General features: G+C 38.5%; 1 protein-coding gene and 1 long non-coding RNA gene across 4 annotated transcripts; one reads left to right on the plus strand and one right to left on the minus strand.

The window, feature by feature from the left end:
• The first annotated feature begins 114,190 nt into the window (after nt 1-114,190).
• On the plus strand, nt 114,191-233,471 carry LOC142602812 (uncharacterized). Of its 3 annotated transcripts, none has more exons than XM_075760517.1 (7): nt 114,191-114,551; nt 135,520-135,596; nt 155,849-156,034; nt 194,806-194,919; nt 206,898-207,049; nt 218,100-218,177; nt 230,095-233,471. In XM_075760517.1, exons 1-6 carry the CDS (start codon nt 114,535-114,537, stop codon nt 218,106-218,108), a joined length of 555 nt encoding a protein of 184 aa, XP_075616632.1. In that variant the 5' UTR covers nt 114,191-114,534; the 3' UTR covers nt 218,109-218,177; nt 230,095-233,471. The 3 variants fall into 3 exon arrangements, 1 of the variants encoding a protein (XP_075616632.1); XR_012836647.1 differs by lacking the exon at nt 114,191-114,551 and adding an exon at nt 134,845-135,421; XR_012836648.1 differs by lacking the exons at nt 114,191-114,551; nt 155,849-156,034; nt 194,806-194,919; ... (1 more) ...; nt 218,100-218,177; nt 230,095-233,471 and adding exons at nt 134,845-135,421; nt 146,555-146,638.
• On the minus strand, nt 118,948-133,318 carry LOC142602817 (uncharacterized). Its single transcript, XR_012836651.1, has 2 exons — nt 132,504-133,318; nt 118,948-128,687 (listed from the first exon to the last, which is right to left on the minus strand). It is a non-coding gene; the product is annotated as an uncharacterized LOC142602817 (long non-coding RNA).
• Nucleotides 233,472-243,793: the final 10,322 nt, after the last annotated feature.

Here is a 243,793-nt window from a genome sequence, read left to right on the forward strand (position 1 = left end):
AAGGGTGGTAAATGGAGGCAGATAGGCAAGAAAATTAGAAAAACTGTAATGGCTTTCAGATCCTGTTGAACTAGATCACTGAGAACATAAGTCTCTGTGAAGCCCTGCTGAAGAGGAGACGAGAAATTGCCTTCTCTCTTCAGGGAGTAATTTGTCCCATTGTGCTTTTTGAAATTAGAGCAGTATCACAAAAATGTGAGCCAGGCTTCTATCGTGGAAAGTATTTTCATTAAGGTAAGTTAAAATCTTTGTTAGCTGATGTCAGATTATACTGATGGGTACACTCTCTGCAATATATACATGGGCACTCAAAGCAAAGTTCTCTAAATACTTGTACACTGTGTGCATCTCATTGGCTATCTTTTTTTTTTTTTTAATTCAGCTAAGCATTTTTTTTTTTTAAAACATGTTTGAGCTAATAATTGTCAAGCTACATGTATAACAGTGATTGCTTTCACTGCCTTAAGTGCATCTGAAAAATAAAAAGATTCTTTGGGTTTATTATGTTATTAAATTACATGAAATTTGCTTCAGACTGTGCAGTCTTCTCCCCTTTTCGTAGCTGGTTGGTCTGTTCTTCATACTGCGGAGCAGAGAAGGTTCCGTGTTTGTAGTTCATGTCATCCCAACTCAGGGCCTTCTGTAACATAAGACTCCTGTATAGCTTGCGGATGAACTTGTAAACTGTCCATCCAAGTCACTGAAGCTGTAGGAACCACAAAGTATCTCTTGGTTGCACGAGATGGGGTGAGTGCCTAAGCTCTGGGGAGCTGGAGCTGTCAGTCACTTTGAGCCTGGGGGCCCCCTTGAGCATAAATTAAATGGTGATACTGAATTCTTCCTATTGTAGCTGCACGTATATAAGGCATGCATTGTTATACCTATTGAATATAATAGTGCTGCAGTTCATTTTGTTAGATGGTAGTGAGCTTATTGTCATCTATCAGTTAACTCACAATCTCTGAGCAAAGCTTGAGGGAACCATATCTAAGTTTTTGCGGGAAGTAGATTTTTACCTTAATGCAACAGCATTAAAACAAAGTAATGATGATAGGGAGTTCAGTATGCCTAAGTTTGTCACCGGTTTGAGGTTAAACTATGATCAAGTCATTTTACTTTGAACTTGTACATTTTCCATGACTAAAAATGAAGTCAAAGATGTACTGGATGTTGAGGATTTATGTACATATAGAGGAATGTGTGTGGTGTATTTATTTTGTGATGATTTCTAAGCCTCAGTTAAAAAACACACTACAAGCATGAAGCTTACTTAGTATTTGGAGAACAGTGATTCTTATCTAGACTTTAATACACTAGCTATTTTTAATAAAGGTATTTTCAAAGAGCTTATTTGTTCTCTTCCAGTTTGATATCTTGGGTCAAATTCAGGTCTAAAGTGGGCAGGTGCAGCACCACTGAATTGGGCCTCCCCCTTTTGAATAGCTGTCACTCTTTCATTTTGGAATGGAGTTACTTTTTTCTCCCTTTGTGTGTATGGAAGCGCTTAATGAGTAATATTATGTAAATAATAGTTGAAAAGCATAATGATGCTGTATTTTACTACTGTATAGGAAAGCCAGGAATATTATTTTGATCCCAAAGTGATTACATGTCCAAACATGCTGCAGGGAGTTAACAATTCTTCCTAAATGCATATAGACCATGCATAGCAAAAGAGCATCTTTCTAGGTAGTTGGAGGTTAGCTGAGCTCCTCTCTACCTTGGTCTTTCTCTGTTTTGATGTCATTGACTTCCCTGCTTAATGCAAATGGCAGGATTTGCCATTCTATTTGTTTCTCCTTCTAGGTTATTGCCCTCTGCTTGGTGGTTATGTTCTGGCCGTGTCTGTCTGGCCTTCTCCAATATGATCCTTCCATTATGTCTGTAAACTTAGAGTTCCCCTGCCAAAGAGGGCTGACAAAACGATGTCGATGTGTTTCAGATGTTTTCTGATACAAGATAAATCCAGAGTAATAGTAGAAATCTGTGCAAATTCTCATGAGAAATTGCTGCTGTAATTATTTTTGTAATTTGGGTTTGTTTAGACCATCCACTTAGACCTGGGTGAGTATTTCTTAGTGGTCTTTAAGACTCATAAAAAAAGGTTAAATGAAACAAGCACAAGCTGGTATCTGATTCTTTGCAATTAATATAAAATGAAAGCAAACTTGTGGGATAAGTCATTTTATGAAGGAAGAAAGATTTTTTTTTTTTTTCTGTAGATACTATGTTGTTTAATAACATAATTCTGAATTTTTAGATTAAGATCACGGAGTAAAGACTTGTCACAAAATTTGAATATAGAGACTTGCAGCAAAGAACATTGAAGAAACTTGATTTCCTTAACTGCAGCATCACTACATATGTATTTCTGGGACAGTTATTTAGATGTGTTAGACAGCCTGATGTTCTGGAGGGCTCCCTGTAGAAAGAAGGATTGATTGTTGGGATGTGGGGGAGGAAAGGGAAGAGAAGGTTGGAACATCTTTAATACTTAAAAAAAAAAAAAAAAAGACACTTATTTAGTTTTTGCATACTGAGAAACAATCCCATTACTTCTGCTGATTTTTGTAAAGTTATTTTTCTTGTCATTTCCATAACAGGCCTGTTAAATTTTTGGGGTCTCCTTCGCTTCTGTCTACAGTAGGTCCTGGAATTGATTCTGTGTTTCCAGCTGTTGCTGGGGAAAAACTTTGCTTCTCATTGAGGTATTTGTTGGCTTGTTGCAGCTGGTTGCTGTGTGGGTTTTGCGTTTTTTGGTTCGGGTTTTTGGTGGTTTTTTTTTTTTTTTCTTCCCCTCTTCGTATTTTTGTGCAGTTTTACAGCATGTCTGGCACCCAGATTTTGGATCCATACTTTCTTTTGTCCTCAACAGACAATATTTTTCCATGTGTGAAAGAACACTTCTGGTACTTACAATGCATGTATGTAATTGGCTGCAACCTTCTTGCATATATAACAAAGATTCCTGATTTCAAAGTTTGTCCTTAATCAAAGTCTGGCACAGCAGAATTTCTTGTTTCTCAGTGGTTATTAGACATGTTATGATCTTGCAGAATCACTGTCAGAATCTTACCTGGCAGTATCCCTGAAGACATTTTCCAAGCCTTCATTAGAAATTATTTTAGTAACCACAGAATCTGGAAGTGCATATGTCTGTGTATCATGTTTATACTTCCCTTTAATGTTACATTAAATGATGTTTGCCAGATGGCACTGTGAAAAGCATTGATCTGCAGTATTGATAGAACCTCAGTCCTTGACTCTGTTGCTGTGTGTTGTTCCCAACTATCCAAATTTACTAATGTATTTATTTCCTCTTTCTGTCCTCTTGAGTGAATAGCAAAAGTTGCCACGTGCAATCTTAAACCCAGGTCATCTATCATCTAGTTTTGCAGTCACATGGCCGAGAAATGTATGTCCATTTCAGAGCTCCTTTCACATCACCTTTATCAATGAAATGTACCGCAACTTCAGCAGATTTGGAGGGGAGGAAGACAGCATGAAAATAAACCTGTGTAAAGGCTTGACTTACTATGTTTATGTTAATGAACTTGATTGAACTGGATTGACCTCAAGGGTACAGATTTTATTGTGCCAATTTCACAGAGTGCTTTTTCTGGTGGGCTTCACGTGAGACTCACCACAGTTGTGTTTTTTGATATATTTCTATTTTTAGTCTTTGAATTACTCTGAATCTGTTTGTGGCCTTCATTCCACATTCAAAAAGAACCCTATATAAAAGTAAAAAACTTCATATGCGAGGGTAATATTTCTTTTCATTACAGTTAAAAATAACTGGCATAGTTAGCTACTCTAAGGCTCGTCTAAAATCAGTGTAAGTTTTCCTGTAACCTAATGCTTCTCTGCCTTGTGTTTTAAGCTGGAATTGGTTTTGTTTTGTTTTTATTTTTGAATAATTCAGTCAATGGAATTGTTCTTCTGTAAAATTTCCTTTGGTTTCACAAGTATGTATTTACTATATATCATCTTATTGTCATGAACTGCAATAGCTAACTTAAAATAACTGCATGTAGAGAAGTACTGGGAGAAAATACTACTGTTCATGTGCAGTCTTTTGTGGGGAAGAGTTGGGACTAAGGTTTGATCTAGAAATGCTTTGGTTTTGGTCAATATGTTAAGATATCCCTTAATACAGAGACAAGTTTTCAGGAATCCCAGGTCCCTGAGACCCAAGGAAAAGAAAGTATGAAGGAACAAAGATTCACTCTTGGTGGGGGAGGAGGATCAGGTTAGGCAACACTTGAACAAACAGAACATCTCTAAGTCCATGGGGCCTCGCAGATTGCACCCATGAGCGCTGTGGGATCTGGCTGATGTCATTGCAAGGCAACTTTTGATTATCTTTGAAAGGCTATGGTAATCAGTGTAGGTTGCTGAAGACTGTAATAAAACAAATGTAATCCCTGTCTTCATGAAAGGGAACTATGGGCTGGTTCATCTCAGGAGGTGAGAAGGTGTTAGAACAACTAATCATGGAAACCATTTCCAGAAGTGTGAAGGACAAGGAGGCTATTGAAAGTATTCATCATGGTTTTATGAAGGGGAAATCGTGCTTAACAAACCTGATAGCCTTCTATAATGAGGTGGCTAGTTTAATGGATGAGAGGGGAGCAATGGATGTGGTTTACCTTGACTTCAGTAAGGCTTTTGACACCATTTCTCATAATATCCTAACGGACAAGCAGAGGAAGTATGGGTTAGATAAGTGGACAGTGAAGCGGATGGAAAACCGACTGAATGGCTGGACCCAAAGAGTTGTGATGAGTAGCATGAAGACCAACTGGAGGCAAGTCACTAGTGGTGTATCCCAGGGATCAATACTGGGGCTAGTATCATTTAAACATCTTCATTAATGACCAAGATGGTAGGACAGAGTGCATCCTTGTCAAGTTCTCAGATGATACAAAACTGTGAGGAGTGGCTGATACACCAGATGGTTGTGCCACCATTCAGAGGTACCTGGACACGCTGGAGAAATGGGCAGAGAGAAACCTCAAGACTTTCAGCAAAGGGAAATAAAATCCTGTGCCTGGTAAGGAATGATCCCGTGCACCAGTATATGCTAGGTACTGACTGGCTGGAAGGCAGCTCTGTTAGAGAAGGACCTTGGGATCCTAGTGGACACCAAGCTGACCATAAACTAGGAACACACCCTCACAGTAAAAAAGGCCAAGATCAAGAGAAACTTGGGATGCATTAGGAAGAACGTGGCCAGCAGGTTGAGGGAGGGATCTTTCCTCTCTACTCAGACCTGGTGAGACCATATCTGGAGTGCTGGGTCCTGTCCTGGGCTCCCAAGTACAAGAAAGGCTTGGACATACTGGCATGAGTGCAACAAAGAGAGGCCATGAAGATGATTAAGGCACTGGAGTATCTTTCCTATAAAGAGAGGCTAAGAGAGCTGAGACTGTTCAGCCTGGAGAAGGTTTGGGGGGCAAGAGGGCTCTGATCTTATCAATGTGTATAAATACCTGACAGGAGGGGATGAGGATGAGAGCACCAGGCTCTTTTTGGTAGTGTCCACTGACAGTATAGGAGGCACTGAGCACAAAATAAAATGCATGAAATTCCATCTAAACACAAGAAAAAAATGTGTTCTTGTGAGAGTGGTCAAACATTAAAACAGGCTGCCCAGAGAGGTTGTGGAGAGTCGAAAGCTGACTTTAACATGGTCTTGGGTAGCCTGCTCTAGGTGATCCTGCTTGAGCAGGGTGGGGTGGAATAGGTGATCTCAAGAGATCCCTTCCAACGCAAAGATTCTGTGATACACCTTAACTAGAAAACACTCTTGAATTGGCCCTTGTTTTGGACTTCTGTTATAGCACATGCAAATACACAGTACGACATGACGTGTGCTTAACAGCATTGTTTAGCAATTTGGATTGTCTTTGCCTTCCCCTACCATGTCTGTTAGCATCATAATGCTTTTGGTCAGAATTTTTAAGTCAGCTTCTAATGCCCCTTGGTAATTGCACTGCTTTTCCAAGTATTTCTGACTGTGGTACTGACCAATTCCAAATTGTGAGTTTAGGAAGTACAGAAAAGTAGTATAAAATGTGATCTTGCCAGAGACATAATCTTGTGTTATTTCAGTGACTGAGGAGGAGTAAATCTTGTTCTTAGCAGGTAGCTGAGTAAATGAGTTCAAAATAAAGAGATTTATTTGAGAGCTTGACAAGGTATCTTTTTCCAAGGAAGATGGTGTCATCTTTAATGTGCAGAGAATATGTACACTTTCCTGTAGCAAAATAAATATCCTCAGAATATTGGGCTGATTTGTTTTCCTAAGTCAAAGCTGTAAAAGGGCACATTCAGTAACTTCCTTTTTGTTTTCCTGCATTCATGATAAGCTTAACATAGTCCCAAAATTGTGTTTTCTTAACTATAGGTGTGAAGGTAAAGAAAGAAGGTTAATTTTGGTTTGGTTTTTTCTTTTGGTTTTGGTTGGGTTTTTTTAATATCATAAAGAATAGTGTTTTCTGGTTTGGTTAATGAACTGCGTATCAGTTTTGTTCTGTTAGCATCCCAGGTCACTTTCATCTTAGAACTGTGCCAAGTAGGTTTAAGGAGGTGTTAAATAGGAATGGTAAATAATGCTTACATTTGGGTCAAAATTCATCATTGCAGGTATCTATCATTTCACTACCAATGCAACCTTGTTACTGGAATCCGTTGGGAACACATTCCCATCTAACCTAAATAAACCTTTTTCTTAGCAGCATTTTGTTAACAGATGTAGCCCAGAGACTGAACTTTGCAGCTTGTGTATCGGAATTGAGATGTTTCAGCTAAATTCAATAAACGTTAACAGCAGTTAACTAATTGCACAAAAAAATATATCCCCAAATTGTGAGGAAATAAAGTTACCATTTATGGTTCTGCTTTTTTGTCTTTTTCAACCTAGAGCGTCTTGGGGTTGTTGACATTTCAGAAGGGAAAGTGATACCATTTGACTTCAATTTTAGTTATTCAAATCCGCAGTTCTTCTAAATCTTGCTATAGATGGTTGCAAAAAAAGGCAATAGTGTATTTGAAAGCACAAATTGTTGTCAAATAGACTCTTTATTTTTTCAAAATAACCATATTTTTTCAAAACTATAGTGTTTGAATAAACATTAAACAAACAGGTTGAAAAAATTGAAAATTCATGTTAAAATTGCTCCAGGCGGATGTAAATTATATGTCCAGCACTTAAGCACTTACCCTGTTCTCATTGACCTTGACAGCAATTACAGAGGTCGTATTTCTCTATAGGGAACTGGAGTCTGAACAATTTATCTGCTATACTAGAAGCAAAGAGACTTTGCTTGTACATGCACACAACTAGGAGTCTTCCTTTTTAAAATAAAACTTTCTGTGACCATTGCAAATAAACCAAGTTTTTATTTACATTGAGTTCTTTCAAGTCTTATGAAAGAAAACGCCTAAGCCAGGATATAGCGTGGTGGTGGTGTGTTTAACTCCATGAACATGAATCTTGTTGAAGGCTGCCAGTTTTATGATAGAGATTACTGAGAAACACCCTCTGACTCCCCCTTTTTTTTTTAAGTTAGCATGTAGCAAGAAGAGTATTGTGTTGTGCATCCTGTGCACTGCTCTTCAGTGCGCAGAGGAAAGATAAGCATCTTCACAGCTAAGTAGTTCTACTGGAGAATGGACGGAGTATTCCTAGACCAATAGCAACGTGGAGTATTTAATGGCTGCTTTTAGGCAAGTATGGTTGTAGTTCAGGAAATGCTGCTCTAATGTGGGATCGTTAATGGTTAGATATGCAAAAGTAAATGTAGGACCAAGCTGGATTTATGTTTTTGTATTTTTGCTGTATATCCAATTCGTGTTGTTGAACATGGATTTTTTTTATATACAAATCGATTTAAAATAAACTGTTACTAATGCCTCAAACTCAGTAATTACACAGGCAGTGTAAATTGCATTTTATTAAGCTTAGGAACTATCTTTCAGTACTATGTTTTTGATTATATCGATTCTCTCTCTCTCTATTGCTCTTTCACTTTTCCCCATTTCACTTTTAACTGAAGTAACTTACTTTATTCTGTCCTTTTCATACCAAAAATATAATGTGAAGAAATGGTGACATGTTTTACAGAGGCCTCTTCCAACTCATTTTTGTGGAGGTACAGCGATGGATTGTTTTGACTGCCGAAGTAAGCATTTTCATTAGGTCAGGTGAAAACAAATAGAATTTGACTTTTCCTTCAACTGCTGTAATCAGAGCAACTCCACTGCCAAAGGGTAATATCTACCCAGTACAGTTTCCATAAAGCAAGTTGAACCAGTAGTGATTTTTTCAGTGTAGTGTGTCTAATTGTAGAAGGTGGAACTCAAAATGCATGAAGACGACTTCCTTCTCTTTCTATGGGGCCCTTTGTATAGTTTGTTTCTTGAGAAATGTCCGGACTTTTACTTCCAAATGGGTTGAAGGCTGTAGACACTTCTCTCACTGACTCTCAGGACATTTTTGAATATTCTATCAAAGAGATTTTAGCTAGTATTGAGCATCTTTCACTGGTCCTCTGCGCAGAGCACGATTTCTTGTAGACAATATTTTTTTTCCCCCAACAATTTCTTTGCAGTTTATTTTTAAATAAAATTATGAATAAGAGAAATGAGAATATTTTCTTTTGGCAGATTAAGTCTCTGTATCACCTGCAGTTCAGATTAAGAAGAGCCTAATGCATTCAGAAAATACCTTATTTATTTATTTATTTTAATTTGAGTTTTCCTCCTTCAAGATGGTAACCTGTAGGAAATATAGGCGATCAACAGTTAATTCCTACACATATGTAGTTCAGATCCTCTTTCTTTTCTGAGATTTGTCATGAAGATGCCAATTGTAGTGATTAGTTTCAGAGAGGTATCTGATGACAGCAAGGATTCGACTACCAACTCCATGAAAGTTTTTCATTCAATTTTATACAGTTTTTGTAGTGCTAGAACTCAGAATGAATTTCTGCAGATACCCTGGAGACATGTGGATCCTAGTTCCATTAGCATTCCTATGGTTTATTCATGATACATAGATGTCTTAGTTTGTCAGGGAGTATCAAATGGATATCAGAAGGGGGGTTTTGCCATTACAAAATAATTTTGGTTGGCAGGTTAAACCATAATAGCTAATAACTTCAGGTTTTTAATTTATTTTATGTTGACCTGCCTAGAAAATAATATTTATTTTCTTTAATTAAAAAGAAGTGAAAGGTAAGCTAGCACTTCCTAATTAACTTTATGCTGGAGAATGACTGCAAGGGACAATGAGAGATTCTTAGAGATTTTTTTGGGGGGACAGTAAAAATGTATTCCACAACTCATGTTCTGTATGGTATAGCATCCAAAAGAGATCAGTTAGTCTGCTGCATTTTAATGGTTTATACTGAAAAGAACTCATTATCCTGTAAATATTTCAGTAGTTTGTACAAAGTTAATGTAGGGCATGTATTTTTTATGACTTATTAATAGTATAAATGTTTACCGAGGGTTTCATTCAGATGTAGTATCATTTTAGTATAAACTGTTAAGCTCTTATTATATAAGATCAATATTTAAGAATTGGATTTAGATATTTAATTTTAGAAGATACATAGCTTTACCAAATACAAAAATATTCCTTCGGTATATATTTTTCACCTCTAAATTGAGGTACAAGTTCATTGTCCCTTGGAAGAAAAAGTAGCATCTTTATTTGGGCTCACAGTACTTCTCATAGGTTACAACTAAGTACTTTTTGACAACTCAAAACATTTTGGTTTAGAGCTTGAATTCAGTAAAATATCAAAACTTTGAGTGAACATAGATATCTTATATGTTCACTCTATCAATTGAATTTGAGTAGTCTTCCATTATTTTTAAATGTTGGTGGAGTATTATTTAAATTTCCAGAAGTATGAGGTCCAAGTTAAAAATAAACACTTGCCATTCCATTCAGAAGGAAGCTGTCTATAGCAAATTGGTTCTGTCGCTGTCATGAGCAGGTTGCTCAGTCCCTAAATGTTGTCTTTTGTTCTACTCCATTGACTGTGAACAACTCTAACTTCGATTCTGAAGATTTATTGCCACAGATAAATTTTGTGGCAATAGCCTTTTGATCTCCTAGATCAAGATTGAATTATAGTGCATACCAGACTGTTTAAATGTTGGAGTTTTCAGCTTTAGAGCTGTTTTTCTTTTTAAATAACTAGTGTCAACATATCTTTATTTTAAAATACCTTAAACTTTGTATAATTTGCTCTAGACTTGATATGATTTTTTGAACAACCAACCACTCATTAAATATTTACTCTGAATTGATAATATATAACAAGAAGTTATTTTTAGGTTAGGCATTCATAAGACTTCAAATGTTCATAGTTACAAACCCCCAAATTTATTATAGCTTTGCAAGCATATTTTCCTTGTTTTAGTTGTATGGGATTATTTTCACTTACATAACAGAAGGGTATATTGGCTAGAAGTTCTTTACCAAGTAGTATACAAAAATATGTGGCAATGTACAGTGCCAGGATGATAGATATTGTTTGGCAAAATGCTTATGACAGTATGTTTCAATCATATGCAGACTTAATTCTTCTTTTCAGATCTCACTGTTGAACTGGATAAGCCTAAAAGAGATCTGCATGTTTTTTACCCTTTCTGTCTTGGAACAAACCAGATGCTAAATAGCACACAAGAGCAAGGTGATTGATAGCATGACATGGAAGGCATCTTTGTTTTCAAACATTGCAAATGTGGATGCTGATGGAATTTTTTCTTTTTGCTTCTATTTCTCAGGCCTTCCATTAGGGCTGGTCAAGTGCCTGACTCGGACTGCCGTCTGGAACACAAGCTGTGCCCAGATTTCACCATGATGGCAGGTATGTGACGTGTCTTGCATACCTATGAGGGCCTGCTCTTAGTGCTCTACTGTTTTGGCTTTTTTTAGAGTAGATTCAACATGCCACCACAATTTCTGCCATAAAGGTAGTTTTCAGTACCAACTCAATCTGGCAGTCTTTCTGAGCAGACCTCTGCAACTTTACCCAGACGCTGTCACTGAAGTTGGATTGAATGGTCTTTCCTGTAGTTGCTGGGTTTACCTGGTTATATTCAGAACGTTTCTTGCTAAGACATTATAATTTGTCTTCATAAAGGTGTATTTAGTTACTTAAAAAGTTAGGACATAATCTAGATTTTAAGAGTAATCTATTACAATTTAATTCAACTGATACAAGAAATAGGGAGGAGAGAAAGGTGCCTCGAACACTTGTTTTATTTGTAGAGAAAAAGGCGTCTGTGCAAACTTGAGTAAAGCATAAGTACAAATTCGAGCTAGCTGAAGGAATGGTTTGACATTCATGCATGTTTACAGATTTTTTCACTACAAGATTTTCTTTTTTATTTTGAAATTCATGACTTGTTCTGCCATTTCCCCTAATTATACATCAGCTTTTGATGGAATGGCAATGAAGTATGAGGAGGATCTCTCTTTGTTTGGTGGGGTTTTTTATAATGCCTCATTTAACAGAAATATTTCTCATGCAGCTTAATATAAAATTTAGTGTAATATAAAAATTCTGTTTGTCTTGTGGCTTGGTTCATTTGCCTTGTAAAGAAGACATAAAACATCTTTTTCACAATCCACATTTTTCTCAGAACACTTTTAGTCATGTTCTTCCCTCAGTTGATTTTTTTTTTTCCCCCCCATGAATATCCCTTTCTAAAATTATGTGCCTGAACAACAAACCAAACAAAATTGATTATCATCTTAGAATATGTGCAGGTTTTTTTCAGGCCCTTATATACCTTTTTGTTCTACATTTTTATACTAGATTAAAAAGATAAAATGTTTTTAATGTTAAGCCAGAATAAATCATGTATAAATCAATTAATTAAATTTTACTCATCTTTGTTACAAAAAGTGGTCAGTGTTTCATACTCTGTATATATGATACAGCTCTGTAAAGAGCAATAAAAATGTATTTTCTGTATTTTTTTAATATAAGATTTTTTAAGAGAGGTTGAGTCTGGTGTTCAAAAAGAATCTAACCAACTCTGGTACCTCAGATTGGCTGTAGGTTTTCGCTGTGTCTTTGCAGTCATCTAGGGAAATTAGGATAGCGATAAGATGTCATAGTAACAGAAAACCTCAGATTTCTGTTGCGTGGTTTTAGCCATCTGAAAGTTTGTTGCCTCCCTCTGAAGTTGGGGGGAAATGATGTCCTGTGCCATCCTAAAGTAGGTGCCCTCAATAGGAAGAATGAGTTTGCCTTTGGAATGGCTGCCTACAGAAAGAGGCAGAATGCCTGGCTTGGAATAGGTGGAATAGAAACTCTCCTATAAAGGAGAGTTTACATGCCAAACTTTTTGACTGATCCCAGTAATGAGGTGAATCCCACTTTGACTGTGTTTAGGTTCAGGCTCTCAGTTATGCTTTCACTTTGTTGTTTTAATAAGATGTTAATCTCAATTAAATTGTTTGTATTTACATCATATAACCTGAAAACAATATTCTCTCCTATTTTTCCCTCTTTATTCTCATATTTTTCCTGGTTTATTCTTAGTCATTTTCCCCAGCTGAAAGAATAGCAGCAATACAAAATGCAGATTTACTTGTACTTGAAATCTACATACATATGCTTATAAGATAAAGTAAATGTTTGGGCATGTTTCACACATCAAGAGTACATAGTTTCCTTGGTGATGTAATTGATATTGGTTGTATATTCAGCTTAGTGGTATGTATTCAGCCTTGAAGTGTTGACATCTCTGCATTCAAAACTGTACTGCAAGCCTTAACTGATTTCAAAGTTCCATTCATACTATGGTTGGTGTTGCACTTATGCTATTAATTGCTGACTGGTATGAAGGGTTTCTTGAAGTGGCTAGATGCTCATATACTGATTCTGCTGTCAAGAACACGTTCTTCTTGCCTCAAGAAAAGACAAAACCTGTTTCCGGAATTAGGATGAGTGCCATCTTGATGCTTAAGTGATATCATGGATAATAAAGTTGATAGTGTACGGTTCCTATTACTTGAACTGAGTAAATCAGGGAGCATTGTGACCCCCTGAGTTCATGTTTTTTGTGCTGTTTGGGATTGTAGCTCAGTAACCAGGATATTGACAAGGGTTTAAAATACACCACACATCTGTTTGCAATTGCCTAATTTTGATGGTGGATTTCCTGAAGAGTTATGGTAATATAAAGAATTGTGAGAGGATTAAAAGATTGTTGAAATTTCCAGCTAGCTTTCTCTTACTGTGCTTTCTTTTGGATTCATGCAATCACTTGCATTAAGGTCAGCTGTTTTTTAAAGTACTTACAGGAACAGATTTTTTGAATTACAAGACTCTTTTGTGATGACTCTAAATGTCAATAACGCACTTGTTTAGCATTAAATGATCAACATATACAAAGATTCCCAGGCTAGCTATCTGGCTAGAACACAGAAATGGATTAGCTTTTGTGACTGCAGAACAAATAATGTAACACCACCACACAATTAATTACACATTTCAGCACTATAAATTTGAAGAGATGTAGCTAATAGATTGCAGAACTGCTTGTTGACTTAATGAACATATCAGGAGTGGTGAAACCTAGGGACCAGTGAACTGATAAATTTAAGATTATCTGCTTTTTTTTCAATCTCTCATCATTTACTCAGCAACTCACACATTACTGGTCTGCTGCTGCTGTTAGTAGGTTCTGTCTTTCTAGTGCAGGTGGTGTATTTTGGTTGGTTGCTCTTGTTTTACAAGACACGAGAAAGACTGGGAAATGCTCCTGATGGCCTTTTTCTCTGCGTGTTGATTAAACCTGATTGTAAGTTACTAGGATAGTTGCTACGATGTTGATCCTGTCGCTTGTTGAGGGATTCTCACATACTGGTAAGCTGAAAGAACTTGGAGAATTCTTTTACAGCCAATGAGAAAATATTATTAAAAAATTAATAGTAGAGGGAATAAAAAGTTCATGTAAGTAGGAAAGCTGTAAACCTAGCCTAATTTTCCTTTGCTGTGCTTTTTTGGATATCTTTTCCAGTGTTTTTTGCCAGTGTGTTCCCTTGCTTCCTCCCCCTCCCCCTGTCCTCACTCTTGTATAACCTTCTCCTTCCTGAGGAGGTTTGTATTTTCTTTCAGCACATTCATAATCATTTCCTTGTCTCATTCCTGTCTCCTTGCTTACATTCCTTCGCTGCTCCTGAGACCTTTAAACTCATTCTCTTATCAAAATTAGCTCCCTATGTTTTTCCTTGTTTCAAATGAACTCCAAGCTATTTGTTCTGTCCCTCAGCCTGAAACCCACAGCTATCTACTCATTGATGGCCAATGATAGTAAGAGTTTGGGACCAGGGGGAAGGGTCAGTTTCTTGGGCTAGTCAAGGGAATTAGCAAAGTTCAAAAACTGTGAGGAGAATGAACGTGAGAGGCAACTCGTTTGTTGTTCTTTGTTTGCTCAGGTGGTAAGGACTTCATATTGTGACATCTTTCTATCTCACCTGTGAAAAAGGTATCACGGGCTGTATTCTTGAGGGGCTAGGTAAATGAATATAAAAGAATTCAGCAATTAACAAAACCACTGTATCCTATCTTGAGACATAAGTGAATATAATAAAAGAATATTCGTATTTAAATGATAGAGATCAGTGACGGCTCTCTCAAAACATGTACTGTATAAACTGCTGGAGATACTTGACCATAAAAAAAGAGCAACATGTGTGATAACATCTTTCCAGCTGTGGTGCTGCAAAATATATCAGAAAGTAAGCCTCGTACCAGACTACCTCCTGGAAAAGCAGGAGTTGATTTTAAGCTAAAAATCTAAAGGACTATTTTGTGTAACGGCAGAAGATTCATTAAAATCTGCTGTAGCATAAATTTAACATGAATGAAATGGTAGACTCAGGTTAAATCATGTATAGTGTGATGCATATTCCTGTCACAAAAAAATGTTCCTGCATTAATATTGATGGCAAAACCAAAGGTTGTGTTCATGATTCCAGCAAGCGAATTACCTATCTTGCCTTATAATCGCTAAAACTTCCTAAAGGTCCTGGCTCAACGTAAGCATAAATGAGGTAACTGACATCTTTCTCAAAGAGCACTACGAACCACCAGTGTCAGCTTCCTTCACCCTTTAGTGCAATCTTTTGGATGACCAGGATTTTTAAAACCAAGAATTCTTATTTTTGGGTGCGAGAGTATGACATCATACATGCTATTTTGAAAACCTTGTCCCTGATGCTCAGGAAGATCCAGATAATTGCACTTTTTGCCACCTGTATTTGGCTTTAACCTTTGATAAAATACTGTCTGTGATTGCCACCAGACAGGGTGCATCTTTCTAACATTTCCTGTCACTGTAAAGGTAATGTCTTACTGGAGGCTATTAATGATGTTTTATGTCCAGTTTTACCTGCTCTTTAACATCATTCCGCACTAACTGAATTACTTCCATTAGCATCTTTGAGAGTTTGGTTAAAGGTTTTTTGTTCAGAGTAATCCATTCAGTATATACTGTAGTCTTCATGTAGCCCTTACATGTTTGTTAGAAGTAAATTTCTTTCTGAGGCTTTAGAAAGACACTTCCAAGAGCTGCATTTCAATCAACCTGGGGAAGTAAGGAGAAGAAAAGTTCAGTAGGGCTTCATACAGCATTACAGGTTCAAGAGGACTGAGGAGAAAAGTCTGACCATTTCGAAGAAGGCTTATCACAGGGAGAATAGACTGACTGCTTCTTGTGCTTCATTTTCCTTGTAACTTCCTCTCTAAAAGAAGAAATTATACCTAGACCCTCTGAACTGAATGACTCTTGTGAGTCCATTAGGATGAATTTCACAGTGAATAAAGAAATGAGACAGTCTTGGCATTTTCAAAAGAAAAAAATCACGCTGTCGGTACCTCAGAGTGAATACTGATAATATTGCTGGCTCACATCTAGAGTCTTAAAGAACACTACTTTGTCCATTAGCATTCATAACTCTGCTATTTCATGCTCTGCTGAGTTTTTCCTCTTCCGTAAAACACTCCTGTCATGTGAAAGAAAGGTGGACTCTGGAAGACTCATGAGGAGGAACCACAGTGCTAATCTGCAGCAAAGGTCTGGTAGTTGGTTTTTTGTTGCTGCTTTTGTTTGGGTGGTGTTTGGGGTTGGTTTTTTTTTTTGGTGTGGTTTTTTTGTTTTGTTTTGTTTGGTTTTAGTAGGTTTCCAGTAGAGTGCTGGACCCAGGTTGATGCCACCACAGTAGAAGCTACAGCTTTTCTCCTGTGGCTAACCATCTGTTTCAGATGTAAATTTAAGGAATGCTAAGGGTGCGTAGTGTTGTAGTCACTTGGTATCTATGTTTAATTGCAGAGAAGAGTTGCCTGAAAGCCATTTGCATATGTCTTATTCTCAGTGGAGACGATGTGACTATTTTATACCCCAAAGTGGAATTTCAGTTTTCTTAGTTCATCAGATCCGTTATACTGTCTCTTTGACTGACTTGAGTTACTTGCAGTTCTTTTTGGCAATTTGTGCTTTATGGTTTATTGTGTTTGAAGAAGGCACTTTTAACACAAAGTATCTTGTAGTAAGGCAGCAGCAGTGGAAGAAGGGAATTGAATAGCATCGACTTTGTGTAAATAATATTACTCACTAATGACTTTTTTTTCTATTAGTAAATAAAACACAGTTTTGGAGCGTGAGGTTGTTTTTGTTAGTGTTCATCTCCATTTGTACATTCTTCAGTATTTGCATGATTTGACTGTTCAGGTCAGAGCTGCTTTTATAGGGTGGCTGGAAAAGAAACCAAAACTACCTCTTTTGGCACTGGCTTTTAACTCTTGAAGAAGTGGCATGTATTTTGCCATGCTTTTCCTTCCTGCCTGCTTTTCCAGACAGACTGTGACTGAATTAAACCACTATAGCTGTAGAAAAAACATTCTAATGACTAAGTTGATGCACGGTATTCCTAAATAACTACAGAGCAGCTTCAAATCTGCCACGTGCCCCAAAGAAAAAGAAGTTTAGCATGGAGCCTGCAACGTCTGCCATCCTGTCTGCCTCTCTGGTAACAATTTCCTGTCTGTGCTCGCCCAGTTGCTGTCTACCACCAGCTGTCATATCTGAGAGTCAGTCTCACGGGTTTGTACGTTGGGTTTTATGTTCATCTCAGCCACCAGAGAGCCAGAATGGGAAATGAGAAGAACTTGGAGCTTGTTCGTAATCGTGAAGCTTCTTGTCTGTCTCTGGAATTACGGAGTTAGAAAGCCAAATCTCCATTTTGGTGGCTCATTTCTCATCTTTAATATAAGAGCTGTAGAAAGCTCGGATCAGAAGGCCATTACTAATTTATTTTTTTTCCATCCCTCATTGTGGGACAATCCAGACTGGCAGAATTACACTTGTTTTCATAGTTAGCTGTAATTATCTTAAATGAACATTTTGCGTAGGCAAAGCCCAAGAATAATCAATTGCTCTCTCAGAAATTGAAACACCGAGAGTGGGATATCAGGTGCTTACACATGAGCATCTGATGACCTTTTTTGATGGCCTTGGGTATGTGAGACATCTGCAGAGGGCTGGCAGATATGAAGCATACTTACAGGACATCTGGCAGGGCATACTGGGTTTTTAAAAATGGCAATAGACACTCATATTTCAGCACCTGAATCGTGCTTTTCTTGTCACTCTGTCAGATTCACATTCTCCTTTCTGACACTTCTAAAAGTTAACCCACAAATCATTGCAAACATTTGTAGTACTGCCAGCAAGGCCCCTTTTAGCCCAGGGTGTGCTTGAGTTCTCTGTATCAGTAACACCCCCAGCCTCACAGCCTAACACAGACCCTGTGTAAGTTTGGTAGCCAGATGTCCTGGTCAAGCCTTCAGCGCACTTGCCATCCTTTTTACGTAACACCATTACTGTCTCTTCCTATTGTATGTGACCACTTTTTATAAAATGGATGGCAATTATAGTGGGAGCTGGACCTAACCTGGGGCTCCCAGCCTTCTCCGCTGATCTAGCAGGTCTCGTATGCTAACAAAGATGGCAGCTGGCACAGGGTGTCTGTGTCTTAGGGCTGGCCCACAGGTGAGCCCTCTGTCCCGTTGCTGTACAGTTGGGCCTTATCATCCCCTCCCCGGAGCAGCACCTAGGGACTGGCTGCCATTTTCCTTTGAGAAAGTATAGAGGAAAATTTGTGTCAGCCAGAGCTTTGAAGCGCATCTTCCTGCATCTTTCTTTTAAAATGTACTCACAGAAAAGTCAAAGCAGCTTAGAAACTCTATCCTGAGCGCAGTATTATTTAGAGACAAACTATAACAGTAAGGTTTTGGGGGTTTTTGATATAAAACCACAAAACCACTGAGGTCTCCTGGTTGAGATTGGATAAAAATAAATGCTTTGAAAATAAATCTCCACTTTGCTCAGTGTGTCACTGAAAGACAAATCTTTTGCTTCAGTCTTGTTCCCCATCCAGCAACTTTCAGTGGCTTTTTGGGTTGCAATGATTTTGACACTGACCATGCTGGGTCCTCAGAGAAAAGTCAGACTTTCTCTCACATCTGAGGCCTGTTTCACCTGCATTCTGGAACCCTTCAGGAGTTGAACAGCCTGTGCAACTCTCAGAAAAGGAGAGATTCCTGCATCTTCCACCTTTCCCCAGAGGTATCCGTGTGACTCAAATTGCAGTACCTAGTGCAAAACAAACAGGCCTTTTAATCTCTGCCAGCTGCATCCCCTCCAGCAAAATCTAATATTCAATAATGAACAATATATTATGAACAAATGAAGCAGATACCTCTACCATCATCAGCTGATTTTAGGAACTAAGGTGGTTGGTTTGTTTTTTAGTTTATAGTAAGTGGGTAACGCTTGCCATCAAATACAGTGTGTTTTAATTCCTACCAGAAGTCAAAGGCTTACTGAGTGTAAGACATCTCTGCTATTCCTAAAAAATCCATGAGCAAAAAGATTCTCCTCCATATGCTGCTCCCCAAAAGCACTATTCCAAGGCCTCTGCAGTCATTTGATATCCGCCCAAGACTCTTTATGAAAACTCTGTCTTGGCCCATCTTGAATTAAGTTTAGGTGGCTGCATACAGAAACTTAATGACAGAAAAGCAAATAGAAGAGAAAGTTCTCCAACTCTAACAGTCCAAAAAAGTCCCCATCACTTCCTCTGCACTGTGGGGGTTGCGGTAGAAGTGTTTCGCCAGAGTATTGTTAACAAAGCTGGGCATTGACAGCCTGCCCACTGTTCTACTGCTTGAAAGTGTATATTCAGGCTGGTTTCTGGAGATTCTGTGGGAGGGAAAAGTGCTGTATGACAGACATACATGGCCTATTCAGTGCAAGAGAAGATAAGGGGAGTCAGAGAAATCATTTAACATCAAACTTTGCTGTTATTATGTCTGCTGCACAATTTGTGATGTTGTAAATCATGAAACAGAAAGAAAAAAGATGACAACTCTATGAGAGATTGCATAGACTAGGTCTGGCCTTTGTTTTATTCTTTGGAGGCTATTGTCTGCCTCATCCTCGTTGCTCCTGTTAAAGATTTTTTTTTTTTTTTTTTTTTTCCCCCGCAGTGGTAGTACTGTCAGTTAAATAACTAATCTACCAGTAAATCAGGATGCTCTGTATTTGAGTGCTCTGCTGTCTTAAAACCAGGAAGACTTCTCTCTGTATGTCACTTAACTTGATCTTACAAAGAAGATCGCTGGTATTGCTGGAGTGGCTCCAGTAACAGGGAGTAGCACCATCTTTGTACAGATTGACTTTGGTCAGGACTGTTCCTTTTTCAAAAAACAGAGATGCCAACCATGCTGAGCTCTGCTGATTTGCAGGTGGTGGGAGAAGGGGCATACCGAGAAGATAATTAGCACAGCTGGATTTTGTACCTGCTAGAAACAAAAATATAGTCAGATACATACATGTAAAGCTGGCTCACACATGCAGCAGCACGTGGAGCTGCTTTTTTCTTGTTGTAAGCTCAGGTATAGGGGGCACGCAAGCAGATTTAGGTTGTGTGGCAGTAATGAATTCAGTTGTTCAGCCGGCAGTTTTGAGGCAAGAAGGCCAAGGTAGTTGTTTCCCTAAGAAAAAGGAGATTGTGTGTATGCGTGTCCATACACGCGAGAGAGAGAGGGTGCATGTGCAGTAACTACATACTTTGGTAAGCCCTCTCCTAACAGGAGCAATAAGGCATGTTCTAGTTCCACTTGTCACATTTGCCATACTTTTTTCCCTAGTATCTTACGGGATTTCTCTGTTATGTATGATATTTTCCTCTTATAGCATAAGTGGTCCAATAAATAAGAGGATTGGATATATGCCTGTACTGTGTTGTTCTTGAAGACTTTCACAGGTTGCTGAGATGAGGCTTGAAGGACATGATGATATGGGTTGTGTCTGATGAGAACTGTAGGAGTGGACATAGGTAACTCCAGATAAAAGCGTTCCTGGCTTTGAGGTCACCTCGAAGGTCCTGGGCAATTAGGCTAATCCTATAACATCTCCTAAAGCCCAGTCCAAGAATTGACACTGATGGCACTGCAGGGGGTAGCTACTAATCTATTTGTAAGGCTGAACTAGCATGTAAGTCACAGAGGGAAGAGCTGGGTAAATTAGAGGCAGTTGGTTCAGTGTCCTCAGGCTGCAGAGCTCAGAAAAAGTAAGGAGTCAATGGATCTTATGGTGAGAAGTAATGACGATTTCCCCAGGACAACAATAGCTTCACGTCTTCTCTTAGAGGAGAATCTCTTTTACCAGGGCTTATGAACAGTAGCCATTGAGCTTAACTTTTGCATAATATAATACTTTTTAAAAGCTAAACATGTGCCCTACACACCTATAATGCTTAAAAGGAAGAAAAAACTAAGTATATCCCTACAACATTGTGTTTGCTTATCCAAAGCTGCACATTAAAAATGGTATTACAGTATGACAATAGAAACTTGTAACTGCTTTTCTCCATGAAAGTATTGTTTTCTTTTTCTTACCAGCATTATTTTGATTGATTAGATTGGGATTGTGAATTTCAAAAAATATAGATACCCACCTTTTTTTAAATGGCTGTTGAAATTGATTGACCAGCAACTGGTCAATCTAAATTTAAAATAAATTTAAAAATCCTTACTCATTATGAATAGATATGGTTAAATACTTACATTCAGTATTAAATTCAGTATTAGCTTTTATTTGATACTAAAAAATAGCATCTCATTTTCTTGCGTATTTCAATGACTGATCTATCGTTAATGAAATACAGCATGGTTCTGCATACATACCTCCACAGAGATAAGATTTTGAAGTATAGTGGCAGCAGCTAGAGGTCTTCTGAACTGTGAGGTTATCTTGCAGAAGAGAAAATGGTGACATCTCTGGCAAGTATGCGGCACCACAGAGAACTGCAAACCGAAGCCAGTTCATTTCCTGTCACATCACCTGATATAGCAGAATTATAGTTAGTTAATACTTCTGTCACAAAAGAGGCACAATAGTAATTTAGTCTAAGTGATACTAGTTTGATTACACTGGACAGTTAAATTTTATAGAAGCTGTGAAGCAAACCAAGGTGGGAAACATTTGCTATCCATTTTTTATTTTCAAAGTGACATAAATACATATCTGATACAATTTGTGAACTGTGCAATAAAAATAAAAGAATGAATGCCAGGCTTCTAATGTTTCATTTTGATTTGGAAAGTTTGAAATATTAATGTTTCTAGGTTCATTTAAAGTACATATTTGTGATTTCTATCCATGATGCCAAGCCCTCCATTGAGTATTTTTCAAACGTTTCTAACCTATTTAATGCTAAATTGTACTTGAGTTGTGACAGAAAATTTCCTGGCTGTGTAAACACACTATTTGTTGTGTGAAATCTGATACAGTTAACTTTTTTTTTTTTACTTCAGATAAAGATACAATATATGAAGATTAAATAACTAAGCATTAAAGCTGGGAGTAAAATAAATGTAGAGATTTACTTGTATTAGAATGGAGCATCATGAACTAGAATTTCAGAATGAAAGGAGAAACTGTAATGTGACAGAAGTAGTATGTGTTTAATAAATCTAAGGCCATGCAACTAAACTAACTAAATTAGGGTATTTAATATCCTGTCTTGGCATAACTCCAATGCCTGTTATGTATTTTGGTGCAAATTGTTCATGTATATTCATTTTAAGTCTCTTCACCATCTTTTGGAATATTGTCCTTCTCTTCTTCCATTTAACTGAAGTTACATGTAAACACTAAACACGGAACTCAGAAAGACAGCTGGAATGATATTCCTGGTGATATAATAGACAGTACAGCTATCAAACACTGATGCCCAAGGCTAGAATTTGCAACTAAATCTGCTAATTAGGTTAAGAGCTAAAATACCAGTAGGCGCCTATCTGCATCTTTAGGCACCTAAGTACCTTTAAAATATAGCCCCTCAGTCTCTCTTTCATTGGTAGAATGGCAATTACAATAATTCCTCACTTTGCAATTATACTATGAAGATAAAGATCATGAGGTGCCTAAACACAACTGTAAAAAGGGACCAGCAAACAAGAAGATCCTTCCTAAGTCTCAATCTCTTTTATTCTTGGTTAAGCCAGCCTGTCTTGCTGACATTATGGTGTTTGTACTAATAACTCCGTTATTGGTAAAGGATCGCTTTATCTTTTTTAAAGTGTAATCCATACAGCAAGAAGTGTTGAGGTTCAGAGAAGGCTTATGGAAGGAGTACACTGTGTTTTGCATTGCATAAACAGTCAATATTTCTTACTTATAAGCCATCATTTTTACACGAGGTGGAAAAGTTGTGAATCTAATAATTGCTTTTAAAACAGCTGTTGATAGAAGTGGGTTTGTACTGCGCTGTTTGTCTAAGCATGATTTTGATTTTCATTGGGATTTTGTTGTGCTCTTACTAATTCCATGATCCCAACTATTGCTAGCATTGTAGTTTTTCCTTGCTGTCACGTTACTTTTTCACTGTCAAGAGATACAGGTTACGTATGTTTAATGACTGTTTGCATGGGGGAAGTAGTAAGGATTATCTGCTTTACATTTGAATCTCCTGGAATGGTAGGATCTTTTCAACAGCAACTCCCGAGCTTGTATGAAAGAAATATGGTTTAAAACTAAACTAAATGGTAACTTCACATAAGTGCAGTAATAAGCAAAAAATGAAAGTAATCTAAAAAGATGTCCTGAAGGATTTATAAATGTTTCCTCGTCTGAGGCTTATATGGGAGCATTGTCTTTTATAAAAGAAATATACTTAGACTGCAAATTTTTATAATGACTGTATAAAATTAATGGTTTGTTTTAAGGAGAAATTAAATCAAATTCTCCTTTTTACACTGTTACAGATCTAGAATGATAAATCTAGAAGTACTGTTTTGAAGACAGTATTTCCCTCAGATTAATTCCAGCATAATTAATCTGTATCTGGAAACAAAATGTGGACTTTTCACTATAGGAAAGAATTTTTTTCCACCTCTAGTCATGAGGCCTTTTCTCAAAGAAGTTATTTTGATGATGCTACACTACGTTTCCTACACTTAATCAAACAATTTGAAGGTATTCATTAGGTAACTGGCCATTTTATATACAGAAGGAGCCAGTGCAGATTCAGATTTTATGGAAGAACTAGTAATTATTTTAATTACAGCAGATACATTATAAGTTACAACCTTTTTAGTTTTGCAAAGTCCAAATGAAACTCTTAAACAGAAAAAGAATGCTATGTGAAAAAGTCACTAGAATTACTATTGTCTCCAAGTACACCCAGACAGAAAATTATTTCCCAAAGGTTTGCAGATTTGAAGACTATTTGCTTTTGACATCTTCAGTTTACATGATGAACATGAAAAGTAGGATGGATTCCTGCATGACAGACTCTACCTTTGAAATACGAGACGACAAATCATTTCATTAAACCAATTAGTTGGTACAGCCTGGGAAATAAATTTAAAAGTGTATGTAAAAAAAGACTACAATCTAGAAGTTATCCAAGTAGGTTCCTAACTGGAGAGCTTCGATAGAGGGGGAGGTAGGCAAGGCAGAACTTGAAGGACAGCAGTGAGAATATTCCCAAACACTGAAACAAGAGGCCACAATAGAGAGTTGAGGCTGAGATGGAAAAAAGAAAAGTAACCATTTTTTTCATAAGGATTTTGAAGAAACGTTCTAATGTTGTTCTGTACACCATTTGATTCATCTAATATATGATACTCTGGTGTAGTAGTTATTTTGTCAGAAGAGCTACCTAGAAATAGAAAATAAATATTCATTTTGGAAACATAAAAATTAATTGGAAGTGCAGAGAAGCTCCTAAGCGAAGATATATAGGAATGAAAAAGATTAGTTATACGAGGGAGGACATAAATAAGGACAGACATAATAAGAAATATAGAAGTGAATTAGTGGCGTACAGAAGGTGAACTGGGAGGTTTTTCCCCCTGTCTTCAGTATAAGAATTCAACAACTTTCGCAACACAATAAAATGTTACAAAGAAAATATGGGTTTTTTCCTTTTAAACATAGTCTTCAGTTAAACTGAATATATTTTTTGAATTTAGGTGTGCAGAAAATATTGCTGAAACACAGAATGAAGTTATGAGAATGTTGGTGGCTGGTGGTTCACTGATGTGCAATGCCATGCCTCTGTTTTCTTCTGGTGAGGATGTCTCATAGCGCTTAAACATATAGTTACTTAAGAAAACAAAGGAAACTACAAGGATGTATGCAGTATAAAAGCTCTCTACTACAGGTCTAAATCAGATTTAAAATCTCAATGAAGAAAATCTACTGGTGGTAATAGATTGTACCCTGTTTGGATATTGCTTTTTGCTCTAAAACATGGAGCGACCAGCGTTGGAGATGGTATCGGAAGAGTGAGGCAGCGGTACCCTTCTGTGCCACAGCGCTGAGGCCTGTGCGGGTTTCCTAGTTAGAACTGCCAAGTGTCAGGTTGCGGCCAGGTCAGGGGGGATCTGGCTCTGTACCGTGCCTCAGCAGCCTGCCGTGCCCCGTGGATAATGGAGAGCAGCGGCTCACATCTGCCGCTCTGTTTGCAGCCCCGTACCTTGCAGAAAGAGCAGCTGCAGCTGAACGGAAGCCAGTTCCTACAGGGTGGGGTGAGCCTTTTGAATACATTTGTCTAATCATGCAGTCCATTTACTTGGGCTGTGAGCTTCTTCCCAGGATTGGATTCTGAGAGAAGTTTTGCCCTTTTGTTTTCACGTTCAGTGTTTCGCAGCCAATTCAGCTTTGGCTACTTCAAGGCCTCTAAAAAAATCACTTGAGTCTAACAATGGCCCTGGCAGAAACCTCTCACAGTCCACTTTTTCCCTTCTGGTTTATGCGGTGTGAGACTGACCTATTACACCCCAGCTCTAAGTCTGTATTCGAGTTGTTTTTTTCTTGTCACTGAACAGAGAGGGAAACAGGGCTTAACACAAAAATTTCAAGAAAGATATATAAGAATCAAGATCAGAGTCAGCCTTCATGTAAATGATTACAACTCCATCAGTTTGAGTGAGTGCCTCTCCCAGGTTTATCCCCTTTGCTATGATGTTAGGCGCATTTGCTATAATGTCTGTCTTCGTCCCCAGAGAGGATTTTCCCATGCATATACGTGTGTGTGTGTACGTAAATAAAATTAGGGTTGATATCTTAAATATCAAGTGAAAGCGTATATCCACCAGTTCAAAATGTAACTACTTACAGCAGCGATTAAAGATCTGTGTTTATAAAGAGCATTACCTGACTGTAACAAAATTGTTTGGGAGATATCTAGTGGGTGACAGATCAGTGCAGGGTTGATACGCTATTTTGAGATATGTGTTTGTCACTATGTGTGTATCCTTAAAGACAATAAAGGAATTTACTTTGCAGGTAAAAGAAAAAAGAAAAGAAAAAATGAAAAAGATTGTAGCTCGCAGAGAATTCAGAGTAGGAAGAATTTTAAATGTCAGCAGTGGTCGTGTTTGGAGATTTAAGAAGCAATCCATTAAATAATGTCCATTGAGTTAGAGAACAGCAGTATCTGGTAAAGAACATCCAGCCTGAACAGAGAGGGAAACAGGGCTTAACACAAAAATTTCAAGAAAGATAGAGCTTTCACTGCCCTGCTTTTCAAAGCATGCTTCTTAACACTATGGCAAAACTTTAGAATATTGTTTAAAAAGTATTTTTCCATTCTCTGTTTGCAGAGTATAGCATCATAGAAAGTAGGATTGAAAGAGACCCCCAGATGTTATGTTGGCCACTCCTTTGTCCAGAGAGAGGATAAACTGTACTTGCTTCATTCCCAACGGATGTCTGTCTAACCTGTTTGTAAAAACTTCTAATGAGTGAGATCCCACAATCTCCCTGGAAAATCCATGGCAGTGCTTCACTCTATTCATCCTTAATTTTATTTTATTTTTTTTCCTCTGGAGTAGCCTAAATCTCCCTACATCATTCATTTTATGTGATGATCTGGAACCAGTGCTATTTGCTTTTCGAAAACTGTATGAGCAACTTGGCTGCTAGATAATTGTTCAGTTACTTTGGCAGTCTCATACTTCAATCCTGCAATAGGAAATTCTTGCCAGTTCTTTGTGATTTTCATGTCTGTCTCATGATACTTGGTGTTTTTCCTGAAGCTACAGTTACTGAGTCACAGATCTTCACTTTTATTTCAGAAGGAAAAAAAATTCAACACCCCCCCACCGCCCCGAAAATGCTTGCAAAGGCTTTAAAATAATAAAATACGAAGTAATTGGCAACCAGTGTTTTCAAGTTTGCTTTATAAATTTGTAGCATTTTTAAATGCTTGGGCTGCTCATTATTAGAAGTTTTGATCCCACACTTATGTGAAGGTCTGCTAACTTGCCTGGGTTCTGTGCAAGCACAGAAATCATCCCAGAGAAGTGAATCCTAAACCTTGGTAATTTATAACTGCAAAAATATCTGCTAGCATAAATTTGAATACTACACTGTCCTGTAGAGCCTAAGATTAATGGTTAATAAACTGTATTTTATGAAGCCATGGGAAATGCTGTTTGCAATCATAGCATCATAACAATATCAAATCATGATAAGGAGTGTTGTGTTTACTTTAGAAGAATTGAAGGTTGAAGTGGTTCAGAAAGTTTGGTAAATAGGGAACTGTACTCCTACAAAACAGAAAACACTGAGATAAAGTGTTCAAATGTGACAGATCATTCAGATCTTTCAAACTCATTTTCAGGAGGAATGTAGAAGGCATTTTCCTACTTTGTCACTTTTACACACTTTTAAATATGAGTGTTACTTCATTTTCAGACATTTCTCACATAAATGTTACTTTTAATGACAAATAAAATAACCTCATATACATGTAAGTAATACTAACTTATAAGGATCTGTGACTTACAAGTAATGTTTAGGATTTTATAGATCTGCATTAAACTGGAATTACTTGTTTCAGAATAGTTTTGCAAAGTTCTTCAGAAAATAATATTAAAGAAGGGGTCAAGGAGAGAGAAATTCCAACTGTCCCTCAGTTTGTGTATTATGAACATATACCAGATGTCTCTTTTATAGGATAGATTATGAGTGGTGGCCGAATGAATTTTAGTACAAAACTGGAACTTTTCAAGTTAGTGAAATATTAAATGCTCTATGTATTTTCTTTGTGTAGATTGTTATGATCCTTAAAATAGGTTGGTTTGTTTTGTTTTGTTTTTTTTTTTTTTGCTTCCCCTGCCCCAAACCAAACTACATCTGATGTTTGTTGGCTTTTTGCAAACGATGGCTGGACTTAGTGGCTTTGCCCATTTCATTGTGATTAAGCTTGTTTAAGATTTTCTGGTTTTAGTATCTGTTTTACAACATATTCATTACTGTGTATTTTATTAAGGTTCAAGTGGTTTGTATTTTTATGGTTGCATCTGGTCTGTATAAACCCTGCTCCAGTTTAAAAATCTACTTGTCTCAGTACTGGACATGAGGGAATTTTGAAGTACAGTGGGATGTGTGTCAATCCTGTGTTGGTACCTGGAAAACTTTCTCCTGGATTAGCTCGTAATAATCTTACTACCTAAAGTATGGAAAAGGATGTGTGTCCATGTGTTTGTTCATGCTTGCATGTATATGTTTTATATTTCCACATTTAAATATTTTGCAATGTTTGTCTTGAAAACAAGAATAGTTACTCTTGAAAGATGATTCAGAATGCTGTCAGGGTAAATTATATAATCCAAATATGCTATTGGATTAATATATATATTTTTTAGTAAGTGTTTAAGAAGAAATCCTATCTATATCAAAGTCAAGGACTTCTGAGGTTAGTTTTCCATGAAGATGATATGATGTTTTCCTCTCAATAATTATAAGTTACTGATTTGCTTTGGTGTTCAACTGGCTGCATGTTGTATAAGCTTCTCCTTTTTTTTTTTTCCCCCTGTTTAAACATAAATCAAACTGGGGAAAAAAAAAAGAAGGGATGCTCTCTTATTTTATCCCACAGGTTATTTAATTTCTAACAAGTAAAATAGGAGAACTACAAATGTAAATTAAATACTGTATCAAATAACTAGTCTCTGAGACTGTAAATGCACTGAAAAGAATGTTTGCCAAGTCCTTCTTGTTCTTATGATATCCCTTTTCATGGGTTTGTTCTAGAGCCCTGAGAATCTGATGGCAGTCCTTACCTTAACCAAGACCTGACTTTCTTTAGACGTATCTGTTCTGTAAAGCGTTTGCTGAAGTACTGAAATACTTTTAGCGCACTCAAGATTTGGAGGTGGTCTGTATCAGCAAAGTCTCTATCAGCCTCACAACTCAAAAAAGGCCCTTTTCTGAAGAGCCTCCTGACTTTTTAGTGGAATATTGTTTCCAGTGTTGAGGCAGCAGAAACACTTCCATGCAGTCGTGCTGGTGCAGTTCAGCATGTCCTAGGGAACGGAAAGAACTGATGGAACAGCTGAGTTGGAAGAGGTCACCGAACTGGTGTTTTGTTTTGGATATAGGGCTGTGCATATCCCTCAGCTGTGTTAAGATCAACCTGCTTTTGGATCAGTTCAGTTCTTTTGTATAAGAGGGTAAGACTTTGGTAACAAAAGCTTTTGTGGATTTTAGCTGGACAAAATTATAGCTTAACTACCTGATGCCTTGTGATGGACCGTGCAGTATGAGAGAACTCAGTTTCTCATGTGCTTAGCCAAATTAGTGAGACTAAGAAAGGGCTAGTTTGATGCCTTGAAACTGCAAGATTATTTTTACAGTACAAAGCATGGCAGTTCAGTTATATGCACCTGTAGTTTGAAAGGAACAGGTTTGCTGTTTGTTGCTGCAGGACAGACCTGACAAAGAAAAAGCAAAGCGAAGGCTAAATAAACATATGCAGGCTCCTTGAAAAGCTCTGTCAGTCCAATCCTTGGGACAGATCTGCACATGTTGAACTTTAGCTAGTGGTCATTGAAAAGAATGTCTTGCATCTATAGAAAAATGCGCTATGTACCTCTGCAGGCAAGGGGACGAAAGCAAAGGTTGCCTGCATAAAGCTTGAAGATATTTTTATAATTTGTTTTGTTTTGTGGTTGTCCCTGGAACTTAGGGAAAACCAATCGCACCGTCCCCTATCGCTAGTGAGCTACACACAACTGTAATCCAGGGACTAGACAGTGTAACTTTTCAGTTTAAGATCACTTAATTTTTCTTCTTAGAAAGTGCTTCTGTTAGTTTTAGAACACAAGTACTATTTCAAAGGGTTGGCCTGCATAAAGCCATTTTCCATTTTTTGCATTCATTAAGCCTTACCTATTGTGTAAGCATGATATTTTGTAATTTAGTAGATTGTAATGAAATACTTTAGTTTCTTAAAGTAAAATGATAATTACAAAGTAGTTAGCATAAAAATATTGCATGTTACACAACTTACTAAGCTTACTTTTTTAAATTATGTTATGTTGCATTTTATTTATTACGCTGTTAGGTTACAGGATAGCGTTTTACAGCTCTTGTGAATTTTATCAGAAAATGCACAAAAACCTCAAGAAGTGGTTGTATATAAATTTCAAGATACAGTATTGTACTTTGAAAAGAATGAATAAGAGATTCAGAAAGTTTTACTAGCATTCAAAAATGTTTTTAAAGTCTCAATCTGGAAAAAATTGTAATTTATCAAAAGATACAAATATTAAATGCTGTCTTGTTACGGACAGCATTTTAGAGGCACAATTTTTCCGAGCTAAGAAAAACCATGTTGATCTCTAAATACAGGCCGTTGATGCTGAAAATTTTTGACTTGGAAGTGTAACAGTACCTGATTGGTTGGCCAAGAAACGTGGAAAATAAGGTTCATATTGTAACGGTGGTAAGTGATAGAACAGGAGACTCTCAAATGTAGAATAAATTTGCCGCCAGCAGATGGCAGCAAAATGGAAAAAAAAAAAGGCCCATAAATATGAGATAGTGGACAAAAGAACTCAGATTTCTAACAGCTTAGTTTCACTAGCTGATTTTGACTATGCAAGGTAAGTTAAGGTTTAATTGGAAAGGGGAAATGTCCAAGGCATGCTGACTTTTGATATATAACCTTGGACTGCAAAGAATTCTACTGTACTTCTGTAAACACTGATTTCTGGTAGAAGTTTTAAGAAAAGATTATATCTGAATATATTTACATTACTATTTGTCTATAAAACTTCTAATGTTTCACTGGTCATATAATGTGAAGAATTACTAGTTCTGATGTCCTGTTGAAAAAATGCATTATAGCAAAGTGGAGAAGTCTTAATTTTAATTGAGGCTGTCAACTTACGTCCAGTTCAGAAAAGAAATAAAGCCTTTAAGCTGGTTCTCTCTGCACCTATCTTAGTTAACATATGATCACCCAGTGTGAGAAATTGCAAATAACTTACATGCTGTGAATACGTTTGGTATTTCTTTTTCTTTGGTGATGTGCGGGGGGGTGGGTGTGTGGTGTGTGTTCCCAGAAGAGGAACAAGGGGGAGTGAATGAGGTTTAATTTTCATCTTTATCTTAAAATCTGCTTTAGTACCATCTGCACTTTAGGGAGAATATGCAGCACTGTCATTGTTCTGCATGCTTTATGGTGTTCTCTACTACGAACTTTTATTCTTATTAAAGAAGACACAGGATTGAAACCATAAGTATGTGCCTTTTCATGGTGTTTGTGCATACAGTTATTTATACTATATTTGTGGTTTATAGTGTTGCCAGGCATGCCATCCAGAGTTACTTTTAAAAAATGGTTTGTAAACAGGATTTGAGGCATAAACAAAAAATTACCAGGGACCCACCAAAGATGAAGAAGGTAAGGGAGAATGTTATTACTTCTATTTTCTTTCTGAATTTTCTCCTTTTTTGAATTTGACATGGGTTTTTTTAGAAACAAGATGTATGCATTTAAAATTAGAAGAACTCTGTCAAAGGTAAACTGAAGACCTGGGAATAGTTTCAAACCTCACATTCTGCAGTGTATAGCCTTCTACTAGTTAGCTGGTGATTTTTCTGTATTGTTTTGTGCAAAGAAAACAGAGTAGGGAAGTTATCTCTACCTGTGTATCTATGTATATCTATAGATCTGTGCAAGTTATTCATGGATATCTTGATTAATATGGCACAAGCTTATGCCCTGTTTTTTGCTTACCGAGAGTTCAGTTTTATGAGGTTTTAGAAGCTTAGTAAGATGTATTTGTGCGGTAAATAACTTGAGACAGATACCAAAACCCCTGTTTTACTTAACACATGCTCATCTTTTCCATGTGTTATATTAATACTTGCATTGATTGTGCCACTGTTGTTCTAGAGATTTTAATTTTCTTTTTGACAGGTCAAATCATATAGAACGTATTTTTTCACAACTTCATTCAGTTCTAAAGGCATACAACGAAGTTGCTTGATTTTAATTGACCCCAGAGTCATTTTAAACAAGTTGTTATCCTGTGCTTCAGACAGATTCTATTGTTTAAAGCACTTTTAAAAGGGAATATAATTTGGTAATTAAAAACATTACTTGCAGTTGGGTGGCTGTGTCATTGATGTGGTGAAACAGTAAGGGCCTACCCTTACCATAGTACAGAAAGCAAGGCACAGGGCATATCGCACTGCAATTTACTAGCCACGGTGTAGATGAGCAGCACAAATCTGTGTTTCTTGCAGTTTTTGCAGTGCTAATTTGAAAAACTGTCTATTAGTTTATTATCCATATGGAACTGGCGCTCTTTGAATCTAGAAGCGAGGAAACAAGTAGTGGAAATTGAGAAATTCCATTGACCCAGTTAAATATAATTACAAGGTTAGAACTGGGGCCAGGATATTTGAGTTCTGCATGTAACGTTTCACTGCTCAGCCTCTTTTGAATGGCATTACCTCATCTTGCATCCATTCAGGAAAAGAGTTGCAAATCCCACAAGAACAGATCTAAGTTATCCAAGGTCATTGTATGAACAGAATGTGGACAATTCTTTTCACGTTTTCAGTTACAAGGGGATGCTTAAAAATACATGTGATGCAGCATTTTATCTATTAATCTTAGTTTGGTTGGCACAAAAGATATTTGTCAGACTTGATTCTTTTGCATTGTCTTTCCCATGCGTTTCATGTGTCAGGTGCAAGAAAGTCTGATTGGAGTGTTAGGAGGAAGGAAAGTATAAATATGCTAAGGTGCTTTGTAAAATAATGGCTTTATGTGAGCAAATGACATCAATTGGAACAAATTACATACTGCTTCCAATGATGTAATCCAGAAAGTTTGAATTGCTTTTAATGCTTTCAGTCTGAATAAATTCCTTTTCTTTTGAGTTCTTCCCGGTAATCAGCTTTTACATTGCAAGCAGCAGGCTTGATCTTTGTTTATTGCTTCATTTTGAAAATTTTGTGATAGAAAAGGCAGGTAGAAAACAACTCCCACGTTGTATAGAATTATTAGTAATTCAGAAATATTTGAAGGTTTAGATTTTTTTTAAAACATTGATAAGTGAGCGTGGAGCAGTATTCTTTTTTAATGTGCATGGCTTTATAATGCCTGCAAATAGTGACAGAGATAATAGGCTAAGTATACAACTGAAAAATTCAAGCCGGGAGTTTTTTTTAAAAAAAATCCATATTCATTCTTCTGTAGATAGACATAATATCAATGTAATGAAATGAGGCAGTGAAATAACATATTGTGTAAAAATACAAATGAATGTACAGATTTTTAGTATATGTAACAGGTGACAATGTGATTAGAAATACAAAACATGGAATTTTAAAGTGCTTGCTAAAAATTAAATGGAAGCTTTGATCTTTCTTGGGTATTTTTTAGGCTTTGAAATAATACTCATTGCTATTAACAAAATTTCATAGTTGTGAGATCAGCATTTAGAAGAATGTTTGTTTCATCCAAGACTTTTCTGAAAATTATGTTACATTCTGTCATTTTATTTTATAAGTTTATCCCTGTAAAAAATGCAGCTACAGCCCCAGGCATTGTATCAGTTTCTGGCTGTGTCTTTTGAACTGCGTTTGTCCAGCAAGGGCTTTGAATGTAAAAGTGTTAATTAACATTTATAATTTCTTGGCATACACAATAGATTAGTATTACTGAATTGCATCCAAGTATTTAGATTGAAATTAAAAATAAAATCTCATATAAAGACTGTTGTTAACATTCCAAGGGCTTTTCTCCTACCTCCAGAGGATCAGGTAATTTACACGTACCCGTCGTGAGTAGTGTCTCACCTCAGAAGGCATGCCATTGACTCCACTAGAATATTTTGTGAAGATAATATGTGATTACATATGAGTGAAGGCAGCAGGATACAGCTGACAAAGTATTTACTGCTTCAGAGATAGTATGTATTTTTGGGGGGTTTTGAGTTTGAAAGGAGAATCTGTCACAAGTCTTGTGTTATTTAATCTTAATCAGTATGGGTTTTCATTATTTTTTTTTTAAATTGAACCCTGTCATTTTTAAAGGCTCAATCAACTATTTTATTATTGATTTTTTTGTGTGTGTGTGTAATAGTCACTGATAGCTTTTTCCTAAAACTTGCTAATGTTTTTACAAGTGTAACTGCTTGCTGAAATTTGAAGGGGTTGTGGAAAGTTTTAACTATACTTCTCATATCACATATACATCTATTGAAAGTGCTCAATAGCTTCATCTTTCCTTGAGTGAGTTTAAGTTACAATTTCATTTTTATCAAAATAGAATAAGAAATAAAGTTGCTTATTTCTTTGTATTTATCTTGAAGGCAATCAATACTAAAAATACATAAGCAACACAAAAAATGCCTATAATTCTGCAGGTGTTATGAAGTATATTTCTTAAATTACTCAAGTAGATAATACTTTTCAGAATACTTTCTATTGGTATGGCTTATGAAGAAATTTATCTCAAACTGTTTTTTTCCAGGCAGTAGAAAAGCCTTCCCATTTTCATTTTTTTAATATTTAGACAACTAGACTAATGGAAAAAGATAAGACTGACAGATTAAACATTGGCCATTTAGATTTTCAGTACAATACATTTTGTGGTACAAGAGAGAAAGCAATTTGCTGGAAGGCACAATATAGGAAAACTGTTACATTCCTATCAGAAAAAAAGAGTCTCCCCATATACTCTAAAGGATTAAGCTGAGTTTGAAAAGAGAGAGCATTATCTTTAAAAGAAAATCAATCTAAGAGATGAATCTTGAAATTGGATCCCTGCTGGCAGATTTTTCTTCCTGAATGGATACTTTTGCAGGATCCTAATTTCTCAGTGTTACTGTGGCACTCAGGTGCTTAAGCTGTAGGTGTCCCAAGGAGGGCAGACACTGAAAAGGTACCGCTTGATGTGCTGGCAGAGCTGGAGTTTTGCAGAGTTGTCGTTCTGTCAGTGAATGCATGCACACATACACATAAAATCAGGCTGATAAAAGATGTATTTCACCTTCTCATTTTCTGTCAATTACAATTCAACACCTTAACATTTACTCTAAGATTTCAACTTTGTGAGTTTCAAAGAGCTGCCACTATAGAAAGGGGTGGGAAGAAAGGGAAAAAACAATACTAAAATGTTTTATCCTCCCTCAGTGGAATATGGAATTTCCTGCATTGTTCTCTGTGGGTCCAGGGTCCGGGATAGGCAAAACTCGCATGTGGTTCGGTAACACATTTTGGGTAAATATTTCTGTCAGAGTTTTAAAACCTCATTTTTTTTTCTTCTGTTTCATTGCTAGAAACAAATAGGAGCTTTGTACCACTGAAAAAAAAAAAAAATTGTTCAGTTCCCTTTGGTTTCAAATCCCACTATATTGTATTTTTAAGTTATGAGTTTTTCAGCATAGAACATCACAGTGTGTCTCTTTTTATAACTTGTTTTACATGCTATTAATTTTATTGTTTCTTCCTCTCTGATCTGTGCTTGATCAAATCAATTGCCCGAATTGCTCTGCTGTTGTCAGCAGAAACATTGGCATCTGGTGTAATACATGTGGCTTGACGGACAAAATTGTAAATCCAAGTGAACTATAGGGCTTGCTGCTTTAAACATTGTAAGAATGGGCCCCCTTAAAAAGTGAATTATGCCATTTTAACTGCTTGTGTTTGGCTGTTAGGTCTGTAAACCAACCTTTCTCTGATTGGTAATAGAAGTGTGTGTGGGGAAACCAATTTTGCTGTGTCAGTAACATGCTCCTGTTAGTGTGCTGTTCCAGGTGGTAGGTGTTATAATTACCATCTTACCTGCTGCACTGAGTTGAACATGTATCTGTCAAATAGAAAGTCTACAAGGACTGATTGTTTCTGTTCTCCCTCTAGGGAGCTGTAGGGCCTAAGTACATGAAGGAAATTGGTTATAGTTATTTGGTAGCTTCTTGCTCTTGCTGCCTAAATCTCAGTGATGTAGGCAATTGCTAATTACTGTTAAAAAAAAAAAAAAAAAGAGCTTTTAAAACTATATGGGTAAGACAATTTTCCTAAAAGAAGCTGAGAATCCTTGAATTGAATTCAGACTGTGTTGCTAGTCTGAGCTTTATGTGCGTGGAGCAAAACAAGACCACATAAGCAAATTCTGAAGACTTTTCAGGTTATTTCTGCCCCTCATTACTCCCCAGTGTTTTCCTCTTTCCTCAAGTCATATTGATCTCCTATCTGCCTTTTCCTTTTATTTTGTTTCAGACTGGCTCACATACTTTGACAATATTTTCCAAAGCTAGTAGCCATTTATCATGTGCATGAATTTTCATTTGTATGTGGTATTTGGTATTCAGTGTTACCTAATTCTTAAGCAGGATTCTTCTCCTCTCTATCAGTCTCCTAAGAGGTGCTACAGAAGGGTGCCTTATTCCGAAGTAATACAGTCACACACAAATACAATTGGCACTTTTGTACAACCAAGAAACCCTTACTTCCTGTGAGGTGTCAAATTAGTTTGTCACATAAAGTGACCATGTAGCTTTAGAGCAATGAAATCAAGCTTTTATCACATGTAGATGGTTGGTTGGTTTTATATCCTTGCATAGAAGCAAATTTAGGCATATTTTTCTTTGACTCTGGCAGGTTTGTCCTCTTCCTAAACCTCTAGTTAGCTGTTCTTATTTGTTAAATTTGTTTATTTCTGGTCCTTTTCAATTTCCACATCTGGCAGGCAGTGAGGCCTGGTCAGCAAAGCAGATGACCCGGTTCTGTTCCTGGCATTGTTGCTACTTTGCTGGGGAAACATCAAGTCACTTCTCTTTTCTATGCTTCCTTTTCCCCTTCCTTGTAGTGGAGGTGATGATAACGACTTCCTATGCTAAGTCTATGAATGAATTATCTGTATATAAAGGTTTCTTTATTAAAGAATTTGTCATCTTTGAAAATGAAATACTTCAATACACAAGAAGTCAAACCACAGAAAAACACTACTCTTTGTAAAACTTTGTTGTTCAAGGCCATGCATCTGGTCACCTGGAAGCTTGCTTGATTTGCCTACCATGTAAGACTGCCTACCAAATATGATTTTGGGTGATGGACCCCTGTTTCAGACACAGAAATTTTTTGCCCGGAGCTTTTCGGTCTACAGATGTTTACACTGCACTTCTGCCTCAGTGTCTCTAGTCTGGATGTAATCAGTGATCTCATTCGCACTTGAAGTCTCCAGAGAAGGGATAAACTGTACATTGTGTCCTCATCCATCTGTGTCCTCAATGATGTAATCAAATTATTGGTTAAGTGCAGTCTAGTTCCACTGGTTGACTTGCATGGCATCGATATCAGTGCTAAATACACTTCATTGCAACTGCTGCATTGGCATACCCCTATGGAAATGTTTTGCAAAGTATTCTGCATTTTGTCAAGGGACCTGTGGATTGCACTTATGTCAGCTGTCAAGCTTATAGGCATAGCCTCTGTGTTTTCCTTTTCTTTCTGGAGATTATGGTTCTGTTTCCTGAGCCACATAGTCTCTCTGAGTGTTACTGGCAATAGGGGTTTTGATGTGCTGGAGTGTAGCTCTTTAGTCATCAGTGTCTTGAATAACTAGTAACTTCAATAACTAGTGACTTGATTAACTAGTAAATGCAAAGTTTCTTAAAGGCAAATCAGTTTCCCAAAACTGTTGTTCTCAGTGGCTGAATAGTCAGCATCGGTGTCAGTCACCAGGCTTAATCAGTTTTGGACACAGAACTCCACAATATAAACAGCACACCTGCTGCTTCATAGTCTAGTCATTTGAAGACAATTTTTCATAACCGTTCACTTGTCGCATGTGGGAAAATTATACGCTATAGAAGGTCTGTAATAGTGCAACATAGTACAACATACTGTTTCTACAGAGTTAAGGAATGGGAGGTAATTTGAACGGAGAATTGCCAAGAATGCACCTGTGCCCTCTTTGCCCTGTTCAGGGTTTACCTTAAGCTCATAGGTATTTCAAGGTAAAGTATCTGTTCTTGTTGTAAGACAGCTAATAGATAACAGTCATACTGTCTTCTGTTCTCCCCTATTCAGACAATGATTTATGACCTGGAACTTGCTGTTCTGGAGACACTGTTAAACTTGAGAGTAGATGTATTATGTAGTCCCTGCAGGCAGCATGGCCAGGAAGGAAGGCATGGGATAAGCATCTGTCCCTTTTCTCTTAACTTTCTTTGCTCACCCTCAGAAATTATCATTGCAGCCTAGTGCAAAGCAAATGGGAAAGACTGAAACAGTTCGAGTATACTGGAAAACGATGGACTACAGTTATAGACTATAAGTGAAACACATTATTTGGTGAGTTTGTATTTCAATGAAATGTTAATGTAAACAGACACTGAAAGGAAGCATTAAGGGAGATCAGCATTCCGTTGCTCTTTAGATCTTGGTAGACCTCAAAAAGGTGGATATGGGCCATGGGCTGTCAGAATTTACAGGCAAAAGCATGAATGCTAACTTCATGCTTACATTGCTTAAATGGCTTATGCCTGTGGAGATGACTCCTAAACATCAATCTGAAATCTTGCCAAAATCTGGGAGGTGTCTCAATGCAATATTCAGTCAGCCCTTTCATGCTTTAATAGCAACATTGCAAAATCTACTGCGCTTTCTCATGGATACATCAAGGTTGCAAAGATCAGCCAGGTGTGGGACACTACAAAATTGTGTTACGTTCTGTACTTTTATAAAGCAGGCACAGTAAAATTCTTAGTTGTGTTAGCTCTTTCAAAGTAGCAGTAAAGACCTTTATCCTAGTGTCTTACCATACTGTCAGGACCTTGTTGTAATCATATATAGGGAAACAGTTTTCAGTTCTCTTGATCAATTCATGTTAGCATATAAGATCTACAGTGTTCTAATGAAAAAAGGTAGTACAAAGCTGGCAAGCTATCATCTCTGGTCAAAGGAAACAAGTAATAGAGAGAAAGTTTCCATGCAAATAATGCAATAAATTACCTACTTTACAGATGTATTGAGAGCAAGTTACTGACATTGATACCTCCCACTCCCTCTTTAGAGAAAATTGTTTTTTCAACACCTACAGAGGAAAAAAAAATAATTAATTTATAACTACCTCTAAAAATATTAAACAGTTGGGGTTTGTGTGTTGGCGGGAGAGGGGATGGATGTAGGTTGTTTCGGGGGGAAGCTGGTGGAAGTTTGCCTTCACCAAGACAAAGGTAACCACTGCCTTTTACTTATGGAAGAAGAACAGAAATTAGAGTTGTATCAGACATTGAGTGAAAGGACTACCAAGGGCAAGAATAGTCATTTTCCCATGATAGAGTATACCTTCTGATTTATGGCACGGTCCTGGTGTAGAAAGACGTGATGATATGTCAAGATTTTATCAACAGTGGTTTGAAATAACCTGTATGACTACCTATGATTTTATCACTTGTGGGTAATATGGAAAGCCTGTTCTCATGCCAGAAAAACTTGCGTGGCACCACACAATGTCTTTTCTTCCTAATGCCTCATTTCTAGAGAAGTAGTATTTAATGATGTACTGTGACTCAGCTGGCTGACCTGAGATGATGAGTCTGATGATAATGTTCTGTTTTCCTCCAAATATGGCAATCTGTGAAAATCTGATTAAGCCTAAAGTTCCTAACTTATCCCCAGGAAAACATCTTCCTTAGGAAATAGAAAAGATTTGTTAGAGCTTTTTTTTCCCTTCTTCTTTTCCTCATCTTCTATGTGTACAGGCACATGAGCACATCAGAAGTGTAACTGAGGAAAGGAAGGAATTGTTCTGTGAGTATATATCCACATGGACATGCTGGTTAGCATGTTTTCAAATTCTAGTGTAGAAGAGGCATGTTGTCATTTAAATATGTATAGTTGGTGAAGATGAAATTAAGTTAGGAGGCTAGGTAGAACGTAGGATACATCTTACCTAGCTTGAGGCACTGAAGATAGAACTCCCTTGTATCATCAATGTAGAGGAGTAAGCACTACCAGGAGGTTACTCAGCTATAAGAAACATATGTCTCTTGACGGTAGGGAATTATACTTCCCATTGGGAAGTATGCTTTTAGTTCAGAGGCCTTTTTTAGGTGGGATGATTGTGGGGTCTAAGATTTATTCTCTGCCAGTTAACACTTCTTGGAAGTGAACTGTCTTGTTCAGGCTGGATTCTAATGCACTGGTTAACACATTATTAAAAAGCATCCTTTTTTCTAGTGTAGATGTGTTATTAAAAATGCACCAGTTTATTTCTGCAGGCTCTCACCCTCTCATATTAAGATACCAACTGAACACAGGAAAGAAACTAACAGAAGTTTGTAATATGTCCTCATGGAAACATGAATTTTTTGCCTGTTTTAATTTTGTGCTGATCCACAGAGACAGTATATGATAGTTTAACAGACAAAATATCAGCAATTTTAGGACTATCTTTGCTTTTAAATAAAGTGAGCTAATCCAATGTCTGTCAGACAGTAAACTACTTTCTGCTCTATTAGTATGGATTAAATACAAACTAATGCCATTAAATTAATCGGAGTGGAGCAGAGGAGAAAAATTAACTGTGTCATATTCCATTTTCTTCTCAGTCTTCCTGACTTGCATAAATTTTAGTATCTTCTGAACATCTAAATGTGTGACTGTCTACTCTGTACTACAAAATCCTGCTAGGATATAATTCATCAGCTGTAAGTTTGAAAATTTGTGATGCAATTTTTGGTTTGGTGATTTTTTTCCTAATATCTAGCAGGTTTACAGTATGTTTGAGCTACACTTCTGACTTGTGCAAACTTATAATCCAGGAAGCAAATCAGTCTTTTCTAAAAGGCTTTTATAACTTAGCAACGTTGAGCAGAAGTAGAGTATTTAATAGAAGAAGTATTATTGATTTTCTTCTTTAAATTGTACATTGGCTAAAAATCATTGGCACAGGGATTACAGCAGTACAGTCTAGGGCTGAGAATACATTTTCAAAACTATCAAGTGGCTATGTGACTTTGCACAGTGTTCCTATGCTTATTTCACACTTGTGGCAAGGATATTGTAAGGATATCGAACATGCAATGTTAATAAAGAGTGACTTACAGTACCTTTTTGTCTTTGCTCAGAAGATTCTTAGAATACTTTTGAAACCTCTTGTCAGTGTCTTTAGAAAGCTATAGTATATCACTTATATATACAATGAGATTGAAGTGCACAATTCCTTTCACCTGCCACTGAAATACAATGAATCGACAGTGATGTGCAGCAGCTGTTTAAAATCACACAGCCAGTCTGTGCAAACTGCACTCTCTGGGACAGAAAGCGAGGAGTGCAATATCCAACTGAAATTGCAGGGGAAGGGTTGGGGGATTTTACACTGGTACTTGGCCACAGCACCACAGTGACTCATATACACAAAGAGGATTGGAGTGCTCCACATTATCAAACATACGAGTTTTCTAGATAGAAAAGCTATTGCCTAATACCACCTTTTGGGGCCACTCCAAGAATGAAAACAGTTGATCCAGTGTTATATCCTTAATAGTCTGTAGCCATGACAGCTGCAGCACCTTGTGATTACCTGAGGCCAAGTGCTGCATTTTAAGAAGTAACTTCCCCTGAAGTGATTTGCTTAACAGTTTTCTAATGTGCTGGCATATTTTCTTGGCAAAATCTGCATTAAAAGAGAATTAAAATTGAGAATAGATATCGATGACTCCAGGCCTCAAAACATTACAGAGCTATTTTAAGTACCCCAATGAGCAGGTTTTACAAAACTGAGAGATTTTAGAATTGCAGTGAAACTCTTAAGAAATCAGAACAAAATGAGAGAGAGGTAAAAGTCTGTGAAATGGCCTCCTCTATCTCATATTGTTCTGTACATGTTGTTCTGAACACTGCACATAAGGTTCATGGTAGGCATGCTTCAGAGCCTTTATCCTCCCACTTTTCTTGACATTATCTCTCAATGTTCTTTTCTCTGTAGCATGGATTATTGTTCCAACTGTTGGCCATATCCTCTTCTCTTTTATTCTTCTTCAGTACTAGGCAATCGTATGTCTGAAGAATTGGTTTTCTTGTTAAAGAGCTTGGAATCAGAGTTGTTTGGCTTGATGATTATAATTTTTGCTTATTTTTTTCCTCTTAACTGGAATTTTTTCAAGAAGCTTTTTGTCTGCTGCATTTTTTTTCACACAAAGTGCCTCTTCCAGGAGGTTTTCCATTGTCCTGCATGGCAACAATGTTGGAGTTTGCCTTTGCTTAGGATGAAGTTCTTGAAATAATCAATCCTTGACTTTTTTCATACAAACATTGACTGGAAAATGTTGGTTGTGTAGGTTGACTTGTTGTGAGGTGGAGAGGGACACAGGGAGGGACAAGTGATTGTGTTTGTTTCTGGTCAACTCGCACCCCATTTCTGTTGTGGCTAAGGAACCATGGGTTTTAGAAAAATAATTTAATTGAGGGTAATGTATTGATATCCTGGAAGTCCATAGAAGTAACAGACATTTCAATAGCTGACAGTTTTAAAGGGAAGTCTCTAGGGAACAACAGTTCAGCTGAATGAGAAAAAAGGCAGTTATTTTTAAAGAATAGTATCAAAACCCACAAAGCCTACACATACAATTTGAGTAAAGCTTGTATATAAGATTTCAATGAGTTTTAACTTCACAATAAGTTTAATGAGCTTTCTTTGTTTTGCCAAGGGTCTTAGGAATAAAAGTGTTGGATTTCTTCAAGGACCAATTTTACATTTACTTTAGGTTGTAGACAAATGAATTTACTTCTGAGAGGGAAAAAATAAATGGCCTGGGGACATGTGTATTACTTTCCCATTCTAAGAGGGAAATTTAATTTAGCCACAGTTGGTATTTTAAAATTCCTGAAATGTTTAAAAAAAAAAAAAAAAAAAAAAAAGAAAAGAAACCAACAAAACAAACAAACCCAAAACCAAACCAACTGAGGTGCATCAGGGAAAGAAAAAAAAAACCAAACCACCCCTTTACAAGGAAGTAAAATATCTAGAAACATTATCAGCCATATCTGATCAGCTTGACTCCTCCTACCTTCTGCTCTGCCTGGACATTTAAGTACACAACACATACCTTTATTCCTGAGAGATGCTTATTTATCCTGTTTTTTTTTAAAAAAAAAAATCCAATAATGCGAATTCCACAACCTTATTAGGTACCTGGTTTAATGCATATCTTTATGCTTAGCAAGCTTTCATAAGACCTAATCAATCAAACCTGCCCTTTCTGTAAATTAGTCCCATTAACCCCATGGGGTAGAACCCCGCCATGTCCTGCTGTGTGAACATGGCAAAGTTGGACAACTGCCATCTTAATACTCATCTTCAAATGTATATGCAGTTGTGATAATGTTTCCTCAATCTTTTCTTCTTAGACTAAAGATGCCCAGTTCACTGAACTTCACTTTGTAAGTCCTGTTTTGTCAAGCCCTTATCATGCTTTTCATCTTTTGGATTCTCTCATTTGTCTAAATCTGTCTGTCACTGTGTGCGTTACCAGGCACAGCATTTCAGTTGAACTTTGCCAGCTTGGTTGAAGGAACCATCCCACTTTGATAAGGACAAAGTCAACTCAAGTTAACTTTGTGCTTTAAGAAACAGAACAGCAGCGCTCAATATGGTTAGTTAATTGCATCCACGTTCTATGTGATGAATAGCATTTCCCATGTACAGAGCAAAATTAGTAGACAAATGCCCTTCTTCCTCCCAGTGTGGGGGTGGGGGAGAACGTATAAAGATGTTATATCTATAAAAACAGATGTGCTAGTTCTTTAAATGGTGCAAGCTAAACAAGGAACAATTAAGGTTAACTCGCTGCTATTTGAGTTCTTAAAACCACATATGAGAACAATGTCTTCGACAGAAGGAACTGATTTAAGTTCAATTGTTACTTGTTAAACTTGCCTGACTTAATGGAAACTAATTTGGTTGGTTGTTCTTTAAGGTGGTAGGTTTAAATAGATATCATATCTTTTCTGTGCCATCTTGTTTGTGTTTTCAGTGCAGTTCTTTTAAAATACAGATTTTTATCTGTATAAATACTGAAACATTCTACTGGAATTGTGAGCAATCAAATCCTCTGAAAACTAGGCACCATATGTAACTGCCTTTTCTAGAAGAATCTCATCCAGTTGCAAGTCTTAATCCTAAGTTTTCGTCTTGTAAGTTACAGGTTTTTAGTATCAAAGCTGGTTCTAGAAAGTGAACTCTTTGTGAATGTAGTGTACTTACAAATGTTAAAACTAGAGTTTCTGGAGGTTTTTTTCCATTGGGGCAAAAATGACTGACAAGTATGACAAGCAATCTGTAAATTTATATTGATCTGTAAATCTTGTTCTTGAGACATCCCCTCTGATTTTAAAGTAGTTAATGAGATCTGGATGTCTTGGTGAAAATGCTTTTAATGTAAGTTACTGTCCATTAAAATTCATATGCCTCAGATTAATTACATTGATCAGAGTTAGATGAGAAATGGGATATAAGTACTCCTCTAACTAACCTTACTGGGTTTTGGCACTTAATTCAGCAAAGAGTGAAAATTCTTTTTGTTGCTACGTTACGCAGAGCTCTTCTGGTGATGTGAATGGCTCTTTCCATTGCATGCCCCTGCCAATCTAAGCAGCAAGAGAGATGTGGATGTAGAAGTTTGTTCTACACAGAAGGGTGGTTTGTTGTGTTTAGGGTTTTTTTTTTCTTCCTATGAGAAATCCATCCCTTATCTATGCACAGATATGAAAATGACTAGTTATATAAACAAAGCTACTTGTTTACTTAAATGCTTGCAAAATGCCTTATCTATGCAGCTCATGTACATATGTTGTACAATTTTATAGAAGTGGTACATATTCCAAATTTCATTTTGCAAAGGCAAAAATGAGATGTGGAATTGAAATAACTGAAGGAAGGTCATTCAGCAAGACAGCAGCATATAGGAAAAGAACCAGTTATCCTATCCAATGTTTTGTTCACCTTTAACTTATGTTACAGGGGATTTAGTCTTGAAATGAATTTCCTAATGGTACCATAACTGATACACGTAAAGTATTTATCTTTTCATTTTCTTCAAGATTGGAGCCTTATCTAGCAAAAGGCTTTCCCTCATTTGAAGCAAAATACTATTTCACTATATGAATTAGACATTTCTCCCCTCTCTTTAGAATAAGAAGAGGTCTAAATACACAGTACGTGCTTCCCCCCCCCCCCCCCCCCCAGTTCAACTTCTAGCTTCATTCATGGAATTCAGATAATACGTATTTTTATTATAGTACAGTAATATGGTAAAAATGGAAAATATACATGGGGGAAATCCACCACTAGAGAGAGCTTACTAAGTGTTCTGAAAAATGTGGGAAATGTTTATAAATAAAAATACAGTTTAAAGTTGGAACTGTGAATATATGTGCTAGTTGGGTAGTAATAATTAATACATTTAGACAAGCAGCTTTGGACATACACAATTCTGCAGAAATAATAAAAAAAAAAAGACACAAGCTGCTAAAAAAACCTATGTTAATATTTTTATTTCTGTATTTGGCTCCTGGATTGTAAGGACCCTTAGATACCTGAGTTCTCAATTCATTTCCCAGGGAAAATTCTCATCTGTTTTACACTGACTTTATATTATACAATAAAGGCCAAAATAAACATTGATAATACAGGTGTATACTTGTGTAGCCAGCATCTAGATTGATGTGATGAATATGTAGTTCTCTATTTTCATTAGAAATACCTGTATATTATGTTTATTGTTGTTTGTTTAAAAGATGAGCTTGAAAACCTATACCAGGTAAAAATAATTTTTAAAAATGCAGTACTTCCCTCATATCTGCTGACAGCTTTGAAACATAAATTCTGAGAGTCATGAACTTAAAAATGCGTCAAAATGGAGTTTAAAACCATGGGGCATGTATTAAAAGCAGAGTGTCTTAGCCCATCTAGCCATGCTCTGAGGGACAAAGCAACCCAAAGATCTCTCTCTTCCTTTTCAAGGGTGGGGAAAAAGCAAGGAAAGCAGGGAATTTCTGGCCTCAACCTTGAAGAGGTACAAGAGGGTATTGTATCTGCTAGGTGGAAGGAGAAAGAAAAACGTGTGTCCCTGTTGTTCCAAGTGGGTTTGTAGAGCTGTAGAAATTCATTAGACCAAGTGCACAATGTGCCGAAGATTTGAGACTCCTTAATCATTTGTGTCCTGTCTGGAATTAGGTCCCTGAAAGCGAGATTTGTGTGGCTTTGCTGTTCCAAGGTGGTGGTGCTGTGCAGTGTTTCATGTGGCACTAGAGTGCAGAGGAGACTTCTGTCCAAAACACACTTGAAGTTTTGGCATTCGGATTGTCTGAATATCTGTGTATAAGAAGGAATTTCTGAAAAATTTCTGCAGGAAGAGAAAAGAAAGTAGGATCTATCCGTAAAGAGCTTGTTGGCCAACATATTCCCTCAGTTATTCAGCCAGCCTGAAGTCTTTCTGAAGAATTGGTCAGAATGAGGACTTTCACCTGGGTCTCCTACTTCCTAGGAAGTCTCCAAATCATCATACTGTGAAAATGCAGGCCAGTGAGCATGTGATTAAGTATACATACTATAACATAAATAGAAAAGAATATCAAGCAGAACACAGAACATTTTGAAGCCACATCTCCCACAGTGCAGATTAGTGCCCTAATGACTGAGCTATTTTCTGGTCTTGGGACCAGAATTTCTAGCTAGAAATTCTACCTGGTACATGAAAATCCTTTAGAGAGACCTGGTATTTCCAAATGAAATAATATCACCAGAAAATTCCCAGTCTTGTAGATTTCTGAATTACATGGATGCACATACCTTGAGACCCTTCATAATAAAGTAAATCGTATGCATTATAAGATACTATAATCTATTAGGTCTAATCTTTAAAGTCCTTGTTTGTGCTGAGTTCTCTTTAACTCACTTCACTTTTACCTTAGAAATCACAAAACTTAATGAGAGCGCAGACTTCAAGGTAAGGTCCGTTATGTAGTCTGATCATACTTTTATATGAAATACTTTGCACATACTAGGACTCGGTTATTTCATTTACTACAGTTCCACATTTTCTTTGGATTTAGTCAGGGAAATGGTGACAAAAAATCTGGAACACTTTGAGTTCCTTGACAAGTCTGCTAGTTTGTGCACTGAGAGAAAGAACAGGGGAAAAGTCTTATTTACTTCAGTGGGTTCCATCACTTGCCTTTTGTGGTCAGGAACAGAGGATAGAAAGGCCTTTTCCATGCAGGAGATTCTGCTGAAAGATTCTGTAGTGAGTTTAGCAATAGTTTGTTGATCAGTTCAAATAATGCATCACATCAAAAATTTGAAGGGAATTCCCCTACCTGCATGTTTTCTTGTATTCAGGAATCATGGGTTCCTGATTAAGAAATAGTCACTGTCCTTCTCACTCCCTCTCACTTTCTTTCTCTTCCTCTCCCCTCCTCCCTCCAAAACTTTTCTGATTTTTCCCATCATGTAGTTTGAAGTAACTTCTGTTGTAAAAGTGGGACAATTTTATGTGAAAACTTTTACTGTCAAACTATAATAATGCATGTTGTGCAAGACATCTCCTTTGAAGGGAGGAAGCATTTAGTAAAATCACTGATGAGATCTTTGATAAAGAAAATGCACTAGCAACAAAGTATTCAATAAGGTCACTTATCTCTTAATCCTAATTGTATAATTGAAATCAGGGTTATGTTGTCAATGATGTGTCTTTCAGACTCTGAGTATGCATGAACCTTGAAAGACTGGTTAAAATTAAGGTGGGTTGGACTTCATTCAAGATGCAAAAAAAAAAAGGGTATTTTTCATCTCTGCTTTCCTGTATATTGATGTAGTGCTACACTGTCAACGTGTGTTCTGTGAGCTCAAAAGGTTTTCTTTGGAAGTAATTTCTCAATATGAGGAAAAGGCAATTAATAATACTACTTTGTGTTTAATTCATGTAAAATGACATCAGTCTTTCAGAGGCAGGGAAGATACTAGTTTAAAAACTTGATATGATAAAGATTGGACCATCAACTTTAGATTTATGGAATGCTTTAGGAAGAGGTTTGAAATGAACCATGAGTCATTAGGTTAGCTTGCAGGTGAAACGAGCTTCAACTTGTTTCACCCTCTTCCCTCATTTTCTTAACGGGAATTGAAGATGTCAGTGACTCACATTTGTCAGACTAAGCGAGGGATTGATGTATTTATTGTACAATATTGCTGTAGTACCTGGAGGTCACAATCACATGTTCAGTCTCCTACATATATAATCGTGTTGGCTATTGTGAACTGTTACCAGAAATAATTTGGAATACACTAAAAAGGATTAAGTAGAAGTGATCTAGCAAGTCCTTTGAATTGAATGAGATAATTTTCTACTTCATGTTCTAGATTTGTTCTTGGAAGAGTTTTGGTGTTTCTAATATATATATTGGAGAGAAAGAATCTGTATGTAAGGACTTTGTCATGCCAGTAGAGTAAGGCAAAAGTTGTCCAAGGAATACAGGGAAGGGAATTGCAAAGTCACTGTTATTCTTTTGTGAGACTACCAAAATGGCTTGGCCTTTTAGGTGCTGTGAAAATGAGAAACTTAGTTTTATCTATTTATGGCAGTGGGTCTGCAAGGAACACAATAGGTGTGAATGGACAGATTTCTTGGATAGTTTGAGTATGCAGGATTTGTGTAAACTCACATGACATTTTGCACAGTTTTGTGTGGAGCCAGGCTTAAACATTTCATTTAATATGTATGAGGTCACCTAACTTCTTGGCTAACTGAACTCAGCTAGAACAGGAAGAACAATATTGACTTGAAGTCAGACTCTGAATGGATCGTTCCCATTAATGCTGGAGTACTCTAGCTGTTGAGCTGAAGTTAAAAAATGCAGGGCAAGCTGAAAGAAACTGGTAGCAAGTCAGTGGCAACTCTCCACAGGTAGTGCAGTTTTCAGTAAAAAAGAAATCGTGTGTGATTTGTGTTTTAAAACAGTTGGCTCTGTGCTCCACGGATACACATGTCCAGTAGTACTTAGGATATCTCACAGAAAATAGAGGTAAAGTATCTCCCCCTAGAACGCTTTGTTTCTAATCAATGTGGTTCCCACTTGAGGATAGCAACAAAGGTAAGAGCAGTGGATCAGAGTCAGGAGTCCAGACCTGAATGTCAGGTCAGACTTGCTACATAATAGACATGGACTCAAACTGGAAGTGTCTCAGATACCTAAGAACAAAACAAACAAAAAAAATATCAAACAAAACCTAAAAAACACCCAAACCTTTTGATTGTAAGAAATTAACTAGGGAAGGAAAAGATCAGAGAATGTACATACGTGCAGCATCATATATTGTTAATAACAGCTACTACTAGAAGTTCAGGTTGCAGAGAATCACATAAAGGCTAAGAACTGTTAGTATGTTGCTGTTGTAAGAATATTTAGTTTCACAAAAACTTGATTCTTCAGTCAGATACTAATCTCTTTGTATCTAACATGTTTCCTTGTATGAACACATACTGCCACTCTCAGTGCTGAAATATAAAAGATGGTTTTGAAGGTGGATGTCAGTCAGACAGCATTAAAATCACTGATGATGCTGAAGCCTGTTATGTGAAATGTGGACTGATTACTGGAGTAATGGTAACAGGAGAGTGGAAATAAGGAAGAAGGAAGACATTTGGTGAATGGTCATATGTGTTCATGGATTCACTTGGTAAAACAGATTCCCTTTTTAAGGTAAACTTCTGGTTTTCATGAATGATATTTCTGGATTTCCAGCTAGCTTTGATTTTGTAACTGCAATCTTACTGTTTATAACTAAAAACTGTAAGACAAAAATGAGCGTTAGGCTGCTGGTTGACGCGCTATGCCACAACTGTTTCTCACGGATTCATTAGGTGCATGTTTCCTTTCCTTGTCCTTTGCATGTGACCAGAGTGTTCCACCTGGTGCCAGATGCACTTCTTTGATGAAACATATGCATTTTCTTTCTTTTCATCCCAGTAGCTGCTGATATCCCTTTAAAACTGCTTGTTGCCAGCCTGAGAGAGAGGGGGATAGTACTTACCTAATCTTTCAGGGTAAGAGCCAAAGCTGAAATACCTACCAATCAACCAGTCACCTCAAACTCTCTTCTTCCTTCCTCCTGCTCAAGAAGACAAGCAGAAAAAGAAAATGGAAATGAAAAATAGGAAATTGGAAATAGCCTTCAGTAGCTTGCAATGACTGGTTTTACTCTTAGAACTACATGTGGGTGAAGAACAGAAGCTATATTCTTTAGCTGCTACTGGCTTTGGCAGATGGGAATGGTCAAAGAGAAGAAGGACAAAGAATTAGGGGAATTAAGACTGGAGAAGTGCACAACAGTAGTGTGTAAAATGGTCCTCCATGTAGCTTGTCACATTCATATCTTGAAAATCCTGGTGCACTTTCTCCTGGTAAGAAAGAGGCATTATAAGTCAGTATTATCTGATTAAACATTCGTCAAAGGTTTTGTCAGAACTAATTTACTTATGTGCTCCCCCCAAAAATAACAGGTATTTCCAAGTCTTCTGTAATTGAAGTCCTTAAAAATACTCCACACATAATTATTTTCATTATATATAAAAAAAAGTATAACAAATAAATACTTCGCTCGAGTCATTTTATGTCAGCTTATCTCATGTGAAAACAAAAGCTGTTATTACTGTGAGGTCATTGTGAAAGAGAGGTTATGAGTGCAGTACACTACACATCAGCATCACATGGTATATCTAATGCTACTTGGTAGACAGAAGGCCTCTTTATATGACAAGCAAAGGATGGGAGAAAACGAAGGCATTCAGTGATTCTCATGGCAAAATAGATCACCAGACCACTAAATAGCTAAACTGCCTAACTCCTGAACAATTACAGTAATTCAGAAAGTTTGTGAGTTTTTGGATTTGCTTTGTAGAAAGCAGAAGTCAGGAGAGGACAAACGGATTTGTTTGCCTGACTCAACAGGAAGAAGTTGAGCATCTGCCCAAGAATTTTTGTTCATGTTCCTGAAAATAGTTTGGGATTTTTCTTTGCTGATAACTAATACCAAAATGATCTGCTTACAAATCTGTAAATAATAAGTATAACAGCATAGGAAGATAAATAGCAATTGAGCTATGTGTGCCTTAATCCATTGCCTATTATTTTAGATTTTTTTATTTGGGTTTAAAATTTAATTTTAATGGACTTGTCCCTTGTACTGTTACAGAGGGACTAAGGGATAGCAGGAAGCTGAACAGTATTTGAATGGGTACCAACAGTGAGGAAAAATTTTCAAAGCATTTAGGCTCTTAAATCTTTATTTTAGCTTACTTCATGCGACAGCTTTTCAGAATATTGATCCTGGTTTTCAAGAGTGCAGAAGTCCTGGATCTTGATTAAATATGTATTTGTATGTACAAGGATAGTAAAATCCACAAAGCAATAAAGCATTTCTGCACAAAGATGAATTTTTTTGCCCTTTTTGAATATTGAACTTGAGAAGTCAGATAAGCTTTGTAAGTAAATTATTGGCTTCTGTTCCTTTTGCACCTTGTTTTTTCTTTCAGAGGCACTGCTGGAGTGAGACAAATGCTTAAAGGTACTGGCTAGGTAGTCACATATTTCAGTTTACTTACAGACCAGCAGCATTTCTTTTGAAATGTCGTTGCTTTATTATACTATACTTCATTCCATGAGCATTTTTCCTTCCCAAAAACCGGACAAGGTTTCAAGCTACTTTCTTCCATTTCCATTCTTCAGGGGGGGCTTGTGTGAGGATCAAATCCTTTGTACTAGAAATAATAAAATGGTCTGCTAGTGTTAGCTATTCATTGTTGTGGTCTTCATTTTCAAACAGCTTTTAATTTGTTGATTCATTATCACTTTATAGTATGGCTTTTGTTTCAGTAACTGTTGCACTGACATAACTGAACTGGCATGGTCAAGCTTCAGGTAGTGTTGAAGGGATGCTGCTTTTTCAATTTCAGACTAACTTTTTTCAGTTTGGTCTAAATATGATTCTACGTTCTTGTTCGCAAAAAGGTATTTGCCAGAACTGCTATACCAGTATTATTATATGACAATACAAAACAAATAGTTTAATGCTCTGTGTGTTCACTCTTAGATTAATGGGGACTTTTTTTTTAGTACATCTTCACTTACTTGATATAATCTAAACATAATAAACATAATTTTAACTAAAACAAGGCTATCCAGACAGACATTTGCAGGAATTGTACTAACATTGTTCAAAACGCACCTTAAACGGTAGAAGTGGGATCATGGACAAGCCTGCTCACTTTCATCCTAGTCCCCATGAAGGGAGAGGCAAATCATCCACTAACTTTGACAGGAGCTGGATTGATTTTACATTATATTTACTGAGACTAAGCCTGCGTCCCATCTTGGTTACATTTCTCTTACTTAAATTTAACATTGAGGTATGTGGCTTTAAAAAGCCATCATAGCTAATTATTTCAAGCTCTCTGATTTTTCTGTATGCTAACACTGATTTTCTCTGAATTTACTAAGTTTGGATTGTAACGTAATGGTGAAGAATAGACATTCACAAAGAACGGGACACACTGTCACCTAGATTTGAAAGTCAGAGCTCATGTCTGTGTTACATTCTATCTGTTTTCCTGTGCTTGTATTTACTGTATTTACAACTTTGAACTGCAATGAAGACTTTCTTTCATATTAAAGAAATTAGTTCATCCTTAGGAGAACCACTTGCATCTTCTATCACTTTCCTTAACAAGGAAATTAGATAGAGCTTGTGAAAATTACAAAAGTGCTTACATCATATAATGTAATTGAATAATTTTATGACAGCCCATCATCAAATAGTTTCATTATAGGTCAAATGATAGTCATCTGTGGCCACCAAAAAGACAAAGAAGGGAAGCGGGTAAGGAGAACTATCAGCATTCTTTAAAGTGTTTAGCTAAGTGAAGAGGCAAACGCGAAAAGAGAAGGTTTAATTTTTATTGTTACATTGGCTTGAATGTAGTCTTTATGTACATTCTTTTGATTTATGCTTTTTGTATCTCACATAATGGTGCTTTTATAAATCAGTACCAACAAATGAAAGGAATTAGTTGTTTACATAGGAGGGGAAATAGTAAGAAGTCAACGTATCTGTTAGAGACACCAGCTATTGGATGAAAAGGAAAGGCTGGCACAGTTTGCAGGACCAGGTAGTATGGCTACAAGTTTTCATTTTAGAATTCACTACTACTAATTTTCTGACTTGTTTTTAATAGCTTTTTTGGGGGTCAGAATAACAATTTTTTTATTCAGGAGTTTACATCCTGTTTCTCCCACACCAGCATCTGGATTGCAAAAATCCTCACAAAAATTGGTATGACTCGGTCCATTTCTTGGCAGCCTAACAGCAACTGAGCAGATACGGAGATTATATAAACCTATATAAACAACTTTGCAGTATTAAGCAATGAGTTTCATACTTCTGGATGGGTTAAGCGATGCTTCCCACAGGTCAGGTTTATAGATGTAAAGCAAAATACATTATTAGAATGGCAGATCTAGTATTACTCAACTAGCATGGATACTTTCCATAGGCAAAATTTCTCTGTATTCAGAAGACAGCAATAAACCACTCTCTAGCTGCTGAAGACTGTAGTAACCTGTGGTTACACGTACTGTGTGTTATACCCAAAGCTGCATTGCTTTGATCCCTGGTTGTGGCAGCTGAATACTACTGCCAGACAAATTGTAAACCACAACTTTCCCCCCCCAGTCTATTGTTGATTTATTTTGTTTGTTTGTTTCCTGGGTAAAACTTCCAATTAGGTTATTCCTTGGCTTTTGAATTTCCCATTCTAAAATCAATACAGATATGTAGCATTTTACTTTAAACTTAGTCTTATGGGCAACTTCTGTACTTCTTGGTAGACTTAGAAATCTGAAGTAAGATTCAGCAGTGCAGTAATTCAGTTGTTATTACAGTGCAGGCCCTTCACAGTTTGTCTCAGTAATTATTTTTTCTTTTAGTAAAGCATCAACTCAAGAGTTGAGACTTACTCCTTTTTCTGTGAGACTCCAGTAAGGAGTTGTTCTGCAGAAAGGCAGTAACTACAGGGCTATTTCTCTACCATGCATGAGAGTACTAATTGTTTCCAAAGTGTGTTAATAGTTGAAAGAATGACTAAACATGGCATCCTGGGAATTTTGTGTTTAATTCATTCCTTTCCCTGTGTCTATCTTTGTTTCTTTCTCTCAATGATTTACAGATTCACTTTCTTACAGGTCAGAGAAGGGTTCAATTTGAAAACCACTGTGTGCTTTCAGTGCTGCATTCACTAACAGTAAGATTCCCCAGTTGGAATTTAGCTGACTGCTTGTGGCCAATGCACACAGCAGAATACAGTTCAAGTACTTTCACAGTCTTACTGTTGAGACTGTGGTAACCAATGAAACTTCAGGATTTTTCTTTTTTTTTTTTTAGTTATAAAACAAACGGCTGTGACACAGAAATGCTTTAGGATCCTAAGTTCTGAATACAAAGATGGCAGTTTTTATATACTCAGTCATCACATCTGAACAGATGTAAGTAGATACTTTATAGGAAAATAGGAGGCTCTTTTTTACTGCTCAGCTAACTAGATTATCTGTGAGGCTTTTCTTGGAGATTATAGAAGTCATCAAGCACCCATTCAAAGAACCTTTTAAATATAGATAGGAGGACATAAGTTTACAATGTTAGGTGGCATTGAGCTGTCTCAGTTTTTAGGAGGTTGCACAGATGACTTCTCCAAATTTCTGGTTTTGCTTCAATAACCTGCCTTACCTTCTTTCCATCTTCATGGCTCTGAAGAGAGATGGTATTTGCCCTGTGCAAGGCACTTGTACATCCCCTATAAGCCTTTCATTTTCTGAACAAGAAAAACAAGCTCTGTTTTCACCTGAGAAAACCTGTGGGCTAACATGTGCATCTCAGAATATATAACTTGGCCAAGAACAGGGTAGCAGCTCTACCCAAGAAGTCATTTTCTCTTGAAACTAGGTTTACAGACACATATCGTCCCTTGAATTGCCTTGAGATTCCCTAAAGAAATACTTCTTTTTCCACTTCCCCTCTGAGACTTCATGGACCCTGTGACCTCCAGCAGAGCTTAGTACAGATGACTGTATAAAGACAATTTTCTGAGGTGCCTGTTAGTATTCTGCTGACACTGAGCTTGCACACTGCTGGTTCTCCAACAGCAGCTTCCTCTCCTGTGCTGAGGAGCCAGGCACCAACATCCAAATGCATCTGGAAAACAACGCTTACATCTATCCTAGCAAACTAAATGGGGCCAAGATGTGGGTGGCTCAGACACTGGATATTCATCCTATGTTTTTACATTTTAAGTGTGCTCCCTGGCACAATTTTAGTCCGTGCAATCTCTCTCCTAAACAATGCTTGAGAATATTTATCCTTCCGAAGTTCAATCTGTGGGCTTTAAAACCATCTGGCCTGTATGTAGGAGCTCACTAGAGCTCTTCTGCTCACTGTTTTACAGAGTTCAGATCTGAAGGGCAACCTCATTTTCCTCATCCAGCTGCCCCTGTTGGCAGCGTTCCGAGTCTACTTTTCTCTGAATTGTAAAGCCAGTGGAAGGTGGTGTTGGGAAAGGGCTGTTCCTCCCACCTGGTATGTCATGCCAGTCTAACTGCTGTCTAATTTACTAATTGCAAAGCTTACATTTAAGAAAAAAATCAATACTTTATATTTAAGTAGTTTGCATATAGTGGTACTTCTCATCTTTTAAACAATAAAAGAAAGGGGAGGGTTGCTGCCTATTTGCTTTTCATTCACCTTTGCTTGCCCAGTATGAATTACCGGTTTTAACTGTGTTACTTGTGTTGTTGTTGACTTTCTTTTGAGATCTTGGAAAGAATTTGGGGTAAATTAAAATTGTCTGATATATGCTGCATTGTCCTCAAGAACTAGCCCTCAAGAACCAACTGTATGCCATAGTGTTATTTCTGAGTTTAGAAAAACTCTGCATGTTTGATACATGCTTGGCATGTCTCCCAGTAGAGAGAGTTCAAGCAGCAAGTGGCAGTCACACCTATCTCTAGTAAAGTGTCCAGTAGCAGATGTGTTACCTGACAAAATTGGGGACTTTGCTGTCCCCTGCCTCTTTTATTTTTAAAGTATTATAAAGTTTATAGGGAAGAAAATGAATGCTTTTTTTTTTTCATCTTGTGGGACTGTTGCTTTACTAATTGTGGTGATTTTGCTCATTGTCTCTATAAGCAAAGTATTTATGCTTGCTCAGATCAGTTACAGTGCATTGACTTAGCCTGTAAAATAAGAACAGGAACAGTAAGCTCTTGTACTTCCCTTCTTGTAGCTGAGTTAACTTCAACACTCAGGGTGAATTTATTAAATTAGCATTTTTTTACATTTCTTGCAGTTTTGTTATTTCAGCCCATATCAGAACAGCATGGCTGCATGTATGGTTAGGTGATTTGGGTAATGCTTTTATAAGGAGGTCATAACAAGGAAAAGCATCCTAAGTTGTCCAGCTAAGGACTAGAATTAGTCACTGAACCTTACACTGCTTTTGTACTACATTTATACAGGCTTCTGTTGGGTCAAACTGATTCCTTAGGCATGATTTTAGTCTTAGGTCTTTGGGGAAAAGCAAAAGTTTGCAGGAGTGTTAATTATATCTGTATTTCCGGACCATCTGTTGTGCTGGTGGTATTTGTCTGTCTTAAAATTTAGATATTTGTTCTTTGTAAAAGGCTTGTAAGTTTTCCTGTATGTTTTTCTTTAGTTTACATTTAGTCTAGGTCAGTTTAGGAAACTAAATCACTTTCTGTATTTGTAGAAACTTTGGAAGAAATGAGCATTTTTGGTGAGGCAGCATACAGTTTCTGTATGACTGCATTCACAACTTAGCAGCGCTAAAGCTCCAGTTTGTGCTTTCCAGTGCTACAACTGGATTTAAAAGGTATTAATGCAGATGGCAGCACAACAAATTGTAACAGGTACTTTCCAGACGTCCTAGTCTTTATCCTCCTCTTCCTTTTTCTTATATGCTACACTGGGAATAGTAAAAACAAACATGGAAAGACTTGTCCACAGGTTGGATTTCAGGAATCCCCTCAATGTTAAAGATGTTAAAATCAGGTTAAATCTGATAAAGGACATCAGGGGGCCAACGAAGTTCAGCAGTATAAATGCAACTCAGACAAATAAAGGTCTTGCAAGTCAGACATCCTCATAGGTAGGTAGATGTGTGAAATACAGCTTCCTGCAGCTCTTGCAGTGTTAGTTTCTCATCTCTGGGAACTGGTTTCAAACTCCTGTACAACTGGAATATATGCTATTAAAGAACCAAAACATAGTATTCCAGCCAGTGTGTGGAATGGTTGTAAAAGCTCTCCTAGACACGCAAGTGAAATTAACATTCAGATGATTACGGCCCAGGTCTTAGTTGAGAAAAGTGTGAGAACTTGTGACTAATTGCTACTAATGAAGTACTTTAAGAAGAAAACCCATAGTGATATTTTGAAAGCAAAGGTGTTAATTTTTCAGTATTCACATATATAGCATCTTTGGTTTAGATAGCACAAGATGGGCATATTGTGATTGAGCCAGTAACTGAATGGGGGAGTTCTACATATATCAGCCTGGTTTTCATTATGTTGATGAGCATTTGACCATTACTTTTAACCATATCAATGGTGCTGTATCACATAAGCATAGTGATGGGGCACCTTGTTGTATGTGAAACTCCTTGGTATTTCTGTAGTTTGATAGCATGTGGATAAGCAAAGCCATAAAAGCAAGACTATTGCTACTGCAGTAATTGTCATCTAACTTCTTTCTGCTTTTTATTGTAGTCAGACTTGAATGGTTTCTGTGACATAAACTGTCCAATGCCAAAGCAAAAGTTACATTCCAATTTAGACGTCAGCAGCGTAAATCGTGAGTCCAGAAATCCCACACTCACGCCTACTTGTAACACAAATGACATTAAGAAAAAATATAGATACTCATGGAGCTGGTGTGGCTGTATGAGCATGTCTCACATGCACGTGCACTAACTTTTGAAATTTAGCATTTGTTACTTCAGATCTCTTTTAAAAGTTTTCCTTTGATCTTAGTTGGACATTTGTTGGTGGTTTTCAATAGTCAGTGCAGATGTTTGAGTCAAACAAATTTGTAACAGGGAGTTCGTGGTAAATGTTTCTTCAGTAATGTTAAAACTGCTTGTTCATATTTTCAAGACCCATCAAACCAGAGTGTATCAAATTGTCTGTTTGAGCTCTGCTATATGTACGTGAAGATGTCTAGAGACAGAAGACCTCTGTGACTGCTTTCCCACAGAGGCTATAGGTGATTCTTTCTGTATATATGTGCAAAATTTCTGAAGGTTTAAATTCTTGGCTAACACTGGTAATGACTGCAGTGCCAATTCAGACAGAGTGCTGGAAAAGTGGAAAAACAATGATACCCTGGGGTTGTAGAAAGATGAGATCACTCATGGATACGTTGAACGCTAATATTATGTGACTGCCGATGACCACACCTTCCCAGGGGCAGAATCACTCAGCTTTCAGTGGCTAAAGGGAAAAGTTTCTGGATACAACCTCTGAATTTGCAAGAATAATTTGTCCAGAGACAGGTTCATTCTTGTTTGACAGATTTTTTTCAGTGCTCAGCTTGAAGAGCAAGAGAATCTAGGAGGTTCAGTATTTAGAAAAACAAAAGAATAAAAGTACATAAAAATAATGGAAAAAAAACCCCCAACCTCAAACCATAAAACTACGGAAGAATGAAACCAAATCAAAACTTAAAAGGCTTGAGAAAAAGATGCTCCTCTTATCCCTTCCTTGTGCATTACAAGATACTTGCCTGTACAGCATTTTTCTCCTCCTCCAAAACTGTAAGTTTCTGTACTGCTGTGTGACCTAGAGGCTATTTGGGATTTGCTTTTCTTGAATAATTGCAGATGATGTTGTACAGAAGTGGAGACTTTGGAAATTCTGTGGAACACTTCCCCAGTGATCGGTGGTAAAACATCTAAGCAAAAGGTGTCAGCTTGTGTGAGGGCTCTGAAATCTCTTTTCTGTCATTTGCACGTGTACTTTCTTCCTTGAGGATCTTTACTGTGCACAGAGAGCTACGCAATTGTTCAGTTTTAGTCTTCCCAGACAGCATTTTCCTCTTTTGTTTCCAGCACTAACTGTTGTAACTAATAGCCCAGGACTTTGCATGGCTTAAAAGGCGAACAGAATTGTTAGTCTACAGTTTTCGTTTCTGGATGACTTCTTAAGTAGTCTCTCTTTTCTCTTAGATACAATACTATTGATTTGGTTAAAAATGATGGTAAAATGCTAATAGATTAGAGTGGATGACTACTTATCAGTTTGGGCAAAGATTATACAATATTTGCTTTTATTTATTTTTAAAAGTATATTTCTTTCTAGATAAACTTTAATGGTCTTGTAGAGAGGCAAATATCAATGTGTTTGTTAGAGTTGCATGTAGAAATGCCAATAAGAAAATACCTTACATATGAATATAGCAACAGGAACATTTGTAGAAAAGGAAATACATAGTTTTGTTTTCCATTTTACATGGATATAATAATAAAACACAAGCAGAAATTCCAAGGTAGTTTTAAAAATTTAGACTTTGATTAAAGAGATGCCCTTTATTTTACCCTATGGTGAATTTATTTAGTGGCTTGAACTCAAGACTAAATGTACATTGGGCCAGAGGATTGCATAGAAAGGACTGAAATCTGATTTGAGGGAGGGAAAGGAAAAAACCCAAGTTTTTGCTGCTGTGTGCAAAGGGACTGCAATGCAGGAGGTGAGACACTATATCATGATTTCCTAAAAAGCAACTTGATAAAAGACAAGCATGTATTTTTAGCTTGTAAGACTCAAATGTAAAACTGGAAATACACAGAAAAGCCTAGAAAAGAAGCGAAATTACTGAGATCCATTATATGCAGGAAGAAGGAATCAAATGTGGGACTGAAATGGCAGTTTGGTGGCATCACTGGAAGAGAAGAACATTGACACAGGTGAACTCACCACATTGAGTCATTTTTTACCATGTAGAGGTTCCATGAGCATCCAAGATGATACCGTGGAGAGGCATTAAGTAATACAGAACTGAATGAAGACTGTAGGGGCAAGGTATGGAAAGCTACAGTTTGTGAACCAGTAATGTGAAGATTAACAGAAATTGTGGCAGTAGATAGGAATTCCGAGGTAGAAAGGAAGGAGGAATACTGAAGGAGGAATAAAGAAGGAAGAATGAAGCTAAGGGTATTGTTCAATGACACCATTATCAGAAGAGAGAGTTTGATGCAGAAATACAGGGAGAACAATCTTTTTTGACACTCAAATGAAAAATCTCTCAGATACCAAACAAGCAATTTTTAAATTATAGGAACAGAGTTTTATTGGCTTTATTTAAAGCCAAACTGCAATAGCAGTTAAATAAAACAGTGTAGGATATCTTTAATGTAGATACTAGTTCATCAAATTACCCTTTCAGCTAAAGTGCAGAGACTCTTTGTTCCAACTAGTTTAGTTTTTAAAGTCATTTCTGAAGCATAAGCAGAAAAAGTTTCTCCCAAATGAATACATTCCTGCTTTTTACCAGTACTTTAATATTTATTTAAAGAACTATAGGCAGTACTTTTCTTACATTAAATACAATTTATTGACTGGCTTGAAGAAAAAGTACAACTTGGTCCCATGAAAAGCGTTATTTGCCAGTTTCTGTCTCATTAAATACTCTGGCTACTTTCATGGTAGCTTTTAGCTGCTGAAGTTTTGAAAGATAACATGAAACATTACAGGAAGCAAGAGTTTGCCTTTTTTTTCTTTTTTCCCCCCTCTTCCCCTCAGAAGTGGAGTTTATGCTTCTATTGCTCTGTTAAAGCAGTATTCGTATGGGGAGGAAATTTGTGATTTAACCAACACAGTCTATCCAACTCCTTGTCTGCATGCAGTCTGTGGGATTTGAATAATTACTCAGTTGAATATCATATTTAAGGACAAGACAAAAATGAGTTGTGATTTTGCAATACCTCATTAAGCAGACTATGTTTTCAAAAAGAAAATGTCTTTCATTTATTACATGATTCTTATTTTTTGTGGCCAGCATATATTTAGTGCAGGAAACTAAAAGGTAATCTTATGGTTCATGTTTGTCAAAGAGTTTTAGGACTCATTCATATTCTGTACATTCTGCAATCCCAAAACTGTTTCCTATTTCACTTTCTCCAGTAAGTCCTTGAATGATAGAATTAAATGCCTACATATGTAGAGGCGACCTAAGGTAAGGAATGAGGACAAGAACTGCGAGAAGAATTTCCTCTTGGGGAGTTTCTTATTCACTGGGCAGCAGTCTCATGTTTTCGTAGTAATCTTTTTATGCTCTCCTTCATGAATCTCACTTCTCTTTTGGAATAGTAGGGTGACTTCAATAACCTTGCTAGTATCCTGGTATCCTCCTGGTTAAAGTTGCTCTCCTGGTAGGTACAATGTAGCCCAGTTCAAGCTGAGGAGAGTACAGAACCTGCTTTCCCACTTTGTGTGCACATAGTTATGTGCTAACATATTATCTAAAGGTGTGTGGCACCACAGATCTTGTTTATTAGTGGTAACGAGTGAGGCTGTTGTGCTTCATGCTGAACTCAATATGCGCAGGGGACACTGCTGCATGAACTGGCCACCTCATACATTCCTACTTTAAACATAAGAGCCAAGATAATCTCCTCAGCTGAAGTGACAGTGATTCTGGGAAGAATAAAAAATCCAGAAATATAAATAACTAAATGAGCAGAAAAGATGCTTATGGGACTGTTGATATTAAGATGAAAGCATAGTTTTTTGAAATTCTACTCCTAGGCTTGAATCTCTAAATAATACCAAAAAGGAACTTCACATCCCGAGTGCTCTTTGTGGGATCAATTTTGGTTATTTATAAAGATGTGAGGAAAACATCATAATAAAGGTATGATAATAAAGGGTGAAATAAAAATTCTTCAGTTCTACTCTCACATTCTTGTAGGTATACATGATTCTGTAATACTTACAGAAAATCAGAATTAATTTCTGAGACAGAAAATTGCTTCCAATATGGGATAGTATTGAAAATACATACTGTAATTGAGGTTTTAGATCTAATATTTATGGCTGGAGTTTCTTACATTGACTTTCTCACAATGTTTGAATAAATATGGCAATGTAGAATAAAAACACTCACCTCTGAAAAGACAAAGGTAAAGCTCTTCTTCACTTCTTACTCCTCGAAACAGTCCCCCGTGTCCAGAATTCTGGTGTAGAGTTAAAAGGTACTGTTAATTTCAGCTGAAAGCATACTTTGCTGAAATACATAGTCCCTTCCTCCTAGATAATTGCATCCTGGCAGAACAGAACACTGTACCTTTTGGAAATATGCAAGCTGCTAGATATGTACTGCAAAAATTTGCTAGTGAAAAGTTGCTGCAAAGGGCACTGAAGAGCTTCCCTGTCCACCTGGGACAAATCTGTGTGGTTCGTACTTCTAGTTCTAAGAGATGTAGAAGACCGCTGGCAGGGTAAGACAGATGTTTAAGTATCTATTTATGTGGCATATATGGTATGTTGGAAACCAGCAATGGAAATTTTAAGGTAAACTGAGAGCTATGATATTTCCAACTATTCTGTACTTTAAAATGTCACAATTGTAAATATATGTATTAGAATGTTCTGCAGTTTCGTATTCAGACTTATGCTGTATGTCATTAGCTGATACACGTTTACACTCAGAGCAGGCCTGAATTCTGATCAGTGAGAAGTTAGTTGACCTGCAGTCAATCTCTTTTTCTCTCAAATTCAAAATTTTACAATTAAGTTTTCAAAAATATCCAATAAATTCTCTGCAGTGGCCATTTCCAGGTGAGAGGCATTAAGTGAAGCCACTGTTAGAGCTGTCTCCAAAGGGGAGAGTATTTTTAATAATCAATTTATCCATTTGAGCCTTGTGTCTAGAAGTTCTCAGGCAGTTTAGGATGAAGTTACAGTATTGTATGACAGTGCTATGGCTGACTCTCCATGTCTCGTTTGAATTCCCCATGGACAAAAAAGACTTTTACCAGACCTGCACTCTCTGCAACATTTAAGTAAGTGTTTCTAGATATATGCAGGCAGTTACCAGAATTTTCAAACAAATTTACCTCCTGTTTGTTTAATCCTTTGTGTAATTTTAATATGGAACCTGTGTCCACATCTTTTGTGCTAAAGGAGAAACTATGACAGTCATTGTTATGTCAGAAAAACTGTATTAATTCACTTCAGGATACGATATAGTTGCAAGAACAGAAGACAGGCTATGAGGTGTTAGAGTAAGATTTTTAAGCAGCACTGGTAATTAATAAAGACATGAAGCAAATTACTGCCTGTGAAAAACACGGAAGAGTGTAGCATCTGGAACTGTGAGAATGCTGCCTACATTCAGTTGAAGTAAATGTGGCCTGGATGGTCCTCTTTTTACTGTAGATGACTACCAAGAATAGACCTTCTAATGCAGAGTGACCATGAAGTTTACTTTAGGTTGTAAGCATCTTACAGTTAAATGTGGTATCTTAAGGCTATACATAAATGTGATTTGTCAACCTCATTAACCTCTTGTGTGAGGCTAAAGCCAATTCTTAATCCAAAATCACTGCCAATCTGAAACCAGAATCCATTCAATAGTCTCATACTGTTTTCTGAAGAAAACCCGTGGTCTTGTCAGGACAAGCAGGGGCTTCTGCAGTGTCCTACAAGTTAAACAGTATCTTGGCTTTCCCAAAATGTGAAGGAAATTCCATGTCACTATGGGTAAAAGCTTTGAAAACTCACTTAAGCATGTTTCCTTCTCAGTGGTCCTGTTATGAATCTGGTCAGTAAGCATGCAGAGTCACTGAAATGAAGTTGATGATGTTTCACAGGGAAAGGGCATAATTTCGGTTGTAAGTAGCATAGCTTCATTTAACTGAAGAATTCTGCTGCATGCCAGTGAGTTAGAAACAAAGATCATTACATCAGAAGGAGAAATTATGGTCCTGAGAGACTGACAATGTATTTCTTATTCTTACATTACATAATCGTAGTTACTTACTGGATACAGGTTTGATGCTGTTGTAGCTGCCTGTAGTATTGTTTCCAGTCTTCTTTCTGTTCTTCCTACACACTGCTTTTCTGCATTGCTCTCCTATTGCTAATCCTTCCTTCCTTCCAGCTCTTTGTGCTACTGGAATTCAGTTTATATTGTGCCTTTCACTTACCTGTTTTGCAGACTTATCTCTACTTTTGACTTGAGAAAGGAGTAAAAATACCAGTTACTCAAAACCAATGCTGCAAGTAGCAAATGTGTCTGCAAACAGAGGTTTATTTTTTAAGAGATGTTTGACTTCAGAAAAGAAATATTTTATGTAATAAGCTTTAGGCCATACCACCAGCTTTTAAAATTGAGAGCTGTGTGATATGCAACTAACTTTAGTGTGATAGATTGCTTTGGAAAATGGTCTTTTATGGTCTGTTTTAGATCTTCTCCCTTATTCTCAGCAAAGGTTGGGAGATGTTACTGCAGGTTTCTGTGAAATTTTCATCAGAAAGGCTATCCATGGAGATACTTTAGCAATTTAGGATGTCAGAAACTTCCTCCATATTGGAATGGATGGCTTTTTTTGAGTATATAGGAAACTAACAAAAATACTGGTTGTTGAAGTGGTATTATTTCATGAAAATAGAAGGGCTCTTGTTAAGCTGGTTATGTTCCTGTGTCATTTGAACTGTACTTTAAAAAACACACTAAATCCTACCATTCTTTATCTATCAGTTGCTTTTGTTTCCTGTTTTCCTTTCCCATTTCAAAGTTACTCAAACATTAAATAAACGTTTTAAAAGCTTACGAACTGAAATACTTGATGTCAATTTTGAAATAAAACTTTTTACTGGGGTCTGTTAACAGTCAAACTTCTGAAAGGCATTCTTGTCAAATTGCAGTATTAAACATTTTGCTTAAAGTTATAGACAGAAAAATACAACCTCATGTAGTTTTTTCCAGATCTTCCTATGGCAAATTTCTGTGAAGTTAATGTAAACATACCTACTTTACACAGTAGAGGAGGGCTTTTGATAATACAGTATGTTTAAATAGTACATATTTTTCTAAATATAACTTTGTCTGAAGTTGAGTTCTGAGTGATATAAGTGGAATTTAATAACACTTTCTGGTTTTAAAAAAAGCTTCTGGAAATACTGCTATATCTCTTTCAGATTCTCTATTAACTCTTTCAATCACTTCATTAAAAACTCCTTTATGTTATATATCATCGGGGACTATTTTTTTAAAAAAAAAAATTTAAAATGGAACTTCAAGACAATTCACTCTCAGATATGTTTTCCTTCAAGTCAGTAGGGCAGACACCATGGTGAATATCTCAAAAAGTAGTGCTTCTAATTTCCCCAGTATTTAAGGGTGCAAAATTTGGGATTTTCACAATTGTGATACAGTTATGAGAATGAATTATCTTAATTATTTGTTTATCAATGAAACATTGATTTTATAAACTGAAAAAAAGGCAACCCAAACACTATTGATAGCATCAGACATTTGGAAAAACGCTGTGTGTTTTGTAAGGTCAATTTTCTTTTGCTTTATATTACATTTCTCATAGTACGGTCAGTTTATCACCTTTGGCAGCAATTTTTATCCTAGTCAGATGTGGTATAGGGTCCTATAGAGGTTTTATGCTTCTGCCTAAGATTTCCATTATGTTTATGCTGCTTCTAGACATTTTACTGTACATCTAAGGATGGTTTTCAATTACCATCTTTATGCCGTGACATCCAGGTGCTGAGAATTTATTTCTGTTCATGTGGAAGAAGTGGGCTTGGAAAATGTTTATCAGGTGGTCTGTATTATAAATGTATATAACACCTACCAGCAGAAACAAGAATGTATTCTCAAGAGCATGCAGGTATGAGACCTGCTAAAAGAAGGTTGAATGTGTTATTTTTCATCCCAGGCAATATCCCTCTGTGGAAAAGGGCTGTAGAAATTCATTTGGATTAAATAAGTGTATGGGTTTTTACAGAAATTATTCTAAAAGCCTATACATTTCATTACTGTGCTTTTTATTTTTAAGAGACTTAATTGATCATCTGTAATTCTGTAGCAGGACCACCACATTTAACTGTTGGTTGTTAACATCATATTAAATGCCATGGAATATTTTCATAAGAGTTGCAGTATGTATTGTAGTATGTAGTATATACATGTTAGATTCAGTTATTAATATTTATTATTTTGGAAGCAATAAGAAATTATTTATTTGTCTTAGTTTTTTCAGTTAGATTTCGTAGTATTTTTAAAATACCTCAGCTAATCAGAATTGACCAGCAGTCTAAAATGTGCATGAGTGAATACTGAATTTTGACAACTCTTTAAGAAGAAAATGGAAGATGAAAAATGACTGGTTTATCTTTCTATATACATCTATAAATACATGCATACGTGCATATTATACATATGTACGTATGCACAGACACTCTTTGTGACTGAGGTTGAATGTTGTAGCAAATGCTGTGCAGCAAAGCTCTATATGGTGCAGAGGAACAGGCTTTGTTCACAGTGTGCACAGGAGTGATAATATTTCTTGAAGCAACCTCTATGCTGCTAGTTTCAGTGACAAAGCCTGTAGGCTGGTATCTTCTGCATACATACAGTGTACAGATAGCACTTTGGGGCACTGAGTAAGTAATAAACATAAATACATCATTTGGAGGGAGATGAAGGTGACTGGAAAAAATCAGCATGGATTTACCAAGGTTATACTGATTGCCTTCTATGATAAAACAGCTGGATGAGGCTGTGGACGAGGGAGAGCAGTAGATGTCATTTATCTTAACTTCAGCGAGACTTCTTGGACGCTGCCTCCAAATATTCTTGTGTCCAATTTAGAATGTTATGATCTGGATGGGTTCACAAGTAAATGCATAAAAACTGGTTGGATGATTAGGCTTAGAGGGTAGTGATTAATGGGTTGTACTCTAGCAGGAGGTCAGTGACAAGGGGAGCACCACATGAGTTTCTTCTGGGACACGTCCTGTATAACACTTTGAACAATGACCTGGAGGAGGTGATGGATTGCATGTTTTTGAAGTTTGCAGATGACACCAAATTGGAGGGACCACTCTTCAGGGCAGAAATATCATCCAGAATGACCTAGACAGGCTAGAGGAGTGGGTCAACAGGAACCCTACAAAATTCTACAGGAATAAATGCACAGTGCTGTCCTCGGGAGGGAAGAATCCTCCTGCAGTGATACAGGTTGGGGGAGCAGCTCTGCAGGAACGACCCTGGTGGTCATGGCAGACATCACATTGAGCATGACCCAGCCTTGTGCCCTGCCATTGATGACAACTAATGGCATCTTTGGCTGTATTGACTGGACCACAGTCAGTAGGTTGAGAGAAGAGATTATCCCCCTGACATACTATTCTTTAGACCTCATCTAATAAACTCCATCCACTTTAGGGCCTTTCAGTATGAGAAAGGCATTGATAAACTGTAGAGAGTTCATTGAAGGGCCACCACGACGGTCAGGGGAAGCTACAGCTTTTGTCCTAGAACGGGAGGAACTGGGTCAGTTAACCCCAGACAAGAAGAAGCTTTGGGAGGCAGGGGGATCTAATAACAGCCTTCCAGTATCCACTAGGAGGTTATTGAGATGATGGAGTCCCAGCAGTGAATGATGAGAGGATACAGAGGCAACAAACATAAATTGAAATGAGAGATTCAGACTGGATATAAGGAAAAACTTTTTCACCATGAAAAACTTTTTCACCTCCTGAGGTCCCTTCCAAACTCAATTATTCTTTGATTCTGTAATAACTGGTTGAAATATGCACAGCTGTACACAGCTGGAGAGGAATTCTGCTTTATCATTTTTTCTCTATGCTGGGGAGATGTTGCTTCTGAAGCCTTCTGAGTTGTTGCTTAATATATAAGCTTACAAAGAATGCCTTAACAAAGAGATTAAATATGGTAAGAGTTAAAACTGGGGGCCTAGTTCTACACCGCATTGCAAGTTCAGTACAAATCCACGCCTCTGCCACAAGCTTCGGCAACTTTCTCATGAGGGAGAAAAATTGAACGCATCTTACCATGAGGCCAAAGAGCATCTTTCCTTCCTGTAAAGCTGCAGGGGCTGTGACCCAGTCTGTCCTCAGCTACTCCATGTGTCTTCAGGACACTGTAAAATACCTGACATTGGACTGAAGAGATAGACCTTTTGAACTAGAGTCTGAAATTCACATGCATGAAGGGCAGCTGACACGGTAAATAGCCCCATCACTGGGTATATGCTGCCATGTTGTGACACGATCTTATGGAGCTGGGTCAAAGAGCGTGTCAGCTTTTAAGCCATTCCCTGTCTCTGTTTTGATACCCGAATTGCTCTCCTGATTTGTGTATTTCGACTTGTGCTTCTTTTTCAAAATATGCCTCTCTTAATAATGTCAAATACTTCTAAATTTAGATATATATGAAATTCTAAATATATATATATATGAATATATAGATGGCTAAAATAATTCAGCCAAAAGTGCCCTTTTACCCATATAGAATGGAAAATGACAGCATGTTTGGCATATGAAATTACTGTGATAATTCTAAAATTTAGTAATCGCTAATTTTTTTCTAGTTCAGATGTAGTTTCCTTAATTTTAGGTGTATTTTTTCTGTATCTGTTTAAAATGAAAGGTACATAGCTCTTCTGGGGTTCAGCTTCCATCTTTTTATTTGTTCAAGTGCATTGTTAAGTGGCTTTCTGTAACTAAAAGTTGTCAGTATGTTATTTAATTCACAGCTGATCTTTTTTATAAGAAAAATACCACCTCATATGTTTCTGGTTTGATAGGCCATTTTGGAAGGCCTCTATCACCTGATCCAAGGCTCACTGAAACCTCTGGAATTTATTATTTTCATTGACTTCAGTGAACACAAGCTCAGCAATCCAGAATGAAGCACCTTCAATTTTTCTTCTATGGGAAGAAACACAAAATATTTTTTGGACATAAATCAGGATAGTCTTCATTTTTTGTATCCAAGAAAATGAAAGTAGCAGAAAGCAACCTGCTCAGGTTAATCAGGCCAGTGTTACTTAATCCTTAGCAGGCTTACGCTAGAGGACACAAGTGGAACCGTGTCCAGATTCATCACGAACTCTGTAGGTGGTTGTCTGAGAAAGCATCTGATCGACTCTTTGGTAACACCAAGAGACTGTTAAGCCCTATTTAGCATTTCTCCATGTGTTTGTGGTGTGGTCAGAAAAAGCAGTGATTCCACCACAGTATCTATGTCATCTTTTCATCTGTGTGAGTCAACCATTTAGAAGAGAATGGAAAGTGTGTAGAAATTTGTGGCAGTAAAAAAGGAGTTCTTTATTTTTTCCATATGTACAGAACTAGAGTACCTAAACATATGGGTATAGGGTCATGAGAGAATATGTGATATATGGTAACTTCCTAGGTAGTAGACATGAAGCTGTTAATATTAGGATTTGACCAATAGTTTTTTTTTTCATTGCTTTTACTGAATTTACAGTAATGCTTACGTTATGCCAATTGCTTGTAGTTTGGTTTCAATATGATTTCCTTTGCTTAAGAGCTTTTCTGAACAAATCTGTACAGTAGCACACGTATGAAGTTGTAAAGAAGGAGCAATTTTCACCTTTTTATTGAATCTCTCTTTCTGTGTTGAACAGCAACAGTCATTTTCTATCATAGAATTACTGGTTCTATACATAGGATTACGGTTCTAGGTGACAGTGTTCAGCTAATTGAGAACAGAATATTACATGTTCTTGCCTATTATTTATTTAATTCTTTGAGCCAGGAATATTGAGGGTGAATTTCCAACTAATTTCTTAACTAATTATATTAAAAGTTTGCCTTTTACAGTAGAAAGAGTGGTATTTGTAAAATTTCTTCTAATGCCATTTCTATGAGCTAGAACAGCAGAAATGCATCAAATCATACCTGAGGGTGCATTTTGAGGGAGTTACAGTTAGGTAAGGGCTAACACTGGTCTTCAGGAGACTGTTATGACTGGAGCACTGGAGTTTAAGGCAGTAAGAGGAAATAATTCCATTCCCAGCTTTGTCACAGACCTCTGTGTGCATAACGATGAAATTACTTATCTGTAGATCCTTTTCCTAATCTGTAAAACATGTATGAAGCCCTTTGTAAGGCTTCATATAAGTATTCTGGTGCAGATTTAAAGCCTGTTCTGGAATCTGCCTGGAGAAAGCCTGGGAACTGCCATAGACTGGTCAGGAGTTCTGGAGCTTGGAGCACTCTCTGTCAACACTCCCCAGTGTGGTTTATGTGGTCCCATACCTACCCATACCAGTAGGCTGCATCTACTTCTGCTAGAAAGGCACAGAGTATTATTTGCTTCGGTAAATAATTCCCCCAAAGGAACACTTTGCATCTCAGATTAGGAAGTGACAGTCTCTCCTGGCTGCACATGGTAAGGTGAAACCAGTTGTGGCACAAGATATTTATGGATATCTTGTGATTTGATTTCAGGTCAGTACCTACTTCTAAAAAGAAAACCCTGTTTGTGTTTAAAAAGTGACTGGATGGTATTTTGGTTTGCAACCAGTGTGTGATATGTCCTTTCTAGTAATTTGAAGTAGAAATGAAAGTAGCATGATCATTTAACACAATAAAAAAAAATAAATTGCATTCGTGTTGGAAGTGTTTTCAATACTTCAAGACAATGACAACAAATATATCCATCCCTGTTGAAATGGATTAGGATGGTGAGATTTCTACAGGAAAAAGTCAAAACACCTACCTCAGCAGAGAGTGCTCAGGATGTCTAGGAAAGCGAATGATAGAAAGTGTGAGGAAAAAGGAACTGGAAAGGAATTCTTCATTCTCACCTTCCCTTACTCTCCCAGCAGTCCAGCTCTGCAAATCTGCAACAGGGAAAGCTGAGGTCTGTGGAAGAATGTCCAACTTCCGCAGGCATTCAACCAGCTTCTTACAATTTTACCTTTTCACCTGGCCGGCAGATCTCCCCAGGAAAGCCTGGCAGCACAGCTTCCATGTAACAAGGGGTGCAAGAGAAAACTGTTCTGGGTCCGCATCAGTCCCTGAAAAATAGTCACTTGCTTTAAATGTGGGATCACGCTTATGCAAGGATTTAGAACCAAATGTTAACATCTTATATTAATGTAAGGTAGCACATTGCCAAGAAGAATTCTTAAAATGGCCAAGATATTTTTGACTGCCTGTGTGACTCGGCTTGTGAGCATTTCTATGCAGAAGATCGAACTGAAGAATCTCTAAAATGGATGGGTTACCCTAGTGCAAAACTTCAAATACTTCATGTGACTAATTGCACTGGAGAGATTTAAGGGGGACTGTTACCACCTATAGATTGTATTTCCACCATTCTGTATGAAAAATGTTTTGGTGAAATCAGGACAAAAGAAGAAAATGCAAAAATTCTGAGTTTTCAAAATAAGAATTTAGTAGTTCGCCTTTTGAATTTTTTATTAGTAAAAGCACACAGAAATCTGATTTGCAAGATCCACAAATCAGTTTTACCTTCTGCTGGCAAGGCTAGCTATGTAACTTTGAAAATTGGTCCAAGAATCCCATTCTGTGTATCCTTACACAGCAATGCCCAGTACTTAATCTGAGATTACAAATAACGTGTACTGAGGCTGGCTCAAAGACTGTTGCAGAAATGGAGTACCTCAGAAGCCTGTAAGGCTCACACTGAAGTCAGCAGGAGCTCTGTATCTTTGATCTTTTTTACTTTACTGGCAATGCTTTCTTTAGTTTTCTGAATTTAGGAATTTATGCTTTTAATCCTGTCCACTTATAGTTTAGGGGCAGGTTGTGTTGTAGTTGCAAAACTAAACAGATGAAGTCATGAAGCTGAATTTTTAGAGAAGTAGAGCTTTTGCAGTTTGATTCCGTTTCTTGCAAGAAAAATGTGCTTGTTATGAGTCTGAGGTGAAGTTTAAAAAGTATGTTGCAACACGTACCTTTTGCAAAAAGCTGTTTGGCAGAAGGAGAGGGCAAGTGCACTTCTTCCTTTGGGAAGCAAAATGGGAAAAGAATCTTATTAGTAGGTCCTTTCCATTAGACCTACTTACTGTAAAACAGGAGCCTAGCTCAAATTTTAAATTTGGATCAGATTCGTCTATATTTTATCCTTTTTAAGCATTTGTAATGACTTATTTTGTGCTCCAATTTGCGTCTGCTTTCAGATAGCAAAGGATAAACTTATTATCCGGAGTCTGGAGGTCCATTTGAAAAAGGAATGTCCTTACCAGTCTAATTACTGGTGTAGTATGGGGGACTAATTCACCTTCCTTTATTGTTTAGTCCCAATACTAATAATGCCTTTGTCATTGAACAGCTGAAGAATTCACCGTTACTCAAGCAGTATGGGCTCCACTGACGGTTATAGTCGTGTCTCATACCACATTACTTTACCTTAACTGTCAAGTTGCTGTCTTAGGGGTTCCAGGGAGTTCCAGGGTGAAATGGGAGTACAGGGTGAAATGGGAGCTCCAGTAAACTATCTTACCCATGCCCCCCGGGTTAGCTGGCTCTTTCAGTGCTTATGTTGGGACTGTTTGGTTATAAAAGCTTCCCATTAGAAAATTTTGTCTTTTTGCCTGAAAAAGTGAAGTTCTTTTTAAGATTCATTGAAGCCTATATATGGATTGCTAAGGAAAGTATTTCACCTATTGTTACATAAAACTGTGTTCCAGTTTGTGTAACATCTGAGTACTGTGTACCAAGTGTCTCTGATATTAATTAAGCTATATTACACTCTCATGAGATACATTTTTAATACAAAGAAATTAATACAATGAAGGCTATTAAATATGGTAAAAACTCCACTATGTATGCTAATGTTATAGAAGACTCAGAAACATTTTATTTTTAAGGAGTCTAACCTTATGTAATTGTACTTCTGTGAAAAAAGACTTTAATCTTGCTCTCATCTGTTTTAAATGGCCATCCTTTGTCAGTATACTAGTTAATACATTTAATGCCAATTTTTGTAATGTCTGACTTTATCACTCATAGCATTAAAGATTATATCACAGTCTTGAAGAAAAGTGTGGGGATTTTATGTTTCAAAGTAAAATACTTTTGGTAAATAGGAACACTGTGGTCTGAAGAGTTTTTTGCCAATATGAATATAAAATGTTGTTTCCTTTGTTTTTCAAACTGGAAAAAAAAAAGTCTCTACTAAGTATCTGAGGTTTTTCCTTGTCCCAGTAGTAAACTTACTGTTTCATTTTAGGGACTTGACATTCTCCAACTGTTTTCTGTCTGAGAGTTTTCTGAAGCCTTTCAAGATTTTTAAGAGGTATTTTTACACTATCTTGCTTTCCAGAAAGTCGTAATTTCCATCTTTAAACATTGGCAGCTATACCTGCCCCCTCCTTGTCACCCTCCTGATACACCTTTTAATATTCCAATATGTGGTAAATTTGTCGGAGAGGAGACTAGGGGGCCTGTTCTGTGGCATTTGAAATGCTGACAAGTCTGTCGACACTGGATGTGCGATTGTCCCTTGGAGCTTACATCCAAGTTTGTTGTACTGAGCAGAGAATAGAATGTGGGAGAAGTTATTCTGAGTGTGTGTGCATGTGATTGCAGTTTCCAAGGAGACCACCTTCTTTGTCTGAACATGTCCAAAATGATTGCCTAATTGATCTCATCATGTGGGACACTTTGTCTGTCTTTCTGTCTGCTTCTCTTGTGCGTTCTTTCCTCCACATTGTTAATCAAAAAGTAAAAAATTAAAAGTTATGTTCTCAAAAAGAGCCAAACAAAGCCATTAGCCTGCCTGAACAAGAAGTCTGGACTACCCTTTAGTCAAAACAAATTGCTAGTGTGTCACCAGTATGGACGCGAAACGTGTTGTTGCTAGTATTTCTTCCCAATCTGTGCTATAACTCGTGCATAGATGATGCTAAGCGCTTCTTTGAAAGAGACAGCTGTTAATGCCACTACTGCATTTCCACTAATTATAAAATGAAAGGACCGGCTCTCTTTTCCTTCTCAAAGCTCAATAGTCTAGTTTCACTGATTAAAAAAACCAACAACAAAAAATCCCCCAAAACACAAAAAGCTCAGGGAAGGAGAAGATGTCAGTTAGCGACAGTGCTGAAAAGCATGCTGATGTGCTTTTTTTGTTGCTTGTGGTTTTGTTGGTACTGATGATTTGCTAATGAAAGCCAAAGCACTTTCAAATTTAGTCCCTCGACACTGGAGCTGGAAATGAGGAGCCCAAGTTTAAAAACATTCTTGCTAAAGGGAGGAGAAGATTGCAGAAGGCAGTAAGAATAAGGTGCTGAGGCAAAACTGGAGGTCACAGAATACTGCTATTCATATCATTCAGGAGCACGGGAGATTTTAGGCCAATCCTCCCTTTCACACTAAAGAAAGACTCCTATTAACTTCAGGAGAAATTTAACCTGAACTACGGAAACAGAACGTTACTGAGACAGAAACTGAAATTGCATCACAATTCAGTATGTAAAAAAGCATATTAAAAACGTATTATTGAATAAATTTAGTAACTACTGAAAGAAATATTTTTAAAAATCCTCTTTTTTTTTTTTTTTTTTAGTCATTTTCCCTGCAAATGTAGTCCTTAAAAAAGATGAACATCAGTTGCATAGCATGGGTTTGTTTGTTTATTTGTAATAAGTGTCTGTAATCTGTGTAAAACTGGGGATAGGGCATAGTCTGTGTCAGTTTATCTACAATGTGTCACACTGGGGGTAAATACCAGCTGGTACATGAAAAAGGTCCAGGCAAATGTAAGCCAACAGAAGTAAGCATGGACAGCTTGAGGAGCAGAGTCTGAGAAAATAAGTGGAGTTTGCAGCAGCCACAGCTCTCAACTTTCCTGGTGGCATTTGTTGGATAGAATATGATTAATCTGTCTCTTCAAGACAAGATCTCAATGATTGTTAGAAGCCAGTCCCTCTCTGCCTTTATTACTATAAACTAGAAAGAAGAGAATAGTATCACAGGCCTTTGATCTTGCCAACTCTTACTCCTGCCTCGCTTTACTCATATGAGCAGTGCTGTTGAGCTGCTGGGTACAATTAAACATGTATGAGCATCATTAGACTCTTTGCAATTATACATGACCTTAGCATATGAGGATTTCAAAGTAGTAATTTGCAGGGTTTACAAGCCTTTTTGACAGAGTGTATTTTCTCTGTTTCTCATAAAGATGAAAATTTAGCGAATAAGCAGCTTGAGGAGAACTTAAACTACTAAGTAGTCCAGGGCCAAGCGTATATAATTTTATGGACTGAGACCATTACGTGGGACAGAGCAGGATGCCGTAAATCGAGGTGAAACAACAGTCATGGTTAGCACCTGGCTTAATTTAGGATGGCCTGTTTACAGAATGTTGTGTCAATAGGAAGAGACACTACTGTGGCTATGAGTCCTAAATGTCTGTCACAAACTCTGTGCTCCTCCCTCTACAACTCTGGGGAGAATCCTGCGCTGTATTTAATAAAAGCATGATAAATGGTACATTTGAAGAAGTAAGTCTCTTTCCCCCTTTCTGTGTCTCCCCTCAAGTTCTTGCCAAAGCGTGAGGCCACTTCATATCTCCTCTGTTCTGCAAGAGTGATAATAAGAAGAACTAGTAGGACTCATGGCCTTTTCATTTGAGTGTCTTATGTTTTAGCCAACAGGGAAATCAAATTTGTGGCTACGCTTTTTTTGTGTGCGTGGTTGGTTGGTTGTTTTAATTATTCCTGTTAGAACCTACTTGGGTTCCATGCAAACATGGCACTGTTGAACATAGTTCATCTTAGAAAGGCTGAGCTGTGAGGCAGCACTTTACAAAGTTTTCCAGAGACCCTGTTTCCTCTGGGAATCTGACAGCATGCAGCACAGCGGCACTAAGGAGACTGCTTGCAGGGGAGCAGAGATGCTGCTCCCTCCTGAGAGTGAAGCTGAGAAGTAGCTCTCACATCCAGTGCACACACCTGCACCTACCCGATCTGAATGAACAAGCCTCTCAAGTGACGTCTGCCTGTATTTGGAATATTGCATGTTTGGAGTGCTGCACAAACCGAACTGCTTTTACTTGACATTATGGTAATTAAATAAACATTTAAAATAGACTTTTCTGACTTGCTTGACACCTCTCTGAGCAAAAGGCTGAGAACTGACAACCGGCTTTTAGAGTACATTTGAAGAGATCTGGTTTCTCCATTTAACCTGTAAGACACTCAACTGTTTTTGAAACATGAAGGTCATGTGTCAGCATGTTATACAGACCACTAAGTCAGAAATCACAGCATTGCATTGGCACGACTGCGCTGTCACTTGTGCACGAAAATACTGAGCTCTGCAAACGTACCTGCCTGACTTCTGCCCTTAATGTTTAGTAGCTGCCGCAATAGACAGGTTTAAGCTTTTCTTCTCTCCTGTACCCTCACCTCCCAATCGTTATCCTCTCTTTTCTTAGCTCCTCCTGCAGCAAACTACCAAAAGATGTTGGACAAGGTCAAGCTCTCAAAGGGTGCTTCTGACTCACAGAAAATACATTTATTCAACCGGAGTCCCAAATTAAAAATCTTTAGTTAATCTACCTCCTGGTGTTTCTATGCTTTCCATCTTTTAGATTCTTCAGTACCATATTCTGTGCCAAACCTAGGCAGACCCAGTCTGGCAAAGCCTTTCTTGTGTGAGTGGTTATTAAACGGAAGTTAATGAGAATAATAATGTCAGAAAGAGCTTTCAGCCTAAGGCAAATTATTTTTTATCACTATTTTTTAAGTATATTCTATAGGACTTTGACAGACAAAATCCATTATAGAAATCTATTTAAACTAAAGAAAAGATTACCAGGGCTCCTCTTTTTTAAACTTATACGTAGCTAATACACATATTTTGTATTTTGCACATACCTAACCTTTTTGGAACATGATTTCCGTTGTGATGATAATCAAAAAGAGTATACATATTTTTTTCAGTATTAGGAAATATTTTTGAATTTGATTAAGGCAGGATAACAGTTTACCACAGTATCAGGCAGGTCAGGAAATCAAAGCATTGACTTTTTATATGGTCTGATGTCTTCCAGAAGTAAAGCAAGCTGTGCGCAAGCACATAACAAACACAAGACAGGAAAGCACAAACGGGATTGTCATTCTTCCTCGTACACTGGAAATAAAAAAGTTTTTGAAAAGGTAGATTTGAATTAGTAACTCATGCATTTTTTGTGTGTTTTAACATTTGATTTCCCCTTTCTGTGTATATAATTTTTTCTGTAACTGATTTCATAGGTCTTTTCTGGCATTTTCCTTTTTTCCACAACAGTGACGGCTATTCAGTTTAAATATGTGGTCCTAAGGGTATGTGGAGCTGAGAGAACATAGCAAATACGTTAGTCATTTTACTTAATTTGAGAATTTTGTCATCTTTTTCTCTCTCACCCACTATCTTATGTAGAACATTGCTATTTTCTTACATTTGAATGTCAAAGGACGGCATTTTCTGACTCGGCCAATATCACGTATGTGCATTCAGACTTTTTTGGCCCCTCTTAAAGCCGTTTTCCACTGTCCTGAGAGTGTAAGTGCTAGGGGCAGGATGTTTTGATCAACCACACTACCCTGACACAGACAAGAATCAGTACAATTAAGGCAGCTTTTTCTCACTCTCTGTTCTTAGCATGTAAGCTTTTCCAATCTCAGAATGGAGTCAAAGGGTACAACTTGTGCAAAATCAGAGCTGTGTGAACTTCGTAACAATAGAAGAATTTGGTTAGCCTCACAAAGTATTAGGAGCCAGACGTGTTTTCTGAGACCCACTTGGAATATTAGCACTGTATGATCTTTTGCTCATCTAACATAAAACAGCTATCCCTGACAGTGTTGATGATAATTAATTTAATTGTATCACCTATGGCATCACTTGTTAGATTGCCTTTGAAAATCAGGTGTGAGAGTAATTCTACTTTGTAGACATTTAGGAAGTTAAAATGAAAATTTAATTCTCAGGGTATTCCTTCTCCATTTCCCTTATGTTTTTCTAATTTAACCATCTCTAAAGAAACACGGGAAACAAAAGCATTCATAATGTTATGTGTGTTCTGTTTTTGCTACTCCCATGATAATGCAGCCTAATGTTCAGAAGCAGAACTTTCCATCTCAGTCCAGTAGATTTCAGAGCTATTTCTGTATTATTCATACTGATAACTAGTCATTATTTTATTGTGCTAGGTAGTGTACAAACAGAAAAAAAGATGATCACTGCTTTAAAATTTCTACATCTTTTTTTCCCTCTGGTACTTGTCTAAGTTTTGTGATTGGTATGATGCTTATGGCAAATGCACATGGTATTCCCTGGTGATCACGATTTTGACTGAATCTTCCCCTTATGCGTAATTAGGTTTGTCTGACTAGCTCACTCAATCCTATGTGAAAGTAGATGGTATGGCATGGAGATGGTAGGAAGTAATTAAGAAATATAAGCTGGAGATGTCTGGCACCACTGCAACCGAGTCTGTCGTCAGCTGCTGCCAGCAGATCTTTGCAGGTTACCTATTTAAGGGCAGGTGTCCTTTGCTTTGTATCCCAGAGACTTGGTTCCAGATGTGTATCTTGCAAGCTTACTGCTTGTCATAACCATAATCCTGGGAGACCCTGCTCTCCTTCCAGTGAAAACCCTGGGCACACAAGTGGAGAGGGAGCTGCAGAGCGCATCAGCAGTGCTCCTCGGACGTGCATGATCAGGCAACTAAGGCTGTCCTGCAATATGGACACGGTGTATGAGACTGACCAACTGGAAGAGCTTTCATAATCTCTTCTAGTAACTTAAAGCTACTCTTAACGAGACGTGTGTGTGCACACACACATACAGATCTCTGCCAGGGAGCTATTTCATTCTTTCCCCCCCTTGCATATGTGGAACTTCTCCCCCAAATTATTTTGGCCCAATGCCCAGGAGTCCACGACAGTCAATGGCTCAGTGGCATGTTTAAGATCTGCATGAAACAAGTGTTTATGCTGTTGGGAAGGAGAAAGTCACAGTTTTTGGGACGCATGGTGCTTGTTACTAAGACTCTCTAGAGAAACAGTCTTAAAATCATGAGGTTTGTGCATTAAGAAAATCTATACTTTGAGTTATAGTTAGTGATTATTTCTAATATATTATTTCTATTTTCCCTTTCACCTCTGAGGGTTTTAGAGGCAGACAAGCCATATTGTAGGAAAACAGAGAGAAAAAAATAACAACACTTGTGATATTTTCATTGTATATGCAGAAGATATAATGATGTCGTGTGTGGTGTTAACGTTTTCTCAGCATTAATTTCTGATGATCTTTATTGCTCTTGGCTTTGCAGTTTAGGGGTCTTGTGGTTAGCAGGATGATAGAGATAAAGCTGCTATACCACAGAATTTCCATTCTGTGTAACTTCTGCAGTATATCTATAGTGTGTGGATAGAACTTACTGTATAAATTACATCTCTTCCATCTTTAAGCACAAAGAGCAATGAAAAAGATTTATTTATAAACTGGATTATAAATATGCACAACATTTTTCGTGAAGGCAGCTTTTTTACCCACTTAATTGGAAGTAAAAAGATAAAAATTAATAATTGAAATATGAATGACAGTCCCGTGCAGATGGTGATTGTTTTCCTAAATGCCTTAACTAAGAAGTCAATTGTATGTGGAGTTTTATACTAAGAAGGCAGGAATGAGAAAGCTTTTCTTGTGTCTGCATCTTGTAGCAGCTTTTCTTTGTGCCACACAGCAAAGGATGTTGGGCCATGGAATTCTTTTTAGAAATGCACTGGAAGCTATCCCAAAGTCTTAATGGACAGCAAAACACTCTGAAGTCTCTACCTTGAAATTATAATCATACGGCGGAAGGGCTGCATGAAGGTGGTCTATACGAACAGAACTGCCACTAGAGAAGTAACAATCTTGTCATTTTATTATATTTAGCATACTCTGCCTGCAGTGAAATAATTCTGTATTAAACTAGGAAGGCTATGAAACTAACTTTTCATTAAAGATAATATGAAACAATGTTTTGATGTCTTCATTTTAAAACTGGGAAGGAAAACCCAAGAGGTCTAAGTGAAGTAAAGGGAGACTCATGTAGTGACATTTACGAAGTGGCTGCTCAAGTCAAGTATCAGAATACAAATATTGTGATATAAACAATAGAGTACACATACTGTGCCAGGTGAACTTTGATACCTTTTGTTTTGTATATGAACTATTTTAAAAGAGGCAATTTCAGAGGAATAAATATGAAGAATTTGTGTTTTCTTATAAAACCACATCTTTCTTTTTCCAAGACATCATGAGTACTTGTCCTATCTAAATTTTCTCGTGCTTTCTTACTGTTGGCCTGAACAGAAATTCCATGTAAGTACTGAGTAACCCACCACACATCAAATGTTTTTGGCATCGATGGTGTGATTTACAAAATATTTTAAATATTAGAAGTGTTTCAGTTGTGAGATTTCTTCTCCAAGTCAAAACAAATTTCAGTAAGTTCCAATGACAGTCTCTTAAATACATTAATGCATGTTATTTAAATATAGTGCAGGTATTTGCTGTGGCTGCTTCAAAAATTGGAACAGAAGTCACAGATTAATACTGGTCCTTGAAATCTGCTTTATGACTTACAAAAAAAAATATTTTTTTGTATGAGAGTAATAAAGACAAAGAAATGTGTGGCTAAGAAGGCTGATATATTTAATACAGTATTCCCCTTTGTGTCAGGCAAGGCAGAAGCCATCCTTGGGGGATCTTACAAAACTTATAAATAATTTGTGCCACCACAAATACAGTTTGTGTAGTTTCATGTCTTTCGATGTGATGTATCTGTATTCTTTAAATAAATCTGGGATGTATGCTCATCTCATAGTAATGGCTATAGTCTTGACTCTTTAGCTCACCAGGGGCTCAGTTCCTCAGTTTTTTTCTACTAGTGTGTTTAGTCCCACATGATTGGCCCTCATCTGCATTACAGTTTTCTGAAATTTGATGGGATTCGTATGCTAAAGCCAAAAAACCTAGAGCTAAGTATCTACAGTATTCAAAACCTGGAGCTGGAGCAAGATTTGCAGGATAGATCAACACCCAGAAGCTCAGTGCTTTTAAAAATGTGGCCACTCTGTTTTGTGTGTGTGAGAGCTGGGTGCTTCTGCAAAGCAGGCCTTGACTAAGAAAGATGATCTCCTTCAAAATATGTGACCCTAAAGGGCTTGGCAATATCTATTCCACTTATAGCGTAGAGCTCCAAATTCTTGAGTTGTCTGTTCTTGTGTTGGGAAACAGCCCCTCCTACCCAAGGGAGTGTGGCCTGACAAAAAGAGCATTGATATAATAAAAATAAAGTGCATTCCATGATCCAAAAGAGGGCAGATAGAAATATTTCTAGCATAAATTAATGCTGGTTTTTGCTGGAAGTAATTATGCTGTAGAAGGATGTTAGACATTCACCTTGCTTGTGTTGCTTTTTCTCACTGTTTTAGAACAAAGAATGGAGTTCATGAGTAGCATGAGATATAGATATATGGAATATAGGGCTATTATAATGCCTTCACACTGAACCTGTAATTCACGAACAGAATACAACGAAATCATCTTTGCCCTGTGACACACTTACTGTAATCTTCTTATATAAGGTAAAGTTAAGCATCCTTCTTTCTCTCAGATCAGTACCGTGAGCATTCCAACACAAAGGATACCACAATGCGTGAATGAAGGTAGAGTATTCTGGCAGTTTATTATAAACACTCCTACTATCACAATGAACAGAATTAATTTTTCGTTCTGTAGGCTTTCACTATTAAACTGTTGTTATCCAGGTATCTGCTATGCAGTCTAGTTAAGTGAGAGAGACTACATCTGGAAAACTCTTACCAGCATGCATGGACCTGATATCCATATGCAGTGATTTCACATGTATAAACAAAGAGTCTGGGCCAAAGCCCATTTTGATGTTCCTGAAGCACAACTTTGAATTGTCTCATATATCCATGTGTTTTTTATATTTGTGCTAGAAATGAAAACATGACAAAACATAAACGTGGTAGTATGAAATCAACGCACAAAAAGCAGAATGGATAGTTAAACTAAAATAATCAGGCCTCAGAAGGCAATAATGTGTTGCTATTACGTTACACAAAAAATAAGCAAAGAAAGGATGAATAAACTTTCTAGAGCAGAAAGTTGTTGAAGAGGATATGTTCACACCCATGTAGAATGATTTTTAAGACTACTGTAGTCTTTGAGAGTACTGGAGTATTTAACATAGAAGATCTCTGACCATTCCTGTAGTTCCCTGTTTAGCTAATGCCTTTTTTAAAATGGTCTTAGTACAGTAAAAAGCAATATTAATTTAAAAAGCTAGTAGAAGTAGTCAGCAGTTAAAACCATCCACAAGATTATCTACAGCAAGATCATACCATGGTTTTAGTTTCCTAAGTAAAGGAAATGTGTAGGTAGCCTCCTTTTTGGAATAAATAAAGAGTATGAATGTCTGCAGGTCTGAATGTAAAGCGATCAAGAAGATTGTCTGGAGCGTGAGCACGGGGCTAGCTTTTCCCAGTGATGGCAATAACTAAATAAATTAATTCTTGGAATAAATAAGGGCATAACTCCATGTATTTACTCTGGGATTGAACTGGAGACAGCATGTGAATTCCTTTTCTTTTCTCCCAATTCCATTGTTTCTAGTGTGGTCTGCCACAATCTCAGAGAAAGTAACTTAAATTTATTCTATATTATCATCTGTGAGTGAACAGCCTAAAAATGAAAATGCTTCTCTTAAATGTGAGATGAATTTACAGTATTTTGTGAATGGCCATCTCTGTCAGGGAAATGAGGCATATCAAATGCACGCTCCGTCCCCCCTCTCCCATCACGACATCTACAGTACACTGTGACAAACTGTAAGCTCACAAGGATGTGGAACAACCTAGGTGATTTACCGCAGCCTAAAGCAGGCGTGGGAAATGCTTCCCACTTCACAGGCATGCTACAAACCGCCTCAGTGCAGAACAATTGATGTAATTGTATTGCTTGGCTGTTCAATTCAGCATTTGGAGACTTCCTAACGATCCATTCCAAATGTTTTGGCCGGGCAACCCTTTTGTACAACTACGTATATAACCCCCTGTTGCTTCCCATGTTGTGGTATTACAGATAGTATTCTTGTTATGCTGGTTTAGACTGTATTTCTAAAAATAAGAGGGAGCAGTCTTTTACCTCAATCATGAACTTACTTGTGGGAATATTAGAGAAAGTGTCTGAGCACAAGAAAGCATCTTAGATTAACAGAATGAATAATCAGAAAGGCTCGTCTCCCTAGTCACACATATGTGAGTCTCATGCTAATTGTGCAAATCTCTTAACATTTACCCATAAGTTCCTAAAGCTCTGATCTATAATTCATGACAACAACCTGATTTACAGCCAAGACCAGAAATTAACAGGATGGATCCTACTTTTATCTAAGGCAACAGCAAAACTTGAACCGACTTCACTGTAGTAGGACAACACACTGTTCCTCAAGATCCATCCATATTTTCAGCATAAACCATTTTTCATGTCTTCTCTCCCAACATTGTCTGATTCAAGTAGTGAACTGTAGCAGTGGTGGCACCAGTGTAATAATAATAGGTAAATATATTTTGGTAAGTTATTTTAATAGGTTTGGGGCCTGTGTGAATCCTAGGTCTAGCATTTGCAACCCTACACTGCAGCCCTATTCCCAAAATAGACCTTTGGGTTGACTAACGGCAGATGCCTACATTACGTTTGAAGTGGAAGAAAACATAGTCAAGAGGAAGATCCTTTAGATCTTTTGTGATCTGATTGAAGTGGCATAGGGTTTCTGTGCTGCTGCCCATGCTGCTCTGTTGAATATAAGAAAATGAGCTATAAAATTGTTCTGGGGAGATGCAGTAATTAATTTTTCTGAAGAATTTTATTGTCCCCTTTGCCTTACAAAATAAGGAAAAACAGCCCAAGGGAAGCACTGTGTATAATACTATGAAGACTAAACATATTCATAGAAAAATATTAGCAAATGTAACTGGGGAAAGTGTTTCCTGGAAATTAACACACTAAACTAAAAATTGACCAATTTAATTTTTCTTCAGAGAAAATACTGACTGTGACACAGCAAAAGCCATAGAAGCTGCACCAAATGCAAACCAAAAAGTAGTCCAAACCAGACTTTTTACTGAAATGTGTTAGAACTATCAAAGGTTTAAATTTTGGTGATCTGATCAGGTCCGTTAACATTAATCCCCCCCCAGTTTTATTGTTTAAATTCATGGGAAGTTATTGTTTTTAAGTCAGCTGCACCTGATAAACATCTGGGGTTTTTTTATGTAGATCCATGTTTTTAAGTCTATAACCATGTGTGACTTGAGCTGACAGAACTTCACTGCCATTGCTTGCTCCAGAATGCCTGCACATTCCAAATCCTGTAGCAAAAGCCTTCTGTGGCACTCATCCTGAGAGAACAGCTTCTCTCATTATCCTTTTAAAATTAATCAGTCACTTCTTATACTTCTATCGGTTGTTTGTTTATAATATCCTGAGAAACATAGTGTCAATGAGAGTTGTCCCTTTTATGCAAAAAATTTACCAAATGTATACAATTTTATATGGCGAGGTGACCAGTCTCCAGGATGAATTCGTACAAACAGCCTACAGTTTTTAGATTGGGAAATGCAAACAAACCAATCTAGTGCTAACAACCCAATCCAAAGCATTCTCTCCAAATTCTAGGCAATTTCTGAGGCTGAGTTTGGACGAAATTCTCTCTACAGTCCTTGTTTATTTGTTTATTTTCTTCCTTACACCTTGTCTCAACAAGTCCGTCTGCACAGATTTAGCTGCAGAATTCAAATCCTATTTGTTGTAAGTAGAAATATCAGAATATTGCTTCCTGATTTCAGAGATGTATTATTTGAACTTTATATCCTGGAACAAAATACTGTGTTGAGAGGAAGATTTGCTCTTTCTGTCCCAGCGTGAGTTAACGCTCCTCTGTTCAAATAATGATGAGTTAAACTAAAACTGAACAGAGAAAATTTGCCAGCTTACAGCAACACAAGAACAGGGATATTTTCTCCCATTAGCTAATCAGACATACTTAAATTGTCTAGCAGTGATAACTTTCTTTGTAAAGAAAGGGTACTTCCATACCCACAGCCCAGAAAATTCTAAAAGGAAATATCCGTGCACACCTACCATGAGTTATATATTACCTTAATGGTGTAAGAAGGGCAAGATAGTAAAATACAAAGACAGAGAGGAGCAGGTAGGTGGTTTAAAAGCCAGTTTGTGCATAATCTGTCCTGATTCTGATTATAGTAAGGTGCAAACCCCTTGTAATCAGAAAATACAAAATAAGGGCTAAATTGTGCCTGGCTATTTTATGGAAAATACAGAGAAGCTTATTGCCATTTATGTGAAATCTGCCTTAGCAGTAGAGATCGCACAGCATTCTCCACCTTACTGATACGATTGCCTAAAAGAGGTTGAAGACTATAGAGCCATAGGACAGTTTGGGTTGGAAATGACCTTTAAAGATCACCTAGTCCAACACCCCTGCCATGGGCAGGGTCATTTTCCACTAGATAATGCTGCTCAAAGCCCCATCCAACCTGGCCTTGGACACTTCCAGGGAGGGGGCAGCTTGTCTGCACAACCTGTTCCTGTGTCTCACCACCCTCGTAAAAAATTTCTTCCTTATGTCTAATCTAAATCAACTTTCTTTTAGTTTAAAACCATTACCCCTTGTCCTGTCACTACAGGCCCTGGTAAAAAGTCTTTCATATAAGCCCCCTTTATATATTAAGGATCACAGTAAAGTCTTCCTGGAGCTTTCTCTTCTCCAGGCTGAACAACCCCAACTCTCTCAGCCTGTCCTCATAGGAGAGGTGCTCCATCCCTCTGAGCATTTTTGTGTCCCTCTTCTGGACCTGCTCGAAAAGCTCTACGTCTTTCCTGTGCTGGACACCCCAGAGCTGGACACTTTACTCCAGAGAAGTACAGGCACATCAGGGCTGGCAGGCCCTGAAGGTGTTTAGCTGTGCACGTGCTCCTCTTGCTTTAGAAAATCTGAAGAAGTTCTCACATTGGCAGTACAGTTTGTAGGTCAGCCCCTCCAGGTCCATACTTTGATCCTCTGACAAATGGGGGTTTAACTGATGTATCTGGTTATGTGGGAACATCTTTTCAGCTCTAACTGTGTAACAGCAGGGCCATCTATGGTCAGGATCCATTTTGGGTGGTAAGGCCATCTCTGTACTGAGGGACCATTATGGGTTGGAGTCAGTGTCAATGAACAGGCGTGGAAAATGGAAGCACTACCATCCCCATTTTAGATCTTAGGAACAGTTATCTCGGTTTTCAAGGATCATGCACTCGAATTGAATCAAGGCCGGAAACTGAATTAAGGTCTTAGGGCCCGTTCAGCTGTCTTTAACCAAGAAATGGTAGTATTGTGGTAGCTGTGAAACCGGGAAAAGAGCTTGCATGCCAAAAACCTTGTGGTTTGTTTTTTTCCTCTGTTAACCGTTTCGTGTATTAGTTCAAATCAATCTTGCCTTGCCTTGCCAACAACAAACTTCTTCATTCTCCAGCAATGATCTTTTTCAAGACTCTGTCCTTTAGCATTTCTAATACGAAGCGCTTTTCAGGAAAGCAGCAATCCATGCTGTTCTAATGATTCTGTGCCCTGTTTCAGCCTTGGAGATCACTGGAGTAGGGAGCTGGCTGAAGCAAACCCGGTGCCATTTCCATATATCTACGGGTGTAAAATTTGTGCTGCTTTTGTGATGAAAAAAGGCAACAGCCTGCTAGAAATAGAAAACCACTGGCCAAGAATTTCAGGACAGCAGATCTAAAAGGCAGGCTTTCTGAGTTCGCTCTTAAGCTTACAGGTACATAAGCTTGCCTTCTATGTGGGTGTCCTTCTGCAAGTGCTCTATTTTTGCTTTTGTCTCATCTGTGGCCTTCTTAGCTTGCTGAGGTTTTACCAGTATTTAAAGCATTCTGATTAATACCTTTTTATATTATATCTAATCTCTGCTCTTGATGATTTCCCCATCTGATATGAAGCAATTTATTTAAAGAACCCTTGGACTGAAAAGGCCATTTAGTCTGGATTCAAAGTTTAATTGACTGAAACACCTACTCAAGTAGTATTCTTGCAGAAGGGCAAATGGGATCACTGAAAAAAAATCCGCTGTTTCCAAAAATGCTATGAAACTCTTCCCCCGCCCCCCCCGACCTTCATGTAAGACGTGACATGTGTGAAGTGTCGCGTAAGTTACGCTCCTCTGGCTGGCTGTTCTTAGCATCCACTGTGGGCACACAAATCTATCTTACCACTATTCATGAAAGCCTAAATGGATATGTCATATCTTTCTTTGCCAGCAGTAAGAATTTCTCAGTGCTTCTTAAAAAGAACAAGGATGGGAAAAATAGAATGAAGAGAATTGTGTTGTTTACAACTACCAAATTAGCAGTGTTAGTTGTAATTAGCTAGCTGATGGAGCTGTTAAATGTAGCAGACGGTTTGGAAAATATATTGTATGCTACGGTTTAGAGTAAACTATGACATGAGTAAATAGCTGGAGGTTACATGAACTTAAAACCAGTAGGCTGTATGTTACATTAACTGAGCAGTACCCTGAACCAAGGAAGATTAAGGCAGGCTTTTCTGTATCTTACTTGATTGTTTTGGATAGACAGGGTCTGTGTATTTGCAACAGGCATTTAACAACTGTGTAAGATATCATACAGCCCTGTGTACTAGGGCAATATCATAGCTAGAGACCAGAGTTGGGAGCTCAGCTTTCACTTATGTACGTGTTTTGCCTGCTTTACTATTTTCAGAGTTTAACAGGGTAAGATGGGAGTTTTAGAGAAGTTATATGCTTTTAAAACCCATCCGACTTTTTAAGTTCTTGAACTTCAGCAGGAAAAGATTTAAAAAAACCCCAACAACCATGTTGTTCTTTTTCACATTGAAACAAATCCATAAAATTTAACTCTTGCGCATTTTAATGTACACTTTAAATGTAAACTTCTTTTAATCCATAGAATAAATTCGCTGCATTACATTAAATCTGAGAGAGACCTTTTACACACCTTTATAATTCTGCAAAACCATCTGCTAGTTGGTTCTAAACTAGAATATCGGTAATTTGGCTTCATTCTTCATCCTTAATTTCGTCACATGGCAGAATATTGCTGACCCTCTGCAATACTAACACAAACAAACATTGATCTAAAAAAGCCAAAGGAAGATAGTTTCTTTCCTAGTCTTATATTCACTTTAGCCACGCAATGACTATAAATGCTGCAAATCCAGACAAATTAGAATCAATACCAATGCCACTGGAAAAGTATTTAAAAATAAAATAGAATTAGAAGATACAAAATTTATGCAGAAGTGCAATGAAGAGGCAAATATCAGTGAGTTTTAATGAAATACCTGCTTTTGTTTAACCATTTGTGATTTCAGCGTAGTGGAATTTAATTTATTTTGGGGATGCATTGTTGCTTTATAACTAAGGATAGAAAACTTTAGCCTCTAGATACTAAATGTCTTGTCTCTTGAGGTCATCAAGGATCCTCTTGTAATGATGGTAGAGGTAGAGAAGGCCTTCTGTCACCTCAGAAGACAACTCCTATCGTCTTGCCTTGTTCAGCTGGCTGTACAGGCAGCCCGAAAGGCAAATCACACTTGGTACCTAATGTCAGCAGCTGCAGCTCGCGGGATGAATTCCAGCCTCAATACCCTGTAGGCTGCTACAGGCCTAAATCTCCCAAATGTCCAAGAGAGTCGAGAATACGTATCTCCTTTCTTAAAGAACACGGCATAATGGCAGATTTTTAGTTCACCACTGGGAATTCCTCACGGAGATGTTACTTTTTTTGGACATTTTTTGCATCTGTCACTGCATATAAATCAGTTATTCTGAAGTGATTCCACATGTGACTAAACTCCATTTTAAACCTCCTAGTGTACACTTACATAGCGGTTTGGTCCAGAAGGGCCCTCCTCCTTCGCATTGAAATTCAGTAGCCTCTTACAAGAGTTGTGCCTTACCTGTTGCTATCAGGTGATAGAAATGCGAACTTCTATTTTTGCACTCTCTTTTAAGCTGTTCTAAGTGCTAGTTGCTTCTGCATTTTTTTTATGAACACGGGGGAATGTTTATGAAATGGTTGTATATCATACACACTTTAATGGAAACTTGAGACAAATCTTCTCAACTTTCCTTAACGCTCTGTTCTTAAAGGCCAGATGTTGAAAAGGTTTCAAAAATGTATCTGCCACGCTCAGAATCCAAGAACTTAAACACAATCAATTTTATACGAGCAAGTAGTTTGCTGAATGCAAAAAGACTAATGGCAGCTGCTTGTAGGACTAGTGCTCTGGCCTGGATTCTTTCTGCTTTAGGGAGATTAGATTTGGGGACTAAATTAAAGTACTGGATTAGGAGTTTGCTCAGACAAGGCTTCCAGCACAGTCAGGCGATGATCTGAATGCTCATTGGGAGATGGCCCTTTTTCCTCATTGCTTACATACGCAACTTCAGAGAATTAGATGTCTGGATACCTGAATTTAGGTGGGATAAATTAGATACCTGAATTTATCTGCTAGTGTTAAGATGAAAATGATATGGCTTACCTAATGAATGTTCAAGCAGTGCAAGCACCGGATGAAGACAAGGGTCAGACTTAAGCACTAATGACTCTACCTAACAAACAGCAGGAGCACTGAGATAGCACCGCATTTTCCCCTATGGTACTTTGCTCTCGTTCATCCCTTTCTTTCCGCACAGGGAGTGAGGCTGCTTTAATTGGCCTTTGATGGAAGCAGACCAAGGGATGGCTACTTGGGCCCATTCAATCACAGGCCTACGTCAAATAAAAGGATGGCGAGGGCATGCAGATGCTCAAGAAAAGAGCCATCTACTTTCCTATTTTAACTCCTGCACAAAAAGAAATGATTTGTTTCACCGAGTAAATGCCCTACGGTGGTGCCTTATTTCCTTTCTCTGATGGACAAGGATTTTGCTGAATTACTATATGAGTTTGATCTTCCTCATCTGTAGCTATTTTTGGGGCCGTATGGAAGCTGGAGAGATCAATACCTTCAGGTATCTCCCTTCCCTGAGTAAAAATGCAAGGATAATGATCATTCAAAGAGAAATGTAATCCAGGGATTTTTGTAGTCGAGCAGACCTTTTACTCTGGATACACTCTTTCCCAAAGTCTAATTTAGTTCAGTACTTGCATGTAATTCATAGCACACAACCATTTTTTAGACTTTGTTATTTGCTGTAGGTTTGCTTTTAGGGCATGAAATCTGGTGGCTGAAGCCCAATCTGACTTCAGACGATGCAGTCCCTGATTTTTTTCAGTTGCTAATTCCCAGCCTGTTCTTAAAATTGGGAACTCTTCATTTTACTAGTTAGATAATTTTACTCCCGATTACTTTTTTATTATGGCATTTTAGGTGAAGAAGTATGAAGAAAGATGGCTTTTTTTTTTCTGGCGTGGTCTGCATTTTATGTCTCCGTCAAGTGCTTTTCTAAAGCTGTTTTTCCCAGACTGTGTGTTTTGCATGGGTGGGACAGTGGGTTATTGTTAGCCTGTTAGACACAACTCGGTTTGAATACCCTTCAGTAGTTTGTGAGGCAAGTCAGCTCTATTTGCATTTGTTCCAGTCACAAAGGTTTATAGGTCAGCAAAGGCTGGCTGGAAAAATTCAACATGCCAATGCACTATTCTTCTATGGTTGTCAGGAATTCAAATGTGCTGGTTTTTATATTTCTTCTTGGTCATGAATATATGATAGCACAGTCTGAAGTCGCTTTGTTTCTTTGGAGCTTGGTACCAGCTGGGACTAAGATGGAGGACGTGACTTGATGCCAGCTTTTTTCACCACCCCCCCCTTCTTTTGCCCATACTAATCAGCAGCAAATCAAATGTCAGTACATCTGGAGGCAGTGAGAGGGCAGTGCTCACCAGTGCACTGTATTGCTGCTATTTTTTTTCCTCTTCTATGAAAAAGAGTCCAGCTGAATAAAAGATGACATTTGTCCTTTCATAGAAAACATTGCATTAGCTTAATCTCCCTTCTGGTTCGGGTTTCGGTTTTCTTTTTTTTCCTGGTTTTATTTAGATACATTTGGGTTACATCCTGAAATGGTTTCTGCTTAGCTCATGCAAAGACTATGTGGAGATCTTCATTTATGCTTGAACTGACAAAGAATAGGCATCTTTTAGAATTCAAGACTTCAGAGGCCATTCACATAGCTTTAATGGTCACATGTGAAGATACCTAATAAAAACAATCTCGGGATGTCCCTGATAACCTGATCTTTTGACAACTTGCATGCAAAGCTTAAAATAATACAAAAAAAGGAACGTCTTCCCCAAAGAAAGCATTTCCTTAGCTTTGTTTTTCATCTACCAGTTTTAGAAGAGGTTTGGCCTTCTGCAGTTCTTAAAATGAAATATAGATTTATCCACTGTAATTTGATTCCTTCCAAACTGCATTTTGAATTTTAAATGGTGTGTCTGAATACATTGCGAGGGATACTATTGCAGGTTTGTTAGGAGCTGACATCTCATTTCCAGGCGAGCTTACTGTAGCCCCATTGCTCTGAAACCAGTAAGCCCTTCTTGAGTTTGATTTATTTAAAACTCAGTCACAAAAATTGTTTGTCTTTATAGTTGTATCTTGAGTTCTGAGGTTTTTTTAACAGAAGTAATAAAGTATGCCAGATCTCCTTTTACTATGCTCGTTGAAATGCAAACGATGACCTTTCTTGGTCTGTTTTAAAGAGACTTTCTGCAAAATACGGACTGTTTTGAGTAAAAAGGCGACATAGGCAAGGAAGGTTGCATCTGTAAACTAGAGAGGCAGCAGCTAAACCTCATATTGATGCCTCCATCTGAAGCAGCCAGGGAGACCCGTTTACTTTTGAATGCACGACTCGCTGCCAAGTTGGCACCATCTTTCATGTTTATAGATTTAAATTCAGCACATGGCTTTAACTCTTCAGCTGCACTAGCTGCAAACAATTACCCCAAAACAAATGCTTAGGTATAATCAGTTCATTGTCTTACCCATGACAAGTTGCATCTGACCCTTTAGAAATACAGTTGAGAACGTTTTTTTAAAATGCCATATTGGGTAAGACACATGCAAATAGCAAAAGCATGTTTTAAATGGAAATGTTTACAAATATTAAACCTTACTGTGAAAAAGCATCTCATAAAATAAACATTTAAAGAATCGTGTAATGTATTAATGGGAAGATACAGCGTTTGACAGATGAATGATTGCAAAAGATTCCACAGTTAGAATAATACTAATAAGCACAAAACTAATGTTACTTATGAACCTTCTTTCTTAGCCTACACAACTACTGATCTGGTGGAAATGCCATAAAATTGTTAGTAGTTGGAAATTCATCTGGGAAGAGCATTTCATAATTTGTTTTTTTTATTTTTAACTCTTAAAAAATCAGTTCTGTCACAAGATTGCTTTAGTAAATAAATATTTCAGTCATTTTTTACTATTTTAATAGGCAAAATATTTTACCACACATAGAAATTAATTTTTAAAATACAACTATGATTGATTTATTAAGAATGTTTTCAGCAATTAAATACACATTGCTTCGTGGATTTAATATTTAGTAAAGGAGCAATAATAAGGTAGCTGCAAATGTAGTCATGCTCTAAAATCAAATTTGAATCTTAATTTCAAAATGGGCAAATAAACATTTAATAGTGATGTGGGTGACTACACAGTGAAAGTGTAGGCTGAATCTCATCAGCTCCCGTCACTGCTAAGGTCTGGCTGTGGACAAAGGAACAAGTAAATGCAATTCTGAAGTTTTTATCTGCAACCCTTTATCCTGATCAAGTATTTCTTCTGACTTGCTCACATGCTTCATACTACAAGTATCTTAATTGTGACTATATTGGATACATAGATAGTACGTTTGTTAGTAGCTGCATTAAATCATATTGTAATTATAACAGGGTTGGGGGGGGGGGGGGTTTGTTACTATACTTACCTATTTTTTTCCCCAACAATGTGCAAGGCATAAAGCACTTTGGATGTGACAAAACAGTTATTCACTAATTATTTCATTTAGCATTAACTTCTGGATGCATGCAAGTAGTGACCTATCTGTAAAGCATCCAGTGTAATCAAAAGGTAATTTGATAAGTCAGTAAGCATGTCTGCACAGTCATATATCCTTTTTGTGGTTTTAAATAGTTTCATAATCATGGATGCAACTGAGCACGTGGGAAGCTCCTTGTAGCTAGCTTTGAAAACAGATGGAGATCAACAAAACATCTAGACTGCATTACAAAGATGTAAATATATTCCTATTTTAGATTAAGAAAAATTTATCTTATATTTTCCTCTAAAATCCTTCTGAGTGTACTGGTACAGTATACACGTTCAGAGTAGCTTTCTTTTCGGCAGTAATTTTACTCTTAAAACTCAGTAATTCTTTCATAGTGCATCAGATTTACCATATTAAGAATTTCTTGGCATTATTCTTTAAATTCACACGTGTGTGTGTGCATGTATACAGAAGCACCCAGATTTGAATAGTTTTATATTCTGTAATGGTTCACTCACTGTAGAATAGAGATTTATTTTTATAAAAATACACATTGCTTTCTGACCTAGCGTGAAAGATACTTTATTTCTACAAATGCTAATGTAGGAAAAGCAGCTGTTACGTTAGTTTATGCTTTTATTTAGGTGGGTTCCATCAGCTCCTAAATGCCTTGGATTACTCGTAAGTGAAAGCAAAAGTTGCAGGCACAGTTTGGAGGCCGTCGGGTATCCTGGACTGTAGCGGATTCTTTGAGGGTTGCAGCCCTTATCAGTAGAGGGATTTTTTTGTTTGTTTTTTTTTATGGAATTGGTGGTGAATAGGGGAGGGAAAAGACAGAAATTGCTTATTGACGTCTGAGCCACAGAAAAGGAGCAAGAAGACTACTGACATATCGCAGTAATTTTGGATGAAGACAAATTCTTTAATTAAGTAAGTGCAGTGTGAGGATATTTGCAGAGATCCCATAGTTAAGCTTGTTGTGAGCTTTCCATTTTCCACAAAGAAAAATTAAAAAATATTAATAAATCAACCTTTGAGAGTTGCTGTATTTTAAGGTGGGAAAAGGAGATGGGATTTTCTTATCTAGTAGTTTGTTTTTCTTCTACTTGTTCTCTTTTTTCTTCTTTTTTTTTCTTTTTTTTTTTTTTTTTTGACACTGATTTTGTCTCTGAGAATCTCTCACCTTGTATGTATTTTTTCTCCTGTTAGCTCTGCAGTGGGATTGATGGCTGTGTTCAGACTCCAGAAATACACATACCCTTGCTTGGAATAGGTAGGATGCTTTTGATATTTTACCATTAGAACAAATGGTTATTTTCCTCATTGTGTTACTATGCAATTTATAGACATTAAGAAATGCCAGTGAACATGACAAGTATTTACATGCCCTGATACTGCCAACAGCCTACTGAGCTTCATTTTCTCCAGGCACGTTACCCCCGTCTCAGGAGAGGCCCTCATCCCCACCACAGCTTGTCCTTCTTCCTCAGCTTGTGTATGCCACCCCTCCCCAGTTTCCCTATAGAGCTGTGACAGCCTGTCATTGTCTACCTCTCTGGATATTACAGTGGCAGTTTGCTCACATGGATGCTGACCGATCCCAAGATCTCTTTTTTTCCTCTGTTTTCTTTGCGTTTCCTCCCCAGCTCAAGTCCAAAACTGAACGGTATGGGTCATGACCAGGAACTAGAGTCTGCAAAGGCTGGTCATTGCTAGAATTTTTTTTTTTTTTTTTTTTTTTTTGTGGTGGATGGTAGAGAAGCTAATGACAGATTTTAGCTGTCAGTTCTTAGAAGAATTGTCAGAAAATCTCATCTTCTCCATTCACCTCTTGCTATGACTAAAGCACAGTGGGAAACTTAAAGGACAAATTCAGTTGACAAACAGAACTTGGATCCCCGCAAAGGAGACATATTCTCCTCCTGTCAAATCTTTGAAAGATCAGAAAAAACTCTTGTTCAGATTAACTTTAGTGTACCCTCTTACATCTCCTGCTTCGGGACACGCAAAGTAATCCTCTTCACTCATACGGGGAAAATGATGTTGGATAAGCAAGGAACATGCCTAAACTTAGTAAAGATCCTGGTTTCAATGGTGAACATTTTTCAATATGAAAAGTTTTGATTATGCTTTCTGTGCATGTGGGCCTCAGCACAAAAACATAGTGTAGTTTTACTCCTCATCTCACCCCCGTGCTATTATTTTCTTAGTATTTTTTTCATTGATCTATTAAAATAGGAAATAGTCCTGAACACTTGCTCTTATTGAATTCAAATGCTCAAGAAAGTGGATACTGATTTTAGTTTTTTGCAATTAAAGTTTTTAAGAACATAATCAAGTTAAGAATCGAATTATTTTTAGAAAGCGTTTATCTCAATTTTTAGCAGTCTAAAACCTAAACTTTTGTAGAATTTTTCATAGTACTTTACTGTTTGGTGCGTGTCTGTGTGGCCCACTTGCATAATGAAATGCAACTTCTAAGTAGACAGGCTACTCTACACAACTCAACACTACTTTAAATATATTTAATTATATTGAAGCAATAATCATGGCACTGCTTGATCTTCATTTTTACTTCTGCTCCATACAGTAGAAGTTTAAGGATATTTCTTGTGTAGACACAAGTAATTAAATGCAAGGGTTCTTTGAGGAATTGCGGTGGAGAACAATTTCCTTTTGATTGCCCATATGTGAGACCTCCATTTGTTTGTCCATTTTGATGAAGTTCAAGTCTAAAGCGTGTACAGTAACAGTTAAATCTGATTTACCTGGCCACGGCAGAGGTAACAAAAGGGAGCACAGGAGCCCCGAGCCTGTCTCATGTAAGAAATTCCTCCCTTGCTAATCTGACTGCTGTGCAATATTTCACACCAAATTTCCTCCTGTAATAAGGAAATGTGTTGTATACTTAAGAAAAACAACAATAAAATTAAATATAATGAGGTTTAATTGTGAAGATGATCCTCCTGTCCCAGTGCACTGTTTTGTGGCGCTCAAATCTGAATGGGGGCGGGATCGAGTGCGAGAGCTGGAAGCCACTGGGGAGTGGACAGGATGGCATACCAGAGGCTCAGTCAGTGGTAAGGCCTGGAGGAGAGCCTAGGGTGGAAAACTGGCGAGGCGGAGGAGAAAATGGTTGCTTTCCTTGTAGCCTGAAGGAAAGGAGCTTGAACCCTCCTTGTCCTCCCTGTTGTCACCAGGTTAATACCAGCTTCAGTACTTTTAACTAGCCTGTGAGATGGTACAAGCACAGACTGAGAATGAGTAAAGAAGAATGTGGTGTAGAAGGAGGCTGAAAAGTCAGTGAGGGCATTGCCAGCCATATACATTTCATTTCTTTTTCTTACAAAAAGAGGGATTTGCACTTGTTGCGTTTAGCAGACTTGTATTTGCCAGACATGAAACTGAGTTAGGTATTGTATATAGTACCTCTGGGATTTTGTTTGACATAACCAAAGGATTTTCACTTTACGGGGAATGTTGGCCTGGAATATGGCCAGTTCTGACCGCTTTGTGTAAATTTTGGGTGTCTGTGAAAGGGAAGATGCAATGCTTGGTTGGGGCTCCTTCTGGCACACCTCGCAAGGAGTGCTTTTCTTCCCTTGGTGGGGTTAGAGTGCTGTTGCTGGAGGGAAAGCTCAAGCCATCCACTTCTTATAATTTGGAGGGGCTATTAAAAGAATAATTGCCATTAAAGATTAATACTGCGTTTTAATTACTTTAATGATGGTGAGTCTAATTCTGCAGCCATTTTCTTTCTTTCTGTGTATGCATGCATTCCTAGAAAATTTTATATCGCATGAGAGATAAAGGTGAACTGAGCAGTTCACTCCCAAAGGCTTTTTATAATGCTTTACCTAAAAATGAACAAAACCCCCAAGAACCAAATGTAGTTAGCTCTTTTTTGCCAAACATGATTTTTTAATGTATAAATGATACAAGCTTCCAGCTATACATATTGGTGTTGTAAGCATGCCATGGATTTATTGTGTACTATCCTGTTTAGCAGTGTGGTGATACCGACGGGATAAGCTGGTTTTCATGCATTTGCATCATTAATCCAGCTCTTTCATGACTTTCTCTAACGTGCAGAATTTTCTGTTACCTCACAAAAGCAGAAATCTAACGGGAAAATCAACATCTACCGCAAATATGTTTTATTGCCTAAATAAAGAAGGTACCTAAATAAAGAATTTTAGTAGTTGCAGTATTTAGTCTCAGATCAGTGGCACAGTTTTAGGGTCCAATAATTTGGCAGAATGGAAGCAGGGAATTTTATTCCTCAAGTGGCACTCACTTGAGTGCAAATTACGACTTCAAGCTTATAAAAGTCTCAAGATAGCAGACTGGAAAATTGTAGTATTCCATCATATAAGCAACATTTAAAATATTGTTAGGGAGTTTAACACCTACTAGCACTCTGATCTTCGCACAGCAAAACTTCTGGTAACTAAAGTAACTGATTTTAAAATGCAGAGACTAAAGTAGTGCCCAGTAAAAATGATGAATGCCCTAATGGATTCTTAAAATAGGTTTCTTTCTGCATGTTAGGAAGTACGGGTTTATGTTAGTTTGTATCAGCATTTCTGAAATTGGTTTAGGCCACAAATGTCTTGTCATTAACTATACTGTGGTTTTAAGTATCTGAAAGATTATTTCGCAGGTATAACTCCCACTGATAGTGAGGGCCAATTGCCTGGTGCCCTCCCAGTTACACACCTGAAATTCCTCTGTTTAATGTGCATTCCTGGTGTTGGTAGGGGAAAACTGTAAGGACTCTGTGATTCTGGTTCTGCAGGGAAGTTCCTTGCCTGCCTCTACAGTGCAGCGTTTTAATCTGACGCAGTTCCTGATTGCAGGGAAATGCTGTATAATTGTACAGCATCGGCTGATGATAGATGCTATCACACTTCACTCTAGCATGTCAGATGTCCAAACATTTGTCTGAGTAATACTGTTAAAGATTCTATTGTTATCATAGTTTATTCGTTTCTTGAAAGGATTTTAAAAACAGAAAAATGAATTCACTTAGTAACTGCTAACACATTCTCTGAATGCTTCTGAATAGCTGCTGGCTACTGTCCTTGCATATAGTATTATATTGGAGTTCAGGCCAAATCGCCGACAACTGTATTGGAAATGTTTGTACTACAAATCTTTATGGATTTATAAAGGTAATCTTTACAGAAGTGGGCTGGACTCTGTTTATGGTGTGTACTGGCCTTTGCAGACTTCTACAGGCAGAAGACTCTCTAGTATGTCATTTGATAGACAATGCAAACTTCAAAACTGGGAAATCAACCCCCCAAGTGAAAAGTTGTATTTATGACTTTTTTATGCTTTTAGCTTTCCAGTGTGCCTTAAACTATATCTTGGCTAATTTCTGCCTTCCAACTGGTAGTGGGCAGGGAGGACTAGGCCACTAAGCCTCTTCAGAGGGAATGCTTGATGGGCTTGATTTGATCAGAGAAGCTGTGGCTGCCCCCTCCCCGGAAGTGTTCAAGGCCAGGCTGGATGGGGCTTTGGGCAACCTGGTCTAGTGGAGGGTGTCCCTGCCCACGGCAGGGGGGTTGGAACTAGGTGATCTTTAAGGTCCCTTCCACCCCAAACCATTCTATGATTCTATGATACTTCACTACCACGCTGCTCTGCAAAAGCTCTGCCATGAATCGGGCATGCAGGTTGCCATCCTTCAGCATGTTTGAGTTCTGCTTAGCAAAGGACAGGTGGAAAATGAGGAAAAAATGACTCAACTATAGAGGCATCTAGGTATTAGCCAGAGATGACTTTGAAACAAGTGTGAGCTTGCATTCCAGAACCACATGCTCTGCTCTTCCACACCAGATGACTAAACTGAATGACATCTTGAGCCCAGACACTGTCTTTCTCCAGCATGGTAACCGAACTGCATCAAACCTGCCCTCACAGTAATATTTGCCTCCAATCCTGTCCATGCACAGCCCAGGTCCCAGGGTGATGTCAAACAATCTTATTCTAGTTAGGTTACAGGTTTACCCCAGCCAAGCAAGGGATCTCCTCTGAAGTCTGGAATGAGAAGAGTGGGGAAGCTGTTGTCTGTAGTTTGCTTCGTATGGGTTCTGCTTTGTCAGTTTAGTAGCCTTTCCCTTTGCAGCTGAACAAGCATTTCATTGTGCAAAATCCTGAGTCCTTTTAAGTCCTAAGGAACAAGGCCATCAACTGGAGAGGACAGTCAGACTTGTCAGTTATATACTGAAATACATTTGCTTTGTAACCCGTTTGCAACCTTCAATATTCTTCTGAGCCTCAGCAGATAAATGGTCTGTGCGGTCCTCTAAGGTTAGCTACTTCTGGGTGAGTGTTTGGGCTGTTTTGGCAGGAGGCCTCCTGACAGAGAGCTCGGTGCCAGCACCTCTCTCTCCTCTCTGCTAGGAAGCCTGAGCTTTCACACCCCCGCTCCCTGGCGCTGGAGTGGTGCGGCAGAGGGAAAGGAGCGATTTCTCAAGTGCTGCTTAAGCCATTTAGCTCACTTCAGGTGAAAGAAAACATCTTAAACAACATCCATACACCATGCAGTAGCTAGTACTGGGGGGAGAGAGAGAGAGAGAGAGAGAATCCCAGTGAGGCTTATGCTAGAAGAGGAAGCTGTCTGAAACTCCCATGTGAGTCATGCACTCATAATTTACATGAGGGTTTTTCATGCGTTTTACTGGGGAGGGTACTGGGGGGGAATGGAAAATATTTTAGAGTCCTTTTTTATTTTAAATTTCTTTATGCCTGTTATTTTGCCATGTATAACTTTCCACCTTTTTGTAATAAAGCATACATGAAGAGCAGATCAGATGAAAAAGTGATTACACCCTGTTGTAATGTCGAAAATATGCTTGTTCAGCTAAACATGTTTTGAAATACTGGCAAAAAAGCAGTGTGCTAAGTTCGGGCTGGAAGCAGTTTACATAGTTTCTGGGACTATTTCCTCTGCTGTTCAATATATCAAGAATTCATAGTGCTGTAGCAGCTAGTATTTTTGTGCATCTAAAATATATCTCGAGACCAAAAGCTATTGTTTCAAAGTAATATGAACTTGCTCTGCATCTACATATATACAGAATAACTGAGCAATACTGGGATTATTTTTTGTAAACAAACCTCACACATTGATTTTTTTTTTTTTAATCTTAAGCTTTTCTATTTAAAAATTGCTGAACTCAATATGGTGAGTGTGAGAACACAAAGTACAAGCACCAAACTAAAGGGTTGTGTTCTTTTTTTTAATTTTTTGTAGTTACCAATGTAAGAAAACATACTTTTAAAGAATTTTGTCTTTTAAACATTTTTATGGTAGAAAAGGCCTATTGAGATTTTCCTTTAAAACATAATCACGCACTAACTCGGAATTTGGGGGACGGGGGAGATTTCAGAGTAACCTATTACATGTATTTTAAAAAAGGAAAGTATTTAATTTAGTCAGTAACATGCTGAAGGTAGAATGGGTGGTTTTTTTTAATTAATACGTAATTGTTTGTAGCTGCTGTTAACTACTCTGAATGGCAGAGGAATACCCTTAAAATGTTATTTCTTCAACTAAAAATTGAGATTGTATATTACACATATGTAAGATTGCTTTTTTATTTATTTTGTAAAAAAGGCCATTGCCCTAAAGGCTTGAGAATCAAAGCCTTCGTCTTTGCTCAGCACTCAACACAGCTGGGCCCAAAGTTTTAGTTATTGTACACTACTGCAATAGAAAAGCCCAGTAGTTCTGATAACTGCAAACTGCAGAGTATATGCCAGTTTCCTTTAAATGACGAGCGAAAAAATTTCTTGTAGGTTTTAAGTGGGGAGTGGTGTTGTATCTTAAGTGAACAAAAAGTACTGGATATAAAAGCTTCCGCTTACTTTTTAAAATAATTACCCTGGTCTTTCCCAAATAATTGCAATTTTCTGTTCATTTTCTGCTAATTGCATGTGCAGACAGATCCAGGCAAAACATCTGTGGTGGCTCTGAATAGGAGAATTTCCTACAAAAAAAGCAGTCAAGTTCCAGATGAGTTTTGTCCTGTTTTAAGCTCCCTTCTGCTCTGAGATTTGAATCCCTGTTAGCATCTTTCTACAGAAACAGCACACCATTTCATAGGTTCTGCCCATAGTACAAATAATACATGAGCACATGAAAGCTGTGCAGCTTTCTGCTATGACGTACAAGCTGAACACAAATCAGTGTGTCTTCTATTATTTTTGCTAAGTGAAGAAAAAAATCCCTCATCTTTTGTAGCTTTAAATCTTGATATTATAAAATTTTAAGGTGGGTAAGATGGTTTTTGGGTTATGTGGTGCTGTGGTTGGTATGTTCCCTCAAACTGCACTGTGAAAGATCTATAATTCTCACTAATCTTCACTGAATGAGATTTCATCATAGAAAATTCTAAGTAGGTTTAGGTAGGATGGCAGTTTTTGGATTAAAGATAATATACCTTAAAATAGCGAGGCGGAAATATAAAAGCAAATCTAGAAAAGCCAATAAGGCATGAATCATTCAATAAAATAAGATCTAATGGTAGAAGCATATTACGGTAGAGTTAAAGTAATCTTTGATGTATTTTTTTTTCATCACCTGTTAGGTTTTGTATATAAATTCAGTATGTTACAGCTCCTGGAAACAGATTTTGATTTGCTAGATTTATATCTGCATGTGAGAGCTTTAGTCACAAGTGTATTTAGATTGGGAGCAGACCAATACAGATTTATTTTACAACACACACAATACTAGGAGTCCCATACAAGCTTATGCCTGAATTTCTGACAGATGTGTATGAAAACAAGCAGGCAGAATGTGCTTGGCCACTTTTTCAAATGTCAGAATAACCTTAAAAATGCAATTGAATTAACATTGATTTCACTCCTCCACCCCATTTTTCATTATTTATTTCATTTAAAAATAATTCAAAAGTTAATCTGTTTAGACTAAAAAATGTGGAAGGTATCTTTTAGTGTCAGCACGCTTAGTTACGTGGAAGAAACTAATGACATATGACAAAATGCATAAACATTGCTTGTCAAGCAGTCCTATGCTAGAAGTAAATTCATAAACAAAAAGCCATGTTTCAATAACAATGAATGTTGTGAGAAAAAGAAACAAAAGCTAGGAAGTAAGTTAACACTTAACTAGATCAGTTTAAATTTCTGGATGGTTGATTTTAACCTTTTTAATTCACTGAACAGGCACCATTTGGGGGTTTTTTCCACTTCTTCCACTATTTTTCTACTAGGCTATCAGCCTTACTTCCTAGGAGTGTATGTCTTGTTCCACAATATGTGAATGCTGTTCTTAGACAGCTTAGATAAGAATATTATGACTTTTATCTAGAGTATAAACTGCAGTTGACTGTTTGGGAACCACATTTGGGAACCTTCTGTAAGAAAATGAAAGAGCTGCTTTCATTTTAAAGTGGGGTTTTTTTCATTGAAAATGTTCACACACTAGACAACAATCTGAGTTGGTTTGGGACATTTCTCCCATGTAGGTCAGCTAGAATTCCAGAATGTGATTTTAGCATAGTTTTTTATGAGTGCATTTCTTGAGAAGTTGTATAGGAGTCCTGCGCTAAGACAAGAATCAGAAGAGTGCCTTCAAAATTATACTTGAGTGTTTTACAGATTCTGTTTGGACTATCTGAACTGTTTCTCTCCTGGAATCATTTTTTCAGCCTTGGTCAAACTTGCCCTGAGCAAGGTTGGTTTCAGATTATAGCACTGTACTGAGAACATTTCACCCCAAATGGTCATCACTATTCTGTTGAGAAGATGCTGGTCCTTCTATTAGAAACCATGTTATCAACATTTTGCCCATTATCATCATAGTTTGAGAGTAGTTTGTGTCTTGCGTATCTTCAGGCAACCGTTTGCTGCTTCCCTAAAGCATACTGCGTCTCCTGTTGGGAACTGTCATCTGACCACACTGTAGTTCAAGATCTTTGCTGTGTGCGTCATTATGCTATGATGTAGAAGCTTATTCTTCCAAAGACCCTGCCTGCCTTTTGGTGCTCAAGGTTTCCTCTTGTTATGAAAAAGGTATTTATGGTTAGATCTCTTTGCAGTGAGCTTTTACAAAATCATTCACCTTGAAAAACAATTTTCTTTTCAAATACCCTCATGGTTAACTTCACAAGTCATGTTTCCCATGATTTTTTGATTTATCTCACTTAAAAGTTTTGCTTCCATAGCTAGGGTAAAGCAGCACTGCAATTGGGAGTGTCTCAAGGACGCCTGTAAAAGTTAATGTTGGCGTTCATGTTATACAGGTTTCTTTGAGTAATTATTTTCACCTCTAGGCTCTCTTCAAAACCATTGAAACCAAGAAACAAGCATGAAAATTCAGAAAATGCAGAAAAATTGAGCAAAGTGCTACTAGAATTATAGTCATCTGAAATAACAACAAACTCTGATATCGACAGACTTTCCAGTAAGAGCACTATCATAGAATCATAGAATCTTTAAGGTTGGAAAAGACCTCTAGGATTAAGTCCAACCGTCAACCCACCACCACGTCTACTAGACCATGTCCCGAAGTGCCGCGTCTACACGCTTTTTGAACACCTCCAGGGACAGTGACTCCACCACCTCTCTGGGGAGCCTGTTCCAATGTCTGACTACCCTTTCAGTGAAGAAATTTTTCCTAATATCCAACCTAAACCTCCCCTGAAGCAATTTGAGGCCGTTTCCTCTTGTCCTAGCCTATGGCCTTCCCCCTGCTGCTCTGACCACGTATCCTCCCACCTGCAGTAGCGTAAAAGAAACAGCCATTCTCTGTGGTCTTTCAGTCTTCCTTTTGTGAGAAATTACTAGGGAAGCTGCTGGTGCTTTGGCCTGGCAAGTATTTCTGATTGTCTCTTGGTAGTGCAAGCGCTTGCCCTCGGTTCAGAACACCTGAGTCAGTCCATGTGGACACACCGAGCAGGCATCAGGTACTGTGAATCATAACCCGTGCATATTGTATTCCACTCAAACACAAAAAAAGAGGAGGCTCAGCAATGCATTACACCTCCCCCTAAGGCGTTACTGGTATTGCCAGCTCCACAGTTCAAAACTTATGAGTCAAACCTCCCCCAAATCTTAACAGATACTTAAACCGAAGATATTAAATGATAGAAAATAGGTTTCAAAATTGATTTTATTTTCTATTGTGTTCTGATACTATAATGCTAAGTTCATTAAACTGGGATAATGGGAAATGTAATGTAGCCCCCTAATGCATGGTATTATTTGCTTTAAAACTGCCTGTGGAAGAGGTGTGTGTATTTGGCAGAAATGCATTAGGTCAGGTATTTCACTTTTGTTTTTTAACACGCTCAAATTATAAGTCTGTTAACTTTGGCTCCTCGTATTCTCATTTGGTTGTGAACTATGGCAAGCATTTGCCACTGCCAGTGAAATCTAGGGGAAAGGTGCTGTCAACATACAATGCCAATGTATGCGGTACTTTATAAAGCCAAGTAACTTGAAAAGCCAGGTTCTTCATCTCTCGGTTTGGGTACCCAGAATGGATGGATACTTTTGCCAGATTCTTACCTTTAAAGGTAGTATTTCTCCTTCAGCTCACAGGATTTTTGTGAAGATAAATTAATGGATATGCACGTAGCATTCAAGGACCGTAACAGTAAGAAGTGCCACAGGAAAACCTTGTAATTCAGTAGGTAGTTTGAGAAGCATCCAGTAAATAAGACATGGGGCTGCACGTTGTTCAGTGAGGAGAATACAAAATAGAGTAGCTGCTAATATGGGCATTGTTTTGTTCAATCCATTTAATGAAGCTGGGACCCAGCAGAATAGATGGAATACAGGCCTTTGAGTGAGAATTGTATCATACAACGGCAGTATACAAGAAGTGTTGCTGCATGGTAGATTTTATTCCTATTTTTTCTGTTTGATTCTGCACCCTTTAATCCTGTTTGAACAAGATTAACCCTTGTTTTAATATAGTTTTAACATGCGTATGCAAGTGTATGTGTGTGTGAATGCACGTGCTCGTGCATGTCATTTTTTGCATGTTAGGGGGGTTAAAAGCAAACTGCATAAACAGAGATTTTTATCTTGTAGCAGTCTACTAACATCCAAATGAGTCATCAGGAGGAGTGGAATATTTTGAGCCATCCCACAGTGCCCTGCTCCTTGAGCCAAATGATGGCAATAAGAAGATAATTCTCTATTTAAAGCACCTCCATAGAGAAACAACACAGAATTGTTGGTGATTCCCTCTTTTCTCTTGACAATGTCCTGGCTTCTCAGCACTCTTTTCTACCTACTCCCATTTGCTTCCCCAGCCAAGAAGTCCAGTTACTTTTTGCAAATAATTTTAGCTTCCCTCCTCAGACTGAAAATCTGCTCCCAACCGGCCTCCATTGCTCTGCCAGGCTCTGTCGGTTTACTGATGTCTTTGTCCCTTCTTTTTCTTCTATTCTGGTTTAATATCTTTAGTTCTTCCATACTGAAATCACACAACTTCCACTATGCTGTCTGGATGCAAGCAGGAGAGATATTAAGAGCCAAAGACGCATGCTTCGTGGCACCCAGATCAGTGTCTCTGATTGAGCCTAGTTCAGCAATTACAGGGCTGAATTACGTAGTTCTGGTGTAGAGCATGTGGTGGTTTTATATGCCATCTCATCAACCTGGATGGCTGTGAGAACCAGCAGCATGTTTAGCAAAAGTGACATCTTTGGGAATTTTTCCTATTAAACTTCAGCAAGTCCCTAGCGAGTGTACAGGAACTGAAGTTTTCAAACATTTACAGCCTGTCTAGAATGAAGTGGCAAACCCCACTTCCCTAAAAACAGGCTACCTCCCGTCCTAATCTCTGCTCCAAACCTGGGGATGCGGGAGCTTCTCAAGGAAAAGGTTTCTGTAATTTGGCAGTATGGACCAAACGATTGATGCTCCGATAGGCTCTTTCTTGGAAAGGTCTAAGCTGTTTGGCTGCAGATTTTCAAGTAAGTTATCCCTGAGGCACACACCTGGTGAGGGAAATTTTCAGCCAAACAGTTTAAGTTTGGCAAAGTTTTTAAGCAACTGAAAATGCAGTCTTATATTAGGAGGTATCTGGCAATTGTAACAGTTGGCAGTTGTGCTAGCCCCACCTATAATATTTTGGATCATTTAATAATGTAGAGAAGATTTTTAAGGGAGTATTTTTTCCATTAGAATTTAGCAAGATACAACTGTGCAGGTTCCTCATACTCCTTTGAGCTACAAAGCATAGAGAGATCATTTGAAGTAAGCATGTTGAGTTTGGAATCAGCAGCCAATTCCCATAAGCTTCATAATACTGGGAAGTCTGTATCTGAACATGTATGTTAGAAATGAGAAAACAAATACTAAAATTGTTAGTGACTTCCCAGTTTTAACACCCTCAGAATACCTTTAATTATTTTAAAAACATATATACATGTGTTCTAAAAAATATTTTAGAAATGAGAAATTAAAGTCTTACTGGTATGAAACATACATCTGTGTATGTTTGACCTTGGTTAGTATTAGCTCTGACAACATCGTGCTCTTTTAAACAAGAGAAGAGCAGTAAATATACAGGAACATTGATAATAAAGAACATTTTGGCATATGCCAACTTTCACTTGTTTTAACAAAATCTTTGGTATTTGTTCATGTGACTACACTTAGCAAACTTTGTAAGGGAGAACAGCAAGCTTTTTATTCATTTTAAACCAAGCATTTATTAACATTTTTATAGCTAAAAGATTACATCCTCTAAAGAATTCTGTAGCCTGTAAAAACAAATAGGTATCTAAATAGTTTAGGCCTACCTTTGTAACCCTAAATGGGCTAGGATTTGCTCAGTGTATTTTGTGTTTGTTTACTTTTAAATGCCAACTCAAATGCAAAACATTTGGGGTATAACACGTTGCTCTTCATATTGCACGGCAGAATAGACTTTATTCTAATCTGTGAAGGGGATGAAAATTTTCTTGATGGTGGTAGTTACAGAATGATTTTGGTAAATTGCCCAATATGGCTTCACATATTACAAGGATAAACAGATTACACCCAGGAAAAACTCTTCTAGAATGTTGGTAGCAGGAAGGAAAACACACAAATTTGTCATGTCTGATCAGACCACTGGTGTTTCAGCTCTCTCCCCAGTCTCTTTCATTGGAGCAGTTACCAAATGCTTTAGAGGAAACTGAGGGACTGTGCTAGACGTGCATATAATTAATATGCAGATGGGGGAAATTTCTTTCTAATACCAAGCATCTAGTAGATGGTATTAGGGTCCTAAAACTAAAACTGGGGCCCTGTAAATGATTTTGTTTCATTTTGCAGCCCTTCCTTTCTGTCCTTGCTCAGAACATTCATTAATATGCTCAATAATACCGATGCGATTACAGCTCGTCAGGACAAACTTGGTACCGGGTTGCAAATTGACCATACTAAGGGGATTAAAGCATAACAAGCCTAATTCATACCTGAATAAACTCAGCTTGTTGGAGCCACCTGACAAGTAATAGCCAGAATTCATACTCCGCAAAAAAAAAAAAAAAAAAAAAAAAAAGGCTTTTAATAAGTCAAACTGGTTTAACAAAAACAGTTAGTTTAGTGCACGGTCCATCTACTTTGCACATCCCCAGTCAAATAAACTGCTCATTTGAAGACAGAACTGTAAGTCTTTGCTTGTGCCGTGCAATACTAAATATTAACCAAGGAAATTGAAGATTAAATGAAGGTAAATAACCTCATACAGATGAAATTCTGGAATAACTGGATTTAAAACAAGGGAAGGACTGCAAAAATAAAAGGGTTAAACCCGCGAGTTTGGGGATGGGCAGGACAATGAATAAGGACAGCAACAGCATCTCGAGAGCAGGCAGAGCGGCGAGGAGATTTTTTTTTTTTTTTTTTCCCTTTTCCATGATGACGGCAGACTGCTGAATCACGCCGGTCACGTGAGGCCGGGCCGGACCCGCGGCCGCGCCAGGCGTCCGTGTGCCCGCAGCTGCGCGGCCCCGCTCCCTGGCCCGCCGCCCTCCCAGTCGCCCCGGGACGCTCCGGTCCCTCTGGCGCAGCGCCCTCCTTACCGCCCCGAGACGCTCCGGGCCCTCGGACCCAGCGCCCTCCCGGCTGCCCCGAAACGACGCCCCGGGCCCTGACGGGGCAGATGCTCAAAGTAAAGGACCCAAGTAGTAGACAGACGTCCAAGTTGACACACACACACCCCCCCCCCCCCCCCCGAGCCCAGAAGGAGCCCGTAACCTCCATGCTCCTTACTCACGGCGGGGGGGGAGGGCTGGGTGCTGTGCCTGGGTTTTCACAGCTTGAATTTCCATTGAGTAAATCTTACTGAATATGTCAGTAACTAAATAGTAGGCAGAAATACAGCCTTTCCCTTCGGACAAAAAAAAAATAATCATCTCCAGCATCTGTTACAGTTAGATCTGAGAACTAAGTACTCCGGAGAAACAATAATCTGAAGTTTAAGCTCTCTGATAAATTGTTAAATATTTTGATTACTGTATACAGCATATTTATTACTCGTCTTCATTTATGTTTGAGGATCTGAGAGTCTGGTGCAAGTTAATCACAGCATTTCAATGTGAAATATTTTCATAGTTTGGAGCACTCAGATGACTTGAAATTACACATCTTACTGGATTTTAATTGCAATATTTCTTTATATAAATAACTTTGTAAATATTCTTTTAACCTCGCTGCATGAAAATACATTAATTTACAATCATGCTAAAATTTATAAGCAATTTTTTTTTCTCCCCCGAAATGAAAAGCTAATGATGAGTGGATTGCAGCAAATTCTCTTCATTAGTTTGTGGCTATTCAAAGCCTCGCAAAAGAACTCACGTGGTTGCCTAACTACACAAAAATAGCAGAATTAATATTCACTCCGAGTTCCCAGGCACCAGCCCGGGGGGAGGCATCCTGCGAGCCCCCGGCGGACCCCAAAACGCGTGGGAAAGAAGGAGTTAAAGCGGGCAGCTTTTCTGGGCGAGTCAGCTTGGACAGCGAGCGCAGGCCTTTCCTCTTTCGCCTTTTTTTTTTTTTTTTCCCCTTCTTAATTAATCATACGCTGCTTCACAATTTAAATATGGAAATGGCGAGCCATTCGCAATTATTAATGAGCCTCCAGGCTGTCCTGTGGCGTTTCGAGACAAGCTGTGTCAGCCCGCGGAAAAGCAGCATGGCATCTCCTTTCTGATGTGTGTGAAATTTATGTGCACAAAGGCTCCTCCTTATCTATGCGCAAGCTAAATAAATAAATAAAGGCTTTTGTTTGCCAGGCTACTTGCACATGACTGTTTTGACTAAACCACTCCACGTTATTTGTACTTTACAGCGCCTAGAGAGAAGAAGCGGGGGGGGTGGTGGTGGTGGTGGTGTGTGTGTGTGTGAGACTGAGGGGCGAACTCCCCGAGCCTGCGCTACCTGCTCCCGTGTGGGCGCTCCTCAGCCGCTGCCTCCCGCTGGACCGGGCTGCTGATGAGCCCGGGGGGGGGGCACGTCTCTTAACAAGAAAATAAATAAAAATACACACACACACACCCGTCCTGCGAGATAGAAATAACAGCGCCGAACAATAAACTTTGCCCTCGGCTGACACCCGCCTTGCGACAGGCGGCTTGGCACGCTGCCAGCTCCTTCACCCGATAAGACGGGGCAGGAGGTGGCGGGCGACGCGGACAACATGGCCGATGGTTAGTCTCCGCGTCCCGGCCCGTGGCGGGACGGAGCGGAGCGGCTCTTCTCTCCTCTCTTCAGCGCCGGCACCCAGCCGCAGGGGATGGTTCGGAGGATTCAAGCGGCAGCATCCCTCTCTCTCTATTTATTTATTTATTTATTTGTAAGCCCCCTCCTTTTTTTTTTTTCTTCCCTTCCTCTCTCTTTGCTTTTTCTGCCGGTATGACAGCTATCCATTCAATGTAGTGTATGACTAGTTTAAAAAAAAAACGAAAAAACCCAACAAACCAAACAACAAAACAGAAGCGGGCAACTAGTTTAATTAGTCTGGGTTGGATTTTTTTTTTTTTTTTTTTTTTTTTGAGCCTTTATAAATGAGGAGCAGTCCAAGGTGGGAGGAGGAAGAGAGGAGCGGAAGGGACAGGGAATGAATGGTGAGGGATAACAAAGAGTCAGGTGCAGTGCTGTATGTGCGTTCTCACTAGTGCTCACAGATTGATTTATTTATTTTTCCAAACACTCCTGTAGCGATTAAATGAGAAAATGGAAAAGCTGTGGAAGCAAAAGCCAGGTTTCTAACGGCAGCTACAGGCTTTGAAGGCAGCGTTATGCATTGTGTCAGGAAGAGCCCGTTCCAGTAGTGATGGAGAGGAACGTACCATCCAGTGCTGCGGGACAGCAATACGTACAGATACGCCTGACTTTGGTTTTCCCGCTCCAAAATAGTCTGCTGCTTCACTGGGTGAAGGTAAAATCCCTCTAACGCGTTTTTGCAAGTTTGCCATGTTAGATAAGAACGTGGCTTTGATGTCTTGACGTAGTTGCAAAGCGAAACAAACCGGGGCAAAGAGAGGGATTTCAGCTACAGCGACAGAGGGGGTGAGGGGGAGATGAGGATATGATAAACACCACTGGAAAATGACAGGAGAATAATGTTTACTTTTGAATATATGGCCTGCTGCCAGGTTGGCGCTGGTTTTTAGGTTAGCAGAGGTTGGAGGAAGGGCCAGACTGAGGCGTGGCTAGCTGCTGTCAAGGAAAGGGAGGGGAAAAAAAAAAAAAGGCTGCAAATTGCTGTTCTCAGCTTTTTTTCCTCTCCTCTCCTCCACCCCCCCGCCGCCCTCCCCTGAAAAAAGGCAGTGCTTTCTCTTAAGGCTATTAAAAATGATGCAGAATTTTAACCATCTGCTCTACTGGGTGCTCTTCACTGGTGCTGCAGAGCTGTATTTTTATAAAGGGAAGACATCGCAAAGCTTTCCAAATAGAAAACTATTTTGAAAGCATTTAAATATTTCAGGAAATAGTGTCTTTAAAGAAAGATTCTTTTCAATTGCTTGCAAATTGAGAAATGGGTGTTAACAGAATGGAAATGTTTTTAGCTTGCTGTGATGGAGTTTTTCGCTCGAAGGGACACAGGTGTACTGCAACAGCACAGCATACCATTGCTTTAGAAATGTTGTGTGAGCAATATAAGATCCAAGAAATGGACAGTGATAGAAGCTGATAATTTTTGTAGCCTTGTGATATTTTTTTTTCCCCAAGGCTTGCTGTGGAAGTACGTGAGATGTAGCAGCAAAGTAATTTCTTGCACTTGACCAGCTGTGTGTGTATGTATGGGAGTGCAATTATTTAATGAGTAGCATGGAGACTGGCAAAGGAATCGTGTCACTGATACGGCCTCCTGAACTATAGTAAAATATCCAGTGCGCAAAGGAAGAATATTTCTAAATAATAATAGGTAGGAAAAATGCTTTTGAAGTGATGAAGCTTAAAGAATAAAATAGCAGGAATCTTTAATGTGGTATTCTTACTTTTCATAAATTAGATTAACTGTTTGAGTGCCATGAACAGCAAATTAAATATTTCATATTCATAAATCAGAATATGTTTGTCTGGAGTAAGAGCTAAGAAAATTAGAGGTTATTGCCTCATAATTCATCTGTGTATTTAACATCAATTAGCAAGTTATTGGACAAAGAGATTGTAGTGAAGTATTTGAGGCATGCAGTTCCTTTAAAAATGCAGCTTGGGTTTTCTCTTTTAAGATCTGTCAATACTAGATTATTACCTAAAGCCACTGGTTATTGTTTGTAACTGGGAGGGCTGTATTTTTTTTAAATGAAACATCTACAATCTACAAATGAATATTAAGAAAGGGATTTACTTTCTGAAGCCAATGTAGAGGCCCAGTTAAACCTCTTCATTAAATTTTAATTGGGGGGGGGGGGGGGAAAAGACAAAACCCCAAACCAACTATATGATAGATGTAGACTAAGTAAATTTTCTTTTTTTTAAAGCTGGAGGTTGGGGGCTGTATTTTGTCACCTGTTGCATATCACAGAAGGAAAAGAGGGGAAAAACCATTTACTGATCATGCAGGTTTTTGCAGGGAACTTGCTGTTTGTCATTTCATTACCGTTCGGTAGAGAAAATAGCCTCTTTTTTTCCCTCCGCTTTTAGGTACCACATAAAATTGTACAATATGTTTGCTTCAGATAGTGCCAGAGAAGCATAATGAGGTTTTTAGTCACAGTTTGGATGCAGTATTGGTAGAAAACAGAAAACTGTGGGCTAGATTTTCAAGGGAATAGTCCTTGTAATCCAAGGCTGCCTAAATCCCAAGCTGGTATCCAGGCAATACCGAGACACTAAATTCTCTGTTCGTTTTTTGTTAGGCTGTTATCTGCTGAACATTTTCCTTTTTTTGCAAGGTCTTCAGTATGGCTGGGGATTCTGGTGTTGTGGTTTGTTGTTTTGTTTGGGTTTTTTTTTTTTTCTTCTGTTAACCCTTGGATTTCTGTTTTCTCCCCTTCTTGCAGAGCACATTTATAAATACAAATGCAAACAGTCTGAAGTAAGTGTGCTTTTCTGACATGGAATATGTGGATGGAAGGGCTTTGCGGGGTGACTGTTACAGACCAGTAAAATACATGCTAACATTTTCCCCTACTGTGTGTTTGGATTTAAGTCAGTATTGTATAACCGAGCACTCCAGTATGGTGAAAGGTACACGTTATCCCCTAATATTCTGCAGTTGAAAGAAAAAAGATTTCTGCGTGAATAAACATGTCTACAAATACTATATTATTGATATTATTCTGCAAATTAATTGTATTTTAATATATGTGCGAAATACAGCATATGTACTTTATCTAACCCTGCATTATGCAGGCTTTGAGATTTCAAAATTTTATATGGAAACCTATTAGGATGTAGGGCTGTATGAAATTGTTAACATCCCTACTAAAAGTGTATAATTTACTTTTAAGAGCATTTTTCTGTGGGTGTGGAATCGTACATGAATAAATATGTAGATGCTGGGATTATGAAATTATTTTGGATTTGGCATTATTTAATATACTATCTGTAATACATGTTGTCATCCCCTAACACACATCTCAATATAACCTTAATGTTTTTATTTTAATATCAGTTTGCTCTTTCAGCAAACATAATAGCATGAAGCTGTGGATTCAGGTTACATATTTAGTTCTAAAATTTAAATAAGCAAGCAGCTTATTTTAATATTAATTTCACAGTCCTAATGATAGCTGAACGGTAATATCTTTGTGCAGTTGTTTGCAAAAAAATTGAGCTTAAGTTGCTGAACCCTAAACACTGTATTTTTGCTTTGCTGTTGAATGCTGGAGCTGGTTATTTGAAAATAAGCGGGTCTTTTTTGAGATACTGGAAAAAGTTGAGTTTAGTACTTTGTATTCATGTTCAATATTCTCTGGTTAAATAGAATATGAAATGTAGTATAATTACAGTGTCATTTAAATAATGAATTAAAGCCAGCAGATGATACAATATGCAAAACAGTTTATAGCAACAATAATTTTCCATATAGTTCTATGTACTGCTGAATTACTGATAAAATAAATTGTATTATCTGAACTATAATCTGATATAATTGTAAATCTGAAATATAATAAGGACATTTTGGGTGATACTCGCTATGCAGTATCATTATTAACTGTGCTAAAGATACTGTGATCCAAATCATTTGATCGTCTGGGTGAGGTTATGAGTGATACATAAGCTGGGAAAGTTTTACTCAAATATTATTTCTTTTTCTTTTTTTTTTTTTTTTTTTTTTTTTCCTCAAAAATAAACCCTGAGTTAAACAGATCCGTCAGAGTTTCAAATCCATAGAACCCCATGGACTGAAGGGACAACCTCTGGAACGTCTTTCTAAGCTTGCCTTGGGTTGACATCTGTTACTATTACAAAATACACAGGCTTGTCCGAAGATACAAAAAAAGCCTGTGATTTGTGAATTTTTCCAGTGCCAATGGAAAATGTTTTATATTAAATTCTAAAAGGAGACAGAGGGCTTGAGTCTGCTGTCAATACAGAACACATTTGAATGGTGTTTCCTGTGATTGGAATAGAGAGCCAAATCAGGCCTACCAAATTTGTTTGAAATGAAACAGAAAATACAAATATATGAGTGCAAATATATTTATTTGTTTCTAATCTGCCTAATTAAATCTGCAATGTAGTATCTGGTGTCCGTTAAAAATGGTTTGGTTTTTTTTTTTTTTCAGGGCCTGGCTTAGAAAGTATTTCATGGTCAGTGGAAAAAAATGAGGAAGAGGAGGGTGTGGTTGCTGCTGAAAGGATCTGGCCATGCAAACGGGCACTAGCTTCTGGAGATGCGGTCCTTCATCATGACAAAATGAAGACTTCTTTTAGGTAAAACAAAAATATTTATTTTTTAATCAGAACTAAAATAAGCATGTAATCCTATTATTTTTTAATGCATATTTGTGAAGGATGGTCAGTTGTCTTTACTTGAGTTCGGTGGCTTTATTCACATCATCTTTTGCCCTGAATTTCTCAACTCTTTCAGTAATCATGACAAAACCCACAAAAACGAGTTCCAACTTTATAGAGTAATAAGGAAAGTGGTTTGATGTTTTCTTTATTCTGAATATGCAACAAGGGACTGATCCTGTAGACTCTAGAATGTCTCTATACCCACTTCTTGATTTTTATTTCCATGCAGTATGCTGCAGCATTAGCCCCTAAACTAGCACATATACACATAGAAATTTTCATCTATAGTGCATTATATTATGATGGCAATTACAGGATCACAAAAGGTTGGACTGAGACTTTAAGAATGTTTTCAGGTAACAGTTCTTATGGGATGAGATTTTGATGGTATTTCCAGTAAAACTTCATATATTTTTTAAGACATTGTCCACATTTGTAACAAGGACTATTTTTTAATAATGCTTATTTGCAATCGTAATTCTGTATAATTGATGTGACAGCTGTTGGTGGGTTTTTTTGTCTCTGCTGCTGGACATGTGGCTGCTGCAAATCTGTTTCAAAATGTATGAGTTTTGCTGGTACTGTGAGTGAAGATGGAGCTGAAGAAACTTCTTCAGTAGTATAACCACTCACAGGTGTGGTTACTGAATCTGCTCCTTCATCTCTTGTCTTATATATAAGCTCATCATCTCTTAATTATATATCCTTGTTTTCCTTTGAAGAGCAGCAGCGTGTGGGTTGTGGTGAGGTATTATCAGAGTTTGGGTGAATCGCTAGCCACAAGACTGAAGGCTAAGTGTAGCAAACCACCATACGAGTGGCAGTATCCCAGCATCTGACACACATCTTGGAATCTCTTATAATTATTAAATGGTTTTTGCAAGTAATGATGCGTGGATGGGGAAAAAGATAATAAAACAAGGAAACACATTTGTATAGTAAAAGAATGTCTTATAATTCAGGTTCTTGCTAATTATTTGCAGGGAGGGGAATAGCAGGTGGCAAAGTAAACGTATGTGGTTTTAAGTATTTTTGTGAAGTTTGGGTGGTGCATTGATAGCATCGTATCGGGCACAGTAGCTAGCTTAGAGGACAAATGATTTCATTTCAGTTAAAGTGAACTTGTCTATTTTTTGCCATTGCTTTTGGCCATAGGAAACATTTAAAAGTAGAAATTACTGCATTGGATCAGATCCACAGTCTAATGAATGCTAAGTCTGCCCGGACAGTTCTTACAAAGGGTTGATTGGTAAGAGAACGGAGGGCGAAGACAACCAACGTTTGATCCTTTTGGAATACCCTGTCCTTGTCAGAAGTGGGCCAGCTAGATCCCTTGGCCAAAGCCTTTATCCTGGCTTTGCGCAAGGTCTTTACGGTCTTTCCAGCAAACAATCCCATTTAACACTTTATTTTTGTAGGCTATGAATAGAACTGTATTCTTTCAGAATCCCACTGATGTCCCTTAATGATGGACTGTGGTGCTGATTTTCACATGCTCAGCCTGCACTTTGTCAAATACTATATTCCCATAGTTTGAATTTACCGCTTATTTAATTTAACTGAATAATCTCCCATTCAATACTGGAAGTTGGTGAGAAAGTCAGACTACAATTCCTGATTTTGACAGTATGTATCTCTGTTGCGTTCCCTGTTGCTTATGTGCTCACTAACATAAATAGTTTAATCACTTTCTGTCTTTGTATATGGCAGTCTTTTTGTAAGTCAAATCATTTTGGTCACCTGCCCTTGCACTCCTGTTACTTCTGTAGTTTTAATGAGGTAAGGTAAAAAGAACTGCAGATAGCATTCTCCATGAAGGTATTTTCCTGGCAGATATCTGTTAGAAAGGTAATTTTTTCAATACTATATTCTGTGGGTTTTTTGCACACATTGTAAAACTTGGCTTACTTGACATTACTGCAGATATGTGAAAGCTTTCATTATGATGGCACCCAGGTCTTTTTCCCTTTACTGAGAATGTTGCAATATGATTTCCTTAGCAATTATAAAAAAAACCCCAAAACCCAAAAAACTTACGGTGTTTCACATTCACTCGGACTTTGTTAAACCCTGTAGTAACCCAGATGCATTCCCCTTACTTGTCAGTTTTGCTGCTTTGTTTTACAGCTGATCTTTCCAGACCGCTAACCAAAGTTAAAAGCTGATACCAGCATGGTGTGTGCAGGCAACAACTATTAACCTTTTTCTTCTTAAAATGTCTTTTTATTCCTACATTTTATTTTTGGCCACTTAGCTCCTTTTTAATCATGACTCCAACTTCCAGTCATGATTACTGTTTTCTTTATGGTCTTTATGAGTCACATTATCAAAGCCCTTTTGAAAGGCCAAATAAATAATAATTTCTTCTGTGGAGGCACTCCAAATTAAAAAAGACATATTTTTCATTATGTTAGCAATGCTGGTTTTCTTTCCATTATGTAATCTCTGCTTAGGCATTAAAGTTATAGTCTTTTAAAGTAGCCTTCCAGACAGTTTACTAAATGCTAGAATTCATTGGCATGTAATTGGGATCATCATTTGTGGCTATTTTTGAGGAATGCTATCCTTTCATTCCTGATAGGAGGAAACCCTACCTCCAATCTTGAGCTGCTTCAGAACTCCTGCATGTGTATCTAGTTCTCGGAATGGCTTGCCTTTTAATCTATCCAGTTATTTCAGCACTTTCTGGCTTGGTATCTGCTGTTCTTTCACCCTTTACTTGCAAAAGAATTGTTTAGTGGGATTTGCTGTCTAGAGGGACCAAAGGAGACAATTTGATCATTTGAATATCATTGATTTTTCCACCTGTATTAAGCCTGATAACTTCTTTTTAAGCTAAAAGGTACCTTTGAGCCTGTCAGGATTTCTGGGCATCATGAGATGAGAGAGATGTATCCAGGAATATGAGGTAGGGTCAATATTGCCCCACCCCCCAAAAAAATGGCCTGTGCAAGAATTTTGTGTCACAAAGTCATTGTTTCCTCTGTTTTCTTGTTCAAGAGAAGGGACATCTTATTCCGTAGCTTTCTAGAGTGTGGTTTTTGCTTCCCATCTTGGAGGGAGAGTGCTGTTGGCTGGTGTGAAGGTGGAAGAGAACTGGAAAATGAAAGACTAGGAGGTATAAGCTGGAGTTTCCACTGGAAGATGTAGTGGGTATACAGCTTTTTTTTTTTTTTTTTAAATATGTACCCCAGATCAGGAACCTAGCTAACAAGAAATACTACTATGGTCATACAGGGTGAGAACGGGTGAGTTTATTCTTTTGCATGACTAAATATCTCAAGGTCATAATCTGCCATTATCTTTTCTGCAGTGTTTTTCCTCCTCTTTATTCACTCCCTTTGTTTCCCAGTACTATTTCAGACTTGCCAGACAATTGTGCAGTCTTCCTGCTTCTAATGTATGTCAATAAATTGTCCTTATGTCTTTGGTTCAGTCCTTATGCTCCTAATCTCCATTTTTAAATATTACTTTTTAAGTATATTCTTTGTTCTAGTTGTTTCAGTTTTCAGTGCTTTTGTTTTTCAGAGAAGGTACCTCTTTGCCTCAACCTATTACAAAGCTTTTCTCAATACTCAGATTGTCCTTGTCCTCCTACTTCTGTGTCTAGAAATTTTGTTACCTTTTTTTTTCTTTTTTCTGATGGATATGCTATGCTTGCATAATCTATCATGCATAAAACCAGGGTGTTCCTATTGAAGTCAGTGGGAAGATCTGATAAACATATGACATGACAATATGGTACTCTATTTCCAGGTAGCTTATACATGCTGAACTTTTTTGGTTTTCCTTAGGTGCTTGTTTTGCTCTGGACACAGGCTTTTCTAAACTTGCTTTCTGTCAAGGCTTTCTGACTCCACTGTTTTTTCTTTGACTCCTGGTGTATAATAAAAAGCCCAGTGCTTTTATAATAGATTTCGGGAACCAGCAATTACCGGAACCGGTATTATTACAGTCAGTCGTTCCAGGCACAGAAGTGGACAGGTGAGAAAAGGTAGAAGCAAGTTATACTGAGTGCCAGTCTTTCACCCACCTGCAGTGGGAATACCACGCATCACGGTGCAAACACATGGTTTGGAAGTTTCTTCTTTACGCTTGGCCATGTTGGAATCTGTTGTGAGCCATCTGGGCTAAACCCTGTGCTCCCCAGTGGGACGTGTATGCTAAGAAGGCTTTCTTTTGGTTTTCCTGATCACAGTAAGTTTCCCTCTCTTCCTACTGGGGTGAGGAAAGATCAGAAACCATAGGAGCAAGGAACAGAAGTGGTGAGTGAAGAAGGAAGTGATTGTTTTCACAAATGCAGAGAACGTAATAAGGCAAACATAATGTTATTTTTATTTGATTCTTGATTTCATTTATCTGTTCAGATCCTTTTAAAAAACATTTGAAATGCATGGCTTCCTGCTACAAAGAAGCCTGCAAATAAGGAAGGTACCTTCTCAAATGTCCTGAAGAGGAGAGCAAAGAATCTTCCTTCCTCATACTGCCTGATGCTTGGGGGTGCAGGGCTAGCAGGAGACGAGGAGCAGAGGGTAGCAGTGTGCACGCAGGCTGGGTATAACGAGACCTCAGCCTGCCACACTTTATGCATTAATTCATGTTGCTAGAGACTAGAAAGCTGCATGTATTGTTGTGGATTCAAAAATAGCTATTTTGCATAAAGTATCTGAGAATTGCCGGACACCCTCTCACCCCTCCACCCCCATACAATCCATGCAGTCAACTGACATGCTGTGCTGCTCTAGGACCTTGGGTTTTGGAGTTTGGCACTCCTCCTTTCAAAGTTACTGGCATGATGTGTGATCTGCTACTGCTTTAAACTGCATTTAGCCCCTGTGGGGTTTGTCTGTGGTGCTGAGCTCCCTGCGCCAAAGACTTTGACCAGCTTGGACCCCCTGCCTGGCCTTATTCCTGTTACTGTCTTCTGGAACCTCTAGCAATGTTCAGCTTCGTCAGAAGTGCTTCTGCCTGAGGGTGGAGAGGGGATAGTATCTTGGTCTAGACCACTCCCTTCCACATGCTCTTTTTCTCCCATCCTCGCCGAGTAACTGATGGTAACATCTGCATCCCAGCAAGCGATATCACCACAGATGAGGAAGCCAAGGCACAAAGCAAAAATTGGGATCATCCGGCAGGCCAGTGGATTAGAGGCGAGAATGGAAAGGAGACAGTCCAGCATGCTGTCTAATTGGCTGCATTGCCTCCTGTATGTTACCGGTGCAACATTAATGTAGCTGTTCCAAGAGATGCTTCTGTTAACATATTTCATATTAATAATGTTCTAAGATATTATTAAAAAGTTGATAACAGCTTAATGGCCAAAGAAGTGCTTACTTAGCCTGATTAAGCCTAGCTATCAGCATACATGAATTCTCATATTTTCACTTTATTCTCCTTGGTTTCTTTTTTGCAAGCAAACCATCCTGGAGTTGGCAATAGTCTATAGCAACAGGCGACTTTTCTGCCTATCTACAGGATATTTTAAGGTTCACATTGATGATAGCTACAAAAGTTTACACTTTTTAATAACCATTTTAAGACCTAAACAATGTTATAAATCAACTTTATAACTTTTCAAAAGGAGATCTAAAAGAAAAAAAATTTGTATTGGGGTGGTAGTTTTCACTTGAAATATTTTTATAACTTCAAAAATAACTTCAAAAGAGCTGGCTAGCTGTGCAGAAGTTAACCTGGTTTTAGAAGAAAGACCACACGAAGTTTGTACGGACTTTTGCTCTGGAAAGAATGTGTCATTGAGCCTTGGCAGCTGAAGGTGTCTCTGTTTTGAAGGGGTGTAGGGGGGGAGTGAAATGATTTAGTGACTGAAGAGAGTTGCCACTTGCGCGAGCTCCATCCCTAAGGATATGACCTTTTTAATCCTCTTTAGTTAATGTATTGGTGATCTTTACTTAGGCAGAGTAAACAGTGCTGTTCTGAACAAAGGGGAGGTCATGCTTCCTGCATTACACTCTGACCCCGGGGTCGCGGCCTTTGTTCACTTCTCAATGGGAATTGCTCTCGGAGGGCCACCACAAAATGGAGAACTAATTTAGGCACGTGCTGGCAGAGAATGGCAGAGTATCAGGTTTGCTTCACCCCAGCCTCCGAGTGTGCAGCAGTCACAGCGAGAGTAAAAGTCAAACTATTTCAAAGGGCACGTATTAGCTCTTTATTTACTGATGGCTGTGGCACTTAATCCCTCGTTGAACTAAATATATTGCTTGGGTCTTCCCCCTGTGCTGCCAGTAATTCAATTTCTGTCTTCAGCCTTTAAACTCCCCCCCCCCCCCCCGCACTGTCCCAAATGAAGAAGCATTAGATTAGTGAAAATTAGAGAATTTTTCTCTCAAAAGAAAGGGAGAAACCGCATGGCAATTGCAGCATTAAACTTAGGCCTCTGAGGTCTCAAAATAAGCTTTGTTCCTCGGCCTGTAAGGAAATGTGATGCTGTGTCCCAGCAGATTGTATTCATCACCTTTTTCATAACACTTTCTTTGTGTTGCACCAAGTAAATACACGCACGCACGCATACTGGGCCCTGCAAAGCCAAGCATGGTGAGTGTGGGGTATTAAGCCAAAGTGAACTCTGAATTTCTCATATTTATCACTAATTTTATGCAAAAATGCAGAATTTTTTTTTTTTTTGGGCTTCAGAAGTAACTGGTGGCAGAATATGATGCATCTCGTTTTTAGTTGCTGTGAGCAGGGAGCATATATAAACATGGAAGCTGAGATAAATTATCTGGAAGACTCACGTACAGAAAACCATTACCTTTCACTGAAAGATGTTGGTTATTTTTCATCTATATGCTGTTCTTTGCTCAGCAAGAAAATACAGAAATACAATGATACACCATAAAATAATTAAACTGTAAACACATATCTGCAGTCAAAATACTGCTTTTCCATATTTTTTCCTTCTATTAAAAAAAAAAAAAAAGAAAAAGCCCTTAATTGCTGATGACAGCCAAGTTGTGTAAAACACAGCAGGGTTAAAACTGAGTACAAGGGCTGTGTGTGTGTATTGAGGGGAGCTTATAATGTTGTCATTGCAAAAAATAAGTGATACTATGATGGCAAGCTTCGAGGCTTTAGTGGCTGTCGATGTGAATAGGATCAAGGTAACAACGTGTATGACGGTAAATTTTAGCTCTCAGACTTGGATATTTCTGGGCTTACCAGGTTGTTTTTTCATGTTTTATACCACTATAAATCCCTGGAAGACCCTAACATATTGGCATGAAGGAGTGCAGGGTGGGTTCACCTGATGCAACTGCTGGTTTAGGGTACAATCCTGCAAATGCTAGCTGCTGTGCTGGTTGCAGTTGTGCTTCTCTTGCCTCCTTTTAGACTGCTGTAGTAATAAGCGGCAAGCCAGCCAACAGATGCTTCGCAATCAGTGTCTTCTGTACAGTTGTGGGCACCTCTCATGTTCAGCCCACCCTTGTGGGAGGCTTAACCACACCGGAGGTGGCTCAATCCTGCCTGGGGGCCGGGAGGAGTGCATGGGCAGGAGATCCCCAGTGCCTCCGCCTTGCCCAAAGCATCCTTCTCCTGAGGCTTTTCCAAGGCATAGGGCAGGGCTGGGCAGAGAGCCTGTGATGCTGTGGGTGCATTTGGTACACAGACTTGCCTTCTGTACCAAACTCTTCTCTCTGAGAAGGGAGTATGCCACTTTGTTTAACTGTTGCAGACTTCCAAGCCTTTTCTTTTTTTCTTTTTTTCCTCCTTCAGATGATGTGCTGTAATACAGATTTGCCTGATCTAGAATACTGTAGCTCTCATATGTGTAAGACAGCAAAATTTTCTCTCTTTTTCTCTCTTTCTTTCTCTTTCCTCACTTTAATTTGTTTTCTTTGCATTCCATTCATTTAAAGTAAAATGCTACGTCTTTCTCTTATTTTTCTTGAAGTTGTATTATTTAAACACTTCCAATCACCTACTCTTAGATTTAAAAGTACATTCTGTAATACAGCAAAATAAGCTATTTGAACGTAAGAAGTGGGCAAGTAACTCAAACATCATTGTCCTTTAATGAAAACTTGCATTCAAAGCTGAGCCAAATGCAAACAGCAGAGAGTTAGTACGTGAGCAGCAAGTGATGCTGACTACAGCAATGCTGAAACCAACCCTTCTGTGTCCTTTATTCGTTACTTGAAATTCCCAAAGTCCATTAGCTTTAGATTTTCATGGAAGCCAGAGAGGAAAGATATATTTTCTATACTTTTTATCCAATAAAAATAATACTGTCAGGTTATTCCTCACTTGTGTTAATTAGTTATAATTAGTATGTTTAGTAATGAAAATACAAGATCTCTCCCCTTTCACCATGTGTTCTTCAGTAGTAGTATTGTGTTTCTGTTATCTGCAGAGTGTCAAGGCAGTGTCAGTTGTGTTCCTTTTTGGGTTTGGTTCCCCCCCCCCCCCCCCCTTAAAGCACTGGTACAGTTGTGCTTTGTTTGGAGGTGATGAGCTGTAAGAGCATTTTAAAACGTGGACCGCTGCTTAGAGGGGGAGGGGGAAAAAAAAAAGAGAAGAAAATGCTCAGCCAATATTAAAATTTTAAAATATTTCTTTTTCCTCGAAAAGACATTGGAACCTTACAATAAATATAGTAAGTGTTTGCTTGAAAGGAAAACTAATTTTTCTGAGTGCATGTCAAGTATTTCAACATGCAATATGATAATCTAAGATGTGGTAGTAGAAGTGCCTCTTCTAAAAGCTTTTTATTAAGTAAGGCCTTTTGGAGATTTTTTGCTTTGGATGTCCCTGATTCAGAACTCCCAGGACTTTGGTTGGTTGGTTTGTTTTCTGTTTTACTGTTTAAAAGAAGCGCTTTATCTCTGGCAGTGTTTGGATAAATAGAATGGGCAGAGAATAGTCTATTTTACTGGGTGAACTTGATTTTTCAGCGTTACTCTTTCTGGCAGTGATTTCTCTGGCTAGTGTACCTGGTAAAGCTTAATGGTGGTTAAGGCTTTTCTCATTTCCTAGACAAAGATGTTACTGAAATTAGAAATATGAACTCCTGTATTTTTCTAAATTTGCTTTATGAAAATTGTTTCCAAATAGGACCCCTGCAGTGAAAACTAAGGAAGAACCATTCATATTTAACAGCCTCCTCTGTTAAGCAACTGTTGTACACCTGTCTATTCCGCCTTTAGTATTAAGCCATTTCCATTTCTCTGTTGATTTCCTCGATCCTTTGGACAATGATTTGCAATGTATCAGTTTATCTAAGGAGAGAAAAAAATGAAAAAAATTAAAAACTAGTCTTACAGAACATGGGTTTGGTCAGGCTTTAGATGCAGTATGGAAATTACTGAGTCTATTCTTCACTTTTTGAAAATAAAGATTTTTCTAAACACTGGATTGCTGGATATATATTTAGGCCCAGTGTAACTCAGCAAAATTCATTTGAAGTAAATGCTTATTTGCCCGATTTGTCTTCTGGTAAAATCTCTTCTTCTGCCTCTTTCCATTGAATACTTGAATAAAAAAGAAATACGTGAAAGTTTCAAAATGCTAAATGGATACAGATAGCTGCTTATCATACGCTTATGTGTGTATGGTTTTTAAATTAATATTAGAGTGAGTAGAAAATACAAGACAGACTTCAGTTGCACCTGTAAAAATAAAAATGTTACTTCTCTGTGAAACTGCATTGCTACGTTTTTCTACGGTACGAGGATACCATCCTCATGTTTTCCACTGGCATTATCCGCTTGGGAAAGAAAAATGCATGACAGCCTCAAAATGGCGTTCCCTGTTAGGGAAAAGCAAAGACGAAAGCTGGAATAACATTGTCCTTCCAGCACAAAATGGCCTTTTCCGATCGTTGTCCAATAAATTTCTTAGACTGATTAAGGTTTTGGCCATTAGCTGGCCAGTAAAAGCTGAACAATAATACAGTAAATCTGATATTCCTATAAAAAGCTTCCCCTGTATGCATGGGATACCCATTTGCTATACGAGCTTGTGTGTAAGTACAGCATTAAAGCAAAATTGTATTTTGTGAGTCCCCACAATGAATCTTAAGTATCTATTTTGCTTTCCCCTCTGTGCTGAAAACTCAGAGCACTGCCAGCTGAGTGCTGGAACAACATTTTGGTGTACGTGTGCAGTGCTTTATTAGACAAAATCCCTGATCTTTATGTCAGTCTCTCTAATTGTTTCAGGAGTAGGTCTTGCATTCGAGTAGTCACGGAGCAGTTAGTTGTACATGTTCTCCGAATGTAGTGATGAGTTGTTACGATAATGTTGAAGGGATAAAATTACTGCTGAAGTAGTGCTGTTGTTATCAACTTCTTTTGTATAGTTCTTTATATTTTAGAAATATTAATGTTTTTAAATGATGTGTTTATTTGTATAACTAGAAAAAAATTAGTCCTGAAGCATGTCATCTTTGTTTTTCCTGTTACAATTAAGATGTAACCCTTGTTAGTAATCTTTAGGCTGCATTATTAAAATATTGTGATTTCTATTGAGCCGTATTTTGTAAACTGAATATTACCTACTCTAATAATATTCATACTTCCTGGGCTGTTGTAACATGAGACCATAAATGCATATATACACATATATACCTATCTTGTGTGTAGGTCTACCATATTGCACACAGCACACGTGCATGTGTGTGGGCACACGCGTGCAGAGGAGATGAAGTATGTGATTTTGTTAAAACGGTTGTTGGGGGGAATGGAGATGTTTAATTTTCTTACAAATAAATGATGGAAGTAATATGGGCTTTAGATGACAACTTTGATTTTGGTATTTGGCTTCAAAAGCTTTTGAAAACCAGATGTATTTCTAATTGAGTCAGGGAGAGTTCTCTATTTCGAACCAAGTCTCACTGTCCTTTTGCCAAGAGGCAAAAAGTCTCTGTGTCTTTTTTTTTTCCCCTGCACAATTTTCTTATTAAGTTACTTGTTTGGACTAGAAAAAACACTGTGCAGTTTTCTTGAAATTTTTGGTGGACCAAGAAAAATTAATTGCATTACATTTCTATAGTCCCAGAAAATGTTAAGAGTTGACCTTTTAACATTTCAATGCTTTTATCATCCATCTAAAATGTCCGGTAAAATACATTTATGCTCTAGGAAAAAATGGTTAAATTTGAAACTTGAAATTTCTGTGGATTAGTCACTGATATCCCCTGGGAATTTTCAGTATTCTGAAAAGGAAGTGTTTTTAAACAACTGAAAAACATAGTTCACTGAATTAAGTCTGGCAGCAGCTTTTCACAATTCTGCCCCCCCCCCCTTTTTTTGGTGATGCCAGTGTTATCATTCATATTGGACTTTATTAGTGTAGATAGCCTAGTAAAAACTCCATTGAATGTTTTCTTTATAAGAGTGTTTGTATTTGTTTTGTCAGGTTGTAATAAACTTCATTGAAATAACCTTTATTAAATGATAGCTTACATTTAATCTGCATAGATGCTGATTCATCTTTTAAAATTATAACAAAAGATTTTTTGCAAGAAACTTCTGGTTTGCTGGCAACACCGAAATGGCCCTCTTTTTTTCAAAACCCGTATTACGTGCCATGTAACGTAAAGGTAATGTAATGTAAAGGTGGCTCTATATGAACAGAAAGGGTTCCTTTCAGAGCGTGATGCTCTGAGTTGAGGCCTTGCTGCTGCCGCATCTGCTTTGGCGTCCCAGAGCCGTCACTCCACCACTGCAGCTGCTGGTAGTGGAGGCGTTTGAACTTCTACTGCCGTGCCTCCTTCACGGTCCGTGTCTGGGAGTGGGGCAGTTGCCCCTACGCATTTTCTAACATCCTTTCTGTATATTCTGGCGTTTTTGTCAAACGTGTGTGTATAGATCATGGAACGCTTAAACGTGTCTCTCTGTGGGAATAAGTCTTTCTGGACAAAGGAAGTACAGATTCACATGTGTGTGTGACATTTTGTTTACTAAAACTGAAAAGTAGCAGAATACTGTTAAAGCTGAATATGTAAATTTAGACAGGCCTTCAAAATGTAAGAAATTTAATAATGCGAGTGTGACAACTTTACTAAGTTTAACATGACAGACGGGAAGAAAAACCCCAAATGATTCCCAGGAAGACACTTCATGGAATACAAATTTTATGAAGTACTGAACAGAAGATGGTGTTCTCTTTTCACAACTATCATTTAGACCTGCAACTGGTAAAAAGAATGTAGAAACCTGTATTATCTGTCCAGATAAATACATGAATACTGGCAATAGGATTATTACTCTCTCAACATTCTATTTTATGATAATAACAATGTGTCAATATTGTTCATGTTAAGATTTTTTTTTTTTTTCTTCAAGAAGAGGGATTTAAATTTACCGGTGCCAATATATGCTGTTACAGTTTGACATTCCAGTGATATTTTAGAGACCCAAGATAGATGAATCTAAAATGCACCTTATGTACCATATATTTTAGTTTTAATGGGCTAAAGAGAAATATTAACTTGAACTGTAAAACTGAAGTTGGCTACATAAAATAGATATGATACTAATATTCAGCTCATAAACAGATTGCATCCCTGTGAATTCTGTCTCTACAACCATTTTGGATTAAGTGTCTCTGCGTACTAAGTAATTGCAACTATGCAATGAATATGTTACCATTATGGACATCCCTTTTTATTTTCTTGCAATTTGTGCAAAATTTTCATCTTTACTAACATTTCACTACCAAAAAAACACTAAGGAATTTCTGTTATATGTCATTGTTGTTTGCACTACAGTCCACTTTGCTCAGGATCGTACCACTCTATCATAATTAAAAAATAGAAATTCTTAGTGTCACAGAACTTGGTTGCTGAACAACTTTTGGCTAGTTTAAAAGCCTTTAAGTAATTTACAATATAAAGGTATTTTAATCCCCTTTTAGACCTAAGAAATTTTCAGTTTTCATTACAGATTTCATCACGTACATGTGCTTGCTTTTTGCAGCTTATCGTTCTCTAAAAATTAACTTTTTTTTTTTTTGCAACATGTTTATCTTTCTTTTTCTTCTTTGTGGGTTTTGTGTTTTCTGGGGTTTTTTTTGTTGTTGTTTTTTTTAATTATCTCACTTTTTTCCCCCTCCAGTCGCTAGTTCTGCAGGGCATCCGATTTTAAGGAGACGTGTCCATTTAAATAAACGGAGGGCTGTGTTTTAAAATCCAACAGCTTGTTTTAACTCTGTGCTCCTAGTGATACCAGGAGAAGAGTATTGCCAGGCCAGAGTCTTTACCGCAGGAGAACTCGAAATGCCAGTCAGTGCTGAAGGTACAGGAGTATCGGATGGTAGAAATCTGTTAATATTTCCAGCTTGGGAACTTGGCACGGGAACCGCGGCGTTTCCCGGGGTGAGTGCCGCCCCCCTGGCTCTAGGCAGAGGTAGAAGAGCTGCTGGGGAAGAAAGCTGCAGCTTTTGCTGTGCTCATTAGGAAACAGTTTTGACCCTTCCTGGCCGTTCAGCGAGCTGATGGCTGGTGCTGCTGCAGCCAGGAACTGACAAGGTGCTGCCTCGAGTAGGGAGGACGGAGGCCGGCGGGGCAGCCGCTCACCTGCACCCGGTAGGAGCGGGGCCGGGGCGGCGGCACCACCTGTGTCGGGCGGCGGGCCGGGCCGGGCCGGGCCGGGCCGGGGGAGCGGCGTGGCGTGGGCTAGCAGGAAAAAACAAGAGAGGGTGATCTAGAGCGTGGAGCTGTATTGTCTGCTCTCAGCGTGAAGAATAAATTAGAGTCTGTCAGAGCAGGAATTAACAGTGCCAAGGGAAAGTGGCTGTACTGTAAAGTTTAGTTACGTTTTCAGTAAAATAAAATTGTGCTTTACAGCTGAGGAGCTTGCTGCTTATCTGGCCATAAAATTAAATGTGACTGTGCCATTGCTTGTCTTCCAGGATATGGATTTGCAGTTCAGTTAGCTTCTAGGAACTTTGTAGCATATTTATGATAAGTAAGTAGAAGCCAGTAAATAATATCTTGTCTTGGGCTTTGATTTGCTGCTGCTGATGTCAGTTTTCATCATTAAGCATGCTATATAGCGAAATATTAATTCCACCAGTTTCAAGTGTATAACTCTGTACAGTAAAAAAAGAAAATAGTTGCAAGATAAACAAAATTGTGTTGGTAACACCCTTAAAAAAACTGCTAATGCAATGCACTGTTTAATGCCTCCTTTCTTAAAAAAAATACCAAACCCAAAACACAAAAAACCCCCAAAACAACCAAAACACTTGTCCTACTGCCAGAGTTTCATTTGTGTTGATACCAGTTTAATGCCAAGTTTGCTATAAAACATTACTGTTAAAATACAGTGTACTAAAGGAAGTGTTTTTGCAAAATGCTTCATTATGTTTTGAAGGGAAAAATGTGGAACTGTATCCTTGTTTAGCTTGCCTTTACAGTGCGGGACCACTTACTTCAAAATTGTTTTTATTTGGTATTTAAGTGTTTTTCCCCATAATTTAATACAGCACTGATCCATTGGAATTAATGCGAGTTATTCAACAGTAGAATAGAACTTTCCCAAGTAACCTGTACAATGTGTAATTACTGTCCTTTCTATGAAGTGTACACCAGCTATAATCACACAGAGCACCTTTGGTCCCTGTAGGGAACCATGGACAAGACTGATTTGCTTTTATTTTTTTTAAATATATATATTTTTTTTAATCCCTGGAGAGTGTCTTTAAAAAGAAAAGCTCTCTACATGTTAAGCTATTCTTGGTAATTTTTTTTAATAACATATACTGGAATTATTTTAATGATATGATTAAAAAAAAATCAAAAAAAGTGAATTTACACTTTTCTGGGTAGCTTAATCCTAAAAAAGAAATATGATGTTTGATTGGATTATTTTTGTAAAAAATCATATACCTGCTCATTTTTTTATTAAATATTTCTGGAGGTCGTTAGATTAGAAACCAAACCATATTGAAAATGAACTGTATTATTTAGAAAGAAAAAAATCACGAATCTGTTTAGAGCTGACCTTAGTGTTGATGTCTGTATCACACAAAACTGAGATGAAAGAACAAGAGATACCACTCTGAGTTAAAATATAAGCAAATTAATTAGTGTAGAGCAGGAGTATCTATAATGAGTTTCCAATAGACAGGACTTGTGATAAGGAGAGAGAAAGAGGTTGTAAAATTATGTAATAGTATAAACTGCGGTGTGAAAATATTGGCTTACGACTATTTACATAATTTGAATTTATTCAGGCATGATGAATCTTAAAATAATTCCTCCACTTCCCTTTTTGGAATGCCATTTCTATTAAGTGAAGCTTACAAGTTGCACTTCACATAATTGTTTTCCTCTTTCCTGAATCCTTATTTTTTTAGCACTGCGGTAACCTAAAGTTAGATGACTTTTCAATCTTATTTTACAACTGCGGTGACAGATATAGTGCATGCATATATCTCCTTGAAGAAGGATAACTTTCAGTGAATGAATCTGAGCCATAATTGTCCAAAGGCGATGTACTTTTAACCCTCCAAATGCACCAGAATTCTCCCAGTTATGACACAGGCAAAAACAGAGATGACACTCAGCTGTTTCCACATTTACACAAAAAGTGAGAAAGGAAGGGATAGGTATGGAGAATAAAGAACAAGGAGATCTGTATTTTTATACAGAAAGTGCAAAAATTATAAGGAGCAAAAAATAGTGTCTGAGAAAAAAGGGGGAAAGTCATTCAGAAAACCAGTTAAATGCAAGTAAAACACTATCACCTAAGTTATTCCTATACTTGAGTCTGATCCTTCCCTAAAAAACAGGTCTGTCTTTTATATTACATTGGCATTAATCGCATATAATCATCTCCCCCCCCCCCCCCCGTGGAGGGTTAACATTCTCATCTGTGCATGTTCTGAGAAAATAAATACTATCACGAATATTGTGCCATTATTTTAAAACAAAAATTATAAGAGTTTCAGCTGGACATTATGGTTGTCTGCTGCTAAGTCTATTACCCAGAAATTTAGCTTGCTTTTACTTTTTAACCACCCAGAATTTATGCATATACATCCTCTGCATCCACAGGCTGTAAGTAATAGATACCAAAGTTATTAGAAGAGGCCAGAATTACTGGGTGTTATTTTACCAAAATAAAAATTTGTGGGAAAGTTACTGTTTAAATATCTTGTCAGCCATGTCCTGATAATCTCTAGTATGCTTTTACTATAACTTCCTAAAAATAAATCTTAAAAACATTTTGTGGCTTCACACCATTAAAAAAAAAAAAAAGAAGGTTGGTAAGGGTAAACCATAAAACATATATTTGGCTTACAAAAGAAATGTTTATTCTCCTGAGAATGCTCAGTGGTTGAGCATTTTCTTCAGATTTGAGGCTTGATAAAAACGTCTAACAGAGGTCCCCTAAATACGCCACTGCAGTTCGAGCTGTGGCACAACCAGTCAGTTCCGAGAAACCCACGTGTGCCACCTTATACTTTCCAGTCTTGGCTTTCTAATATTGTGCATTTTAATAGAGCAAATGTGATTAAAGTCAGGCTTGAAAACAATGAGATGGGTTTCCATATACTTGATGATGTCTAGGTAAAAGTATGTTCCATCAAATACAGTATATACTGTTTGTGGTCAACTTGCTTTTGCCAGTCTTACTAGTTAGGCAGAGTACCTACAGCCCTTGGAATGGCTGCATTACAAGCTATAATATTTTGTAAATAGTATCAAGTCTTTGCCACTATCATTACCAGACCTGATCGTTTCAGTATTGCATTTTTAAAAATCATGTGAGTTTATGTAAGAAGGAAATGGATCTTGGAGAAAAAAAAGCTGTGACTCTAAAGACCTCTGCTCCATTTTGCAGGATAGTGCATTTTTAAGTAGGAGGTTGGAGAGCAGCGTCTTTGGATGGGATCTAAGAGTTGCAAGAGATAGAAACTCACATCTACCTATTTTCTTTTCCCATTGGATTTTTTTCTATCACCTCTTGATCGCTATTTAGAGGACTAAAATATCAATATCTTTTATCTTGAGGAATGGCTTAGAGAGTCTTAGAAACACATGGGATTGACTTTCGCAAATACTTGAAACTGCCTAGCTGTTTAAAAAGTACATCAGGAAAGCAATGATAGCGTAAGCAAAATAAATATTAAATGAGAGGGACAACTATGACTTTCCTTAAGTAACCATGTAATCCCTTTTTTCTTATGGTAACATATTTTCCACAAAGAAGACTCTTCAAGGTTGAATCCTGTACAGTCTCCTTTTTTTTTTTTTCTTCCTTCCCCCTCCTCCCCCCTCCATGTAGGGCAAATCAAATGCTTGACAACGTTTTTTGTTAGGAAGGCACATAAAAATTTTTTTTGAATATACCAATAACAGAAAAAGTCTATATATTTTTCTTGCAACAGGGAGATTTCATTGGTTGAGTGAAATGGCGAGATGTGACGCAGAAGGACACTTGGACGGGTAGAAATGCTGATGTATGCCAAAGCAGGCGTACCAAGAAATGCTGTTGCTATGAGAGAAACAGAGGGAGCGAGAGGGAGATTGTGAGAGAGCAAGTTGTGGAGGCCTTCTTTTCTCCTTTTTGGCTTCTAGCAGAGAGACTGCAACATCTCCAGTTTCTAGCAGGGAGGGTTTAGAAGCTTTCGGTGGGTATTTTCATCAGCCTGAGCGTTTAGAGGAGAGGAGGAAGACAGGAGAGATGCGGGTCACCTTAGAGTACAAAAGCAATTGGAAAGTAGGAGGCTGTATATACTAAGCCAATGATCTGTGCTATGATAGATATACAAATTAGTATGACAGATGAAGCAGCTTAGCTCGTTATCCACCTGATGGTATTAAGACTTACAATTCAAAATTACAAAATTAAAATGCAGGCACACACAGACACAGACATATATTTATAATGACCCCACCTTTTCAGCTTATGAATTATCCAGCTGGGATACCGACGTCTCTTGTGTAACATTCTTAAAGAGCTGCAATAAATTCACCTTGTGAGTCCATTAGCCAGAAAAGGGGGAAAATAATTTGCAGGGAATTTTTTTTTGTCTCTCTTCTTCGGCAAGGGGGAAAAAAGTTTGTGCTATGAACTTAGCCTAGCAGCTTCTGGAACGTGAGCCAAAAGGGGCAGGAAGTTGTTTTACAATAGCGTTACAGTGATCCGCCACAAATGGAAAAAGCCAAATGTTGGACTCGGCGAAGAGAAAAAATATCCTTCTCCCCCTTGCTTCCCTCCTTTTGCCCCTTCAGAGAGAAAAAGAGAAAGGAGCCTTGAGTTAGAAGTTCTTTTTTTCTTTTTTTTAATTACTTCTTGTAAGTAATGGAAAGATTATCTTGCTTGCATATTCCATGGCAAGCACGAGGGAAAGAAGTATCAAAGGGACGTTTAAAAAAATGCGCTTGGTAACTAGCAACGGGACTTTTGGCACAATTCCTTGAGTTTGCTTGAGGTTATGGAGGGGGATGGGAAGAAGAAAAGCAAGTCGACGCAGTACGTTTTCTTTAAAAAAGGGGAGGGGAAATGGAGGAGAAACTGTATAAAACTTTTTTTTTTTTAAAGGAAATGTGTGTTGATCCTCTGAAGCTGAATCCTCAGGCATTTGTGGCCCGTCTTTGCAGTCCGATATGTTTTTTTGTGAGTGTGTGTAAGCGCTCTCAATCAAACAGCAATCATGGCAGCTGTTTTTCTTCCAGCACAGCAGTTGAGCTGTCTCGCCCAAATGCTTATCAGCTTTTGACTCGGTGCCAAGAGAGTTAGAAGGGCCAAGCAGCCTGAGCTTGGCTGTGCAGCTGGTTTAGAAGTAAGGGCATGAGAAAACAAAATCACCAAGGTTTTTTGTCACATACAGTATTTTCTTTTTCAAATACCCATTTTCAGCTCTGTGGGGTTTTGGGTTGGTTTTTTTTTGGGGGGGGGGCTTTTTTGGTGCTGCAGTTTCGTGGTCCTCGTGGACTGCTTTGCTATAGAGAGACGTCTAGGTATGTGTAAATATAAAGAGGAGCCCTCGTCTCTTCGTTTGAATCCCGGAAGATATTTCCGTAGGACCTTCCTCCCCCCCCCCCCAATTAAAAGCTTCATTAGCCGCACCGCGCTGCACTGCCAAGTATATTGCCATAGCGTGGGTGCATTTACATTCCAGCGCAGCGCCTTTCCTCCCCGTTGCTCCATTTCTCCCCCGGGTCCTTCCCCCCACCCCCGGGCTGCCCGGCCGGAGAGCGGGGGGTGGCCGACCGGGGGGGCCGGGGCGGGGGTCGCTGCGTGGCAGGGCGCTTGGTTCATTGCGGTGTGCATGCGTGCGGGGTGCGTGGCTCTCGGTGTCTGCGTATGATGAAAACGAGCCTGCTCACGCAGGGCCGTGCCTCTCTTTCATCATCAGCTCTAGCCCTCTGCGTTTCGCTAGCTCACGTCCTCCTCCTCCTCTTCCTTAGCCAGATTGCTCCAGTCGCTCACAAGGGGGAGGCTGGACTCTGGAGAGAAAAAAAAAAAAAAAAAAAAAAAAGGTTGCTGCTGCTCGCATTCCTGCTGCAAGGGCCTCCCCTTCAGACGGCGTTTGCCAGAGCAGAACTTTTAAAAATGCTGCAAATAGGATCTTCTTTTTCTCTAATTTATTTAACCCTCCTCTTCCACCGTTTAAGAACGGGGCTCATTTTCCTCCTCTCCTGCGCTGGGCTCGGCTGTACTGTATATCGCAATGTGGAGGTTAACGCTCCAAATATTTTCCCCTCCACTGATCCTTTTTTCTCTCTCTCCTCTCTCGTTCTCTCTCTCTTTTTCCTCCGTTAAAGAAATTGATTTCTTTGACCGAGCAATGAATCGGGCTTTGCTAGTTTGTATGCTGTGAGAACGAAGGCTTTTATTTGTGATTTTTCTCCCCCGAGTATCAGTGCACAGTGCAGCTTATGGAGCAAGCCTCTCTTGCTCGCTTTCTCTTTCTCTTTAATAGAAATATATTTTTCATGGCTTTAGGTGTCTGCGCCATGTGAAATAGGGCGGATGATATCCCCCCAAACCCCTTGTAATTTGACCATAGCTGAAATGGAAATATTGGGGGGGGGGGACGGGACGGGGACGACGACGACAGGGGGCTGGGTGTGGGGTAGGGGCTGCACAGGCTGTTTCGTCCTTTGCAAACCTCTCCCCCCTCTTTCTCTGCTGAGGAGGGAAAAGGGGATGTGCAGTAAAATGCCGTCTCTGGGACAGGTGCCAGCTCCTAGACAAAAGAAGTAAAATAGGCGGTAAAGAGGAGGGGGGGTGTGTGGAATTAATAGCCAACAAAAATAGGAATTGAAAATCTCCGAGAGGCAGCACTGGCGAAAGTGATGGTGCCTAACTGGCCTTTTTGCCGAATATTTTCTTAGCAATGGGTGGAAAGGAGAAAGTTGTGGCATACTTTTTATTCTCGTCTTCTCTGCAGACGTTTGAAAGCGTGAAGGGAGGGTGGAGGGTGCCTTTTTTTTCTTCCTTTTTTTTTTTTTCCCGTTCTTTTCCCTCCTTTCTACTGAATTATTCATAGTGTCAGTGGTGAAGCCAGGACTATTAGCATGCATCAGACATGCTGTTTGTCTGTTTGCTAACATTCTTCATTCAAGACTTGTTAACTACCAGACAAGCTTAACACGCTTCTCTTTTTCCCCTCCCCTCCTCTCTCCCTCCGTCTCTCTCTCTCTCTCCTTTCCCTCCCTCCCTTCCCTCCCTCCCCTCGCTTCTCCCTTCCCTTCCCTCCCTTTCATGCCACCCCTCGCAGCCGCCCATTGTTGCTGCCGGGCGCTGGCAGCCGGGGGCAGTTGTGGCAGGGGAGCGGGCGGAGGAGAAGCCGGCGCCGGTTGCTAGGTAAGGACCGCCTTCCCCTCCTCTCCCAGGCCTGCATGCACTTGCAAGGGCGAGAAATGCCAGAGAGCTCGCTCAGTGCCTTCTGCCTGCCTTTCCAGGAGACTGCAGAGCTGCAAGGTGAACACCACCACCAACGTCGGCGACTCCCCGAGGCTGGCTTCCCACCCTGCGCAGGGTAAGCTGCTTTCCCACCGCTTTCCTGCTCCCCTTTGACGTGCACTAGCATTTCGTGTTTATGTACCGCTACCATGGCGTGAGCGGCGAGTAATTACCAAGTAGGAAAATTAAGTTTCAGAAACTACGTGGGTATCGGCAAATTGGCTCGCGTCTGGCTATTAATTTATTATTAACCAGTAGTACGTTATCAGCCCGGCGAGGTTTAGGCTCATGCAGGATGATCGCTTGCTGGCTATTAGGGATGTGATATACTAATATTTGCTATTGTTGCTATTTTTTACGTTCTCTTCTCCCTCTCTATCAAGTCTGCCCCTCCCTTCGCTAGTCTGTTTAAAACCAGCAAGCTTCATTTTCTTAGCAGACAAAGGTCGATCACAGCTTTTATTTCTGAATGCAAATGTTCTAGGACTTGTGCCAGTCTTGCCTTCATTGATTACAATATAGCTTCTTTCTTGAATGGCATGCCCCCCCCCTTCCCTTTTTCTTTTTTTTTTAAAAAATAGAAGGAAGCTCAAGGAGAGAAACAAAGTTGGGTGGTGCGAGTTTTTATATTTATTTAATATTTCAGTATATTTGAAACATTATTAAACATCCATGTGCAGAGCAGTTCTAACGCAGCTGCTAACAAGTACATAGGGTTTTATGCCATTTGTGTGCGTGTGTACGAGGGTACATGTTTGTGTTTTTCAACTAACATTTTTTAAGGTAACTATGTGATGATCTTCAGTAATTGTATCTCATTACAATTACGTTTCCCGATTGTCTTAGCAATGTCAATTTGGACATAAATACTTTGGGGGTTCGTATTTAAATTTTATAATACCTGGAATTGTTCAGGACTAGTTTATAATTACCATTTTTATCCAATATTTTTAAAATACTATTTTTGATGGCCTTTAAAGGTCCATAAGTGCAGAAAGTCTATTTTCTTCTTTATCTTTTACGTGCGCGCACAGGCACATGCTCACGCGTACTCCCACTCTCTTTCTCTTGCTCTTCGGGGGTTAAAGAAGAAATTTATTTTAAGTATAATACTTAAATATTAGAGTAATGGCATTTATAGAACAAAGTACCATGTGAATATAGATGTCCTGAGTTAGGCACAATTTGGCAGATGGTTATACACTTAAGATTTATTACTACTATGAAATCGCCAGACCTATTATAATACTTACTTTGTATTCTTTATATAGACAAGTGCATGTGCAAATTAAAGTATCTGGAAATAAATATATTTTAAAGACACTTTATGAGAAAACTAGTCCTTTCATATATATTTTTAAAACAAAATGCTTTCCTCCACTGAAAAATGGGATGCTTATGTAAAATATTTTAATCTTTTCCCTTTAGTTTTATTTATACCCAGGAATTAAATAAACCCAAACTTATTTGGATTTGTTTTGGTTTTTTTCTCTACACCCCCCCCCCCAAAAAAAAAATAAATTAGAAAATACCTCATGACTTGCACAAAAGTAGATTTTAATTCAGGCCATTGACAGCATTGTATCAAAACCATCTTCGTATTGGCATTGCATTTGAACTGTTTTATGGCAACATAAACTGAAAAACAACTCATAACTTTAAGTAGTAAAGCTGTATTTATTGGCCGATCAAGCTCAAAGTAAGTAGAGAATGTTTTAGTGAACTGTGTAGATTAAGAAAGGAATTCAGGAGCGTAAGGCTTGGTGATAGCTAAAATTAATTTCTTCAGATTACTTTTTAGAGGCCTATAGTAGCTGCACAATGCAATGCAAATAAAATATTAGTTGAGGGTTTTAGCTTGTAGTGGTTATAAAATCACAAACTGCTAAATACTCCTCACTGAGAAATTTCAGAGTACTCAATGATATTGCTCCTAATGATGCTGTTTATCTATGGAGGATTTTTTTTTTCCTTAGGTTGTAATACTTGTTGGGGTTGGTTTGTTACTGAGGGCTAGCACTTAAAGGAGTATGAAATTGCTTCTGGTGTATTAGTACTTTATTTTGTGATGGCTTGCTAGAAATGATCGCTGTGAAAGTAAAAGAAGCAGAATTGCCTTATTACTGGTTTATTTCACAGTGAGGATTTCTATAAGCATGCTGAAAATGAACATAGCAGTGCATAAGGATCACGTGTATGTTAATTGAAGGAGGATTAAAATCTGTTCATTAGATTGGTGAATTCCAGGGTTTAAATTTAAAATTATTTTTAGTCTGTAACTTGAAATATAACTGCTGATAGAAATATTCAGAATAGAAGTAATGCCTTCAGGAATTATGCACATGAGCTAGAGCATTTACATTTTGAAAGTGTTTTGTGTTGGACTGCCAGGATCTTCGTACAAAGTGTTTGGTGCATGGAATGAAAAATTAAAAGCATAGACAATACTTTGCTTAATTAAAAGAAATTTTTGATAGCTGGCTAGGATGAAGTTTTGCATATTTTCAGATAAGAATTGAGTGAAACACACTGAAGACAAGGTTTTGCTCCAAACTCCGTCTTTCTCCCCCACCCCCATCCTCCAAATGGATTTTTATCCTCCAAAAGGATATTTAAGGTGTTGCTGATAAGTGAACAGTCTATTCTTCAACTCCCACCTATCTTGACTAAAAAGACGGCTTCTACTGAACGATACTAAGGCAGGGAAAACAGGGAACGCGAGGGAAAGGTACATAGGTTCTGGGCCTGTGAGTAGTACGAAGTGCTCAACAGAGAGCACTGTTACGTGCAAGGCACAGAGCAGCTTGCAGTGAAACAAGAGGAGCGTAGTCCACGGCTTTTTACACAAATAGGTGGGTTACGATTTGATGGTTACTTTCACAGACAATAAATGGTACATGCGGTGTCCTTATTTGGGCCGAACGTTTTGAAATTAATTGGAATTTTGCCTGGATCAACGCTGCCAGGTTTGGATCAGGTTAAGGAAGGTTTTATTGTGGGCAAAGGAGAGGGAAAAGGGAGGAGGCAGAGGGAAGAAAGGGAATGGGAACGGAGCAGGAGTTACCACTTTCAGTTGTGGGTGCAGTCTGGAGTTCTTGTCTGCGTTGAATACAGAAGATAACATAAGGCTGTGAGGCTGGATTGTATTGGTACAGCACTGCCTTCTCACAGTATGTGCCAAGTATTCATGAACATTTTGTAGCAGCTAAGGAGAAATATAAGGAAGAGTGGAAGGAATGCCTTGTTTCATCCAGTTTTCTTTTGAAAAAAAATTTGGTGGGGGTGGGAGAGGTAGTTAACATCCAGTCAGTGTTTCAGCAGCTCCCTTTGCAGGCGGAACGGTTTCACTGTAATCGGCCTTCGTCCGTGTGCCACATATTCCTGTGGCGTGATGAACCTCAGCAGGGCCCTCTACCTCGTACGGCAGTGTTCCAAGTCTCCTGCACACATGGGTGCTCAGGGCAGGAGCAGGCCTGTGATCGTGACGCCTTCCCTCAAGAAAATGGAAATGCTCTCTAATTAGGCATTTTTCCTCCTAACTGCATCAGTCGCTCTCAGCTTGAAACAGGTGCAGGTAATCAGCCCTCGCCTCCTCCTCCTCCTCCTCCCCCTCCTCCCCCCACAATGGTGCTTGTTGTGGAGGTCTGATCTATCTAACAAAGCAATACCACCATACAGCTTTCGGTTTGACTTATGGCGCCTGTACCTGTCTGAGAAGAAAAAAAATTAATTAATTTAGAACTATGATTGCGTGTCTTTGTTCCTCACATAAGACATACTATTGAACATGTTTCTTAGTAGCTACATGCATGTTCATATAGCATGCCTGCTTGTACAATGCATTTGATTTTTGAAAGATAGGTATTCATTTGTTCGGTATGCGTGCAGCTAGCTAGACTTACGATTGCAGCCAGAAGACAAAAAGTTGCAGTCCCTGTAGCCAGCACAATAGACGTGCATAAGTAGAGTGATCCCAGTAGATATAAAATGGCGGGGTAGATGTTTTCAAGTGCACGTGCACTTTTGCAAGTCCTGAGTTTATGCTACTGTAAACTGTACTGGCTGTGCAAATCTGTACTTGTTTATGCATTTGACTCCGTGCCTGATCCACAATAGGATGAATTCTGTTGAGTTTGATGGGCTTTGAAGCAATCCCCCTCTACCCAGACATTCAGTAACGTAATATGTATGCACATTTGTGGAATCACTAATATATCTGGCCTATAACTTCTCAGTAGTGAGCAAACCAATTTGTGATTTTCCTAAGAGCAGCGCAGAAATTTGTCCACAGCTATTCCTGTACTCACGTAGAATATTTTATATGTTCTAGTGACCCCAGTACTAGTATGTTTTCATTAAAATTTGACTTAAAATCTCTAAATTAGAATATAATTCTGTTTAAGATGCCTTGATTCATAGCTAGATATGCAGGAATAAAATGCCCGGAATCAAGCCCTTTGCAGCCTGTCTTTTAAAATTATGTACCATCAAATATAAGATCTCATCATTTTGAGTTGCTCTTTGTGAAACAGTCTTTTTTCCCAGATTAGTGATACCCGTTGTTTAGTAGTTGTACACTCTTCCCTCTTGTATACATTTGAAATTGGCTGTGCCGTACCTCTGGAAACAAAGGATCTGATCCAAAGGCCTCTGAAGGCGACAGAGATTTTTTCCATCAACTTCAAATGCGATTTGGATTAAACCTATATACATAATACATAATAGTTTGCAATAGTGATCTGACTGCTATAATGGTTTTCAGGGTCCTCTGCAAAACTTTTCAAAACTCTGATAAAAATTGTCCAGGTATGATACTCCCAAATACACGTCTAAGTGTTGATCATGTTTTGTTGTCCTGTTTTAAAAAAACAGGAGGAGGGACAGCTCCAAAGAGCTTCATCTCTCTGATGCTCCAAATGAGAGTTTTATGAATAAAAAAAGAGTGAATGTTGGTCCCATATTTGGTCTGTAATTGATGTATTACCTTATGTATTCTTTACTTAAATTAGGGTAGTCCTTTTGGAAGGAATCTGTAGATTTGAGATGGCAATGTACTACTTATTTATTTTTATACACACAAGTTTAAATTAACCTCAGCCATCGTATCTTGTTATCTGCCAAGGAAAACATTTAGCTCCTGTCCAGTCTCTCTGGAGTTTCAAAGTGATTTGCTCTTTTCAAACTTGTTAAAACACAAATAGAAAAGTAAATTGCTTTGGATACTGACTGAAGATTTTGCAAAGGGGAAGGAAGAAGAGCTGAGGAAAAATGAATTTATTATTATAATAACCAATATACCTTTATTAAATATTAATTAAGTCATTTTCTGTAGCTTTTGATTGATTGTGTTTGAACTGCTGACTGATATTTTGCAACACTTTAAATCTGAGGTACACTTAGCATGTTGCCCATGTATTCGGATACCTGCATACAGATATGTTTACTGTGGCATTCATTCAGCCCCTGAAATTCTTTTGTCAACCTAAGCGGACATTTTCAGAAGGAGAAGGCAGCTTCAATTTTAATAATAAAAGAGTTCACGTGCTTTTATAACTACAGACGCAAATATTTTTAGAATGCCAAATTAGAAAAAGATGCGTTATTTGAAACTGGTCTTTTTTATTATTTTTCTCTGTTTTATTTTTTCTTGGTTTAGGTAATTTCAAAAATAGAGGAAGTACACTGGAAACAGTTGATCTCATGAGCTAGAAAACAAGAAGCAGCACCATTTATTTTAATGCTGGAGGGGGGGGCAGGCGGTGGCACTGAGCAGCTTAGAGAAATATGGAATAGTGTTTTTGTGTTTTACAGCATTCATAGGCCAAGATACTTCACACTGAAGTTAATTCATCAGAGAGAGGGGTCAGTTTGGGGTTTTTGTAAGGTGATACACTTAATACTGATTTTTCGACACAAGTTACATTATTCTTTCTAATACATTGCTCACAGTAACTGGTCTTACAGAATCGCAGTAGGGTAGGTGATAGAAAAGGCTTTGTTCTGGCCAGAAGCTAAAGCTGTAGAAGAATTCATTTACATTTTCATCTGCAAGATGTAATAACCATAAAAAAAGTTACAAATATTTAGTGTTGTAGGTGTAAATCTAAAACTTACTTGTTTCAGTTACTTGTTACTTGTTTCAGTTCAGGAATAATTGAGTTGATGAACACAAAGCTTTGACATGGACCTTTACACCCATTGGCAATTTTTACAGAATTAGTCTTGCTTTTTATTGGAATTCAGTGTGCAAAAGAGTAGGAAAGCTGTTTCAGTGCATCTAAGAGATTTTGATTACTGTATTTGTTTTGCTATCCATACACAAAGAGGTCTGGTATATTTACTTCTACATTTGTATACACAGCAAGTATTATTTTCAAAAGATTTTATTCTTTGATAAATCATTCTCTTTTTTTTTTCTTTATTCTTATATTTATTTTTCTCTCTCGTTGCAGATTCTTTTATTTTTATTTTTTTTTTAAAGAAAGGAGAGTTCTCATGATATTTTTGTTACCTTTGGCAGATGAGATGTATTGTCTTATTTGTCTATAGGAAACAAAATAGTATATCCAGTCCTGAGTCAGTTGAAAGTCTCCCACAGATAACAGAGAGTTTTGGATTATACTCTCAAACCGAAGTAACACTAATTTAAAAGCCTGACACAGGAAGCCTGAACTCGAATGATTCTTAAAGTGCATTTAAGGAACGCTACATTCTGCCTGACCTTATGGACTTATGCAGTTAGCTTTTTTTACCTTCTTTCTTTGTCTAATCTAAACCAAGGATTGTCAGTCTTGCGTTCTTATTTTAAGGGACACAGCTTTGGTATTCTTCCTACTCCAGCATGCATTTATGAATGGCAAGGTGCATGGGAAGGAATCGATCATATTATCCCCAAATGGATGAAAATTCTGTTAGAGGCCCAAAGGGCACGCACGTGTAAGTTTTGCTGCAGGGGTTCATCATGGGGTTTGGTTTTGGTTTTAATGCAGTGTGCAATACGGGGATTTTTTTTTTTGTTGTTGTTGTTGTTGCTTAGTTATTATGTGAATAAACCATTTACATTTTAAAATGTAATTTCATTAGTAACCATTTTTTAAAAATAGTTTTCCAACTCAGTCTGTTATGAAGATAGTTAGTTACCAGTTTTTAATGGAAGGTTATACATTTCTCATTCCATAATTATTATAGAAGGAGGAATTAACATGATCACATGGAAATTTTGTTTCTTAAATGGAGATTTACATTGATGGATTGAAGGTTTAAGGTGCAGATTTACATTTAAATTACATATTACATGACATTTACATTTTAAATGATAGTAAAACAATTATTTCTACTGTCTCCTTGGTGCCTTCTGAATGTCTCTATAAAATTATTTCATTTAAAATATAACCCACTCTACTGTATATATATATAATATATGTTTCACATATGAGATCAGAGTGGTTTTTGTATGGATGCGCTCCTATCTGGCATAAATAAAAATGAAGTTGAATATGTAATATTCACGTATACACATTTAAGTTGTTATTTAGTACTTTGTTTAGAGTGGCAATTCCTTTCTTCTCTATAATATAAAATGCTCTCAGGGGTTGTGTTTAGCGGGATAAAAATGTCATCCATCAGATGCTTGTATATTTTGCCCCAAAATGCTTTCAGGAGTCAAAACTTAGAGTGTCATTTCAGGCGAGTGGGTAATGAATAGCACTTGGCCACAGATGCAGATACAAGGAGGTCTAGAGTTTGTAGAAAAAGAGAACTGATTTGGGAGAGAAAAGCAACCTGAAAGGTGGCTGTGCCTGTTGTAAAGAGCGGGCCAGTGTGGAAGTCAGGAGCAATAATAAACTAGTTGTAACTTTATGGAGATACTTTCATGCTCAAGGAAGGTACCGTATGCACATGTATGTTCTTGCTGGTGAATATTTCTTCAGCCTGTGACACTGCAGTCCACATCTTGCAATCAGTTTTAGCAAGTTCGAAGGAACTTAAAGTATGAGCATAATTCTCTTCCCAAAATAGATTTCTTTACACTGTCAGTTGGATGTGGCTGTTTTACACCCATATAAGGTTCTGGGTTGGACACAGAAGCACGAAAATTCCATTATTGTCAAAATAATTGCTGCAAGCCTTTTCACTTCCGATGCCTGCCGAGCTGAATACATTAAAGAGTACACACCCGCCTGGTGGTGGATTGAACTTCAGGTGAAACGGGGGTGAGCCAGGCGGTGTCAAACCCCTGAATTTTGTAACTTTTCACTCCTTCCTCCTGAGATACAATCTAACCTAAAATACAGATTAATTGAAGGTTCAGCAGGCAGAGCTAACAAGCTTTCCTGAAGATCAATCTGTGTAAAACCAGGCCTACTCCATAACAGTGTGTGTTAGTTTTAAAGTTGCAAATAGTGCAAGAACAAATAGAAAAGCCTCACAATTCAATTAAATTCAAGAGATCAAGCTGAAAAATTACTTTGGCAGTGCACTTGCAGACTTTGTTACAGCTCTGTATGAGTATTTTTGAAAAACGCTTATAATGAAAAGGTTTATCCAAGTGATCAATGGCTGTGTTTCATACCACTGTGTAGTGGGTATTACTTCTACCGGCAATTAAAAAAAGTAAAGCCATTCTTCATAGAGTGAATTTCACCTCTTTGCAGATGACTAGTTCAAGGCCTGCATAGAGTCTAAGTCCTGCTCAAACCACTTCAGATAGCTTACAGCTTTTTTATGTCCTTTATGCACTGTGAGCTACTGCTGTAGAAGCCACTGGGAGAAATACTGGGTACAAAGAATAATTTTTATCATACCATTGAAATCAATGGTGTTAACTCTTTCTGATCAATATAATCTGCAGTCCCAAGAGTTTATCTAGTTACTCTTCTATCCCTTAATATAATATCCTTTGATTTGTAAAAATATGTATCTTAGACGTGCTATTGTCTAGAAATTAGGCTTTGATGAAGTATGCATATGTGGGAGTTGTGGTGCCCTTGTCTAGAAGAATGAGTAAGAAGTTGGGAGATTCTTTTACACTCCGCCTTGGTGTAACAGTAAGAGCCTCTTCAAGTTTCCTCCTCCTTCTCTGCCTCAGCACCTCCTCTTGTAAGTTGGACATAACTGACGTTGCCCATGAGATTCCTTCTGTGAGAAACAGTTGACATCTGAATAAACCATGTACAACACACATGTAGAGAACGCTGAGCTGAGATGGGAGTAGTTGTGGACTGTTTTGAAACGCGGTGCCTACAGAATTCAAGGGGTTAAATACTGCTTTGCACAAGGCGGCATCTCATAGTCTAGATCTGCCTTACAGCTGCTATTCTGGTCTTTGACTTCCTCTGAATGGAGACTTTCACTCATAGCTTTAGGAGGCAACTCCTCTGCCTCCCAAAATTTGGTAGTATACCGAAGTGGAAGGTTATGTGTGCTCTTGCTTGCTTGCCACGAGGTTTCTTTCATCACCACCATCTTGTAAATTAGTTGTTCTGTTTTATGCACTCATCAGTAATAGGAGAGATTGCAATGCACACAGCATCTGTATGGATATACCCCAAATCAAAGTCAAAGTCTGATCAGAACAGCTCAATAGCAAGATGCTGTGAAATTGCCTGGTCTGTTGCCCTTCCAGTTTAGGATTCTGCTGTGCAAATAATTAAAATCCAGTATGTTGATAGCATCTTAAGATGGTATAGGGAAGTTAATTAGATCATTGACTAAAAAAAAACCCAAACACAAAACCCCCAAGCCCTTACAGAATGCTAAACAATGACCGTGGAAACTAAAACTTGCAAATCATAACATTTTATGTGCTCCCTGCAGAATAGAAAATTGGGAGGGAACTTTTTAAAATAAAGACACTGGCATATTTTAAATCTTTTGTTTGCTGACTCTTTTTTTTTTTTCCCTCATAATTCCATTTTTTTTAATCCTACTGCTTGCCTGAATGTAGTTGAGTTTAGGATTTCTTTCTCTTTACAGCAACCTATCCTCTGTACTAAGAGTTTAGTTTCTAGAAGACAGGCAAGCGTGCCTGGTTCGTGCAGCATTGGCATTGTGTAGCAAATTACAGTCAGCTCAAGTGAGCAGGCTTTCTCAGTCACCCTGTCTACAACTTTCATTCTCATCAAGGGCACAGCTACACTGGAGAGTGCCCCAGACACACACGTGATGCACAGACTTGGGAAGCAGTTGAGGATTTGACTAAATGCAGAGAGCCACACTGGTTCCACCATGTGGACAGCTTCAAGCCAGCTAAAGCTGTACTGCTTCAGTTACTGCAGAAGGCCAACTATGTTTTAGTGAATACAGTAAAAATGGTTACTTTTTTTTCCCCCTACATTTTTAATAAGTGTATGTGTGACAATCAAATCCTCAGATGCTTATGCATAGGACTTAATTTTGCACCCACTCGTAGCCCCAGACTGTGTTGCTTCCATGTCCTCTCCCCCTCCTACCACAGCGTCCCTTCTCCTCTCATCTGCAGCTGGTGAAGGCTGTGTGAAAACCAGTGCTTTGAACCAAAAATGAAAATACCAGAGACCTGCACCCAGAGTTTTCTAAAATGTTTCCTAGTAATCCTCTGCCCAATATGAGTGCTTTATCACCTGATTATTAATGGCGCTGAAAATCTTTGGGTGAGCGCTGCCAGGCTCTGAGTACACCCTAGTGCTTGCATTTAGGTGTCTCCAGCTGGCTCCTGAGTGTCATCTTATATTCTCATTACCTGCAGTGTGAGAACACTTGCAGTCCAAGCTGTATGTAGGCATCCTGAGCACCAAGGGTTATAAGCTAGCCAGGGTAGGCAATTTCCCTTTTCAGTTTACAGTATCATTTGAGATCAAATGGGAGAAATGAGTGTGATAAACCTGAGGAGAAAAAGGGCCAAATATTCTAGTTTGGACTGTTAAGTTGGGCAGGGTTTGTAACCATCTAAATGGAGTTTAGCTCTAGTTTTTTTCATGGCGTTTGCACAAGATTTCAAAACTTCTGTGTTTGATTTTTGGGGTTTCATCCCTTTTTTCTTCCTTTACTCTTTAGGTCAATTCACATCCAATCTTTCCAAAATTACTTGTAGGCAAGGCTGTGGTTTCAGGAATTGTTTTGGCTTGTGCGCCTCCTGTGTAGTCAGTGTCGGGAAGACAAAATGAGAAGTTCCCCTTTCCTTCAACTCAGTAGATGATATGCTCAAAATGATGACCAAGTTTCAGCAGACTGAAGCAAAAACCTGGGAACTCATTGTGTCACAGACAAACTGACATGTTTGGAATGTACTTTTTGAGCAACAGAGGTGTTGATTGCTCCAGGAGTTCATTGTCAGAGATAATGAGATCTGCAAGTACATTAGAAATCTTCCTAGGAAGAAAATCAATAGTAGAACAATGTTTCAAGCTGTAGTCTCAGTAAGTCATTTACTTTTAAAAATCTAATTCTTCTCAGAGGTGAAAACTTTGCTATTGGTGTTTTATTGAAACATAGTATTTGAATAGTAAGTCAGCACTGGGAAGATTTTTGTTTTGTTTTTGTAAGAAGCCCTTCCAATAACTCCCAAAACTCTTCACAGCTATTTTTCTTTGTGTCTAATTTAAAAAAAAATTGGGATTTTTTACAAGATAAATTTTAATTTTACTTCACAATCAGTAAAAGGTTCCTCTTTAGCATGGAATATACACATTACAGACTGTATTTAACTGGAAGACAATTTTTATTTTGAGTGTATATTTTATGAATAAGTTACTATTATTGCTAATGCTTACTGTGGATGTGCTGCTGCAAATGATGCAGTGACTTGTACCTCTGTAAGAATTTGGCAAAGAGTAACACTGTGAGGCATTAAACCTCTCTCTAAACATATCTGGGCACTGCAAAACAGTAACAACATTAAAAAAAAAATTTGAGAAACAGAGACAGGGAAAAAAAAATCAAGACAGCTGGGTGAAACACGTCTTTCTGTTGATTTAAGAGTTCGTATTTCATTTTGTTTAGCAATCAAGATGCATTTTTTCTTTTTAGGAAATAAAGATGCATCATTTTGACTTCCAATTTGAAAAAACAGAAGCCCTAAGTTTACCTATTCCACAGTTTCATTTTTCACTAGTATTTTAATTTTGTGCGTGCGTGTCATATTTTAAATCTAAATTTTGATGTTGAAATGAATTGCTGTTGTAAATTATTGTTTAAAAAGGAGAAAAAGATATATTTCAGTTCAGATCCGTAAAGCAGACGACATGACTCCATGGCTGCTTCTGGTGAAAGAAAAAGCATGATACCTTCTGTAATTGCAGCATCAGACCCTGAGTAGTTGTCTCTGTAGTAGCATTGCGTTAGTGCAAACATTGCCAGCGCTGTACTTTCTAGCAGGCTTCTGTTGTGTCAAAAGGTGAGAGAGGCAGCTATAAATAACCGTGATTGATTGTATTGTAGCTAGGGATTTTTTTGGAGTTACTGCAGAAGTCGGTATGCTTTGGGTTTTTTTCTTCTAGCTTAAATAGCATGCAATGCTATACCATTTAGTATACCTTTATTTAATTTGTCTCATCTGTGACACAGTCTCTTCTAAAGAGCTGAAGCTTTAGATTAAAATGTAGTTCTCAGGCAGAAAGAAACTGCAGTAAAAGTAGTTGTACTACTAGTTCATCCTATGATTAATAGCAAGACTTGCTTAGAAGTTAGTCTTTGATTTCCTCTGTTTAATTGTAGCCCTAAGTGAAATGGGTTTTTGATTTATAGAAAATGCAAAATTGGGTACAGAAAGTTTTAAATTACAGTAACAGTAAAAAATTTCCCACAATAATCATCCCATATTGTTTCAATTCAAAAGAGCTAAGGCTTGATTTGTGTGGGAAAGAACCCATAGCAGCCAAGTTCCACATTTGAAACTGGGGAGGGGAGGATCAATTACCCTCTTTTGAGGGTATAAAAATATGCCTGAACTTCACTGTGTTATACTTTTATCATGTATTCCGTCTCTAGAAGGGTGCATGCTAATGAATTAATTTAGAATAGCTATTTTTTTCATGGATACCATGTAAAAGTAAGTAGAAAAATTGTATTAGGACATACAAGAACATTGGCAAAAAAAGCAGAAGCTTTAGGAAAATGGATGGCTTGTAATCATGATTGAAAACAAATCTCTAATTTTTTGATAATGCTTGCATTATACAGAATGGTTCAGTATACTGCTAAAGCTCTAATAACCATAGTTTAGTAACAGTAGCTTTAATAACAGTAGTTTAATTCCTAAACTACTTTTTGGAAGTTCTACATGGCTGATCTCGCTTTTGCTTCACCATGTTTATGTTGACTTTTTCTTCATTAGACCACAATCACTACGTATGTTTACAGCACTAATCCTAGATGTTGAAATTCTAGATAGTTAAAATATATTCAGTATCATTGGAGCTATTCTGGGGGAAACGACTTGGCTTTATCAGGGTGAGACCAAATTCTGCTCAGTTTACAGGGGTAGATGCTGATAAACACTATTTTGACCCATGGACATTTACATCTGTGTTCCTGAGAATATGAGTTTTGGCCTTTCATATCTGCTTTTTTGTGTACCAAAACACAGTTAAAAATAATTTTGAAAATAATAATGCGGTTGTTACTCTCTTGGCCAACTTGCTGATTTTTAAAAACCTGCTTCACAGTCTCCTCTCACATACAGTATTTATTTGGAACATACTGAGTTTACGGTTTGAATATAAAATGCTGCTTCTATTCCATTTGATTTGGCATGACCAAAATTTAAAATCTAAACATAAAGCATCGTATTGATCCATTTATAAACATTTTCAAATGGTACGGCACTTCTTGGATAATTTATTGTAGTAGCATTTTAAAGTCAGGTAAGCTCTGCTTTTGTGCTATAGCCTGACAGTTTAATCAAGATACAAATTTAGAAACAAATCAGCACTGTCTTTTATATAGTGCCTCTAAATCCATGGTAATTGGTACCAGACCTTGGTAAAAGGAAAGGATCGCCGTTTCATGCTACCAATACCAGTGGGTGTTGCTCCACAGCTGCATCGTATAAGAAGAGAAGATGCAAGGAAAATTAAAGGATCCCCACATGCATTTTTCTGTAATATACCTTTTCCAGAGTATGAGGTTGACAGAAAACTCCCTTGAATTCAGCGTGTTAGCCTGCTGTAAATAATGCCATATGTTCTGCACACTTTAACTCTTACCTTTTGATAGCACTGGACAATTTTTAAGTCAGCTTTCTTTACTTTGTAGTTTCAAAACATTTAAAAACCCTAAACAGCCTGTACTTAATAAAATCAGAACAGGGAGAGTAGAATAAAAGTGCTGCTGGTGCATTTGGATTGTGCTGATGTAAACTGGCTGACTTTGGCCCCTCTACAGAGGCCTGTTTTGGGTAGTTTTTGTCGCGTCAGAACGTACCTTGCAATACAAGCTGCAGCGCAGGTTACGTTCCTGCTCTCTCTGCGTTTCGAGGACTCGCGCTCAGCTAGAGCATATACGAGCTATAGACTGAGGCTGTACGCTCTGGCAGCACAGATGGAGTATTCTGTCATTAGGACTGTTTGTTGCCTGTTGGAACACACAGCATATTTCTACCGTGGCATCAACAGTTTCTCAGAACTGAGGTCAAAATAAACAGGTTGCAGTTGGATACAGGAACAGTCTGGGAAACAACTTAAAATTCCCTGCTTAGGCATAAGCGTATTCCTAGATACATGGATAAAAAGGCACGTTTATAGCAAGGGCTTGTCTTGATTTATGCTAGCCTATACAGATTAGCATAGATTTGCAGGGGTACACGTAGTAAGTTTTCTATGGATATTGGCATATATGTGCAAAATTGACCTACTTTTAAATAAAGAGGCAAATTTAATCACAATCGTCTTGCACTATTTCTCCCAGTATTTGTAGTACTTTAGCAAAGTGAAAGTGCACATTTAAAAAAATACATATTTTAATTAGGCTTCAGTCTTCTCTGCAAGCCTGGATGTCACTAATTGCATTGGTGCACGCAGTCCCTTTGAAGTGGATAGGATTCTTTACGGGAGTAAAACTCGAGCGCTGACAGACAAGCTCTGGCAAACCTCCTTGAAGTGGTTTTAGTTGCTACTGCCCCAAACTCCCTGCTCCACCCTTTTACTGGGGATTAGTGCTTCCTCAGCAGAATTTGCAGAAGGGAACGTGTGCCCACACCTTAGCTGCTTCATTGCAAAACCCACAGATTCGAAATGCATCGCTTTCTGCTAAGCTGCCGGAGCATGCCTTAGGTCTGTGTTTGCTGATTCAGCACGGAGAGCCGTAATCTCCAGCAGCTAGGTGGAGCAGACCGCTGGGAAAAGTGACTTCAGTGTGTGACGGCAAGATTCACCAGAGCTCAAATGTCAGTGTCCCTTCCATCAAGGGTAAGTATTTACAGGATCTAGACTCAAATTCCAGGTGAAATCCTGGCCTCAGAGCGAGCAGTGGAGTTTTAGCAAGGGATATCAGTGAAACCAGGGTTTAATTTGTAGTGTTTAAAAAGCCAGCAATTTTTTGCAAAACAGGACAAATACTTGTGATGATTTTGGCTTGAGTAGAGATGTAAGTAGATTTGCTTCCTGAAAGAATCAGGAACAGTCACTTCGAAAGGTTTACTCATATTTACCTAGTCACAGTTCATTTACAGCTAATGTAACTGTCTCCTGTTTATTGAACTGCAAACACATAAATGCATAGCAGGCTGCTAGAAGTTAGAAAATGTTCTCATGGTTTTTTTTTTTTTGGTGGGTGGCTTAAATGTAACTCAAGTTTCAGAGGTTAAAATTAAAAAGCAAGGTTATTTTTTTCCTTTTCAGAAATGAAGCATTAATGAGCTGTATGGCATGCGTAATAGTAAATAGCTAATACGGGTATGTGTAGTGGCAGTAGTGAAAAGAGGTGTTGAGAGAATTAAGAAAATTTATGAGACTAATCTGGAAAGATGTGTTTAATTCTTGGAAGAGTAAAAAAGAAAGCCTCCCCAAATTTTTCGTTGCTACCAGTTTACTGCCATTGCCATTCTTACTTCCCATGTCACCAGGAGTTCAGAGATCTATATTACAACCAGAGTAATAATATTACCATTCCTTCTTACCTTCTGTATGCTCCTTCCACCACAGTGACAGGGAGAGATATCTTCTAGAAAACTTTTTTATGGGCTGATCTTTTTGTTTTCACCATGTTTTCTTTGTTGTTGTTGATCTTCTCCATATAACCCTGACACACACTAGATATGTAACTACTTTTTTCCCCCCGCCCTTTACAAGGACAGGTCTTGTACATCCTTTTTCATCCTAACCCACCATCTCTTTCCTACTCACAAGCAGCTTCTCAGTCTCAGGCTCTTCGCTGACTGCGAATGCAGCTGGGAACGCCGCCCTCCCTCCCTTCTTTTACGTTGGCTCTCAGAGCCCACCGCAGATGGTCTGTACCTCATACATAATATAGACTTTATTTTTTAATTTTTTTTTTTCTTCTGAGGCAGGTTTCTATGAATGTAAGAGGCAGACACTCTGGCAAGCTTAGACCTGTGTTTTTATATTTTTTTCTAAGTGAGCCTTGGGGGACTTGTTTGCAGTAGTTTGGAACTCCCTAATAGCGTATGGAGCTTGGTAATGTCTTGGTGCCAGAAACAGGAACCTGATTTGTCCACTTGATCTCTGCTTAGGGAAAATTATATATGTTAGCAAAATGAAGTTAGGGCACAGCTGGACAAGAAAAAAAATTAAGCAAAAGCACTCCAGGAACTGATGAAAATCAGTTGCTTTAGGAAGGTGGTCTTCTAATAAAAGTATAGCAGGTTTGTGCTAACTCTGTTCAGAAGTACTTTGGGGTGGCTTGTTATAACCGTGTATTTCTTACTACTCCCACTGAGTTTTTTCAATGAATTCACTCTGCACTATTTTTAGACTTGAATAATAAACTCTGTGTACCAAAATGTACCCAGGACCTCATGCAAGAGCCAAATGAACGTTTTCAAATGTCAGATGGTTGAAGTTCTAGGTTGCTCAACACTGTTGTTCCCTAGTTCCTTTGTATATTGTTGTATTTATGTTTTTATTCTCTGTGTTATAGTTGCCATTAAAACAGGTACCTGTGTGGAGATCTGTTTCATGGGTCTTGCTGTGCATGTGCTTTGATTTTCTGTTATGTGTGGAAGCTGTCTGCCTGCACAGGGCTGTTCTTGATCTCAGCAGTATTCTTTGGGAGCTGAAAATGTAGAACATATGCAGAAAAAAAATAACGGAAATATATTTATACCAGCAGTTTTAGCATCTGATTTGACCCCCATGAGAAAGGATATGTCAAGGTCAGATATGGGGTTATATTTCTTGAGAAGATAAGGGAAAAATGTCCTGAACTTAGTTGGATTTTGTTCATGACGAGGAAAATTTTTTACAGCTATTTCATTCCTTCTCTGTTTTGTATGTTGATACTGTAGGAGGGTTACTCATTTTAGACAGTAACAATTACAGTCAAGAATCAACTCATGGATATCAGAGTATTTGCTAAAATACTTTGGGATTCAAGTGCCTGAAAGAATAGTTGGATCTTTGAGAAAAAAAACCAACCCACTTGTGTCAGATAAGACACTCTTTCAGGGCCTGAAGGGTGTCAGAGTAAGGGCTCTAAGGAGTGAACAGAGCAAATAAAATCTGAGAAGAGACCAGCTCCAGAAAACATGCCGGTTAGGCAGCAGTGACCAGCAACACAGAATGATCGTAGGATCATCCTTCCAGTTGGAAGGGACCACAGGAGGTGTCTAGTCCAACCTCCTGCTAAGGCAGAGTCAGCTGGGAGATCAGACTGCGTTGCTCAGGGCTTCATCCAGTTGGGTCATGAAAGCCTCCATGCATGGACTCTGCACAACCTCTCCGTGCAGCCTCTTTCATTGCTTGGCTGACCTCATGGTGGAAAAGTTTTTCCTTATTTCCAGACTGAACCTCTCCTATTTCAACTTACATCTGTTGTTTCTTCTTCTCCCACCACACCTCACTGTGAACAACCTAGCTCTGACTTCTCCATAACCTCTCGTCCGGGTATGGAAAGGCTGTCACCAAAGCAACCTCTTCTCCAGGTCTCCAGGCTGAGCAAGCTCAGCTCCCTTAGCCTCTTCTCACAGCCCCCACACTGCCCTGGGGATCCTGCTCCACAATCCACCTACATTGCAGTAACGCTCAGCAAGGCCCATCTGCGCATTGCTGCGGCTCTCACCTGCAGGCCCGTGTGACGGTTGTAGCCAGGGCAGGGTTGGCGGCAGCGCGGGAGCCGTATCGCTCTCGCCAAGCTTGTCCGAGGTATACGGGTGTTTTTGCTGACCATCAGCTCGAAGCACTGCCAGGAGCCGATGCTGTTGGCCTTGGCCTTCGGAGCAGATTCCTGGGTTAATGTTGTGACGTTATTAATTTCAGGTATTGATTTAGAAAAAATATCAGCCTGGATTTGAAAATCATGACATAGTTTGAATGCTGTAAGATGTTAAAATGCTGTAGAGTTTCTTTTACTTTTCCGGGTGTTTTTTGAGGTGCTGATACGCACTTTGTGCATAAAACAGGAGGATTCAGGATATACTTAGTCTGGAAAATTAAGTGTCTTGTAATCGCGTAACTGCAGGAGCCAAGGCTTTAAGAACAATACTGAATATCATGAAATTCGTGATTTGATTTTAAAATTAAGCAACGTTGATAAGATCAAGAGTCTGTTGCTTTTGTAAAGCAAATGCTCACCTAAGAAGGGTTTTTTCAAATAGTGAACCATATCTGTAAAGTTCTAAAATGATAGCCGCTATTATGTGCTCATCTACTTGGCACAGTAATCAAAGTATGCATTAATGCTCTAAGACACATGTTTGGAAGTATGGATTGAAATTAATCACCCTGCCACTATATAAATTGCTTGCTGAATACAACACTATATATGTTTCTGTAGAAAGTTGTGTGTTTGTGTATTCTACATGGGTACAGTTAAACTTAATATTTTGTGTATTTAATTTTATTGCATATAATTCAAATATAAAAATAGATTTAATTTTATTAAATATGTGGAGGGTTTTATTTACATATCTAACCCATCTGGGACAAGCGTTTTGAAAGGTAAACCTTGCAATATTACTAACCCCTAAAGATTAAATTGTCAAGCTACTGAAATACTACTCAAGGAGTCTTTGAGCTGTCCACAAGCATCTGTGTGAGCAGGGCAACAGGAATTCCTGTCTCCGCAAGATTTGAATCATGCGAGATGACTAGTTTCCACATACACACTGCAGATGGGGATGAGTCTCTCCCAGCACACCAGGCTTGGCCCCTCTCTCGCGAACTGCAGAACGGATTTTTACCGAGAGACGAGCTTCGTGGAGGAGGCCCTTCTGTGGTTAAAAAGCACGATAATTCTTCAGCCATTAATTAGTTTTCGTCTTAGATTTAAGCTTGCGATGTTGATTCCATCTCCGGCTTCCTGAACACTGCACAGTGTCCTTAGGAAATCTCTAGTGTGAATTTACAGGCTGTACAGTTACAAAGTGAGGTACTGCCATTGTCTGTTACGGTTACTCTTCATACTAGAAAACCTTTTTAATAAATAATCCGCAAGATGTCTGAGAAACCGCTAATGTTACTCCTATACCGGACAATTCACCAGATCAGGTTTACTCTGTTATTTTACAGACTACGTGACTTGTAAGTCAAAAAGCAGGTGTCTGTCCTTTTCACGTCGCTGAAATGCATGCGGCATACAGTTCAAAACAATACCGCTGTCCTGCTTTACAATGCAGATAACTTCTTTTCTTTTACAGTTTGTCTCACTGTATAGAGAGCAGTTGGAAATACATGTGCACACTGCTCGATCTGTTGCTTTTTCCTCGTGGTACAGTGCGGTCTCCTGACAAAGAGTGTTGTTCTGTGCAGCGCGATCATGAAGCTAATGGATTAAGATAGAGAAGTATCTAGCAGCATGTTGATTAAAAGGACACAAAAAGAATAAAATTGTTGTATGGGGAATTGTTTGAGAATTGCTGCCCTTGCAAAGTTAAAATGCGTGCACTAAAAATGTCTTGTTCTTCTCTGCCTACGCTCCGATACAGGACCCAATTTTTAAAAATGGATGTTTCTGTAAAACTTCGATTTTTAGACTTGCACTTTTGTACATACCTCTTTGTATGTTTGAGATCTAAATGCAGCATTCGGGCGTCCTGTCTATTACAGCTAGTATTGATGATTCTGCCCAAGAGTTACAAAAGCAGAAAAAAGAAAACCCTTACAGACATTTATGATACATATTTAGATGTTTCTGCATGATGAAAGATTTCCTCTTTTTTTAAAATTATTTTTTCAGTGAACCAGCCTGGATGTAGTCTCCCTGTAAGGAGTGTGAAATTTACAGCAGAAGAATTACAGTTTTACACTGGAAAAGCTCTTTCTCATCTGAACCATCATTCAAAATGCAGGATGAAAGTAGCTGAAGCGAAGTTTTCTATCACATCATCTGCAGGGCTCCTAGAAGATTCTTCTGAAACTTGGGGTAAGATTTAAAAAACCCCAAACCAACTTATTTGTAAAGTACAAGCTGATAGGAAGCGTGAAGGTATAATTCTAGGGCAGAGAAGAAGGTACTGTTTGTGGATTGATCTCTATACTGAAATGTCTACAGGAGCAATTTCATGTAAGAAAATTTCAGTGCAATATTTGTTCAAATAATGAAAACAGAAGCAACAACAAGCCCAAGTTGATTACCAGGATTAAATACAGATATATGAATAAATTGTTTGCTATTCAAAAATGAAAACATTTATTATGTTTTCTTTATTTTTTTATAATATGTGCCAAAGTACAGAAATGTTTAACTATGAAAAACATGTTTTAGAGTAAGTATGGAAAATATGAATCGCTATACTTTGGATTGCTTAGCTCCTGAGAAATAGCTGAAATATTTGCACTGGATACAATTAATGTTGCCTCCTTGTTCGTAGTGTTTTGGTTTGTGTTCAGTAGTGGTATCCATTATCTTACATTTGGTGAACTAAATCCTTCCAGTTTATTTCCTTACTGCTATATCAATTTAGTGTAGTTAGTTGGGATGTCATCAAGGTACCTTCTCTGTGACTGTAGTCATAGTATTTCATATGCAGAACATTTTCCAAGGGATATCGGTACTTTCTCATATACATGAATCTTTTTCTCCTGCTTCTGTTTCAGGTCATATATATGTAACTAAAATTCATGCCAAAGATAATCTTGTCTAAATGTGTATTAGATGCAGTTCTTAAAATTGCAGGTGTTTACATTCATGGCAATATAAAAGGCTTCTTGTGACAAATAATGGAATGCTCACTTTATGGCCTTAGGAATTTGGCCAAGGCATACACACAATTTTTTTTCCCATTTGTTTGTAGTCAGACAAGTTTATAATTAAGACATAATGGGCATAAGCATTCTTGCAGCCTTTGCGTCTCATCTTTCTTGTTAACATCAAAGAGAAAATTTGTGGTAGAAAACATAGCAGTTGGTAGTAAATGTGGGAGAATCAATAGCATGTGGATTTTATTTTATTTTTTTTAAATCTGGTTATCCCCTATCCTCCTATCGTCTATATATCTACAATAAAGGAAAGCATGCATACTTTTTTTTTTGTTATCATTCCAAATGCTGTAGATAAAAATGATAGCTATACACTGGTACCACATTCTGTGCACACCCTAGACCACCAGAGATATTAATGAAAACATGCAAAGACTTATATAACCATTACATCAGTGTCTCATTTCTAGAACTGTCTAGTGTAAATTACCCTTTGCTGATGAATCCATTGCACTGATCTGTTGCCTACGTGGTCCAACTACGGATTAAATCAAGAACGTGATAAAGCTGAATAGGAATCCTGGCATAGGGTGATATTACTTTGTTTTACATAGGAAACGTATTTGTGGGTGAATACATCTGTGTTCATGCATACGTGTGTATAAATATAAAAAGTGTTTTGGATTTACTGTGTCTGAGATCAAAGCCCTATATGTGACAGACCTTTTAACATAAGGAGTTGTGCGTCTTTTGTGTCAGTTCTGTGACTACTGAGATCAGCTGAAATATCAGTCCTTGGAGGGTCACTGATGTGTAAGAGAGTTGCCAGCAACACAGTTTCTCTAAGGGCTCTTTGAGTCTGTGATTTGATTCCTCCTACAGCTTGGTCCAAAATAGCGTCTACTTGTTGGCTGTGAAGCCCATTGATCTCTGCAACAGCTAGGGACATATGTTTGGGACTGTGCATATCTACTGGAAGGGTACCGGGGGGTTGTGAGGTTCAAGGCCTTAAAATAATTATATAGAGGAATGACTTTCATTGATGAAATGTTACCAGTTTGCTGATTTTTATCATGGTTTATGTCTTGAATTATGTGCCAGTGGTGTTAAAAAGCTGAGATGTGGGTGTCCGTATATTTTACGTTGAATTTAAACATAAATAGCTCATAATAAGAATCATCTTATAAAAAATGGAGAGAGAGGAAAAATCAGGCTGGTTAAGAGGTCATTGTTCTTATTAAGAAAATACTGAGTTGTTATTGCTACCTCTGATGTACATAAGTCTAGTAATACATATATCTCTTTAGGACTAGACCTGAGAATAAATTGCAAGAGCAGAGACTAAATTAAAATCTAAAACTTGATCCTCATGTATTTTTAAAGAAGTGGTCAATTCCAAGAACTCTAATGTATGAAGTCTTGCTAAGGTTAAAGTCTCTGCAGGTTGAAGTTCATTTTTTGAGGAAGAAACCCAGCTAACAATATCAGATAATGCCCAATAATATTGTCACAAATAGTTAATTAAGGTAAATTTGTAGTCAGAACAGCTTCAATGTTTACAATGAATACTAGCCTCTCTTGTTATTGCTATCTTGTTTCACCTTTTTTTTAGTAATTTCAGTTTATTTTGGAAAAACTAACCTTTGTGTCATGGGCTAACTAACATTTAATATTCTTCTTACTGTTTTCTCAGTCTGTTGGTTCTCACTTAGGTATTCATAGGAGGATTTTGTGGAACATACCTTAAAAGTCTTTTAATGCCCAGTAAACCTTCCTTCAAATATACTTGCTCAGGATACTCTCAGACGGAGGAGGAACTGTTGCATGCTTTCTGTGTCCTGGATATGTGCAGTTGACTCTCAGCTGAATGCTGCATTGCTCCGGATATAAATAGAGAAATCAGTAAATCTGGCCTTGTTTTACCTGTTGCAAAGTGAGAAATGAGGCATTCTGAAAACAGATGCAAACACAGATTCAAATTAGGTTTGATTATTCTGATTTCTCAGTTTCTGGCCTAGGGAATATGCTGTTCTTAAATCCTCAAACCAGCAGAGGGGAAAGGCTGACCTGGTGCTTGTTACATTTCTTGAAAGTTAATTTACATGTGTTCAGATGAAGAAAGAGGTTTGGTTGTGTGTTGGGTTTTGGTTTTATTTTTTTTCTTCTTTTCCTCAGGTGCAATTTTCTTCATAATTTCACAAAAAATTGAATAATTTGGACTTTTCCTACCAAAAGCTTTAGACCCACCCGTGAAAAGCAGATTCCCTTGTACATAGGAGATCTTGTCTTGGCTGGTGAGAAATGAATACAGAAAATGGATAGTACAGTTGCTCCCGTGTTAAATTGCTCTTGCAAGCCTTTCAAGTCTGGATTTCTTTCCAGTCCACAGGAAAAGACTGATAATACTTTTTTTTTTTTTTTTTTTTTTTTCCCCCGAGAAGGAATATGCTGGAATAGAAATACAGTATATAACATAAAGATTAAGACATATCCTCAAGTTAATTAATTCATTGGAAAGGTATTGACTTTCTCCATCCAGCTGAAATGATAATAGTAAAGTGGGGAAAGTTAATTGTAGGAGAAGCTGGCTGCCTCATATTTGCATTGTTTTCAGTTCCTTAGAACATTGCCAAACTTAAAATATTTGGGATGAGCTTTCGGTGCTGAGCATGTTATTCACACTTACTGTGATAGGGCAATTTCAGTCAACAACGATTTTATGAAAAGAGGGCCATCTTACCTTCAGTGTTTTCTAAATTTTGAGGACTTCATGCTTTAATTGCAAACTTTTTCTCTTCAGTCCTCCAAATATAAATCTTTGTTTGACACTCAGTTGGCTGATTGAATCTCTAGATGAAAAGTAATTGTGAGATGAGTTCCTTGTAATTCAAACCTTTTCCTGATAGGCTCTAAAAAATGTGGTCTTCAGTATGTAGCTCTTTTTCTCTGTACATAATTTCTATGCAAGAGGTCCTATAAGAAAAAGTGCCTGCGCTCTAGCTAACATTGAAAAAAGATACTTTATTTGAAGATTTAAGGAACAAAAGGAGCTTGCAAGGAGTAGCATAAGAAGGTAATTAAATTCCCTGGGCAACCAGGAGAAAGGTAGGAAGGCAGTAATGTTACTTTAGAGTATTTTGGGTAAGTCATAATGTTTTTATTATTTTGGTATAAGTCATATTCTTTATTTCCCAGAAATATTATATTTTTACAAATTATCAAACAGGTTACCAGATATTTTCATAGTCTCATAATATTACTTGAGTACTTCCAATAGCTTGCTTATATTAATAATCAATGAAACTGAATTTTTAAACAAACAATGATTAGCATATATGAATTCTCATCATTGGAAGCTACATACCCAGCTAAAGCAAAATTTGAGACAGATAGACATAAAATGAGTTGATAGTTCCTACACTTAAAGCACTAGGAGCATAATTTCTCTGTAGGTGATGAAATGAGATGGGTGATTTTTCCCACCCACTTTAAAAACCTGTTCTGGCTGGAAGGGTTGTTTCTGTTCATTAGGTCTGGTGGGTGCCTGCTCCTGGACACCCAGTGTCTAGCAGGTTGAAGTCACAAGAGATGGCCCACACGCCTGTGTTGCTTGGGACTGGAATCAGCACCTGTTAAATTGCCTGGGAAGAGGTGTGCTGCTTTTAACAGGAGAATTCAGGACACCTCTGTCACACGCTCAAGTGTCTTCTGTGTTCTTGCTTTGCAAAATGCATCAGAAATTCTTCTTTCTAATAAAAAGAAGATTCTTCATTTCACTGTCAGAAATAAGAATGGCCTAGTTATTAAAAACTATTAAATATGTACAAGCAGAAAAAATAAAATTAAACCTTATCAGTGAGGTTTTACTAAAAATGTTGTCATAGAAGGAAAAAAAATTAAGTCATCTCATACTCCAGATACATTATTCAGTGCTGAATTTTGAAGAGTTGCAGTGTGGAAGCTTTCTATTTTTATTTACACCAGCAGCCTTATCACTACAGTTCAGAAGAGCATTAGCAACGTGTGGCTATTCCTGACAGATGCCACACTGGAGACCAAATTACTTGGGTGATTGCTAATAACATTTTATACCTGTGTACGCAATTGATGGCAAAGCATCCTCAAGTAACTAGTGGAAGCAGAGCTGTATAAATCCAAAGGGTAGAGTCATTCTTGTGTTTTGGGACCTAAAGTTCTTTCACCATGGACATCTATATTATTTCTCAATTAGACAGGTTGGTATTTCAACTTAATCCTGTTGGAGCAGGTCTTGGAATAGCAGGATGGCAGATTGACTCCTGTTGCAGATTTTTTTTTATTTTTTAAATTGTCTCTGCTAAAAAAGCTGATTAAAAACTGACAGTCAGTTGTCTCTTTTTTAGGAAGTATAATTTGTTAACATCATAGTTCTTCTTTTTCATGCGTATGTGTTTGTGCATATGTGAGACCCCACCTGGAGTACTGCATGCAGCTCTGGGGTCCCCAGTAGAAGACAGACATGGAGCTGTAGGAGCGAGTCCAGAGGAGGGCCACGAAGCTGATCAGAGGGCTGGAGCACCTCTCCTATGAGGACAGGCTGAGAGAGTTGGGGTTGTTCAGCCTGGAGAAGAGAAGGCTCCAGGGAGATCTAATTGTGGCTTACCAGTACCTGAAGGGGCCTACAGGAAAGATGGTGAGGGACTGTTTATGAGGGAGTGTAGTGACAGGACAAGGGGTAATGGGTTTAAGCTGAAGGAGGGTCGATTTAGATTAGATGTTTGAAACAAATTCTTCACCGTGAGGGTGGTGAGGCACTGGAACAGGTTGCCCAGAGAGGTTGTGGCTGCCCATTCCCTGGAAGTGTTCAAGGCCAGGTTGGATGGGGCTTTGGGCAACCTGGTCTAGGGGAGGATGTCCCTGCCCCTGGCAGGGGGGGTTGGAACTAGATGATCTTTGAGGTCCCTTCCAACCCAAACCATTCTATGATTCTATGATTTCTCTACAGAAAGTGATCAAAATCAGGGTAGAAAGGAGATGTGAAAAAGGTGCCAGTATTCTTATTTGAAATGTTGGTATGACATTGCACTTCATCAGAACCAGACGAATCTGTTAATATAATTCTGTCTTTTTATTGTATCAGATATTATGTTACTCAGTGTTTGGGCTTCAGTGTGGTTTTGATACTTTCAGGGAAATGGATTTGAGAAGCATGCCTTTTTTAGTAAATTAAACCCACCTCAGAGAATCAATAAATGGTGCCTGCTGTCTTCTCCCCTGAGAAGTAGCCACAATTTTAAATACAGTCATTCTGGGCTTGGCTCTGTGGTGAGGAATTCCTCTGTTAGGTGTTTGACATGCTGTAGTGTATGTTCTCTTGTATCTCAGAATGACTTCTACTCTTCTTCAGTGTACTGGAACTTAGTACTGCATTAGTGCTAACTGACCTCAGGTACGTGCAGTCAAATGGACCACACAACTTTCATTAACTGTTTAGGTTCTCACCTGATGATTCTCTTATGGCTCCCAAGGTTTCCTCCACCCGTGCCCCAGTAGTTTATAAGCGTGCTCAGTGATACGGCGAGTTTTCTTCTCTGTGAACAAGTAACAGGTATGAAAACAGATCCCAACATTGGTATTTTTGGTCCAGGACACAGATCAGGTGAACTATTAAAGCTGTTTTCAAACTCACAGTTGAATTTCACTGCTTCCTAGAGGTCTAAAATGGCGGTCTCAGAGAGTCCCTTAGCACTGGCAGGGCAGCCCACAAGCTGGCTGGAGTGTGGCTGTAGCATCCAGACAGCCTGTAACGCAGCCACAGTAATGTCTGATTAGAAAACTTATCTTTGCACTCTTATATACCATTTGCTTCAGACAATCTGTCCCAGTAGAACTACTTAGAGGCCTGTCTTTAATTTTTCCTTTCTGTTGGACCTTCAATGAAGAAGAATATCTCTCTTCAGCTGGCTTGAGAGGAGGGACATTTTGGGTGTCCTTTGAAGAAACCAGGTTTAGATGCTGGGTAAAACCCTACCAGTTTTGAGGTAATTGTCTCTCTTGTCTCATGTTTTTGAAGACTTTGGACAATTCCAGCCTGATGTGCCTATCAGGGGACAGTAGCAATTCTTGAGATTGATAGCAGAATAGGAGAAGGTGCTGTGTTCAAGATACTGGAGCCCTTTTACAGGTGATATCTGGTATTCTTTGATTAAATCTAAAGATATACAGGATATGATTCTTATATTTTGTTGAGGTTTTTTTAAAATTAATTCTTTTTTTATGGAAGAGAACTGCTTCTGCTATGAAGGCTCCAGAGCACATGCTGTTGGTGAAAAGTAAATTTAAGGGCATGTTATTTCTAATGTAAATGTGGAACTGCTGTGGTCATGGGTGCACAGACTTCTCTAAATTCATAGATTCATGCAGCACTACTGCTCTGACTACTGTTGTGGCTTAGTCCTAGCCAGCAGCTGAGCACCACGCGGCCGCTTGCTCACTCCTCCCCCCGGTGGGATGGGGAGGAGAATCGGAAGAAGAAGGTAAAACTCGTGGGTTGGGATAAGGACAGGTTACTGGGACAGCAAAGGGAGAGGAAAATAACAACAGTACTAGTAACAGAATATACAAAGCAGGTGATACACAATGCAGTTTTCTCACCGCCCAGAGCCTGATGCCAAGCCTGTCCCCGAACAGCGACCCCTCCTCCCTGGTCAGTCCCCCCACTTATGTACTGAGTGTGACGTCGTGGTACAGCATACCCCTTGGGCTTGTTTGGGTCAGCTGTCCTGGCTCTGTCCCCTCCCAGCATCTTGTGAACATTAACTCTATCTCAGCTAAAACCAAGGACAACTACAAATACTGATTGTAGGATAATAGTATAAAGAAAGTGCAGTGTGTCCTTTTCCCATTCTTAGATAAGATTTGGCAGCTAGAAATTAAATTAATCAGTGCCATTTGACCACTCAGCTTTCTGTGGAAGAGCTCCACAAATCACAAATGAGTCTAGGGCTACTAAGATGGCTGACGTAATCCGAAGGTACATCTGTAAAACTGGTTTTGTACAACCTGGGTTCAAGCAAGTGTCTGGTCTTTCTGCTCTTTTTTTTTAAAATTTCAGTTCTCTCTACTATTATTGGACCATGAAATTGTGTGTCCACAAAATTCAGATTTAGTAAACTGGCCACAGTAAACAATTATTTATTTCAAAAAAGCATGAAAGAATAAATAATTTTAAGTGTATATTAGATTTAATTGTAACAGTTGTGTGATATATTAGACTCTGGAATGAGGTGCTGGGACTGACATAAATTGCTCTGAGTATTCCCTGGTTTAAAAATTCTTACTGTTTGGATTCTGTCATGAAATGGTTGGCATCCCAGCAATCACGCAAGTGTGTACGTTGGCAAGGAATTAAAAATGGTGGTGCCTCTGAAGTTTTGCAGGAGGTTTACTGCCTGGGGATGGTAGACAGTTATAGCTGTTACTAATGCTGTTCTGTTGTCTGTTGCAGCTAATTTCTAAAACAAAAGCAAGATTGGTCATGTGTTTGACTTGGTAATAGGAACTGCTATGTTTGGTTTTCTTTGAGCATTTTCTGACACTGGTGTTTTCATGTGCCTGCTTCTTTTTTTGTTGTTGCTTTGATAACAAATTAAATCTGACTACAGGATCTCTATGCCTTGAAACCAGAGTAAGGGCTGCTTGAAAAAGTATGACCCTCCTAAAAGTTTTACCCTCAAGAGGAAATATCTGATTTTTCATTTGTCTTTGATCCAGTTCATCAATGCAGTTTTACTTCTTCAAACAATTGAGCCTGTGGTTCATGATAGTGCAAGCCCGGAACCCTTCTATTACCTCATTTTTAGCAACAATTACATTGAGCCTTAAAATTGCATTTGCAAATAGAAAGGCCTGCACCAATCCCAAATCTTTTACTTATCTTAGCATAAGTAAAATTTGCTGTTACTTATGCTTTCAAGAGGGGCACCAAAGCATTGCATTCCAGCGCCTTTGTTCTCCCAAGAGAAGACCAGTTGGATGTGAGGTTGTGTTTGGTGGTGTGGCTTGATGATATTTCTCTATGGCTAAGTTGAATTAAGTGTGTGGTAACCTCAGAAAACAATTTCGATTCTCGTGTCTTTGCAATATTTTCTTCTTTGAGGTGTGGCATTGTTTGGCTCATGTTCTTGACCTAAGGATGCTGTCTCTGTTTTACGGTGTCAGTCCCTCTGGGGGTGGTTGTGTGTGACCCATTTCAAAGTGCTGACTGTCATGTGAATGTTAATGGCCACCTCCACCGATGAAACAAGGGTGGATGGCTGGAGAGCACTTTGACGCTGTGCCTCAGGGAGGAGCAGCCTTGGTGGTGACTCCATGGAGCTTCTCAGCCCAAGGCAGCGAGGTGCTCTGCACCTGCAAAGCGACTCAGCCCAGCAGAACAGACCACAGGGGAGCTCTGTCCCTACGGGTTTTAGCATCTTCCCAGAGCAGGGCCTCTGACTATTTTTCAGAGCTTATATACCCGATTAAAACCTAATTTCCCTCCAGCTTATGGAGCTGAGAAGCTCTGGGAGGCATGAATTAATGGGGAGACAGGTTGTATCTGCCACAGGGTCGAGGAGCTGTGCTGCAGAAGAGAAAATTCATTGTGCTAGGTGTTTTGTTAGGTTCAAGCTATGCTTTCAGAAATTTTCAAGCAAGAATGTTTATCTGCAATTGGGACTGACTGACACTGTCACTTCTTAGGAGACTCTCCATTAGAGAATGTTGTCATTTTCTTAAACATGGTTGTTAGAAGTCTAGGAAAAGAAATGCAATACTTAGGCAGGAGGGAGGTGAGGGAGAATATTTCAGAAGATTTGGAGGTGTCTGCCAAGCTTGTCAGAACAACCTCCTGTCACTCTGGCTGTGGCAACCCCACTGAAACTTGGAAAGAGGAGCATAGTTTTCCAGGTTTATTCTCATTGTACCTGACTGAAATATCCAAGTGTTATATGTAGTAAAGCTCTCTGAATACCCATATTAAAGCAGGCTGCCAAAATATGGTGCCCTCATGTTATTTACCTAGCATACTGTACATGGAAACATGGTTAGCATCAGGCAGGCTGAGAGAGACCCACAGAGAGAAAAAAACCTGCTTAACAGCACCTAGAAATGGGTAAATTAATCCCCTGCAAAGAACCAGACCACTAGGAATGCAAAACTTCCAGGCCAAGAAGGTTTCATGTGTATGTGGAATAACTGCATCTGTATAGGAACCTGACAAAGGGAATAAAAATGACAAAATGAAGGTACAGCTTTTTAACGTTTTCACGGGACAAAATGAAAGAGTGAAATAAAATTGCCAGGAATGAATACACAAACCTCGGAGCAGCTGAGGAAAATATTTCAGGAAAATCCACACGAGGTAGCAGAAGGATAATTTTCTCTAAATCCCAAAAGCAAGAAGCAGGGGAGAGGATAGATGCTTGCATCGTGTTGCTGAGAATTCTGGCATGCACATGTACTTTAGAGACATAAAAGATCTCCTAATTAGAGACAGGATCACTTGTGGGACATGTGATTCCAGTTTATAGGAGGAATTGCTGAGAAAAAGACATCTAACCCTAAAGGAATGAATCAAAGAACAAGAGCAGCTGAACTGTCCAGGGAAAGGAGCAAAATGACGGCCTCTCTTGCAATACATAGGCCACGCTTAAAATGAATCCGGCAAGCAAGGCAGAGACAGGCTCTTGAAGGATGCTGCTGCGGTAGTATGCTGGTATGCTCCTCTGAACACATGCTGGAAGGACCACGGAAATCATCATTACTGAGGTCTCAGTGCTGCCTGCAGCCTCTTCTGTGAAAAAACAGCTGTACTTAAAGTTGTGGAGAAATTTTCAAGGTACAGGAGGAAATTTAAAGCAAGAATTAAGCAAATTCAACATCTTGTAGCACATGTCCACTGCAGAAAGTGGTTGCCACATAGGTTTTCAGCTACTGAGTGCAACAACTGGTGTTTGTGCTACACTCGTGGATCAGCAGCCACTTGGATGGCGTTGGGGATGTGAACCCAGCAGCACTGCTGGGAGGTGCGACCAGGTTGTGGGGAGGCAGCCACCTGGGAGCAGTGGTGAAATGAAGGCTATGAGCAATGCATCAAGGCAAAGTAACATTAGGGGCTGGTAGGAACGGAGTCACAAGAGTGTAATTCAGTAGTGAGCTGCGGGACTTTGCAGTGTGTGTGTTGGTGACGCCTCATGGGCTCTCGCATCCTCGGCGAGAGAAAGAGGAGACAGAGGGAAACCAACAGGCAATATGGTGGGGCTTTGGCAAGGTGAAAGCAGGTCCTGTTTCAGCAAAACAGGAAAGGAGACTGTTCTGGACCTCAGCATGTATGAAGGAATATGAAATCAATCTGGTCTGAGTGGGCTGGCGATTAAGGCCAGCCTTTAGGTGTCTTTAGGTTATCAACCTCTAGTTAGTCACCAAATGTTTGCGTGAAAAGCACCACAACAGCTGTCAAAAGGAAAGGAAAAGGAAATGGGAAATCCCGTCTGTGGTTCAGAGAGAGGAGGACAAGTAGGAAGATAATGTTTGAAAGAGGCACCAGGAAGTTAATCCATGTGAGCATGACCTGAATGTTACCCCCATTTTTTGTGTTTCTGTACACCATTCTCTAAAGAAAAGCCAATTATATTTTAGAAGAATGAGGGCCTCTCATGTTGTTATTCATCATGTGGTGCATGAAACACTAACTCAGAAATTATGAGTTAACCTTGTCCTTTCATCACGTATGATCATCTCGTCACTAGACTGGTGACTGCTCAAAGCTGCCTGAAAATGGTTGGGCCCAGACAACTAAACTTTTATACGTCAGTACAAAAGCAGCAAAGAAGATGAGAAGGAAGACTGATTGTCCCAAGGGACACAGCAGAGTGGTTTGGGTAGTTCTGCTTAGAAAGTCACTTGTGGCTTTTATAATGAGGAACGTAAGGTTTGAATTTTCAGACTTATTAGCTGTACATTTGTTTGTTTTTTATTAACTTAATATACTATGCGTCACATTTTCTTTGGGGTATTGATTCAAGTGATGGATTCATCCAGTTTACCTCTAAATGCATGGGCTTGCTTTTTCATAAAACTTTGAAGAGATTTGGGTCTCAAATTTCCTGAATTATTTTATTTTATGCCTGTATATTTTTTGTAAAGCAGCTAATGTTTTCTGTCCAGTTTCTCTTCTGAGAATATGTGCTTCTAGCTAACATACAAATCTGCTGTAGTTTTCATTTGTTCTCTTTCTTGACCCCTGCGAATTAGAATTGTCGTCTTAAACGAGCAGGTGCAATTAAACCACTTCCATCTACAAAAGAATCACCAGAAGTTTCCAATCCGCTAGCTCTCTGCTTTAACAGAAGAGAAAATCAGATTTTAAAGAGTCTGAGAAAGATATGGCTATTAAGCTAATACAGTATATACTTTATCTAGCTGCTAAAATCTTGACTGTTAACAGAGATGAAATATAATTGCATCGGTAAAGGTGGTGTAAAAAACCCCAACCTGACGCTCATTAGAAGCTATCTTTAGGAAACCCTGATTCCTTGATTTAAAAAGTTACATGTAACATTGCTGTTTTATTTTGGGTAGTGCTTTGAAGGTTTCTTAAACCCAGGAATATGTAGAAAGAATAAATAAACCATAGAACAAATATACAGTTCTGAAGTATTCTGCTAGGTTTTATTATATATCTGCAGTACGTGTGGTTTATTAAAAAAGAAAATTTGGCATAAAACTGTAAAGTTAATGGAAAAATATTCAACCGTCTTAAAGATCTGACCAAATAATAAAGATATTTGCAAGAAAAAACAAACGAACAAACCACCAGCTATGTGCCAGATAAAATTTTCATTGAATGGAATGGAAGGACTCCCAGTAATTTCAGTTAAAGCTATTGATTTTTTTTTTTTTTTTTTTTTGGTACTCTTCTATTTGGAAAGGAATCTGTTCATTATTTTAAGAGCTAAAAACCAAAGTTGCTAAACTTTTTCTCCTACTCTCATATATTTAAAATCAGAGCTATGTCATGTCCTTAACACTGTACAATCTTTATAGAGGTTGTAAAATTTCTGTGAGTTACGTGATCTGAAGAAGTTCTTCCTAGACAGTAAGATGTTAACAAATTAAGCAGTTTTGGTATAGTGCCGAATACCACACGCTGTTCTGTATCCTTGGAGCTGAACTGGGTATTTGCAGATTTGGTTTTATTCTGTACATTATGAGAAATGATGTATATGGAAAGAGGACTATAAAACCTCCTTCAGTGAAATACTGAAAATTACGAAATAGCCTAATTCTTATACAGCTTTGTCACTGCCAATGTTAAATATTACTGCAAGTATTTATTGCAAGAGCCTCAGTTTCTGCTAAGACAAAAGTATAATGGTGAGCCCTGTTTGCTTAGAGAAATGATATACTCCAAATGTGTTCCAGAGGAATAATCATGTATTTTTTGTTGGTATTCAAGAGAAATTACAATTCTGAAGCAGAGAATGCTATTGATAATGTTTTCACTGGCAAATGCAGTAAAAACTTGCTTAGCCATTCCCCTAAACCAGCAAAGTTAAGTCTAGATCTTGAGGTGGCCTATGGTGAGGTGCTGAACTAAACTTGATGCTGATGTGTCTTCTCCCCATATAGGTGCCTTCTGCTTTTAAGTTATTAAAGATACTAAAACTATGAAAATGTGTTGATATTTAGAGCATTTAATGAAATCTTCAAAAAATGCAAGTGTGTAGACGCAAGGTAGATATGCACTATACAAAACAAAGATAGTGTGGGTGATGAAAAACGAGACCTTTGTGAATGTATTATTCCTAGTATGCCCAACTATTTGCCTTCTATTTTCCAATGTGGAAAAATATTTTTATAATCTGTGTTTGGCATTTTTGGCCCTCGTGCAATTTTGATTCATAAGTTGAAATCTTGTTTCTATGGAAATCAGCTGAATTGGTGATCAGCTTTGAATTTCTCCCACAAATTAAGGCAACTGGAGGACATCATCTAGGCTGATTCTGTCCATAATATTGGCCATAATCTTCTCCCTTTTATTCCATATGAATGAGACCTGTATTCCAGTGATGATTAAAGTCAAGATTCCCAAATGTAACTGTACAAAATTCTCTTGTATCAAGAGAAACACAAATTTACCAAAAATGCAAAAAAAATACTATGACATGTACACATGTGCTTGACACTCTGGCAACATACACACGCTCAAAAAAACCCCAGGGACAGCTGCAGTCATCATCACAATTACCTTTTAATTTTCTGTGACAAATCCACCTCATTTTTAGTGAGGTTGAGTGCAGCTGTATAGCCTGTTTCTCTTCCAGTTACTGATAGGGAATTTGACAGACATGTTTGAGTTGAAAGGGACTGAGCGCCATCCACCTAAATGCCCGCTGGACATAAACCTCCCTTGTTACCTTCTGGACATACTGAGCAGGAGGAAAAGCAACATGTGACCAAGACTTATTGAAGAAAATAGCAGATTTTTTTTTTCCAGATTTCTAAAAAAGAAAAAGCAAGTCAGCAACTGTAAGATTGGTAGAGGACAGGGCAGTGTCCGATGACCTGTGTTAAAGGCTCATACATGTGCTGCAATCACATAATACCTGACCATCACAAGTTCTCTAGAGGATATCAGGGTAAAAACAGAGCGCTGTGATCTCTTCATGTCTGTCCTTTGATCAACTTGGGCAAATAGAGCTCTCTGTTTGTGTGCTTGAACCTGACAGCATTCTCAGTAATTTTGTCCAAAAGTGGAAGTTCAGCCTGTGGGCAGTTATTGTCCCGTTGTCAGCATCAAGTGACTTCTTGTGCGACAGCTGTCAACAACTTCCTCAGCAGGAGCCAGCAGATCTTCCCCTGCTCCATACTGTCACCACTAGTAATGGGTGTAGTTTCTCTCTGATGACGTTCCAGAACAGTTGAAATAAAAATAAATACCTTATTTTTAGAAATCCCCCCCCAAAATAAAAATCAGTGCTTGATATATAGCTTGGGAAGAGGGGTTTAAGCAAAACTTATTTTAATTAGAATAGCAAGGAGAAGCGAAACTCAAAATGCTAGCCCTGTTGTTTCCTTAGCTCTACCTTGTAACTCAAAGAAATGGATGCGTTAGGAATTCCTTGCTGTCAGGAGGGTGGGACAAGAATATGATTGTTTGCTGCTTTGAAAGTGTGTGTTCATTAGGCATTCGGGTGGGAGGGTGTCAGTGAAAACAGACCCTTCGCTGCACGGGAAATGCCAGGTGCTATACTTCAGCAGTGTTCAGATTCTGAGTGTATTTCTGGCTTTCCTAATCTTTGATCCTGCCACTGAATCCGCGGGGGTGCAAAAATCCACCCACACAGATCCGACTTTGAAATCCTGGCCTTAATTATTTATGGTTTGGTTTGGACAAATTACTGTTCTCTCTGTAATAACCACAGTTATTACCAGAAATATAGAACTATCTAAACCATACATATATATATATTACATTCGTATGTACATATTTTTGAAGATGTTGCCTTTATTAATGTGTTTCAAGGCTTAACTGAAATTCTCACTACTCAGTCTTGCCCTGTGCTGCTTTTCACCTGACCATACTGGCCTGGATCCATAGCAATTAATTTTCAGAAAAAAACAGCTCGTAATGTTTATAACCTGAAAGCGGTCTTAGAACTAAAAGAAGGACATCTAGCTTTATACACCTTGCAACACGATCCTAGTGTTTTGTTAAACTGCAAATGGACTGTACTAGTTTTTCTGCAGAGAACAGACCCCCCCTTTTTTAATGTCTCTGGACCCTATTCATAAGAGTAATCCATCTCAAGTTAGATCTTTTTCATCTGCATGTAAATAGAAGGTGAATCCCTTATGAAATTAAAAAAACCCAAACTTTTAACCAAGGACAGTAAATTTCATGAAAGAAAAATAAAATCAGAATTTTACAGCAAAATTAGTCATGCCAGTGCCGTTCCAGAGCCTGGAAATGCCAGTCAGAACCCAGAACCATTCTTTAATTAGAACAAGGCAAGCTTGGTGACTTTTATGTGTTTCCCAAAGTCATTTTTTTCCTTATTTTTGCCTTTTTCCTGAATTTTTAACCATAAATTAATGCCGATATATTAGCTGTCATAATGCTTACAAATAGGTTCCCATCACTTGAGTGTTGCTTTAACTTTGCATTCTTATCTTCATTTTTGTCCATTAATAGACCTGGATCAAAGAAACATACTCTTTCAAATGTTTGTAGGTAGGATATGGCAAGCAAGGAGATTTCAGTTATCACATGTTCTCAGTTGGAAGTCAACTGAAAATTAGCAGAAGCTTTCAGGTGATTCCTGTGACTGCTTGGAATTGTGTAAAACTGAGTTTTATTTGAAGTTGGAAACCCATACCCCAACTTTCAGTGAGGTGCCATCTAGGTACTCTAAAACACGTTCCTAATTCTCAACTGGCTTGTCAAGTTTTAAATTGGCAACCAGACCTGGTAACAACTGGACGTGGTTTTCTCTTTATAGGATTTCAAATGGTTGTCCTTGTAAAAGGTGGGGTAGAAGACTTCTCTGTCACACCTCCTACGTGCTTCTCCAACCAGGGGAACTGACCTAACCTTTGAAGCACAGGACTTGGTCCGGGATGGTGAGGGCTCTGCTCTCAGCTGTGTCCCAGCCTTCCTGCATGGCCTCTGTAGGTCACTTACTTCTCTGTACCTTCCTTTCACTGTCCCATAATACACCGCTACCTTGTGAAAGGTCTCTCTGGTAATGTTTGTTGAGCACACAGATGTTTCAGGTAGAAGACAGTAGAAATACAGAATACCATTCATAAATGTTCTTTGCTGCCTGGAATGCATCGAGAAATCGTGTGCAAGAAGGCCGTTTGCATTTTAGCTAATGAGATAGTAGCACAAGTTTAGATTTTCATTGAGTTAATGTATGTTTTAGGATCTGAGATTTCAGTCCAGTGTGTTACGGATGTGGATTGCAATCCCAGTCTCAATGTCCAAAACAGTGTCTGGAGTCATAAGCAATATTTGTTTTGCACATGTTATTATTGAGGAAAACTAAATGGCAATAGAAGTATTCTAGAATGGGAAAAAACCTTTCTGTTAGAAGTCATGTTTATACGTGTGACCTACCTGAAAATTATAGAACCTCACAAAGGCCCGCGTATTTGTCTCGTAGGAAATAGTATATTTGCCTTTCAATAAATAGGATTTATAATTTTTAAAAATAAAATACATTAGTATTTTGCCATGTTATTAAATAACACAAAAGACTCTTTTAGTTCAGTACAGTTAGTTTGTATTTCCAAGTCATGGTTGTGTGTAGTGCTGCTTTAAAAAAAATTTAAAAAAAAGTTTTCAGAGTTGTGTGTTCCAGAGTTTTCGTACTCTGTTGCAGCTTGTGTTGGAACTAACTGTTTTCTAAGCCTGAAATAAACCTCTTGAAGGGATCCTCAGTCTTCTCATGATGGAAAAGAATAGTAAACTAAAGCAGAGGGTCTATTTAAGGCCTTTAAAGACAGTTATACAACGGGGAAGAATTTTGCCCTTAATATATGTGTACAATATTCTTCCCTACACTATTACCAGATTCTATCTTGGATTTGTATGAATATTACAAAAGTTTTTAAAGATTGTGAGCCGAGGTTTAAAAATTACTAGTAATTCTGGAAATGTCAGTGTTGGAGAACCAAAACTGAGACCTTGCAAATAACCCTTCCAAAGCTTTCAAAGCATTCAGCTCTGTGCAGGAGATCCACCTGTAAGGTGTCTAAGGTTGTGATACAAAAGTCTAAACTTGTCACCTTTCAGGTTTTAACGTACTTTAATTTTTATAAGAAAATGCTGTAAATCTATACTTGCCCCTTAATACAAAGTGATGTCTTCTATATTTAATAGTTTCACACAGTAAAAAATTGTCTGCACATATTTCTATATGGGAAACATGGGGAATGTTATACAAACAAGCAACGTGTTTCATCTTTCAAGCTACAAGTAGATCATGCTTTTCAAAGTCTGCAGATTTTCTCTGTAAATTAATCTTCCGCTATCTTTCGTTGGTGTCTTTCAAGTTCTGTCAGCTTCCAGCTAGAAAGCTAATGATAACGCGTCAGAATTGCACCCTTTTAAAAGAACAAAAGCAGGGTACGCATCTGTAATAATAGTGTAATGACACCAAATCTGTGCACGTATGGCTTGGTATTATTTACCTAAATGCTCATTCATTGGCACGTAGACAATTTCTTCAATGCTTTATCTTCATATTATGTTTTGCAACACCAGTCTGGCATCATTATAGACATCCACCCGCAAGCATTTTAAAGATTTTTCCACACGGCCATAAAATTGCACCTTCCTCATTGAATATAAAATCAAGTACACCTGTAATAACAAAGCAGTGGAATAGTATGCATCTCTTCCTGGATGTTTAACTGCATTGCAGCAGAGCTGCAATGGTTTGCCTTCGCAGACTCAGTGAAATTAAAGGTCGTGTCCTAATGTTATGTCTTCCTGTTTAAAATAAATAGCTTGTAAATGTTTATCTCAACTAGAAGTAAGAACATGGTCTCTGTTTGTGCTCTCCGATTCCCATTTTGAGAAACCGTGCAGAAAACCAGCTGCATATCTTTTCATGTCCTCCTTCTGCTGTTAAACATTTACATCTTTAATTTCGGTTCTTTTCCAGGTTTCCCCTTCCTTGCATTTGGATTTCTGGTTGAAGCTTGGAGTAGTGCTGTCTAGATTTATAGTGGGTTACATTGTTTTCTGCAGAAAAGAGTGAGAGAAGGAAATAAATCCAGTGCAGAAGTACTGAGAATTCATGTACAACGTCATACAGTATATAGTTTCTTTGTGTTCTGCCAATATGTATTTCAGTTTAAAATGTCTTGAGGCTGGTTGGGACTATTTCTACAGAGAGAGGACCAAAGCATACAGCATATTGGCTTCCCTTTTGCTGTTTTTGGACAGTCAGGGCTGCTTTCCATTTCCTACAATGTTCCAATATAACTAAATCACATATACTCTGTAATGGAGGCTTCTGAGACCTGGGGCTTCTGTAAAATGTAAAAGAGCAAAGCAGTATTTATACAGTATAATATTTTGATTCGCTAATGAGCTGCGAGGTGGGTGTTATCATGAACTACTGTGCAGCAAGAAAGGTTCTTAAAACACGCATCAACTTCCTCCATCTCCGAATCATTGCAGATAACACAGTGTTTAGTTTCTAATTAGACTTGTGTTGTGTTAATTCTCATGAGTAGTGTGAGTGATTGACATTCTGCATTTTAGTGCAAGTACCAGAGCGGCTGACTTCAGCTCTGTGATGAAGCCAGCATACAGCTGCTGAGAAAAGTGAGCCGTTCCGAGAAACTGGTTTGCAAGATTAACACACGCTGATTGGTGTGGCCTTGTTCTGAGGGTGAAGGAGGAAATAAGGTGCATAGTCTTGAATTAGAGTAATGATATTCTAGTCCTAAAAGGATTAGGAAAGAAGTGTTTAACTGAAAAAAAATAATAGTCCTATGCATAATAGTTCACAAATTATTGATTTACTTCTATAGTCATTTGCACTATTTCTTAGGAGAAGATGAACATTATTCTTCTCCCATGCCTCAGTCCCCTGTGTTTAAAATAGAGACAGTTTGTCCTAAGTCCTGTTTTCTGTACATGTGAGTAATAAGTGTAACCTTCAAGGCAGAATCTTGTGAACTATTTCTTGATGGAACATGCCAGAGCAGCATAGGCATTTTACGTGGCTAAAATTATTTCTGAATAATTTCTGCGAGCATGTTTTCCTTGTGGCTATCTCAAGTCAATATTTTTGGTAGTGCAATTCCACTGTGGAAATAAAAATAGCAATATGAATTTTATATAGACAGTCTCATTGAGCTAGATTGGGTCATTCTAAGGTACATCTTCTAACTTGAACTCTCCAGTCAGGTCCGAATCCCTTCAGTCAGATTCTAAATGTTAAATTCAGCTTTTTCAAATCATCATCATAATTGCATTCAGCACTAATAAAGACTCTGGCTATGGATTTGGGATGTTTTTCATGTAGCATTTGAGTTTTTCACAACCTTTAAAGCCTTACTCAGTTCAACTGTTGAAAGTACCTTATGAGGTAGAGCAATACTGTTACTCTATTTTCTGAACTGGAGACAAATGGCTACATTTAGGTCCCTTGTACATGTTGTATTACAGGCAAGGGGCTGGCTAAGGAGTGGCGGTTTTTTCAGGATGACCAAGCTGTGGCTTACTGCAAATCCCATCTGCCCTCTCCACATGCAGCGTTAGAGGCCCTTCCTGGAACAAGCTCCTCGGGTGATTTATCTGCGTGAGGTGGCCGGCACAGGATCACTGGAAAGGCAGGTGGGACACATGATGGCAGACTTGGACCAGTTGTATTTGGCAGAGATCAGATCTGTGTAATATGATAGTCACTTTATGGATCAAAATTTCTATTTAAATGGTGTTCCTTGTGGATTTCATCACCCAGCCTAGTATAAGTATCAGCGTTACTGTGTGGCTGTTGGATTTTCAGAATTGCTGGGTGTGCACTAGAGACTGCAAAGGGTGTGTTTGTACAAGTCATGAAACAAATAAAGGTATTAGCTTTTGTCTGTGTGCTTCACCCTGCCAGTAACACTTTTTTGCAGGCTACGTAAATAAAGTCGGGGGGTTTTTTGTCAGTTGATGTTGGGGTGAATTAAGTTAGACCTGAAAGCTTCAACAATATCTCAGGTAATAAAACTTAAATCATGAAGTAAGAATGATAAAATTTGTCATCTGCTTGAGAATGAAGGTGTAGGGTAACCCAAACCTCCCATTTACTTCCCCTCTGACCCCATTTCTTCTGTGTTTCTCTCAGAAAACACAAAAAGAAGTCTCTGGACCTTGTGAGAGCATTAGGAAACTTGAAAAAAAAATAACGTACACGCTTGATCCAGCTATGGTCAACATGTTTTAACGAAATGAAATTGCAAACTGCTCACACTTTATTATACTGAGTACAGATCTGCTGCTGCTTTCTTTGAAGATGAAACTTGTCTTGGACTTCACTGGCAGTGGAATCAGGCTTGCTACAGATCCATGTTGTAGATTAGGTCATTTGCTTATATTTCAGTTACGGTGTTTTTTCCAGTTTCTCTTCCACCGCTGTTCTGTTAAAGCAGTGCAGCTGGCTGGAGGGCTGTAGGCACTGAAAGAGCTGGGGCATTAAAAATAGAAGCTTTGGGTCCTTTTTCATAGTCAAACAAATTTTTATATCCCAAGTGCAATGTTTTATGCTGCCCAAGGAAGAGGATATTGTTTGCTGCACTTTAAAATAACACAAAAGCTGTCCCAGCTCTCCTTGAAGCCAGTGGCAAAATTCCACTTGCTTTCAATGGGAATTTGCAAAAGGCCCATGACGCAGTTTCTGTCAGAGCAGAAGCAAGCCGTGAGTCCATGGTACCATGCAAATGTAAAATGCATACATTCCATTTTGGTTTTAGTATAACTAATTCTCTGATTATTTTCTTTGGAGAATATGGAAGTGGTTGGTCACAGAAAATAGCTGTAACAAGGATTGCTGAAGCACCCCTGTTCCTTCAGACAGTTGAAGGGATGGCTCGTAAAACAAGAATTTGCTGTCTGTAGAAAACTAGCCTGATGGCTGCGTAGGACGTTGCAGTCAGGACTCACTGTTAAAGCATTTGCCCTGCTTATTCAGCAAAACATTGATGGAGAAGGGGAGCAACTGTGAACACGAGGAAGAAGCAATCATATCACGTCTATTCTAGTTACCGCTGTGTCTTAACATAGAAGGACAATGAAACTTAGATTTTACAGATAGAGATATATGATCCCTATAAATTTGGTGCCATATCATTTGCATGTTGCGGAGAGAAACTGCTCTGGTTTTGGAGGAAGAGTCCCATAAAACTGTTAGTCAGGCACTTACACGTCATCCAGAGAATGATGTGAAGTGTGTGACTGCATTCCTACCTGCTAGTATTTTGTCTGAGTTTGTATTAGAGCATAGGGAAGGAGGGACCACCTTCTTTTCCTGGGTGTTTCCTTCAACTCAGAAGGTGAAGTGTGAGCTACTGTTTGAATGTGTAATAATCACCAATAAATCTCTACATCTAAGTATTTGCATTAATGAAGTAAAGTATCGCCAATAAGTCTTGTGCAAAGCAGAGACTGAAATGTAAGAATTTCAAGGAAGACGTGTCTCTCTTTAAAATGAGTTTTCCCTTGGGCTTGCGCGCCATAAAACAGGAGAAGTTTGGCTGCCCCAGAGGCTCTACTTTGTGCACCTACTGCTCACTTTGCCTGAGCAGACGTGTAAAGGGGAACCCAACAGTGAACCTTTGGCATCGCTGTGGCTTGTATGAAGGGAAGAGTGTAGATAAATGTACCTTCCAGATACCCACGCCAGCAGGATGGCAGGAAAAAGAAATTTCTCATGTTCTCTCCGCGTGAGATCGTCCTTAAAATTCTCCAGAACAATGAGGCTTCTCCGCAGCTGTGAAGAGCCCAAGGGCCTTGTCAGGCGTTCTTGCACTTCTCAGCTTATTCTGTTGCACCTTGATAGAGATAAGACTAATTATTAGATCCTCAGCTTTAGACTCCCTGCAGTTACTCAGTGCACAGAGTTTTCTTTATCTATCCTTTTCCACTCTAGCTTTACAGTTTACTTCAGTGAGATTATCTACTTGCTGCTAATGACAGAATTTGGCTACCAGGAAAGGACATGGTTTTAAACTCCATGGGATGTTACTGATGTGTAAATTATCTGATCTCTTCCAAATAGTGGCCGCTCCATTGCTTTTCACAATATACTTCGCCTTAAGATTGGAAAATAATAAGTGGTTTCGGGTGGTCAGCTTCAGGAATCTTCAAAGGGATCCAAAATCTTCAGAAATTGCTGTTAGGGAAGATTGCATCTTCTAGAATCACATTGCCCCAAGTTTTGAAAATTTCAGCCTTGCATCAATATTCATGAGAGATCCAAGCTCAGCGATAATTAATGAAATAATACCTTTATGGAAAGGCATTTTACGTGCACAGTAGATGCATTTTAGAACCTATTTGAAATGTATGCATAGCTTCCGATGTTACCAGAAAGGCAAAACTTAGCAAACAGAAGCATTTGAAACTGGGAACTGACGTGTCAATCTTCTGCTACTGGAACCAGATTGGAATTAGACCTATATGCTGCTGCGCAACCTTTGACCACATAACGCATCAGTCTACCATGTGCTGTAATCAGTAGCTAATGATAAGGAGAGGTAGAGACAGACCTGAAGAAGGAGGGGGTAGTGGAGACTTGGACTTGTGACTGTTACGGGCCCATGGTAGTGTCTGGTTGGTAGAGCTGCTTATCTTTGATGACCACTAACTTTCATCCAGCTGGGGTTTTTTTCGAAGGCAGAAGAAACGAAGTATTGTAGATAGGACAGTAAGGCGCGTTAAAACTCAGATCATACCGATTGTTATTTTTTAAGATAAACATGAACCTTAAATTGAGACAGCATGCCAGCACTAACAGCTGACGTAGGTAAATTGACACAAGCAGCCTAGAAGCAGTTCTGATACATGTGAGATGGCTGAACTGGCCGGTGACCTCCAGTGAGAGTGTGTTTCAGTCCTGCACCAGGGATCTCTGCTGAGTGCTCTGTACTGCAGGTTAGCAGGGTTTGGAAGAAGCAGTGAGAAGGAGAATGCATTTTATTTGGTGCTCAAAATTTTGTATCAAGGAGGCCGTATCCAAGCTGCTTCAACCAGGGAAAGGCTCACAGTGGCCTAAGGTCTAAGGATGTTAGAGGGGAAGACAAGTTTTTGGATTGTTTTTTTGAAAGATGAGGGGAATCAAGGAAAATACAGAAGATGAAAAAGAAATAAGGTATACTTCGGACATTCTGTAACATTTTCATTCTCATCTAGATTTATGTGAAGTTGTGATATTTGTGTGTGTTGATTTATCTTTATGTTAACGTCAATGAACTGACTCACAAAAAATAGAACAAACATTTTATTACTGGTCTGGAGAGAAAAGGGCTCTCTGGTGTTTATCCTGATGAATTTAAAGGTATTTCACAGAGATTTTACACATGCAGGAACCAAATTCTCTGCTTGTATGAACCAGCACAGCATCACTCTACTCAGTGCAAGCTTATGCCAGTTTATGTGGCAGATGATTTGGCCTCGGTGTACAACACATGGTTTGTTTCTCATTCTCCCAATTCCTGAGTAACCAACAGAGGGAAAGTTTTCATTAGGTTTTGAGTAGTTTTGCTGTAACATGTATACTCTGGGTGAGTAGTCCCAAGCCAGTGAGGTGTCCGTATATCGTAACGGAGATGTTGTACTCCAGCTAATACGCTTTTCTGGTTCAACTAAAGAAGGGGAGGAGGAGAGGGTTTGGCAAAGAAGCCAGTAAATCCAGCAAAGCATTGAGCACTGCCAATAGTCATGAGCGCAGCTCAGTTCAAAAAGTTCAAAACCCCTGCTTAAAGGAACAATGCAAATACTTTCCATCCTTTTCTGTGAAATGCCATGGTTTGTTTACTGTTTCTTGTTTATCTGCTCTGCATGATATGTCACATTTATCAGTAAAGCAGACTGTAGGGGGTAACAGTACTTAAATGTTTATTTTATGATGTTTTGGCTTTTGCTGTGTTTATTCTGCATTTTCTGACTAAATTCATACTCAGATAGCTTTTTCTTCTGCTGTTACAGCATGTCTGTCTCAGGCTGCCTCTAAAAAGATGAAGTAGTAATCTGGCAAAATGAACTCAAGACACACAAAGAGACGACATTAGAGACTAATCTGCAAGGTGTTCAGGTATTTGCGCTTTCATTACGTATACCAGTAATTGGTGCACGATCTAGGGTACTCTGCAGTTCATGCACTTGAAGGGTACTCTGCAGTTCATGCACTTGAAGGAAAATGTTCTTGTTTGCTCTCACGCAGTGGTGATAAAATGACATAAAATAAATGAAAAAGTCACAAGAAGGATTAAAGCTGTTTAGTCAAAATGCCACCAGGCAACTTAAAGATGACGCTAGGGTTAAAAAGGTACTGCATCAGAGCTGCAGCTCAAAGTTCAACACACGTTGATGCTTCTCAATTTTCCATCACAGCTGTTAGCTAAGTCAGATTTTCCCATCTATTACTACCCAGAGCATTGATGGCCATCTGAGGAATGGTGGAGAAAGCGGATTCTTTTCTGACATTGACTGGAGCAAAGTGAACAGGCTCTCCTCTACTGGTGGGCTAAGGCACTGTAAAACTCTCAGTGACCTCAGGAATTAGATCCTGGGAACTGTGTAAGCCCTGGGTCAGGCCTACAGTAAGGGTGAAATTCATTTTGGTTCCCAGAGATGACAGAAGGTCCTCTGTACCACTCTTGCAAGGCCTCAAGGGTTTTAGTGCGATTTAAGTAGTGTGTATGTCCTGTATAGAGCTGAAAGGAAATACGGCATTTACATTTCTTCCCAGTGCAGAAATGGGACTTTCTAGTTGGATAGCAAGAGCAATCTGGAGAAAGGGTGTAAATTTCAAGATTATAGGAAAATAGATTTTTGTTTTATGAGAACGTACAGGGAAAAGTAGTACAGCTCTGTTTAGTCTACGTTACACGTCTCTGAAGCAAGGAGAACAATTATGTGATTACTTTTCAAAGCTCCTTGTGAGCAGGTGATGACAGAAGTGCTATAGATGTGCAAAGTGATAACTTAATAGCAACAAGTAATTACAGACATTTTTGCGTTATGATAATAGTGTAGAGATATTGACTGTACACAGCTAGGTCCCTTTATAGCTGATTAATTCAGCGAAGCAAATGAGATTGCTAACAGGCGTAAGGGTAAGAGTCGTGTTTGCAGAATGCATCAATACAAAGTACATTCAGAGAAAACGTTTTACTTGTGCAGTCATTACAATCTTACATTATCTCGTTACAATCATTAAATTTTTATAATTAACATTGAAAACTATTGTTTGTAATTAAGTATTTTAAACAAAACCACAAAGGCAGAGGTACCTCCTAAGGGTATATATTTAATGATTATTTCACTAATATGTGAAAAATCACTCTTGTTAAATGTTATACCATATGTGACTGTCTGAAAAGCAAATATGAGTAAACAGCAAAGTCACTCTGAATATTATTTTAATTCCTGAACTACACACTGTATCAGTTTCCAGATATTTATTCAAGTTCATATTTTATTATGTGTGCATTCCCGTGGTTTTGGCAGTGCATTTGTAGACAGTATTGATGTACTTTTTCGGATTTTGCTACCAAACTACTTCTTTCACTTTGTGCAGTTTGCTTCATCTGAATGAGCCTCAGATAACTCATATGCAAAATTGATATTAAATCCCAGAACACCAGGTTTTCCTACACATAATACAGATGTAACACGTGGGACCAGTGAATGACAATGTAGCATTATTAGTGCTTTTCATTTCAGTATTTTGTCTTCACTGGCTGTTTTTTTGTAACATTGGTCTTCCAATGCAAGTAGTAGTTAGCAGCGGCATCGCAAAATGTAAAATCAGTGGTGAAAACTCTTGGTTTTCTTCCAAGTGTTTTTGAATCTTGAGTTGGATCATTGGCCTTCAGAAACATCCTCAGTCTCTCTTTGGAGCTACAGTTTTCTCTGTAAGAGCAGGAAACTGCTGTCAGAATCTCCTAATGTAGATCAAGGAAAGGTTTCTCTTCAACTTTGAAGAGTGATACTATTTTCCTGTAAGAAGATTAATTGCATGTAAATCATTTTAACTTTTAAGCCTTTTGAAAATAAGTACACTCGAGATTAAAAAGTGTTTAACTACTCAGTTATGCAGTTCCTTCAGAAGAGTTAACACTCTTAAGACAGGAGAAATGAGCCTTATATAAATTTTATTGACAATAGATAGGAAGAATAGTGCCTGAGGATATTCTGTAACCTGAAATTAAGCACTAATTCTGTACCCAAAGATGGTGGTCAAATCAAACGTCCAGTTTTTCAGATAGGAATTACTGACTTAATGTTCTGGGAAAAACAGGCTTAATTTTAAATTTCAGATATTGATAGTTTCAGTACTTGTAATTTCCTCAAAATAAGAAAAATCTAAAAGTCAGATTTTCCTCTTAGAAATCTCAAACTATATATGCTTGGAATAACTATGAGTAACAAGCTACTTTAGAAAGGAAGATTTTTTTTGTTCCGGCTTTGGGGAAAAAATTACACTTAATACTCATTGCAAACCTTTCATGTTTCTAACGCTACCTTGATACACTATTTTCTAAATAAATTGGAATTATAATAGAACAAAGCTACTTGCAAGTGTTGCTGTATTCAAGATGCAGATTGTTATTCATTTTGGTTTTCACAGAAGGAATACTTCTATTTCACAAGTTTTCTGTAATTTTGGGACCTGAAAAACTTGAAATCAGTATATTATCACAGTTAGTATTTCTAGAAGACGATGTCATTTTAAAAGGAGCTTTTCCTAATAGGAAAACTTTGCAAAACTCTCAAACCCCTAGTCCTTCTCATTCCAAAACACTCTGCATTGAGTATAGGAAGAATTATTATGAAAATACTAATCAAGAATGTGATACAGGATTATTCCAATTATTGTGTTAACCATGTCTTTCATTCCTGTTTGCTGCCGCTTGTAACCACGGCAATGGTTTCAGAAAGTGCAGGAGTATCGGTTACTTTTTTTTGAACATTGATTCTGCGTTGAGTGGTGACAGTGATGTCTGGGTGCTGTTAAGTTGATGGTGATGTTTGGATGCCTTTGTTTCAACATGACAGCTTTGCACCTATTAGGCAGCCCAGGCATGGGCAGTTCCTACTGCAAAATGAAGACTAGGTAGCAGTGGTTAGTTGAATGTCAGCTGTAAAATCTAAATGCACTGAAGACACTGAGCAGGAATAAAATAAAAAATTAAAGCATGATGATGATTTAGTTGACAGCTTTCATGTTGGAAGTTCCTGAACTTCTGGTCTAAAAGTTTAGTTTCCTTGCTAATGTTCAAAAAAATGAATTGATTTTTTTTTTTCCTTTTGCTTCTTTATTTTTGGAGGCAAAGCGTTCATTGGACCTAACTAGCATATATTGAACAGTAATGTGGGGAGCAAAGAGGGTTTCAGATGTGAATTAAGCCTGAGTTCTAGTGACTCATGACTGACAACAAAACACCCAAGAAGAGACATGAGACAGGATGAGATGAAATGAGACAAGCCATGAAAGAAGGGGCAGATTTATGAGTTATTGGCCTACAGATGGAATGTGAAGATATATGAGTGGAGAATGAGATCATCACAAAGAAGTATGCTAGGGGAAAAGGAGGGGGGTCACAGGACAGATCCCAGTAGCCTCTTGCAGATAGTGGGAGGATTGATTTAAGCCACAGGAAAATTAGTATTAAAAATGATACAAAGATAGGCTAGATCCCAGGTCTCAGAGGGCATGATTTTTCTCTCACTAAACTTCCAAAACCAAATAAACAACAGTTAGGATGACCCTGAGCCTCCAACAATATGTGGAGACCATGCACTTTGATGGTAATCCTACCTGGCTAAAATCACATAAACATGCTTTTGATTTTGGTAATGCAAGGCAATTTTCAGCACTTTAAAGAAACTGCTGCATTGCTTAGAATAAAGACAGGAGGCAAAATTCTCACCTTTAATCTAAACAATGCAGTAGTTTTCGTAAAACGTTAAAATTTGCCTTTCATTCCTGAAACTGAAAGCATGTTTCCAAGTAACTCCGTCCTTTGTGCTGCACTGCAGCCAAAGCATTTCTTACGGATTGTAAGTGGTGGAATTGATTGCCAAGTCCATTTGAATGAAATTTCATCTATTTGAATGAAATTTCAGTTGGCACAGTTACAATCCATTTCAAGATTCAGCATCTTAAAATTCCCACCTAAAAGATGAAAATAAATACTTGGCTTCTCACAAAGTATTAAATGGCACGGACAGATCTGTGAAGTTTCTATGTTACTTTAGTTGCGTCCCCCACCACTTTTCTAATTTTGTTCTCGTATCCTGTAAAGAGTGATTAGGAGGATCTGGTCAGAGAAGTGCACAGAAGTCTGTTATTTAGCTGAATCTGCAGAATCAGTTGGCAGTCTCATGAGAAAAACTTTTCTGGTGGAATTTCTTCTTCCATCTGATCCTGATAGGAATAGATAGGAATTGGGAAGAGGCAAAAGAGTGTTTCTCACAGATTTCAATCATTTTTGCTCTGTGTCTTAGCTAAGAATACTAGGGGACATCTGTGCTGCTGGTCACGTTGAATTAAAAGGCAGTAAACTTGGTAACTGATGGGTAGAATTTGAGGTAATCAATAAAGCAGTTTCGATTTTGTTGAATGTCATTAACTTTTTGTTGGCAATTTAATTTTGAATATAAAAGTGAACGACATTAAAAATTCATGAAACCTCTCTTATTCTAAAACTGAATCTGGAGCAATTTAGTTTTGGGTGGAACTGAAAAAATTGGATAGATTTTTTCCTTAGAACAAGAAAATTAAAAAATATGGAAACATTTTTCTCCATTTGAGCCAGTAGGCTGAAACAGGATTTGGTTAAGCCTCAGCCTGTAATATTTTACATTTTGTATAACTATTGCTGATCATTCACCAACAGGAGTGTGCAAGGAGTAGGAGTTCCCTTTAGGAAGGGCTGGAACATCAGAGCATAAGAACGAGCCCGTGAGCTTTGTCCTGGGACTTGTCCAGCAGCGGGTGGATTGTCCAGCCGCCCGAACTGTCACCTGTCCTCAGCGCTGGCCAAGACCGAATGCCTAAGGAAATCTGTAAGAAGAAGGAAATTGTATATCGTATTTCAGCTAAGTAATCCCTTGGGGTTCAGCCATCCCAGAGATGTACACAGCCAGGCATAGTTTCTTTCTATTTAGTAACCGCAGTGGATTTCTATTCTGTAAACTTGCGCGGTCTCCCTCTGAGCCCAGCAAACTCCGAGCATCCGTGTTACTCTGTAGCAAGGGGTCCCACAGCTTAACGCACGTGTTATGAAGAGCACTTTCTTTTTGTTTGTTTTGAAACTACCTCCTGCTGGTTTGACATGGAAGGATGCTTTACGGAATCTGACAGCAAAGGTGGTAAAGGATTATTGAGCTTATATTTTTCAAATGTGATTCATTTTTAGAAGTTAGATTACTGTGGTAGATAGAACACAAGTAATCGAGGACAGAATTGCCTTGTAAATGAAATAACTACTAACCTAAAAGGTCTGTACTTCAAGAGAAATTATGTCTTAGCAGCCATATCAATTATAAGCATGGGCATATTTAATAACAGTAGAAGAACTCATGATAGGTTCCAGTTAAAGGAAGCATTTAAGCGTATGTTTAACTCTACTGCCATGTTTCAGACTAAGTATATGCTAGGGTACTTTACTGAATCTGGGTGTTATTCTTGAGGTTCCTCTTTATTTCTAAAATTTAATACTGCTGGAACATGTTTTTTGTTGATTGGGGTTTTTTTTAATATTTGCTTGATATACACCATATACTTTTGACTTTGCTATCATTTGATGTCTGTTGGGTATCCTTTATTTTGTGTAGAGCACTGATCCTAATCAGGATCTCATTGTGATTAAGATTACTCCTGCAAACCCAAATGACTAGCCAAACAAACAACCAAAATGATGACATTGAGACTGATTTTAACTAAATCATCATAAAGTGTTGCTGCCTGTGGGAGTTTTTTCTTACTGTATTTCATTTTGAGAAGGTTTCTTAATGCAAACAGACTTTGCACATTTTAGTCCACTGAAACTGAACCATCTTAAATGTCAGATCTTCTTTTTGGTAAATTATTATAGTAAATACAAAGTAGGACATTACATAACAGTGGTATTCTTAAAAGAGTCTTATTGTAGAGTTCCAGGTTAAAATTCAAGACAAGCTGCGTATAGTACAATATTTGATCGTGTATATCCTAAATTCCTTTTATTCAAATATAAAGCTTGGGAAAAGACAAATACCATTGGGTTTTTTAAATTTTTCATAAGACACTGAAAGATTGGGGCCAGAATGTCAAAAATTGTGAAGTCCTGTTTAGATAGCAGAACACAAGGCTGGACTTGCAAAAATGCTGAACTCTATTGGTCCTGAGCTATTCCAAATATTTCATTATAAGAACTGAAGCTAGTTGATGCTGAGCTCGCTTGAAAATCTGACATCAGTGGTGGGCTGATTTTTCCAGTGGACACTGAAAAACAGAGAAGTTGTTTTGAAAATCTGTTTCATTGCAGGAAATAAACCTGGGTTCTCAAGCTTAATCCAGTGTTTTAAACAAAACAAGTTTCTGGGTTTTGATTGGTTTTCTTAAGAGGCAGATGGTAAAGGGGAAGGAAACAGAAAGAATAAAAAGCCATCATAGCAATGGAGAGGAAGAAAGACAACAGGAGAGCAGGTGTAAGAAGATGCCATGGACAGTACATTGCTGGCAGTGAAAGACGGAACCCATCAAAAGAAATGTCAAAAGTAGCTTGAGATGCCAGAAGAGGTAACAAATGGGAATTATTATTCCCACAGTGTGTTCTTGTCGAGCAGAAATCAGAAGGAAACTGTGAGGGTGCCCATCAAGACACCATAAAAGGACACCAGAAACCCCACCATTATGGGATTGGTGTGGGCCGGCAATGACCAGCTTCCTTGTGTTAGGACTAGCTGTATTTTTCAGATAAGGTAGGAAATTGGTTTCATTCTAAATTGAATTGGCAGAATACTGTTTATAACCAAAATAAATGCAGCCTAAGCAAAAAATCTCTAATATAAACTTCTAAAATCAGTGACTTTATACATCTTCCAGAGGGCATATATGTCTCATGTATACTCAAAGTTCGTACTGCTACTATAGAAGTATCTCAACACAGAATACTTAAGTAATTCTGTCTGTTCATTTTCTTTCTTGAAGCTGTTTGCTGCAATTCAGACAGGTTAAAATGGAGTGTTTTTCTGACTCTTGGGACTGACATTCAGCTTTCCTATTATGTCTTATTAAAGGCTCTGTCAAGTTTGAAAATCAGTAATGTTAAAATAAAAACAGTGTCTAGAGAGAGAGGCACAATATGCTTTCGTTTTCCAGGCTTTTAATAAGTGAAGAGTGGGAGGGAAGGCAGGGTTTACTACAGGACTGAAGGCTACTTTAGTCCTTTCAACTGAAAAGGGGAAAAAGGTGTTTAATTTTTTGAGAGGACAGCGTGTATTTGTATGTACTCAAAATACTGATTGATTTGCTGATATTATTGACAGACGTGGTATGCATTTCAAGTCCTCAAACAACAATTTGCAGTAATTCTGTTTTCCTTTGTGGAGATAATTAAGCCACACAACAGCTGTCTGGCAAACATTAGCGCTCTACTACCTGGTCCCAGGAGAGCAGAAGCGAGGCAGGAATGATTTGACCAAGCGACTGCCATTACTAGATGGCAGAAGCAGGGTGAGAATCAAATCTTAACCAGCCCCTATGAAGTGATGTGTGTTATGGCTGAGGAGAATGGGCTCATAGCGGTTATACTTGCAACATCTCGTACAGTGTGCTATGCAAATGCAGAAGAGAAGATAATTTTATGTGTAGAGAAAAAAGATACAGCTGTGCTAAACACTCTACAAACGCTTAGTAAGAGGAATCCTCGTCTCAGCGCTGCTCAGTCTTAGCTATCTAAAAGAGACAGAAGTCTCCTGTAAATCTCTTTTAAATCATAAACCAAGGTAAGCTCTGTCCCAACTGAGCAAGATTTAAGCAGGTGTCTCAATTTTTTTCTTGAATCAAGACCATCTATTAAAGAGGACACCTTTCAATTGTAGATGTACTTGAATGCCATTTCTCAAAATGTGATGTACACTGCATTATTTCAGAGAATCACAGAATTGTTTAGAAGTACAAGCTTCCTAAAACCTCATATGGTTTGTACAGTGTCCTTCTTCTCTATAAATAAATAATATATGACCTTTGTACTCTAGAAGCCTAATAAAGACCCTGGCAGGACATCACACAACCTCTTAATAGAACTTCCCAGCTATTTGTGGAACTTTGCCTCGGTGTCACTGAGAAACAGAGTTGGAGGTGACAGTTCAGATTTTGCATCCTCCTTCCGGAGGCCATTTCAATCATGCAGCCAGTTATGTGTCTTAGCGTACATTTATAGCTTTAGGAGTCATTTGCAGATGAAAATAGTCCTGGGCACAGTGGAGATGGACGTAGAGTGCAGGCAAAGGTACAGCTCTCTTACTGCTTTAAGGTACCGAAATTAAATGTATGTTTACTAGGTTTCTGCTTTAGTGAAAATGATAAAAATAATAAATGTGATTATGTACAGTTCAGTAAAGATGCATTTTAGAATGTTAAAATATTTATGTGAGCTCTCTAATACTGTCCTAAGTAGGTGTTATATTCAAATTGCGTATGAAAACAAAATACACATTTCCCTTCCCTATTTAATGTCAGTCTCTTCATTTCGCTTACTGAAAATATTTTTCAGTTATTTTTCAGTCAGCTGATTTTTCTCTGCTTACATAAGTAAACTTACAAGTTTAATGAATTTAAACTTATAACCTTTGATACTTAAACTTCTTTCTGCTTTGATGAAAAAAAATAAACTAAAAATGTATAAAATGCAGGCATACTGTTTTCACATAGCCATACTGTTTTCAGATGTTCATCTATGTTGCATTGTTCTGGATTAACGTATTAATATGGGAAGAAAATACACATCCAACTATAGGGAGGCTTTCTTAAGCCTTTTTGTTTGGTGTCAGGGCTCAAGTGAGCTGTTTAGCCTGGGAGTACAAAGTGAGCAAACCTGAGCGTCCTGTCACACGTGCTACTTGATTAGCTTTTGCGTGAAGGAGTGGTTTTCAGACTCTTTAAGTTTGGAACTGCTAAACAAGTTCCAAAAGAAGAGTGGATATTTAGATCCTCTCAGGTCTTTAGAAAGGTTGGGTTTGTTTCCGGCATGTATGAACTTGCCCTCTGAGCCACCTGCCATAGAGTTCATTTCTGTGCTCTCCTCGGGCCACCCAGCACAGGTCATGAGCTGCAGGTCTCGCGCCGCCCAGCTTTTTAGGCAGAGATAAACTGCAGCCTTTGAGAGAAACAGAGGCAAACAGGATGTGGTTTTCTACGCTCTTACGTACAGACCAGCATGTAGGCCACCGCAGCTAGCTTTTCTTGGTGATGGAAGTGGAAACTGGATTTGGGCGACAGATGCGCTCATTGCAAGGATGTTTGGTTTTCTCTTAACTACAGTTCGATGGGTTTTTGGTGACCAGTCAGCATAGGCTTCTCTGAGATGTGGAGAACCACTCACGTGCTTAAGTTCAGTCATATGCCTAACTTTCTTGGGTCATTCCTGGATTCTGTTACTGGTGAAGAGTACGAAGTGCATTGAATTTGTCACACGCATTGAATTTATCACATGCATTCCACTTTTTCAGGGCAGGAGCACCATTTAGAAGCAGAGATGAGAATACAAGTTCTATTTGCATTGCACTACTCCAGTGACACTTGCTGAAATAATATTAGTTGGAGTGCAGGTGGTAAAGCAGCCACTTAATTAAATGTAGGAGGCTGGAAAATGCAACAATATTTCAGGTGAAAGCAGTGTATACCACTAGCTAGTAAAAAGCAAAGACGGTGATCTTGTGAACCAAATTTTCCTGGATTTTAGACAGAATTTGTGTTTTTTAAAGTTATACTTGTATTAGTGGTGCATATTAGTTGGTACATCATTTAGTTTACATATTTTGTCTGCATCCTTGGAGTTAGATATGGGTCTGTTAGTGTCTAAGTAAGATTTTTATCAACAATTAGACAAAGAAAATTGAAATTAAAAGACTTCCTCTTACACTTTGCTGTTCTTCCATTGTTTTGCTGTTGAATTAATGAACACTCAATGCAAAACTGCAACTGAAAACATAGATGCATTGAAAGGGAAACTTCCATTTTATGTATAGTTTGTTTTTCTTGCGTCCATGTGATTATGCAAACACTGTATTTTTGGGAGAGTGAGATAAAGTTCTAAGGACAAGTCTCCGAACCAGGACAGAGACGTGATTTAGTCACCGGTCTTTGTGTAAATGGACTTCCCTTGACTTTCCTCCTTCCCTGCTGTTGGAGCTAAAAATGGTTTGCAGCGGTTTGGAGTCCCAGAGCTTGTGGCCTCAGTTATGTGGGTGTATTCTGTGAGAATTAATAGTGCCAGTGGAATTCAGAGTTGATAAATGCCACTATTATTTTACAATTATATATTAAACGTTACCTGTATTACCCTCTCAGGACAACACACTGCACTTCCAGGGAAGAAACACATAACATGACATGAAGAAAATGAGAACATATTTAAATAGAATGTTTCCAGGATAGTCTAGGGAGAGATTAAACTGGAATTCAGCTGAAGTCTTTTGTAAGTACATGCACTAGTGAAGAATTAACAAAATGGGAGAGCTAAAGATAAAGATATGCTTAGCTGGCCATTTTTCCCCTAGCTGGTCAAATTTGGTATATAATTTCTAATATAATGTAATTTGAATGTTGTGCCCTGTTTTGGTTTGCTTTTGGTTTCTTTGAGAAAATAATTCCAAGGCTGCTTCTCTTTTCCTGCTGTTGTTGGACAAGGTTTCTTTCAGCAATGTCTAACTGGTTGACTTAGGATAGGAAAAAGTGCTGTGAAATACAGTGTATAAATAAACAAATCCAGAAAGGCTTTTTATGTGTTTGTTCCCCACTAAGTTCTTTCTGTGATGATAATCTCAGTGAGTATTTATAACTGTATGAAAACAGTGTCTATCTGCACGAATACCGAGAAGACACGCCTGATTTAGTTGTGCATATGAAGAAAGGGAACTACATAAAATATTTTTCATTCCTCTTGTTAATTCTTGATTGAAATCCATTGAGCATTGTTATTCTTTTGCTGGTAATGCACAGACAAAAGAGCAGACTGTCACCAAAGACAATTCCTTAATTCATATTTCAGAGGAGTGAAACATAGAACATATTATTTTATGGATACGTATGTGCATAGTTAAATGTACATCAGTTATAATGGGCGGTGATACAGCAAAGCTCCGGATGGAGTAAAGCGGAAGGGAATCCCTAGTGGCATTGCAATGCGTAGATTGCGGTTACAGTTAGAGAAAACCTGTTTAATCTGTGAAACTAGCACTTGCTGTGTGTAGGCATGCAAAATACGGCTGGCACCACCTTTTTGCAGGGAGGCAAGAAGTTGTGGTACTTAACGTGCTGTGGGACACACATGGCATGTGAAGGAGATGACCAGAACATCGCTGGCTTTGAGAGTCTGGAGCAAAGGCAAGGCATTTTGTGTGCAAAGGATCAGGCTCATATTGGATTCTCAGTACTGGCGGCATAAAACTTTAATTTCCTTATAGAAGCAGAGCAGTTTGAAGTGATAGGTTTGACAGGGGAAGCTGAGTATTGGTTTTCTTTTTAATTTATTATTTATAATTCAAGAAGTTGATATTATTTGTTTTATTTTATTTTACATTCTTTTAAAAATAATATTCATTATTTAAAATAGTAGAGTAGTGTTTGGAATACTGATTGACACAAATACGTATATACGTTTCCATTGTGGAAGAAAAGAAAATAGATTAGATTTTGATCAGTTCAATTTGGCATTGTATGTGTAAGAAGATGGTCTATTCTTGGGAGCCTAATTTGTACTGATGATCATAAAAATAATTTTGAGGAGAGAAAGAATGTATCCGAAGCAGTTTCTGGAAAGTGTCATTAGCAAGACTAAATACTGCTCCTCCCTTAAAAATAAAATCACAGTAAAGCACCCTGCAGGGAGTTTTTCTCTTTGTAGCCAAACCATAACTGTTCATACGCAACTGTCAGAGTCAGGCGAGGAATATACTAATCTCTCTCTGCATGGGGGCAAGCCTAGTTAGGCAGACACACACAACTTTGTATGATTCTTTAATTCATATGTGCATTTTCAGTGCAGCGCTTTGAGGAATAACAAACGCTGTGCCTATTCAGGCACATTAAGCAGGTGCTTGATGAAAACTGTATCATGAATTGTACCTTAGAACTCAGATTCCTGGTTTACTCCCTTTGACTTGAAGGACACAACCAGGCTAATTTTGAATGGGTTTAATACATGTTAAGCTGTATCAGAACTTTTTTTTGTTTGTTTGTTTTTTGGTGCTTTGGTGAATAATTACAGCAGCTACTATTAAGAGTATTTTATTAATACTACTTTACATCTTCAGAAATGCAGAAATAAGAGAGAAGTTATATTTTGTTGCTGCGGTGTTATTGAAACCTTTTTCTTCAAGATAGCAAGCCCCATCAAAACTTGTTTTTAATGAGCCATACCTTGGGAAAGGTGAAAGAATATGTGAATTAAACAGCAAATACCGCTGGCTGATGATATGTTAAAAAGCTGATACTTCCTTACCAAAACGGGAGGCACATTGCTACTTGGAATTAGTACGTTGTGAAGTTTTAAAAGCAGTATAACACAAATCAGATTCCATCATGGGTGTGCTTTTCTTCTTAATTAAAAGATATTTTGCCAGTGACATTTACAGGCTTTTTCACTGTTGGGTATGCTGTTGCTTGTGTCATCAGTGGATTTTTGCAGAGCTCTCACATGGGAAGAATGAGGATACGTATTTCTGCATAGCATTCTGAAGAGGTATAAAGTGAGAGTTCAGCCACTGAAAAAGGAAGGTAGCATGTCCTGAATATAACTTAATCTGTACAGAAGATAGTTAGATTTTTTCAGTGTAGATTTTGGCTTTTTCTTAACAAGCTTACAGACCTGAGGATGACAGAAAAGACCATGGTTATAATGTGTCCTACCTAACAAGAGTGGTCCTAGTTTCCTGAAGCTAAAACTACCTTCTCAACGACTTTGTAGTTTTCTTCTTTGGGGAAGAAAGGTGGCATATTTTTGTACCAGGATGCTTGGAGTAACTACAAACATAGCAAACGTTATTGTCTCCGTGACTGGATTTTGCAGCTCGGTGACGTAATGTTAAATGCACTGAACAGCTCTGGTACAACCTTTGAACAGGCCTGAGGGGCAATTTGGGATTGTTCCTAGATAACAAAGCATAGTGTAAAAGGCAGATGATATTTTTCCCACCAGTGAGTTTCTTGCATTCAATGCAACAGGATTTCTTTGCTTCACATACTTTTGCTGGATCTTACAGCAACTGAGAAAACAGTCGATGATGAAAACCAGAAGGTAGAAGTTACATAATTGTTGCAGAGGTCATCACAATACTGTATTCTTTCTATACAGTCTGATGTTGCCATGCAGTGATGGAGATTCATTATTCCATTATCAACTCATATGGACTCTTTCTTGATGTTGATAAAAATAGTGATCGGTTTATTAATGTATAAAATCAAGGCCACGGAGCTTAATTAGGTTGATACTTCCAGTTGCTGCATTGCACGGTCATGAGATTCAGCTGCAAAAAGCTAAAGCTTTTTGCTTTTCTCAAAATATTCTGATCAGTATGAAAGTGCATGAGCCATGCTGTTCATAAATACAAATGTGGCATTGTTTCATAAGGGAGAGTTTTTGAAATGGTCACAGTGAAAATCTGAGATTCAGAAATAGAAAATTTTCCAGTTTGTTTAAGCAGTGGTCATATTTTGAACAGCATGCCACTGAAAATGGACCTAACAAGAAAAAAATTAAGGGAGCTTCAGACTTACACGTGGACATCAGCTGAACAGTAAATGTTACGGGTAAGAAGCTTTTGTAAATGAGACGTTATTTTAAAATTGCCTTCACTTAGATCCATCTTGTATGGGATCATTTGGTACTGGCTTCTGCTAAGTTGGGATGCTGTCTTTGACAGCTCAGTGGGATTCTCAGGTATGTCAGTACTGAAGTTTGGCAGTGGTTGTGTTCCTTGAGGCATGGAGAATAAATTAATTTCAAACAAAATTCTTTTCTTTATTTCAGATTCACCGATAACATGCAAACCAGAGACTGCTTACCGTTGTCTGTTCCAGATACGATGTCAGAGCAAACAAGAGAGACTTAGAAGTAGTGTGACTCAAAAAAGGACATATTTTGGTAAGTCACGTGATGCACATTAAGAAATTGAGAAAGTGATCTTTCACTTGAATAGATTTTTTTCCCCCTCCTCCTTTGTAGTTAAAGTATGCTTTTAAGAAACATTGCTAAAAACACAGTCAGCTGTTCACACTTCGGAAGGTGTAGCAAATCCAAACTAGTACCTTCCTGCAAGGTATGCTTACTTAGAACATCCTGCCACAGCCTAAACTTCTGGAAAACTTGGCAATCCCTCAGCGTTGCATTCTGGTTTTGGTCAAGTGTGACACAGTGCTCTTCCTATCTGTGCAGCTTCCACATTCTTTCAGAGTTAATTATTCACATGTTTCAGTTAGAACATCTTTCTTGGTAAGCTTACATTCCCTCAGCATGTCAGAAGGAATAGTCTCATATTCAAACTCCATTGAGTAATGTCATCTGCTTGAGGAGTTGCTCACTGCTTTCCAAAATATGTATTGATTACAGCAGAATTTAAACAAAACAAGTCCCAAAACACACACCTAATTCTTGTGTATTCACTATCTAAATATGCTTTACAGGCTTTTAATCTCCTTCCTGAACTCTTAAAAGCTTGATTTTTAATGTGGTAACCATATGGCTTTAATACTATTAGTTCTTAAATTTACTGATACTCTCATTCTAGCACACGCAGCTCTTTTATACCTCAAGGACTGTTTAGTTGTGCTAATATAGCTAACAATATTGCTTGACTTTATTAAAGCCTACTAATATGTTTAAATAGGATTGAGAGGTCACACAGTTTCCCTTCACATCGGTAGCAGTCAGTTCTGATCTGTATTTTTACATACTTACATTAATGTATATTACAGAATATCTGTGCAGATGAATAAAAGAAAAAGCTGTTTAGCTCTCTTGTGTCACTGGAAAGTACACATACCTGTACCCTACTCAGGTCAGGCTGCATATGAGCACATAGATATCACCTAAAGATAAATTGCATGTACATCTACAAGACAATTTCTGAAGAGAAAGTTATTTTATATTGTCATGGGCTCCTGTCCCATTTTTATTAGTGTCCCAAATTTGAGAATCTTAACTGAAACAAAAGATAGTTTCTTACTATAATGCCTGGGTGTGAGACAGAGCGCGCCCTTTCTGAAGCAAAATAACAGTCTAAGAATAATTTGGATAAATTCTTCCTTATTTTTCCACTCTTATAACTCTTATATCTACCCCCTTTTTTTCCCCCCAGAGTTTCTTATAATCTGCTGTTTAAATACCTGCTGCACTTTCTTGGTGTTCTTTATCCCAGTTGGCCCAAGTAATAAGTAGAGACTAGGCACTTTCCCTTAGTCTTTATATCTTACTGCTGACACTTTTGTAAGTAAAGAACAGATTAGGTCTAGTGTTATACCGTTCTTAAGGCATGGGAGTATCTTCCTTAACTTTCTAGCCTTCTTGGTGGTGTTCTAGTCACACTGTTCCCGAACCAATTCTAGTTGACATTACATGTCCTCTGGACTGGTGCGCATGTGCCGACCCCTGCCTGTACGTGCTTCATCCATTTAATTAGAGCCATGGAAGACATCTTGTGCACCTCAAAATAATGCTTCTTCACACTACAGTTAGAGGAACATACCTGACACCTACCATAATCTGGGATACAACAAGAGCAGAGGCTAGCTAAAAGGAGGGTTTCCCAAAATCTTGCTGTATTTCTCATGGTACGCACATGAGAAAAAGATATCTGAAAAATGCATCCAAATACATTTCTCTTCTGCAAATGCAGAGCCTGGGGCAGAATTAGAAACAGCTGTAACCCCTGCCTCAGCGAGGTACAATACAGCTCTATTTCTATAGGGATGCGATCCCAGAAAAATAAATTGGGCAACTCCTGATCTAAGGTATTAGTATTTTATTATCATGATGTTCTTCTGACACCCACACATGAGCATTTACATTACCAGTGCATCAAAAAAGGTCATAGTTGCTTAAATAAATAACATTGGTATTTTGCAAATGAGCAATTAAGTTATGAAAGAAGCCTCTTTTCATATAGCTGCCAGCTTTTATCCTGCTTTGCATTATTTAATACCTAAGACTCCGGAGTGAGTTCCTTTTGTCAGATACGGAGTGTAGCTTTGCTGTGGAAACATCTCGCGTGACCTCCTCAAGCAGGGACAGGGCAGACTGCAGGCTGATAGCAGCAGGTTCTGCACTTCCCTATAGTGGAATTGCCTTGGTTGTCTTTGCAGCCTCTCTGCTCGCTCGCTCCCGTCCTTTCCGACACCATTCCTTCAGCACTGGTTTCCTCTAGTTCCTGGCACAGAGGTCTGTGGTCCCAGTGCAATATGTGCCCTCTGCAGTAGCTGATTTCTGTCTCGATGGGCTTTTCCAAGGCTCTCAAAACATTTGCTGCCTTCCCTGCACCTCCTCATTTGTATCTCCATGTCAGAACTCTGCCTGCACAACATATTTGGCTTGTCATAGGTGCTGTTACTGAAGTCACGACAGACAGGAGAGTGGTAAGCCTAACTTCTGAAGTTGTAAAAGCCTATCAACAAGTGGTAATGTCCCTTTATATTGCAGTTGATCAGAAGGGATTCCAGGAGGGAAAAAGTTAAAAAAGAATTCCTGTGAAATTCGGAATTACTTTTTTTTTTTTTTTTTTTTTTCCAAAAAAACATGAGTTCATGTTTACTGTAAAGTTCTTTTTTGACTACAAACTGAACACGGAAGAAAACAAAACATGTGAGTTCTCTCTGTAAGGCAGCTACTTTCTCTGTGCCTTTTTCTTTCCTCTGTTTAAATCCCAATACCCTAGAGACACAGTTTCCTCCCTTAGCAGGGACTATGACCTTAAAAATAGCCAGCTCCAAAATAAACACAGAAAAAAACTACTTCAATTGTTTCAAATACAATCAGTAAATTTGGTAAGTGACCAAAACTGCGTCCATGCTAAAGCTGAAATTCATAATGTTTTGGACCTGCAACTGGGACTTTTTGTTTCTCTGAGAGTTTGCATTCATTATTTTGTGTTCACACTGCATGCCTGCCTCTCTCTCTCCATAGAAATTTGTTAAAACTTAGAGTGCCATATTTGTCACTACTTTTACCACTCTTGCAAAATTTTGAGAGGGGACACTTTCACTTCAGACAAGGGCCATGTGGGACACCAAACACCTAAGGAAGTGGTGATCCCAGGCTGTTTTCATGGCGTTCTCCTGACGGACTCTTTTTGTGCTGAGACGTCACAGCTGCCTGGGGCCAGCTGGAAGAGTTGATGATTTATCGTACAGAAAGCTTGTTCTGTCGCTTTTGCTTTTAGTTTTAAGACTCCATTCTCTGATTCAGCTGCATGAAGGAGGAGGTGGTCCAGCCTGGACCTCCCTTCTGGTATAACCCCATCCATAGGCTGTCTCATTGCCACTGCTGCCTTCACGTCCGTCCACAGCTGGACCAGAGTTCACAGTTTCTACAAAAGCTTTTTCCGGGAAAAGGACTTACCATCAAACAGATTTAATGGGGGTAGGGAACCAAGCCCCAAACCATTACATTAAAGGAAGGCTTGTGTCCATATGTTAAAGCAGTTGTTAACAGCTGTACTCTGCATTTCATTGAGGAGCCATTGGTCATATATAACAGAAGGACAGGAGAAAGGACATTCAAGTCCGCAAATTAAATCCCCTCTGACAAGCAAGTATTGCAGAAGAATATTTTCAGAGTCTGGGCAATGCCCTTGCATGGAAAAGTTAGTCAGGTCTTACAAATACATCTCACTGGGCAAAAGTGTCTTCTGACCTTGCTTAGGGAGGTTTAAAACTGGTACAGATTCAAGCATAGCAGTCCACTGGGTCTTCAAACACATTTCAAACCCTTCTCCCACAAGCAGACTGTGCAGTAGTGCCTACACAGACTACCACAAAACAAAGGTGTTCCCTCTGCTCTTCAAGGGCTGAGTTCAGGTTGCAGGGAAGAATTTTCTACCTCTTCCCACATAAACATGCCAGCTCTATCTCTGTGGTGTAGCACTTGAGTATTTTCCTCTGAATATAGTCTAAAATCCTTCATTTATTTAGAAAAATACGTGTTACAGTGTTTTGAAGTCTCAAAATAGGACCGTGAAACTTTTTTGATTAATGCAGACAGCTTGATCTTCAGGTGTAGGGGAAAGAGGAGCAGCTAGAAAATGAGCAGGGGGAAATAGCAGAAGAACATTTTGTGTACTTTTCCATCTAAGATATAGCAGGGCTTGGGAAGGTTTTTTTTAATCCGTTGTGTTAGCCTAATCCATTTTGAAATTAAATATACCAAAGCATTTATGATTTACAGAGAGGGAAAAAATAAAAGCCTTAAAAAATATCTTGTGTTTGATCTATTTGTCAGTATGAAAATATTGACAAAAGACAAAAGAATGGCCTTCATTTAGCTTATTATTGTTGGCTTGCTTTTATACTTTCTTATTAAGGGCAAACTCCCATTAAGATGCGAGATTAACTCTTTTAACAGTTGCGAAGGAATAAAAGATGGAAACTTTGAACATAGACTTCTTGTAAACGATGATTCTAAACTAGGTAATCTGTGATTCCTGCTCAGAAATATGTAATGTGGCAGAGGGAAGCTTTTAAAAGTATACGTATATGGAATAGTTTGTGCAGATTTTATGCTTCAAAATCTCTTTAAAAAGCAGCCTCCTGTGTAAAATCAGAAACATGGTGTTAGTTACACAGTTCTGAAAGTATTTCAGAAAATAAATATTTTACGGGGGGGGGGGGGGGGGAAGAGCAAAAAAATCTTACAAACTCTTGAGCATGCATGTGTAAAATAAGGATCTGTCTTCATAGAAGTGTTAAGTACAGACCCAGCTGAAGTGTAACTGGGACCTTAACTTCATTCACCCACAAAAACCTCTAGTTTTGTGGAGTGGTGCTTTTCACTTGAGTCAAGTTAGTCCTTCGGGAGCCTGTTTTGAAGAATAAGTGCTACCGATGTTTAAATTGGTAATGCAATGGAGAAGTGGCGAGAGACTTCAAACTTGAGTTAACACAGAGCATCAGCTGCTAATCCAGTCATGCTGTGCCGCTAATCAAATCATCCTGGTAGTCCAAGCACTGTTTTTCAGTGTAGTCACTGTCGCACAAGTGAGAACTAGGCTGAAGCCCACGCCAGAACTGCATCTTAGCAGAACATACCCAAACCAGCTTCTGGCTGGCCGGTCTGGGTCCCAGGCACTGTCTGGATGTGGCAATACAAGAGATCAGCTTCAAAGGCAGATAAACCAGTCCCTTGTGAACACCATGCTGCAGTGGCTACGCTGCTGCTTATACTACCTGTGCTCGTTGATTTGAAGTAACTGAAAACTCATTAAGGTTGGCAGGAAAAGGATCACCTAGCTCCGGGTTAGTAATGTGATGCCTAATGTTGCGAGGAGGAGGCAAACCTGAAGTTGAAGCTGTCTGTTGTCGCTTTACAGAGAGACAGATAGTACTGTCGTCAGCCTGGAATTCCTAAAAGAAATTTCTAATTTGAACTATTTATTCCATTAAATTCCCATTGAATTAGCATTAATAATGAAATTAATTGTACTGTTATCACTGTAGTATCTGAGGAAGCCTGTTGGCCAGAATGTCGTGTGAACAGGAATGTCTGTTGGGATATTTAATTTCATCTCCCTTGATAATGTGTGATTGTTCTCTTTTGTACATTTTCTGTTAACTGTTAGTGGTCTGGAGAACTTTGTGGAATAGGTAGAAGTCACTCCAGGCCAGCACAAAGCACACAGAAGTCCCTATCTGAAGAACAACAATGTGCAGGGAGAATTTAGAGAGTTAGCATTTCACTCCGGTGAAACAAGGTGTTCACATTTTCTTTCCCCGAGTTTCCCACCAGGCTCTGGTTATTTGTACTGACTAACACACTTCCATGTCTCTGTAATTCAGAGTAAACTTTAGGATTGTGCCTTGCACTGCAAGGACCCGATCCTGCAAAGACATACCTCCTTTGGGCCATCTGTGCAGTCTTGTTTGAAGACTGTTTGCTCAGATGTGCAGGATCTACTCTCCCTTGGCACTTCATGAGCCTTTTGTCACTACCTGACATCAGATTTTAACTGATACCTTGGTCTCGGTAGGTGTAGAGCTCGTAGTGTTTAAGACTGTATCCTCACAATGCTTGCATTGTGCATTGGGTTATGCTTGTTTTATTGGAGTCCAATTAAGAGACACAGGTTTTGATCGACTGGCCACAGAGACACAGAAGGGAGTTAAGGATGTAGGAGATATCAGTAATAAAGCTTATAATAAGGAGTAAGCTTGTGGTTGGAGCTGTGGACCTGAAATACTGCTTCCATGCAAAAGTCATTTGGTGTGCAGGGTTCTCCTTTTTCTTCCTCAGCTCCTTTTTGTATTGTATTATTTTGTATCTTTGGAGTTGTGTTGTGGATTTCTTTGTCTCAGGGACCTGCAGTATTTAAAATATAGGGGGACATTGCTTTATTAAAACAATTCTTTTAGTTGTCACGGCAACTGGTCTTATGTAAGTGATGAAGAGGAATGTATATAAAGAGATACATTAGGTCATAACGGTAAATCCAGTACTTTTTAAACTAACAAGAAAGCGCTCCGGGGTTTGTTGTTGCTCTAGTTCATTTTATTTCAGATAATTTTTACAACTTTAGTATTATCCGCGTTCACAATTAAAAACCAGAGCACTTGTACGGTCACAACTGTATCATTTGGACTCTCTTGTGTCTGTATAACTATTAGGAAATAGATTTGTCAAAAATGGACGTAGAACTATATACTAAAAAGCCAGATGTAATGCTTTGTGATTCTCCGCGAAATATTTTTGTACCCATCTTTTCCAAAACTTCGCTCAGTTGAACAGGCAGCAACTACAGTGTTAGGAAGAATGCTGCAGTAACCCTGAAGTGATCTGTCTGAAGACCTTTTATACAAATGGTTAATTTTCTTACAACTTTGTTGTGTTAAAGGATAAGTGGAGACTTGGCAGGGGGACAGGGGATATTATTCTAGAATCAGCGCATATAATTTCCAGCATTTACAAGTGGTTAAGGAATAGTTCACCAAAGAAGTGGAGCTCCAAAGACCAAAACTGCACCAACAAAATTTAGGATTTTTTTTTCTCTCTCTCTCTAGTGATTTAAGAGTAGAATCAAAATTAAACAATACTAATATGTCTTTACTGCTCAGAAAGTTTACTACACTTAAGTAAAAAGTGTGTGAAAGAAATGTGCCATAATCATCAATCTTAGTCTTTTTATCCCCGTTACCTGATTTTCAGTATATCTAAACCTTTCTAACAATTTTTGATAGCTAATTTTAGTCTTTATTCTCATCTGTCTGTAATCGTCTCACTTTTCCTTTCCTATTTTACTTTTCTTTTTTTTCCGCTTACAGTCCTTTACTCTTGTTTTGTTTCCTGCATGCCTAAATTAATTTCCCCTTTTCCCCTTACAACTGTATGCGCTGCATGTAGATTATCCTGTTTTCAGTGCTATTAAGAAAAGCCCTTTCAAAATATAAAAATTATAAATTCCCTACGATTATTCCTATTCTAACATCCCGCAAACGAAAGCTGATGAGTTATATGGCTGTAGACCACTGATGCCCATGCAAATGGTATTCTTCCACTCTGGTTCCCCTCTCTTGCTTACAAACTGCTCTTTATTGTGGCCAGAAGACTGGGGACACTCAAAGTATTCTGCATCAGCTAGCTAACAGATGCTGAATAGCACAGAGATTCACATTGTCGTGAACTAATATAATACCCGATGGAAGTGACTCCAAGCCATTTGTTTCATCAGCCTTGAAAGCTTGCAGTTGTAGAGGAGATGACTGAAAAGTGCTATTTGAAGAAAAATACTGCTTCAAACCTTAACCCCATGTGATTGTTTTGTCTTTTTATTTCCAGTTCTCTAAATTTAAGGGCTAAAACCAACTTCTCTTTCATTTCCTCCTGATTGTTGTTAGCAAGCCTTGGTAGCCTTGGTGGTTCTAGAAAAGTGGCTGTGATACAGCCTATGGGGGTGGCTTTGCATAACTTCTAGAAATCCACATGAGTAGTTGTGAGAACAGCAGTGGGCTGCAACATTAACAGGGACTCTGCAGTCTACCCTCAGGTACCTCACTTAGGTAAGTCAAAAGTGTAATGCAACAGTGCCGCTAACATATGTCCCTATATGTTTTTATTTAAATTGAAGTTGAATAGGAGGGTGTGTAGACTTTTGCTTTTTCAAGTGTCAGCAGGTGAAACTCAGTATATTCTTCCCAGGAGCTCATGCAAACATTTTTTTTTTAACCTTTGTCTTGCTGTGTTTAAGTTTGCAGCTGCTGGATTCTGCTTTGAGTTTCAAGTTCAAAGGCACCCAGACACTCTTTGTGAAATATTGCAGAAACCACTGAACTTCACCAGGCTTTGCAAGGAAATCTTGTCAAACCACGGGTTTCCCACACTTCCAGTGTGAAACCTGGTGTTAACTCAGAGCTTTTTGCTCCCAGCTCAGATTGGAGTTAGCTTAAAACTGAAGGATCACGACCCTTAGGGAACTTCTTCGTGAGCTTTGGCCTTTTTTTCAAGTTTGTAACAAAACTTGGAATTCTTTCCATGATTTTGAGGGTTTATAACAAAAGCAAAGGACAACCGTAATCCACATCACTTTTAAATCAGTGGTTTTAGAGATGGATCGTAACCTTTGAACATAGCATCTGTGTAGTAAGCTTGGCAGGCATCCGGATTTTGTCAGGTTTGTTCAAGTTTTGAAAGAGCTGTCCCACCTGTTGTCACAGCAGCGCGGCAGATTGCTAGCCCCACCGCAAAGATACAGAACGCTGCAAAATATGTCTCGGAGAAATAACATCTCCCATAATACACAGAGGGCTATATTGTGTTGTAAGAGACAGCCTTCACGCGAGCGCTGAAGGGGGTCGTGTGGCAGCTGGACTCTTCAGACGCGTCTTGCTGTAGCAGTCTGGAGTGGGACCTCCACCATATGTTAACAGCATCGCACATGTGCCTGTCCCGGGCAGCTCTGGCTCCATCGAGGGTACAGGCTGTGGTAATAATTCTCCTCCTGTCCTTCTATATATACTGCAGGTCTAGATGGCCCAAACAAATCACCTTTCACTTGCTATATCTCGTACTGGCTTCTAAAAGAAGGTTCAGTGCGTAGCTTGGAGATTTCTCGCATGTAAAGGCACAGAGAGATACAGTGGTACTGGCAAATGTGCCACAGTCATATGGAAACTATAGGCTAAATTCTTCCCTTTTCTGAGAACGTTTTACCCTGCCCTCTCTGAGGGCTCAGAGCAGTTTTCTTTCAATGCAGATCAGTACACCAGCTTTCTCCCATTTACCACCAAGAGAGAAAGTTTCAAAATAAGCTTCTCCAAACCATTTTTCCAGGTAGCCGGTTCACTCTGCCACCTGCACTCTGGGGAGGGTTATCTGACTTTGGCTTTGGGGGGCTAGCCATTTCTTCCCATTTAGTTGCCTGTTTCCTGACCTGGGTCGTTGAATATCAAGTAGCAGTGTTGCACTGGAGCACAAGTCATCGTAAGAAGAGAAAAGTGGCAACAGAGATGCATTGCTTTAGCCTAATCTCTTCTAACGTCAGTGCAGCTGTACAATGCCTGTGTTTTTAATGCCTACGTAATTATTACATGCCTACGTAATTATTCCTTACCTGTTTTGTTAGTTTAAGTCCTATATTGCAAGTCCCTCAAAATCAGAGCTGCATGAAAATAAATAATGGGGTTGGTTTTTTTCATTATATAATTCCAGGGGGGTTTTTTTTAAACCTTTATCTCCCCTTTTAAATATAACATTAGCCCAGCTGCATTACTCCTTTCGTATCATTAAAAAATGTAAGCAAAAGGCCCTCAGCCATTTTTTATTTATAGGAGGGTGACAAAACCATAGTTTTTCTGTGTTAAAAGTCGTTGTAGGTTTGGTTTTTTGTTTTTGTTTTGTTTTGTTTTTCCTCAGGGAACAGTGTAAAAATGTCTGAATCTCTAAACCTGAAATTTGGCAGATACCTAAATCTTTAATGAGTAGCATGTGCTTTGCAGTTTTTCCTAAAGATTTGCATATTTGCTTCTTAGGATACCTCAGTTGCTAATTCTTCTATGAGCAGTCTGGTGGGCACACAATTAAAAAAAAAAAAGGGTTGCGCTTATTAATTCTTGGGGCTTGTTGCTTTCATCGGCTATGGTATTACTTTGTTCTGCGTTTGCTTATTACGCATTAGATAGTTAAATTTGAATGAAAAGTTGTCTGCAGAGATGGAGGTAGGGTCCGTTCTTTAAGTGTTCATTTGCCGATTTTGTTGCAAGTGCTTTAAAAGCTGCGCTGAAGACTGTAAAGTTCCTGGAGCTGTAATAGAAAACATTAGCGTCTGGACTTTCAAGGGAAGAATGTGGTTAAGATTATAGCGACTGAGTCACTGTCAATGGGTGGTCTCGAGTCCATATGGCACACAGTAGGCAGGGGCACGGAAGAGCCTTTGCTCAGATAGGTGACGAGCTGCACTCGCCGAAGCGAAAGTGTTTGCAAAGGGCCGCCCTAAGACTATATTTTGCCTGCACGGGGGTAAAATACTGTCGGGTTGCTTCTCAGTGCGGCTTTGTTTTAACTTTGCTACAAAATAAGATAAAGGATTTGCTTAAAAGCTCGGTCGTCGTAGTGCTACATGCTCCTTTTGGCTCCTCGGATTGCTTCTTTTCATTCGGCGCATTTTCATTGTTCTGTTAGGCTTTTAATGAGACAGTTACAAAATGTCTGCCTCACTCTGACCGCCATTTTGTAGCCTGATTGTTGGATAATGAAGACTGTGAAAAATAGAAAATAAACAGCATGGCATGGAGGAGATTTCAAAAGGAGCACAAAATCTGCATGTTTTATTTAGATGCTTAATTGTTGCCGACTGGCTGCATTTAAACAAGCGACTTTACAGTGTCTGGAAGAAAACCAGCTCCCGAATTTGAGGAGCTGACCTTGGGTAGATGCCATCAACTGTTCTTTTCTATTGGCATGAACGTGCTGCTGGCAGGGTCTCCCTGTAGCTGCAGTCGCTTACCCAGCTCTGAATCAGAACCTGCTTACTCTGTACTAGGCCACCAAATTACACCACTTATTCTGAACATTATTTGCAGCCCCTTCAAGATTTGATCTAGAATATATAGGATATTTAAAAATCAGAACCTTCAAAATAGCTATGATTAAGCTTCTCCCATAGAGGAACACATAATGTTCAGAAAAAAAAGAGGAGGAGGCTACAAGTTTGCTGAAAGCAAAATGAAAAATGCACGACATGAATTTGAAAGGACACTATGGAGTTGTTACTGTGGTCCTATGGACGCAGCACTGACTGTGTGAGGAGCGAAGTTGGTGGCATTTACTTGCTTCCTTTATGAAAAACTCTGGTTTCTGTGTATAACATGGGCAAGGGGGGGATGGGGAAGGGTGCTTTACATTCACAGTAGGGTGCAGCTTCAAAGCTGTTTAAAATTCTACCATATCTTAATGATAATAGTTAATCCCAGTATCAGAACAGTACTTCTATTTTTAAAATGCAATCAATCAATCATTTTAATACATTGCGCCCTTAGTGCCAAACACCTCAGAAAATGGTGTGTACGGCAGTAAAAATAAAGCATCTGAAACTCTTTCTGTAGAGTCGTTCTTCCTTTCTTTCTCACCCATATGTGTACAGTAAAATCTCAAAGCTGCAAGAAAAATCTGGAATTACATAAGAGGGAGTAAATCCTCCAGACAAGACCGATTGCCAGGTGGGGATTGCTGTCATGGACTGAGCAAGGAGGGACAGAGGAATTCCCCCACCTGCCTAAACTTCTCTCTAGAAATACGGCACGTGCTGTTTTGTCCTGGGGTTTTGTTGGGGTTTGGTTTTGGCTTTTGAGGTGGGAGTTGCATACAGGTGCTAGACTTTTTTTTAACAGGATTACACTGAAAATTGTGTCTTTCTGTTTTCTTCTCAGGCCAGCTTCCTATGTCTACCATGCTCTTTCAGAAAGCTGTTCATATGGATGTAACAGAGGTTGTAGGTAATTCAAGTTCAATTTCTGCCTCTGCCACAATGATTCACACAAAAGCCCCAAAGCGTCTTGTACATATGTTCTTCACCTGCAAAGTAAGTATTAATGCTTCCTTATCATTAGTGCTTATAAATTACTTTGAAGTTCCTCCAATGTGCTGCAAATATACCTATTGCTGTTGTTAGTGATAAAAATGTGAACTACATGACTCAGTTAAGGAGGATTTTTAACATAACTTGAACATAAAAGTATCGGCACCGTATTCCAGCAAATAACCAACTACAGTGAGAGCATACCTCTGTAAGTATATTACCCGTATTTTCACTTCTCTGTGGATTTTCTCATGAGTGAGCTTTTTCTTGGTTCACTCATTTTCTGAGACTGACCCTCACCCATTGTATTGATCAAAGGCTTTGCTGTTTTTTAAAGGATCAGCAAGAAACAGTGATGTTTTTAGTCATCAAACTGGTAGTACCATCGCATTGGACCAAAAATGCCCAAAATCATCTCAAGTGAATTATGAATTAATTTCAAACATTCTTATTGCCTCAAAAACAAGTAAAGGGGGAAGTTCTGAAAGAGATCTTTGATTTTAGTTGAATGGTAGCCTCCACAAATAGATATTTATGTAACAAAAAATAACTCAATACAAAGCAAGTTTAGTTGAGGTGAAACTGGAGACAAAGGCGCAAATGATCTGAACTCAGATCATAGGTCACAGAGATAAGACATCGGGACTTCCAGTCAATTTTCTGAAGGTGTAAGTAGGAGTTAATAAAGTTTGCTTTCCTGCTGCAGAAGAGCATTTTCTACTCAGTGTCTGAAATCTAGGTTCCTTGGGGGATTAGTAAGTGTTTTTCCATTAATTCAAAATAACCACCTTGGAACTACAGGGCAGCTTATGATAGTACTTCCTAGCCCTATGCGTTCATAACCGTAATAGGATATTTTTGTGATTTTTACCTATAAATACATCCCTCCTAGGGACAGTTGCCTCAGCAAGCAGAATACAAACATTCATGCCAAGACTTCTTTAAGCTGTTTTCCGCTTTGATAAGACATATTTTAGGCAATATCTCACAGGATTATTTTTTTAAAGTAGGCAAAACAAGGGCTTATATTTTATGTTTGTCTGGTCCACTAGGTTCCTTCTCATTACATGTTTCATTTTAACAGGCAGCAAGCATGTTCTGCTTGCTTCCTTGACATGCATCTGCATTGCTGACATCTGGAAAGCAGCCATATGGGGTTCCACACATAGTTTTTGGAAACACCATTTGCCGGTGGAACAATCCAGAGCAGACACCTCTTTTTGCAGAACTTTATTGCCATCTATTTTTAGCTGACCTCTTGTACATCAGATTGCTGTGCGTGAGCCACAAGAGTGTGGCTTGTAGACAGACACTGCAAGAAGAAAGACTTCTCTGTGTGCTAGCTAAAGTCCTTGGAGTGAGTTATCTGCACGTACCTTCCATGACGTGCCTCTGTCTCATTAGTATAATGTCACAAACTGTATTCAGAGTTGACAAAGAAACTGAAAGGAAGGTGGGGCTTTCAGTGTCCTTTTTGTTAGCCTCATGGTGCATGGGGGCATATAATGAACTTCGGAGGACATTGCTGGCCAGAATACTCCAGTTCTAAATTAGCGGACATGATGTACTTCACCAGCAGAGCACACATAGGAACAATACATCCCATAACTGATGGGATTATGATTACTAACTCTCTTTTTGGGTCTGCTGGCTGAGATGTGCAGCTTTCCAATAATTCTGAGAAGGGTTGTTGACTGGTGTTCTGCCCAAAGCCAGGAAAGACCTAGAGTTTCCCTAAATGCTAGGGCAGTGGAGAGGATGAAAAACTCTGTAGGTACCCTGCAAAATTCTGCAGTCTCTGTTTCTGTATGAAACTGCCTTTCTCAGATGTTTGCAGAAGCAGCTCGGTTTTAGTGATGTTGATGCTCATTATGCTTTTGTAAGTTACTGAACGTTTGTATGTATATATGGGTTTAGTTCATCATACCTAAATACCTATAGTTATAAAGGAAAGACTTGGTCTCTTAATAGGGTACGTTGTTAGTATATGTTTCGGTATTCATCCTGCAGTTCCATTCGTTGCTTGTATGATTGGTAGAGGACAGACTATCACGGTGGAGTATATCAAGCATCTGATTCTTTTCTGAGCCTTTTCTGAAAAGGAGATGTTGGATATAGGAAGGGCATGGCACTCAAAAGTTTAAGTTGTATTTGAATGTTTGAAGTGCCATTTGTGCAAAATGTATCATATGTTTACCATACAATTGTTTAAAGCTCCAAAACACATAAATAACCTCCATGAAAAATCTTACTTTCTTTCATGAAGATGCTTGGACTTATTTTGTAATCGATTTTTTTTATTATTATTTTTTAAGTAAGGCCTTTCTCCTCTGAATGTAGATTGCAAGGTTTTGCACATAGTTTGCAAGCAATTAGTTTGCACAGTGTTTGGAGTCTCAAAAGGACTTTATAGATGAACAGTGGCTAGGAATGTAAGCTAGTGCCAAGTGAATGGCCAGCTTTCGTGCCTTTCCTCTACTTAACGTCAAAGGATTAGAAATGGTCGGATCATTTTTTTAAACAAAATTGTAAAAATCACAGTGCCCATGTTTCCAGAAGTGAAAAAGCTTGCTAATATTCAGCATCAGCTGTGTTAGGCTTCTTGTGGTGATGCCTTTTTACTTGAGCATTTTTTGTCTGATTATTGCTTCTTGACATTACTTTACCAGTCATTCATTTAAAAACCTCTCAGGAAGACCTCAATCAAATGCCAGTATTTAAAGGTCCTTAACCATTGTTTCCCTGTGATATCAGACACATGTTTTCACATAGCAAGAAGCTTCTTTTTTGCTCCTACTTCATCAGGTCCCAGTTATGATAACGTGTAGCTTGAGTTGATACACTTAAGATCTAGTCTGGCTTCCAGATATGGCTATAAACCTTTAAAAATTACATTGCACGCTATACCAGTCTTCGTATCTGTATTCATCATTTTTGGATAACAGACCATTCTGAGAGCACTTGTGTCATTAAAGAAGATATAAATTAATTATTTGTGTATTCTTATATGCCTTATTAAAGCAATTCTATGTATTATGTTCCCATCTTACTGTAGATATTGAAAAATACTTAGTTTATCATTTATTATGCAGTGTGGATAGTTGAAGTCATGACAGTCCTATTAATTGTTTCTACTTTAATACTTGGTAGTAGGTTATGTTTACATTAGAAAGATCATAGTTTTTCTTACATGAATTACCAAGTAGGTGAGTGTTATAATTGTTATGCAGAGCTTAGATGATTCATTATTGATAGAAAGCAGTGTTTCTTTCTTAAATGAATGGGCTGTTTATTTGGAACGTTCAACGTTGCAGTTGTCTTTCCAGTGATGATGATTTGGGGTTTGATTTCTTTTTTAGCAACCAAGGATCATTCTAGCAAAAAATATTGGTAATCCACCACCAAACTTTGCAGGTTCCTGGTTTTGTCCTAGCCCAACCTGCTGTATAGACAATATCAGCTGTCTTTGGAGGGGACGGATAAGCATGCTGCAAAAGGCAAAAGACTGAAATGTCATAAAAATATTTGATAAGTCTGAGAGACTTTTGTACTGAATCTCTGCATTTGCATATTCACATTCACCTGAAAATTTTCTGTGAAAGTTTATTTACAGTTGTAATCAAAGTATTGTACATTCATAATGTGTCCTACTGGACAGGCTCAATCCGCCTTCACTGAAATAAATCAGCCACACAGTCCAACTGACAACTGGGCATTTTCAGTATCCAGCACCTAGATTAGAGTGTGTCCGGGGCGGTGGGAGGGATTATAGTACCCCAGTGCATTGGTGCTCATGTTCTTAGAAGAAAAATTACTCCACTGTGGACTCGTTATGTCCCAGTTTATCATCCACATTTTATTTAAGAGTGTGTGGCTTTTTTGTTTGTTTTTGTAAAGGTGCTTTCTGTGGACTGTTGATGCTGAAAAACGTGGAAATTAGGAAACTCGTGTATTCACATTTCCACAGCACCATAAAAGAATGTGGAAAATGCGCATTTGCCAACATAACTAGTATCCCAAAATTATGCACGTACAATATATGGACAAGGAAATATTTAAATGCTAGTAGGGGAAGTTAGGCTTTTAGATTTCTTAGGTATTATCTTTGATGTTGTATGAATTTTGGAAATTTTTGTTTGTTTTTTTCTCCTTGCTTGCTTACGTATTTTACAGGCTCTGGTTTTCTGGCCACAATAGAGCAGACAGAATTACTTGATGTTGAGAACCTTGTTAATTTTATGGCCCATTTTCACATGGAGATCAGCTTTTATTTCCCATCTCACTCTTTATTCTTGATTCAATTGTCAGTAAGGTTTACTGAGCAAAAACACTGGAAGTATTATGGGAAGAAATCTAATCAATGCAGCATCAAGGGACAGTCCGTCAGAGTCCTTCCTAGTGGCAGTGAGCCAGACTAGAGGTTACTACGAGGTTACTCTGTCTGACTTTAACTGAAATACCCATCTACTTCTGAAAAGGCTGCCGGCAGCCTTGTACGTGTGTAACAGAAGCCTCATTAATATAAGCTCCCAATATATATACACCTGTTATACTAGCCCCCAGCACAGAGCCTGTGTTTCCTATTTTAAACACTTTGCATGTCTGTCTACATTCCCTTCTGTCTGCAGTTGCTCTAGTGTGGTACTGCAGAGCAACTCATATGCAGTACCTCCAGGGAATGTAGAAGGCTAAATAAAGTTGTGGCAGATGTCAGTGGACTTGTCCAAACACTATTTTTCAAGATAGATAGTTTGAAAAGTTCATTGGCTAATCCAGACTTGTGATACAGAAGTCACCTCATTAGTAGCCTCTTTAAGTGTGCATTTCTTTAATGCCTGCTCCTTTTTCACATATGAGAATTGCATTGACATATTTGTGGGAAATATTTATTTGATTGGCAAAACTCTGCTCCTCACCTTCCTCCCAAACCCAGCCCTTCTGTTCATGTACAGAGTGTAACTCCCCTAGAGTTGAATTATTTGAAAGATACAGCACTTCCTCAGGGCTTTTACCTGTTTTGGCTCTGAGTTCTAATAAGTCATTTGACGGCAAAATGACTCTAAGATAAACTTTTCTCCTTTTATGAAATATTTGTTCAGCACATTCCAGAATACGGGTTTACCTCAAAAGTTACATATCTTCTTTGTTCAAGACAAAAAAAAAAGGATCACAAGCAGTACCAGATAGAACTGCTGATTCAGCACAGGAGTAAAACTTTAGCATACCCACTGCACCACATACTTTCTGGCTACCTAGCTTGGTTTTCCTGACCAATGCGTTGGGAATTATGTATGTCAATACTTCTTCTAGGCCCTTGCCGTATTTTGCATAAAAGAGCAGTGAGTTTGCTTCACGTAGCTCTCGAGGCAAGTATGTTGTTCCCCCAAGCAGGTCCAAAGATGCTCAAACCAGTCATGTTCTGAGACCCTTGCCCAGAAGCCGGCAATACGCTGTTAGCTGCACACAGGTTGATCCTGGGGGACACCCTTCTGGTGCTTGTGTGGCCTCTCTTACGTCATGTGTGGAGCAACATTTCTGTAAGCACACACATCTGCTATGGGATTCACAGTTTTCATAATTGTTTTCACAATGCACAGTTTATAATGTCTGTGTTTTATTTTTGTTTGCAAAGCTTTTTCTGTGGAAATTTTCAGTAAGGTATGAATCCTATCATTAGATACTGATGGCAGTTCTACTATGCTGCAGTGAATCAGAGAGACACTGGGGGAACTGAGTAAGCTATACTTCAGTTTTGGCACCTCTCCATCTGCAGTGATGTTCTTCCTGCTTATACTATGTCGCAGCATTTGATTATGAATTATTATAGCCTGAGAAGTATGTGGCAATGTTGATATGCATGTATATTAAACAAAACTTTGAGGAACACGGTCTCCATGGTTAAAATCCTAAGAACTTAAGAATTAACAGTCTGGACCAGACCAAGGGTCTGTCTGGCCTACTGTCTTGTTCCCAGCAGCGATTAGTAGTCTGTAGTTACGGAAAAAATACAAGTGGTAGGTATATGGAATAAATAGCCAGAAGTGCTGTGGTTATACAAGTTAGTCACACAGCACATGGAAAATCACCCTGGATGATGGTTGCCATAGGCCAGAGCATGCTTATGCTAAAACCTGCAATTTGTATGAATGTATTCACAGTAACGTATTTTAGCATACAGGCCTGCACAGTGCACCTTGTCAAACACCAGGCAACTCTGGGGTTAAGTCCACGTTTTCCAGCCATTTGCAAATGACCTAATTGTATGAGCATTCATCTTCAATGACAGTAAATACAAGATCGTTCAAATACAATCAATAACTAACTCTTAATTATTTTTAGTAACCTACTTCTTTACATAATGGTTTTGATTTGCCTCGATTATTTCCATATTACTTCAGCATAAACCCCATTCTTTTAGTCTTTACAGGTGTTTCAAGAACTTTGACTGCAGAGGCAATTTTCTGTTGGTTGAAGTGGCATCATGTCACAAAAATTTGCATTTTGCATAGAAATGTTTTCGTAAAGTTGCACAGTCAGGCTGTGGAGCCTGTGAGCATAGGAAATAGCTGTAGTTACCACACCTGGGATGTCTTTTGGCAAATATGAAATTATTCCAACAAAGATTCATAGCCAACACTTTCCTAAAAGGGGATTAGTGGTGCAACTTCATGGAGATCCTACTTCAGCCCTATCCATTGCATTTTAGTAGGGTTCACCTCTGAAGTGTCAGTCATGTAACTGCATTTGACCACAAATGCCATTTTATGCTTTTCATACGTTCTCTGACTTCCAAGATTATCTTGAACAGTTGAAGCAGAAATGAGTTACAGTTTTCCAAGATATATTTAGGAGATAGTCACTTCTTTTCTTGAAAGTTGCATAAAGTTCCATAAAGTTAAAAAATAGAAGTATCAGACCCAACAAGCTAACACTGAGGACACTAGATTGTTCAAGGACCATTCAGATGTCAAATCAGTTTTTGTTAAATCAGATTCCTATTCCAAGATAGCAAGCATTAGTTAACCATTTTAAAGGAATAAAACTCTATTCTGGTCATGATGGTAGAAATGATATTTCCGTAATGGGCACTACAGGCCTGTACTTCCAGTTGTGGTTAGGTTGCTTTTTAACAGTATGTCTCAGTGAACAAATGCTTTAGCCCACATGAAACGGAAACGAGCATTTGATTCTTTTACATGAGTGCTGTTAGTTGGGTAAGTTCAGGAATTTTTTTTTTGTATTCTTAGTAGTAGTTAGTTGGAGCAAGACTTTCTATGAGAAACATAGAAACATTCAACACAGCAGTGACTCTTTGAAAGTTGCATGTGATTAGATTATGGAAACCTAGTTGCTATAAGCTATGCTAGTATTTTGAGTATGTTTCTAAAGGGAAACATTTCCCTAAAGATAACCACTCAGAGCAAGGGCTTTTAATTCTTTGTAGGAATTTGCTGCTAGTTTCAGATCTCAGATTTTCCAGTTAAGAAAAGAAAATATTTTCAGCCCATGCATCAGGTGGCATGCACAAGGGTCTTTGAATATCGGAGAGGAAAAATGTTAAAACTCCTCAAGAAAGATTAGTCAGCAATCTGAGCGGTACAGGGAGGAGGAGGAGGAGGGAAGGAGAACCTGTAAAAGTTGTGAAAATTAGCACAATAGTCCAGATAAGGCTCACTAAATTACAGCTTACTAATGTTTTGCTACGTGGAGGAAATAATACATGTAGAAGTGGGGCAATGCAGTTCCACTTTCTGGAAGTCAGTTAAGAGGTAATGTAGATTCAAACCTACTGCTCTTGGTGGCAAGTCCTCAAAAACATACTTGTTCAAGTGATCAAAACACCCTGCAGTGGGGTTCCAGTCAGTCATGTTGTTTGCGGGGGGGGGGGCGGGGGGCGGGGGGGTGTTAATTAATTAGGAGGATAATTTCTCTTTCTTTCCATAAAGTAAGCATCTTACATTGCTATACAGCGAACTGTGCCTCTTCCATTTTAGTGGATATTACGTGTCAGTTATACAATGTTTGGCATTTTGCATTGCACTACTGTCATTATGTGTAAGAATTACATTTTTAAAATCATGAGTTAAAACAGCAATCCTATTGTACTGAAACCTGCCATGATAAAAGGGTGGCTTATCCCATTGGCCTTCAAAAATACATACTCAGGTTAAGCTCACACAGGTACATTGCTAGGCTATCTTTAGCATCCTTTTTTGGTGCATTGGATGAGCGAGGAACCACCAGCTCTGTGACTTTGGCTAAAAGTAGGTGCAGACTTGCTTAACTATCTCAGTGTGTAGATATTAAGTTTAAAGGACAATTTTACTCTCTGTTCTAGAGATGCATTATCTTTAGTTCTCTGGCTCTGTCACTTTGCTGTCTCAAATACTCTAACACTCCTGCTGTTTGCCTTCTCTTTTTGCTTTTACTCACAGTGTTAAAATACAGTTCTTGCTTAAGAAGGTCGTATTTGTTGCTTGGGAAACAGTATATCTGATGTTCAGTAATGTCCCAATTCAGAACAATACATAACCACATCTTTAATTTGAATTCCGTATTTAAGTAAGTCCTCGAAGCCCTTGAAGCATGGACATAGTGAATTTCAGAAAGCAGACGCAGGTTTAATATGGTGTTTCTTCTTGTACATTCTCATGTTTCAACAGAAATATATGTGGCAACTGCTGCTCCTCTGTGATAAATCTAAGTGAGGGGTTTCTTATTAGCTCTCTGGAGAAGGAATTTAAGACCCAGTCATGAAAATACTGACATGACTGAGTAAAGTTGCTCATGTCGAAACATCTGCAGGATTGTAACCTACTGTAATAATGGAATAGTCTGAAAACCCTGTCTATAAAATCTCAGTACAGCACTGTATCAACATGTATTCTTTATACATCTTCAAGGTAGTCAAGTTGGAAGAGTTTCTTTGTCTGTAGCATTTCTATCCCATCTTGTGTCTGGACTTTTTTCTGCCTGTGGGTTCCCATTGGCCATATGTCTGACTGAGGCTAAAGATTATTTTTGTGTACATTTTTGTACAGTACCTATATTCTATTTTAAGGAAAAATACAGACATGCATTTTTCTTCTTTATTAATAAACTGAGTGACAATTTAAAATAAATTATTTCAGCTGTTCAGAATGGTACACAGATGTACTGGCACATTTCAGAGTAAGTTAAATAGAGAGCAAAGTATTATGTCACCAAAGGAGCAGAAGAAGAGGAGCTGGTCTCTGACCATTAAAGCAAAATAAAGCAGTTCTAAGGTGGTGGCTTTGAGAAAAGTAAGCCAGACTCTTCTAGTACTTAGATGAACTATGGAAGCAGCAACAAAAGAGAGAAAAATTTTAACAAAGGAAAAATGTGGGAAAAGTATAAAGGTATACTGTGGAGTGAAAGAGCAATACAGGTGGGGAAAAAATAGACATTAATTTTGGGACATAAAGCAAAAAAAGGGGGGGGGGGGGGAAGCGCTTATAAAAGCCATAGCATTAACATGATTGATACCTTCACAGAAAGAGAGGACTGGAATGAGGAATGAATAGGCATTGGTATGAAGATCTGTCTGATATTCAAGCGTGGGAATACCAGTCTAAGTCTTTAGCTCTCCTTGTAGATTGTGTGGGGAACTCTGATGCTTTACTGGATTTCATTCCAAGGCCAGGGATCTCACAGTGGGTAACCGAAACCTGAGTTTTAGCATGTTTAAGTCTTTATAGGACTTTGCTGTTAGACTTGGCAGTGAAGACAATATTCGTTTGCATTTAGATTTCATGTAGGTGCATGCATAGGTAATTGTTATTCCTAAGTTGCTGCTATGGACAGAGAAAAAGAGAGGCTTCTAAGGTGTTGATTCAGGGTACCTATATTAGATATGTACTACATACTCCTCTCTGAAGGACATGTATCTACTGACACTATATATGATTCTATCATCTTAATTTAGATAGTTAAAGTGAGCTATATCCTCTCTCTGTCTCTTTATCTTCCTATTCTATAAATGAAGGCAATAATTTTTCTAGTGTGAGGTTGTGAGTATAGCATTCAACAGGACTTGTGAAGCACTTGCACATTATGGTGGTCACGGATTGAGAAATGCCAAAATGGGAGGTGTCTTTTGTTGCAGGAAAACAGTATTCCAAGGAGATTTGATGGGCTGTTTCATATAGAGGAATTTTAAAGTAACCTTTCTTCAAAAAACAGCAGCAGAATTAGCTGAAGAAAACAAGAAGCAATAAGAAGTGAATAGATTTAGCACGCAGCTTGATGAATAGGCATAGAACAGTTATAGCATGACTTCTTTGGGATGACCCAGAATAATTTATCTAGAGTGTTGCATCACTTTCCCCATAGTTCTATCAGTATCACAATACAAGAAAACAAAAATTGTTATTTCACCATACTGTATATATTTGTATATGTAATTAGTGGTTTCTACATTTGACTGTGATTACAAAGCATATGCAAAGGTATTACTGACACAGATGCATTATCAAAAAAACGTTAGTATCACTGGCTACTGAGACTAAACTGCTGAATACTACATTTTATGAATAATTTATACCTGATGTATTGATGTCCATGCTTAGTTGATTAGTCTGAGCACAGTTAATTTTTCTACTACCGATCGGTATACTAATTTTAAAGGACTGAAAACAAGGCTGATATTCGGGCATAAAGGTTGAAATATTTTTATCTGGTAACTTTTCTTTAAAATTGTTTGGCTGTGAAAGTAGAGGAGGCTTTTTTACTTGAAGCTTTCAAGGTTTGTGGCAGCTAAATTGAGTAGTCTCAGAAATCTTAAGTCATAGTGCTTCCCTGAGGGTAAAGTCATCCCTCTACAAAGTACCATTCATGCCCTACTTACCCTCGATTAAGGCTTTCAAAATGAGTTTGAAGTGGGACACTGACCTACTACTGAAGCACATTCCTCACCTGCAGAAAAGACTTTGGAAGGCCTGTATTTAATACCTGTATGTCTGTTTCACACTTTTCCCCTCATAATGATAACATATCAATTTTATTATTTGTTGTTCTTTCTTTTTGGAAACAGAAAGAATGACTTACTGGGGAACCGAGTTGGAAGATGAAAGAAGTGAAGATTGGCCATCTGTGCAGAGGAAATGACAAGGTATGCATAGCACTCACACTGGAGATTCATTTCTTGCTGGTGCTTAGGTCTTCATGGTAGATTACTTCTGGCAATAAAGTTTAAAAATAGTCCTCAGAAACCCTGAAAAAGATGTTTTGAAAAGAACTTTTTTCTTCTGTTTGATTGCCAGAGTAAGCAAAGTAAGTATTTATATCTTTATAAATATCTTTAAGATACACCTTTGAACTCATTACTATGTTGAATTGTAGCTGTATTTCTACAGGTAAATGGCAGTCACATTCATGATTTTTTTTTTTTGGCAGAGACCAATAAAAGCAACCCTTCTCCTAAGACCAAACTGAAATCCCTCCAGACATTATCAGTGGTCATTCTTTAGACTTCAAAATAATCACTTCATAGATTCATTTAAATCACTGTACACTCAGTGCAGTTGTACCATTTTCTCTTTTCTTTGTCACTTAAAACTGTTACAAGGAGATGTGCTAGTACGTGTTTTGCGCTGCATTTAAAGAATATATTCTTTTACAGTTATCATCCTATCGATTTTTAACTTGAGGCATGAAAATTAGCACTACTGACAACGCACGTCTCAAATATTTTCAGTAATGTGAATGCATAATATTTATGCAGTGACTACGAAGAGACTGGCACAAGGCTATATGCCACTTAAGTTCTGAGGTTAAATGTTACTTCAGTGATGCATAAAATTTGTATTGACCATCTGCCCAGCATAGAATTGAACCCATTAATGAATAAGCCTCACAGTATCACTGTGAGATAGGGAGTTATGATCTCCATTTAACAAGTGATAAAACTGAGCCCCAGAGGGCTCGTGTAATCATTGCAAGTCATACAGGAAGTATATAATAGAGCCAGCAATGAAAGCCAGCTCACCTGATCTGCCATCCTTCCTATTTGGACATCCCTGCATTTGGTATCCTTTTCACTATGTTCTGTCATGTGTGGAATGTGTACATCAACAGCTATACATTCTTTATGCACAGTTTTAACCATCAAATTCTCTTGCAAAGCAACTTAAAACAGACAGTTAATGTGAACCATGAATCATGCTTGCCCATAAAGAACAACATGAGACACAATGCAAAAAGGCCAGCACAAACAGCACCAGATGGCCTTCGTAAACTGAGCAAGTTAGCACAAAATGCCAAAAGAGAGATCTGTTATTGTGACCTCTCTTTCTATTTTTTTGTATAATGTTGAGAAGAAGACTATGCAGATCTTTCTGTAGGACAGAGAGGAACTGCTGGTATAGGACGATTAATGCTTTCCCTTTTGTAATCTTGCTGAACGTCTCTGATTTCCTTTAGTAAATGTCAGGTCACATGTTGGCTGCTTGCATTCTAAAACTGAAGTATAAATCATCTTCTCAAGTGACAGAAACTGTCATTTTTCCTTGCAAAATATTTTTCTAACTATATCTTATGTAACTGTTACGGTTGTTGACATTTTCCTTAAAAGCCCTGTTCATTTGACACTCAAGATTTGGTATAAAGCTATAGACTGGGATAGAGAATTCTTTTGCCTTTCCTTGTATCTGTTTCCTTTACCATGAGTTGAAGAAAGGAATATGCATTTCTGAGTCATGCTGTAGAAAAGTGTTTTATTTTTAATATGATTAGAATTTTAAAAGAAGGAGAAGGATAAACCTTAGCATAGGTGAAACCAAGAGTTAATACGCTTCAGTTGTAGAAGGTGGCTATTAAATTTTGATGGGATGCTATCACTGATACTTACTATACAAATGTTGATGTGGGGAGTGTGAATAATGAGTTGAATGCTAGAGAAAGGCTGTTGATTTTTATGGAAAATGTATATAAAAAAATACATGATCCTCAACCAAAAATGTTCATGTGGATATATCCATAGGAAAAAATCAGAGTATAGACTTCTTATGTCTGTCTTGGGTTGTGTCTACAAGAGTGCAGCCCTATATAGCTGTGTCTTGGCGTAGATAAAGACCGAAAGTACTTGCCCACACCTTATGTTTTATTGGGCCTGATTCCTGCCCACCTTAAGGGAGATACTCTAGCATTAATAATCTGCAGAAAACTGTTGATACATCTTCCTGATGCATCTTTTAAAACCAAACTCATCGAATGTAACGATTTCTTAGAAGAAGTGGCTACAGAATGTGGAGTCAATCGATGTATAATTCCTACTGACAAGGCCTTTGACTTGCAGCTTCTGCTGGCCCCAGCTGAGGGATGAAAGAGAGAACTTTTGCAGGTATTTCAGGGCATTACCTGTGCCAATCTCACCCTAGTAAGCAGTGAATTAAAGTGTTTCCAAATTGTTCTGGAAAAATAAGTTCAAGAAGCACAGTGTTCCTTCTGAGGGAATGCTGCAAGGGTGATCTGGAACACCAGGATTTTGGTCTTGAGAGTGGGTCCATTAATCCTAATGCATCCAAGTCCTAATGTTTTAGTTAAATTTTAAGGAAGCTAGAGACCTTCATGGTAGATGCAGGGTATTTTAAGACACTTGTAGGGGTTTGAAGATATATTAAGATGTCCATATTGACATACTCTTAATCTCTCAAAACCAGGATCTGAATTGTTTGCTTAAGTATCCTGTTGCTGTCAAAGAACGTTGCTGAGTTTAGGAAGGGAAGCCAGATCTTGGTCTAAATATCTCTTCTTTATAATGACATACTGTATAATAATAACCTGCACAGTGAACAGTTGAACTCAACACAGACACATGTTAGAGGGGGCCCTTGTCTCGGTTAAAGAAAGGAAAAAGCGCTCTCCTCATTCCTGTGACTGGCCTGAAGGCCAGACTCCCTGTAGAGTTCAGAGCAGCCTACCCTGGCATCCGTGGCATTTTACGATCATGCATTTGGGGGTTGTAGAATCACAGTTCCTTTCTTGTCAAAGCCAGAGATGGGTCACCAGGAAACAGACTCCCTGTTTCAGTCTACGTACTTATATGATCTTATCACTGAAGATTCTCAAAGCTGGTTCATGGACATTACAAATTTGTTCTCCTCAGCTCATAGAGGTTGGAACATAATATTTTACAGGTGTGGAAGCGAAGCCCAGATGTGAATACTTTAAGATGTATAGCCTCAAGAGTTGAGGCCGGATATTTGAAAGCATTCAGCATGGGTCAGCTCATCTTGTAACATTTTCAGGGAGACCAACAGCCAGGTTGCAGTTTGCCTTTGAAATTCTAATTATTTTATCATCTGAAGAAGCCAGGAGAACTGAACTTATTTTTCTGAAAACCTGACCCAAGTATTTGCCCAAGATCATGGAAGAAATATGTGGTACATTTGTGAAATGAATCCTGCTCTCTCAAATTTCTGCATACCCAAAGGACCTTCCTCCCTCCCACCTTACTCTCTTCTCTGTTCCAAAGACTTCTTTTACTGAGTTTTTGAAGACAATGCAGCTCTCCTGTGAACTGTTCTCATTAAATCTTTCTTTCTCTTGCTGCAAACTGTAATAGAGGGGGACTCCCAACAGTACTCTCAGAAAGTCCCATAGTGCACATTAGACAATACTGGGTCCTGAACCCTAAAGTCTCCAAAGGCTTACTGGATGATCTCCTTTTAAGACCTCTGTTGGTACCAGTTATCTCAAATTACAAACCATTGGCAGGTCTCAGAAATCTGCAAGAGTCGGTCTCCCCAGTTGTTATATATCCCAGGAGATCTGCAAAGAAAAGGAGGATGATTAAAGTTTATGGCTTGAGCAAGAAGAAGTCAGAGGGAACATTTCCCAGTGTTCTTTTTATGGGTTTTTTTAAAGGAAAAATATTTTTCACTGACAGGCTTTTCTAATGATTGAATACACTGTGAGTTCTGTCTTTGCAGGAAGGTCTAGAGGAACACACTTTTATTTTCTGCTGGAATACTGCAGTCTTTAGCACTCTCAATATTAAGATCATTGGAGCCAGGGTTCCCTGCTGATATTACTAACATGAACTTTAATCAGTCCTGAAAAAATACTTTAATAACCTGAATTATGGCCCCCAGTGCTAGATCTTTGATGGGAGAGTGAGCCTTGCAGTACTGATTTTCTCATGCTCAGCATTTCTTCTGATATTTTTGCCACTTGTTAGCAATCTATATTTTAATAAAACCTCAATTTATAAAGTGCCTTTTCCCCGGATGTTTAAGTGGAACATTTTTACATCATTCACTTACATTTTTTCTCATTTTGAAGAAAATGCATTTTTGAGGAAGATTCTGGATTGGAAAACTAATCTAAAAATGGAAACTTCCTTCCCTCTCTAATTATGACACAGCTCTTATCAGTCCCACCAGATGGGGAAGATGAGCCAGAAAGTAGCATGGATAGTCAACCAATTGTATTCTTTCCTTTTCTCTTCTTCTCTGAGGAGGCAAATACTTTTTTTGGCTCAATATGGCATTTTAAAGTTTGTGTTCTAACAATGTAAAACACAGCAAAGTCCACAGGTGGCATCTTTTATATGGCCTGCAGCCTTCTGACCTCCTTCTGAAAGGTGACCTTGTGGTTTGATAGGTTGGCTCTCCATGAGTAAGTTGTTACTGAGCAGACCACTAATGCTTCTCCACAGCACAATTGCTGTACCTTTATAGGGACTGCTAAATGATGTGGTATGTACCACAGAGACCACTGTCCAGAGGAAAGTACTGTCAAAGAGTGAGAGGGGGTTAACCACAAAATATTTACCATTTTAGTGTGCACTGAAAAAAAAAAAAAACAACCCATAGCTGAAAACAGGATTTTCCTTTAGTGCTTTTTGTGCATTGTGGTTTTATATTGGCTGCAGAAAAGGTTCTGTACAGTGTTGATTCTCCAAAGCAGACGGCAAACAGTGATTAACCAGTTCCTTCCAACTGCTCACTAATGAGCAGAAACCAAGTTGAACCAGTTATTCATATTGAATTAAGCTTAAAAGAAATACATGTAGTTGTGAGCATAAATGTTCTCCTCTAAATCTAAACTTTCCCAGAATAGTGCACTTGGGGCTGGATGTCTTTCTTCAAGCTTATTTCTAGTGGCAGAGGATATGACAAAGTAAATGACTGTAGAATATGATTATTGTTCTAAATGTAATTTAAAATTATTCCATTGTAAATGAAATACTGATGCAAAAGGGCAGGACCTCTGAACCACATGCATTTACAAGCCTGTCCTACACAAAAGTGTCTTGTATGCTGCCGTTGAGACTTACTATCTTGTCTAAAGCTTCTTTAAGATTTGAGTGGAAGCACTGCTCTGGCAGTAGTATCAAGGATTTAGATCTATGGCATTAAGAGCCAATGGGAAGCACATTTGCTGTACATTCACGTTCCTAAGCTGTTTTACTTATGGCACTTGAAGGCCAAGTGAGGCCTAGGATAGATGAGCTTTCAAATAAAAATTAAAAAAAAAATTTCAGTTTGATAATTTGAGAAATAGCGTATATACTGCCATCAGTGAGATGATAATGAAGTAGGCTGGGGGCCAACTGTGTAGGAAGCAGCTCTGTAGAAAAGGATCTGAGGATCCTGGCGCACAAGTTGATGTCAACCAGCCATGTGCCCTTCCAGCAAAGAGCCAACTGCATCCAGCGCTGCATTAGCAAGACTACAGCCAGCAGCTCTAGACAAGTGATCCTCCCCTCTTTATAGCACTTGTGGGACTGCGTTTAGAGTATTATGTCCAGTTTTGAGCACCCTAGTACAAGAAAGATACCGCCATACCAGCACATACAGTGGAGGGCCACCAATCTAGTCAGGGCTGGAGCACACGGTAAGCAGGGAGAAGCTGAGAGAGCTGGGTCTGTCCAGGCTGCAAAAAGAAAGGCAAAGGGAAGATCTTCTTGTTGTCTGCAACTACCTGATCGCAGGGTAAGGAGAGAATGTAGCCTGACTCTTCTCTGAGGTGCACAGCAATAGAATGAGGGCCAACAGCCACAAATTGGAACATGAGAAATTCCAGTCAGATACAAGGAAAACCTTTTTACCAAAGAATGGTACAACACTGGGACAGGTGCCCAGAGAGGTTGTGGGTTCTACATCCTTGGAGGTGCCCAAGATTCAACTGGATATGTGCCTGAGCAACTTGATCTAATTAGACATGCTTTGAGCAGAAGGTTGGACTTGATGCTTCCAGAGGTCCCTTCCAACATGAGTTATTCTGTGGTTCTTTGATTCTGTCATAACGAGGACTAAAACAAGAACGAAATTGCAGATTTGGACCACTGGAAGATCAAAAAGAAACAACTTGTTGAAAATCAGAATGGAATTAATAATACTGTACATCTGATGCATTCACCTTCTGGCATCAAAAGAGTCAGGGGTTTATGTAATGAATAGTTGCCTCTGCATTTCTTCTGTATGGTTCTGCCTAAAATGAAATCACAGCTTCATTGGAATCAGATGACAAACTTCTCATTGACTTCACGAGGCTGTGAAGTCTGTCAGCTTAAATGGAGATCATAGGAGGGTTCTTTAAAGTCAGATAATGGTTTTAATGTGGGGAGAACTTCAGAGAATAGTTTTCAGTTTCTCTGTATTTCACAACCACCAGATTCCTTTAGCAATATGGATAAAGTTATGCCAGTTTTGGAAGCAAAAACCCACAGTATTTCTCTCTTGGCTTTGTACCTGTGTTTCTATAATCACGAGTATTTAATTGAGTTGCTTAAAAAAGGAGGGAAATTTGAAGGGAAGAAAAGCTTCCTTCCTATGATCCCTGAGTTAGAAAGTATTTCAAAGTTTTGGAAACTGTTGGCCAGCTCTGACATTTAGAAAGCATGTCTTATAAAGAAAGACTATGTAAAACGTCAAAACTTTATCATGTGGGCTTAATTACACCCTGAAAATGCTTGCTTTTTACAACCGTGATAAAACATATAAAATGCAGTATAAACATGTAGTGCAGTATTAGGGCATATGTTCCTTCACTGCATTTCTGAAAGGGGGAAGGGTTTTTAACATTGCTTAGGCTGGTTTTATGAAATGGTACTTGTCAGCAGAGTGTATATAGCCCTCTTGCTGTTATGTTTATACGATAAAAAAAATGTCCAAGGTATGTTTCCTCCTCTTACCTAACCGGCCTATTCTACTTCATAATGTCACATATACTATTGATTACAATATTTTTGTGTGGATTATGTGTGAGTACAGATAATGATAAATTCACACTGGAGTCTACTTGGCCCATAAAAAAATTTATGCAACTCTGATGAAAAGTTACTGTTATTAAAGAACCATTTTGGAAACCAAAGTGCCTGTTTCAACAGCCCAGCCTTGATCCTTTAACACAGTGAGTGTTTTGGATCAGTGCAGGTGTACATATAATTATGTAATTTAGAGTGGTCCAGGAATATTTAAGAACAAATATACCTCCAACATAGAGGTTAATTTCTCATGAATAATGGCTACAGAATGATTTGGTAGTTTTCTACCCTAACCTTCATCATATACCCTTCCATAAGAACAGTCTGGATCTAAGGAGTGTCTGTCAGCACCATTATTACCAATTCCAGTGTTTGGCATTTGTTGTGATTTTATAATAATATTAATAATATATTAGTTTCTTTTCCTCATACATTTTAGCCTTTGGAGCTTGTTTTCTTTGCAGTGTTTTCCCTATAGGCATGAGGGATTTTTACATACTTGTAGAGAATCTGACATAATACATTAGTCCAGTAGCTGGAGCATTAAAAGGCAAGAAACATACGACTTGCAATTCTGAGAACTGGTAATACCGCTTTTAGGATTTAGGAAGATTTTTTTTTAATGGAACATTTATATGCTTGTATGTGAATCCATTACATGACATACACCGTGGTTAGCAACAGCTTTTGTGTATCATGGCTCAGGTTCCCATACACTCCTGACAGTATGTATATTCATGAGATTCATGACATTTTCCTGCATCTGCTCTTATAACAGATTTCGTTTCAAAGCAGCACTTCATTGATGTAGTACACTGACACATTTTACGTATAATTGCTTTTCATCTGGTTGTATGATTATTTTGTGACACCTAGTGGATAAATTGATAGTAGTGCCGATTTGAATTTCCTCGGTTTTTTTAGATTCTCTTGATAGACTTTCTGGCCTGGAAACTTAATTCACATTACAAATGCATAGACTCTCTTGCTTGCTTACTTTCTCTCCTTTTTTTTTTTTTTTTTTTTTTTTTTTTCCTCTTGAACTGTGCTCATGGAAGAACTTGCTCATAACCAGATGAACAAATACCCAACACCAGTCTTGAAGAAATTGCAAGAGTCCCAAAATAATACAAGGTAGTAAACGTTTGAAAATTTCACAATATTGTCAGGATCCCTGCATGTGCAGCATGTGATCTTCACACATCAACTTTTTCTACTGTGTCGACTTTTCTGTGGTGTGCTTCAAACATGCAGTTCCCTTAGGGATTGAGTATACACTACGTGAATTTATGAAAGGTTACAAAGAAGTACTTATACCTTAGTACCTTATGAGGCCTCTTAGAAATATCTGTTTCTGTACTGTTCCTAGAGAATGAAATCTGATAAATAATTAAAATATTATTCTATACACACAAGAATGTTTTCAGAATATTTACATCAAGAAACAGTCTAGAAATGCCTTAAATGCATGACCTACTTTCACAACTAAGATATATCTTGTGAAGTATATCTTAATTTCCATGTCATAGCTTCTGTGCCTGAAGCTTATTTAAAAGTCATTTCTCCTACAGGAAAACACTGAAATACTGTCCAGTATGTTTGCTATAAATGCTGTGAGATAGAAAAGTAGGTATTTTTATATGACTCTTATTTTTTATGTTGATAAGGGGAGAGGAAGTAACTATTTCAGTCACACCAAGTCTGCTTGCTGCATCACTGGGTTGATACTATTAGTGTGTACATTTCTGTCTTCAGAGAAGGTATAATATGCTCCTTGCCCAACAGATTTTAAATTCTGAAATTTTCCGGCATCCCAGAGCAGGCACAGAACAATAGCTTACGTGATAGCTAAGATAAGATTTTAGTAGGTTTTAAATAGAAGCTAAAAGGAACTGCAAGGCACATGAATTTGGAGATAAGAGGTTATGTATTTTTCATATATGGGGAATTGGAATGGAGTTGTGCAGAGGACATGAAGAAATTGATTTTAAAGACCATCTTCAAGATTTTAAGTTTCAGCTTGTCACTCTTCAGAGAAAATGTGTTGCATATTTCCACTCCCAAGAGGCTTCAAAATCAGAAAATGTAATACTAAACTGTGTCTTTAATACTGACTGATGAGGCTCTCTTTTCCTGTGCTTTTCCTCGTTCATCCTAACAGTTCTCTTGTGACTCTCATTTATGTAAAATTAGGGCCTGTAGCAACAGCGTCATGAATAATGGACACAAAGAGTCTAACACACCGTCGAGCTCTGGCAAAGATCCGCTCACTCTCTATCACCTGAAGCCCTGCTTTAAGTCCGTTGATGAATGTTAAACCAGTAAAAGCTTTAGTCTCAGGTAAAAAAGACTTACACTAGAGTAAATCTATGGAGAACCCTGAGAAAACAAAAGTTTGTACAGAGGGAGCCGAAACAGGCAGCACGGTGTGTCTGGCCACCTGAGCTCCTCTCCTGCAGTTCATGAGGAGCGCTCCCTGTGCCAGCACGTGCCATATTGGTGTCACCGCCCCGGTCACCCCCAGCACTCCAAAAGCCTTCAGCCCCCCACCAGCATATGGGTGCAGATGGTCCATTCAGGCCCTTGAGGTGAAAATGGCAGGTTTTGGTGGTTGCCCCCTTGATTTTTTTTAGACTTGTGTTGTGTAAACCTGGTCTGGGTCCTGGACTAGGCTTTGCATTGGATGGCTAATGAGGCTGGTAATCTCATTAGCTCGTGCAGCAAGTTGCGTATAAGCCTTCTTTTCGATGTCTTTGTTGCGCCTGCAGCGTGGAGTACTCCGAATGGAAAATAACTGATCAGAGCAGAGTAGTCGTGCAAAAGCACATGTGTATATTTTTTTAATCATAATACAACTTGAGACAATACCAAAGGGCGGTAACAAAGCTGTTACTGTGCACAGAGATCATCTGCTGGTAACCAAAGAAAAACAATAACTAAAAGAAAAAAGGGACCTCAGTAATTAGCAGTGTTGTTAGCGGCAAATTCATGGAGGTGCCTGGGAGTTAGAGGCGTGCAAGAGGCAGGGCCTGGCCCAGGCTCCAGGAGGGCAGAGGAAGGGGATGCAAGGCAGGACACGAACCGAGGAGGTATTGCAGCTCTACAGGCAGGCACGCCACCCCCGCCGTGCTCGGCAGAGGCCTTTGCTGCAGGGAGACAAGCCCAGTGGCTTGAGCCAAAATACAGTCCAGACCTCAGAACATTATTCTAAAATGGAAATGAATTTTAAGCTTTTAACAATATTTTAAAACAAACATCCTACATAGATCGGTGATTTTATGCCAGCTTTTCATATAATGCTATGAACGATTTGGAACGTTACGGGTCTAAAGTGATCATGACAAATGTAACAGTTTGTAAAGGATAGATTTTGCTTGTCTGTCGTAATACAAAGCTTATTCTTCATTAGCACTTAAGTAACTTTATCCTGTTTGTGATGATGGCAAATGTACGTGTGTGTTGATGTAAGTACAGAATTTTAGGCTAAATCCATGTAACACTGGGTTATTTAGACCCTTGGTCCCAGACTACTATTTTCCTCACTCCTACTTGTCAGCTGCTCGGTCTCACTAAAGGCTAAAATTTAAAATGAAAGCATTATGGGGCAAAGGGCAGAAGACATTTTTCTAACAACTAGAATTATTGGCACAGCTGCATTTCTACAAAATGAATTTTACTTTCTTGTTGAGGCTTAGAACATACCGTGACAGACATTCCTTCTTGGTACTTAATTAAGTTAGGACTTGCACATACTGGTTCATTGCATGTCTATTAAAAAGGAAAACAATTTTGAAGGATTTAAATCCATTTCAGAATGAAAGTTCAGTTTTCCAAAAAAGGAATTTGTGGGTTGAGATTGGAGATGGCGGTTTTTAAGATGTCAGATGAATATTGCTTTCACAATCTTGTAAATCTGGTTAATGTTATTTTCCTAGCTTACGTAAGGAACTGAAATAAATAACACTTCCTATCAGTGGTATCACATAGGTTAGGCGTGACACTGTATGAGTCGCACGTATTAAAAAGCCAAATCTGGTTGACTTGAAAGTCAAATAGCTTATTTAATATTCTCTGTGTAGTAAGGGGTTTTTCCATCCAAAAATACTTAAAAACATTACTCAAATAATTGCTTGTGGGACGGCCAAGTATCTAGCTAGAGAAGACTGTGATCCTGACTGTTTTCTGCATCAGTGACTGTGCTGAGCTGCTTTTTTTATTTTCGTGGGGCTCGAGGGGAAGCAGGAAAGACACTGTTTTGAGGAGCTGGCCATCACATATTCAATCGAAGATAAGGGTGCTCAATTTAAGTGTCCAATTTTGTCTTCAAAGATGTTAAGCAAATCCAGGTAATGTCAGCTGAGTTACACAAGTTCAACTCTTAACAAAAGTAAGGTCCAATGTTCAACATCCTAAAATAAGCAGATATTTGGGGGGAGGAGGTTTCATTAATATTTCATTTTTATGTCATCTGCATGAATACAATCTGCATTAGAGTGTGGAGATAAATTATGAATGTTTAGGAAACGTTCACTGTAAGAAAGGTGTTATATGCCCCTTTTATTCTTAGCTGTCTCTGACAAGAGAAAATAAAACTGACATATTTTCTTAGCTCTTTTCTTAGCTCTTTTCTTAACAACAAATAATCCCTAATTTGTTGCAGCTTTGTGTCCTCTTACTGCAGACACTCACCTCCCAGCTAATCCATCCCTTGCTTTTTTTGCTTTTAGGCATGGAAAGATATCAAGAGTACCCATAACATTTCTTTTTCGTAAGACATACCTCACTTGCCCCCAGTGGATTTGCCATCTCCACACAGGTTTCATCTCCCCTGGATGCCGGCATCAATGTGATTTCTGGGCATTAGGATCTGGTAATCGTCATTTCAGCCATGGAGAGCTGAGAAACGCAGCCCAGCGTGAGTTCCTGCTGCTGCTGCTGCTGCTGCTCTCGCAGCCGTCCCTGTCAGGCCTGGCAGCCATCTTAGACCTGGGCAGAAAGCCCATCGGGGCGAACGCAACAACTCGGCTGGGAAGTAAGTAGACAGAAAGATTATGCTAGGAAAACACGGAAGATAAATATTTAAGTCCTACAAAACAAATAGCTCGTAATACCCTGAACAGTTCTGCGTTCCTTTTGGAGTTTATTTCGTTAAAGAAAAAAAAAAGTATCTCCTTAAATATTTATTTGCTTAAGTGTGACATACAGAGCAGCCAGTGATTAGCCCTGGTTTAATTTCTCTTTTTGTGGAAGCTTTGAGAGATTCTGAGTGTTTTCATCATTCTCTTGAACACCAACTTTTATGGCTTTTTAGCATTCAGAGTATTATGTAAGAAAAACTCTGAAATAAATGCAATAGAAAAATAAAAATTTTGTCAGTGTAGGTACCACAGTTTGCATAAGCAGAAGACAAGATCCCACATCCAAGAAAAATGAGGTGGTGTTTTGATGGAAAACTGTCTTTTTCCTAATACATTCCGTTTTGAAGCATCTATTTAACATTCAAGGCATTTTACAGCAATAAGGCTATGAAATGCCTAACGTGTATGTATGGAACATGTCTGTGAAGGTGCAGAACGCCTTTGATGTATACCCACCCCCAGCTCCTTGTCTTTAGTGCTAGTCAGATCTCTATACACCCATTCAGTAGGTTAAAGCAGCTATCATTAAGCACGGCCCATTTTTTGATACCATTGTAAACCTTTTCTGAAATATGCTACGTGAGCGGGCATTTCTATGGAGGAATTTCCTAGACTTTTTGCATGATAGTAAGGAAGCTCCTCTGCAGGTCTGGGCTGGTAGTCAGGCTACAGTATGTGAGATGGAATTATTTAAGCTAATGTATTTGTTTGTTTTTACGTTCTGTTGCTTTTTTTTTTTCCCTCATACATAAAATGTTCAAGATTTTAGGAACATACATAAACTATTGCAGAGCCCAGAGACATTTAGCCACAGAGTTCTGACTCATTTCACAGCTGCTCCCTTTTCCCAAATATTTGCAAACAGTTAGATAAAGACAATGGTTTCAGTGAATATATAACATTATTTATTAAATAGAACCATGTTACAGTAACTATGATATAATGAAAAGTAGACAAAGGTGAACAAAAATTATATAGCTGATTGTAATAGAATTACTGCTCAATGCAAGTAGTCATTGGCTTCTAAATTCTTTCCTGATGTGTAAGATTTCTAAGGATCCAGAAGCGTTGACTTTAACTTCTGTGCCCCATAATTTGTGCTGTATTGGGTCATCAGGACTTTCTTCAAAGCCACTGAGGCCAAGTGAAGGCATACCATTGATTTCAATAGCATGTGAATTGCTCCCCTTCTTAAAAGAAGTTTCCTGATGGCTTTGAGGAAAATGTCTCCACACAAAACTGTGAATAGGCTTCGTAGGAACCAGAACAGCACACCTGAACATTATAGCACCAAGTAACCTCGCTGTTGAGCAAACATCACAACCAAAGTTCATCACCCATTTGGACATTATCACAAAGGTAGAGAATGATACATTTGATCTCCTAGATACAGTCTGGCTATACTAATGCCTAGTTAAAGATATTATAAAGTCAGTATACGCCAGGCTAGTGTTCTTCTGTAGCCAGCTGAGAAAGACAAACACTTGCACAGAGAGATGTCTAGAGCAGGAGCCTAACTGAACTGAATTTCAGAAAACCCTGTGCCTGTCCACTTAATGTCAGAGGAGGCTGTGGAGGGTTAGTCCTGTGGGTATTTCCCATTGTACCTGCCTGAAGTTCCGGCAGAATCTGTCCGCTATTATTAAATTACAGTAAAGTTTCACAAATGGGGAAAGAGCTGTCGTTTGCTGTTTTAGAAGCATCTGTATTTCAGTAGTGGGTAAGATCATGATAAACATCGTACTTCATAGGAATCACAGAATCTGTGTTTGTGGAATACTTTTTACTTCTTGAAGGATGCAAACTGTATGAAGGCAGTCTGTCATTTCTGTTACATTTACTTAAAAATATATTTGACAATATTGTGTGACAAGTTTGTCATACGTAGGTCACAGGAAACTGAGTCCTTCCCTCCACCAAATAATTTCTGTCTGAAATCTCCAGAAAGGACCTGCCATGGTACTGCTCTGTCAGAACCCTGTGCTAGAAAGATGATGTAGCAGTTCAGATTCCTGCCCAGGGCCTGATCCAGGGCCTGTTGAATTCAGTCGGAAAGCTTCCCTCAGCCTCAGCATCCACTGTAGCGGAACCTCAGCCATTTACCCCACAACCGATCTTGCCAGCAAATGTTTGTGACATTTTTAATAGTGAGTAAATAGTCCATAGGACCAGAGCAGTGACTGTTCACCACCTTGGAAGCCAGAAGATAATCGTTATATGGAGGCCCACTGGAAACCGCTGATCTGGCCTGCATCCAGACCCTCAGCCTTCCTGGGGAATATCCTTACTTTGTCACTAGCCTCTGAGCCGTCTCTTTCACCAGCATAGTCATGGTGCACCACCTCGAGCCTGCACCTGGGGCATTTACCTTCCTTTTCCATTTGCATTTGTAAATCATTCTGAGTTTTTGGGTAGACGGTGCTCTGAAATGGCAAAGTGCTGGGTCTGTATTGTCCTAGAGTCTGTTAATTAGTAAGGCTTTTAATTATATAAACACCCTGTTTTAAAACTGTCCTCTTTCCTGGTACATCATAGAAATAGCAGACTTGGCCCTGTGCCTTTTTAAAAGTGACTGCTGAGGTATTTATTAACATCAGTTCCAAGACATTTTCAGTGAGCAGTGAGAGTTGGAATATGGAAATGTCATATTTTTCCTAGTATTAAACAGTTGTTAAACTAGAAACAGAACTCTTGCCAGATAGTTATTTTGTATGCATGTTGTCTTCATAGAAGGAAAATGAACATGCATTTTTCTTTCATTAAGTATTTTAAAGTTCATCCGTGTTTGGTGATCTAGTTAACTGAAGTAAGTTTATGAGGAGCTTGTGAGAGCAGAAGACTAATTAATTTTAGGTGTTGGATAAAGCACATTCTTTTCCATTTTTGTCTGCTAATGAGTACTACTAATGCCCATAATAACAGATCTTATAGAAAATAGTATTGCACAAAGTTTATGGTACTTTACAAATAATTATCTCAATATTTTCGTGAATTAACAAACTATTATTTTTGTGGGAAAATATACATTAAGGCAACATTATATAAGAACTATGCATAGAGAAAAGAATCTTTGATATTGTTATCATCATAGAAAATAAGAGAATCCTTTTGAAATGGTTAATAAAAGCTCACCATTTTTTAAACAAGGGTGAACATTTTCCAGTCTCCCACCTAGCATTGCACCTAAATGTGAAAGTGAAGTCAAGATATATTAAAGGTAGGCAGGCAATGTAAATCCCTAGAACATACTCAGACTTTCCAAAATGTGCCATTGTTTGTATCTGTATTTTCCACTTCTATCTCTTAGAGTCACTGGAGTCAGCTGTAAGCGTAGGATCTTCATCTGAAATTTCCAGTGGGTGAAGGTGTTTGGGTCTGTGGGATATTTTATGCTTTTCACTACTGTGGACACATCCTTTTAATGCTAGATTGCTCCTTTGAACTGTTTTCACGGGACCATCCAGCATAAAGAGCTGCTACACTGAAAGGTTACATTGTTTTTGTTGTCCACTATAAAGCAAATACTTATAAAAAAATCCTACTTTGAAGTAAATCACACAGTTCACAGCTTTCCTCCAATTATGTAACACTGTTATATTTATCTAAGTATAGGGTTTATTTTACACTGAAAGTATTTTCTGTGAGGTGACTGCACAATACACAGGTACCCACCCAGCACTGCTAAAATTCGTGTACTGCACAGAATTTTAGCCAAAGCTCCAATACCAATTCTAGGCTCTTAGGAAAAATACTGAGATCTCTGACCACACGCATAAAGAAGGTGTTCGTTTTTAAGTATTTTATCTAAAAACCAGAGGTACAGTGTAGGGTTTTTTTCAGAGGATTATCCAGAGAGTAGTTGACCTTACCGAAAAGCTGGCACTCAGAAAATGCAGACGTTTAAAACCTTTAAGTACACAGAGAACACTCTCATGCTTTCTGCTGCAGAGCTTTCCAAGTGGGTTTCTTTGGTAGTGGTTAGAGCAGCTTCTTCTACCGAGTTTTACCATTTATATTAATGAGATGCTGAAATCTCTCATGCTACTCTTTATGTATAGTGTACAGAGAATATTTTAATGTATATCCCTTTTGGCCTACAAGGGCATTGATGTTACCAGATGTGAAATCTGGGGCTGTACAGTATTTCCTCCAATATAGTGGTCTCAGAATGGACAGAGTTGAACCATTCCTGTTTTGTGCAACAAATATGCACCATGTACAGCTCACAGCAACCAGTAACCTCTTTCTACACGTGGTCTCAGTCCACTACAGTGAAATGATTGTTGAAGTTGACAGTATAGCATTGCCTTTTACACATTAACAAATTGATATCTAATCAGACATCTGCATTCTCCTTCCTTCTCTGTTTCATTTAAAAGCCTGTTTGTTCCGTGATGGTGAAGTAGTCGATACCTCTTTCTGCCTGTCTCTGCAATGCTCTTAACATTTAAGTCAATCTCAAAAAATACCTTTTCTTTTTTCACTGTACTTTGTCTCTTGCCTGTCTCTTTCAAATTGGGGGTCCCCATGGGCCATGAAATAATTGTGGTAGTAACAACCGAGTGAGAAAGCTGGAGCTATGCATGGTTCTCCTTGAGAAAATGTACAGAGACGCTGTTCTCTGCTTTTGCACGTGCTCTCGCTCACCTTATAATTGCTTCAGTATGCTGTGAAATGAAATTGATACATATGTGTTTTCTCTTGCTCCTCTCTTTTTAGGTCCTCATACTGATTATGTTGAAAGTAGTGGAAGATCACTTCAGTTACCCTGAAATGTGAACTACTGCCTTTGGGGTGAGATCTGCTTTATAGTGAAACATTGCTTTAGTTTCTCTGGGTATGGATGAGGCATGTGTTGTTTATTGTTTTCTTTAGTTTACTGTTTACAAAAAGTAAGCTAGCTGATTAAGTTAGGGCATTTGCTTTGCAAGTTTGCTTATTTCTTAAAGCAATATTTGTATGATAGTGTGGACTGACATCATAGTTATTTCCACTTCTTTAGGTCTGCCCTGAATGAGAAGTGGTGTTGTCCATCAAACCAGGTGGTGGGGAATAACAATCCCCTCAAATGCTAGCATAAGTGTGAGGTTAGAGTATATTATACTATAGTGGCAATTTTGCTAGTCATATTAAACAAAGTCTGTGTAGTATGGTGGGGTATGTTTAGTTTGGCCATTGATTCAGAGCTGGGTTGCTGTCCATTGAGAAGCAGCATATTGTTTAAGTAGGCCATAACATTTCCTCACGGTCTTGACAAATTCTTGATTCAGTCTTACGGATTTACCCATGCAGCATTTGTGAAAGTCAGTAGAAAAACTCAGCTCTTCTCTGTTAGGATAATAGAAGAATATCTAGAAGCATGTTAAACAATCCCTCTAAATCAGCATCCGCTCTCTAAGTCGTAGCGATGCCTTTCTTGAAGTGACAAAACTGGTTTGATAAGATGCAGTCATGTCAGAGCTGAAAGTACAAAAGTGCATTTATTAAAAATGCATGCTGTATCCTCTTTCCCCTCGTGTATCTTGTCACTGACATGACTTCACAAGTTGCAAATCTATTAAACGTTTCAAACATGAAACTAGAGCTCATTAAGCAAAATGTCAACTGGTATATAGCAAACTGTTTCAGACTCAAGACCGTTAATATTTGTCTCCAGAGTTTTTTGTCTTCTAGGTTGTCACCAAGCAATCCAGCTGTCTGAGAATACAGCTTGTGTTTCATCTGATCAGAGTCTGACTGTCCTTTGGGGTGAGGTAGTAGGTTGTATAGTTTTAGGGTTATGCCCTGCCTGTCAGATAACTATACAATCTACTGTCTTTCCTGAAGTGGCTGTGATATCATCGCTGGATATGTCTTCAAAAGACAAAGTGAATATTTTTCAACCGTAACATTCTCTGTCTATGTGTTGGATTTGGTTCTTGCAGCAGGGTTATGAAATAACACAAATGTCCTTACAGTATTTAGATTCCTGTGTTTCTCATTCAGGTTCAAGAGCAATTTCCTTTTTCTCATTGTCTCAGAGAAGGTGGAGTGTGAGTGACAGGGCACAGAGGTACAACCCAATCTGCAGTGGGCTTTCTTTGCTCAGCTTTCTCGGACTGCTATGAGAGTGGCCATTTGGAAAGAGCTGACCCATTTTGCCATTACTGTGTGGCATTTGTGTTTATATTCAATGGAAAATGCCGCTTTTGATACAGCAGCTATTTAAATCTACTTTGCGTAGGCTGTTTGAGAAACTATGAAGTGAATGAGTTGGACAAAATCAAAAAGGATGTCTTCCAGTTGCTTGTGTTCTGCCTTGGAACTGATAAATGCTTGAGCCCTAAGTAAAGAGGTTTCTTTAATCAGTCGTTGTACGCTGATTTAACTTGCTTTTTTATTACGTAATGCTAATTTGGGAGGTGCAGTGCTTGCCACTGTGGTTCTTATATCTCTGGAGTCACCCCACCAATTCTGACTGACTTGCAGGTAAAACTGCAGAGAAGGACCAGCAGGAGGTGATTATGGTCTTTTTTAGCCTAAGACATGTGTGGGCTAGAAAAGTTCTAAGGGAATCTTACTTGCAAATGGTAAAATGTTAGTTTCCTTCAGAAGATGCGCTTGATGCTCTAACAGGATGAGGTAGTAGGTTGTGTGGTTTCAGGGTAGTGATTTTGCCCCAATCAGGAGATAACTATACAACCTACTGCCTTCCCTGATAAGCAGCATAACAACATCAGTGTCTTAATTCACAGAAAAACAAGAGCTAAAATAGACTTCTGATGCCAGCAAAGTAAGTCTAGATACAATTGTTGTTATCCTGTCCCTAATAGTTTAAATTGACTGTCTCGCATTATTTTTAATAACTGCCTGCAAAATAGTTATCTTTTTTTAAAGTCTTCATCGTGCAAAATTGAATTAAAGATGTTTTGCTTATTTCAAAGTTTGTCTGCTTTTGATCTGTTTCATTTCTGGTTCATTTGAGTAGAATGAAGTTATTGTAGGAAATGATTTCAAAAGTGCTGTGAACTTGCATTCAAGATGTTCATATTTCCTTGACATCCTAGTTTGAGTGCAACAAATTTGACTAGCAATGCAACTGTCTTTGTTTAACCTTCCCTTCCCTTCAGGAATCTTCCAGTGTTTTACGAATAATACCAGATTAAGTCACACAACATTCTCCAGCAGGTTAGCTTTATATTGCAATAAAAAGCTGTAACAATGAATATCAAGGACCAGATTTAAAAAAAACCAAACAGCCCAATCAAAACCAGACATTGATTTGTACCTTCCGTTTGCCATAAGCAGGCTCATTTCATGACATTTAAATGCCCCCAAAAGAGAATTCTCTGCTATCTAAAAGGTACAAATTGCACCTGGAAAACCATGGACAGAAAATGTTAGGTCCATTAAAGACATTTTGAGAATACAACCTGTGGAAAAAAGGGAATATAACAGCAAGGTGCTGGATTTGGTTGTGTACACAGAAATCATTCTCCCACATGCAAAGTATATTAGGAAATAGGAATCACGTAAAACTTAAGGTTACCTTAAGACCAGAGGTATCAAACTGCTTATGTATAACCATTTGTGTATCTTTTGATTATACAGCATCTCATTACTGTAGATTGGAGTGAAAATTTGTTAGTTATAATCCTCTATTCCTATCTCACATGCTACACAACAGAAAGCCTGGCTCACATAAAAAGCATTACCGTCATATCTGTAGCTAGGCAAGCTGAGACAGCCACAGTGAGAGCAAATGAAAAAACTGATACTACGTTCGACAGCAAAACTGGGTATTTTATTGCTTCTCTAGTCCAAAAGTATCACATGTATCTGGAGTCAGGTGGTATTTGAGGTCATTCAGCACCTCAAAAGAGGGCCTTTTGTTAATGCCTTTAATGAAAGGTTAGGAATGTGACTTGATTCGTGTTCATAGAGGGGGATAAAGGCAGTTGGTAGAGGAGGAAAAATTGCTGCGTGTCTGAAAAACACAGGAGAATAGGCTATACTGTGGCTGGTTTTAATCTTCTCTTTTCTTCTTGCTGTTTAAAGAGGATCTCTTAATTTAAAACTGCTGTAAGGATACTTACCATGCTGGCCATGTTCAAGGGCTGCGGGACATGCATTGCAGATTCTGAACTCTCTTTCTTCTGCTGAAAATGCAGACTCACAGCTGCCCTGTAAACATCTTAGATGAGAGTAGAGATTGCATTGTGTGTAGCTTAAAACATCCTGCTCCTCTCCAGGATGCAAAATTGGCTGGAAATTTCTTGCTTAGTCTTACATTCAGTAACTACGTAGCAAATGTTCTATATGGGAGAAAGGGGTGAAAGGAGGGAAAATGCTCTCCACGTTCCACAACAGCCTGTTAGAGCTCGTCTCTGAAGTAATTTTAAAATCTTTTGGCTCTGCCTGGGTCAGCGTTTTGTTCTTGGTAATGAGCTGTGAGTTTTCAGATTCTAGTCATTCTGGCAATCCCATTAAAACAAAGGGCCAAAAAAGTCCATAGTGTTCTCTTCGCTAAGATCTACAATAAATGCAAAAACATGTGCCTATATTTAGCAGTGTGTAAGCCTGCAGTTAATCAGTCTGTCCTTAGCAGTAGGTGTCATTACAGCTAATGGGAACTCCAATAGAAACTTTAAAGCATGACTCTGTGGTACCGAGTATTTTCCAGAACCGTGTACTGAAAATGTTTGTATCACAATGTAAGTAGTAGCTTGGGCTGCTGGAATCATAATAAAAAACAAGCTGGTTTTTTAAAAACTCAAGCCAGCATTATTTCTTCTTGAGGTCATGCGCTGTTGTGTTGCACGTGTTAGGCGTGACGAAAAAGCATAATCATGAGTACACGTAACGTGTGCTAAGTGTATATCATAACATAGACTTTTATAATCTCTGTCTGCTTCGACGTCTTTTTTTTTTTAGTGTAACAGCAGTATTAGTCAATGAGCAGAAGCTTAATACGTCTTGCTGGAACAAAGCCTGTACATTTGCTTATAACAGACCAGGTGAAAATCAGTGGGTGCGAGATTTTCTGTGAGGTCAGGATTTCAGTCACTAGTTCCCTTTCTGTGCCCTGGAGAAAGTACATGGTGTTTTGAGACCAGAGTCATCACAGGTACAACAAAGACATCAAGCAGATCCCGGACATTAAAGCCACTGTTGCTGAATTTTAGATCTCTGCTCTGTGGATGTGTGGAGCATTTTATCTTCCTCCATGATCCTGTTGAGGGCTGTTATGTTTTTGATTTTTTTTTTTTTAATGTGAGCAAACCTCCATATTCTCCAAAACCAGATGCATGAAAATTGTTCCTCCATTTAGCAAAACACTAAAGCAGAGGTAAATGTTTTTAGACAATCCCAATAACCCTAATAACAGGCAGTGCCACCAGCCCCACTTGTGAAAATCCAGCATTGCGACTGCGTAGGTACCACAACATGCCAGTTGCTGGGGCTGTTCTTCCGTGGCTGCTCTTGAGAGGACACAGAAGTAGTTCCTGGGTGCTCCGCTGAAAGGGCAAATTACAAAGGGGGATTTTTACTGGGAGAGAACCCAAAAGTGCAGTAAGACTGTAGCTGGCGTGCCACTCCGTGCTGGTGCAGATTCAACATGACACACCGCATGTTGCTAAACAGGAGTGGTGGCACTTGTGGTTGCAGAAAGAGAGCTGGTGCTCATCGGGAAAGAAAAAATGCCTGCCTTCCCTTGCGGTTGGAGAGATTCCCACACAGGGCCTCGTCACAGGGTTGTGCTCATACTGGGAGACAAATACTGAATGAGGACAAAATAAACTGTCAGCAGAAGTCACCTGTGGTAAAACAGCATGCACCGTTCAGAGTACTGGAGATCTGAGCATGTTGCTATTACCACAAATGTGATGGTGCACAGCAGTTACCTAGAGATGGCATAACTAAAACCTGTTTGGGCTTGAAGGGGTTTTTGTAATTAACACTATCCAGTTCTCACAATATGAATGCATACCAGCTATGGGAATAACGGTTATCAGGATTACTGAGGAAATAAAGTCTTTCCCGTCATGAAATACAACAAATGGAAGGTGGGAAGGGAGAGAAGGTACAAAATTTTATTAAAACTGCAAAAGGGACTGGCGAAAGCAAGATGGTGGTTAGACAAACTGGAATTTCACCAGGACTCCATGGTTAAACTACGTATGCTTAGGAAATAAAACCAACCAGGAATACCAACAAATGATCACCCAAGCTGGAAGGTGCCGCCTCTTGCACTGAGTTCACTTTTCCACTAGGCAGGCAGATGGGAAGAAGCAGTCCAGCTGTGAGTCTGCCAAGTGCTTTTGTGTGCAGGAGTGCGGGAAGCAGCTCCTCACACGTGCTGCGTCACTGCAGGCGGAGCGGAGTGACATCAAAGCGCTACAAGAGTTGCAGACACCAAGTGTTTGTATCTTCAAGTCTCTCTCTGCGTGAGAGGTGTTGGCTCTGCTGGGCTTTTCCCCTGTAGCTCTCTGCATTGGTCTGAATTACTACATTAATTAATACACTTAATAGAAGTGCGAGAGCTGAAGCCCACCTAGGCATGTACAGTCCAGCCGATGACAGGATGCGCCAAATTGTGCCCCGCTCGCTGGTAATGTTTGGAAGGTTTTTGAAGCAAAAAGAACAAAAGAAACAGAAAATTGCTAGGAAAAAATCCAAACAATTTGCTCTTGAGAGTCAGAGACTTGACAAGGATGTTCACTCTAAGGTGGCAACAATGTGGCTGCCCCCAGGAAATCCTGCTGATGCCGTTGATTTTACACCACTGCAACTTGGGGAGAGGATGTAGCTCACACTGAAAAAGGCTGTTTAACTACGTGTAAGATCAGCTTAAGGAGCATGTCCCCTCTCTTAGAGCCCCCAGCCCAGCCAGGCCTTTGGTACAATTGCACTGGCATCAAGATGGGCATGCCTCTTACTGGCAGAGAGGGATTTCCCCCAGGAAGAGCCAGGATATGCTCCAGGGCCATCAAGCACAGCCTCTAGCCCTGATTAAATACAACCTCAGCTGTATTCCATAGTGCTTAAACCCAAAGCTGTGTTCAGGTTTGGGCCATAGCACAGCCCAGCTCCCTTATTCCTGGCTCAAGAGATAGATCTGCCTGCAGCAACGCTGAAGCGCACAATCGTGTCTGCCTGACTTACTGTGCGTTGCTGGAGTTTCACCAAGGCGACATCAAGGAAGCAAATCTGAGCTCCCACTAAAAAGCCTCCAGCACCGTGGGCTTTGCAGAACTGGGAGAGCTGTGAGCAGCTGAGCTGCAGACAACTTTGTTGCTGCAATGCAGATGCAAGAAGTGGAATCAGTGGGAAAAAGTAAAACTTAGCCCAGTCCTAAGAGTAGCACACCAAACTTGAGTGACAGGAGTATTAACAAACCATTTTAAAGCTATATGGGCATGGCTCTGATCCATGTGGCTCGAAAGTATCCAGGCATTAACTTCCATTACAAAAATGATGGGAGATGGGAGCTGGGAGCCTTAGAAGATGTCTATGAGGACCTGGGATTCAGTGCTTGGATGCCCAGATCTCACCAAAAAAATGAGCGCCAGCACTGCTTAACAGAGTAAGACAAAGGCATCAAAAAACCTAGGCCAAAATACCCTCTGGGTTTCAAATAGGTCTGTGTTCCTAAGTCACTTTGGCACTGTTAATTGTTCTACAATTAACAGTAATGATTACCAGTCATGCTAAGCATTTGATGGTATAAAGGCTTTTGTCTGGTTGTGGAATACAGTTCATGCCTAGTCTCCAACACAAATCAAAACCATATGAGTAAACAGGTTAAGAGACAACCAAGTTGTAACCAAGTTCCCTGATGTGGCTTGTGTTTGTGTTCCAGCCAGGGCCCGGGGCTCTTACTTGAGATTTTCCCTGTCCAGCTTGCATATGCAAATGTAAACAATAGTATTTCCATCCTCAAGGAGCCCAAGTGAGATTTTATAATGCAAACAAAAGCATTAGTGTGTTAAAAAGGTCTCTCAATCAGCTGAAAGTGTGCAGCAGTTTATACATTACTATATGTTTTTAATTAACACTTGGAAGAGAGCGAGAAACACTTGATGCACTTAGAACTAACACAAATAAAAGTGTCTTTCTTACATGTCTCTCAATGTAAACATCTAAACTGAAAACAAAATAATTCCTGGTAAGGTAAATTGGCATTTATCTTTCATGAAACATAGCAGCTTAATTCTTCCTTTACACAGCAAGACAGGTCTTTCAGACACCTCACTTTCGGTGATGCAAACATCTCACTTTTAGTGGAACTGTTAAGAGTAAAACACAGTTTGCAGCACTCAAGCGTCTGGAGGTTTCAACCTAATCTCAGTCCTTCCAGTCCTTCCCAAGCAGATCATTCCCACGTGCCTGCATCCAGGCTCTTCTCTCTGGATTTAACCCGAATTTGGTACTGTCTCTCTTACATCTGTTAAAATGCTACCCTGCGAGCCTGACAATCGGTGTTTGCAGCACTGATTATTTGAAAATCAGGTGGGGAATCCCATAGGGCCTATTTTTATTTAGGCTTGGCTTGCTGGCTCGTTCCAGTGACCTCCGCTGAGGTTAGGCTTATGATACGCATGGTTTCAATAGAAAACTTTTTTTTCTTTTTCCCCTCTAAAGTTTCAACATGTCCAAAACTTCAGTTGTATTTTCTTTTTCTCTCCCTTTTTTGCTATTTACCATGGGTAAAATAAAATGATTGATGGCCCAGGATTTAATGATTTACCATTTATTTCCTCATCTTGGAATCACTGTGGAAGTTTGAATGGACAAAGTAGTTTCCATTTCATTCCCCTTTGCAATACAACAGCTTTTCCAAAGCTTAAGAAGTTTTAAGAGTAGCAAAAAGAACCCTTATAAATACATTACATTTCAGACGTTCATCGTATTGTGCTAGCTGACAGAAAAAAGAAGCGATCATTCCCAAATTTTATGGAAACTTGAGCAAAATGAGAATTAGGAAAATCTCCCTCCTCAGAAAGTTTCCACGCTTGAAAGAAGATTTTTCACACTAGAGCAAAGAAGAAGAGATCGTGTTATCCAGTATACGGTAGTGTATCTGTAGCTTAAGCTATTTCCAAATTTCTAACAGAGGAGCTACATCTACATTAGTTTGGGTAAGACAAGAACGCACACTGAGAAACAAACGGTCGTTGCTCACGTAAAGCTAAAACAGCTACAGAGAGAAACCTCCCTCAGCTGATGATGGCGTATTCCTGCCTGCAGCTACCTGAACCACGTTCGGCGCCTGCAGCTGGAGCACAAGGTGCGGTTTGACCATACGTGAGCCAAAACACATGGTGACTTAGTTCTTACAGGTGATGCCAAGTGGAGGTAAACGCACAACGTGAGCGGCGTCTGGGATTTGCTTCA

This window comes from Balearica regulorum, chromosome 1 (assembly GCF_011004875.1).
Source record: "Balearica regulorum gibbericeps isolate bBalReg1 chromosome 1, bBalReg1.pri, whole genome shotgun sequence".
NCBI lineage: Eukaryota > Metazoa > Chordata > Aves > Gruiformes > Gruidae > Balearica > Balearica regulorum.

Bases quoted from the DNA above. Each gene is read 5' to 3' on its own strand.
- LOC142602812 (XM_075760517.1), top strand. The intron at 135,597-155,848 runs GTAAGCTGCTTT...TTATTTTTTCAG, and splicing joins GGCTTCCCACCCTGCGCAGG to TGAACCAGCCTGGATGTAGT. The intron at 156,035-194,805 runs GTAAGATTTAAA...TCTTTATTTCAG, and splicing joins AGATTCTTCTGAAACTTGGG to ATTCACCGATAACATGCAAA.